This window comes from Dendrobates tinctorius, unplaced genomic scaffold (genome assembly GCF_039654945.1).
Source record: "Dendrobates tinctorius isolate UK_male_01 unplaced genomic scaffold, ASM3965494v1 ptg000104l, whole genome shotgun sequence".
NCBI lineage: Eukaryota > Metazoa > Chordata > Amphibia > Anura > Dendrobatidae > Dendrobates > Dendrobates tinctorius.
The window spans coordinates 14,525,802-14,754,097 of record NW_027361772.1 but is presented as its reverse complement, the minus strand read 5'-3'; the positions used below and the strand labels follow the sequence as shown (position 1 = coordinate 14,754,097).

Genomic DNA, 228,296 nt, shown 5'->3' with positions numbered 1-228,296 from the left:
CAAGTAATCAGGGGTGTTGAATGGTGGTTTGTAGTTAATGGAATAGTTTGTGACGCCACCTGTGGTGTTCGGCAAGTGGGATGTTGGGCCGACGCTGCATGCAGATCCTCTGGGGCTGGTGGTGTGTTGCAGCCAAGATGGTGAAGCTCCCCACAGGTGGAGCTGTAGCCCCAGGGCAGTGTAGATGTAGGGGCAGAGGAGAGGTGCAGGCGGTGCAGATGTAGTGGTACAGGGTATGTTGGCGCAGGAATAATTGGAGGACACCAGGGCGTGCAGTTACAAAGCTTTACTCACAGTCTGTAGCACACACTGCCTGCCTACGTGCCGTGTCCTCCGGGTCAGGGACTCAGTCAACCTCCAGATCAGATGGAATGCTCCCTTCCAACACTCCGCCAACATGTGCCTTTCTGAACGTCTCCTCTTATAGCGCCTTTAAGTGTGAAGTACTCCTAGTACTGAGTTACACTGGAGTGCCTCCTGACAGATGTTCCCAAGAACTCTACTTGTACGGCAGACAGCTGTAGCCTGCTTCGGGGACTCCTCTCCTGAGTCCCGGCTCACTATTCACGTTGCTGTTTTGCCCCCAAGTCTTAGATGGGAGTAGTGCGTTTACAGCCCACTACTCCACCGGTGTCTGCTGCAGGACCTTTAGTATCCATACAACCTCGGGGCCCGGGCCCCGGCCTTGCGCTTAGAACTTCTAGGCAGGGTTCTCCTCTAACCCATGTCCTCTCTGTTCCCTTTTACTCCTTCGTTCCGTACTAATCCCTCTCTCTCATAGAAGATCAGGTTTCAGTCCAATGTCTTTCTCCTTTCCTTTCCCGTGACAGCTGGCTCAGATCACTGATGCAGCTGCAGTACTCCTTCCTCCATCCCTCTTCCAGGGATCCTCACTCCTCTGAGTGACTCTCCCACTGACTGACTGGAAACCTAAACTTTCCTGCTCTTTATGTATTCTAAACTCCACCCGCCTCCCGACACGTTTCGTGTTCCAAGCAGGGAGCCACCAAAGGTGCTCTGCTACACTCCAAGCAGGGAGCCGCAATGAGGCTTTGCTGAACTACCATGTTGTGTGGGATGCGAGTGTTGGAGCGTGGTTAGGAGCCTCCAACTCACCTGGATGGTGGGGTACCACACCTCAGGAGGAGGTGCAGTACCTCTGTGGCAACTGAATCCTCAGGGGTGCCACATTAGCATTGTACATAACCTTCCCAGTATGCGCAAAGGACAGTTGGCTATATAACATAAAACATGTATATCGAACAAATCACATAAGCCTTTTAACATATTCTTCGGATGAGGAAATCTAATCAGAAATTCCTAAACTACGACTACCACTACATCAACCGATATCTACTATTTCGCAACCTAGTATCCTACAGCATACTATCTCGTATGTGATGTCTCATCCTTGCAGGGTAAGATGAGAGGAGTTCCACCTCCCCCAAATCTTTTCAAATTTACCCGGGCATCCCCTATTTTGGTATAAGGTGCGCTCGTATGACACAATCGAATTCACCAAGTCAATCCAAATTCTAAGGGAGGGGGACAAAGTTCCCATCCACGGCAATGCCAGTACCTTCCTTGCCCTAAATAGCATCTCATGCAGGAAGACCCCATCATATCGATCCCAGATCTCCTCATCCCATACCCCAAACAAGCAGACCAGTGGCTCTAGAGGGACCGGGGCTTGTAATAGGGATGACAGTAATGTCACCTCTCCCCAGTAATGCAGGATAGTGGGACACTGCCATACCATATGAATAAAATCTGCGTCTGGAGAGCGGCACCGTAAACATTCTGATGATTGGAAACAACCCATCCCAAAAAGTCGTGTCGGAGTCAAGTACGACTGATTGATTATATATAATTGTATCATTCTGTTGTTAATAGATGGTGATAGTCCAATCGGAGATTCCAAAATCTCCTCCCACTCTTCGTCCTGTGTATTAGGGATGAGTCGTTCCCACTTTCTCTTGGTAGAACCCATAGCAGATTCTGCTCCCGCTGACAGCATGTATGTGTATAAAGAGGAGATGAGGACCCTGCGATTTAAGGATTCCTATCAGAGGTAGAGATGAAATAGTACGGCCTGCACCCTTACGTCTCACATGCGATTGAAGAGCTGATCTCAGTTGTAAATAGCGAAAAAATTGTAATCTTGGGATATCGTGCGCGACCCGTAATTGCTCAAAAGATTTCATGGTCCCCTGATCATATAAGTCCCCCATCGAAGAGACGTCATGCTGAATCCAAAATTCAGTGGACGGGTGGTTTGTCAATTTTGTAAAATAATCATTATTCCACAGGGGCATTTCGGCTATAAAATCCTGAAACTCAGACACTTTCTTGATTTGCCTCCATGTTAATCCCGCCAATCGAAGCAAGGGCAGCAGACGAGGGGCATTAGTCTTTTTCTACCTCAAGGAAACCCAGTGGGCAATCAGTCTGTACAGCATGTAGCAGGTGACTTTCAGAGTTGGGAATGTAGGTACCCGGCATCCAGTTACGTAAAGCTTTAGCTTGCCCAGCCAAATAATACAGGAAAAAATTTGGTAGCGCCGCTCCACCTCCCTTTTTGGGTCTTTGAAAGGTGACCAATTTAAGTTTGGGCCTAGTTTAACCCCATATAAAAGACGTGATCTGGGAGTTGAGATTCACAAAGAAAGATCTGGTCACCATCACAGCACTGTGCTGAAGGGAGTAGCTAAGCTTGGGAAGTAATATCATTTTCTCCTACGCCTCATTGGGGGACACAGAGACCGTTGGTGTTATGCTGCTGGCAACTAGGAGGACACTAAGTAAACCAGAAAAAAGTTAGCTCCTCCCCTGCAGTATGCACCCTCTCGCTGGCTGAGATTCTCTAGTTCTTAGTGTCTATAGGAGGCACTTGGGTCTGGTTTCAGACCCCACCATTTTTATTACTCTGTCGCCTCATTGGGGGACACAGGACCTTGGGTGTTATGCTTTCTGTCCACTAGGAGGCGACACTATGCTTAATCTGAAAAAGATTTGGCTCTGGCTCCTCCTCCACAGTATACACCCCTGGGCGGCATCCGCCTTACCTCAGTTTTTGCTTAGTGTCGCAAGGAGGCACACCTAAGAAGATTCTTCTTGACACAAATGAAGAAAAGAGGGTCTCTCTGAGACTTCCGGCATGGCTCCCTCCTCGGTCCTCTTTTTAGCGGTACCCGGTTGAGGTAGAGATGGCTCTTCCCCATGTCGCTCCCTCCCCAGCGCTTCGGGTGCATGGTTCGAGGTCGAGAACCCCCCTCCTTCCCCAGGCCCTGGGCCTTTTGGGTTGAGGCTGAGGTGAGGAAGAATTCCTCCTGATGGCGGTGAAGCGCCCTCCCTAACCCCCTCTAGCGATGTTAGGTTGAGACGCCACAGGTAGGAGCTGCGTTCGCAGCGCTAACTTTATTGTAGCCCCAGCACTGCTGTGGTCTGCTATGGGGCCGGGGGCTGTCATATTTGGGTCACAGTATGCAGGGATTCCTGTCCCTGCAGCAGCGTCAGCCCTCTAAAGGGGTCAAAAAGACCCTTCACAGGGCTTCGCTGCGTATATAGGGGCGTCTGGGCGATATGGCACTCATCCGGGGGGGGTTTTGGTTCGTTTTCCGCCCCCCTCCGGACTACCGTGCCGCTCTGGAGCCCTTCCCGGGCAGGATTGTGTACTTTAGACCTCGGCTACGGCCTAAGCCGAAGCCGCCGCCCTTGTTACCGCCCCTGGCCTGCCCCCCTGGATGATGATAATGACGCTGCACAGCGTCATACAGGGGGCGGATCGAGCCAGGAAGGCGCAGTTTTTCCTGTCTGTGCACCCTTTTCTGCTCTCCGCCCCTCCTCCCTCCCACCTTTTTACCTCAGGGAAGAGAGCAGCGCTGCTATATTGCTCAAGAACACTGCACAGTCTCCAGGGGGGCGCAGAACCGAAGTTTTTCTGCTGGCGCCGGATCTAGGAGCACACCCATGGGATAAGGCACAGCAGGATATTATCCTGCTGTGGACGCAGACTCCCTATAGGTTCCCTATAGCGCTCCTCTGCATAGCCACCCCTGTAAGGTTTTTGGTCATATAATAACCTGCCAGCACTCAGTGCACTATGTCGGTCTCCAGGTCCGAAGGAAAAAACAAAAAAAAACAGGTTTATCTGCTGTTACGCAGTCTGTTCAGCCTGCAAAGCCAATCTTCCCAGTGGCAACATGCACCCGTACTGCTAGAGTTGTTCCCAAAATGCTGGGTCAGTGCCCCAAGAGGCTCCTGTCACTGTTTCAACTCCACTGACATGCCGGTATGGGCCGCATCTATGTCACAATCCATAGATACGCTGACTTCCACATTGCTTCAGGCTACCCATTTTTGGCGTCAAGAACAGGATTACGGAGCCCGGTATCCCCGGGTCCTGTGTGCCAGAAATTGTTGTGTGCTATAGACTGTGTGCGAAATTGGTGCCATGGCCGCCATTATCCCGCTGATTGGCGCGCGCGGGAAGAAAAAGGGGCAGGCCTTTGTGGGCGGAGCCTGCCGCAGAGCGCGAAGAAGTGAAGTGCCGCACGGGAAGAGAGGACAGCGCGAGAAAAGGAGAGGAGCTGAGGCCTACAGCCGGTAAGCCGCTCAACCCCGGGGCCTGGCAACAGTTAACTAGGGGGGAAGGAGAATGTCTCAGGCAAGCGCCGATAAAGAGGCGGACGCCCCCGCCAGCCCCTCAGCGCCGCAAGATGCAGTGCCCGACGCGGCTGCGGCTCCGGTAGCACCCACCTCAGCGGTCCCCATAATGCCGCTGTTTCTGCCCTACATACCGGGAGCGGCCTGGCTACCGCAGTACTCGGGTGAGTCCCATACCCTGAGTAAATTTAAAGAGAGACTGTGCAGTTTGTTTGAGGTGTATCCTCTATCTGAAAGCCAGAAGGTGAACATCCTGATTGGACAGCTAACAGGTGCAGCACAGAGAGAAGTAAAAGCCTGGCAAGACACTGACAAAGAGACTGTTAAAAAGATCCTGGCTAAGCTAAGGAGCACCTTTGACACCCGCAATGCCGCTGAAATCAAGATGAGATTCTTTTGATGTAAACAGAAAGTGCAGGACGGTATACAAGACTATGCTCTTAACCTGCAGGAGGCGCTGCGAGCCGTCAAGCAAATTGATCCTGACAGTGTGAACGAGGAAGACAAACTTAAAAGAGCAGTTCATTGAAGGACTCCTATCCAGTACCCACAGAGCGCAGCTGCGCATCATAACCCTACAAAACCCTGACCTGGACTTTGCTGATTTTAAGGACAGGGCTATTCGGGTACTGCAGGAACCAACTGTCAGCCATCCAGCGCCCCCTAGGCGCCCAGCGATCACCTACCACCAGGAAGCAACATCTTTCCCTTCCATCCCTGTGGAGGCTGATGCACAGACTCTGGATAAAGATCCAACAGAAGAGCTGCGTCTTCAGGTCCAGGAGTTGACCAAAGGTATGGCTGCACTTACTAAAACCGTGCAGTCCCTGCAGGTGTCCTCCAAGGAGAAGATCCAGCTTGCTTCCAGTCCAGAGGATGTCCCGTGGCTCCGGAAGAGGAGAACCCCGCCTCTCCGAGGGAGGAACAACGACCGCTACGATCAGGACGGACGTCCCATCTGTCGTCGCTGCCACAAGGCAGGCTATCTTGCAAGATTCTGTCCTTTAAACGAGTAACCCCTGGGGCAGAGGGCCAACCCCCAGGAGTAGGACCACAAGGCCCAAGGAACTGGTGAGCCAAGTATGTTAGAGGGAGACCGATCCTCCCTGTGGTGATTGATGGCATCCCCATGAACGCTTTGCTGGACACTGGCTCCCAGGTGACCACTATGCCCTATATCTTCTACAAGCGATATTGGGCTGACTCTAAACTCACCTATGGCTCAAGTGATGAATTAACAGTAGTTGCTAGTAATGGTCAGTCTTTACCACAAGTGGGATGTAAAGAAATTACTGTTAAAGTGGGCAGAGTGGAGTTAAAATCTCAAGGCCTGATAGTTGTGGATATTGATCGACGAGAATGTAATCCCATGATGACTCTTGGTTCAAATGTATTTGAAAATTGTCTTTCCGAGGTTATTGTCTTGTTGCAACAGGTGGCTGAGACTGCTGGTTCCAGTGAACGAGTCCTGCAGAAGGAGATCAAGGCCCTGATGCAAAGACAGCAGGTAGAACTCTCTGGCGGAGAAATTGGCAGCGTCAGAGTGAGTGATGCTTTCCCCATTGCAATACCCCCAGATGTGAAATGTTGATTTGGTGTCGGGCAGCTATAGGTCTCAGAGGAAAGGATTACCAGGCATTGGTAGAGCCAGTATACTCTGATAGCAGTCCCACTGTCCTGACAGCCAGAGGGGTAGTTGATGTACGAAAAGGGAGAGTACCTGTATGCCTTTTGAATTGTGGGGAGGAGGAGGCCACAATACCACGGTATGCCACAGTTGCTAAGCTGCTCACTGTCAGTAACAATGCAATGCAGGCAGCAGAGCCCTTGGTCTCATCCGACCAGGTGGAGGACAACGGCTCTATAAAGCAGCTGGAGGAGTGGTGCCAGCAACTGCAGGTGGGGACTGACTCTACACCTTCATACCAGAAAAATGGGGTTTACAGGGTGACCCAGGAGTATGAGCTGGTATTCAGTAAACATCCCCTAGATTTTGGGAAGGCAAAAGGGGTTCAACATCATATCCCCACTGGAGATCATCCACCCATAAAAGAAAGGTACCAGCCTATACCCCCAACACCATACCAATGTGCAAAAGGGATGTTGAGAGAGATGAAGGAAGCTGGGGTGATCAGAGACAGTTGCAGCCCCTGGGCAGCTCCCATAGTTTTTGTAAAGAAAAAGGATGGTACCATGAGAATGTGTGTTGATTACAGGAAAATTAACAGCATTACACATAAAGATGCCTACCCATTACCCAGAATTGAAGAGTCATTAATTTTGAAGTATACAACGACTTCTTCAGGACATTCTCGTGTGCTCAAAACATTTGCTTCATTCGAATAACTATGAAATACAAGACTCCAACAATGGACCAGAGTGGTGCTGTTTAATTGGGACACAGACTTTATACCCCCCATAATAAAAAGTAAATTTGCCCCTCCGCTACAAGTACCAACATATTATTTACTATAAAAAAAATAAGAATTTGGCAGCAATGATCATTTTCCCATTGATGGTCATTTCCGACCTCTAATAATAAACTTTCATGGTTCTCATAAGGTGAGTGACCTTGTGATGAAATCTCTCCCACCCAGTAGAGACGGTAACGTCCGTTTGGCCCTATACCAAGTAATCCTTCCCATGGATTAACACTCACAGACCTGACAACCATCTGTACGAGTTATGATTGCCAAATATCTGTTTCTATGATAATTCTGTGTTCTGGGCACTAGATGAATTTTTCTATATTCTTCCAGTATTGATAGGTATACATTGTCGTATGATTGGAGGAGAAGAGGGCACGGTAATTTACCAATGACATAAATGGTCTGAGTTCTATTCATTAGTGTAGGAAGCCAATCATTGTGTTCGCTGGGATATATATATATATATATATATATATAAATATGCACATTGCAAAGTAATGTGCTTACCCAAACGTCATTATATAAATTCAATCCTCTTAAAATATTACCATATTCTGCATATTAACAAAATCTGCCATAGTTCACATCTACTAATTACTGGAGATGCGCCAAATCCTTCCAGTTGACTCTGGGAGTTCTGGAGCAGATGCTGCCCTCAATACCCTGAGGATTCTTCGCGATAGTTATGTATGGAGGTACAATACCCTGGAAGCATATCGGTGTGTGTTTGATTGCTACAAAGAATATCTGGACCCTCCTAAATCCATCAACTTCTACCTTGCACTCTACATCATAGATTTGGCCAGTTTCCTGAGGAGGACATCTCGATCATATGACCCATTTGAAGGATACAGTATGTCCTTATATTAAACAGGCAGACTATTGATTTTGCTAAGAATTTTCTGTGGTTGTCCTGGGCACAAACTCATTGAAGATTTGAAGACATAGACCTCACATCCAACAATCATACATTGATCTAAAGCCGCTAGGGAAAGATTTGCAAAATTGAACATGACGGGCTTAGTTCAACATTCTGATCAGACTGCATGAAACCCACCGCCACGTCACAATGGCCTTTTTGGTAGGTCCCTAGCCTAAACAGTGCAGCGGCAATGCATAAGCAGAGGCAGTGACCGGGTGTCCCACCAAGTGAGTAGATCTGAAAAACCTTTAATTTGTTCTCAGACTGTGAACTTAGAGCAAAGAATGGGTTTTACCCCTATAGCAGTCTCCTGCTAACTAAAATCAAGCAGGTTAAATGGGAGGAGTGCAGATCCAAGTTAAAAATAAAAATGAAATGTGGGTGCGTAGCTCTAGATGGTTACTTGGAGAAGGCCATGCTCCGAACAACTGATTTATCTGTATATGTGATATTGTTAGCTGTACGACGTCCAGTGTAGTGTCTTCCAGATGCTGGCCAATATGAAGATGTAAGTGGTGTCTAAGTGGGAGTGTATGCCATCAAATAAAAGGCAGCCGTTATTCGTTTTAGAACTGTTTTCCCCTACTCTTTGATGAAAGAAGACGTACATGACATAGGTGATAACATTTCCCACAAAGAGGCAATGGACTTAATGGTCACAGTCTTTTAAGAGGCATTGTGGAAACACGAGCGTCAGTGGGTGCTCTCATCCGCTGGCCCTGCTGTCTTTAGAAAGACTGCATGGACCAGGGCTCATCCCACTGAATGCCCATACTCCTTTCCTGTGGGCAGAATACCACTCAGAAACAAAGGGTGAGGGTAACACAGTGTGGCAATACTTTAACCACCAATGGTCGATAATATAGTACAGCAAGTACATAAGTTGGTGCAAATGACAGTCTCACTCTTCCGCTGTCTCGCCGGGAATAAGAACATCTGCAGACTTCGGGGCTTCTAGGGCCAACTACACCAACCATTGGCACCCTGCTTTTGAAGGGTACCCACAGAGCGGAGGTAGTGGCAAGCTTAGGAAGCGGACAGTCCATTGAGATATGTGGCCACGTGACCTGATTGTCCCAACCTGGGTTTTCCAAACATCTCCATGGGTTCAGTGATGGGCATTGGTCAAATCTGTATTCCTCCAGTTGGAAGCATTCTCCTTTGGCTGCTGTCTTGTAGGGTCTCTAGAAACAAGCAAATCCCGTTTTATAGTTCACAGGTCTTATTCAGGCATTATTCAGGAAGTTGAGAGGAGGCCATCTCTCATTGTTTGAGTGTTCAATTGACCTGCATATTTTCTCCTTCAATGTTTGCAAAACAGCAAGCTGCATGGACAGTACAATGGGTAATCAACATATTAACAAACATCAATTGTTAAATTAACCTCCTGGTTTTCCTCCTATCTCTCTGACTGCTCCTTTACTGTATCTTTTGCTGGTTCCTCCTCCTCTCATCTTCCCCTTACTGTTGGGGTTCTTCAAGGATCGGTTCTAGGCCCCCTCCTCTTCTCTTTGTATACTGCCCCTTTTAGTCAAACAATCAGTAGATTTGGCTTCCAGTACCATCTCTATGCTGATGACACCCAATTATACACTTCTCCGGATATCACGCCTGCCTTTTTAGAAAACATCAGCGATTGTCTAAACGCTGTGTCTAACACCATTTCCTCACTATATCTGAAACTGAACCTGTCAAAGACTGAACTCCTTGTGTTTCTTCCCTCTACTAATGTACCTATACCCGACATTGCCATTTCTGTGTGTGGTTCTACTATTACTCCCCAGCAACATGCCCACTGTCTTGGGGTCATACTTGACTCCGAACTTTCATTCGCCCCCCACATCCAATCACTGGCTCGCTCTTGTTATCTGCACCTCAAAAACATTTCTAGAATTCGACCTTTTCTTACTTTTGATTCCGCAAATCTCTTACTGTTTCTCTTATTCATTCTCGTCTCGACTATTGTAACTCTCTTCTAATCGGTCTCCCTCTTACCAAACTCTCCCCCCTCCAATCTGTCTTGAATGCTGCAGCCAGGATCATATTCCTCACCAATCGTTACACCAATGCCTCTACCTTGTGCCAGTCATTACACTGGCTACCCATCCACTCCAGAATCCAGTACAAACTTATTACCCTCACGCACAAAGCTCTCCATGGCTCAGCACCACCCTACATCTCCCTCGTCTCAGTCTACCATCCTACCCGTGCCCTCCGTTCTGCTGATGACCTGAGGTTAGCATTCTCAATAATCAGAACCTCCCACTCCTGTCTCCAAGACTATACACGTGCTGCACCAATTCTCTGGAATGCACTTCCCAGGTCAATACGATTAATCCCCAATCTCTACAATTTTAAGCGTGCCCTGAAAACGCATTTATTCAGACTGGCCTACCGCCTCAACACATTATCCCTATGTGGCACAGCTAAAAGTTTTACTATAACCAGGTTCCCCGCATCATGTTCCCACATGCTTTATGCATCTACTAGCCCTCTGTGTCTGTATTGTTACACACTTCACATTACGGCTGGTCCATACAATCAGGGTAATTGTTACCACCCACCTTTCGTGTCTACCTTTTTTCCTCATAGATTGTAAGCTTGCGAGCCGGGCCCTCATTCCTCTTGGTATCTGTTATGATCTATGTGATTATTGTTATGCTGTAATGTCTATCGTCTGTACAAGTCCCCTCTGAAATGTAAAGTGCTGCGGAATAGGTCAACGTTATAGAAATAAAATTTATTAGTATTAACCTGCATCTTTGTCCTCCAAGGATAGCAGAACTATAAGCTGTAAGGACTGCTACAATAGTAAGACAGCAACCATTCAACAAAGATCAATTCAACCTACAATAAGAGTCAACGTTCAGTCTCATATGAACAATAGTTCATGTCCCTGGGCCTACTTGAATAATAATCTGACATAATTAAGAATATACGCGGTGTCGTCACATTCCTCTACTTTCTTAATTAGCCAGACGTGATAGGTTTCTGATCATCCTTCTCCACGCGTCGGACAGTCCATCAGCATTTTTTTAGCATGTGGTTGCATCTGTCAATTCCAATGCACAGGTTTATGGTGTATCAGTCCCTCTTTGTCTCTGTTGTGACATACTTCACTCACAGCCATCAGAATACATACTTCCTCTGGTGTGGCTATGTCCATGCTCCCAGTGGGCAGTTAAACTTCATTTGTTGTGAATTCATTTTCTGGTCTGCCTCTGGTTTCTGGTGAGGGAACTGTTTGTGCTGACAGAGGAGTTGTGAGTTCTCTTTCCGGGCTCCCTCTGGTGGTGGCAGGAGGTAATGAAGCTGATCTAATAGAGACCTGCCACCTGATAATGAGGATGAGGATTGGACATCTGGAGTCTCAGACTGGATTTAAGACAGCCGACTCCCTTTTCCCATGCTGGTGATTTTTTCCTGCCTCCTTCGTTTCCAGCTCAGTTCCTGCCTTCTCAAGCGAAGTTGTCTCTGCTCATGTTCACTTTTGATTTGGTTTGGTCTATTCAGTTTTTTGTGTGGTCAGCCAGCCCCGGCTGGGGCTGTGCTGAATTTCCACTCTTATGTTACTGTATTTGCCAGTTTGCTTTTTGTCCCTTATTAGATTGGCCTCTTTTTGCTCTGTTCTCAGAATATGCCAGAGTGCTGATATAGTGGGTGAAGTCTAGTGACTTCAGGGTTTTTTTTGCTATCAGAAGTGTTGGACATTTTTGCAGGGTTTTTTGGCGTGATTGCAGACAGCATCTTTCCTTTCCTTTCTAGCTAGTGTGGGCCCCATCGTTTGCTCAGCCTATTTTCCTACCTGTGTTCGTGTTTTCATCTTGTCTCACCGTCAATACATGTGTGGGGGCTGTCTATTCCTTTGGGGTCTGCTCTGGGGCAGTTTAGATTTCCCCTTTTCTTGCTTTAGGCTTATTTAGTCCTCCGGCTGTGATGAGGCGTCTAGCATCATCGTAGGTACGCTCCACGGCTGCTGTTAGTTGTGTGGTTAGGATCAGGGGTCTGCAAGCCGCGTAGTTACCAACCTCTCTGGTTTTCTGTGACTTAGCTTGGTTTTGTTTTCCTCCTCGGTGACCCAATCATAACATTCATCCGTCTGCCAGATGCATTCTTCACTCATAGGAGCAAGCCTTTTTGCTACTCTTTTATCTGTCTCTCCATGTGCAATTCTGGGTCTCTTAGAACTTAACGTGATCTATATAGCTACATTTTCCCTGTGACAGATCAGTAGAAAAGTGCAATACATTTTGCCTCCATAGATTACAGAAAAACCCTATGGACCAGGATCTCGGCAGCAGAATGTCTTTTGATCCAGTTACTGCCATGGAACCTTTTTAACAAGAGGAATAGTCCAAATCCCTACCACACCGGTGACCCAAGTAACAGTGCATGTAAACATTGTAAAGACATTGTCCTTGCTCCAGCTGGCTACATCATGTTCATGCCTTGTCCCATACATTGCACAGTGAGATGAGAGCATATTTACCTACATCTCGGTTGGTAAAATACAGATATTTAGGTCCAACTTCCTGGACCCTGGGAATGTCAACCTTTTCAAGCAAGCAGGAGCTTGATGAGAATTGTCGAGGAGAGTCTTGGAAACTTTGAGACTCTTGTCAACCATCTGATAGGGGGTCACATACAGATCTGAGAGTTTACATGTAATGGTGCTCTTGTTTAATAATTTAAAAACCCTCTTTACAAAGAAGAGCTGAAGAAATCTGGAGGAACCCTTTAAGAAGACTTTGCATCAAAGTTTTCTTATTGAACTGGACATACAATGTAATAGTGATGGCCAGGTGGAATACATTTTTTTTTAATTGCCTCACTGTTGTCAAAGTATTCAGCATCTAATTAGTTAACTTTTTTTAAAAAGGGGTTATTCTGGACTATTTTTATTTTTTTACCATGGGTCTAAGAACTAACAGGCTAACTCCAGCCGGCGATTCTGCTGCTCCTTATCAACAGAGCACTTCTCCCAGCTTCTCTGCTGATGGACGTGACTGCTAATGTCAGGCTGATTGACAACCAGCCTGACAACCCGCAGTTATGCAATGGAGAGCCGGCTGTCAATCAGCATGATGTCAGCAGTTACTCCCCATCAGCAGAGTGGAAGATAACGTACTGTTCTGTTAACATGACATCAGCAAAATCGCCGTCAGGAGCGGTCTGTGACCGCTGTCTGTTCCGGCAGAGCTCTGCACTGGACAGACCATACAGGTACTTGCTGTTAATTATTAGGACCATAGTAAGAAAAAAAAAAAAATAGTCTCGAAGAACCTCTTTAAATTAAATTAGGTGTTATCAGACAGTTTTCACTGAGGGTTGCGTATTTCTTTCTGAATTATACTGACCAATCATGAGGAGACAACACGCAAAGCAAATGTCACGTGCCCCGTCCTGTGTGACACGGCCAGCAGGCCGGTAACTGATACAACAGGACACGGCACATGTAATTGTCCAGTGTGACGTGGCCTGCAGGCCGGTAACTAATACAACAAGACAATAAAAGGGAAAACCTGGGTAACAATAACAATGGTGGCCCTGCGATAGGGAAACAGGGAAGTGGAGACCTCCTGCACTCCCCTGAGTCAGTGTCTCTACACTCCCTAACGCTCCCTAGGCCGGTTCCGCACTGGGCGCCGATCAGGATACCTAATATCCCTAGCTCGCCCTGCACCTAAACCCTCACTAGTGAAGTGAACGGTGCGGAAACTAATCCCTCCACTGCACTTAAACACACATAAGGAAAAGAGACAAAACAGGGAAACACCACTTAGCTTTGCTCTGTTGCTTACGCTCCCAGCAACAGAGCACACCACCTGTGTGCATCTTTTCCTCCGACCGGATCCAACACCATAGTGCAGCCTTGGAGCAAACAGAGTCCACCACCTGCAGCTGTCCAGAAACAGAGTCCAGCATCATGAGTCCAGCTTTCCAGCAAAAGAGTCCAGCATCTTGAGTCCAGCTTTCAGCAACCGAGTCCAGCATCATGAGTGCAGCTCTACACCATAGCTGCCACTCCACTAAGCCATGCAAGAACTCCTTACTGACACCATAGCTGCAACTCCTCGCAGACACCATAGCTGCCACTCCAGGACTCTCACTGAGCTGCCCAGGACTCTCCTTCAGCTCCATCCTTCACCCAGGCTTGCTTGTAACTGAGGACTAATCACCAACAGTGATTGACACACCTGACACTCTCTTATAGAGCAATCACACCTGTTACATAATAACGTGCACTAAACCAAAGGAACCAGAGTGCAATGACCCTAATGGCCACCAGGGGGAAAACCACCTTTAGCACAGCTAATGGAAAAAAAAAAAAAGGTTACTTGAACATTTAATCTGTCAGATCCAACCTGGATCATGACAACAAAGAAGCATACTCCCCCACCATAGCATAGAGCAGGTTTTTCAGTGTGTGAGATGAAATCACATTTCTGTCTGCTGTGCTCATGCAACTTGTAAACGCTCTACAGTGAGATCATCACTAACATTACATCTCACACAGGAGTGGCCCAGAACAGACTGCTTCTGTGTGAGATGTAATGACATCCTGCTCAAATCTTAATGCAGTGCGAGAACAAGTTGCCATGAGTACAACAGACATAATTGTGATTACTGACACATCTTAGGACAGAGGCAGGACAGTCTAAGTTTCTAATGTGGCACAGCTGAACACAGCTGTGCTGACCCTCATTCCACATTGACCTTATCTGAAAGGTGTTAGTCATCTGTAATTACTTAGGAGATTAGACCTGAAGATCAGGACTGTATTATTACATCTCACACACTGAGAAATGGTTATGCTGTTTTTTTTCACAGATAACGTAACTTCCTCAATCAGTCCAATAATGTCATAACAGACGTCTGGAGGTTGTCAGGTTTATAAATTAACTAGCTGAAGAGCCAGGCGCTGCTCGGGCATAGTAACTAACTGTGGGTAGTTATAGCAAATTATAATTATCCTCCATCCCATAGTCCTGTGCCCATATACCCATCATACATATCCATGATCCCATAGGCCCGTACCCATATACCCATCAGACATATCCTCCATCCCATAGTCGAGTGCCCATATACCCATCACACATCCTCCATCCCATAGTCCCATGCCCATATACCCATCACACATCCTCCATCTCATAGTCCCGTGCCCATATACCCATCATACATATCCACGATCCCATAGGCCCGTGCCCATATACCCATCATACATATCCTCCATCCCATAGTCGAGTGCCCATATACCCATCACACATCCTCCATCCCATAGTCCCTAGCCATATACCCATCACACATCCTCCATCCTATAGTCCCATGCCCATATAACCATCATACATATTCGCCATCCCATAGTCGAGTACCCATATACCCATCACACATCCTTCATCTCATAGTCCCATGCCCATATACCCATCATACATATCCTCCATCCCATAGTCCCGTGCCCATATACCCATCATACATATCCGCCATCCCATAGTCCCGTGCCCATATACCCGTCATACATATCCTCCATCCCATAATCCAGTGCCCATATACCCATCACACATCCTCCATCCCATAGTCAACCATTATGACATCTGTTATGATTGAGTCACCGTAGGAGGCAGACACAAAAATAGAAGCTACGTCCAGAAAACCAGAGAAGTTGGCAACTATCAGATTGCAGACCCCTGAACCTATCAACACAACTAGCAGTAGCCGTGGGGGGTTCCTACGATGCCCTAGACCCCTCGATCACAGCCGGAGCGCTAAATAGCCTAAAGACAGAAAAGGAAATCTAAACTGCCCCAGAGCAGACCCCAAAGTAAAAGGCAGCCCCCAACATATAATGACGGTGAAGCAAGATGAAAAAACACTCACACAGATAGAAAGATAGGCTGAGCAAACGATGGGGCCCAAGCTAACTAAACAGAACAGGAAAGGAAGGTTGCTGTCTGCAATCTGCCAAAACCCTATCAAAGACATAAGCCAACAAGCTGATATGGAAAAAGACCCTGAAGCAGCTAGGCTTCAAAAACTAAATCAGCACTCAGGTATTTTCAGAAGACAGAGCTAAAGGAATTCAGCACACCCCAGCAGGGAAAGGCAGAAATCCAGAAAAACAAAGCAGAACAAAGTCAAAGCACAAATGCAAAAAGCCGAGCAGAAAACTTAGCTTTAGAAGAGCAGGAATTCAGACTGGTCTCCAAGGATCCCACAGAGAAATCACCCGCAGGGCAGAAGGGCGTCGGCAGCCTTATATCCAGTCAGTAACTCCACTCAGCCAGTCATCATCATCAGGCTCAGGTGTTTGATAATCAGGCTCACTACCTTTCTTTACCAGAAGAGGGAGTTCCTCGGGCCTCAGTAGTGAAAGGGAAAATGAACTCACAACAGTACCTCCCCCTTGAGGAGGGGTCACCGAACCCTCATCCACGCCACCAGGGCGATCAGGGTGAGCCCGATGAAAGGCACGCACCAATCTTTTGGCATGAATATCAGAGGCAGAGACCCAGGAATTATCCTCCTGGCCATAACCCTTCCACTTAACCAAATACTGGAGTCTCCGTCTAGCCAGACGGGAATCCAGTACTTTCTCTACCTCATATTCCATGTTACCTTCAACCAATACAGGGTCTGGAGGTGCCACCCCTGGAACAACAGGTTCAACAAACCTCTTCAACAAAGATTTATGGAACACATTATGGATTTTAAATGTGACAGGAAGAGCCAAACGAAAAGAGACCGGATTAATAATCTCCAAAATCCTGTAAGGTCCAATAAATCTAGGCTAAAACTTAGGAGAAGCCACCTTCATAGCAATATTTTTTGATGATAACCACACTATATCACCAACCTTAAAATGGGGACCAATGGTCCTATGTCGGTTGGAAAACCGCTGGGCCTTTTCCTGGGAGAGAGATAACTTATCCACCACTTGGTCCCAGATCTGGTGCATTCTCTCCACCACAGTGTCAACACCTGGGCAGGCAGAGGGCTCAACCTGCCCTGAAGAAAATCGAGGATGAAACCCAAAGTTACAAAAAAAAGGTGACATCAAAGTGGCAGAACTAGCTCTATTATTTAAAGCAAATTCGGCCAAGGGCAAAAATGAAACCCAATCATCCTGATCAGCAGAAATAAAACATCTCAAATATGACTCCAAGGTCTGGTTTGTTCTCTCTGTCTGCCCATTGGTCTGAGGGTGAAAAGCAGAGGAGAAGGACAACTGAATTCCCAGCTTGGAACAGAAAGTTCTCCAAAATCTAGACACAAACTGGACTCCTCTGTCAGATACAATGTTCTCAGGAATCCCGTGCAAGCGAACCACCTGTTGTAAAAACAGGGGCACCAACTCAGAGGAAGACGGCAACTTAGGGAGTGGTACAAGATGAACCATCTTAGAGAACCTATCACAAATCACCCAAATAACAGTCATCCTTTGAGAGACAGGCATATCAGAGATGAAATCCATTGAAATATGGGTCCATGGCCTCTTGGGGACAGGCAAAGGCATCAACAACCCACTAGAGCGAGAACACGATTTAGACCGGGAGCACGTCCCACAGGACTGCACAAAATTCCTGACATCACGAGACAAGGAGGGCCACCAAAAAGACTGACTCTCCAGATCTCTAGTACCAAAAATACCTGGATGACCAGCCAAAGCAGAGCAATGAACTTCAGACATCACTCTCTTCTTCCACTGGTCAGGAACATACAACTTTCCACTGGGACAACGCTCAGGTTTGTCCTCCTGGAACTCTTCCAGAGCACATCTCAAATCGGGCGAGATGGCAGAAAGAACTACCCCTTCGCCTAAGATGGAAGCAGGCTTGGTCACCACAGGAGAATCAGCAAAGAAGCTCCTAGAGAGGGCGTCTGCCTTGACATTCTTAGTTCCAGGAAGAAAAGAAACCACAAAATCAAAACGTGTAAAAAACAAGGCCCACCTAGCCTGTCTAGGGTTCAAGCGCTTAGCCGACTCCAGGTAAATCAAATTCTTGTGGTCAGTGAGGACCACGACTTGATGCTTAGCTCCCTCCAACCAATGTCTCCACTCCTCAAATGCCCATTTCATGGCCAACAGTTCCCGATTCCCCACATCATAGTTACGTTCAGATTGAGAGAACTTTCGGGAAAAGAAAGCACAGGGATTCCTTTTTTGGATGTTACAGGATCCTTTTGGGACAAAACAGCTCCTGCCCCAATCTCAGAAGCATCCACCTCTACCTGGAACGGAAGTGAGACATCAGGTTGCCGCAAAACCGGGGCGGAGGTGAATCTTCGCTTCAGCTCCTGAAAGGAAGAAACAGCCTCTGGAGACCAATTTAACACATCAGCACCCTTCTTAGTCAAATCAGTCAATGGCTTGGCAATACTAGAAAATTTTGCTATAAATTTCCGATAAAAATTAGCAAAACCCAAAAACTTCAGGAGAGCCTTCAAAGAAGTGGGCTGAACCCAATCGTAAATGGCCTGTACCTTGGCCGGGTCCATTTCAATAGTTGACGGAGACAAAACAAATCCCAAAAATGAAATCCTCTGTACTCCAAAAAGGCATTTCGATCCTTTGACATACAGGGAATTCTCCCTCAAGATCCGGAACACAGTCCGAACATGTTCCACATGAGAATCCCAATCCTTGGAGAAGATCAAAATATCATCCAGATAGATAATCAAAAATTTATCCACAAAGTCTCGGAAAATGTCGTTCATGAAGCACTGGAAGACAGAAGGGGCATTAGTGAGCCCAAAAGGAATCACCAGGTACTCAAAATGTCCCTCCGGAGTATTAAACGCCGTCTTCCATTCATCCCCATGCTTAATGCGAATAAGATTATACGCCCCCCTGAGGTCAAGCTTGGTAAACCAGCAAGCACCTCTAACTCTGGAGAATAGATCAGAAATCAGGGGTAACGGATACTGATATTTAACAGTAATTTTGTTGAGAGCACGATAATCAATACAAGGTCTTAATGATCCATCCTTTTTGGCTACAAAAAAAAAAACAGCACCTAAGGGTGACGAGGATGGTCTAATATGACCCTTCTGCAACGCCTCCTTAATATAGGATCGCATAGCCTCGTGCTCGGGTACAGATAAATTGAAAAGCCGACCCTTGGGAAATTTACACCCCGGGCTCAGTTCAATTGCACAGTCATAACTCCTATGAGGAGGCAGAGACGCAGACTCATTCTCACTAAATACATCATAAAAGTCCGCCAAATAATCAGGAACATCATGCGACTGAGGAGAGGTGGAAACAGGCCCGGATTGGCAATATAACCAACCGGGCATTTTCCCGCTGGGCCGCTGTCACGTGGGCCGTGGGCGGCAGCGCCCGATCATCTGGCCGCTTGCCAGCTGCTGCGGCCACTGTTGCTCCTGGTGATAGTTTCAAGTTCCTCCCGCACTGCAGGGAGATAAGCTACCACGCCCCCCCCGCACCCCATCCTCGCCTTAGCATGAGACCCCCTCCCCCCCGCAGCCACTCACAGCGTCGCACTCGCTTGCCTGCTCGCTCTGTTCGCAGGACCTGTGATGAGGTCACAGGAGGGGAGGAGTCAGGGGGTCACATGATCAGGAGCCTTTGTCCAGACCCCCGATCATGTCACCCCTGACTCCGCCCCTCCTGTGACCTCATCACAGGTCCTGTGCGCTCAGCCTTGCCTCTACCATCTGCAAGACTCTGCTTTGCTGTTGTCATGGTGCTGGTTGAGGTAAGTATGTGTGGGGTCAGGATTTACAGTGTGGATGTAGCAGAGCTGTGTGTGTATGAGGTGTACGGAGCGGAGCCGTGTGTACGAGGTGTACGGAGCGGAGCCGCGTGTGTATGAGGTGTACGGAGCGGAGCCGCGTGTATATGAGGTGTACGGAGCGGAGCCGCGTGTGTATGAGGTGTACGGAGCGGAGCCGCGTGTGTGCGAGGTGGACGGAGCGGAGCCGCGTGTGTGCGAGGTGGACGGAGCAGAGCCGTGTGTGTATGAGGTGTACGGAGCGGAGCCGTGTGTACGAGGTGTACGGAGAGGAGCCGTGTGTACGAGGTGTACGGAGAGGAGCCGCGCGTGTACGAGGTGTACGGAGAGGAGCCGCGCGTGTACGAGGTGTACGGAGAGGAGCCGCGTGTGTACGAGGTGTACGGAGAGGAGCCGTGTGTACGAGGTGTACGGAGCGGAGCCGTGTGTGTGTACGAGGTGGAGCCGCGCGTGTACGAGGTGTACGGAGCGGAGCCGTGTGTGTGTACGAGGTGGAGCCGCGTGTGTACGAGGTGTACGGAGAGGAGCCTTGTGTGTATGAGGTGTACGGAGAGGAGCCGTGTGTACGAGGTGTACAGAGAGGAGCCACGCGTGTGCGAGGTGGACAGAGTGGAGCCATATGTGTACGGGATGTACGGAGCGGAGCCAAGTGTGTACAAAGCATACAAAGCGTGCTTTTCCCACGGACACAGGAGTACACGGCGGAGCCCCGAGGAGCATTTTAAAACACACACATGACGTTCCACCTGAAGTGATGTGCTGGAAGCTGACCGGAAATGAGATAATTTCTTGAGGAGATTGTGACGGAACCAGGAATGCTTCAGATCCATCACCGTGTCCTCCTCCGACAGCGCAGACAGCAGGATCGCCTTGGAATCGGGGATGCCGGCCATGTGAGCGGATCATGATAGGTCCTGCACCGGGAGGCTCAGGTGGGCACTACAATGGGAGCCGGGCTGCTATAGTATCTTTGTAGAATCTTTCTTTATTTCTTTCTCTCTTTTTCTTTCTCTCTCTGTTCTTTCTTTCTCTCTCTGTTCTTTCTTCCCCTCTTTCTTTCTTTTTCTTTCCTCTCTTTCTCTCTGTTCTTTCTTTTCTTTACTTCTTTCTTTCTCTGTCTGTTCTTTCTCTGTCTCTCTCTGTTCTTTCTTTCCCCTCTTTCTTTCTCTCTCTGTTCTTTCTCTGTCTCTCACTGTTCTTTCTTTCTTTCCCCTTTCTTTCTCGCTCTCTGTTTTCTTTTTTCTCTCTCTCTGTTTTCTCTCTTCCTTAGTGCCAGTCAGTGTGCCCATAATGCCAGCCACTGTGCCCTCAGTACTAGTCAGTGTGATCAGCAGTGCTAAATGGGTGCGATTAGGTGTGGACATGGGTGTGACTAGTTGTGAAATGGGTGTGGCTGGGCGTGGCCAAAATTTGCACCGCAGTCTTTGTCCATCTTTCCCTTCTTCAAAAGTTGGGAGGTATGATAGGGGTGGCTATGACCAGGGGGTCTGGTTGCCCAATAGAGAGCAGTTCTGCCAGGAATTCTGTAATCATGCATACAAGAGGGGACAGAGATTTGGGAGGAGTACTGTACCTAAAAGCAATAAATAGGACTGAGCTGAAATACTGGGCACAGCTATGACTACATGTTATATAGTCATGTTAATCTCCTCTCACTTCTTGTAAACTACAAGTGTACAAAGATATTATATAGTCACCATGTGACTAGTGGGCCTGTGTAACTTCAAATGCCAGGGCTGAATTTTAGTCCCAGTCCGGCCCTGGGTGGAAAACACCGGAGCCTCACTAAAGTCACACCGACAACCCCAACTCACCACAGACACAGATTTCCAATCCAAAACTGGATTATAAATTTGTAACCAGGGAAACCCCAGAACAATAGTATCATGCAGATTATGCAACACCAAAAATCTGCAATTTTCTTGATGGTCTGGGGCGACCCGCATTACCACCTGGGTCCAAAACTGAGGTTTATTTTTAGCCAAAGGAGTAGCATCAATCCCCCTCAAAGGGATAGGCGTCTGCTGAGGTGTCATCGGAAATCCACAACGTTTAGCAAAATCCAAGTCCATTAGGTTTAGGGCTGCTCCCGAATCCACAAAAGCCTTGGCGGAAAATGTGGACAGGGAGCAGATCAGAGTAATAGCCAGAAGAAACTTAGGTTGAACACCACCAACAGAAAACGTGTGTGCAAAGCGTTTCTCTCGTTTAGGACAGACAGAAATAATATGCGAGGCATCTCCACAGAAAAAACACAACTTATTACGCCTTCTGAACTCCTGACGCTGCTCTCTGGAAAAAACTCTATCACATTGCATAGGTTCAGACATTTGTTCAACAGGTGGCAACACCTCTCGTGCAGCTTTGCGTTCGCGCAAACGCCGATCAACCTGAATGGCTAATGACATAGAATCGTCAAGACCAGAGGGAACAGGAAATCCCACCATAGTATCTTTTACGGCTTCTGACAACCCCTTTCGAAAGAGAGCAGCCAAGGCATTATCATTCCAGGTAGTAAGTACTGCCCACTTTCGGAATTTTTGACAGTACAATTCTGCAGAATCACGACCCTGGTTCAATGCCAGCAGGGTCTTTTCAGCCTGATCAATGGCATTAGGTTCGTCATACAACAACCCCAAGGACTGAAAAAATGCGTTCACATTAGTCAGAATAGGATCATCTGGTTTCAAAGAAAACGCCCAATCCTAGGGAACGCCACGCAGCAAAGAGATGACAATTTTAACCTGCTGCGCGGAGCTCCCTGACGAGTTATGCTTCAAGGCAAAAAATAATTTACAATTATTTTTGAAATTCAAAAATTTAGACCGATCCCCAAAAAATACATCAGGTGTAGGAATCTTTGGTTCAGCAGCATGTGAATGAGCAAGGTAGGTGGAAACTCCCCGCACTTCCGCAGCGAGCTGCTCCACACGATCAGACAATTGCTTTATCTCCATTGAGAGAAAAAAAAAATTCCCCCTACGGCCTCAGAGATATAGAGGAAAAAATATACACACCTTTTTTTTTTTTTTTTTTTTACAATTCTTTCCTGCTATTGAATACCCTAGGATCTGCGGTATGGCGGGTGATTCTGTTATGATTGAGTCACCGTAGGAGGCAGACACAAAAATAGAAGCTACGTCCAGAAAACCAGAGAAGTTGGCAACTATCAGATTGCAGACCCCTGAACCTATCAACACAACTAGCAGTAGCCGTGGGGGGTTCCTACGATGCCCTAGACCCCTCGATCACAGCCGGAGAGCTAAATAGCCTAAAGACAGAAAAGGAAGTCTAAACTGCCCCAGAGCAGACCCCAAAGTAAAAGGCAGCCCCCAACATATAATGACGGTGAAGCAAGATGAAAAAACACTCACACAGATAGAAAGATAGGCTGAGCAAACGATGGGGCCCAAGCTAACTAAACAGAACAGGAAAGGAAGGTTGCTGTCTGCAATCTGCCAAAACCCTATCAAAGACATAAGCCAACAAGCTGATATGGAAAAAGACCCTGAAGCAGCTAGGCTTCAAAAACTAAATCAGCACTCAGGTATTTTCAGAAGACAGAGCTAAAGGAATTCAGCACACCCCAACAGGGAAAGGCAGAAATCCAGAAAAACAAAGCAGAACAAAGTCAAAGCACAAATGCAAAAAGCCGAGCAGAAAACTTAGCTTTAGAAGAGCAGGAATTCAGACTGGTCTCCAAGGATCCCACAGAGAAATCACCCGCAGGGCAGAAGGGCGTCGGCAGCCTTATATCCAGTCAGTAACTCCACTCAGCCAGTCATCATCATCAGGCTCAGGTGTTTGATAATCAGGCTCACTACCTTTCTTTACCAGAAGAGGGAGTTCCTCGGGCCTCAGTAGTGAAGGGGAAAATGAACTCACAACAGACATCATAGTGAGCGGCGGGGCTTGCAACCTATGATGACATCAGTGTCGTCATGGCAACCATTATGACATCATAATAAGGGGCGGGGCTTGATACACACACACTTTTTCCCCATTATGTAGATAGGGGCAAAATTGTTTGGTGAATTGGAACGCAAGGGGTTAAAATTTCACCTCACAACATAGCCTATGACGCTCTCGGGGTCCTGACATGTGACTGTGCCAAATTTTGTGGCTGTAGCTGCGACGGTGCGGATGCCAATCCCGGACATACACACACACATACACACACACACACACACACACACACATACATACATACATACACACACACTTGAGCTTTATATATTAGATTGGGATAAATCTGTCCTGAAGCCAGTAGATCCTCTGCCCCATTCTCCAATAGTGGAACGATCTCCTTTACTAATTGTAGACAAGTTTGAATACTTGTGAATAAGTGTCAGTACCAAGCCTAAGGAATATGTAAGATTAAACGTAGACCCTAATTGAGTGCTAAGGTTAACGCATGGTCCAAACTCCCACTATCAGTTATAGGTAGAGGAAATCTTATCAAGATGATCCTTATGCCTCAATTTTTATATGTGCTACTTAATGATCCTTCTTGGCTTCCTCCCCCATATTTTCTAAAGTACAAACCATGTTCAGGGAACTAATATGGCGTAAACAGCATGCTCACATAACACTATAAACTTTCCAATGGAGTAAGGATAAGGGTGTACTGGCCATTCCTGATCCATGGCTTTAATTTACTGCATCCCAATTACAACACCTGTATGGATGAGGACGTAGGGTTGGGATTAGGGTTAAGGGTGTGTTGGGGTTGTGGTTGGGATTAGTGGTGTATTGGTGTTAGGGTTAGGGATGGGATTAGGGTTAGAGGTGTTTTGGGGTTAGGGTTGGAATTAGAAGTGGGGGGTTACCACTGTTTAGGCACATCAGGGGCTCTGCAAATGCAACATGACGCCCGCAGACCATTCCATCAAATTCTGCATTTCAAAAAGTCACTACTTCCCATCCAAGCCCCACCGTGCCCAAACAGTGGTTTCCCCCCCCACATGAGGTATCAGTATACTCAGGACAAATTGGACAACAATTTTTGGGGTCCAATTTCTCCTGTTACCCTTGTGAATATAAAAAATTGGGGGCTAAAAGATCATTTTTGTGGAAAAAAAGTAATTTTTTTATTTTCACGGCTCTACATTATAAACTTTAGTGAAACACATGGGGATTCAAAGTGCTCACCACACTTCTAGATAAGTTCCTTGGGTGGTCAAGTTTCCAAAATGCGGTCGGTGAGGTTTCCACTGTTTAGGCACATCAGGGGCTCTGCAAACGCAACATGACGCCTGCAGACCATTCCATCAAAGTCAGCATTTCAAAACATCACTACTTCCCTTCCGAGCCCCACCGTGTGCCCAACAGTAGTTTTCTCCCACATACGGGATACCAGCATACTCAGGACAAATTGGACAACACCTTTGGGGTCCAATTTCTCCTGTTATCCTTGTGAATATAAAAAATTGAGGGCTAAAAGATAATTTTTGTGGAAAAAAAATATTTATTTTCACGGCTCAACATTATAAACTTTAGGGAAACACTTGGGGGCGCAGAGTGCTCACCACACATCTACATAAGTTCCTTGGGTGGTCTAGTATCCAAAATGGCATCGCTTGTGGGTTTTTTTCACTGTTTAAGCACATCAGGGGCTCTCCAAATGCGACATGGCGTCCATTCTCACTTCCAGCCAATTCTGCATTGAAAAAGTCAAACGGCGCTCCTTCCCTCCTAGCTCTGCTTTGCGCCCAAACAGTGGTTTACCCCCACGTATGGGGTATTGACGTATTCAGGAGAAATAGGGTTATAGCCACATGGTCCAGCAGGGCAGGCGCAACAGGCGCAACTAAAAAGGGGGAAGAAGGGAAAGCCAAATTTTGGTCCATTTGTGACTTCATCTGCCACCAGTGATGCCTCAGTCCTTTGGCGCCGTACAGGGCTCACTGCCTTCTCAGGGTCGCAGGACATTTCCTTTTACTTTTCCTTCAGTGCTGCTAGCACAATCCACACATTTTTATGAAAGGGGCTGCTTCAGTCTATTCACAGCCACTGGTTAGTGTAATGGGCCGAATGCAGACCCTGCAAAACAATGTATGTGTGGGACTAGGATCCACTAGAGGAGGAGTCTCCACTGTTCCTTCTTCTCCGCACCCCCTCCAGTGGTGGTCCCACAGGTCCCAGAGCTTCTGGCTCTGCTGCTACATCTGCAGCCGCCCCACTGCATCTAGGCACCGCTTCCAGCTGCTCAGCTACAGGACCTGTGGCTGGGCAATCGGCCGTTTATCATGTGGCCCCCCCATGGTAGATCGTCCTCCCAATTGGAGGTCTTCTGCACTGCCACAGCATATGGCCCTCGGGGTCCCTGCTCTTTAACAAAGGCAACACGGTCCCGTAGTTGAAGGGGACCTCTAGAGACCACAGACTCAGCGTTCATATAGATCTTTTCTCCAGTCTGGGCCTCCTGCATAAATCCAAATCTTCTGGCCAGGTCGAGGTGCCGAACCACTCCACTGGTCATCCTGCCAACTGCAGCTCTCCCGCCGGAGCACTGTAATTCTCTGACAATGCGGCACTCTCACCGCTTTTCCCAGATAACATTCCGGATCCACTGAGCCTCGCCTGCAACGGGCATCCGGGACTCCTCTACATATGTGCTGTGGGCGCCGGACAGGACAGGGGCGGACCGGGAAAACACAGTTGTCGCCAACAGCGGGGACGCCAGTGGAGTCAGAAGACGGGGCAGGCCCAGAGATGGCGGTGGTGGGGCCACAAGAGGTGCAGAAGCAATGGGCGGGGCGGTAGGGTGCTCGGTCGGAACCCCCCTACTCACTGCCGCTGCGTCCAGCGACAGTCCTCTTGCGTGGCCACGGAAGTCAGTGATGGCAGTCGCAATGATCCCAGTCGGTGCCGCCTTGAGCGCATTCCGCGTGCCTTCTGGTTCTGGCTCCTTTAGTTCCGTGGGTTCCTCACTCTCCACTGGCCGCTTGTCCGACCGCCGAAAAGGATGTCATTCCATGAACTCCTCCGACCACCAGGTCTCGAAACCTTGGCCCGTCTCCGCCCGGGCCATGGATCGCCTTCAGTGCTGGCGAGCAATGCCGCCGCGGAATGACATGCTCCTTCTTTCCATCTTGATAAGTAATGGCATCTCCCCTCTGGACATGTCGTCTTGCTATGTGGGGTTCCATCCGTTTCCTTGGGTTCTGCTGCATGGGTGGGAACTTCTTCGCCCGCACATATTTATGGCGGACTTTTTTCACAGGGAGGCGCACCCTCCTGCCTTTTGCCGCCAAATCTTCTCCATGACGCCCACGAAAGGCAGCAGCATGTCTCATTTTTGCGCCAACAGCCACCATCTTTTCGGTAGCGGTCAGCGCCATCTTTAAATCTTCAGTGACAGCCATCTTTGTCGTTTTCACAGCGGCCACCGATTTGCAAGTCCCAAGAGTCCTCTCTTGCAGTTTTACAGCTGCGAGGCTGCGGGGGTCCATCCGGACGGCTATGCCAAGTGTAACAAGGTGGCACGGGGTGGCAGTTGTGGGTGAGTCCACTTAAAGCAACAGTCCACAAGCACCCCGGGCCACTTGCACATAAAATAGACAAGACAGATGCAACCCCAGGCAATTTACCTCTTCTCCACAGTCACTGCAGCACGGGCAATCAGGATCCAGGACCACAGTTACAATCCAACAGGGAAATAATTTATTGTAGAATACAAGGAAAGTGGATGCAGTAAATCGGGTGTAACTTTCTGCTCTTTCCCTAGTACCCTTCACTGCCGTATCAGTGGCAGCAACAAGGATAGTGGCAGTCCATTTGCTGATGTCTGGACGCTTATAGTCCTCGGCGGGGCACTTATATAGTCCAGGTGCCCGCTTCACTGACTGTGAGTCCGGAGCAGCAGTCCCTGTCCCTTCCAGGGAGTCTGACAAGCTCCCAGCCGCTGCTGAGCACCCGCCCTTGGCAAGCCTGCCTGGGGCACTGACTGAGGAGCAGGAACTTCCTGCTCCTTTTGGGGTTGTTAACCCACCCCCCTGGCTTAACCCCTTCTGTCCCTGCCTCTAACATGTGCATAGCAAACATAGCAGGTACATGTTAATAACAATACAAAACACAGAGAACATCACAGCACATACATTACAAGATAATACACATCAACAGGTTACATACAGGGGAACCACACACAGTAAAGGGGAGATGGGAGGCAACGAGATCCTCAGCCACCTCCTTACACCATCATCAAAGGCCTTTTAAAGGGAATCTGTCACCCTTTTTTTGGACTATCAGCTGCCGGCATTAACATCAGGGGCTTATCTACAGCATTCTGTAATGCTGTAGATAAGCCCCTGTAACCTGAAAGATAAGAAAAACACGTTAGATTATACTCACCGGAGGGTCCGGTCCGGCGCCTCTCATCTTCATATGATGCCGTCCTCTTGGCTGTACTACAGCCAGATGCTTGATTATGTACACATCTTCTTCTTAGTACTATCTAACATTCTTCTCTACTACCAGCTCAGTTCTACTGTTCCTGGTGCTGTTCGCAGTCTTAGCTCCCTCAAGGTACTTGTCACTTTAGTCCTCTGCTATTCCAAGGTGCTGTCTACACATTTAACTCTGCTGCAGTAAATGTACTTGTCTGCATTCTCATCTCTGTTGTGTCAAGGTGATGTCTACACGCTTAATTTTGTTGAATCAAAGTACCTGTTTGCATACTCATCTCTGCTGTTTCTTGGTGCTGTCTGCACACTTAACTCTGCGGCTTCAAAGCAACTGCCTGTTTACTCATCTCTGCTGTTTCTTGGTGCTGTCTGCACACTCATCTCTGCTGCATCTAGGACTTCCACCTGCACTGACCCATGTCCCATTCTGCATATTAATCTTTGCTGGTCCTCACAGATCTATATACCATATGCATTTGTGTAATTTATATCCTGGCCGCTGCATTCACACACATCCACCACCCTGGCATTAACTCTCTACACTCCATCCATATCGGCCCCTCGCTCCTTTCCTCTCCTATGTATAGCACTCACGCTCTTTTCACATTGTTAAATTGCACAGATCCAGTCAGTCCCCCCATTCAACATAAGAGACGCTGTCACAAATCACTTAACCATCTGCTCACTCTTTCTATCCTCCTCCTACTCGCATGAGACATTGCTCCCAACCCTGGTCCCCCATGTTATAGAAAGTCAAACCCCCCAACTGCTACACTCAGAAACCCCTCTAATCTTATTAATATTCCCTGCATGCCATCTGTCTCTCTTAATTGTGCCCTTTGGAATTCTCGCTCAGTGTGTAACAAACTCGCCTTCATTCATGACTTTTCCTTTCTAATTCTCTTAACCTCCTGGCTCTTACTGAAACCTGGATCCAGCAGTCAGACACTACCGCTGCTGCTGCTTTTTCATATGGTGGACTACACTTCTCTCATACCCCAAGATCAGACATTAGAGCAGGTGGAGGCGATGGTCTGCTTCTATCACCAAAATGTACCTTTCAGGTTATCCCTGAACTACCCTCACTAGTCTTCCCTTCTTTTGAGGTCCATGCCGTCAGACTCTACACCCCCTTCTCCATGCGAGTGGCGGTGGTGTATCGTCCTACCGGCCCCTCCCATCAGTTCCTGGAACATTTTGCCACTTGGCTTCCACATTTTTTCACCTGTGACATCCCTACCCTCATCATGGGAGATTTCAACATCCCCATTGCTCTTCCCCTCTCCCCATCTGCTACTCACCTTTTATCTCTAACCTCCTCGTCTGGCCTTTTGCAGCTTACTAATTCTCCAACGCATGAAGACGGAAACTCCCTCGACTTGGTCTTCTCTCGGCTTTGTGCAGTGGATGATTTCGCAAACTCCCCTCTCCCGCTCTCTGACCACAATCTTCTTTCATTCTTTATCAAGAACTGCCAGGCTGCTCAGGTCACCCCCACTGTCCATACTTATAGAAACATACAGGCCATTAACACCCAGAAACTTACGAAGAACTTGCAGTCTTCATTGGCCCATATCTCCTCCCTCTCATGTCCTGATTCTGCACTGAAGCATTACAATGAAACACTTCAAAGTGCCCTGGATGAATTTGCACCCGCTATAAATAGAACACCACAACACAGACAGCGACAACCCTGGCACACCATGCAAACACGTTTCCTGCAGCGGTGCTCCAGGTGCGCCGAACGTCTGTGAAGAAAATCCAATCTACACGAAGATTTCATCCATTATAAGTTTATGCTTCAAACATACAACACTGCCCTTCACCTCTCCAAACAAACCTATTTCAACACCCTCATCACCTCACTGTCCAATAACCCGAAACGTCTCTGTCATAATCTCAGTGCGGGTTTGACTCGCACACGTGGGGTTAATGTCTGGAACCAGTGCTGATGACTGGCATTTCTGGGGTTAAAGGTTGTGATCCCGGTGCAGGCTTACCTGCACACCTGGGGCTATGATTGTGGCCTCTCCCTGGTTCTGGGGGAGGCTTCTTATAGCCTCAGGACGCTCCCATCCCTGTCAGTTATACTTTCGCCCTTGGCATTGTGTGGTGACCCCTGAGTGTGTTAGTGCTGTGTTCTGGTTACTTGATTCTCTGTGTATGACTCAGTCTGTTCCCTGGATATCGCTTTGGATTCTGCCTGGTACCTCCTATGTCTGTTTGGTTTTGATCTCTGCTTGGCCCTGATTATCCGCTGTCTCCTCCCTGGTACTGTACTGATATCTTGTGTATGACCTTTTGCTTTGTCTGACCTCCCGTCTGTTTATCCCTCCTGTACCTCGCTGGTCTGTACTGTGCATGACTTCTGCTTTGCCATAATCTGAGTTCTCTGGCACTATTAGCTTGAAGCACGCTTTGTCACCTCTGCTGCCCTGCTCCCCAGGTAACTTTTAGCACTGCTCCTGTACTCAGGACACGTGCACTGGCTCTATGAGCAAGTGTAGTGCGGTGTCTCTGACTTTATAACTGACCGTTTGTTTTTTGTTTTTTTTTCCTTCAGAAAAAAAAAAGTGTGTGTTATCCTCATGGATCCCATACAAGCCTTGGCTGATCAGGTCAAGCACCTGACCCAAATGTTCCATAAGCTCAATGTGGAACAACGCACGATGGCCCAGACCCAGCAACAGTTGGTGGTTACTGTGCAGGGGGCTGTCGATGCAGGGGCTTCAAGTTCTGGGGGTAGGGATGTGTCATTAGCGTCCCCCGAATCTCCGGTCAAATTACCAGACCTTTTCTCAGGGGATAAAAAGGAGTTCAGGTCTTTCAGAGAAGGATGCAAGCTTTTTTTTTCTCTAAGGCCCCGCTCCTCCGGGGATGAGTTCCAGAGGGTGGGGGTCATTATTTCCCTACTTTGGGGGGCTCCGCAAGCATGGGCTTTCTCTCTGTCTTCCTCTGCTCCTGAACATATGTCAGTGAATGCATTCTTTGAGGCCCTCGGGCACATTTATGATGAACCTGACCGAGTGCGATTGGCAGAGGACATGTTGATGAGTGTCTGTCAGGGGAAACACTCAGCTGAGTGGTTTTGTTCTGAGTTCCGCCGCTGGGCGGCAGAGGTCTCTTGGAGCGACGCCGCACTCCGAGGACTCTTTCGCAGAGGCTTGTCCGAGCGGCTGCAGGATGCCTTGGCGTTACATCCCCCACCTAACTCTCTCGAGGACGCCATGACCCAGGCCGTCCGGATGGACCGCAGGCTGCGGGCCAGAGGGGTGATGCAGGTGGATACTCCATTATTCCCCAGTGGAAAAGAGACTGCCCCTGAGCCCATGGATGTAGGCGCCCTCTCCCTGAAGGATACGGAGAGGAAACGCCGGAAGGACAAGCAGTTATGCTTTTACTGCGGTAAAACGGGACATTGGAAAAGGGAGTGCCTGAATTGCCCGTCTTCAAACCCGGTCGGCGGGAAACGACTAGGTCTGGGTAGTCAACGGGGAGGCTGCTCAGACCCTCAGGTACCATTTTCCTCGTTTTCTAAAGTAGTACTGCCTGTGGAACTGTTTGTGGATGGTAGTTCTTTTTCCTCTACAGCCTTCGTGGACTGCGAATCATCTATTAATCTTATTGACTCCCAATTGGTCACACACTGCAAGATAGGGACAGTTAGGCTCAAGGTTCCGATCAAGATGATGGCCATTGACTACTTTCCCCTCACTAAGGAGGGAATTCGCTTTATGTCTGATGTGTTTTCGCTCAGAGTGAGCGCTACTCATGTGGAAAACATAAGTTGTTTTGTGCTGGACAATCTACCTGCAGGGTTGGTGTTGGGCATGCCCTGGTTACAACGCCATAACCCAGTTATTAACTGGAAAACGGGGGAGATTGTACAATGGGGGTTTAATGATTTTGAGTTATGTGATAAATCTGCACTGCTGGTTGAACCTGTTAAATCTGTGTCTGTATCATCTGTCGAGCTGGAAGGTATTCCGGAATGCCTGAAGGACTTCGAAGATGTATTCTCCGAAAGCGAGGCCGAGACGTTACCGCCACATAGACCCTTTGACTGCGCTATTGAGCTGGTCCCGGGGGCTAAATTACCCAAAGCCCGTCTGTTTAATTTGTCCGGTCCTGAGCGCTTGGCTATGAAGGAGTACATTACTGAAAGTCTGCGCAAAGGACACATACGTCCTTCAGTCTCACCTGTGGCGGCAGGTTTCTTTTTTGTAAAGAAAAAAGATGGCGGGTTACGTCCGTCTCGACTTCCGGGAGCTTAATCAAATTACTGTACGGAATACGTACCCCCTTCCGTTGATTCCCGATTTATGTAACCAACTATCAGGGGCAAAGTGGTTTTCTAAACTGGACCTTCGGGGGGCATATAATTTGATAAGGGTCCGAGAGGGGGATGAATGGAAAACCGCGTTCCTCACGACCGAGGGACTATTTGAAAATTTAGTCATGCCGTTTGGTCTTACCAACGCCCCTGCCATATTTCAGAATTTCATCAACGTGGTATTCTCGGATCTCATTGGTCGTTTTGTCGTTATCTACTTAGATGATATTTTGATATATTCCCCCGACAAGTATTCTCATTTGGAACATGTACGAACGGTGCTCCAAAGGCTTAGAGAAAATCATTTGTATGCCAAATTGGAGAAATGTGTATTCTGTGTACAAGAGTTGTCCTTTTTGGGGTTAATTGTATCCGGTGAGGGTTTTCGCATGGACCCCAAGAAGGTGCAGGCCATTGCGGATTGGGTGCAACCCCGAGATCTTAAGGGTCTTCAGCGCTTCTTGGGGTTCGCCAATTATTACCGCAAATTTATCCAGGGGTTTTCGCAACTGGTCAAACCTCTCACGGATCTAACATGCAAAGGTGCGGATGTGAGAAATTGGTCCTCGCTCGCAAAAGAGGCCTTTGCAACGCTGAAAAAATGTTTTATGTCTGCTCCTGTGTTAGTGCAGCCAGATCCGTCCAAACCATTCGTCGTGGAAGTGGACGCCTCTGAGGTGGGGGTGGGGGCGGTGTTGTCCCAAGGGCCTGCCACTCTAACCAACCTCAGGCCATGTGCTTTCTTTTCCAAGAAGTTCTCTGCTGCGGAAAGAAATTACGACGTAGGCAATAGAGAGCTTCTTGCAGTCAAATTGGCGTTTGAAGAATGGAGGCACTTTTTGGAGGGGGCCAGTCACCCGGTTACGGTGATCACGGATCACAAAAATTTGTCATACATTGAGTCTGCTAAAAGACTAACGCCCAGACAGGCCCGTTGGTCACTTTTTTTTTCCCGTTTTCAGTTTACGATTACATTTCGTCCAGGGTCTAAGAATGTCAAGGCTGACGCCTTATCACGCAGTTTTCAGCCGGTGTCGCCCCCTGAGCCACCGTCCTCCATTCTTCACCCTGGGGTTGTGATAGCAGAGGTCTCATCTGAATTGGAACGGGAGATTCAGGGGGCCCAGTTGCAGGCCTCGGCGGCCAAGCCGGAGGGGAAGTTGTTTGTCCCAGAGCAACTTCGCCTGAAACTCTTGCAGGAGTTCCATGAATCCAAGCTGAGTGCTCACCCTGGTATTTCAGCCACACGTCTGGCAGTGGCTAGGATCTTTTGGTGGCCTACCCTTGGTTTGGACATAAAAAAATTCATTGCTGGTTGTGGGGTCTGCGCTCGTTCTAAAAGCTCTCATAGCCGGCCGGCAGGGGAGCTGATACCCTTGGCAGTGCCCGAAAGGCCATGAACTCACTTATCCAAGGATTTTGTAACCAATCTCCCTCCATCTAAGGGTAATACAGTGGTATGAGTAGTGGTGGACAGGTTTTCTAAGCAGGCTCATTTCGTACCCCTGTCCGCACTACCGTCAGCTGAGACGTTGTCCAGGTTGTTTGTGCAGCATGTGATCCGGTTGCATGGGGTACCCCTGAATGTGGTGTCTGATCGTGGTGTGCAGTTTGTGGCTAAGTTTTGGCGTGCTTTCTGCAAAAAATTAGGTATGTCTCTGTCCTTTTCGTCTGCATACCATCCTGAGAGCAATGGGCAGACGGAGCGCACTAACCAGTCCCTGGAACAGATCCTCAGGTGTCTAACCTCTGCTAGACAGAATGACTGGTGCGATGCACTGCCGTTGGCTGAATTTGCCTTCAATAGTCGGGTGAGTCAATCCACTGGTAGGTCCCCTTTCTTGATTAACTATCGGTTCAGTCCTCATTTTGGTGAGTTTTCTCGTCTGGATTCGGGGTGTCCCGGGGCTGAGGACTCTGTTCAGCGGTTAAAAGATACATGGACAGAAGTCCAGCGGCGTATATCTAGGTCTCAAGTCAGGTATAAGTTTTTCGCCGACAGGAAACGAACACCTGGTCCCATGTTTCGGGTGGGAGAGAAAGTTTGGCTCTCCACGCGAAACATTAAGTTAAAGATTCCGTCAGCCAAGTTGGGACCCAAATTCATTGGCCCGTACAAAATTGTGGAAAAAATCAATCCAGTGGCATATAGGCTGTGCCTTCCACCCTCTTTTAAGATCCCTAATGTCTTCCACAAATCTCTACTGAAACCTTTTGAAGCAGTCCGGGGAGACTCCGAGTCTGCTGCTCCTCCTGTTTTGCTCGAGGGGCAGGTGGAGTACGAGGTTTGTCATATCGTAGATTCCAGGTTGGTACGGCGGTCGGTACAGTACCTGGTTCATTGGAAGGGGTATGGACCGGAGGACAGGTCCTGGGTATCGGCCCGGTTGATGCATGCTGATCGCCTGGTGCGGGCTTTCCATGCTAAGTACCCGGGCAAGCCTGGGGGTCCAGAGGCCCCCCGTTGAGAGGGGGGTACTGTCATGATCTCAGTGCGGGTTTGACTCGCACACGTGGGGTTAATGTCTGGAACCAGTGCTGATGACTGGCATTTCTGGGGTTAAAGGTTGTGATCCCGGTGCAGGCTTACCTGCACACCTGGGGCTATGATTGTGGCCTCTCCCTGGTTCTGGGGGAGGCTTCTTATAGCCTCAGGACGCTCCCATCCCTGTCAGTTATACTTTCGCCCTTGGCATTGTGTGGTGACCCCTGAGTGTGTTAGTGCTGTGTTCTGGTTACTTGATTCTCTGTGTATGACTCGGTCTGTTCCCTGGATATCGCTTTGGATTCTGCCTGGTACCTCCTATGTCTGTTTGGTTTTGATCTCTGCTTGGCCCTGATTATCCGCTCTGTCTCCTCCCTGGTACTGTACTGACATCTTGTGTATGACCTTTTGCTTTGTCTGACCTCCCGTCTGTTTATCCCTCCTGTACCTCGCTGGTCTGTACTGTGCATGACTTCTGCTTTGCCATAATCTGAGTTCTCTGGCTTCTCTGACACTATTAGCTTGAAGCACGCTTTGTCACCTCTGCTGCCCTGCTCCCCAGGTAACTTTTAGCACTGCTTCTGTACTCAGGACACGTGTACTGGCTCTATGAGCAAGTGTAGTGCGGTGTCTCTGACAGTCTCTTTGACACTTTTCATTCTCTACTCAACCCAATAGTACAGGCCCCAACCACGGAGCTGCGAGCTGACGATCTGGCCAATTACTTCAAAGTAAAAATTGACCAGATCCGACAGGAAATTATCTCCCAATCACCTCATACCATGCACTGTCCTTCCTCCCCCACTGCATCTAGCTCACTCTCTGATTTTGAACCAGTCACAGAAGAAGAAGTAAGCAGGCGCCTTGCATCTTCTCGCCCAACCACTTGCATCAGTGACCCATTTCCGTCACATCTCCTCCAGTCCCTTTCCCCTGCTGTCACCACTCAACTAACTAAAATATTTAACCTCTCTCTCTCTCTCTTCTGGTATCTTTCCCTCCTCATTTAAGCATGCCATCATACATCCACTACTTAAAAAACCATCTGTTATGAATGAGTCACCGGAGGAGGAAAAAACAAAAACACAAGCTAAGTCCAGAAAACCGGAGAGGTTGGTAGCTAGCGGATTGCAGACCCCTGATCCTATTCACCACAACTAACAGTAGCCGTGGGGGTTCCTAAGGTGCCCTAGACCCCTCGTCACAGCCGGAGAGCTAAATAAGCCTAAAGAAAGAAAGGGGAAATCTAAACTGCCCCAGAGCAGACCCCAAAGCAATAGACAGCCCCCGACATGTATTGTCGGTGAAAAACAGATGAAAACACAAACACAGACAGAAAGACAGGCTGAGCAAATGATGGGGCCCAACTAACTAGATAGGAATGGACAGAAAAGATGCTGGCTGCAATCATGCAAAAAACCCTGCCAAAAATAATGTCCAACACGTCTGATAGAAAAGGCCCTGAAGTCACTAGACTTCAAAATCACTATATCAGCACTCAGGTATATTCTGAAGACAGAGCAAAGAGATCAACTGATCAGAGACAAAAATGGAGTTCAGCCTGTCCCAACCAGGGCAGGCTGAACACAAACACTAAGTAAACAGACAAAATCTCATGGAAAAATAGCAGAGCAAAAACTTAGCTTTTAGTAGACAGGAACTAAACTAGATGCCAGAGCTCAGAGCAGAAAGGATCACTAGCAACCCTGCAGGGCGTCGGCTGCCTTATATCCACTCAGAAATTCCGGATGTCCAATCACACTCCACCTGTTCAGATGACAGGTGTTAGCACGGGTGGTCAGGAGCGGGAACTCCGAGAGTGGACCCTCTGGACCGTGGCACCGAGGGACCCCGGGCGAGCTGCCAGGTGGAACCGACCCCTATACAGGGACCGTTAGGAGCAGGCCCAGGGGTTCGAGTACCACGGCAGCCGGTACCGAGAGGGGCGGCTCAGGATGGACCGGAGTAAGACTGAGACTGGAGTAGGACGGCCGGAGCACTGAAGACAGGACTGGAGTAGGACGACAGGAACACTGAAGGCAGGACTGGAGTAGGACGGCAGGAACACAAGGCAGGACTGGAGTAGGACGGCAGGAACACAAGGCAGGACTGGAGTAGGACGACAGGAACACTGAAGGCAGGACTGGAGTAGGTAACCAGGAACACGGGTAGCAGGACTGAGAAGCTGCTGTGAGGAGCAGCCGAGACAGGAACTGCAGGAGCAGAGTGTGCACGATGGAGCGAGGCCAGAGTGTCAGGAAACACAACGATCAGGCACCTCCCTCAGGGGGAAGCGGCCTGATATGGCCCCGTCTGGTCAGCCATTGGTCCAAAGGTGCTTCCGGGTTAGGGCACAGCCGGAGCATAAGAAGCAGGAAGGAGGCGCGGCCGCGGCCTATGGCGCATGCGCATAGCATGCAGGGAAGGCATCGGTCGCGGACCTGTCTCAGGTGACCGCCGCGGCCGTCGGGTGGAGGCTGCGGCGTGGGAGCGGAGGGCGACTGCGGCATGGGAGCGGAGGCCGGGTGAGTATGGCGGAGCGGTGTAACAGTACCCCCTCCCCTAAGCCGCCCCCCCGGAGGTTAACAAGAAACCTCTTGAGGATACGGGGAGCATTAATATTCTCCCGAGGCTCCCAGGATCTCTCCTCAGGACCAAAGCCCTTCCAATCAACGAGAAAGAAAGTCCTACCTCTAACCCTTTTCACAGCGAGGATGTCCTGCACTTCAAAAACGTTGTCGGCACCCACCGGCTGAGGACCAAGATCAAGCGAGGAATGGAAACGATTCAGCACCACAGGCTTCAGGAGAGAGACGTGAAAGGTGTTCGGGATCCGGAGCGAAGCAGGCAACCTCAATTTGTAGGCAACTTCGTTAATACGTCCCAGAATTTCAAACGGACCGATGTAGCGTGGACCCAACTTGTAGGAGGGCAGTTTTAGTCGGACGAATTTGGAGGAGAGCCAGACCTTGTCGCCAACACGATACGGAGGAGAATCCAACCTCTTTTTGTCTGCATAGTTCTTCATCTGATCAGCGGATCTCTTGAGTGATGTGTTGGTCTCAGCCCAAATCTTAGAAAATTCCGAGGACAAGGCATTGGCCGCGGGTACCTCAGAGGCAGGGGTTATCGGAAGAGGAACACCAGGATGTCTGCCAAAAACAATGAAAAACAGAGACTTGGCCGAAGACTCACCAGCATGGTTGTTATAAGCGAACTCTGCCCAGGGGAGTAAGTTGACCCAATCGTTCTGGTGGGCATTAGAGAAGTGGCGTAAGTATCCCGTAAGCGTCTGGTTGGTACGCTCTACTTGTCCGTTGGACTGTGGATGGTAGGCCGAGGAGAAGTCGAGGGAAACGTTCATGAGCTTACAAAGCGAACGCCATAACTTGGAGGTAAACTGAACCCCTCGGTCAGACACAATGCGTCGAGGTAGTCCATGAAGCCTGAAGACTTGATGAATGAAGATTTCGGCCAGCTCTGGTGCTGAGGGAAGACCGGGCAGAGGGATGAAGTGAGCCATCTTGGAAAAACGATCCACCACCACCAGGATGACTGTGCAGCCCGCAGAGCAGGGTAGGTCGGTGATGAAATCCATGGCGATGTTCTCCCAAGGAACCGTAGGGACAGGCAACGGAAGCAACAAGCCGGACGGAGATCTCCGTGGCACCTTGTTTTTTGCACAGGATGGACAAGAAGCCACAAAGTCGAGTACATCTTGGCGAAGTGAGGGCCACCAGTAGTGACGTTTGATAAGGTCAAGGGTCTTCTTAGTTCCGGCATGGCCGGCCAGTTTGGAGGAATGCCCCCATAGAAGGACCTTTTGCTTGAGATTCTCTGGGACAAGCGTCTTGCCAGGCGGAGGAGTAAGCCAGTTCACTGGAGCCACGGTGATGATCCTAGTGGGATCAATGATATGTGACGGTTCCTCCGTGGATTCGTGTGGTTGGAAGACCCTGGACAGGGCATCGGCTTTGGAATTCTTGTTGCCAGGACGGAATCGGAGCTCAAAATCAAATCGGGCAAAAAATAAAGACCATCTGGCCTGGCGAGGGTTTAGTCTCTGGGCAGACTGGAGATAGGCCAGATTCTTGTGGTCCGAGAAGATGACAAAAGGATGGACAGCTCCTTCCAGGAGGTGGCGCCATTCCTCCAAGGCCAACTTGATGGCCAAAAGTTCCCGGTCACCGATCGAGTAGTTACACTCGGATGGAGAAAAGGCCTTCGAGAAGAAGCCACAAGGGTGCAGGCGACCGGAGGCGGTTCTCTGGGACAGCACCGCCCCGGCACCAGTCGAGGAGGCGTCCACCTCGAGTACAAAAGGTCGATCGCTCTCAGGGCGATGCAGGACCGGAGCCGTGGAGAAAGCCCGTTTTAGGGTCAGAAAGGCCTCCTCTGCCTCTGGAGACCAATCCTTGGAAGTAGACCCTTTACGGGTGAGCACAGAAATGGGTCTTGTGATCGCGGAGAAGTGGGAGACAAATTGCCGGTAATAGTTGGCGAACCCGAGGAATCGTTGTATCGCCTTTAATCCGACGGGGCGGGCCATTTGAGGATGGCAGACACCTTCTCGGGATCCATCCTTAGACCAGCGTCGGAGATAATGTATCCCAGAAATGGCAGAGAGGTCTGTTCGAAGAGACATTTCTCGATCTTTGCATACAGACGGTTCTCCCGAAGACGCTGAAGCACCAGGCGGACACTCTTTCTGTGGGACGAGAGGTCCGGCAAGAAGACGAGGATGTCGTCTAAGTACACGACCACACAGGAGTACAAGAGATCCCGGAAGATCTCATTGACGAACTCTTGAAAGACTGCAGGAGCATTGCAAAGACCGAAGGGCATGACCAGGTACTCGTAATGGCCATCTCTAGTGTTGAAAGCGGTCTTCCACTCGTCACCTGCACGGATACGGACCAGATTGTAGGCTCCTCTGAGGTCCAGCTTGGTAAAGACCCGAGCCCCTCTGAGACGGTCAAACAGTTCCGGAATGAGTGGAAGAGGGTACCTGTTCTTGATGGTAATCTCATTCAAGCCCCTATAGTCAATGCATGGCCGTAGAGTCCCGTCCTTCTTTTTGACGAAGAAGAACCCGGCTCCCGCGGGCGAAGAGGATTTCCGTATAAAGCCTTTGGCGAGGTTCTCTCGGACGTACTCGGACATGGCGGTGGTCTCCGCGGGAGACAGAGGGTAGATTCTGCCCCTTGGGGGGGTTGAACCAGAAACAAGTTCAATTGGGCAGTCAAACGGCCGGTGTGGAGGGAGGACCTCCGCTTCCTTCTTATCAAAAACATCGGCGTAGGAGCTGTAAGCTGGAGGAAGACCCGGGAGGTCTGGAGGTGACCGTGGAACGGCCGCCAGGCGGACAGGAGTCAGACAGCGAGCTTGGCACGGGTGCCCCCAGCGGAGTATCTCCCCAGAAGACCAGTCGAGTACAGGCTGATGAGTCCTTAACCATGGATGACCGAGTAGAATGGCGTGAGAGAGCTTAGGTAAAACGTAAAAGGCTGTCTTCTCTCGATGTAAGGCTCCGATTTGCAATTCCACCTCTTCAGTGACCAAGGTGACGGTCACCTGTAGCGGTTTACCATCCACGGTGGCAATCTGAATTGGGTTAGATAGAGTGACTACAGGAATTTGGTATTTGTCTACCTCTTCCGGCCGAATGAAGTTACCCGCTGAGCCCGAATCCACGTAGGCCACCTCGGAACCACGCCTCCCTCCTGAAACCAAAAGCACAGAAATCGTAAGGGGTTGAGAGGAATCATCATCATCATCTAGGAAGGCCTCTCTTACCTGACCTAGGTGGAGTCGTTTCCCTGTCTCTTAGGACCGGTGCGGATATAGTGTGACGAATGACCGCAATAGAGGCACAGACCTTGTGCCCGTCTCTCTCTCTGACGTAACTCGGCCAACCTGAGATGATCTATCTGCATGGGCTCACCCGAAGAGAGGGAAGAAGATCCGACTGAACGTGAGCTGGCCGACTGAGTGAAAGGAGAAACTGACCTGGAGGAGCGCCTGTCTCTCAATGACTCCCGAGCGCGCTCCAGGAAGCGCAGGTCAATGCGGGTAGCCAGCGAGATAAGGTCCTCTAAGGGGGACGGGATATCTCGACCTGCGAGTTCATCCTTTATTTTACTAGAAAGACCGCGCCAGAATGCCCCCACCAAAGCTGCGTTATTCCAGCCGAGCTCGGAGGAGATAGTGCGAAAGCGAATAGCGTACTGTCCGACCGTGAGAGAGCCCTGGTGTAAGTTAAAGAATGACTCAGTGAGAGAGGCTAACCGGCCCGGCTCATCGAAAACCTTACGAAACGTATCCAGGAAAACCGGGAGACTCGAAACGACTGGGTTGTCACGTTCCCAGAGCGGGTTTACCCAAGAAAGGGCCTCTCCCTCCAGATGGGACATGATGAAGGCCACTTTGGCCCGGTCCGAGGGATATTGCTGCGGCAGCCATTCAAAGTGGAGACTACACTGGTTTAAGAACCCCCTACAGAGCTTGGGATCCTCGGTGAAACGAGGCGGCTTGGCGAGGCGGGGCGTCGGAGGAGCAGTAGACGCAGGGGGAGGAGTCGGCACTGCAGCGGCAGCCTGGAGGGCCGACAAGCGACTATCAAAGGAGGCCATGTAGGACAAAATGTGGGTTTGAGTATCTTGCTGCTGACCCAGCTCCTGTTGGAGACTGGCCAGCTGAGTGGCATTTCCAGGATCGGCCACCTGTAAGGCCGACAAACGGGTGTCCATCGACTTCATGATTGACATAATGCGCCCCTGATTCTCCCGTAGGAATAGCAACTCTTTCTGGGTAGCAGCCGTAGTACCAGCGGAGTCCATGGCCTGATCGTACTGTTAGCACAGGTGGTCAGGAGCGGGAACTCCGAGAGTGGACCCTCTGGACCGTGGCACCGAGGGACCCCGGGCGAACTGCCAGGTGGAACCGACCCCTATACAGGGACCGTTAGGAGCAGGCCCAGGGGTTCGCGTACCACGGTAGCCGGTACCGAGAGGGGCGGCTCAGGATGGACCGGAGTAAGACTGAGACTGGAGTAGGACGGCCGGAGCACTGAAGACAGGACTGGAGTAGGACGACAGGAACACTGAAGGCAGGACTGGAGTAGGACGGCAGGAACACAAGGCAGGACTGGAGTAGGACGGCAGGAACACAAGGCAGGACTGGAGTAGGACGACAGGAACACTGAAGGCAGGACTGGAGTAGGTAACCAGGAACACGGGTAGCAGGACTGAGAAGCTGCTGTGAGGAGCAGCCGAGACAGGAACTGCAGGAGCAGAGTGTGCACGATGGAGCGAGGCCAGAGTGTCAGGAAACACAACGATCAGGCGCCTCCCTCAGGGGGAAGCGGCCTGATATGGCCCCGTCTGGTCAGCCATTGGTCCAAAGGTGCTTCCGGGTCAGGGCACAGCCGGAGCATAAGAAGCAGGAAGGAGGCGCGGCCTATGGCGCATGCGCATAGCATGCAGGGAAGGCACCTGTCTCAGGTGACCGCCGCGGCCGTCGGGTGGAGAGAGGCTGCGGCGTGGGAGCGGAGGGCGACTGCGGCGTGGGAGCGGAGGCCGGGTGAGTATGGCAGAGCGGTGTAACAACAGGTTCTTCCCATCTTCCCATCCAGATCAATTTCACTACCTCCTTTCACCAGCAGAGGGAGTTCATCAGACATCAGAGGTAAAGGAGAAAATGAACTCATAACAGTACCTCCCCCTTGAGGAGGGGTCACCGAACCCTCATCCACGCCACCAGGGCGATCAGGATGGGCCCGATGAAAAGCACGAACCAATCTTTCGGCATGAATATCGGATGCAGAGACCCAAGAATTATCCTCCTGGCCATAACCCTTCCATTTAACCAAATACTGGAGTCTCCGTCTAGCCAGACGAGAGTCCAGTATCTTCTCAACCTCATATTCCACATTACCTTCAACCAATACAGGGTCAGGAGGTGCCACCACAGGAACTACTGGCTCAACAAACCTCTTTAACAGAGACTTATGAAACACATTATGGATCTTGAATGTAACAGGAAGAGCCAATTGAAACGAGACTGGATTAAGAATCTCCAAAATCTTGTAAGGTCCAATAAATCTAGGTTTAAACTTTGGAGAAGCCACCTTCATAGAGATATTCTTTGATGACAACCAAACCATATCACCCACCTTAAACCGGGGACCAATGGTCCTATGCCGGTTGGAAAACCTCTGGGCCTTTTCCTGGGAGAGAGACAACTTATCCACCACTTGGTCCCAGATCTGGTGCATTCTCTCCACCACAGTGTCAACACCTGGGCAGGCAGAAGACTCCACCTGCCCTGAAGAGAATGAAACCCAAAGTTACAAAAAAAAGGTGACATCAAAGTGGCAGAACTAGCTCTATTATTTAAAGCAAATTCGGCCAAGGGCAAAAATGAAACCCAATCATCCTGATCAGCAGAAATAAAACATCTCAAATACGACTCCAAAGTCTGGTTTGTTCTCTCCGTCTGCCCATTGGTCTGAGGGTGAAACGCAGAGGAGAAGGACAACTGAATTCCCAGCTTGGAACAGAAAGTCCTCCAAAATCTAGAAACAAACTGAACTCCTCTGTCAGATACAATGTTCTCAGGAATCCCGTGCAAGCGAACCACCTGTTGCAAAAACAAGGGCACCAACTCTGAGGAAGATGGCAACTTAGGGAGTGGTACAAGATGGACCATCTTAGAGAATCTATCACAAATCACCCAAATAACAGTCATTCTCTGAGAGACAGGCATATCAGAGATAAAATCCATTGAAATATGGGTCCATGGCCTCCTGGGCACCAGCAAAGGCATCAACAACCCACTAGAGCGAGAACAAGGTTTAGACCGGGAGCAAGTCCCACAGGACTGCACAAAATTCCTGACATCACGAGACAAGGCGGGCCACCAAAAAGACCGACTCACCAAATCTCTAGTACCAAAAATACCTGGATGACCAGCCAATGCAGAGCAATGAACTTCAGACATTACTCTCTTCCTCCACTGGTCAGGAACATACAATTTTCCAATGGGACAACGCTCAGATTTGTCCTCCTGAAACTCTTCCAGAGCACGTCTCAAATCGGGCGAGATGGCAGAAAGAACTACCCCCTCACCTAAGATGGTAGCAGGCTTGGTCACAATAGGAGAATCAGCAAAGAAACTCCTAGAGAGGGCGTCTGCCTTGACATTCTTAGTGCCCGGAAGAAAAGAGACCACAGAATCAAAACGTGTGAAAAACAAGGCCCACCTAGCCTGTCTAGGATTCAAGCATTTGGCCGACTCCAGGTAAATCAAATTCCTGTGGTCAGTAAGGACCACGACTTGATGTTTAGCTCCCTCCAACCAATGTCTGCACTCCTCAAATGCCCATTTCATGGCTAACAGTTCCCGATTCCCCACATCATAGTTACGTTCGGATGGGGAGATCTTTCGGGAAAAGAAAGCACAGAGATTCATTTTAGATGTTACAGGATCTTTTGGGACAAAATAGCTCCTGCACCAATCTCAGAAGCGTCCACCTCTACCTGAAACGGGAGTGAGACATCAGGTTGCCGCAAGACCGGAGCAGAAGTGAACCTTCGCTTCAGCTCCTGAAAGGAAGAAACAGCCTCCGGAGACCAATTCAGCACATCAGCACCCTTCTTAGTCAAATCAGTCAATGGTTTGGCAATGCCAGAAAAATTAGCTATAAATTTCCGATAAAAATTAGCAAAATCCAAAAACTTCTGGAGGGCCTTCAAAGAAGTGGGCTGAACCCAATCATAAATGGCCTGTACCTTGGCCGGGTCCATTTCAATAGTTGACGGAGACAAAATAAATCCCAAAAATGAAATCCTCTGTACCCCAAAAAGGCATTTCGATCCCTTGACATACAGGGAATTCTCCCTCAAAATCCAGAACACAGTCCGAACATGTTCCACATGAGAGTCCCAACCCCTGGAAAAGATCAAAATATCATCCACATAGATGATCAAAAATTTATCCACAAAGTCTCGGAAAATATCATTCATGAAGCACTGGAAGACAGAAGGGGCATTAGTGAGCCCAAAAGGCATCACCAGGTACTCAAAATGTCCCTCTGGAGTATTAAACGCCGTCTTCCATTCATCCCCATGCTTAATGCGAATAAGATTATACGCCCCCCTGGGGTCAAGCTTGGTAAACCAGCAAGCACCTTTAACTCTGGAGAATAGATCAGAAATCGGGTAACGGATACTGATATTTAACAGTAATTTTGTTGAGGGAACAATAGTCAATACAAGGCCTTAATGAAAGATCTTTCTTGGCCACGAAAAAAAAACAGCACCTAAGGGTGAAGAGGATGGTCTAATATGACCCTTCTCCAACGCCTCCTTAATATAGGATCGCATAGCCTCGTGCTCGGGTACAGATAAATTGAAAAGTTGACCCTTGGGAAATTTACACCCAGGGCTCAGCTCAATTGCATAGTCATAACTCCTATGAGGAGGCAAAGACGCAGACTCATTCTCACTAAATACATCATAAAAATCAGCCAAATAGTCAGGAACATCATGCGACTGGGGAGAGGTGGAGAAAACAGGAGCGTCACTAAGGGCACACCGACAACCCCAACTCACCACAGACAAAGATTTCCAATCCAAAACTGGATTATGGATTTGCAACCAAGGAAACCTCAGAACAATGGTATCATGCAAATTATGCAACACCAAAAATCTGCAATTTTCTTGATGGTCTGGGGCGACCCGCATTACCACCTGGGTCCAAAACTGAGGTTTATTCTTCGCCAAAGGAGTAGCATCAATACCCCTCAAAGGGATAGGCGTCCACAGAGGTGTCATAGGAAACCCACAACGTTTAGCAAAATCCAAGTCCATCAGGTTCAGAGCTGCTCCCGAATCCACAAAAGCCTTAGCGGAAAATGTGGACAGGGAGCAGATCAGAGTAATTGCCAGAAGAAACTTAGGTTGAACACCACCCACAGCAAATGTGTGTGCAAAACGTTTCTCTCGTTTAGGGCAGACAGAAAGAATATGAGAGGCATCTCCACAAAAAAAACACAGCTTATTACGCTTTCTGAACTCCTGACGTTGCGCCCTAGACAAAACTCTATCACATTGCATAGGTTCAGACATTTGTTCAACAGGTGGCAACACCTCTCGTGCAGTTTTGCGTTCACGCAAACACCGATCAACCTGAATGGCTAATGACATAGAATCGTCAAGACCAGAGGGAACAGGAAATCCCACCATAGTATCTTTTACGGTTTCTGACAAACCCTTCCGAAAGAGAGCTGCCAAGGCACCATCATTCCAGGTAGTAAGGACCGCCCACTTTCGGAATTTTTGACAGTACAACTCTGCAGAACCCTGACCCTGGCTCAATGCCAACAGGGCCTTTTCAGCCTGATCAATAGCATTAGGTTCATCATAAAACAACCCCAAGGCTTGAAAGAATGCGTTCACATTAGTTAGAATAGGATCATCAGGTTTTAAAGAAAACGCCCAATCCTGGGGATCGCCACGCAGCAAAGAGATGACAATTTTAACCTGCTGCGCGGAGCTCCCTGATGAGTTAGGCTTCAAGGCAAAAAATAATTTACAATTATTCTTAAAATTCAAAAATTTAGACCGATCCCCAAAAAACACATCAGGAGTAGGGATCTTTGGTTCAGCAGCATGTGAATGAGCAAGATAGGCGGAAATTCCCCGCACTTCAGCAGTGAGCTGCTCCACACGATCAGACAATTGCTTAATCTCCATTGAGAAAAAATTCCCCCTACGGCCTCAGAGAAATAGGGGAAAAAATATACACAAAAAAAAAAAATACTGACACTTTTTTTTTTTAACAATTCTTTCCTGCTATTGAGTACCCTAGAATTTGCAGTATGGCTGGTGATTCTGTTATGAATGAGTCACCGGAGGAGGAAAAAACAAAAACACAAGCTAAGTCCAGAAAACCGGAGAGGTTGTGTCACGGGGGCTAAGTTCAACTAAGGCTGAAAGACCCGGGGCCCCTGTGGTGTCCCTTTACTAGGGGAAACCCTGTCTGACCCTCAACCCAGGGTTTTTGCTGAAGGTGCAAATGCCTGAGCCTCCGACCTTTCCTTATCTCCTGCTCAGCCCTGCACTTAACCCTCCACCCTCCACCCAGTGAGAAGTCACCACCAAAGCTCCCACACAAATAATGACAGACAGGGAGAACTTAAACTGCACTGCGCCGCACACACACAGGAATAAACAGTAATGTGAACAGGGCACAACTAAACACAAATATGGGAAGGAGAAAGGATAACGACGGATCATACGACACCAGATATGAATCTCTCTCTCTTGAACACCTCCACTCCAGACCGGAACCACTTGGTATGAAACACAAGCTATAATCGGCGACGCCCATAGGCCAGCATGACTATTTAAAGACCGTGGGCGTGACTAACCATCCAACCTGGTCTCCAGCAGGATTAACCCCCGAGAGCCTGAAGATCAGGCCGGCGCCACTGAGGCTATAGTGGCTGGAGGTGGAACTACCTCTGCCTGCCGGATGCTGTGGTGTGAACAGCGTCCGACATGACAGTACCCCGTCTTCTACGAGGGACCCCAGGGCCCTCAAGACTCATAGGACCCGGCTTGTCCGGATGACGACGGTGAAAAGAACTGACCAGCCGATCCGCATGTATGTCTGAGGCTGGAACCCAAGACCTCTCCTCTGGACCATACCCCCGCCAGTGCACCAAATACTGAAGAGTACGGCGTACTACTCGAGAGTCCACTACCTTGGCGACCTCGAACTCTAACTCGCCATCCACCATGACTGGAGGTGGCATCGGCGTTGTGTCCACAGAGCCTACCACCTTTTTCAATAAAGCCCTGTGAAACACGTTGTGTATCTTGTACACTGCGGGAAGTTCCAACCGATAAGCCACTGGGTTAATGGTGGCAGAAATCCTAAAAGGCCCAATAAACCTTGGACCCAGTTTTAAAGAAGGGATTTTGAGTTTTATGTTCTTCGTAGCTAACCACACCCATTCACCCACACACAGGTCCGGACCTGGCACGCGTCTACTGTCAGCCACCCGTTTGTACCTGGCACTCATGCTCAACAAACGCTGTTTCACCCGCCTCCAGACTGATGACAATTGGGCTCCTAGCTGATCCTCCTCCGGGACACCCCCGGAGTCACCCTGACGTAAGGTACAAAACTGAGGATGTTGACCGTACACACAAAAGAATGGAGACTCTCCTGATGACTCTTGGCGGTGATTATTTAATGCGAATTCGGCCAGAGGAAGGAAAGTAGACCACTCCTCCTGGTTGTCGGACACAAAGCATCGTAAATACTGTTCAAGATTTTGGTTCATGCGCTCAGTTTGTCCATTAGACTGTGGATGAAACGCCGATGAATGTGACAACTTGATCCCCAACCTTGAGCAAAAAGCTTTCCAAAACCTCGCCACAAATTGCGTACCCCTATCAGATACTATGTCAGACGGTATTCCGTGGAGTCTGACCACCTCCTTCACAAATACCTGAGCCAACGTCTTAGCATTGGGCAAAGAGGACAACGCCACAAAATGCGCCATCTTTGAAAAACGGTCAACCACCACCAGGATGACCGTGTTCCCTGCCGAGGCTGGCAAGTCAGTGATAAAATCCATGGAGATTTCTGTCCATGGCCTATTGGGTACCCCCAGAGGCTGTAGCGTGCCAGCAGGACGGGTTCGGGGTGACTTAGCCCTAGCGCACGTGATGCAAGCTGCCACGTACGAGACCACGTCCTGCCGGATTTTGGGCCACCAGAAACGACGCGATACCAGCTCTAAGGTGCCCTTCACCCCTGGGTGACCAGCCAGTACCGAATCGTGGTGTTCCTTCAACACCTTAGGCCGAAGATGCAGGGGTACAAATGATTTGTTGGCGGGAAGTCCTGGTGGTACCTCCTCTTGGGCCTCGGCAATCTCCGCCTCTACCTCAGTCGTGAGAGCCGAGACCACTACCCCTTTCTGGAGGATGGGTACCGGCTCTTCCCGAGGTTCTCCCCCCGGAAAACACCTAGACAAAGCATCCGCCTTGGTGTTTTTAGCCCCGGGACGGTACGTCACAAGAAAATTGAAACGAGTAAAAAACAATGCCCAGCGAGCCTGCCTAGGAGACAGACGCTTGGCCGACTCCAGGTAGAGCAGATTCTTATGGTCGGTGATAACTGTGACCTGGTGAGCCGCCCCCTCCAAGAAGTGTCGCCATTCCTCAAAAGCCAGTTTGATGGCCAACAACTCCCTGTTGCCGATATCATAATTCCGTTCGGCCGGCGACAACTTCTTGGAGAAGTAGGCGCATGGATGCATCTCGCTCAAGGACGAGCCTTGAGACAGTACTGCCCCCACTCCCACCTCCGACGCATCAACCTCTACCACAAAAGGTTTAGACACGTCTGGTTGCACCAGAATGGGGGCTGAAGCAAAACTATTCTTCAGACGCTCAAATGCACGTATAGCCACCTCAGGCCAGTTCGCCAGATCGGCACCCTTTTTTGTCATGTCCGTGAGCGGTTTGGCGACAGTCGAAAAGTGTTTTATAAATTTCCTATAATAATTCGCAAACCCCAGGAACCGCTGGAGTGCTTTCAGACTCTCCGGCCTCTCCCATTGCAACACCGCTTGCACCTTAGCGGTGTCCATTTTAAAACCAGCTGCGGACACAATATATCCCAAAAAGGGCAACTCCTGGACAAAAAATAAACATTTTTCCAGCTTAGCATAGAGCTGGTTCTCCCGGAGCAACTGTAACACCTGCCTAACATGCTGCAAATGAGTGTCCCGATCGCTAGAATAAATGAGGATATCATCCAGGTATACAATCACAAATCTCCCCAGGACATGAGCAAAGACATCATTAATAAAATGTTGGAAAACGGCAGGCGCGGTGGTCAACCCAAACGGCATAACCAGACTCTCAAAATGACCCTCAGGAGTGTTAAACGCCGTCTTCCACTCATCCCCCTGACGGACCCTTATGAGGTTATACGCCCCCCTGAGGTCCAGCTTGGAAAACCATTTTGCCCCCGCTACCTGGTTGAACAAATCCGGGATCAACGGCATTGGGTAGGGATCACGGATAGTAATCTGGTTTAACTCTCGGAAATCCAGACACGGGCGTAACCCCCCATCTTTCTTCTTAATGAAGAAAAACCCCGCGGCTACAGGCGAGGACGAAGGCCGGATGTGACCTTTGCTCAGACTCTCCGCGATGTAGTCTTTCAGAGCTTGTCTCTCAGGACCAGAAATATTAAACATCCTGGCCTTAGGTAATTTGGCCCCGGGTTTTAGCCTAATAGCACAGTCATAGGCTCTATGTGGAGGCAGTTCTGAGCAACCCTTCTCAGAGAAAACATCCGCGAAATCCTGCAAAGCCTCCGGCAGGCTGGGCGTCACGGCGGACACACATGTGGCCAAGCAATTGTCTTGGCAGAAACCACTCCATTGTACTATGTCCTGAGTTTTCCAATCAATTACCGGGTTGTGCCTGGACAGCCATGGAAAACCCAGGACCATTTGAGCTGGGAGATTACGGAGGACCCTACATGTAACCGACTCAGAATGTAGGACCCCAATGTGGAGTTTCACCTCTGCCACAAACTCAGTAATCTCCCCTTGAGGGAGGGGAACAGCATTAATGGTCACCACCTGTATGGGGTGAGGAAGTTTTTCAATCTTAAACCCGGCGGTGTGTGCAAACTCCTCATCTATGAGATTGGTGGCGGAACCGCTATCCACAAACACTGATATAGGTAGCTCTCTGCCGGCGACAATAACCTTGGCAGGGAGCATACATTGAGATACCATCATGGAGGATATGCATACGCTCAGTTGGGTCTCCTCCATACCCTCTGAGCTTAACAGTTTTCCGCCGGTGTGACCCTCTTAGGTAGTACCGGGCAAACGTTAACATAATGACCTCCTTTACCACAGTAGAAACATGCTCCGGGCTTCCGGAATCCCGGAGCGCGAGGCTGAACCTGTGCCACGCCAGCAATCTGCATAGGTTCAGGGGACTCATCTACTTCAACCACACCTGCACCTCTGTTTTCCCCCAGAGGTAGCGTCTCCTGTGCCCCCTGACGAAAACGGCGATCAATACGTATCACCAAACTCATGGCAGACTCCAATGATGCCGGAGTCTCATACATCAGGAGGGCTTGTTTCACCCTCCCTGATACCCCATGAATAAACTGGCTCCGCAGTGCTGGGTCATTCCACTGTGTGTCTACAGCCCAGCGGCGAAATTCCGAACAATAGTCTTCTGCCAAGCGCTCCCCCTGGCGGAGGGCGCGGATTTTAGATTCCGCTAGAGCCAGTCGGTCAGGGTCATCGTAAATGAGCCCGAGGGCAGAAAAAACATTATCGACCGAATGAAATGTAGCAGAGTCAGGTGGTAAGGAAAATGCCCATGCTTGGGGGTCACCACTCAGTAATGACAACACCAGCCCTACTCGCTGGGCCTCATTACCTGAGGATATTGGCCGCATGCGGAAGTATAATTTGCAGGCCTCCCGAAATACGACAAATTTGCTGCGATCGCCTGAAAATCGTTCTGGCAGCGGAAACTTCGGCTCTGCACCGATACCTGCAGATGCCGTTTGCACCTTTGCTACTACCAGGCCCTGCTGCTGAACTGCCCCATTCAACTCGGAGACCTGTATGGACAGCGCCGCCAACTGGCGGGTTATGGAATCTAATGGATCCATGGACTCCTGAAAAATGTGGGCCGATTATAATGTCACGGGGGCTAAGTTCAACTAAGGCTGAAAGACCCGGGGCCCCTGTGGTGTCCCTTTACTAGGGGAAACCCTGTCTGACCCTCAACCCAGGGTTTTTGCTGAAGGTGCAAATGCCTGAGCCTCCGACCTTTCCTTATCTCCTGCTCAGCCCTGCACTTAACCCTCCACCCTCCACCCAGTGAGAAGTCACCACCAAAGCTCCCACACAAATAATGACAGACAGGGAGAACTTAAACTGCACTGCGCCGCACACACACAGGAATAAACAGTAATGTGAACAGGGCACAACTAAACACAAATATGGGAAGGAGAAAGGATAACGACGGATCATACGACACCAGATATGAATCTCTCTCTCTTGAACACCTCCACTCCAGACCGGAACCACTTGGTATGAAACACAAGCTATAATCGGCGACGCCCATAGGCCAGCATGACTATTTAAAGACCGTGGGCGTGACTAACCATCCAACCTGGTCTCCAGCAGGATTAACCCCCGAGAGCCTGAAGATCAGGCCGGCGCCACTGAGGCTATAGTGGCTGGAGGTGGAACTACCTCTGCCTGCCGGATGCTGTGGTGTGAACAGCGTCCGACATGACAGGTTGGTAGCTAGCGGATTGCAGACCCCTGATCCTATTCACCACAACTAACAGTAGCCGTGGGGGTTCCTACGGTGCCCTAGACCCCTCGTCACACCCGGAGAGCTAAATAAGCCTAAAGAAAGAAAGGGGAAATCTAAACTGCCCCAGAGCAGACCCCAAAGCAATGGACAGCCCCCAACATGTATTGTCGGTGAAAAACAGATGAAAACACAAACACAGACAGAAAGACAGGCTGAGCAAATGATGGGGCCCAACTAACTAGATAGGAAAGGACAGAAAAGATGCTGGCTGCAATCACGCAAAAAACCCTGCCAAAAATAATGTCCAACACGTCTGATAGAAAAGGCCCTGAAGTCACTAGACTTCAAAATCACTATATCAGCGCTCAGGTATATTCTGAAGACAGAGCAAAGAGATCAACTGATCAGAGACAAAAATGGAGTTCAGCCCGTCCCAACCAGGGCAGGCTGAACACAAACACTAAGTAAACAGACAAAATCTCATGGAAAAATAGCAGAGCAAAAACTTAGCTTTTAGTAGACAGGAACTAAACTGGATGCCAGAGCTCAGAGCAGAAAGGATCACCAGCAACCCTGCAGGGCGTCGGCTGCCTTATATCCACTCAGAAATTCCGGATGTCCAATCACACTCCACCTGTTCAGATGACAGGTTCTTCCCATCCAGATCAATTTCACTACCTCCTTTCACCAGCAGAGGGAGTTCATCAGACATCAGAGGTGAAGGAGAAAATGAACTCATAACAACCATCCCTCGACCAAAACTGTGCCGCTAACTACAGACCTGTCTCTAATATTCCCTTCATCTCTAAACTCCTGGAACGCCTGGTCTACTCCCGTCTTATCCGCTAGCTCTCTGATAACTCTCTTCTCGACCCTCTCTAATCCGACTTCCGCTCCTTATACTCTAATGAAACTGCCCTCAGTAAAGTCTCTAATGATCTACTAACAGCTAAATCTAATGGTCATTACTCCATGCTAATTCTCTTGGATCTCTCTGCAGCATTCGACACTGTGGATCATCAGCTCCTCCTCACTGTGCTCCGTTCCATTGGCCTCAAGGACACAGTTCTCTCCTGGTTCTCCTCCTATGTCTCTGACCGCTCCTTTACTCAATCTTTTGCCGGGTCCTCCTCCTCTCACCTTCCCCTTACTGTTGGAGTTCCTCAAGGATCAGTCCTAGGCCCCCTCCTCTTCTCCTTGTACACTGCCCCTATTGGTCAAACAATCAGTATATTTGGTTTCCAGTACCATCTCTATGCTGATGACACCCAATTATACGCTTCTTCTCCTGACATCACGCCAGCCTTTCTAGAAAACACCGGCGATTGTCTAAACGCTGTGTCTAACATCATGTCCTCACTATATCTGAAGCTGAACCTGTCAAAGACTGAACTCCTTGTGTTTCCTCCCTCTACTAATGTACCTATACCCGACATTGCCATTTCTGTGTGTGGCTCCACTATTACTCCCCAGCAACATGCCCACTGTCTTGGGGTCATACTTGATTCCGAGCTTTCCTTTGCCCCCCACATTCGATCACTGGCTCGCTCTTGTCATCTGCACCTCAAAAACATTTCTAGAATTCGACCTTTTCTTACTTTTGAGTCTGCAAAAACTCTTACTGTTTCTCTTATTCATTCTCGTCTCGACTATTGTAACTCTCTTCTAATCGGTCTCCCTCTTACCAAACTCTCCCCTCTCCAATCTGTCTTGAATGCTGCAGCCAGGATCATATTCCTCGCCAATCGTTACACCGATGCCTATACCTTGTGCCAGTCATTACACTGGCTACCCATCCACTCCAGAATTCAGTATAAACTTATTACCCTCACCCACAAAGCCCTCCATGGCTCAGCACCACCCTACATCTCTTCCCTCTTCTCAGTCTACCACCCTACCCGCGCCTTCCCGTTCTGCTGATGACCTGAGGTTAGCATCCTCAATAATCAGAACCTCCCACTCCCGTCTCCAAGACTTTACACGTGCTGCGCCAATTCTTTGGAATGCACTTCCCAGGTCAATACGATTAGTCCCCAATCCCCACAATTTTAAGCGTGCCCTGAAAACGCATTTATTCAGACTGGCCTATCGCCTCAACACATTAACCTAATCTATCCCTGTGTGGCACAGCCAAAAGTTTTACCATAACCAGGTTCCCCGCATCATGCTCCCACATGCTTTATGCATCCATCAGCCCTCTGTGTCTGTACTGATACACACTTAACATTATGGCTGGTCCATACAATTAGGGCAATTGTTACCACCCACCTTTCGTGTCTCCCTTTTTTTTCCCTCATAGACTGTAAGCTTGCGAGCAGGGCCCTCATTCCTCTTGGTATCTGTTATGATCTATGTGATTATTGTTATGCTGTAATGTCTATTGTCTGTACAAATCCCCTCTGAAATGTAAAGTGCTGCGGAATATGTCGGCGCTATAGAAATAAAATTTATTATTATTATTATCTAACTGCCATCTACCTAAACCAGCTCCGCTGCATGAATGCCTCTAGTCCGTGCTTCTCATCCTAACTTAAGGTTTAGGGAATCCACCTCACCAGGTGAGCCCATAACACTCTGAACTGAGACGTCTCTCTGTTTATAATCCCTTTACTGCGACTTCACTGTGTCTATAATCCCTGTTTTGTGTTGTTCCTGCTCTATGATGTAACTGTATACACCATTGATCTTTTTTAAGTGTGTCATTCCTTTACTGTGACATCACAACTTGCATAATTCTCTTGATGCATTGTGACTTTGTAGATTAGCCACGTGCCGTGACATCACTGTCTTTATTTTCAAGTACCCATCGATCCGTTCTTTATATTTGTACTTGACAATTTACTTTATGCTTCACTTGGATGCGTATGATGTCTAAAACCCCATCTATAGTGGTTCCTATACTTAGGAGAAGGCCTCACTACTGTTACTACTACATGTGGTCAAGGTGATAGTAATTTTCATAGTTTGTAAAGAAGACCAACCAATATTTGAAATGTACCCAAACCATATATTATAATCCCGATTCATATGCCATTTTCCACACAATGAACCTGCCGGCTGTGATCTACCACTAGATGTACCCAGGGGGTCACATATTAATGCATATATCTATATGCCCATACATGCATACTCACACTGGTTGACTTAATGGTCATACAAGCAGTGACATCCCGATAATCACAGAAATATGTAACACACAGACCAACATATACCCTCTGCTCCACTAACAATTATCCCAGATAATCTTAATGGGGGATTAACCGGCTCCTTCCTGCAGATGGGGCCTCCCTTATTATGAGATGATTTAATGATCTGTACAGAGGAAGGGAGGGCATGATGACCCGCCGGGCATTTAATAGGGCTGCACGCTGAGATGGGCACACAGATATCTGCTCACCGGGAGCAGAGAACGGGGGAACCAGGATGGAGCCAGTAGTAGATGGTGCACCCGAGGAGGACCAGGCCAGGAAGAACTCTTTAACTGATTCTGAATCGGGGTCTTTGGTAAGATGAGTATTTATGATGTGCGGGGGCGGGAGGGTAATCCTAATGTATATACTTATGTGGTTCTTTTATATATCTAAATTACGTGTCTCCTTCTATAGGATGAGTTTTATGTTCTTTGTTCTTAATAGAATCCGCCATTTAGGAGATTTATTTCCAACTGGGGCATCATTTAAGGTCCTTTTGTGAAGGGGAGGTCACAGTGCTTGGGTATGGTGGAATGAAAAACATGGAACATGGATTTAAAGAGGTTGCCTAAAATTGGTTTCCCTAAAATAAGCTACTCATAGGGTATCCCATTGCATTATCTCCTAGTGATCAATTATGAACTAAAGAGCAACCTAGCTGCAAGTGTTTCATTTCCCTGCAGCACTCCCACAGGGAAAATGAGGTATTGCATGATGACCATTGAAATCTTTAGCTTGTCTGCGTGGTCGCCTGGAAAAAGAGACACTATTTATAGCTGTTCTCTGCTCCAGCTTAGTTTGGGGGTTCCCTTTTTTATTAACTAAAAATAAGCTACGGCCACCAAAGATAGTAATATTTTTTCTATAGCATAGCGCCAACATATTCCGCAGCACTTCATAATTCAGAGTGGGCTCGTACAAACAAAATAAGATTTAACAGAGTAAAATATAGTTCAATGCCTAACAAGGGGAGTGAGGGTCCTGCTCGCAAGCTTACACTCTAAGAAAAAATAGAGTGGACACAAAAGTAAAATTAAAGTACTTATCATGTAAAGTCCAGCCATCATTATAGTAAATAGGGACATTCACATAACGCTACATGAACCGGTCACCAGACAGTAGCTGAACAAGTACAGATACAGAGTAGTATTGACTGCATGGAAGGGAGAGCAAGGAATAGTTAGTTGGGTTAGTGAGGTAAGGCGATAGGCCAGACTAAATAAATGTGTTTTCAGGGCATACTTGGAACTGTGGATAATGAGAATTAACTGAACTGTCTGGGGTAGTGCATTCCAGAAAACTGGGGCAGAACAAGAGAAGTACTGGAGGATATTTTGTGATGAGTAATTACATTATGTCAAGCTCCTTTATGTGTTCATTATAGGAAATTATTATTTATTATCTGACCACAAGAGAAAGATTTGAGCAATGGGAAATAGTATTTTTCACCAGATTGGAGGTGTTTGTTGGCCGAGTTTCATTGTATTGATTTCTACTCTTCAGAAAAATGTATGTAATCCTTTCTTCTACCTGGATTAGAGTGTCTCCTCTTGGGACAAGCTGTTTCTGATATGGGTAATCTAAAAATATCAGAATTTACTGGATGACCCAATCCCAATTAACTTGTATGAAGATGATCACTACATCAGGTGCAATTTACAACATTTTCAGGTTAAGATCATGTACCAGAGTTAAGAGGAAAGCTACTTTTTATGTTAACTTAGATGAATAGTTTGGAAAACCTATTTCCAATTTTTATAATTCTAGAGAATGAGAATCTACTATTTATGACCTATCATCCACAAAATAGAGGAGCTATATAAAAAGTTTAAAGTTTTGATCTCTCTATGAAGACCCAACGTTTCCGTGTACTACATGGGCAACCTATTAATTTCAATGTGATCTGGATAATTATTTTTTTCCCTCCTTCGGAGGTGCTGTGGGGAACCTGAAGATTATTTCCAGATCCTACAAAGAGTACAGATGATTGCTGAATCAGATTATGGTCTGGGGGCCCTTCCAATAACATCATCCAGAGCTGACAACCCCCTTAATCCTCATTTATTACCCGTGACAACATGGGCATTGTGATATATTTCACTTTTAGAATACTGGTGAAAATATATGTATAAAGAGAATGATTTTTCCATGTAAATATGATGAATGTGCTTGTGTTTTTCTATTATGTAAGTCAGTGATGATTGCTGGGGCGGTCAGAACTTTATCATTACTGATCATGTCGTCTGGTGGGATCGTTACCAGAGTATCCATGACTAGCTTTACTATGAGATTAGGTCTGTAGAGTCAAGACAGGTACTGTATTTCATTGAAGGACTTTCTCTTCCATAGCCTGAGGTCCCCAAGGAACAGGAAGGATTCTTCAACCTCCTTTCCCATGTCCAAGGTGGAAGAATTGATGATCAGCGATGCAGCATCCAGATTGTCCACAGCCGAGGGGACCAGGATGGAAAGAACAGTAAGTCACTTCACTATCAATATCTGGGACTACTAAAGATACCCAAAGACAGGTAAAGTGGCATACATAGCCAATTGTTATTAGTAGTCCTGGCACAAGTAAGTCTTTGTAGATGTGCTCCGTTCTGGCTCATAGATGAGGGTCCTAAACCAGAAAATCCTACTATTTCCTTAGTATCTCATTGGAAGAGACTCTTCATCTATGAGTGGGAACAGAGATCAGAGTATATCTCGCTCTGGAGGGACCCGACATATCCCTGAATTAGACAGTGAGCCTACTGATTTCAATAGGAACTGTGTAGTGCTACATTTTCCCTGTGCTGGCGCTACAGTGGAACTTAACACTTGATCCTGGATTCCTCTACCAAGTAGAAACAGGACATATCTGGGAACCTTACTCACCTCATTAAAAGGGATTGTCCAAGGCAAACAACCTCTTTAAATTATATACTCATAAGGTAGTAACTTGACCAGCATGAACATAGACGGCTATACCAACATGACCCTAGGTAGAAAAAATACCTTCAACTTATTGGTCAGTGCTCCATCCCTGGATCTACTAAACCATAATACACACAATGAAGTTCCTGGGCCAGAAAACCAGAGAGGTTCCAACAAATAAGTAGTATCTTCTGAATGTCCGTTCTCTCATAGGCATCAGTAACCAACAGTCCTATTCAATAACACTATGGGGGCTGTATAACGTTATGGGCATCCTGGTTGCTCAGTCTCAGTGGTTACTACTGTTGTGTTGCAGCAATGGTGTCAAATCCCACCAAGGACAAGATCTGCAAGGAGGTTGTATGTTCTTCCCATGCTTGCCTGGGTTTCCTCCGCGTACTCTGGTTCCTCCCACACTCCATGGATATACCCAACACCCATGGCTTTGATTTATGGGAAAAGTGTATTATAAAGTCTACTTTCATGTAAGACTCTTAATTCTATTGCTCATGGCTGAGGACAAATGTTCATTTGTGACCACAGCAATAAACCTCTTCATCACGGCTGTACGTTTAGGTTGCGTGTGTGTTCCCTATGGGGAACCAACATTTATAACAACTGGTGAGTTAATTGACCATCGGTGCCCATCCGCTAGATGTTGCTTTTGTCAAATTTAAACTCGTATTAAAAAAAAAAAAACTGTCACTCTTTTCAAAAATATTTCTTAAACTTTCTTGGTTACTCATGCTGGTCCAAAGCCCCAACTATGATATTTTTTTACATACATAGCAATAATGGTAACTCTATTTCTTTCCACAGCTACGGCTGCCCCACCTCCTGAGATGAACCATTTGATGGATATGTTGGCGCACTCTCAAAGTCGTAGATTGGACGATCAAAGGGCAGAGTTCATCCAGTCTCCATCGTACCCAGACACTATGCCCAGTCGCAGGGTGTCCCATGACAATGGGGGCCTGAAGGTGAGCAATCAGAATAACATTCACAATTAAACTTTAATTTCTGTAATCCATCTATCCTTTTATGTGTCCCATATTTCCATCAGAATAATCATTGTTTATTTCCTGATATTCCACCCAAGTCATCCTGTTATATGTTTCACAGTGTGTAAATTCCAGAATTTAATCTAGAATTAACAAATGGGTTATCTCTGCTGTTCATTAGACTTATTCACTTTTAGGTTTCACACTTTGTTCATTTCAATTTAGACCATAGACTTTCTGCAGACCTTTACTTCCTCCCTGCTGAAAGAGAAACAGAGATACAGATATAGATAAAATAACTTTAAGATCTCACCCAAACACAAAATGTCAAGTTGTCTCTTTGTTGAGGAAACCTGTATGGAGGAGAGCACATGAGATAGTTAATAAAGTCTTGTGATCACAGCAGCATCAACATTTATCCAACAGAAAGTCACTCACCCCCCTTTACGTTGCAAAAGATGAAGGGGAATTATAACATTAGCTGGCGGACAAATAGAAGTAGTGACTGGTGATTGAGCTTCACCTTGTATAATATTGGCAGATAATGACAACTGCCTATTATTAGTGGATAAAATAAGTAAATTTTATTTATTTTTTTATGGGGGGGGCTGGATGCTTTAACAACCAAAATTATTTTATATTTAAAAGGTGTTAATTTTATTAAGTTTAAGAGTTTCTAAATATAATTTATAATAATCGAGAAGAATAATTCTGTATCTTGGTAATTAATATTTGCTCTGCTTTCGCTGCATAGTAACATCCTTCTTAAGAATTATCCTTGGACCACCGAGTATTTTTTGATGTTCTATAAAAATTACTAGGTCAAGGTAGAATATACGAACGAATATGTAATATGGGCCATAAATGTAAAAAAAATAATTGTCCTTACCTCCCCTCAGCCTGGTACATTTATTCTTTATGAAATTGACATATTTTGCATTAATATTACAGAAAAATAGCTTCATCTAATTTGCAGGTTTGGACCGCGGGTTTCCATTTGGTCACTATTTTTGGGCTTCTATATAGTGTTCAACAGCATAAAAAGTTGAATAACTTGTGCCCATTAACACAAATTGAAGTTATTCTTATACTTCAGAGCTGCAAGCACTATTCTTCTAGTTGTCTTCAGGAACAGTCTTTATAGACATATGACTAGCAGCACTGAAATCTGAAATTCTCTTTTTTTTCCCTATGTATTACGCCTGTTGTTAAGACAAAATTTTCCAAAATGCAGATCAGCAGAGCAAACTCGAAATAGAAACTGAAGAATCAGGGAGTGGAAAGATGTTGGATTGGACTATGATTGGCGAGGGATCCAGTCCTGTCACCATAGCTAAATGATGAGCACCACGACCCTCAGGTTTTGGCTGCTTTCATTTAATGAAAGGTGTCTGTTGATTTTGTTCAGCGTGACATCTATTTGTTTCAAAATATTTCTGGAAGTGACACACTCGTCATAACGAATCCCATTAATTATATCTGAATAGCCGCTGCTCATCTGTGCTCAGACATCAACTTGTGCCTGAGCTGGAAACTCTTCTTCACATTACACCAGGTTGTCTATCATATGCCCACTAGATACTCTCCAGACCTTTGCTTCCTCCTGGGACTGACTTTAGGATGTTACACAGTTATGCCAGTTATTTGGATTTTTGGGTTTCGGAAAACCCTTCTACCCTGTCTGCAGTTTGTTTGTCTTTAAAAACCCCACAACCTATGCATTACTCACCCTCCCCAGGTCCGGCTTTGAGTCTCTGCCTCTGCTCCCGTGATCTGTTATTGTCTGCGGCGCTATCGTCACGTCAACAGCGCTGCAGCCAATAACTAAACACAGCGGCTCTGCCGGAGTTGATGGCATGAGTCACTCAAAGTTGCTGATTTCACTCATTGGCTGTTGCATTGTCGATGCAGACAATAATGGACACTAGGAGCACCAGCAGAAACGCAGAACCGGACCCGGGGAGGGTGAGTAAAGCCAAATTTACGGTATTTTTTAATTTATTTTTTTTTAAAGCAAACTGATGCTGGGGGACGGGTTTTCCGAAATTGGAAAAAACCTTAATCTATGGCATCCTAATGTAGAAAAAACAGATAACACTGGACAGTAAAAGAGCGTAGATCCTCTTTAAGAAGATTAAAAAAAATGAAATGTGGAGAACCCCTTTACGTTGTATGTTTTGTGTACATGATAAGGATATTCCTGTCTTGTAAAGTGATGTCATACTACTAGGACATTACGTCACTTGATGATCAGTGGATGTCCAACATCTGGGTGACCCTAAGAGTGAAGCGGCCCTGGCTAAGATCTGCGTTCCCTTCTGGGTATCCAGCCAGCCCCATTCATTCGAGGACCCTGATCATAAAACGACGTCTCACCTTACAAGATGGGAATACCCCTTTAACCCAATCACCCCCATGAATTGTATATACTATTTTAATCTCTTTTTTTTTGGAATTATGACTCGTGACACTCGTGACAAGGTGTTGTATGTAACGTTTCCGTCTTGTTTGTGTCCCCCATTCAGAACAAAGCATAGCCATTGTCTTCATCTGACCTCCTAACTCTCCATTTCTTGGAAGAGGAGATGATTTGTCAAGATCCTTTTAAGATGTTTTCTTTTCCGTATCTTATGAGAATTTTGTTCTCCTACTTAATAAATAATTTCTAGCTCTATTATCCTTGTGGTTTCATTACACAGATGTGCAGTTACATCCCTCATAACTTATCGTTTCAACACGAAGCAAATTAAAGGGGGTTATCCTAAATTCTTATTAATTGCACATATTAACTGTACAGCCTGTTGGCAAGATGGGCACTTTTTCTGAGAAAAAAAAATGACAAACACCTTAGTATACCCCATTAACGTACAACTATATCCACTACAATCTTGGTTTACACAACTTCCCATGAGCCGGTGGTCCATATCCACATATTTGGAAAATATGAGTGAGAAAAACGTATATAAATGGGTCAATACTACCATCACAAGCGTTATATATAACGTTAAAATACCTTTTCTAAACAATTGACTTAAAGGGTTTCTCCACATTTGTGTGATTTGTAGTAAAAGAGACACATCAATCAGGTAGTCAGGCCTTGTAATGTTCCATTCGTCGTCTGGACCAATTCTTGGGTTACATTTACAATTATTGTGTCCATGGACATACTACTCGCAATCACAACTCAATATATACATAATGGAGGAGACTTATCAAACCTCAAGAAGAATTAGTTGCTCATAACAACCAATCAGGTCACTACTTTCCTTCCATTTTTTTTTCAAAAGGCCTTTAAAAGTAAGGAATGACTGGTTGACGTGGGCAACTGCTTTACTTATACTACTTGTGGACTGTCTTAAAACATTGGTCCATGTATGACTCGCGAAGCTACAAGATTTGAAAGCCAGCTGTCAGACACAGCCAGACTCCCCATAGAGAAGACAGAGATGGTTTATTACCATCTCTATCTTCATGATCGTTGTATACGATCTCCTCCTGTCCCTGTGACCTCCGGGTGTCGGGAAGGAGCAGGAGCTGCTGGGATTTAGCAGACCCAGATCAGCTTCATCACTGCAGGAAGAAGGGTGAATTTGTCCCGTAACTAGAGCTAATATGCCAGCCTCAGTTTGGCTGGTAAGACGGGCGTATTTCACAATACATATACAGGCCTCAATGCCTGGACTGAGTCTCCCAACATGAACGATCAGACACATATTGAGGCTATAGGTTCGGGTCAGGAGACCTATGTTCACTTTGGGCATTGAGTTCGTATACGGACCTTGAAATTAGCTCATGTGATCCTATCCTTACAGAGAAATCAGCAATTAAATGTATTTAAATGATGAAATGCTCCACATAGCTCTAGTTTAAAGTTATGGGAAGAGGAACACAAGGTGTGAAATAAATGAAAAACTAAGTACAGAAAAAGCAAAAATAACTAAATATAAAAAGAAGAAGGTCATCATCAGCCAAAATCCGTTCTACCCCTAACATACGTCCAATATGTAAAAATAATAGTTATGGCAAGGGGAACGCAATTTGTAATTATTGTAGTGAATAGAAAATTATCTCCATTTTTTTCATTGCATTTTCTCCTGATATTGACAAAAAAAAATGGATATAAAAAGGACGTGAAGATTAGACTCCACGTATCACAAAAAAGAGGCAATAATTATTTGAAAAACCAAATGAGTAAAACTTTGGAGTTCCTAAAACTACATGAACATAAAAAATAAAAATATGCCTGGTCAAAAACGGGGAAAAATGGACACTCTCGAGCTGGTAAATAAATGTATGTAGATCTGTATGGCAGATACATGGCTCATGTCAACAAGCTTCATACAAAACCAGAAAACCCCTTAAAGGGTTTTTTCTTTGGACTATGGAATAGTGGACCAAGTAGACTAACCCACCTACATAACAATTTCTCAATTGTTGTACACAGGAATACTTCACCTAGAGGTGTGAAAACCAGAAGAAAACACACCTAAAACATGATATATGTAAAACACTACCAGCCATATTCTCCTATGTATGGTGTTGGGCTGAATTCAGACATCCATGAAACACGGCCTGCAGCAGAGTAACTTGAAGATTGTGGAACCAATATAAATTTCCTAACATGACCCCAAAGTATCACAGGTCTTTATTAGAATTTAGCCTTCTCATATAGGCCAAAGGGAATTTTGGGGCCCACCCTAGGCTCTAAGGCCTGTTTGTGACTGCAATCACTGCACCCACTAGAGTTACGCCCCTGACAGTCTGAGGATGACCACGATCTATGGATCAGCATGGAGTCTCCAGATCTGAACGCAATAGCCTCATATCTGTCTATAAGGGTTTTGAGTTGGGGTCAGGCGACCCACAGCTAGTTTGGACATCATGGTCCATACATGGGCTATGTTTCACGGACTTCTGATTTTAGTAGTAGGGCTCAAAGGTGTTTTCCTTGGAGTCTTTAGATGAGGGCTACACAGCAGCTGTGTAAAGACAAAAAGGGGGTGTAACATAACTAGCAGCCCAAATGCTACCGTATGCATGCAGCCATATAACGTTTTGGTAGGTGTCATGTGTGGGAAATTTCCTATGTAGCAAGAAAACCTGGAAAGACAGTAAGCGCAGTAGGGTCTTACCCGAATGGAAACAGGGACACAAAAGCAGTTATGCTCACCTGGGGGAGGTGGGTTGTGATGTTCCAACCCCTGTATAAGTATTATAAAAGGTAGCAGCAGATCCACGATGTGGAGAAAATGGTGAGGCTGGAGATGAGTGGGTTAAAATCCGTGCCGCCAGAGGTCCAAAGATGAGCAGGAGACGGGAATGATTCATTGTGGTTTATCCTGATGATGAAGTGTGTCACTTCTAAACGCGTCAAACAATAAACTGCATTTCTCCTTTCCTGCTCATCTTTGAACCTCTGGTAGCGCAGATTTTAACCCACTCATCTTCAGCCTCAACATGATGAAGCATGACTCTGGAGGCATACTGACACAGCGTGAAGGCCCAATACACCTCCATGGGCTCCATACAAAGAGTCTCTATATATCCAAATTACAGGCCCTTAAGGACTCTGCATGCTGCTTCATGGTGCGATTAATCTCGGGAAAATATCTCTTTCATACATTAATCAACAATATTTTTTCTCTCGCATTCAGTATAGGAGTCACATGGTGCTAGAACTGGGCAAAGTGCAGGATCTGCCTAGTCAGATCCTTTGTTAGCTTTAAAGGTGCATAAAAATACATTTTAAGGGGTTGTCCAGTCTTATGATGAAAGATCTGCAATCCCTCTGTGTGACTGCCGACTTCTGAATGATTACAGTGCACCCACCTCAAAATGTCAGGATTCTCCAGTCCTGAGGCCGAGAGCAGGTAAATTTGCATACTTTCAAACAAGACGTGTGTGGCCTCGCTCGATACGAATGAATTGAACAAGGCCGAGCATGTCTGGTCAGCATCTGACCACACGTATGCAAATGGCATAATTGCGTTCTTGTGAATGCCCCCTCTCAGCCTCAACACCGGAGAATCCTGTCACGTGACTGCCCGCTCTCATTGACAACACCGGAGAATCCTGACACGTGACTGCCCGCTATCACTGACAACACCGGAGAATCCTGTCACGTGACTGCCCACTCTCACTGACAACACCGGAAGAATCCTGACACATGACTGCCCACTCTCAGCCTCAACACTGGAGAATCCTGACACATGACTGCCCTCTCTCAATGACAACACCGGAGAATCCTATTAGCATATGGTGTGCTCACTGAAAGGATTCAGAAGTCTGCAGTCACACAGAGTGACTGCAGAATTTTATCACAAAAACGAACAAACCCTTTAGCTAAATCACCCTTAAAAGGGATTGCCCAGCGAGAAAACAAGTTATCAACCATTCTAGATAGGTTATAACTTGCTGGTGGGTGGATATCTGACTGCCGGGACCTACAATAATCGGAACAATGGGGTATTTTTATCCCTGACCCCGGGAACTTTTATCCCCATTACAAAATGGAGTGGCAGATCATTTGCCCAACCATTGCTCCAGGAAAAAGCCGATCATACCATTCGACAACCTTATAGGGAATGAATGTAGCGGCAGTCAAGCATGAGCACTGTTACTCCATTATATCAGGGATAAAAGTCCCCCATTCTTCCGATCGGTGCGGGTACCAGGAGTCAGATCTCCACTAACCAACAAATTATCACCAATGCTGTCAACAAAAATACTATATCTTCTACAATGCCATGGATCAGACTGCATTGCATTGTAGGATTCTAGCTATTAGAGGTAAGACCGTCATATCAAGGGTTTCCAATGGTTGAATGAATGACTGGTATGAAATGCACTTCTTTGTCTCACTCTCTAATGCCACCACTGGTTTCTTTCTTGGCAGGACGCAGATGCCCCAGCTGTGCCCTTTACGGGAGAAGATTATTTCAGCTTCATCAATCAAGTCCACAGTCGGCATCTAAAAAATCCTGGAGGACGAAACCAAAAGTCTTAGAAGAGGTCAACAACATACTTGACCTCAGCTTTGTGTAGTCAAATGTCCCATATATTTACTTTAATGGACATGTTCCTTAAATCGGACAAAATCAAAGTCTAACAGGATTCCATAACCTAAAGAAACAGGGTTGTTCTTTATCCTGTTAGTTACTTACATCACCATCTAAAATCCCAAGCTCTTCTACCTAAGCAGAGCCCCTGACCAATTCAGTGTTCACAGGAATCTCTGTCTCCCTACTATTGATGGGGTGATAGTCATATGCCCCAGGAAAGTGACAAGATCTACCTGTTTTCTAAGTCTATGTTCTTCAGAGGTTGTCACTTCAGTTGGGGCATTATGCAGTGCACACCCAGTTATCACTCTGCAATTGGCCTATGGACGTTGCGGCTCGGTGTTACAGCAATGTAAAAGTTAAGGAGGCCCAGATTTGCCAGTTCTTCCAGGAGTTTGGGAGCTGTACCCTTTTTTTTTCCTGGCCCCTCCTTGATTTTCCTGGAGAGTTGGCAAACATGGTTTTAGGCCATGTCAACCTTTAATGTAAAATTATGCTTTACTGCAAATTGTAAAATGTACATGTCTACAATTTAGAAATATATTTTGCGCATCTATACTTCATGGATTAAATTAAAGGAGTTGTCCAGGTTTGTGATGAAAGTTTGTAGTCACTTTTTTATACATGGCTGCACTACAGTTGCTCCATTTGACCTTACCCTAAGTGAACTATTAAGGCAATTTCTGAACTACATATGCTATATTTTCCTTGTTTGCTAAATGCACATGGTAACCATAAAAAGGTATTTGTACAATGTGGTTGTGGTGAAGTTAAAACTGCATCTGGAAACCCACCTGTGTTATGCAGTTTTCATACACATATTTTTTATGTATTTTAACAACATCTTAACAGCAATGGTATAATATGGCGTTTACGCCTGTGTATTATATTACTCCCATCATGTAAATAGAAAGGACACTTCAAGTAATAATCCAGTTTGTTGCTATTTTGATTATTATATTAAGGATTTGTATAAATAGCAATTCTCCGTTATGCAGATATGTTGCTATCCTCAATAGGAGGGCATATTCTTGCGAGTTTGCTGCTATCTATGGGGGTCCATGAGCAGTATCTGGACTCCAAGCAAGAAATTTGAATTTAGGAAATTGCTATTTAAGCAACATTATGATGTATTTTGCCAAGTGGAAATGTATCTCCATATTGTCCTATTGTATAGTATTTAACCTATGGTGTAACAGTATATTGAGTCCCTCCTTACCTATGATGTCTGCTAGTATGAATTATGCAGTGTTAATAAAGCACAGTGTACCAAACTGAAAAGTCTTTTACATAGTAACATAGTTAGTAAGGCCGAAAAAAGACATTAGTCCATCCAGTTCAGCCTACAAAATTCTGTCAGAATAAATCCCCAGATCTACGTCCTTCTAAAGAACCTAACAATAACTGTAAGATACAACATTGTTACGCTCCAGGAAGACATCCAGGCCTCACTTGAACCCTTCGACTGAGTTCGCCATCACCACCTCCTCAGGCAGGGAATTCCAGATTCTCACTGCCCTAACAGTAAAGAATCCTCTTCTATGTTGCTGGAAAAACCTTTTCTCCTCCAGACGCGGAGAATGCCCCCTTGTGACCGTCACCTTCCTTGGTATAAACAGATCATCGGAGAGATATTTGAATTGTCCCCTTATATACTTATACATGGTTATTAGATCGCCCCTCAGTCGTCTTTTTTCTAGACTAAATAATCCTAATTTTGCTAATCTCTCTGGGTATTGTAGTTCCCCCATCCCCTTTATTAATTTTGTTGCCCTCCTTTGTACCCGCTCTAGTTCCATTATATCCTTCCTGGTGCCCAAAACTGTACACAGTACTCCATGTGCGGTCTAACCAGAGATTTGTACAGAGGCAGTATGATGCTCTCATCATGTGTATCCAGACCTCTTTTAATGCACCCCGTGATCCTGTTTGCCTTGGCAGCCGCTGCCTGGCACTGGCTGCTCCAGGTAAGTTTATCCTTAACTAGGATCCCCAAGTCCTTCTCCATGTCAGATTACCCAGTGGTTTCCCGTTCAGTGTGTAATGGTGATATTGATTCCTTCTTCCCATGTGTATAACCTTACATTTATCATTGTTAAACCACATCTGCCACTTTTTGGCCCAAGTTTTCAACTTATCCAGATCCATCTGTAGCAGAATACTATCTTCTTGTGTACTGACTGCTTTACATAGTTTTGTATCATCTGCAAATATCGATATTTTACTGTGTAAACCTTCTACCAGATCGTTAAAAAATATGTTGAAGAGAAAAGGTCCCAACACCGACCCCTGCGGTACCCCAGCGACCCAGAGAATATACCATTGATAACCACCCTCTGCTTTCTCTCGCTAAGCCATTTACACACATTTTCCCCCAGACCCAGCATTCTCATTTTGTGTACCAACCTCTTGTGTGGCACGATATCAAACGCTTTGGAAAAATCAAGATATACCACATCCAATGGCCCGGCTGCCATTAGCAAGACTGCATGGACCAGGGCTCATATTAACTGAACACCTGCTCTATCTCCCAGTGGGTAATACACTACACAGACAACACAGGGTTAGGGTAAAACAGTGTGGCAATACTTTATTGAACCACAACACCCAATGGCAAACAAAACAATCCCAGCAATTACCCCAACATAGTGCACATTACAGGGTCTCACCCTTCCTTTCCTCTGACTTGCCGGGATAATGGTAGATGTTACGTCTGAGCTCCCAGGGTCGCTACTCCACCTGTGATACGCACTCAGAGAGGAGGTAATGACAAGCGTAAGGAGATAATCGAGAGCAGTCCTTTGTTCTTTCAGCCGGGTCTGAAGTACTCTGAGCTGAGATCCTGAAGAGTGACACTGACCAGAAGTCTCTTTTATACCCGAGGCAGGTGATCCATTTTTAGATTTACCCAGTGTCCTTCAGTCCACCTTCACAGCCTTTCCCTATCTACCTTTGAAATCAACAAACTGGTTATAGAATACAATACACAATTAGCATATCAGCACACAATAAAAAAGATAAACACACACTATGTACAAGTCACTATTACAGACTTACACAGTATGTTAAATGGAATGCAAGTCTGTCTTCTTAATCCACCAGACATAAACACTTAAATCCACAAGCCAATATACAGATAAAAAGTCAATTCTTCTTGGTTTGCAAAAACATGGTTGTCTGGGAAATTAAGATACATCTGGTTTCTTCACAACACGTCCAGTGACTCATCTTGGTCCAGTCTATAGCTTACTTCTTCATAAAAACTGATTAGATTCGTTTGACAAGAGCGATTCCTCATAAACCCATGCTGATATGGGAGTTAAACAGTTATTCTCATTGAGATAATCCAGAATAACATGTATGTATGTCTTCCACTTTTTTATTCTTCCTCCCGCAGTTAATTTCATCACACCAAGCTGCTTCGCTATTGCAGATTCAGTCTTCCCAGCCTGGTGCAGGGCTGCAATTTTGTTTCTGGTATCCTTCGACAGCTCTTTGGTCTTCACCATAGTGGAGTTTGGAGTGTGACTGTTTGAGGTTGTGGACAGGTGTCTTTTATACTGATAACAAGTTCAAACAGGAGCCATTACTACAGGTAATGAGTGGAGGACAGAGGAGCCTCTCAAAGAAGAAGTTACAGGTCTGTGAGAGCCAGAAATCTTGTATGTCTTAAGGTGACCAAATACTTATTTTCCACCATAATTTGCGAAATAAATCTTACCAAATCAGACAAGGCCATTTTCTGGATATGTTTTCTCATTTTGACTCTCATAGTTGTGGTCTACCTATGATGTCAATTACAGGCCTCTCTCATCTTTTTAAGTGGGAGAACTTGCACAATTAGTGGCTGACTACTTTTTTTCCCCACTGTACTGGTTCAAGTGTGGCCAGCATCCTGAACCCGAACCCCTAGTCCCGGTGTGGCTAGCATCGTGAACCCGAATCCCTGGTCTCAGAGTGGCCAGCGTCCTGAACTCGAATCCCTGGTCCCAGTGTGGCCAGCGTCCTGAAGCCAAATTCCTGGTCCCAGTGTGGCCAGCGTCCTGAACCCAAATTCCTGGTTCCAGTGTGACCAGCGTCCTGAACTCGAATCCCTGCTCCGAGTGTGGCCAGCGTCCTGAAGCCAAATTCCTGGTTTCAGAGTGGCCAGCGTCCTGAACCCAAATTCCTGGTCCCAGTGTGGCCAGCGTCCTGAACCCAAATTCCTGGTTCCAGTGTGACCAGCGTCCTGAACCCAAATTCCTGGTTCCAGGGGTGGCCAGCATCCTGAACCCAAATTCCTGGTCCCAGTGTGGCCAGCGTCCTGAACCCAAATTCCTGGTCCCAGTGTGGCCAGCGTCCTGAACCCAAATTCCTGGTTCCAGTGTGACCAGTGTCCTGAACCCGTATCCCTGGACCCAGTGCAGCCAAGGCCTGAACGTTGTCCCGGTGTGGCCAGTGTCCTGAACCTTGTCACCTGATTTCGGTGCGGCAATTGCCTTAAAGTTGTCCCCTGGTACTGGTGCGACAAGTCTGAAATCCGAAGTTCCGTGGTCCTGGTGCAACCAGTCCTGTTCCCAAAGTACCCTGGTCCGTGTGCAAACAGTTCCTGATCCAGTAGCCTATACCAGTGTGTCTAAACATAGCTCTAGTCCGTGTCAGTGAACCTGACGCCTGGGGTCAGCAGCTGCAGTACTGAAATCTGTCAAGGAGTGATACCTGGTGGCTAACTGCAGCCCAGTCTATCTCCACCGTGAGGAGCTCCAGTGCGGGGGTGGACATATCATTGGTGCAACCGTATAGGGGCCCAAGAGGTGAGGGGGCCCATTTATATCTCCATTTTTAGGAGATCTTGGGCTGCAAAGGGTTCATGTATTGTTCTTGCACAGGGGTCCTTTTCTGTCTGTGACCGCCAGCGATCCAGTGAATACCTGGTGGCCGCTTAGCTGCGCCCCTTCTTAGGCAGGCAGTGGCTCCACAAATCCACTTGTGCCACTGTTGGGTGTAGCCCTGCTGTGTCCCTGTCCTGCCCCGGCTCCTCCTATTTTGGCGGAGCTGGGAGAAACTAGTGTGAAAGCGCCAAAAGTCACTAAATCAAAAAGTTTTCAAAGCGATTTACATCAGAATTCTGGAGAAATTGCTTTGATGAATCGGGATCATAGGCTTTCTGTCTCCTCACTGCTGTGCAATTTTGAGAAGACTTTTGGGCAATCAGTGGAGGTCTCACACCTGCACCAATCTGCTCACAATTAAAAGATATAAGATATCTCCCAAAAGTTAAGTAAGGGTACCGTTACACCTAGCGATGCACCAGCGATCCCGACCAGCGATATGACGCAGTCAGGATCGCTGTTGCATCTTTAGAAGCAGCCACCACCACTATTAAATGTTTAATCAGTAGGGTTAGTGTATGGTCTGATGATGGCTGGTGGTAACAGCTCCCATCATCTCCTTACCATACTGGGAGTTGCATGGGAGGAACACCTATGGCCGATATCCTTATGGGGGGACACCTGTGTCTGATATCCTTATGGGGGGACACCTGTGTCTGATATACTTATGGGGGGACACCTGTGGCTGATATACTTATGGGGAGGACACCTCTGGCTGATATACTTATGGGGGGACACCTGTGTCTGATATACTTATGGGGGGACACATGTGGCTGATATACTTATGGGGGGGACACCTGTGTCTGATATACTTATGGGGGGAACACCTGTGGTTCATATAATTATGGGGGGACACCTGTGGTTGCTATACTTATGGGGGAACACCTGTGGCTGATATAATTATGAGGGGAACACCTGTGGATGATATAATAATGAGGGGAACACCTGTGGCTGATATACTTATGGGGGGACACCTGTGGCTGATATAATTATGGGGAGGACACCTGTTTCTGATATACTTATGGGGGAGGACACCTGTGTCTGATATACTTATGGGGGAGGACACATGTGGCTGATATACTTATGAGGAGAACACCTGTGGCTGATATACTTATGGGGGGACACCTGCAGCTGATATACTTATGGGGGGACACCTGTGTCTGATATACTTATGGGGGGGACACATGTGTCTGATATACTTATGGGGGGACATCTGTGTCTGATATACTTATGGGGGGGACACATGTGGCTGATATACTTATGGGGGACACCTGTGTCTGACATACTTATGGGGGGACACCTGTGTCTGACATACTTATGGGGAGGACACCTGTGGCTCATATACTTATGGGGAGGACACCTGTGTCTGATATACTTATGGGGGAGGACACCTGTGGCTGATATACTTAAGGGGGACACCTGTGGCTGATATACTTATGGGGGGAGGACACCTGTGGCTGATATACTTATGAGGGGAACATCTGTGGCTGATATACTTATGGGGGGACACCTGCGGCTGACATACTTATGGGAGGACACCTGTGTCTGATATACTTATGGGGGGGACACATGTGGCTGATATACTTATGGGGGGACAACTGTGTCTGACATACTTATGGGGGGACACATGTGGCTGATATACTTATGGGGGGACACCTGTGGCTGATATACTTATGGGGGGACACCTGTGTCTGATATACTTATGGGAGGACACCTGTGGCTGATATACTTATGGGGGAACACCTGTGGCTGATATAATTATGGGGGGACACCTGTGGTTGATATACTTATGGGGGGAACACCTGTGGCTGATATACTTATGGGAGGACACCTGTGGCTGAAATACTTATGGGGGAACACCTGTGACTGATATACTTATGGGGGGACACCTGTGGCTGATATACTTATTGGGGACACCTGTGGCTGATATACTTATGGGGGGACACCTGTGGCTGATATACTTATGGGGGGAAACCTGTGGTTGATATACTTATGGGGGGGGACACCTGCGGCTGATATACTTATGGGGGAACACCTGTGGCTGATATAGTTATGGGGGGACACCTGTGGCTTATATACTTATGGGGAGGACACCAGTGGCTGATATAGTTATGGGGGACACCTGTGGCTGATATACTTATGGGGGATTCAAGCAAAAAAAGGAAGCACACTGTAGCGCCAAACCATGCAAACATGAAAAATGAATAATGAATTGCATTACTGCATTAGAAGTATGAAAAATTGAGAAAGATTAGCGCATAAAATGGCCAAGTTATGTGTACCTGGAAGCCACGTTAAGGCATTTCTCGTTTTCCAGGTCCCTATTCTATGCCAATCCTCACTAAGACTGTAGTCTCCATCTGAATGGGAACCTATGAAAAATCCTCTGTTAGGACTGAAGTCTATATCTCTGTGGAGGGGAAATGGCCCTGGTTTGATTAAAAACGCCTGCAGCTAACAGGTGGAGTGCTCAGTCAGAAGGTAAATGAATCAAAATTTTTATACTTATGGGGGATACCTGTGGCTGATATACTTATGGGGGGACACCTGTGGCTGATATAGTTATGGGGGGACACCTGTGGCTGATATAGTTATGGGGAAACACCTGTGGCTGATATACTTATGAGTGGAACACCTGTGGCTGATATACTTATGGGGGACACCTGTGGCTGATATACTTATGGGGGACACCTGTGGCTGATATACTTATGGGGGGACACCTGTGGCTGATATACTTATGGGGGGGACACCTGTGGCTGATATACTTATGGGGGACACCTGTGGCTGATATACTTATGGGGGGACACCTGTGGCTGATATACTTATGGGGGGGACACCTGTGGCTGATATACTTATGGGGGGACACCTGTGGCTGATATACTTATGGGGGGACACCTGTGGCTGATATACTTATGGGGGACACCTGTGGCTGATATACTTATGGGGGGACACCTGTGGCTGATATACTTATGGGGGGGACACCTGTGGCTGATATACTTATGGGGGGACACCTGTGGCTGATATACTTATGGGGGGGACACCTGTGGCTGATATACTTATGGGGGGACACCTGTGGCTGATATACTTATGGGGGAGGACACCTGTGTCTGATATACTTATGGGGGGACACATGTGGCTGATATACTTATGGGGGGACACCTGTGGCTGATATATTTATGGGGGGACACCTGTGGCTGATATACTTATGGGGGGACACCTGTGGCTGATATACTTAAGGGGGGACACCTGTGGTTGATATACTAATGGGGAGAACACCTGTGGCTGATATACTTATGGGAGGAACACCTGTGGCTGATATAGTTATGGGGGGACACCTGTGGCTGATACACTTATGAGGGGAACACCTGTGGCTGATATACTTATGGGGGGACACCTGTGGCTGATATACTTATGGGGGGGACACCTGTGGCTGATATACTTATGGGGGACACCTGTGGCTGATATACTTATGGGGGAGGACACCTGTGTCTGATATACTTATGGGGGACACCTGTGGCTGATATAGTTATGGGGGGACACCTGTGGCTGATATACTTATGGGGAGGACACCTGTGGCTGATATACTTATGGGGGGACACCTGTGGCTGATATAATTATGGGGGGGGGACACCTGTGGTTGATATACTAATGGGGAGAACACCTGTGGCTGATATACTTATGAGGAGAACACCTGTGGCTGATATAGTTATGGAAGGACACCTGTGGCTGATATACTTATGAGGGGAACACCTGTGGCTGATATACTTATGGGGGGGTCACCTGTGGCTGATATACTTATGGGGGGACACCTGTGGCTGATATACTTATGGGGAGGACACCTGTGTCTGATATACCTATGGTGGAGGATACCTGTGGCTGATATACTTAAGGGGGACACCTGTGGCTGATATACTTACGGAGGGAGGACACCTGTGGCTGATATACTTATGAGGGGAACACTTGTGGCTGATATACTTATGGGGAGAACACCTGTGGATGATATAGTTATGGGGGCACACCTGTGGCTGATATACTTATGGGGGGACACCTGTGGCTGATATACTTATGGGGGGACACCTGTGGCTGATATACTTATGGGGGGACACCTGTGGCTGATATACTTATGGGGGAGGACACCTGTGGCTGATATACTTATGGGGGACACCTGTGTCTGATATACTTATGGGGAGGACACCTGTGGCTGATATACTTATGAGGGGACACCTGTGGCTGATATACTTATGGGGGGAACACCAGTGTCTTTTTATACTTATGTGGGGACACCTGTGGCTGATATACTTATGGGGGGACACTTGTGTCTGATATACTTATGGGGAGGACACCTGTGGCTGATATTGTTATGGGGAGAACACCTGTGGCTGATATTGTTATGGGGAGGACACCTGTGGCTGATATTGTTATGGGGGGACACCTGTGTCTGATATAGTTATGGGGGGACACCTGTGTCTGATATACTTATGAGGGGAACACCTGTGTCTGATATAGTTATGGGGGAACACCTATGGCTGATATAAGCCTATAACCTGCAGTAACCACCGATCGACCAAACCGCTGCACGACCAGCTCTACCCTCGCCTACTGTATTATCACCCATCCCTTGAAGATTGTGAGCCCTCGCGGGCAGGGTCCTCTCTCCTCCTGTACCAGTTATGACTTGTATTGTTTAAGATTATTGTACTTGTTTTTATGTATACCCCCTCACATGTAAAGCGCCATGGAATAAATGGCGCTATAACAATAAATAATAATAATAATATAGTTATGGGGGGACAACTGTGGCTGATATATTTATGAGGGGAACACCTGTGGCTGATATACTTATGAGGGGAACACCTGTGTCTTTTTATACTTATGGGGGGACACCTGTGTCTGATATAGTTATGGGGGGACACCTGTGTCTGATATAGTTATGGGGGGACACCTGTGTCTGATATACTTATGGGGGAACACCTGTGTCTGATATAGTTATGGGGGGACACCTGTGTCTGATATACTTATGAGGGGAACACCTGTGTCTGATATAGTTATGGGGGAACACCTGTGGCTGATATAGTTATGGGGGGACAACTGTGGCTGATATACTTATGAGGGGAACACCTGTGTCTTTTTATACTTATGGGGGGGACACATGTGGCTGATATACTTATGGGGGGACACCTGTGGCTGATATACTTAGGGGGGGGGACACCTGTGTCTGATATACTTATGGAGAGGACACCTGTGGCTGATATACTTATGGGGGGACACCTGTGGCTGATACACTTATGGGGGGACACCTGTGGCTGATACACTTATGGGGGGACACCTGTGTCTTTTTATGCTTATGTGGGGACACCTGTGTCTGATATACTTATGGGGAGGACTCCTGTGGCTGATATAGTTATGGGGGAACACCTGTGGCTGATATACTTATGAGGGGAACACCTGTGTCTTTTTATACTTATGGGGGGACACATGTGGCTGATATACTTATGGGGGGACACCTGTGGCTGATATACTTATGAGGGGAACACCTGTGTCTGATATAGTTATGGGGGGACACCAGTGTCTGATATAGTTATGGGGGGACAACTGTGGCTGATATACTTATGAGGGGAACACCTGTGTCTTTTTATACTTATGGGGGGACACCTGTGTCTGATATAGTTATGGGGGACACCTGTGTCTGATATAGTTATGGGGGGACAACTGTGGCTGATATACTTATGAGGGGAACACCTGTGTCTTTTTATACTTATGGGGGGACACCTGTGTCTGATATAGTTATGGGGGGACACCTGTGTCTGATATAGTTATGGGGGAACACCTGTGTCTGAAATAGTTATGGGGGGACACCTGTGTCTGATATAGTTATGGGGGGACACCTGTGTCTGATATAGTTATGGGGGGACACCTGTGTCTGAAATACTTATGTGGGGACACCTGTGGCTGATATACTTATGGGGGGACACCTGTGTCTGAAATACTTATGTGGGGACACCTGTGGCTGATATACTTATGGGGGGACACCTGTGTCTGAAATACTTATGTGGGGACACCTGTGGCTGATATACTTATGGGGGGACACCTGTGTCTGAAATACTTATGTGGGGACACCTGTGGCTGATATACTTATGGGGGGACACCTGTGTCTGAAATACTTATGTGGGGACACCTGTGGCTGATATACTTATGGGGAGGACACCTGTGGCTAATATTGTTATGGGGGGACACCTATGGCTGATTGTATCACCCGTTACTTTGAGGAACTTTCTAGCACAGTTGTAGGTACAGTGTGGTTGGTGGTGCGACAGTGTGGCTGGTGGCCGGCTGACGCTGTGAGTTGCGCCCGCTGACCTCTCGATAAACAGAAATGTAAAAAAATACAAATACAAACTGCAGTGACCCTGCCACAACCAAAATGGCGCTGTGCGCATCGATGGGCGTCATTATTCAAGTGCGCGTATAGAACGTCCGGCCCGTCAGACCTTTGTGGAGGCGTGCTACGGGCTCCTTGCAGGGACATTTCCCGGCAGTGACGTTGTAGTAACGAGAGACTGAAGCCACAATATGCCGGAGAAAGAAATCGCGTTTGTAAGTTACCGGTGACTGAGAGACGTGTGTCATATGTGCTGGGGGGTGAGCTGCGCGGAGTGCTGGGTATTGTAGTCCCACCAGGCAGCCTGTCAGCGGACATAGAGGAGGACTGGGGTATTCCACACATCTTTAACCGCGTCCTGACTGGACGTTTTTCGTTTTTGCGCTTTTGTTTTTCTCTTTTAAGTTTTTTCTTCCAAGAGCCAGAACAGTCTTTTTAGTTCGGACTTTTGCATTACGAGTTGCATTGTTTTTTCACCCGATAATGTTTCTGTCTGAACTTTTCACTAAGCTTTCTTAAAGGGGTTGTCCAGCCTTGGGGTGCGAGTCTGCAGACTTGTGAACCCGCACCGCGCGCACTGTCCGTATTCTCCGGGAGCCGGCGGTCATGTGACCACAAGGATGTGATCTGCATACTTCCGGCCACAATCCGACTAGACGTGTCCAGCATCGGTCAGTTCCTTGCATACAGCGATGCCGCGCAAGTCTAGTCAGCAGGTGACCGCATGTACATAAGTCACATACTAGCGCCTGGCCCAGATAATCCTGACCGTGTGCACACAGTGACTGCAGGCTTGTACCCCAGACCCTGCCGCCTTCACCCGTAGAGAACAGACATTTTAGGAAGTGCTCCTGTTTGCTCCACTGTCACCCCATTGGTTTATGGTTCCTCGAGGTCCGGGCCGGTGGTAAGCTGGAGTGTGGTTACTGACGGGTTCTGATGACAGTCGCTGACTATCGCTCTTGCAGGAAGAAGATGACTTGCAGTTTGAGGAGGAGATCCTGCGCAATCCCTACTCTGTCAAGTGCTGGATGCGATATATCGAATCCAAGCTCTCCGCCCCGGCGCACACCCTCAACCTGATCTACGAGAGGGCACTGAAGGAGCTTCCCGGGAGGTACGTGTCCCCTGCTGCCGGATCTTGTCATCGGCTGTAGGTTTCGGTATGTCGGCTTGTGGTTCAAATGTGAATGACGATTTGTTTTTGTGTGACTTTTCTTTTTTTTTTTTTACAGTAAAAACAAAAGTGCACATTTAGGGACTCGCTTTACTCATTAATACCGCTCTGTGGCTCCTGCTCTTAACTGGATGAGTTGCTTTTTGACCCATATAGTTTTTGTATTTTGTAATTTATTTTTTTTTGGTGGTATTACAATGTGGACACTTTCTGTTTGGCTGATGCTACGTTTTATTTATTTTACTCACTTATATAGCGCTATCATATTCCACAGCGCTTTTACAGACATCCGCATCACTGTCCCTATTGAGGCTCACAATCTAGATTCCCTATCAATATGTTTGGAGTGTGGGAGGAAACCAGAGTACATGGAGAAAACCCACGCAAACACGGGGAAAACATACAGACTCCTTGCAGATGTTGTCCTTGGTGGGATCTGAACCCAGGCCCCCAACACTGCAAGGCTGTAGTGCTAACCACTGAGCCACTGTGCTGCCCCTACATGCATAACATGGGCGTTGGTCAGAATTGTCTTGTCCAGAAAGCCCGTGTAGGTCCTCGCGTAAGGTCGCTGCTTTTTTTTTTTTTTTTTTTTTTTTTTTTATAGACCTGGGATGTTCGTGATTTAAAGGGATATTCCACAATATATGCCATGAATGTATGGTAGATGTATGGTAAGTCACACCAAACGGGCCCTGGTGGTGGAGAGGTGGTTGTAATTCCCTTACACGTTCCTGTGTACATGCGATTGAGCTCCCCCCACATTTTTATTTTTGCTCTAGGTGCAGGACCCATCTACCATACATTTATGGTTTATCCTATGGGAAATGCCCTTTTAGCACCATATGGCTTTCTGTAGTTGCCACATTGATGTGACTGTCCATGGGTTCCTTGGTTAGCCTTCCAGATTCCAGTTACTAATACTACCTAGCGTCTCTATATAAGGCCAGGTTCACACAACCGTGTTTTCCTTCAGTCTGCTGTGCTTGGATCGCACATTGACATTCTGGGTTTCTTTTTTTTATACAGTTTTTGAGGCCAGAGCCATGAATTTGTGTAAAAAAAAAATAGTCACATATGAAGGAAAGTCTGGGATGTCTCCTGTTTTTGAATCTTGGCTTTTGGTTTAAAAACTGCATTTGAAAACCTAAACATGTGAACACACCTTTAGGGCCCAGACTAGAACTTGGCCACTGCGCTTGTGGGGGATCTGAGACCATCTCCCGTCTCACGCCAGGTCCCAGATCTGATGGCACCAGGAAGACGTTCTAATTAATAGACTGTTCTGCTGTACATTTTGGTTTTCTATCAATCCTTTATACCATTGCATCCTCCAGCTACAAGTTATGGTATGCCTACCTAAAGCAGCGCAGGAAGCAGGTGAAGAGGAGGTGCATCACCGATCCGGCCTTCGAGGAGGTGAATAATTGCCATGAGAGAGCCCTGGTCTTCATGCACAAGGTAAAGACATTATTACATTGGCAGTTGTCACCTTTCCTCCATGTTCATCCTTCCTTTGTTTTGAGACTGATCTGCTTTATTATGTGATCGCTCTGCCCTGATCAGATGCCCCGCATATGGCTGGATTACTGCCAGTCCCTCATGGACCAGTGTAAAATTACCCGCACAAGAAGGACGTTGGACCGGGCTCTACGTGCTCTTCCCATCACCCAGCACCATCGTATCTGGCCCCTTTACTTACGCTTTGTCCGTGCACACACCCTACCAGAGACTGCAGTCAGGGTTTACAGGAGGTACTTGAAGGTAGGTGTCTGACAGCTTTAATGAAATGATGTTACTATCCATACTCTTTAGATATTGTTTGCGTGACAGCCCCCCCATTCTCCAACTGAGCGTGCTTGTATTCCGAATGACTGCCACTGTGAGTCCCTGATAGTGGCTCATCTCCCCTGTGGAAATGAGGATTGGGCATGTTGAAATCCTAGTGCCTGATATTTTTATCTCCAGGTAGGAGGCCACCGTGCACTGAAGGCCGGTCCTGCTGAAATCGGTGAGCTTACTACTTGGACAACCCTTTTTGAATCCCTATGTTTCCCCCTAGGAAAATATTAACAATTTTACTTACCTCTAAATCAGCTGCCAATCCATCGGTGTTGGCACTGGCTCTCCCTGGGCTTACATTACATTATGTCACGTGAGCCCTGTGGTGGAACAGCGCTGGTTTCACCCTCCCCTCCTTCGGACAAATCCGGAGGAAGTCCGAGCCATCCGGAGGAAGTCAGAGCTGCGGCTGTTCCCTCACTTCCTTCGGCTCTCTATTACATTCATTGGAGAAGTGAACAAAGCCAGTGCTGTTTGGCCACAGGGATTGCATGACATAAAAATGTCTCACAATCCCTGGGAGAGCCAGTTCTCACACTACTGGAACAGCACCAGAGGTGAGTATAGGTGATATTATTTCACTGGGGGAAACACAGGGTTTCAGATCGGGTTGTGTTAATCCATTGTGTATGACCAACTTTACAACTACAGGCACATGGCAAATGTTGTTTGCCAGCGTCAAAGTACTCACTGCATCATATCTGTTGAGCAAGGTGAGACTCACAAGACCCTTGGACATGTCTCCAGTATAACAGCGACCCTTTTTCTCTTGTTCGTGACAGCTGTCTCCTGAGAACGCAGAGGAGTACATCGAATATCTGCGCTCTGTTGACAGATTGGATGAAGCAGCGTCCAGATTGGCAACCATTGTGAACCAAGATGACTTTGTATCAAAGGAAGGAAAGTCAAATTATCAGGTGAGTGTGAAGAGAAGGGTAGTGGACGTCACTTTTTTAGATGGAAGCAACTGATTGCCACTGGTCCAGCCTCTCACTTTGGGACCCTGCTGTCAACTGTTCTACATTCTCTCTTATACAGGGGTAATCCAAAATTTACAATGCTCAAGGTACTCACTAAGGGTTATCTGAGTGAGAAATCTAGGGCTCCAGCTGGTTCCCTTCTTTCTCCCATTCTTCTCAGAGTGAAGTAAGCAGACATGTGTGGCCATGTCTCCAATGTCCAAAGAGGATTGAATCCTAGAATGGTAGAGTTGGAAGGGACCTCCTGGGCTATCTGGTCCAACCCCCTGCTCAAAGCAGGATTCGCTAAATCATCCCAGACAGATGTTTGTCCAGCCTCTGTTTGAAGACTTCTTTTGAAGGGGAACTCGCCATTAGTGATAATCCGACCCCTGTTCTCACGCTCAGATAACACGTTATATAACCCCCTCTTAAGAACTGGGACCCTGTTTATTTTTTCTTCCTGATGAGTTGTAGTTTTTCTTAAAGGCACCATTTATTTTACCATAAAATGTATTAAAACATTCCCAAATAAAGTGAAATGATGAGAGAAAAACACAATTCGGTCCTTATCTGTAAGGATTTTTTTCTGCATGACAAGGTTTACTTTTTTTGTTAGTTCTAATTTTTCTCTCCCTCTTTCTGGATAAGAAAAAGTAAGGTGACTTTTTTTTTTTTAACTTAAGCATTTTTCAATCCCCGTAGGGGAATTGAACCTGTGATCCACTTTATATACTGCAGTGCTTGTTGTATCAAGATGGTGGTGTTTGAGGGGGGCTGTTTCAGATGGCCCCCAGCTGCCATTGTATCACCTCAGCACCTAGTGATCATGTTGCAGGAAAGGGCCAATGGGCGCCTGACAGTGAATGGGAACCATTTAAATGTCACGGTCAGTTTTTGATAATGGCATCCAAGTGGTTTAGGCTATGTGCACACGTAGTTTTTAGTCTCTGCGGATTTTGTAGAGAAAACCGCAGGAAATCCGCAGGACAAAGTGCTGCGGTTTTTCTGCGGTTTATCTGCGGATTATCTGCGGTTTTTCCGCGGTTTTGCCCTGCGGTTTTACACCTCATAATGGATGAGGTGTAAAACCGCAGCGTTTCTGCACCAAACAATTGACATGCTGCGGATTGTAAACCGCAGCAAAACCGCGCGGAAAAAAAACGCAGCATGTGCACAGCTTTTTTTTATTTCCATAGGAAATAAAGGTACTGTACAACGCAGCAGAATCTGCAGCGTTTCTGCAGAGCCAAAAACGCTGCGGAAACGCAGCAGAATCCGCAGTGTGTGCACATACCCTTAAGGAGTTGTTCCCCTTCAATTAAGTTTCTGCCCCGTTGTTATAAAACAACGAACTACTATACTCACCGTCGCCAGGTCCATCAGCGAGTCTCCTATGCTGTTCCCAGTATCTGGCATTAGCTGCAGTGTTATAATGATGACAGCCAATTAGTGCATTCAGCGGCTCTCCCACTGTCGACAGGTCTTCCTCTTCAGAGCCGCTGAGCTCATTAACTGACTGCTACCCTGTTGACGTGACGTCAGCGTCACAGCCAATACCAGGCAACTGGAGCAGTGGCGGAGACTTGTTTGTGGACCTGAGGAAGGTGAATACAGCGCCTTCTCTTGTTTTATAATAAACTGCAGACAGTAGAATTTTAATTGAAAGGGAACAACCCCTACACGCAGCAACGCTTGCTCTGATCGCTGCTGTTAAGAGGTGGATTCCTTTCAGGGTGCAGGAAGGGGTTAATATACCATAAAGGTGTAATAGCGAAAAATGCTTCAAATGATAAAAATATATTCTTTCCATTTTTAGCTATGGCAGGAGCTTTGCACCCTCCTGTCCCAGCACCCAGGTTCTGTCCACTCTCTTAACTCTGCAGCCATCATTCGAGGCGGCTTGACCCGCTTTACAGACCAGAGGGGAAAGTTGTGGTGCGCACTTGCCGAATATCATACCCGCAGTGGCCATTTTGAAAAGGTAAAATCTGATATTGCCTGTATTATCCCTGACGTGTGATTTCAGCCCTATTTTTTTTATTTTTCATTTTATGTTCTTGCCGGACTTCTCAGTACAATGTCCTCTATCCCAGGCCCGAGATGTCTACGAGGAGGCCATTCAGACCGTCACAACTGTGCGAGACTTCACTCAGGTGTTCGACAGTTACGCTCAGTTTGAAGAAAGCATCATTGCTGCCAAAATGGAGACAGTCAGTGAGATGGGGAAAGAAGAGGAGGGTAAGAAGCCACTTAAATGGGTTATACCTCGTCAATGTGTTGGGGATATACCTTACTGATTCCTGGGGGGTCTGACTACTGGGACCCCCAGTGATCCTGAGAACGGAAATTGCTAAGAGAATGGATGAAGTGGTACATCATGAATGACCACCACTCTATTCATTTTGCAGACCCCCTTTTCTCAGGATGGCTGGGGTTCTCCATGACTAGTACGTTACCCCATATTGATAAGGGGGAAAATTTGGTAAAAATTCTGCAATTAGTCACCTTGTTCTTCAGTGTCCTCATATGACCCCTATGTGTTGTTAGATGACCTGGATCTGGAGCTGAGGTTGGCTCGATTTGAGCAGCTGATGGAGCGGAGACCCCTTTTACTTAACGGGGTGTTACTACGACAGAACCCACACAATGTTCATGAGTGGCACAAGAGGGTGCAGCTATACCAAGGCAAGCCACGAGAGGTGAGTTGCGCGTTAATTCTGCCTTTATATTTTTGGTCCTCTTGTTGTTTTACTTTTCTTGTATTAAATGCATTTTTACCTTCTAGATTATTAACACCTACACAGAAGCTGTCCAGACTGTGAACCCGGTGAGGGCAACTGGGAAACCGCACTCTTTATGGGTGGCATTCGCCAAGTTCTACGAGGACAATGGACAAATAGATGACGTGAGTGGTCGTTTATACCGGGACTAGACACTTGCACCTGCTTTTCACCAATTTGCCTAACAAACAGGCAATCCCTGCATGTGCTGTGACTGTCACACAGCCGCGACATATGCAGCTGCTGCGCCGAACAACTGATCAGCCGGAGCGATCCAGGAAGTCGGGTTCCCGCTATAGCTTATTCAGTAAGTGCTATAGCTTGCTGAATAAGGAGGGAACCTAAGATATTTGCTCATCTCTAATTATGGAGTAATGTATTTCACGTGTTTTATTTCTGTTAGTGTTGATGATTATGGCTCGCAGCCAATGAAAACCCAAAAGTCATTATCTCAGTAAATTAGAATACTTTATAACACCAGCTTGAAAAATAATTTTAAAATCCGAAATGTTGGCCTACTGAAATCTATGTTCAGTAAATGCACTCAATACTTGGTCGGGGATCCTTTGGCATCAATTACTGCATCAATGCGGCGTGGCATGGAGGCGATCAGCCTGTGGCACTGCTGAGGTGTTATGGGAGCCCAGGTTGCTTTGATCGCAGCCTTCAGCTCGTCTGCATTGTTGGGACTGGTGTCTCTCATCCTCCTCTTGACAATACTATGGGGTTAAGGTCAGGTGAATTTGCTGCCAATCAAGCACAGTGATGTTATTGTGAAATTGCAAAAAAAAAAGTGCAATCCCACACTTGTTTTTTGTTTGGCTTTTTTTGGTAGGTTCCCTGAATGCTAAAACTGACCTGCTATTATGATTCTCCAGGTCATTGCGAGTTCATAGACACCAAACATGTCTACGTTCTTTTTTATGTAAGTGGTGAAAAAAAATCCAAACTTTGCAAAAAAAAAAAATTGTGCCATTTTCCGATACCAGTAGCATCTCCATTTTTCATGACCTCAGATTGGCTGAGGGCCTATTTTTCGCGTGCCGAGCTGACGTTTTTAATGAAACCATTTTGGTGCAGATGCGATCTTTTGATCGCCCGTTATTGCATTTTAATGCAATGTTGCAGCGACCAACACCACGCCGTTCAGCGATCAGGTTAATTTTTTTTTTACTTTTGGCATGCTGCAATAGCCTCCATAGGAGATTAGAAGCTGGCACAACCTGATCAGCTCTGCTACATAGAGGAGATGGTCAGATCTCGTCTGTGTAGTAGAATTGCTGACCTGCTATGAGTGTTGACCACTGGGTGGTGCTCACAGCAATCTGGCACTGACAACCATAGAGATCTCCAGGAGACCTCGAGTTGTCATGCCGACACACCGGTGACCCGCGTCAGCGTTTGACAGTGGCATTTAGCTAGTTAATAGTCGCGGGTGGATTGCAATTCCACCAGCGGCTATTGCGGGCACATGTCAGCTGTTCAAAACAGCTGAATGTCCCAGAAAAGATGTGGGCTCACCGCTGGAGCCCACATCAGAGAGGGAGTCGTAAATATACGCCCGATGTCGGAAAGGGGTTAATGTGCTTGGATACAGCACTCTGTGAACAGCCAGCTTCTTTAGCAATGACCTTTTGTGGCTTACTCTCCTTGTGCAGTGTCAATGACTGCCTTCTGGACATCTGTCAAGTCAGCAGTCTTCCCCATGATTGTGAAGCCTACTGAAACAGAAGGGACCTTTTTAAACCCTTAGGAAGCCTTTGCAGGTGTTTTTTGTTAATTATTCTAATTTACTGAGATAATGACTTTTGGGTTTTCATTGGCTGTAAATCATAATCAACATTAACAGAAATAAACACATGAAATAGATCACTGTGTGTAATGACTATATAATATGAGTCTCACTTTTTGTATTGAAGAACTGAAATAAATTAACTTTGATATTTGAATTTTGTGAGAAGCACCAGTAGTTGATGCTGAATCCACTTGTGACTTCACAGATTTATAGGATAAAAAAAAAGCATTGCTTCCAAAAAACAGCAACACACCTGCCTTCAGGTCGTGTGTGGTATTGCAACTCCAATTTACTTCAATGGAGCAGAACTGAAATACCAGACATGACTAATGGGCAGAGTTGGCACTTTTTTTTTAAGAAAAGTTTCCAACTTGGAGATTGCTTCACAGAAGATAATATTACCATGTGGTTAGGAAATCGTGTAGAAAACAGACTGACTCGTGCATTCATTTTGCCGTTTCTTCCCCTACAGGCTCGGGCGATACTGCAGAGAGCGACGCAGGTGCAGTACACGCATGTGGATGACTTGGCCTCGGTTTGGTGCCAGTTTGGCGAGATGGAGCTGAGACATGAGAATTACGATGAAGCTCTGACTATATTAAGGGTACGGAAATGTAGCGTTTGCCTCTGAATTCCACATTGGGTCAGATTGGAAGTCAAAATCTGATAATCCAGCAACTGTAGAAGTCCATATATAACCCCTTCCCGACACTGTTGGGTCCCTGTAAATGGAGTGGGTTCAGCTCCCCAATGCGCAGCAGGTGCCGGCAGTCTAATATAGCCTGCTTCCTCCTCTATCAGCAGCGATCGGAGCGAAGACCCCAACCCTGTTGCTAACCCCATAAATGCCGCCGTTTATCAAAAGGGGAATGTAATTACAATTTGTAACCAGAACTAAGGACCCAATTCATCCATTGCCTTTGTGCCGGTTTTTTTTTTTCTAGTTTTGTGTGTTTTGCAACTTTATTTTTGCACCCAACTCCTCATTCTATTTGCGCCTTCTTTTGATGTCTATTTTATATTTGCTCACTTTTTTTTCTTGCTTTTCCAGCTGATTAATCAATTGCGACTTTTTAAAAAAGTTTCAAAATTTGCTTCAACTCCAATCCGGTCTCCCCTTGGTGTATTCTTGAGTACGAGCTGGCACCAAAAGTCACAAAAGCAGTTCCAGACAGGGAAAAAAAGGCCCTTTTGTTAGGCTTTGCACCAAATTCATGAATCCCCTGCACCATTTATATGAATTTGGCCCCAAAACCTGCAGCAAATGTCATAAAACAAATGTCCATTTTTCCTGTAGTGACAGCAGTCAATGGGGATTGTCACGTTTGCATTCGCTTCTACCTAATTTATAACTTTTTATTTTATTATTATACAGCCAACAGTTATCTGTGCGCCTCTTGTACTTTGAGTATAGGTAACAGTGTTATGTCTCTGCTTGCAGAAATCCACGGCGATACCTGCCCGCAAGGCTGAATATTTTGATGCCTCGGAGCCGGTGCAGAATAGACTGTACAAGTCCCTGAAGGTCTGGTCCATGCTGGCGGACCTGGAGGAAAGTCTGGGCACTTTCAAGGTACTAATATAACTCGACTTCCTTAGGTAATACACTAACAGTGGGTATATCAGGAAATACCCTGTTTCTGTCCAATGGGGGGAACTTTAAGTGGAAAGTCCAAGAAAAAACTTACATTGATGGAAGGATTTCTAAGGACCTTTCTCCTATATTTAGTGTTTTAAAGAGAATCTGTCAGGTTTTTGCTATTCAGGCCACGTTCACACATTCAGTATTTGGTCAGTATTTTACATCCATATTTGTAAGCCAAAACCAGGAGAGGAACAATCAGAGGAAAAGTATAATAGAAACCCGTCACCACTTCTGTATTTATCACCCACTCCTGGTTTTGGCTTACAAATACTGATGTAAATTATTGAACGTTTGAACGCAACCTGAATCTAAGAGCAATGTGATGTAGGAACAGAGAGCCTGATTCCAGAAATGTCACTTGCTCAGTAGCTTTCTGTACTTTCAGTACAATTGTTGTTTTATCAGCAGGAGATTATCACTGCAGGACTAGGTGTTGCATGCCAGGCAGTCCAGCCAATCTTGGTAACCACAGCTAATTGGCATCTAGACCTGGCACTGCCAGGGGTAATGGCTGCTATTTCATGTCCTCACTTTCTACAATAAGATGTTATGATTTTCTGTCCCCACAGTCCACTAAGGCGGTATATGATCGCATTATTGACCTTCGCATAGCTACCCCGCAGATCATCATCAATTACGCCCTCTTCTTGGAGGAACACAACTACTTTGAAGAAAGTTTCAAGGTAGGTGTCTGTCTTATGCCCAATAGGGGTGCAAACGTTTACCTCTGCCTATGGTTCTGTTATTCATCATGCTCCTCTCATCCTAGGCCTATGAGCGTGGCATCGCCCTCTTCCGGTGGCCCAACGTTTACGACATCTGGAGCACTTACCTGTCTAAGTTCATAGCTCGCTATGGAGGGAAGAAGCTGGAGAGAGCTCGGGACCTCTTTGAACAAGCCTTAGATGGTTGTCCACGAAAGTTTGCAAAAAGTTTGTATAGCAAAATCTAACTCCTGAGATGTTGGATGGGAAACTATCTTTACTTATTGTCGTTCACCGTCGCCTCTTTCTTATCCTGATAGATATATTTCTACTGTATGCAAAACTGGAGGAAGAACACGGTCTGGCCCGGCACGCCATGGCTTTGTACGAGCGAGCAACTCAGGCGGTTGAAAGAGAAGAGCAGTATGAGATGTTTAACATTTACATTAAGAGAGCGGCTGAAATATATGGCGTCACACACACCCGCAGTATTTATGAGCGAGCCATTGAGGTACGGACTTTCCTACAAAAATTTCACAGTAATGAACAATTTCCACTAGCTATCCGGCCACTTCTGAAGCCATCGTTAGAAGAGAATATCTACCTTTCGAACCTCGTTCTGCTATAACGTTTCCTCTCTCATGGTCTTCATCGGGACCGGAATTGATGATGCCCCAACCATCAGGGTTAGGTAGCTGGTGTTCAGGATATCACCTCCAGTCCTGATGGATCGGATCAGAGAGGTCTGGGGGGATTCTAGTGGAACTGCTCCCCCTTTTTTTTTTTTTTTTTTTTTTCTTTTAATTATAAAATATGCTCTCACCTTTTGTCTGAAGAAAGTTCTCTCACCATTGGGAATCATGAGGTGGCCCCACATGCTTCCATTCACTTCTATGGGAGTTCCACAAATAACCAGGCAAGTAAGTTTAGCAATTTTAATAACTCCCACATAAGTGAATGGAGAGCGCAGCGCATGGGTGGCCACGTCTTGATTCCTGATTGCGCAAGACAAATACTTTTCTCTTGAGATTGAAGCCGATCTCACCTCAGGCACCAATACCCATTTCAAGAATGAGTCCTTGTTAGTGATGAGCGAATGTGCTGGCATAAGGTGTTATCTGAGCATGCTTGTGTGATAGCCGAGTGTCTTCTGCATGCTCAAATAATATGTCCGAGTACTCGTGGCTGTTCGACAGCTGCAACACATGCAGGGGTTTGCCTGTCTGTTATGGAATCCCTGCATGTGTTGCAGCTGTCAGTCATTTATGGTGCATTGTGATTCTTTTCTCAGATTTTGCCGGATGACCAGGCCCGGGAGATGTGTCTACGGTTTGCTGACATGGAGTGTAAAGTAGGAGAGATTGACCGCAGCCGAGCCGTTTATTCCTATTGCTCTCAGATGTGTGATCCCCGGGTGAGTCTTCGAAGCTTTTGTTATTCCCAGCCAGTACAGAGAGTGAATATTCATTTTACTTTTATAGAGGCCGTCATGACATAGTGTTATCATAAACTTCCCTGTTGCAGTTGACCACAGTGTTTTGGCAGACCTGGAGAGACTTTGAGGTCCGGCACGGTAACGAAGACACCCTGCGTGAGATGCTGCGGGTGAAGCGTAGCGTGCAAGCCAAGTATAACACACAGGGGACCTTCCTTGTGTCTCAGAGGTTGAGGGCCGAAGGAGGAGGTGCAAATGAGGACAGCAAAGGTAACCCTATTGTGTATTAACCTGTCTATAGTGAGGGGGTCCGGTAGTACTAGTCACATACAAGGAGTGTGGGGTGCACGTGGGCAGCTGCAAGAAAGAGGTCATGGATAGCGGGAAATTTTCAAGAAATGCTCCATGCAAGGTCTTGGAGTGTTGTTCATGACGCAGGGGCTCGGATAACATGAGAGAGAGGGTCCCTATCACGTCTGGGTCCAAGACCCTGTATTCATTGGCTTCTCACACCTTCAGTATATACAGTCATATGTAAAAGTTTGGGCACCCCTATTAATGTTAACCTTTTTTTCTTTATAACAATTTTGGTTTTTGCAACAGGTATTTCAGTTTCATATATCTAATAACTGATGGACTCAGTTATATTTCTGGATTCAAATGAGGCTTATTGTACTAACAGAAAATGTGCAATCTGCATTTAAACAAAATTTGACCGGTGCAAAAGTATGGGCACCCTTATCATTTTCTTCATTTGAACACTCCTAACTACTTTTTACTGACTTCCTGAAGCACTAAATTGGTTTTGTAACCTCATTGAGCTTTGAACTTCATAGCCAGGTGTATCAAATCATGAGAAAAGGTATTTAAAGTGGCCACTTGCAAGTAGTTCTCCTATTTGATTCTCCTTTGAAGAGTGGCATCATGGGCTCCTCAAAACAACTCTCAAATGATCTGAAAACAAAGATTATTCAACATAGCTTTTCAGGGGAAGGATACAAAAAGTTGTCTCAGAGATTTAACCTGTCAGTTTCCATTGTGAGGAACATAGTAAGGAAATGGAAGAACACAGGTACAGTTCTTGTTAAGCCCAGAAGTGGCAGGCCAAGAAAAATATCAGAAAGGCAGAGAAGAAGAATGGTGAGAACAGTCAAGGACAATCCACAGACCACCTCCAAAGACCTGCAGCATCATCTTGCTGCAGATGGTGTCACTGTGCATCGGTCAACAATACAGCGCACTCTGCACAAGGAGAAGCTGTATGGGAGAGTGATGCGAAAGAAGCCGTTTCTGCAAGCACGCCACAAACAGAGTCGTCTGAGGTATGCAAAAGCACATTTGGACAAGCCAGTTACATTTTGGAAGAAGGTCCTGTGAACTGATGAAACAAAGATTGAGTTGTTTGGTCATACAAAAAGGCGTTATGCATGCGCTGTATTGTTGACCGATGCACAGTGACACCATCTGCAGCAAGATGATGCTGCAGGTCTTTGGAGGTGGTCTGTGGATTGTCCTTGACTGTTCTCACCATTCTTCTTCTCTGCCTTTCTGATATTTTTCTTGGCCTGCCACTTCTGGGCTTAACAAGAACTGTACCTGTGTTCTTCCATTTCCTTACTATGTTCTTCACAGTGGAAACTGACAGGTTAAATCTCTGAGACAACTTTTTGTATCCTTCCCCTGAAAAGCTATGTTGAATAATCTTTGCTTTCAGATCATTTGAGAGTTGTTTTGAGGATCCCATGATGCCACTCTTCATAGGAGAATCAAATAGGAGAACTACTTGCAAGTGGCCACTTTAAATACCTTTTCTCATGATTTGATACACCTGGCTATGAAGTTCAAAGCTCAATGAGGTTACAAAACCAATTTAGTGCTTCAGGAAGTCAGTAAAAAGTAGTTAGGAGTGTTCAAATCAAGAAAATGATAAGGGTGCCCATACTTTTGCACCGGTCAAATTTTGTTTAAATGCAGATTGCACATTTTCTGTTAGTACAATAAACCTCATTTGAATCCAGAAATATAACTGAGTCCATCAGTTATTAGATATATGAAACTGAAATACCTGTTGCAAAAACCAAAATTGTTATAAAGAAAAAAGGTTAACATTAATAGGGGTGCCCAAACTTTTACATATGACTGTACATATCTTTCCAAAAAAAACCTTTATCACCCAGAATACTACTTCTAAGGCCGGTTTCACATTTGCCCTTTGTGGCGCAGCGACGGCCTGCGCATGGCCGCCGCTAAGCCCCGCCCCCTGCCGGCTCCCTGCCTGCCCCTTCCGGTCATCGCCGCCTACTAGCGCACATGGACGCTTGTGATCTGCGCACCCTATCGTTAGCATAGGGTGCGCAGATCGTGCACTGGCAGGATTTTGCCGTGCGCTGCGCACTTTTGAAGGTGCGCGCCGAAATGCAACATGCTGCGTTCGGCGCACATGGGCGCACCTTCAAAAGTGCGCAGCGCACGGCAAAATCCTGCTAGCGCACGATCTGCGCACCCTATGCTAAAGATAGGGTGCGCAGATCGCAAGCGTCCCATGTACGCTAGTAGGCGGCGATGACCGGAAGGGGCGGGCAGGGGGCGGGGCTTAGCGGCGGCCGTGCGCAGGCCGTCGCTGCGCCATAAAGCGCAAATGTGAAACCGGCCTAAGAAAAATCTACAGCGAGTCTAAAACTTTCAGGTAGTATCCGGATGGCACTGTTTTCTTGCTCTTTAGTGTGAATAAGACCCACGTGGCAAATGAAATTTATGCTGCAGAACTCGCCCACACTTGTGGGGTGCACCGGTTTCCTTGTTTATGGTAATACCTATAAACACTTTGAAATGTCTGAACCCCTCAACTTTGCCAAGACCCAATGACAATCTCATCCCATACAGAGCGGCTCAATGTTTCTTATGGAATTCGGCCATGTTGATAATGTCCGTGTTCCTGCAGCCTCTTCCGATATTCCTATTAAATATCTTTCTACTGTAGACATATCGATAATGCTCAGGGTTGCACAGACTACTAGAACAAGGGTTCTGAGCCCACCATATAGTATAGCGGTCAAGCATGGGCTTCCTTGGTTAATGGTCTATGGCACTGTTTGAGCAGTGCCGCATGACAGTGGAGTATTTCAGTTTTTGGTGGTCGACCAGATGCCACTAGGTGATAACTTGCAGCATTAGGGCCCCATCACACATAGCGACTCACCAGCGATCCTGACAACGATATCAACGTGTCAGGATCGCTGGTGAGCTGTCACACAGACAGCTTCACCAGCGATCAGTACCAGTGACGCCGAGCGCGCGGCGTCGCTGTGTACTTTAGTTACCAGCGCGCTGATAACTAAGGTACACATCGGGTTTCTAAGCACCGCCCGGTTCTTAGAAACCCTGCGTTTACCTTAGTTACCAGCTGATCGCTGGTCTCCCGCCTATCACACGCAGCGATGCGTGCTGGCCAGCAGGAGATCAGTGATCAAAGAAATGTCCAGGGCTTTCCATTCCAAGAGCGATCAGCGATACCCGGCAGGGGGACCGGTCACACACAGCGATCTCGCTGGTGAGATCACTGTTGCGTCACAAAACTTGTGACACAGCAGCGATCTCACTAGCGAGATCACTATGTGTGATGGGGCCCTTAGAAATAACCCTTAAAGATAACATTTGCAATTTCTTTATCCCTGCAAGTGTCCACAAACCACCTCATTTCCCCAACAGATCCATTGATTGTGAAACTGAGGATACAGTTTCTCTTGCCCTCAGCCTGTCTTTGAGACCATGTGAGGAGACCCTAGGGCTAATACTGAATATTGGCCTGGTCCCACCATGAATGAGTTTTCACCAGAAATATCTTGTATCTTTTCAGAACCAGCGGATGAGATGCAGGCTCTGGAACAGAGAGCGGCCATAGTGGCAGCAGAAGCTGAGAAGGATAAACCTCAGATGAAGGAGAAGATCCTCTTTGTCAGGTCAGTAAAGTGAGCATGCTGTATCCACTGCTTCAGCGGGCACTGTTTTACCTTGCCTTTACTTAATTGACCTTTTTTACCTTTCGGTGCAGATCTGATGCCTCCCGCACAGAGTTAGCAGAGCTGACGCTTCAAAATAATCCAGACGAGATAAATATTGGAGATGAAGATTCGGAAGAGGAGCTGGAGCCGGACGGTGAGTGAAATATGCATTGTCATAAAGTAGGGTACACTGTGTCCATGTGTTGTATTGAACAAGCTTCAGGACTACACATGGGGGGGCTTTAATACCAGATAGAGATCATTACATGGGGAAAATGGCCAACCTTTGCCTGTAAGTATTGTATTAGATGGTTCATGGTTGCAGGTTCAATGTTTTTGACAGCAAGAGAACCATAGGATGCTGCACCATTCTTGTGGCCAAAACTATTGGAAGCGACCGTTTGGTCTTTAAAACTTGTCAACACTTAGAAATCATAAGACAGAACTGTCATGGCGCTATATATATATATATATATATATATATATATATATATATATAATAGAACACACATCCACTTATAGCATGCGTAATTGTGTGTATATATCTGTGAAAAGCACGAATCTAAGGGAAGAGTAAGATGGCCGGATGAGGATCGGAATGCACGGACTGGCCATTGCCTATCCCAACTCAGGCATGGCAGCTCCATAGAAATACTTGCTGCCAAGCTCAGTTGGGGAGAGCCGATGGCCAGTCCCAACATTGCGATCCTCGTCAGGCCATCTTACACATGTGAAAAAAAACCGTCTGAATGAGGCCCAAGCGGCTGTTCACATCGTTGTGCTTTTTTTTTTTTTTTTTTTTTTTTTTTGAGGACAGACTGTCCAGAAACAAAAAAAAAAGTCTGATCTTTGATCAAAAACATTTACATCAATGGGTTTGTGAAAACAGACAGAATCCAAATGGCGCTTTGTTTTCTGCATACGAGAAAAGTGAATGCCGCACTAATGGTAGAAATGGAGACATTGACCAGAGAGGACAAAAATCCAGCACATAACAATGTTAGGCTCTGAACACACCTGTGTTGTAGTTTCCATTTACCCCTTATTGCCCTGCTGGCTAAGTCCCACCAATCAATGGGGTACAACTAGTTTAGGGCATTCTTTTGATTGAATGTTGCAGTTTCAATAATTTTTTCCCATGAAAATATATATAGTTTATAGTTTTAAGTCAACCAACCTATACTACTGCTTTTTGACACTGAAATAATCCATTTTTGTTCCATTTGTTTCCTCCCAGAGGTGCAGCTGGAGCAGAAGTTGGTCCCTTCTTCTGTATTCTCTGGTCTTGCTGATGACTGAACCCACTCCTGCACCCTTTTCCCCACCAATTCCAGACCACAAAATAAAAGACAAACCACAAGAATTTCATTCTTCTTGATTTGATTTTTTTTTATATACAAATAATTGCAAAATCATTTAATATAGATATTTATAATAAATCTGTATGTATATTATAAATACATGTTGCGGAGTAGCTAGTCATCAGCTATGGAGTCCAGACTCGCTGAGACAGTGCTGCCTACAATTCATCCATGTTATCTGTAATAGGTTTATAAATAGTGTATGATGCACTGCTTGAGTTCTGTGGGGGTGTTGCCTTTTATCCTCAGGGGTGGGGCTAACAATCAGAAGGAGGTGCTAAACAGTTGAAATTTCCTCTCCTACGGAGCCAAAATATCAAATTTCTGTACTCTCTTCATTATATTAATCCTATAGGTATTGGGTATGGCCAAGCACTGAAGAATAGGGAACTTCTAGGTTGAAAAATGTCTTAAGCTGCAGCATAAAAACCTGGCTCATTAAGGTTTCTGTTCTATGGCTAAAGGTCTACCCATTGTATCACAAAGTGTGCTTGTGCAGAGCATGGTCACCTTCCTTGCAGTTTCATACAGTCATTGTTTGTGCTGACTATAAAGACATAAGACTGTAAAAGCTCAGATTAAAAAAAAAAAAAAGGCAAGTTGTTTTAGGATGGTAGAAAAACCACAAATCTCAGCATTCTATAACAGTGGCAGGGTGCAACAGAACATCAATAGCTATGGTTTATGCACATAGGAAAAGGGTAGTTTCAAGTTATATTAACCAATTCAGTGGAGATGGCTCGGTGTGTACATGCACCAGGCTTACAGACCTAACCCAGAAAAGAGCACCGCTTGAAAGCAGCTAGGGTAGACGTATGTAGAGCCAGGGGCAACAGTCTGCCATATTATTCTTGACCAAGAGGATACAAACTTATACGCTAATTGGAAAGTAGTGAACTTTCTTAACGGGGCAGAACACTTAAAGCTCATTTCTTTCCCACCACAATTCTTACATTATAAACAGCTTCCATCCAGGATTCAGCCTGGATATTTATAATATACAAATATTATCTACATCTTTAGAGAACAAAGAAAAGGCAAAATAGGTGCCAGCCGACTTATTCTCCAGCAAGTGGTTAGAATATACACACCACCACCCTTTCTTAGTCCGCCTTTTTGTCAAAGTCAGGGGCGCCTAGGCTACTAGGATCCAGCCCCTGTAACTTAGGATTTATTAAAAAAATGTATTACTGAAAAGAACAGGCACGCTAGCCTACTTTAAAAAAAAAAGCCTTCCTACAGGAAGGAAAAATGTTAAAGCATGGACTAAGGAAACACAAGACGAGGGCAATTCCTTGAGTAGATACATAGCACTGGAAATGCGGCACAACAGTGAACCATGGACGACCAAAGAAGCCATGGCAGTGATGATGGGTAGGTGAAAAAGGAAAGGCAGTGGCTACCCACCATGGAGTAGTGCATGGTTGCATTACAAATTATACAGGCAGTGAAAGGATGTGCAAAATCAGTGAATAGCAGTAAAGAAACCAGAGGTCCAAGTAGCCATGCAGGCATGAGATGAAGCAGACACCTAGCAACTTTCAGCAGGAAGGAGGTCACCACAAGTGAACTGGACTGGGCGCTTTAGACAGTAACAAGCTAACCAAAAATGAAAAATGACCATGAATGGGGGGGAAGCTCAGGCCATCTTCACAAGCAGATACATCTGCCATTTTGTAGTGTGTAAAGTGTTGAAGGCACCGATGCAAAAACTGGTGTAGACTACAGTAGTGTTAGATATGTGGCACCAAGTTCATGAAAGGCACCAGCTTGGCACATCATAGAGGGTGAGAAGACAGAAGAACTCTTTTCTCCATAGACAGGTGGAAACTACTGGGCCTACATTCATAAATATCATAGAACATCAGTTTAAGATCGGAGCCTATACAACCAACAAAGAGTCAGACCTTGGAGAGAACACGTGAGGAATAGCTAGAACCTGACCTACACTGTGAACTCTAGATTCCTCAATGGTGTTCAAAGAAAAAGTAATGACAAACTCCAAGGAGGGGAAATTAAAAAAGCTGCAGAAGGATGTGACCTAACCAAGATTAAATTAGTACAGTTCATTTGGGAGTGCCAGCTTTTTTGGGAGTAGTGGGCCTCTTGCTCTGCCAGAGATGACCTTGGATTGTAAAGGCATCAACGCTCATGGACATGGTCTTGCTGGGTATCTGTGTAAATCGTTTGCGGTCTGAACTGTACTTGAAGATTTCTTCCACCATGGTCAGATTTATTGTTCGTGGACCATAGCCGGCCAGACGAGTGAGCTCATCAGTCTCAGAGGAAAAGGTATAAACCGCTCGAAACTGGCAACTACTGTCACGGAACAGGATGAGAAAGTGGTTGGCTTGGCTCTTGTCCATGTCCTAGGGAAAAAAAAAAAAAAAAAAAGGATTTTAAACATCCATGTCTCTTCAGTAGCAGAACCATTATCAACACCTCCTGTTAGCCACCACGTCATATAGCACCTGGTCAACAGATTAATAGATTTAAAGTGAACTTGTCAGCTTAGACAATACGATTTACCTACAAATCTGCAGTTTAGTAGCATTACAATGCTGCCTGACCACCTTACCGAAAGTGTGGCTACCTGGAGCTGCCAGCTTTCAGTCATGGGGGGTGTGGACAAAGCGGTTACAATCACCACTCACTATACTGTGAGCAGCGGCTGTAAGCATGCCCCAGACTTTGACAGTTCACTCTCAACAGATGCACTGCAGAGCCACCAGTCAAAGTGCCAGAGCATTCTTACGGCCACTCGATGTATATTGAGCGGTGACTGAAGTCAGCAGGCCACGCCTCTATGACTGAAAGCTGGAAGAGAAAACTTCATTTTCTCCTGGCAGCTACACTTTCAGTACCACTGTAGATTAACCTTATAATGTATCACAAACCTTGCATTAATAATGTTAGCTAAGCATTAACAGACCCATTTAAGCAGTTGTCAATGATTGCATAACTAAAGCTGCCACACATTAATCTTACATTTCAAGCAACTTTCCAACATTTACCAAAAGTGAAGAGTTCCTTGTCACAGCACGAGCTCTCAGAATAAAATGTTCTACTTCTAAGGACATGGCACATATCTTCCTACCTACATCATCTTTTTCAACACATACTGTTCAATAGAATGCAGCGTCCGTAAAACCATTAAACTGGCAGCATGCATGCTCGGCCCACAGATCTTATTACACACGAGTCTATGGACAAATCTCTAGGCATCATGGAAACTGTAGTCTAGGGTACTTAGAAATAGCAATGAACCAGATGTGAACCAAGCAGCCCAAACAAAAGGAACATTTTAATATGCAGATATTTAAAGGAGGTGTCTGACAAAATTATTTTTAATCAATACATTCCAAAAATGATATACACAGTTTTCCCCAAAATAACACCTAGCAAGATTTTACAGGATTTTTGGAGTATGCTTGAAATATAAGCCCTATATACCCAAAAAAAAAAAAAAGCCCTAGTTAGTTACAGTCTGGACCAGCAAAGGCTGTAAATCCAGGCAATTACCCAGAGCCTACAGGATTTCTATTCTGAGGTTAGCACTGCGTAAGGACCTTTAGTGACATCACATTCATGTGACCAAGATGACATTATAAAGGTCTCTTATTCTTGAATAAATGTTGATTTTTTTTTTATTTTTTTTGCTCAAGAATAAATGTGGATTGTTGTACATGGAAAGAAATACACCATCCCCTGAATATAAGCCCTAACATCTTTTCATAGCAAAAAAAAAAAAAAATAAGACCCAGTCTTATTTTTGGGGAAAGACATATTTTACCCTCAGACAACCCCTTTAGTTTAGATAATTTATAAAACCATATAAAAAGCTTATGGAAAACCCGACTCACAATTTAGAAGTTTTAAATTAGATCTGACCTAAATACTTCAAAGCAACTAGCACATTTTTAATTATAGCACAAATTTGCACCTCCCACAATGACGAGACAAAAAAATTAGGTCAATGGAAGCCTAAGTTACTGATAACAATGTGAAATCAGTGAGCTGGGATGAGCGGGGTATTTTTTGGAAGAATCAAATAATTTATCGCAGCAGAGGTCTCCTCCACTCATGCGGGAATTGTGCACATCAGAGGAGGTGTTTTAAGAGATCGGTGGGGGTCTGTGGACCTGGACCTCCTCTGATCAGCAACACTTTGCATCTCCTTTAACATATTAAAAACTTTTTTTTTTTTTTTTTTTTAGAAATAATCGTTACCCTTTGACCAAGTTTTCTGTAGCCTCATGTGAAGGTAAAGTTTCTAACTGTTCATCTACAAAATTACAAAATAAAAAGGTGCGAAGAAAAAGGACAATCCGGAGCCACTCACCTCTAGCACTTTGTTCTTCTGCGGTTCATTGACTTTGCCTGCAAGGCAGCAGTGAGACAATGCATTGTGGATGATAAATTTATTTGACTTTGCACTTGGTTCTTTGTAGAGACGAGGCCCTGAAATAAAGAAAAAAAAAAATTTAATGATGATTAAAATACAGACTGAGAAATGTTCCAGGATGAAAGTTGGGGTAGCCATTTGTTTTCATTTTGCAGAACTGCAGTAAAAAGTCCACTCGTCCTCGTGAAAGGAAACGAGGATTCTAAAACATACTGGTTTGTCTGTACAACTGGTTGATTAAAAAGTACAGAGCTGGTTAGCCCGTGATCAGCACTACATAGTACAAGTAGTAAAAAAGTCAGGTCCACCAAGACGTAAATCACCTGTATACTCTGGGATGGAGGCTGGCGATGATGCAGTAGAACCAGTATCCCAATCCTTGTCTCCATTCTGCGTGAAGAGACCCCGGTTGGGAGACATTAGTCCAGAGGGGGAGACCGCCCTGAGAGGACAGGAAATGTATTAACATAATAGGAAATTCCCTGATCAGTATTGGTGCTTATATCATTAGTATATGACTGCCTGTTTTACATGCAGATTTCGTTGCAAATGTGCCCTTTATTTAATCCCATGATAGCTTAAAAAGGCATCATCAGAACATAAACCTGATTATAAACAATAGGTTATTTAAATAGAAATCTTACAATTTTCAAAGAGGCCAGTGGAGCTTTATCAGACTCTACAATATCCTGTTTCAGGAAACAACATATGTACTGACTCTGACCCTATCTTTGTATAGAAGTGTTGTGAACTCATTTTCTGGTCTGCCTCTGGTTTCTGGTGAAGGAGCTGGTTGTGTTGACAGAGGAGTTGTGAGTTCTCTTTCCGGGCTCCCTCTGGTGGTGGCAGGAGGTAATGAAGCTGATCTAATTAACAGAGACATGCCACCTGATAATGAGGATGAGGATTGGACATCTGGAGTCTCAGACTGGATTTAAGACAGACAGCCGACTCCCTCTCAGACTGGATTTAAGTCAGCCGACTCCCTATTCCCATGCTGGTGATTTTTTTCCTGCCTCCTGAGGTTCTAGTTTCCAGTTCAGTTCCTGCCTTCTCAAGCTAAGTGTTCTCTGCTATTGTTCACACTTGATTTTGTTTGGTCTGTTCAGTTTTTGTGTGTTTAGCCAGCCCCGGCTGGGGCTGTGCTGAATTTCCATTCTTGTGTCGCTGTATGTGCCAGTTTGCTTTTTGTTCCTTATTAGATTGGCCTCTTTTTGCTCTGTTCTCAGAATATGCCAGAGTGCTGACATAGTGGGTGAAGTCTAGTGACTTCAGGGTTTTTTTTTTGCTATCAGAAGTGTTGGACATTTTTGCAGGGTTTTTGGCATGATTGCAGACAGTATCTTTCCTTTCCTGTCCTTTCTAGTTAGTGTGGGCCCCATCGTTTGCTCAGCCTATTTTCCTATCTGTGTTTGTGTTTTCATCTTGTCTCACCATCAATACATGTGTGGGGGCTGTCTATTCCTTTGGGGTCTGCTCTGGGGCAGCTAAGATTTCCCCTTTTCTTGCTTTAGGCTTATTTAGTCCTCCGGCTGTGACGAGGCGTCTAGAATCATCGTAGGTACGCTCCAAGACTGCTTCTAGTTGTGTGGTTAGGATCAGGGGTCTGCAATCCGCTTAGTTACCAACCTCTCCAGTTTTCTGTGACCTGGCTTGGTCTTGTTTTCCTCCTCGGTGACCCAATCATAACATAGAAGTGTCTAATGAGCGTGTGCAAAGGTCATTGAGCAGTGAGAGGGAAAGCAAGATCAACTGTGAGTTACATCAAATTGAGCAGTGAGAGGGAAAGCAAGATCAACTGTGAGTTACATCAAATATTGTGATTGGTAAATCCTGTGCTATTAGCAGTTTATACTGTAGAGGTTTTACCTGTTGTCATTGTAATCCTGCCTCTGATGATAATGAGACTGCTGATAACTCTTCCTGAAAGGTTAGGAAGTAGGAGTCCAAAAATAGCTCCAGTGGCCAGTGTGAAAATATCAAGATTACTAATTACCCAATTTATTAAAAAAAAAAAAAAATCATATGAGGGGAAAAAGAACAATGTAGAAAAAAAAAAAATACATGTTCTACAAAAACCTGGTTTAAGTAATAGTTCATTTTTTGATGACAGCTTTTCTAAAAATACTAGAAAGCAAAATTTAGCTAGTATTGTTACACTATCTCCATAATGCATTTTCTGTATAGAGATAAGATCTTTACCTTGGCGATCGAGGTGATTTCTTATATAATCCGCTACCATTGTCATTTCCCACGGTAGAGAGGGACATGGTGGACTGAGAATAGACTTTGCTCAGTTTGGAGCCTAAAAATGAATGAAAAATTCACATCTATTCTTCCCTTTTACGCAAGACTGCTGTGGAATTCACCACATTCTCCATGATTATCAATCTTACCTAATAGTCCTCTCACAGGACTTCGGGAAATAACAGAGTCATCATGGAAGACCGTTTTGGGACGAGGTTTTTTAACAGCTCTAACAGTCATAGGTTTTTGTCGAAGGACTTTATCTAGATCTTCCATTATCTTCAGTTGCTGTCGGCGCTGGTACTCTTGCCTGGTGAAGTCCCCTCGACGCTGGACTGCCTCGTCTTCCTTGCGTTGTTGCTCCTGCTGTCGACTGGAAAGAAATGAAAAATAACTATATACCTAAAAGTAAGAGGGACTTACACTGGAATGCTAGAATTGTTTCATCCTATCATGTCATGATTCACATTGCGAGGTGGACAAAGAACCTCAAAAATATTGACTGGCACACGCTTGCACTGTATCATTAAAAGGGTCAATAGCAACACCCCTGGTGGTCTAAAGTTCTTGCCCCGTCTGACAGGTAGCTGAAAAATTAAATTTCCTGTCCTTATTGTAAAAATCAGTGACGGGCAGAGATTAAAGAGAACTATTACGCATGCAGTAGCCTCTGTGGTGAAGCAGAAAAATGGTTTATGGAAAGCTGACATTAACACAGCTCCCTGGCCCCCGATTCAATTCCACAACATCCAGAAGTAACAGTCCTGATCTTACCTGGCCTCCTCTTTCTTTTCTTTTTCATCCTCTTGCCATTGCTTCCTCTTCCGTGCTTCCTCGACCCTCTTTTGCTGTTTTTCCAGCAGAGCTGCCCTCCTTTGGGCCATTTCATCCTCTGTCCGCTCCTCACCCTAAACACAGAAAATGATTTACATCATCAAGACCATTTACTTTATTTCTAGAAAGTATTAGAAAATGTTCAACCGGGAGTCACAGAAGAGAGTACATTTTGGCAAGGTAGAGGTCAACTTAACTTCCTTACCTTAAAGAAGAATCCAACTCCTCTCTGCAATCCTTCTTCTCCTGGAGTTCCTTCTAGTGAGTCCATCCCATCAACATCAGCATCTTCTGTAGGCTGCAACTCAGATAATGGGATCTCAATCAAACTAGTTCTTTTGGCTTCTTCCCCGGCCAATGTCCCAACACCACTGCTTTGAGGAAACACTGAAGCCACAGGACGCGAGTTCCCATGATTTTCATTAATTGGCTGAGTTTCCTCATTTTCTTCCTCTGCGAAATGTATGGAGGACCGTGTTTGGACTGTAACTTTGCTGGGGGAGAATTTACGTAAGTGAGGTATAGTGTCTACATTCTGCGGAGGAGTGATTACTCTATTCAAAGGTGGAATCTTAAGCTCAACAGGACGAGTATTTTTGGGACTTTTAGGTGCAATTGGTTGTATTTGTAATGATCGTCTGATATTGGGCTGGGGAGATTTTGGAGCCATACGTGAAGGAGACTGTGAAGGGGATGCCGGGGAGGAACGAGGAGTTTGGATCTCCCTGGTTAGTCTAGTGGGAGGTGAGGACTTTGGTCGATGGGCTGGAGGTGAGGACTTTGAGGCTGGTATAACCCAGGCTTTACTTTCTTTCTTCATTAGCTTTTCTTGTTGATCTGAAAGTCTCTTCATATCGGTCTGGAGAGAGGATAGTGCAGAATTCAGCTTTTCTACTGCCCGATTATACTCCCCCAGGTTGTCCTCTAGTCCTGCTTTTGTCACATCTGGGGAAAAGCTGACTTGTTTCTCACTACGACTTTTTAGAGATGCATCAGGCATCCGGACGTCATTTTTTTCTTCTTCTTCACTTGGTTTCTTAAGTTTTTCATCTTCATTTTCCTTAGGAAGCCCCTCATCTGGGGACAACTTCAAATCGTCCAATCCTTCATCCTCTCCATCTTCTTCTCCATCCTTCTTTTTTAACTGGAGGAAGGCGCTCTTTCCAAGTCGTTGTCGATGCTTTGCAAATATAGCTTCTATTCTTTTTTTCTGGGCCTCAATAGCCCTTCGTTTCTCTTCAAGCCTAGCTCCGAGCTGACTCATCTCCGAGTTCAAGGCTGGACTCTTAACTGGGGACTCTTCAGCTTTTTGTGCCCATGTGGTTGTATTAGGAGAATTAATAGGGACTGAAGATGGGGAACCATCTGAGTTTACTTTGGCATCATGTTTCTTTTTGCGTTCAGCAAAACTTGTCATCTTTGCACTTGAACCAGCAGAAGAATCAGCCTGAGAGCTAAGCGAGCTTCGACTGGATTCTTGAGTATGTCTGGTCTCTTCAGCATCAGAATCTAGACTATTATCCCTCAGCACAGAGTCATCATCTCTTGAGAGCCTTCTAGAGCCATCATGAGTCCTGTAAACACCCAAGTTTGGGGCAAGCTCTTCTTCCACTTTGGATGGCTTAGATTCCTCAGGCGAGTGAAGATAGAAACCATCTGGTGCTCCGTCTGGGAGAAGCCGGGTTTCAGAACTGTGGATAATCTGCAAAGCTTCTTCAATGGTTGGGAGATCAGTCTGTGTTCCTTGACCACCACTTGGTTTCTCCTGAACCTGCAGGTCATTAGTTCCTTTCACCGTTAATGGGACTTTTTTAAAGGTGCGGGGTTGCATTGGAAATTCTGCTCCGTCCTCAGTAGGGGTGTAGGTCGATTTTTTAACACAGTTTGGGGAGGATGGAGCATATACTGGAGGAGTAGTCAAGCTGTCCGAGCTAACAGACCGAAGAATATTTACAGGGTTCCCCATTACAATGTCTACATCACTGTCAAGCCCAAATGGTATACTAAAGGAGACTGCTTGAGACAAAGGATGACTGATGGAAAGAGAGAAGAAAAAAAAAAAGGAAAAGTAAATACAAAGAACCTACAAATTATAACATTCTCCAACCTCTAATCAATATACCAACACACCTTAAGGGGTTTTTTGACCAGGTCTTTCCAAATCCTTCCATGTGGGACATTGATGATGAGTGAGGCAACGATCCTACAAGACCAGGAAAATTGTGATTTAAAATTGAGATAGATAGATAGATAATATTTCTAGGAAAAGTGAGACTTACCTGTGGTTCCAGGGCGAAAGTTAAATACAGGAGAACCCCTTAAAAGAGAAAAAAAATAGCTTTTTGATGCTATGGACAGAGTAGTAATGAGTTTGCAGAGAGGAGGTTAATGGGAACTAAGACTCACAAGGACAGTCGGGAACTGTCAACTCTCCTGACATATCTACTTTACTAAATACCTATATTTCATAATGAATTAATACTGAGATTTTTTATTTTACAATTCTGTGTTGGGTTATTCCTCCTTTAATGCTGAAAGTATAAGAATAAATTGACAATGGGGTGTTACCAGTTTGAGGTGTGTCCTCGCACACTCCTGACATTGTCCAATCAGTTCTGTCAGTTTCAGACAGAATGGACATGCCCCTTTGGAATAGTAACACCGATTTGTTAATTTACTCATACATTTCGAGGGAGGAAAAACATCGAAATAGCACAACACAGGGCTATGAGAAAAGTGGCTCCAAAATAGATATTACTAGAGGAATGAAAATATTTACTGAGATAAAGTCTATAAAGCAGACAGATCCTCAGCAACTCAGCATATATATACAAAAACGCACATACTATAGTTGCTTACTTTTGACAGGGAGCTCTCGAGAAACAGTTTGATAAGCGACTTCAATGGTATCTGTATCATCTGGATGCAAATACAGTTGAATTCCATGGTGGAACAGGGAGCCGTCTGCTCCTTGCTCCACCATTCAGCCTGTCAACCCGAGTTCTGAGGGGACTTCATATTGTGTTGGGGGGAATTATACTATGTTGGAGGCAATTTGGGCTCATCGCACTATGTGTGATGCAATGTTCCACTGGGGTATTAAACAGTGTGTGGGGAACATTATACTGTATACAGGCCATGAAAGAGGCATCATAGTGGGTGAGAAACACTAAGGGGCTTCAGTAGAGGTAGAGGTAATCTTTATGTGCTTGTGAAGCAGTGCATGTCCCTCTCGGGTGTCTTTAAAAGTAGGGAGTAATGCACTTCTGTGACCGACTACATTGTGGTCTAGCCCAAAAAATTTTGGGAGAGGATTGTGGGGGGAATGGGGAGCAATTTGGACTGTTGCCATGGGTCTATGTGATTGATATATGCCCTTATTTCTGATCCTGGAGAAGATATTTTAGCTTGATGGCCAACAAACATGCCATACTATGGGGTAAGCTAGGTGCCGCATATAAAGCTGGCAGAGTATACCTACCCCCCGCTGTGTGCACTGGACGGTGTTGTACTCTCGTTTCCAAGCTGCAAGTCTAAAAATGAAAATCAAAAGTCAAAAACAACAAGACAAAATGTGAAAGAGGCTTTGGGTCAAGTATTAGCCGGATTAGATCTCCTTACCTTTAGGTTGCACAAAATCTGGCTTGGTGACCTCAAAGCAATAATACAGATCAGCTAAGAGCGAAAGGAGATTCACCTGTACAGAGGGGCAGAAGCAAAAAAAAAGATATTATGTTATGCATGTCCAACCTCTGGCATAAATGGTGGAAGAAGTCATGAATGTCTGTGTCTCACCCGCAGGGCAGTGGGCACATAAAGGAGGTCCTCCAGGGATAGTGGGCAAGATGGTGGTAGATGGTTGGTGTAGAAGTCTCTCAGGAGCTGCAGGTTGTAGAGACTATCAGCCACGGACATCGTATCCTTTAAGCAAACATCTAAACAAAAAATTAAAATGACTGTGAATCTAGAGAATTGTATATCGCAATTGGTTTTCCGAGAGGCAAAATCTCCTCCTAGACCTCACATCAGATTGATCATTATCCAGGAGGTTCCCCATAACTGCTACCTCTGCAATAATAGAGCAGTCCATCCATGGAAGAGAAGACATAAGAAGGAACATACTGGCAAGTTGGTGTTTAGCTATTTTAGCTTTAGGGAATGTGTCATCAGAAAATGGCCTATTTTTACACCACGTCATTTGTATTTTATTTACTAGCTGAAGAGCCCGGTGTTGCCTGGGCATAGTAACCAACTGTGGTTAGTTATAACAGATTATAATGATTATATTGCACATAAAAACCGTGCATCTAATCCTATCCTGTGTAATACTGACTGCTGAGCCGTGTATCTAATCCTATCCCGTGTGATACTGTCTGCTGAGCCGTGTATCTAATCCTATCCCGTGTGATACTGACTGCTGAGCCGTGTTTCTAATCCTATCCTGTGTGATACTGACTGCTGAGCCGTGTCTCTAATCCTATCCTGTGTGATACTGACTGCTGAGCCGTGTCTCTAATCCTATCCTGTGTGATACTGACTGCTCAGCCGTGTCTCTAATCCTATCCTGTGTGATACTGACTGCTCAGCCGTGTCTCTAATCCTATCCTGTGTGATACTGACTGCTCAGCCGTGTCTCTAATCCTATCCTGTGTTATACTGACTGCTCAGCCGTGTCTCTAATCCCATTCTGTGTGATACTGTCTGCTGAGTCGTGCATCTAATCCTTTCCTGTGTGATACTGACTGCTGAGCCGTGTCTCTAATCCTATCCTGTGTTATACTGACTGCTGAGCCGTGCATCTAATCCTATCCTGTGTGATACTGGGCTCCCCCTGCAGTCTGTGTCAGAGGGTGGTCTGTGTTGGCACGGTAATAAATTGTGTTATTTCCAGCTTTACAGAAGGACGATAACACCATAGAAATGATAAGAATAATAGGCCTCAGTTACCACAACTGTCTACAAAGAAAACTGTTGCTCATCGCAACCAATCACAGCTCAGCTTTCATCTTTTAAACGGCTCTGGGACAGCGTGGTGAGTTTTGAGTGGTGACTTTTGTGTTTTGACTTTTATGTGGCGAGGTTGGTGTATGTGTGGTGAAATGTGTGCTGAGGGTGGTCTATGTGGTGAAGCACGTGGTAGTGTGTGGCGCATTTTGTGTGTGTGTTCATATCCCCGTGTGTGGTGAGTATCCCATGTCAGGGCCCCACCTTAGCAACTGTATGGTATATACTCTTTGGCACCATCGTTCTCATTTTTGAAGTCCCCCTTGTTCACATCTGGCAGCTGTCAATTTGCCTCCAACACTTTTCCTTTCACTTTTTCCCCATTATGTAGATAGGGGCAAAATTGTGTGGTGAATTAGAATGCGCAGGGTTAAAATTTCGCCTCACAACATAGCTTAGGACGCTCTCGGGATCCAGACGTGTGACTGTGCAAAATTTTGTGGCTGTAGCTGCGACGGTGCGGATGCCAATCCCGGACATACATACATACATACGCACATTGAGCTTTATATATTAGATTTATTTTTTTTCTACAAGTTTCCATATCACTATATCTGAGGTGGACACAGACATCAGAAGGCTCTTGTGCAAGAACGATACATGGGTCCTTCGCAGTCCAAGAGTTCATCATATTGCCCCCTTTATGTGACAGAAGCTGCTTACAGCTTTGGTTGTGGTAGTGGCCCCCATACTTCTTGGGCCTCTGTACAACTGCACAGGTGGCACCAGTGATGTGTCCACCCCGGATCTATGTGTAAAAAAAAAAGAAGCCAGAGGTCCTGCAATTTGTACACTAGCCACTAGGCCTCATACTACACACTACATGCACCCACCTTATCCTGTTTGATGTATTATGCAAACTGATGAACAAGAAAAAGCAAAGATTTAATGATCGGTGAGACCACTTTTAGTCCTTGGATTTCACTTTCCAAAAGATAGAGCAACACCCCCTATCCATTCGCCTGCGCTCAGTCAAACCAGAAGCCCTCACATGCTTGTTATGGAGTACCCCTTCACTTGCAGCATGGTGGCTCAGTGGTTAGCACTGCAGTCTTGTAGCGCTGGGGTCCTGGGTACAAATCCCACAAAGAACAAGATCTGCAAGGAGTTTGAATGTTCTCCCCATGTTTGCGTGGGTTTCCTATGGGTTCTCCAATTTCCTCTAACACTCCAGAGACATACAGAGAGGGAATCTAGATTGTGAGCCCGAATGGGGACAGTGATTGCAATGTATGCTGCAGCAAATAATGGCGCTATGTAAGAAAAGCATAATAATTCTATAAAACCAATTATACTAGACTTCTACCTACTGTTCTGTGCAGAAGACTTTCCAGCAGTCTCATTATCATCAGAGACATGATTACAATGTCAGGTAACAGCTCTAAGTACAGCTGCTAAGAAAGGATCCACCATTCACAATAGGCACAGATCACCACCTCTTCCCTTCACAGTGACCCATGCCTTGATGAGAGCATACTTATTAACTACTTCAATAAACAGATCAGCAATTTCATATGCGTGGTCCTAGTTCAGTGCCCAGTGCAGTCCTCTGTACTACTCTTCTCTTCTACGTTCGCCATGGCATCAGGTCAGGAGGCTGCAGGGGGGGGGTCAGTCTATTGCTGCTAATGTCCAAGAAATATAAGTGATCAGGGATGATAATTCTCTTCCATTATAGGCATGCTCTGTGATCTGTGCAGGGGTCACTATGCAGAGAGGGGGAAGTGGCGAGTTGTGATTGATGGATCCTGTATTATCTACCTTATATAGAGGCATTACCTGTGATTATAATTCTGCCTGTGGTGTGGAGACGATTGTAGAGAAATGATCTCTACAGAAAAATTAAATGTCATTGTGTAATTAGACTTACTAGGCAGAGTGAGAAGATTGCAGGATTGCGCCAAAATATGGAACATTAGAAGAGATTAACATATGACTAATGTAAAAAAAAAAAAAATACTTGATTTAAAAAAAGGACACTTTTTAAAAAAAATGACTTCTTTTGGGTCACTAGAGGAGCACTGCAATCCAGATTTCAGCTTGAAGCACAGAACAAATCGAAGCTCGTGCTAAAAGTTGACATTTTAAATAGATCTTGTGACATTTCTCTCTAGCGCAGAGGTCAGACCTCCATCTTTCATTACGAAGTTACAACTTTTAACTACTAAACTTTCCTGCTTTTGAACAGGTAGGAAATTAGTTTATTGTATGCATACAGTATATTTAATAACCCCATGTCATAAAGGCAAAAAACACCACTCGCAATCCAAATGAACAGAATAGTAATTTTTCATCCACTGACTGAGCAGGGGGTGTTGGGACAATGAGATCTAAGTGAATAACCACATACACATGGTGTACATGCAGGGTTACACATTTACTGTGCTTTTCAACATATTTTTACTCCTTTTTCAGAAATTAGAAGGGTGAAAAAAAAAAAAAAAAAAAAAAAAAGAACAATTTGACATTTTTTTCTATACAAGTGATAAAACGCATCTTATAAGTGGAGAATGACAAATAGGTCATGTCACATTTTTAAGCCATTTTGGATAACTCAGAAATTGAGCCATGGTAGAAGGAATAATATTTATTGCTATATGAAGGGTTGGCTTCTACTCACCCTGTAGTCGGAGTTCAGCCGGGCAGTAATAGTGGACCAAGGCAGCCAAGGCACTCCCGTTAGACAAGTCTCTCAAGGACGATACGGATGTAAAACACGGAGTCTGCCTGGATAGAGCTTTGTCTTTCCGATACCGGATCTGGTAGAGAAGTCAGGAGGGAAGGAAAGAAGGGTGAACAGAGTACCCTGAACAAGCATGGCTGACTGCTAAAAAGTGCATAGTGTCCAAGCGTGTAAAATATACTAAAAACACGTAGGTAGAAGCAACTGAAGTGATCCAGCAGTCGGCCAGGCCTCTCTGTTGTTACAAAGATGCCGATTATATACGAGGCTTTACAAGAAAACCTATAGCACTGAGTGCAGGGTGTGGAGCCTGTTTTATCACAAGCCCCAAACAATTACTTCAAAACGGTGTGTGTGCACAATAGTCATCATCATATACACATTACAGGCCGGCGTATGAACAAGACATGCAGCCACTACGAGGGTGTGTGCGCAAACACAATATACATTCAGCAAGCTGCAGAAAAAAAAAAAAAAACATGAGAACCATCTAAAACATCTATACAAACTGCACATGGAACCAACAAGATATCATTCTGTTAAAAGGGGTTAATGGGACATTCACAAAAAAAAAAAAAGCAACTTTTCACCAAAACTGTTTTTCTTCCTTTTACGCTTGTTTGTATATAGGAGATTATAGTATAGCCTGGAGAAGACTGTAAGGAACATTGAGGTGGTTCACTTGGTCTTACGAGAACGTGACCAAAAGATGTGTCTTCCTACAATTCAGCAGCTACATAATATGTATTTTTCTTTCAAGAACCATGAAATGTATAGTTGGTCATACGCCTTCGATAACCATCAGTTGAATGACCGTTCAATGGTCACCCATTGCTCCCGACTCCCCATACACATGAATGCTCGGCTTGGATGGAAATATTAAAACTGCACGATCCAAATTTTCGACCACTTCATCCGTCAGGAGAGAGCCAGAAATGTCACCATGCACATTATCTAATCTTATGTGTATTGGGGTCTTTAGGATATAACTGACTCATAAAAGGATCCTCCATTATGCTCCGACATAAATGGTCCCAAAAAGGCAACCCCATTTAAAAGGTGACTTTGGAACTAATCAGTTGTCACTGGAACTATTTCTTATAGAATGACTTACAAACAACCAATCAAACCTTAAGGTGGCCATGAACAGACTTTACTTGAAAAATAGTTGATTTTAACCTTAATAAAAGTTTCTTGGATGAAATGTAAAGCAGAAACGATCATACCCATTAGCTATTTTCCAAGGATGGCTTAGCTCCTAACGTGTACTGGATCACCTAACGCTCTCCAGACAGATGATGTTGGTGAGACAAGGATAGGGCTTACTGAATTTCAGCAACTGGTTCTAATGTTCCCCAAGCCAATAAGTTGCCCCCAGACATGTTTGAAAGCCGATTACTCTACTCTCTCCATTGACAAACAAAAAAAGAATTGAGGAGAGAGTTTGTCATTTCAGTGTTTTCGCCAAATGATGACCCACCATCATGACCTAGAAAAAGATAATTCGTCCTTCTCCTGGGGTCACTATAAACGAATGGTTAGGTTGAACCACTGCGATGGCCAATATGGACCACAATACACATGGCTGCTTTGGCGAAATAATGGTTCAGTGGAAGATTGATCACTCAACAGTTGTTCAGACATCAACCTACTTCCATCCAATCTCTATGGCCACTTGTACTTAAGATATGTCCGGTTTTTACAATGATAAAGATTACACTGCGATAAGTTATGTTTACATGTTCTGTATAGATGGAGCATAGACCCTCAAAAACATTTTTCTTCTGCTAGATCCCAAGATCATCAGTCCAATAAATTGAAGTCTACAGAGAAGCAGAAGAGCCAAAAAGGGGATTGGAAGTCCCAAAGTTTAATCTCTTGGAACTGCCACCAGGGTACATTTATATTTTCCCCACGGCCACTCTGTAAGGCTGGTTTCACACATCCGACAAAACAACCACAGTCCATGGACATCATGGTTCGTACTGAACTCTCTCATATCAGAGTGTTGATATCATGTCAGGAGATCTGCGTCTCGGTCCAAACACATTGATCAGTACTGAACTTGAACCATGAATATCAGAAGTATGAAAAAGCCTCAATGGTTGGAATTGGTAATGAGTTCAACCAATTTAGGTCCTCTATTGTGCGATTTATTGTCCTCACTTGACCTTGGTGAAGCTGGTCATCTAACAACCATTCTTGCCAGTCACAACACACAATTGAAGAGTCAACCAAAACTCAATGTATGCTTCCCATACAGCCCGATCCCATAGCGGTGTGAAGTGGCCACTTTGATGATGGTGCTAATACGATTGGCTGCCAATGATCAGAAATCACCACAAGTGAGTATTTACCAGCATTTAAGAAAATCTGTATTTGTTCAGAAACCGGGTGAATATATATTTATCTCTCTTAAGTGCACCACCAACATTTTGGATCTATTTTTTTTTTTTGCTTTATTTAAAATTGACATATTCCTTAATCATCAGTGTTAAAAAGAGCAATTTTTTTTATAAAAAAAAACTGTGTCAAGTATGGAAACTTTGCAAATCACTTTAAATGGAGATTGTCTTTATACCTGTAAAAACACAAAATGGAATGTAAGTGGCTTGAAAAAAACCTTCTTTTCTTCAGTCTATTTGCCTTCTTTTAGCTGCATCGATAACAAAAAAATAGTTGTTGGAGTACAGATGATGGCAGTGATGGTTGTCTCAGCACCAGTGTTTTACTAACTTTGTGGATAACCTGCTGCAGGGGAATTCTCTGATCAGTACAACACTCAGAGGAGGACATTGATGCTGATTCTTCACTGCCATCAGCTGTACTCTAAATGAGTACGTTCTGACCACAATTCACCTGAAGGCAAGCAAGTAAGACTGGGGAAAAGCAGACGCTTTGAAGCCACTTACATACAATTATCTTTATAGGCATGAAGAAAAATCACCTAATAAGGAGGCCTGCAAAGTTTCATAACTTTCTAGGCTGCCAAAAAATATAAAATATATATTTTTTAATGGCTATGTACCTATTTATATCTACTGTAATGCCCGAATACAAGTATAAAATGATCGGACCAATAGCGTGCCAATGACTTAATGGTGTTCTAGGGTGGTAATGAGACACATTAATGTGAATATCACCTCCGACAGTAAAACCGCATAGGAAACCTAAGCACTATAGATGCTCGCAAGCTGAGATCATTTCATGTGTGAAGTGGCCATACCGAGTCACCAGATGGCCCATTTCTGTGAACAGTCAAGAATGTGCCAGCCATAGTTGGAGATGACAAACAGAGAGGGCAGAGAAAATTATCTAAATGTGTGCTGGATGTCTATAATTACAAGACCAGAACTGCAGAGATAATGGCTCTACCTTCAGTAGCTCTCTGTAAAACTACACTAATCCCCGATACAATATTTAGACCACAGATTGTCCACTTGAAGCTTCATCATTTTATACTTTGAAACCATAAACTGGAAATTACCATTGCCAAAACCATTTCTACTGGACCTTCAAGAAGATCAACCCTAATCCAGACACTATAGGACCAATCATACCAGCCAAACTCAAGAAAGAAGAGACGGGTGAAGCTCCTCAGTGTTGGAAGTCCTCATTACAGATTTGGCCTTGTCTATTGTTATGCGCCATTTTAGCTTACTGGAGAAGATTTGGGCCCCATCAAGAACAAAGGTACCCATACACATCAAACTAGACTAGACAGGCAAACCTGCCGGCATCATCTGACCAGCTAATGTCTATAGAATCCTTCTGACTCTCCCGATTGATGATTTTGGGGAGACAAGGGTCCTGTTGAATTTTAACAACTCATCCTTTTGTTCAGGGCAGAGATAAGCCGGCAGCGGCCTTCTCGGAGAACTAGGGAGCACATGGCCAAGCCAACTGTTTCTGTGTATTGCAAAGTCGGGAGATCGAGGACCTTTCACTGGATTTTTTTTCTTAAATTTAAACTGACTACCTCCTTCAATTGCCACTGCCTCACTGATTTTGGAACTTTTTAAAAAATTTTTTTCCAAAGTTATACCCCTTGTAAATAAAGATGCCAATTTTCTCTTCAACTAACTGGGCGTATACCATAGTACGTCCACATGGGCAGGCCATGTTTTGATGGGCCAACATCTGATGAGAAAAAAAAAGCAAACGCCCACATATAAGAACTGTGGTATAGTCAGTTAAAATCCGCCAAAATGGCGGAAAGTGGATCTGTTGTTAACAGAAGTGAACGGATGTCAGCGGTCCGGTTTTTTGACGGATCCGTTGGCTGAAGAATTTTAAAGGAGAGAGAGAGACAGAGAGATAGAGACAGAGAAAGAGAGACAGAGAGATAGAGACAGAGAAAGAGAGATAGAGATAGAGATAGAGACAGAGAAAGAGAGATAGAGACAGAGAAAGAGAGATAGAGATAGAGAGAGAGACAGAGAGATAGAGACAGAGAAAGAGAGATAGAGATAGAGAAAGAGAGAGAGAGAGAGACAGAGAGAGAGAGAGAGAGAGAGACAGAGACAGAGAGATAGATAGAGAGAGATAGATAGATAGAGATAGAGAGAGATAAAGAGAGATAGATAGATAGAGATAGAGAGAGATAAAGAGAGATAGATAGAGAGAGAGATAGAGAGAGATAGATAGATAGAGAGATAGAGAGAGATAGAGAGAGATAGAGAGAGATAGAGAGAGATAGAGAGAGATAGAGAGAGAGAGAGAGAGATAGAGAGAGAGAGAGAGAGAGAGAGAGAGAGAGAGAGAGAGATAGATAGAGAGAGAGAGAGATAGAGAGAGAGAGATAGAGAGAGAGATAGAGAGAGATAGAGAGAGATAGAGAGATAGATAGAGAGAGATAGAGAGAGAGAGATAGAGAGAGATAGAGAGAGATAGAGAGAGATAGAGAGAGATAGAGAGAGATAGAGAGAGATAGAGAGAGATAGAGATAGAGAGAGATAGAGATAGATAGAGATAGATAGATAGAGAGAGATAGATAGAGAGAGATAGATAGAGAGAGATAGATAGAGAGAGAGATATAGATAGAGAGAGAGAGAGATAGATAGAGAGAGAGAGAGAGAGATAGATAGAGAAAGAGATAGAGAGATAGAGAGATAGATAGATAATTTTTTTTTCCACTGCCAGAAATGATTTCAGGGTTAAATTCCCGGCTGACTTCCTTTCTCCGGGCATGCGCACTGTAAAATGCGGATCCTACAGCAAAAAAAAACGTTGCAGGGTCCGTCCAGGCATGTCAGCGGACGCAAACATTTTGGCGGATCCGCAAAAAAACGGATCCAACGGATGGCCATCCGTCAAGATCCGCCGTTAATGCAACTCAATGGGGAAAAAAACAGATCCGCCAAAAAAATGGCGGATCCGTTTTTTTCAAAAACTGGCGGATTTTGACTGATGGTCAAAAACGGAAGTGTGAAAGAGGCCGCTGAAGAAAACATTTGCTTATTTCCCCAGGGGCATAACTTTGGAATGGAGGGTCTTGGAAGAGAAAGAAAAACTGTTCCGGAATTAGTGGGGCAGCACGGCACCAACTGGAGGAGATGGTCACTTTCCATTTCTAGGTGCAAAACCAATTGTGGACCCACTAGGTGTCTTCTTACCACTATGGATATTCTCAAAACGGTCAAAAATCTTATCCATTTAATTTTTTTTTTTCTTGAACCAGCAAATGAGGAAGAAATACAGGTTTGATAAAAAAAAAAAAAAAAAATTATATATGTATTTTAAAAAATGTATTATATAGCAAAATGGAAATTGGAACAGTTGGAAATGATGGCGTGCACAATACGTTACCACAGGAGGCTTATTCCCAGACTCCTTTAAACAAAAAGCGATGGCATGCTAAACGCAACGGAAAAGAGCAACGGAGAAAAGTCAGGGCAGCTTCATATCAGAGGGCATGACAGACAGAGAGGCTGAGCAGTAGGGCCTACAGCAGGAGTGTCCTTTTCTTAGGCATCCATAATACGGTATGTCATTTCATAAAGAAGGACGAGGCAAAATGGTCGCCAGATTACAGAGAAGACAAACATTGACACATAGCACGTTATAGAACAATCTGACACCTACTGCTAGATCCAGACCGTAGAAAAATAGAATAGGACTTGATTCACCAAAGTATATTAACCATTTAAAGCCCAATTCCACTCAGTGCTGGAATAGCTTTGACAAAAATTAGACCCAATAGTCTCCTTCTGGGAAATAAACGGGCAGGGGTCAAGAGCACTGAGACATGAGGTCCTCACACTGTAGAGCAGCTTTAATGTTTTATCACAGGATGGAATAACAGTGATCACATTATGTTCTCTTCCTCACCAACATATTGCAGTAAAAAAAAAATGTAAATTGAAAATAAATACAACAAATTATAATGATTACATTGCACATAATAATATTTGATTCCGAGAGAAATAGCACTAATTGCAATAAAAAAGAAAAATACTGAGGTAAAATACTGGCCAAATACTGAGGTAAAATACTAAAACACTGAGGTAAAATACTGGCCAAATATAAAATATTGAACAAATACTGAGCTAATGTACTGACCAAACACGGAGGTAAAATACCAGCCACACACTGAGGTAAAATACCAGCCACACACTGAGGTAAAATACTGACCAAATACTGAGGTAAAATACCGACCAAATACTGAGGTAAAATAATAAAGCATTTAGGTAAAATACCGACCAAACACAGAGATAAAAAGCTGATCAAATACTGAGGTAAAAAGCTGACAAATACTAACGTAAAATACCGCCCAAACACTGAGGTAAAATACTGATCAAACACATATATGACTCATACTCCCTCCCTTCCCCATTCTACCATATCCACATGAGAGGTATGGGTTGTCGTACGTACCGTAAATACTCGTGTATAAGCCGGCCCGTGTATAAGCTGACCCCCCTAATTTTGCCACAAAAAACTGGGAAAACTTATTGACTCCTGTGTAAGCCGAGGGTGGAATCCATAGACTATGCCCCCATATTCTTCTCCATAGACTATGCCCCCATATACTGCCCCATAGTCTATGTCCCCCATATACTGCTCCATAGAATATGCCCCCATATACTGCTCCATAGACTATGCCCCCATATACTGCTCCATAGACTATGCCCCCATATGCTGCCCCATAGACTATGCCCCCATATGCTGCTTCATAGACTATGCCCCCATATGCTGCTCCATAGACTATGGCCCCATATACTGCTCCATAGAATATGCCCCCATATGCTGCTCCATAGTCTATGTCCCCCATATACTGCTCCATAGACTATGTCCCCCATATACTGCTCCATAGACTATGCCCCCATATGCTGCTCCATAGAATATGCCCCCATATGCTGCTTCATAGTCTATGTCCCCCATATACTGCTTCATAGTCTATGTCCCCCATATACTGCTCCATAGAATATGCCCCCATATGCTGCTCCATAGACTATGCCCCCATATGCTGCTCCATAGAATATGCCCCCATATGCTGCTCCATAGAATATGCCCCCATATGCTGCTCCATAGTCTATGTCCCCCATATACTGCTCCATAGAATATGCCCCCATATACTGCTCCATAGACTATGCCCCCATATGCTGCTCCATAGACTATGCCCCCATATGCTGCTCCATAGACTATGCTCCCATATGCTGCTCCATAGACTATGCTCCCATATACTGCTCCATAGACTATGCCCCCATATGCTGCTCCATAGACTATGCCCCCATATGCTGCTCCATAGACTATGCCCCCATATGCTGCTCCATAGAATATGCCCCCATATGCTGCTCCATAGAATATGCCCCCATATGCTGCTCCATAGAATATGCCCCCATATGCTGCTCCATAGAATATGCCCCCATATGCTGCTCCATAGTCTATGTCCCCCATATACTGCTCCATAGAATATGCCCCCATATACTGCTCCATAGACTATGCCCCCATATGCTGCTCCATAGACTATGCCCCCATATGCTGCTCCATAGACTATGCCCCCATATGCTGCTCCATAGACTATGCCCCCATATGCTGCTCCATAGACTATGCTCCCATATGCTGCTCCATAGACTATGCTCCCATATACTGCTCCATAGACTATGCTCCCATATACTGCTCCATAGACTATGCTCCCATATACTGCTCCATAGACTATGCTCCCATATGCTGCTCCATAGACTATGCTCCCATATGCTGCTCCATAGACTATGCTCCCATATGCTGCTCCATAGACTATGCTCCCATATACTGCTCCATAGACTATGCTCCCATATACTGCTCCATAGACTATGCTCCCATATACTGCTCCATAGACTATGCTCCCATATGCTGCTCCATAGACTATGCTCCCATATGCTGCTCCATAGACTATGCTCCCATATGCTGCTCCATAGACTATGCTCCCATATACTGCTCCATAGACTATGCTCCCATATACTGCTCCATAGACTATGCTCCCATATACTGCTCCATAGACTATGCTCCCATATACTGCTCCATAGACTATCTCTCCATATGCTGCTCCATAGAATATGCTCCAATATGCTGCAAAAAAAAAAAAAAAAAGCCATACTCACCTCTCCTGGGTCCATTGCCGCTGTCTGCCGCTTCTTGTGTCAGTGACTGTTCAGCCAGCAGAGGTGCGGCGTGCACTAACCACGTCACCGCGCCCCCTGCTGCCTAAACGTCACTGACACAGGATGCAGCAGAGACAGCAGTGAGCAGCGATGGACCGGGGGACAGAAGAATATCGCTATACTCACCCATCCTGCCGCGGTCTCTGCAGCCTCGCTTCTCCACTGTCTCCCTTCCTGTCTTCAGCGGTCTAGTGGTACCGCTCATTACCACTCATGAATATGCGCATATTCATATGTGAATATGACTGGAAGGGAGACAGTGCAGAAGCGAGCGAGGCGGCAGGACAGGCAAGTATGATCTCTGACACCCCCGCTCCCCCTCCGACCCCCAAGTATATGATCCGTGTATAAGCCAAGAGGGGGACTTTCAGCCAAAAAAAAATGGGCTGAAAGTCTCGGCTTATACACGAGTATATACGGTAACTGCCGTGATATTCCTTTACCAGGTGACAATATGGGACTTATGTCTGGACCAAACCATTTTGCCATACTCCGTTATATGGATACTTTATATTTTGCATTCTATATGTGTGCATTGCAGATAGAGACTCTGTTTATTTATACGGCACTATGGGGCTCAATTGTCTCTTTGTGCAGCTATGTATATATGAAATCATGAGTGATTTCACAAACGTATGTAATTTGGCTGCATCGATATACTATATAGCTTAAATGGGCATATAGTGCTGTTGGAACCTTTTCCAATATGGCGTTTGAGGCCTCAATGACTCATTACACGGCTGCACACGCCTGGCACTATGGGCATGTTATTCTGACATCACAGACATGAGATATGAAGCTGTGTGGACGCCGGTGTTCAGGGATGCAGCTGTATTTTGTGACTGAGTGCGTTTTATACTCCTTTCAAGATGTGACACCTGGAATCATTTTGATAATTGTGGATGATCTGATGTGTTTCTTATTGTCTGTGTTATGTACATAATTATTAACATTACTTTATGACAAATTATCTATACAGGCACTGAGCACTTTTTGCACTATATATCCACTTTGATATCGAATGTATATTTTTAATGTTTTTTACTTAATTGTTGTACTAAATTGTTAACGTGTGCACCCTTTATATACTTTACTATTGCTATACACATTGCTTGAAAAAGGATTTCGTATCTGAAACATTGCCACGCCATTGGGCATTAAAATTTCACTTTTTTTTGCCAATTGAATACTGGTTGGGGAAGCGTGCACTACAATAAGGTTACTTTTTTGGTGCTGTTCCAATTTTTTCTTGATAAAATATAAATATATATTATACACACAGTCTTAATGGCTCCTCCACGTCAAAAGTGCTCTTAAAATACAACCAAAGCAGCTCTACAGTGTCAGGAAAGGAGTAAGAAACATCTTGCCTCAGCTTCGCAGGCCCCTGTACATATAAACATGAGTAAGGTCGGTCCAGCGATGCCTACGTTTTCCTACTGCGGGTGTAATAAAGCTTTACTTGCTGACATACGTCTTTTTCAATGGTCACAACATACTCAGCCAATTGTCACAACATGATCAACAGAGCAAGAAGCTTTTCATTCAGCACAAAATGGAGAAGCCACATGCCAGCGTGGTCGGCATTCAGCCTTTGGGCATTTTGGGACGAATTCATCACTTTTTTTTTTGACTTGCGATTTTGCTTAAAGCCCAAAATTTTATTTTTTTCTGCTTATCACGGTTATTGCAACTCTGCAGACGAGTTGCATGTTTTGTAAAATCTCTCAAAATATGAGACTTTATAACCGGCGTACATAAAGTGACTACATGGGGGTGGAAGGGGTGGGAATGGAATTGAGTTGTGCCGCCACATTAATATAAAAATCATAAAAATAACTAACCAGCAAAAGACATCTTGAAAATAGGCACAAATCATTTGAATACCTCTCAGGTAAGTTGACTTTGTGATTGGGGACAAATTAAACCATGGAAAAAAAATTCCAGAAATGCAAAGATGAATTGGACCCATGTGTGTAAAAAAATAAAATAATTCATACAAAATCCCATGGACGTTGAAACCGAGAACCACAGCACAAAAACATGGGAGAAATGGCTAGGGCTGCTACAATGACGAGTAGGCCTCAAAGGGCTTTCATAAAACTACTGGGCTTAGTAAGACTCATGGATACGGGTCCTCCTGATTCAGATCTCCACACGGATCTCTCCTGCCGAGACAGCCATCAAAGATGGTTTCTAGGAGACAATTTTCTTTAAGGAGGAGGAACGTCCATGTAAGCCGCCTCTGCTAGAAAGCTTGTGTGTAAATTTTTGTAGTGGAGAAAACAGACAGCTTGGAGCAATAATTGCCAAGTGTTCTGAAACTGCCCAACTTGCTTGAGAATTTGCCAGAATCGTTTCCGAAAAATTCAGCTGAAAAGATTCAAGATTTATGCAATGCCTCCTTATAGCCACGTTCAGAAGAGTAAATGCAAAGTCTTCTATTCTTCGTCCTGAAAATCCATACATCTATATTGTATCAGTGTGTCCGTTTCCTGCGTCCGGGTGCCATCAACGTGTCCGTTTCCTGCGTCCGGGTGCCATCAACGTGTCCGTTTCCTGCGTCCGGGTGCCATCAACGTGTCCGTTTCCTGCGTCCGGGTGCCATCAACGTGTCCGTTTCCTGCGTCCGGGTGCCATCAACGTGTCCGTTTCCTGCGTCCGGGTGCCATCAACGTGTCCGTTTCCTGCGTCCGGGTGCCATCAACGTGTCCGTTTCCTGCGTCCGGGTGCCATCAACGTGTCCGTTTCCTACGTCCGGGTGCCATCAACGTGTCCGTTTCCTGCGTCCGGGTGCCATCAACGTGTCCGTTTCCTGCGTCCGGGTGCCATCAACGTGTCCGTTTCCTGCGTCCGGGTGCCATCAACGTGTCCGTTTCCTACGTCCGGGTGCCATCAACGTGTCCGTTTCCTGCGTCCGGGTGCCATCAACGTGTCCGTTTCCTGCGTCCGGGTGCCATCAACGTGTCCGTTTCCTGCGTCCGGGTGCCATCAACGTGTCCGTTTCCTACGTCCGGGTGCCATCAACGTGTCCGTTTCCTACGTCCGGGTGCCATCAACATGTCCGTTTCCTGCGTCCGGGTGCCATCAACGTGTCCGTTTCCTGCGTCCGGGTGCCATCAGTGTGTCCGTTTCCTACGTCCATGTTCTAGTGTGCCTGGTGTTGAGCCTGTGTGCCATCCGTGTGTCAGTTTTCTACATCTGCGCGCCACCTGTTAGTCCTTTCCCTACATCCGTGTGACAGTTTTCTACATCCGGACGGCATTCAGTTTTTACATGAACAAATTTAATAAATAAAAAAAAATAAATAATGAAGTTTTCCCATCTCAGTATCTGTAATCGATCTGTGAAAAATGCATGACAAATTGGATGGTAACCCGCATGTGATCCGTTTTTTTGAGGCACCCATTGACTTATAATAGGTGAATCTGCTCTAGAACACGGATAAAAGTTGTGCACACTGAGATTTTTCCAGTTTTTTTTTTTTACCCACCGACATGCATTGGTCGATGTGCTGTTCGCATGTTACCCGTTTTGAATAGCAGGCAAATGTTTACTACGCCTGTCTCTTAGGATATATCTAGCAGATTAAGACACAGTGACTACATCTTCTAGAAATCTGTGTCCTCTGATTAGCAAAAGCAGCACAAAAAAAATCCTATAATTTTTGGCTAACAAAAAAAAAAAATTACACATTTTAAAAGTCAAGTGTTATTTACATATCATGAAATGCTGATAAAAGACAGGACATTTCTGCTTTAAACCCTTAAAAACGGCACCAGCACTCTCACAAGAACAAAAGAAAAATTGGTTTTTAAAAAATAAAAAAACAACAAGAACATGCAACTAAAGGATTAATCTCTTCTGAATAAATTGATGGCCTCTTGCAGCGTCCCCTCTAAGTCCATCAGTGGCACACCTTAAAATAGGTTTTTATAATATATATTTTAAAAAAGGGACCTCACAAACCAAACTGACCATAAAATAGTCAAAAAGCTAAATGATTTCTCAGTCTACGGCCCAAGAGGAGAGGTGGGATGCAAAGGATTCTGGGATAGCAGTCCTATTGTGGTAAAAAAAAGGCATACATGAAAATAAAAAAAAGTAAATAAATTATAGGAAGACAGAGACAGATGAGCAGATGGATAAAATAAGGGAGTGAAAGTGACAAAAATTAAAGGTGAAAATATAAATAATTGTAATAAATTGCAAAAATGCTAACAAAATTTTAAAAACAAAAAAAGAAAAAGAAAAATTAAGAAACAACTATACACAAATAAAAAGTACATGATGATATAAATCACATATCCCACAAGCCTTTGCTAACAATACAGATCAAGCAGCATTACACATGCATTTCTTTGGTTAAGGAAACGGAACGTAAACAGGCGTCGACTGGTAGGGAAAAAGGGCATGGTACGCCAAAATAAGAAGCATAACTGCCACAAAGGTACAAAGGGTCGGGAAACAAGAAAAGCCACTTACAGGGACCAGCTTCCAGTACCAGCGGGAGGGGCACTGGAGAGAAAGAGAAAAATATGGAGGGATGGAATAACAGAGAAACATATAGGACAGAAGAAATAGGGGGCATTATAGCGGAGAAAATAAGAGGGGGATTTAAAATATCTGTTGAGTACACACTGCGGAGACATCCACTTTGTCTCAACCCTTAATGGTTCTGCGTTTCTGAATAAATCGGCTACATACCAGGAAGGCTACAACAAAATGGCTACTTTCGCATTGTGTAGGCAAGGGGTATAGAGTAAAACAGGATTGCAGTCTTAACACATAGGAGGAATGGAATTATTCTTAAAAAGAAAAGTAAAGTAAAAATTAACAAATAAGAGAAAGAGTAATATGGTGGATCAGAGCAGTGAGAGAGAAGACTGAAGAAGAAACAGAAGGAAGCCATTGTAGAATGATATAAGAACCAGAAAGAGTAGCGAACAGAGAGAGACAATAGTTGGAGAAAAAAAAAAATATTCGAATTGATCATGTGTAGAGAAGGTTGGGAAAAAGAGGAGACGTGAAAAAAAGAGTCTAACGAGACAGACCGGGAGACAAGAAGAAACAGACTAAGCATATCCTAGAATACATACTGTCCACTGTTTTCAGGGATCTACATAGAACCAGAAAAATTACAGAAATTAGCTTTATCTTGAATTTTTCAGAAGCATAAAAGAGGAGAACACATGACAGACTAGGTCCTATATATAGGCTCCTAATAAGCAGAAGGTGGTCTACAAATGTTGGCCAGATATCTGAAAAGGAGAATTCACTCTACAGGTTGAACAAATTAATTAGAAACTAACCAATACAGATTAACTGGACCGTTCTACTCTACTTACCCCAGCCTGGTTTTGACCCTCTGGGGCTGCAAGTTGCTTTCGACCTTGTTCCCTTTCAGCTTCTTCTAGTAACTGGTGATTTATCTGGAAAGACACATGTAAAACATGAACACCATCAATAATGAAGATGGCAAGTCAGATGACTTCTAGAGCGATCATAATCACCATTTCTTTGAAAACACACATGTAAAACATGAACACCACCAATAATGCAGAGAAGACCAAGGCAGATCATTTCTAGAGTCATCATCACCATTTATTTTCCTTGTAGAAAAAAGGAATGGACAACCACTGTAAGGCCACTTGCATATGTACAGTACTTGGCCAGTATTTTACATCAGTATTTTCTAAGCCAAAATCAGTAGTGGAACAGAGGAAAAGTATAATAGAAACACGTCACCACTTCTGTATTTATCACCCACTCCTGGTTTTGGCTTACAAATACTGATGCAAATTACTGAATATGTGAACATGGCCTAAGGACCACAAGAAGGTGGTGGGTAGTCCACCATTTACCCAGAAGACATTAATAGGTTACAGTCAACTGGGCACTCACTTACCATAAACCTAATTTTTTTTTACCTTTTCAACCCAAGAAAGCAGCTTGACCTCCAAGCCTCCCAGCACAGGCTCCTCAGTGGAAGGAAGAGACTCTGCACAGCGATTGGAATATACAATCATCATGGAATCAATGACAGACAGATGGGCAGCCTGGAAAAAGAGAAGGGAAACTCATTTAATATAAAAAAAACCTAAAAGTACTTCAAGCAAAGATCAAAGACTCATTCTAATAACCATCTAAGGCGGGGATGTCAAACTCAAATACATAGAAGGCCAAAATTAAAAACTTGGACAATGTCATGGGCCAACCTTGATATTTATTAAAAGAATGTCTACAATTATGACAATTTTCCCTTATCAAGTATAACAATGAACCTTTTCATATGGAAACAATCTTAAAAATCTAGTCCCACCAACAAAGTAGATTTTAATTGATATATCTTAGAATAAAATAAGTTCCATAATTGGATGTGATAAAAAAAAAAAAAAAAAAAAAAAAAAATTTCCCTTCCCGAGAAAATCTTATAGATGTTCCACTATGTTAATGGCTGTGTCTGACTGTTCAGGAAAATGGTTGGATATACCAGAGCTGCTGGGTCGGGGAGGAAGCAAAAGAATATAGAGACAGGACAGCACAGGATCACAGCTGACTGATCCAAAACTAGTTTTTAACCAGGCAGGGAAAGGTTTTTCCTTGTATACTCTCTTTTACGTTCTTCCTGCCCTGAAGCTACGGTATGTGGAGATCATGTTCCTTCACGGTTAGATACGGCAATTACACCGCACTTAGCGGGGGGTACATTTATCCCACCATATCCAATTATGAAATGCATTTTTATTCCAAAATCTATTTATTGATTAAAATGTACTTTGTTCATGGGAAACATCCTTTAAGTTTTGTTTTAACATAGAGTCTGCGGATCTTCTCTGATGGACACTGGTCCGAGCCGGATACCTGGCATCTCTTGTTGGCTGCTAATTTGACTCTCAAAAGCGCCAGTTCTTGGACGCTGAAAAATGTGTGGTTGTTCTGTACATCCTAGTAGGTATGAATGGAGCTTCTCGCTCCACCGCCACTTCATTCGTACTCCTCACTGCAGACAAGAGTTTGTGAAGGCCCCAATGATCAGACATTTATCACCTATCCTGAGAATAGCTGGTTAATGTTGTTGTGCACTATTTTTGTTATTTTCTTCTTAGCAATATAATCCAAATACCTCTTATGCAGTAATTAGTTTTATCATATGGTTAAAATTATTATTGATCATCTCTTTCTACAGCTTCAATCTGACATCTTCTGCATGTTAGGTAAGTCAGCTGTCAAGGCAACTGTCCAAAGCCGGTATGTATTGTGAACATGTCCTATTCTAGTTAAAAAAAAAAATATATATATAATTTATTAAACCTCGAGAAATGTCCAAATGTGACTCAGCAGTACCCCTGAACGACCAATGTCAGATCAGAGAGAGGCTCAGCACAACCCCCTAGGGAGGAATTACCAAAAATGAAAAAGTTATCAAAAGATATCCAAAGGGTAGGAGAAACTAACAGCCCGATGAGACTGCCAAATAACAAAATGCAGCACTTCACTTTGTCTCAGCTAAAGGCCGGAGTCACACTTGCAAGTGTGATGCGAGAAACTCGTGCGAGTCTCTCCCTTCAATACCCGGCACTCCGAGCCAAATCACATGACTGGAACACCCTCGCAGACTGTTCTGCCCATTCTGTACAGCTAAATATTTTTGGGTGCTGTTCTAGCTGTCGCCAGTAGGTGTCAAAAGTTGCCCATCTCTTTCTTATTCATGTGTTTGGAATTTTCTGTTCCCCTAATGGTTAATTGTTCAGAACTGCCCCTTCTTCCTGCCTGGGTTTTGCAGCATGTAACAATTACTGTCAAACTCCTGAGTAGCCCACATGTGTTTAGCTCAGCTCTCTGCAAAACCACTGCTTATAACAAGTGGATTCCGGTAAGGATAATGCAGTTAAGTGTTATGCATCTGTGTTAGTAGCCATAATACAGCCCCCCCATGATGTTTGCAACGCATGTTCAGCTTCTGTAATGCTATTTCATTGCATGATTAGTTATATGCATCCTCTGGATATGCATCCTCTTGTCAGTGAGTGCAAAGCTGGCAGCCATTAGTTGTGTTAGATAGCCTTCTCTTTTGCTGCTGTGTATGTTATATTGCTCAGCTCTTCTATATAGCATGATAACAGCATCCTGCATCATTGTTACTGTTGTGATAATACCTTGTATTGCTGTATATTACCTACCAGTACTGATATGCTGCATTATATCTGTCTTTTACAGTTTTTACCTGAATCATCCATAACTGTGTTCAACAACTCCTGATCTCATCTTTACTGTGTTCTACTATACCATCTCTTATCATCTCCCATTGTTGTCCATATCATCCCAATAAATAATAGACCTAAGCACCCATACAGTCTCGTTTCTGGGACTGGATGAAAGGTTAAGCCGTATGCTGGAATCCACACAGCGTCATACGTGGAAGGCAGAACACAGACCAAATACAGTATAATCACCCTGTGGCCCAGATTTGGCCCGTGAGCCAATGTTTGACATATGTGATCTAAGGGCTCATTCAGATGTCAGTGCTTTTTCTCAGAATACAAAAAAAAAAAAAAACCCTGAGTTTCTTCATTGTTTTTGCGCAACATGTCAGAATTTGAACAGTATATCAGTTTTCGCCATCAGGATTTTTTTTTTTATCCATGAAAACTTGGTAAAAAAAAAATAAAAAATGGTGGTTTCTCAAGCGTCTCCTAGCAAAGCGTTTGTGAAGAAAACAAACAGAACTTAGATGAAATCCTAGTGACGTCTAATTGTTTTCATATGCAAATTGCCTCTTCAGAGAGGAAGAGGACTTGAACTCTATAGCGCCACCTGTTGGTGGTAGCGATCCTACAAGTCACAATCAACCCTTTAACGGGTCTTGTAATATGATTTAGGATAAAAGCCAAATCAGAATCTCAATTTGCAGACACGGTGTTTCGGGCTATTGGCCCTCGTCAGTGCAAAGTATGAGAGCTGATTTGGCTAGGTGAGAGGCTCTGGACTGAGGTCTAAGGGGTAAGGTTTCTCTTGTGGAGAGTGACATACCAGCTCTGGCTTGTCAAGGTAAGGAGGCTTATTCGCCGTGCAATGCTCTTCTGGGAAAATAATATGCAAATTGCCTTTTCAGAGAAAAAGAGGACTTGAACTCTATAGCAAGAACAAAAACGTTGGCACAACCCTGAGAATTGTAGGTGGTGCCCAAGTAGGATCCCAATCCGTGAACTAAATATATATAAACTTGGCACACACCAAAGGTTTTTGATGCAGAAAGGTGATTTTTAATTATACAACAGTACATACATACACAGACGTTTCGGTCTAGGACCTTCATCAATGTACGATATATTGTACTGTGAGATTCTTAGTGACTGGGCTTTGTGAGATAGACCAATCCTGTGAGGAGGCACATGAAGCCGTCCTAACTGCGTGGTGATTTGTGGAGTGTGGACGCAGTATCCACCACGAATCCCAAGTGCCTCACAGTACAATATATCGTACATTGATGAAGGTCCTAGACCGAAACGTCTGTGTATGTATGTACTGTTGTATAATTAAAAATCACCTTTCTGCATCAAAAACTTTTGGTGTGTGCCAAGTTTATATATATTTAGTTCACGGATTGGGATCCTACTTGGGCACCACCTACAGTTTATATATATTTGAACTCTATAGCGACACAGTGATCCATAAACTTGCTTTGGTGATTTTGAGCCAACACTCGAACCAATATTGGACGAGTTTCATGCTTGTGTGTGGACCACTTGATTTAAAGAAAAAAATTTTGATATGTGGACTGCCTGAAAGACTAGTATAGGTACGTGTACCATCTGTCAAGACCACGATAGCACTTGTATGAGAAAAACTGATGTCCAAGAGAGCCCTCAGATGGACTTCAATACCTCTCTGGATGGTTTTGATAATGGCATCATCTTTGCCAAGAATGTCATAGTAATCTGGTAAGAACCACGGTCAGTGGATCCCGAATGTCTAGTTGCATTTGGCACGATTGGTAACTGAGACAGTAGGGTTACCTACTGCTGTAAACAGATTGGGGATCTCAGATTCAAGAGATGTCTGCGCACTGCTTGATTTTTACAACAATGCGAGTATTTGGCGGTCAATGAATCCCTTTCTTGAAAATAAATAAAATTTCTTTCAAATGAATAACCAGAAGAAACTCAAGCAAATTTTTGAAGCCACACGAGGTTGTTTGAAAATTTTGCAACTTTTTGCGTTTTGAAGCCATATTTACCCAGCACTGACAAAGTGGGCAGAGCTGTGGTGGGACAAGGCATGAAGATTTCTGCTCAGCAACTGGAGTAAGATTTGTGGCGCACAATGCTTCACGCCTCGAATGATTCATAAAGGGGTTGACAAATACCAGGACAACAGCTTCTCATTCCCCATGTTTGGCCTATGTAAAATAAAAACACTTATACTCACCTCCCATTCTGGTGCTGTTCCAGCACTTGCATTCCCAAGGCTCAAGTGAGGTTGTTATGACATGTGTGCCCTGTTCCCAATCAGCACTGTAAAGCTAATCTTAAAGAAGTGAGCAACCAGCCGAAGAATGGACCACCTGTTGATTACTTATAAGTCAGAAGACGAAGACAGCACCAATTAGGCACAGGGCTCACGTGTCGAAACAACTTCATATGAGCCCTTAGAATGTGAATGCCAACACCGATGGAACAGCGCCGGCACTGAAAGAGAGTATAGGTGTTTCTAATTTAACGTGTCCAAACTTGAGGAATTAGAAGGGGCTGTCCTAGTAGTGGAAAACCCCTTTAAAAGAATCAGGGGCCTTGCACTCCCACTCACCCATTAATACAGGCATGAAAAACATTGATCTTGTTGAATCGAGAGCCAAAAGTGTTTAACAGGCTCAATAGCAAGTCTATGACTCCGATCCTTGGTTTGACCAACTGGTGAAGGGCTCAGTCCCACAAACTACACCTCCGAACAAGGTCTACGACATAACCAAAATTATTTAAAAGGATTAGTTAACATATAATGACCCCTACTGATTAATTTTTACATTTCATGACAATGAACGGTCTCCTTCATTACCAACAACCTCCTCATTTCCATGCTCCGATTTCGATGACTCCTCATGACTAAAAGGAAGCTTTGAATGAATATTACGCTCCTCATTAAACCAGGAGCAGTGTTCCTATAATATATCTTTATTTGTGACATTCGCACGAGTTTGTTTGAATACGGTCCAGCAAATTACAGAGGAGAGTGTAATACCAGCTAATCATGTCAGGATCTGTGGATAGGCCTGATGGGCGCAGGCTTGCTCCGGCAGAGCACTGGTGGAGGTTTCGTCATTAGATCACCTTGTTTGTAAGCACGCCAGTATTAAATCTTTATTATGATGCTTATCTTATCATACAACTGGCGCAATTGTTTGGGAAGATTTACCCTTGGATGCACCTTCATGGATATTATTCCTTTCAAGTCAGATCATTCCAAAAACAATATATTTTTATCCACCCCATCAACAGACATTTGTCCGTCCGCTAATTTTCACAACTCCTCTACACAAACGTAAACTCTGCATCCATTTTTCAATACTGAATGAAAGGAACAAATAAATCAGGTACGGTCAAATACAACATTCCCAATCCTGTTCATCCACCAATATCTGCCATCAGGAGGAGTTGGGACACCCCAAGCAGATTAGATTATCTGTTGATTCATCCAACTTGTGTCTTTAGGCCCATTACGTTGCAATTTCCCCCATCCTCTTCTTGTGTTTAGTTTTGCCAAGATCAGGACAGACTTGGCTTGTTTGGTTTCTATTACAACCAGAGAAACTGCACCAGTTGATTGAGTGAGCAAAGGGTACATCAGTTTTCTCTGTTGTCATGTGTGGCACAAAAGCCTTGGCACCTGGGGTTTGTGACAGTCACAATTGTAATTGTATAACGGTTGTATTTAGACATTGCATTGGCTTTAAAATACTTTATGTAGAAAGCTGTCATTTTGTCAACGTATGATCGTATTACACGAGCACTGTGTGATGTTGATGGTGGTGAAGGTGTTACACAAGCACTGTGTGGTGGCGGCGGTGTTACACAAACACTGTAGTGGCAGTTGTGTCAAGAGCACTGTGGTGGTGGCGTCGGCGTCACACGAGCACTGTGTGGTGGTGGCGGCAGTGTCACACGAGCACTGTGTGGCGGCGGCAGTGTCACACGAGCACTGTGTGGCGGCAGTGTCACACGAGCACTGTGTGGCGGCGGCAGTGTCACACGAGCACTGTGTGGCGGCGGCAGTGTCACACGAGCACTGTGTGGCGGCGGCAGAGTCACACGAGCACTGTGTGGCGGCGGCGGCAGAGTCACACGAGCACTGTGTGGCGGCGGCGGCGTCACACGAGCACTGTGTGGCGGCGGCGTCACACGAGCACTGTGTGGCGGCGGAGGCGTCACACGAGCACTGTGTGGCGGCGGCGTCACACGAGCACTGTGTGGCGGCGGCGTCACACGAGCACTGTGTGGCGGCGTCACACGAGCACTGTGTGGCGGCGGCGTCACACGAGCACTGTGTGGCGGCGGAGGAGTCACACGAGCACTGTGTGGCGGCGGAGGCGGCGTCACACGAGCACTGTGTGGCGGCGGAGGCGGCGTCACACGAGCACTGTGTGGCGGCGGAGGCGGCGTCACACGAGCACTGTGTGGTGGTGGCGGCGGCGTCACACGAGCACTGTGTGGTGGTGGCGGCGGCGTCACACGAGCACTGTGTGGTGGTGGCGGCGTCACACGAGCACTGTGTGATGGTGGCGGCGTCACACGAGCACTGTGTGGTGGTGGCGGCGGCGTCACACGAGCACTGTGTGGTGGTGGTGGCGGCGTCACACGAGCACTGTGTGGTGGTGGTGGCGGCGTCACACGAGCACTGTGTGGTGGTGGTGGCGGCGTCACACGAGCACTGTGTGGTGGTGGTGGCGGCGTCACACGAGCACTGTGTGGTGGTGGCGGCGGCACACGAGCACAGTGTGGTGGTGGCGGCAGCGTCACACAAGCACTGTGTGGTGGTGGCGTACGAGCACTGTGTGGTGGTTGCGTACAAGCACTGTGGTGGAGGTGGTGTTATACAAGCATCGTATGGTAGTATTTGCATAGTGTGGCTCTGATATCTGGACACAGAATATTCTTATAGTATGTAGTGGTGACAGCACTGTATAGTACTGTTATTTTTGGAAATGTATAACACTACTTTTTATACACCATAGAGTAGAGACCTAATAATTAGATACTGTATGATTATTTGCATACACTCTTACCATTCGGATAAGCGGTACCTACAGTAGGTATGGCACAGTGTGGTGTCCTACATAAGGGCGACCTTGAGCAATGGGGGAAAGAATTCTGCTACAGCATGATGCCTCGTGGCCAAGAACAAAGGAACACAAGATCATCAGTTTTTCTTAAGCATGTTATTTCTGGATAGGGAGTATCTTGAAACTTTAACAAACAATACAAAAATCTGTAACTTAGTGTATTGTAACTTTCTTTGGACTATATTTGGAATGAGTAGGCATGTACGGATCACCCATACGACGCATGTTTACATCCGGTTGGGGACGGTCTCCTTGAATAATGGCATAAAGCACAATAGTCAGGGTGGAGCAGTCATGGCTGACTGGCAAAGCAAGTAAGTTATTCAACCTTCTGTGAAAAAACAGGAATGGAAAATCTTTATCTAACGTTGTGTGCCAGTTTCTCCAAGAACAAAGACCAGTACCAACGGTTTCTGATGTCGGCAGATGACATCAGTGCAGAATGAGGCCTTTGTATACCAGACACATCTACAATTACTCCGGCTCTGCTCAGCTATTTTTTTTTGGGGGGGTGAAATGAGAGCCAAATTCCATAACTGCAGATCGCTTTTGTTTCAAAAAAAAAAAAAAAAAAAGTTCTTCAAGTCAATCAATACTACACCTGAAAATAAGAAACTTTGTAATGTATCTCAGATAAATCTGCTTCTTTCTCATTTGTCTTGAAGGTTCAGTAACTGTGGGATAGTGTGCTGCCACCTGGAGGCCGACACTATTAATGTAACTAATTGAAAATTGGCTCCTCCCCTGCAGACTATACCTTGCATTCTAGCACCGGGCTCCTCAGTTTTTCATAGTGTCAGTTGGAGGCAACTGAAGTCGGGGTCTCAGACCTATGTTATGCCTTTAGAGGCCAGGTAAGGTGCTAACCTTTTCTGATGGATTACTTTTAGGGTAACAGGGTGTAATTGTGCACTCCGTTTCACACAAGTAGCAGAGGAGAGTGCAGACTGTATGGTTCAGTTGGCATCCTTTCATGCCTGTATGGCGAGACCATGTACCTTGACGAGGTAGGCTATTAGGTACCGGGATGGTGGTCTTTTAGCCTTGTGGTCTCCTGCCCACTCACCTGAAGAACCATGGCGGGCGTGTTTGTATGGAGCGGAATATGGAGTCTGGAACGCCCAACTTCAAGCCACAGGATCAAGCTTCTTCAAGACAAATTAGTCAAGTTGGTCCCTTGCTGCAGCCCTGCATTTCGCTGGTCGCTGTTAGGTGCTGTAGCGTCTCCTCTTGTGGCGTACTGAGTCCAAGCAAGTACTGTCCAGCGTCCCCCCCCCCCAAAGTCCATCCTTTCCTCCACCCTCCTAGTCTCCCCCAGATCTTCAGGTGTTTGCCCTTGCGCTTGAGTTGGGGTTGTATGAGTGGGGAGGGGCTCCTTTTTCATACCAGTAAGGGTGTGTGTCTGTTGGGGTAGAGATAGAGCCCTTGTATGATGGTGGTGGTTTGTGCGATTGCCACCGTAGGTGTTCAATCTCATAGCTGTGTATGCTAAAATTACATGCAGTATGGGCGATATCAGGCTCAGGTGTAGCCCTGCGCTGGTTGCACTCTACACATTACCATTTAAGATCAGTTTGTTTAGTGTGCTCACACCTCTAGCTAATCACTGTCTATGGTGGGCCCCATCCACTGGTTTATCAGCGTTGCTGGCTGTGGGTGTTTGTCTGCCGGCTAATCAATACGGTTAGTGTGCACACAACCCCAGTCAATCAGTGAGGTTGGTTGCTGTCTCCCACTGACCAATCAATGGGTTCACCCGCGCTCTATCCAATTAGAGCAGGCATTTGACTCACATGCCGGCGGAGTCCAGCCAACTTCCTGCCAGTGGGGCACCGCCCCTTCTTATGATCGATCAGCGCCATATTCCAGGATGATTCTTCCTCCATCTCTCTTCGACTTGCTCTGTTCACCTACACCAGCCAACCTTGGCGCCCTCTATCACAATCCTATTGGGGCCTCACCGTGTTCTCAAATCTTAACGGTAATTGGACAGGGTAGGCTGTTTGTTATTGGTGGACTTTATATTTGCAGAGTCCCTGTGGCGCCCTATCACCAGTTACTTTTCTTTGTAGTCCCTGGGTCTTCTCTGACCCTCATAAGGTTTAAATCCAAAGAAGACAATGCACTCTCGGCTATCCAGCCTGCCCTAGTATGGTTGCATTTTGTGCAAGGCCGGGTGTCCCTTGGACTGTGCTTAGCATATTGCACCACTAGTACCTCCTTCCTCCTCTGCAGATTGCTGCTCATGGGACCCCTGCGGCCTGAGTATGAGGAGGTTGCATTTCCCCCTGCATATATCCTACCTTTGGCTTTTCTGTATTCTACACACTCTGTTGGCAGTTGTTACCATCCTTAGTATTATGGCCGCAGGCCAGTGTCATGTCCACCACCACGGCAGCACCAGCACGGCCTTGTAGGGAGGCTTCCAAACAGCCTTGGACAGGGTTCGTCAGACTGCCCTGGTTACCCTTCAGTATGCGCAGGTTTTTCAGAGGTTCAGTCTGTAGTGATTTACAATTATGGCACCACCTACACAGTGTCCTCACTCACACTCAACTTCTAAATAGGCTGTAGCCTTGTCTCATTGGGGCAGAGTTTGCCAGGGGATCACTGTCCTGGCTTGAGTTTGCAAAGCAACTATCAGTTTCCTCTCATTTCTCGGTATGCTGACCACCTTACTGAGTGAATCAAAACTTTCCAACTGAGAACATACAGTTGGGTGAACCTAGCAGAGAACCCTGCAATCGAGTTCCTGCTTTGTCTACTTTCCTGAAGGATAGACCTTCCAGCTGAGACCTCCTAATTGGGCAAATCCTGCATCTGACCCTGCAATTCATAGGTTATTCTGACCACCTTATAAAGTTAATAAGACCTATCCTGCTGTGGCCTTACAGCTGGGCAAATCCCACAGAGGACCTTAATAACAGTAGGTTATTCTCATCACCTTACAGAGTGGGTCAGATCTACCAGCTGAGGCCTTGCAGCTGGGCGAGTCCCACAGAGGACCCTGCAAACCCAGAGCTTATTCAGACAGCCTTTCTGAGAGTGAAACTCTCCAAATGAGACCACACAGCCATGCAAATTCCACAGGTGAACCCACAACTCGGACACTGGGTGGACTACCTTCCCCAGCAGGTAAGGGGGGAGTGTTGCAGAGGTGATTTAGATAGAACTCTACCTCTTTCCTGAGTCAGACCCCCTGACGACTTTCTTTATAGAACGCACCTCATATTTCGCGATCTACTGGCACTCAAAACTCCTTCCTCAATAGCTCTCAACCCGCAGCAGAGACTTCTTGAAGGAAGAAGGTCGGCACATGAACCACATAGTGTGAGTGTTACCTTACTGTGGTTTGACTACTTGCCACAGTTGGTCAGATCTGCAACCAGATGTGCGCTCAGAAGTGTGTACTGTTCAAGTGAGCCAAAGTATCCTGTCTAGGCCTGTGTGTGAAGGGCAGCCATGCTGTGGTCTCCCTTAGGGGTAGTTTTGTGTACCATGCAAATGATAGTCGGAAGACCCAGTGTACTCTGTCCGCTCTCGCAGAGAGGTCGGATTATCAGGCAAAGTTCCACAAGCGAACCTGACTTTTAACCAGTGTTTTCTCTTTTGTAGTTCTCATCTCACAAATGAGCTACATGACATGGAAGCAAACCAGGTAGTGCTCTCTAATTACTTTAGCCGGTTCAACTAAGCAAAATTTCTTGTAGGAGGCATCATAATAGGCGATCAGTTAATACTCTGATGTCTTCCCTTGAGGAATTCCACCATTGGACAGACTCCTCGGCTGAAGGTAGCATATAATGAGTCCTGAGGGGACCATGACCAGATCCAGATCCCAGGTCAAATGCCTTGTCAGAGAGAAGTCAGTCGGGCTATCAGACCGTCAGAGTTTGGCATGCTTCACAGACCTTATTCTGACCATTTATTTTTTGCCAGCAGGGCAGAGCAGAGTCCTGCAGTGCGCAGGCGTCGGGAAAGGTCTGGCGCCTGCGCACTGAAGAATTCTGCTCTGCCCTCAACAGGGCAGAGCAATGCGCCTGCGCCGGAGCCATTACAGGACGGGAGAAGAGGACGTCATCGCATGAAGAAGGGAGGCGCCGGACGGGACGGCGACACCCACCAGACCGGACCGCCCACCTCGGTGAGTATAATATAACGTGTTTTTCTTATCTTTCAGGTTACATCGGGGGCTTATCTACAGCATTACAGAATGCTGTAGATAAGCCCCCGATGTCTATGCCGGCAGCTAACATGGGCTAAAAAGGGTGACAGATTCCCTTTAAGTGATGTTTTCATTTCAATAAAATTGTTGAAACTAAAAGGCATGGTATAAATAAAAATGTCAACTTAAGGTGCAAAAACTAAGCAGACACCCAGCCCCAAATAATGAAATCGTTATAATTTCAACAAAAGCAAAAAAAATTTCTCTTAAGAAATTTCCGAATTTTTTTTTCATAACTTAAAAGAACCCAATAAATACGATAAATAAAACCTAGACATGTTTGGTATCTGTGTTCTCTTAAAGACCTGGAAAATCATAATGGCAGGTCAGTTTTCCTACATAGTGAACATGCTAATTAAAAACAAAAACACAATTATGGAATTGCAGTTTTTTTTAAACTTGTTTATTTTCCCGTTTTCCAGGACAGTATATGATAAAATCAATATGGTCATTCAAAAGTACAACTCATCCCGCAAAAAGCAAGCTCTCACAGCTGTATCAGCGGGGAAAAAAAAAGTTAAGGTTCTGATGAGAAGGGGAGGGGAAAAAATGGAAAAAAAAAAACAAATGTGCCATGTCATTAAGGGTTTAAGCTAATCTGTAAAGTCATTATGGCAGAAAACCACTCAAAATGATCGCCTGGTCGGCCTTACACTTCATCGATATGATCTTATCATGCATATCCATAATCTTTTGCCCCTATGTGCACGATTTTTTTTTTTTTAGGGGGTCAAAAAAGTTTTTCAAGGACTTAAAGTTGTGCAAAACTTTAGCAAGTATGTGTTTTTTGTGTCAGTTTCTCCCAACAACGTCAAAATGGTCAAAGCTGTGCCAGACGGGTGTGTGGCAATCCTTTTGCCAGAAATCTTACTCCAGTCAACATCACCATAGTGGAAAATACATCCTTTTTTTCCCCCAGTGGGATGTCAGACGGTCACGACGACGTCCCTTACCCTAGTCATCCACTCACTGCTGTCACATTACACATGTTGGCCCAGCACTTGAAGACATTGTTAATCGTGTCACTTTCAACGGGCAACAGCTCCGTATCCATCACTGTCGACAAGTGATAGATCTCAAGTGGGTGCAGTGACGGGGGGCCGGCGACAGGACTGAAAAAAAGCAAAATTCTCACAGCCCAGCATCCTTTGCATAAAACTGATTGATAGGGCAAGCAGGTCAGATGCATGATGGCCGCTCTACTACTTCTTTATGTGAAAAAGCTGAGCCCAGCGATCTGCAGCCCGTACGGGAACGACTGGAGCAGCGGTCCAGTTTGTGAACCGTCCGGTTATTCTAATGAGAATAGAAGCTCCGCGTTCTGCCAATCGGTCAGACCCCAACCGATCAGCAAGTTTGAACTTCTTTAATAAAAGGCATAGTACTTTTGGCAAACCCATCCATGACCAGTGGGGTCTGAAGATTTGGGTCTATCCAGCTAATATCACAGATGTCAGTCTTAACTCTATTTGCATTTATATTACAAATCCCCCCACAAGGATAATGGCCTCCTTACAAGTACAATGTACTACAGCTTTAGACTGGCTGCATTGCTATTCATCCCACTTACAGACCCCTGATCTTACCATACGAATGGGCTTCTCCCTTAGATCGCTGGTCTTCACAGGCTCTCCTTGGTGCACAGGGGGGAACCCCTTTCGGGACAGTAGGAGCAGCAGGCCGGCATTGTCCCTGGGAGGGGAGCTGTCATGAGGCAACGCTTTGCGGTAGGCCCGGCAGTACACGTCCGCTGATAATAGGAGGCTGATCACCGCTGGCTTCACATGCTCCTGTTCATACTGATCTGTGTAGCACGGCGAGCATAGTTCTTCCGGCACCTCTGAAAGAGATAATATAGACAGAACACTAATTAGCCATTTTACTTAAACTGCTTTCTCATGAAAACAAGAATCTGGAAAGGAATGGAGACAGCTCTATAATGGCAGAGACCTGAAAGACATACACATTTGCAGATACACCCCTTGGTCCGTTATTATTGCTCACATTCTCCATTCAGTCATGCCCGACAACTCTCCCGAGACGTCCAAAAAGCTCCAAGTAAAAGGTGATATCTCACGGAAATTTGGACTCTCTCAATCATGTTTCCTGAATGCAATGTCGCCATTTTTGGACAAAAACTTGATGTGCATACACATATTCACGGGGCAGTAAACATATGAATAAGCTTGCATGATCTGCGCTGTGTCTAGCACGAAGCTTCTACTGTGAGGGATGATGCCACGAAAATGGGCGAAGCATCTTCATAACATTGCAGAGCTCATACCCAAGCAGCTGTGCCCATGTACTAGTAACTATAGAGTGATTGACTGCATGACGTGGCTGTGTATACAGGGGCCAGAAAAAAAAGATATACTGCAGGATGGGGCTGTATATAGATGGGAAAGAAGTCAGAGATGTACTCCTGGATGGAGGTGTATATAAAAGGAAGAGAAAGGGGAGATATAGTGCAGGATTGGGCTGTATACACAGAAGCATGGTTATGCCATATAGTTCTGAAAAGTTGGCATGTATGCATTTAGCATACTGGGAAATCTGTAATGGTGACCATAACAATCTTTCCTGAAAATGACAACTTGGAAACATATGCATTAGAAAAAAAAAATGTATTTTGAGTGGATGAAATGTTAAAAGGGTTATTCACAATGTTGTCTAATAATAATGTATAAATATATTTATTAATTTAAGCCAATACAGCCCCTTTATTATCACCCTTCTTGAGGATGACCCTCCAGGCTCTATTTGCCCTTAAATTGACATTGCCACTGTCCTGTATTTCCAGTGCTCCTGGCTGACACTGTGCAGTGCAGTCTCTCAGCATGGCTGTGCTTTGTCTAGGACAGAGCTTCTACTGTGACGGATTATGTCATGGCAGAAGGCAAAGCGTCCACATAACATTGCAGAGCTCATACTCAGGAGCAGCAATGCTTGTGTACTGGTAACTAAAGAGTGATGTACTGCAGGATAGGCTGAATATAGAAGGGACAGAAAAGATATACTACAGGATGGAGCTGTATAACGGGGGATAAAAAAAATTAAAAATGGATATACCGCAAAGCTGGGGTTCTGTATAGAGAAACTGAATTACCTTAAGTTATGCAAAACTTCAAATGCCACTCTATTGATGCATATTGCAGAGGATTATCTTCTGCCATATGCATCAGTAGAGCAGCATTTCCAGCTTCAAAAATCTGATCTCTCTGTAGCAGGCAACAAAACAGTTCTACACTGCCGTTGTGAAAGAGTGGAGAACAGGAGACCAATGCTATAACCAATTACTAATGTAAAACCAAACGGCAGCCATACTGTTGAATAAGGCAGAAGATAAAGTCAGACAGGCAGGAAGCACAGAAACTTAGGCAGAATTATAAACTAAGTAAAGCTTGATGATAATTCTGAGTGGCATTAGTCAAGAGTGCACAAGACGATGGGGGGAGGTGGTCTCTGCAGAACTGATGAGAGGCAAGGTGCCTCCTGTAAATGTAGTTTTAGCAGATAAGAATAAGTCTATATATTCAGCTGTGTGAATCTGGATGCACAGAGGGTCAGATAGAGATGCCAAAGACATAAAAAAAAAGGGTAGAAGAAAGAAAGTTTATATTTACAAGTGTATTTACCAATGAGAATTCATTTGCTGTGCTTTGTGAAATACAATGCGACTCTGGGAATAACCCTTTAAGTATAGCCATATTTTACTGTATGTCAGAATTCAGTAACCTGCACCTCTGTCACAATGGTATATCATGTTGCACAGCCGCAGTAATGGTATGACATACGTCACTTAGCGACCACTTCCAGCACAAACGCGGTTAAGAACCTGGAATTTATAATCCGTTCGCGTTTTATACAATACAAAACAGAAAACTGTTGAAAGAGGATAATGAGAATTACCGATTTATAAACCTCATTACATACTAAACTACAAAACACAGGACAAGGGGATCTATGCTACTGATGAAAAGCTTCAGTGTCGCCCACTTCAAATCAGAAAATGTACCCATAAAGGGCAAATATACCTTGGTGGGCACCCTATGTAACTATATATGCTGCACACTTCAGCGATGATCATTTTTGGTACTGAAAACAATTAAGTAAAAACAAAACAAAAAAAACACAAACTGTGGTGCACTGCTCACTGTAGAGTTCAATAGTAATAGTGATAAACAAAGATTGCCGAGACAATTGTGGCCGTTTCGCCTGAAAGGCAAGCTTCCACTGAGCTTTCCCCTCTGGGGCTCAGAGAAGCGTGACTCTCATGCGAAACTGCTGTCAGACATCGGTCTCCATTCATTTGTGTGACAGTGACTGCCGCCTCTCCACCGACAGCGTCAGCAGTCTTGGGCCCGTTATGGAAATATATGCGAGTCCCTTCGGTGGGACCTGCACCTTACACATTCATCCTGTCTTGATGGGAACACCCCTTTAATCTCGAATACAATATCCACAATGGCACTCTCTCATCCAACCCTTCCCAATTTCCTGCACAGCAAATTTGCCTTGGTAAAACCATAGAAAAATTGAAAATGTCATACACTAAGATTTTTTTTTTTTTTTTAAATCCCCTCTCCACTGGAGAAAGTTGGGTGCCCAGCCACTTAACTGCCATCACAGCACTCTGCTTACTAAGGCTTTTTCGGGAGAATGACAAAGGAGATGGAACGTGACAGCGGTTGTCTTACATGTGCCGTGTGTCCAAACAAACATGAATGAAACTAAAGTGAAGGCTGCGGCCCAAAGCCAACTGGTTCTGCCAGAAAAACCGGTCAGACGACTTTTCTCTCTTATTTTTACGAGCTTCTTTACATACATAACATTGTCAAGCCCAGTCCTAAAACAATTAACCGACAGGTACACACAACGCATTTCATCCATCACAGATCTCCTCAACATTGAAATTTCAAAACCAAGAAAAGGTCGTGGATACATGAAAATCACAGGATGGATCGGCATGTTACTGATCTGCAAATGATGGGGAAAAATGGGAAAGCATTTTCAAAACTTCTTAATTTATTTAGTATGGAGTATGACCACCACCACTGAAATCCCCATACTTATATCTCTTGTTTGTTATCAATGAGGTTAATAATAGTTAGACAGGAATATTCTGCTGCGCTGAATGCAAGACTTGGGCAAATCATCGAGATCCGCTGCTGGCAGCTTCCTTTGCAATTACCGACCAATAACGCCCTAGATGTGCTCGATGGCAGACAAGTCCGGAGACTCTGCAGGCCATGGTAGAAAGTTTAGGATAGGGCCTGCAGAAATCCATGATACAACCAGATTAAGATGTATGGACTTAATTTTGGTCGTCGGCACGTGGTTCTTATGCACGAGAACCTCTGAAATAATCCTTTAATAAAAACACAAGCAACGAAAAATTTATTCTGTAAATCCAAAAGGCATACAAACTTATATATCGGAAACAAAGACTGGACAAACTGGTTTGACACCAGTGAGCTGGCTTAGGGCCCCAGTATCAGGAATTCTGGTCAGAGGTAAAATGAAGGAGAAATTTGACCTACAAAACGCAAAGATTATCCCTTTAATCTCTTTCACCCCCCATCCGACGTCGCTGGAATATTTTATCAGAGGCACAAAACATACAATGGCTGAGTTCTTGCTGATCAAGTCACTCAATTTAATGCACCTATAGCCTGTACATGACTTTGCTCTTGGCGGCAACTCCTAGTACTAGGACGTTAATTACGACAAGGAGCAGGTTCTCTCCAAATCCTATTAAAGTGGTATTTTCATATAAAGGACTTATACAGAGCAAACATATATAGTTATAGCACAAGTGTCACCAGACAATGAATAGGGTGCCTGAAATTACAGAGGGGTCTGCTTTACCTCCAAAAACAGCACCACCATTGTCTATGGGTCGTGTCTGGTATTGCAGCTCCCAGCCTTATTCTCTTGAATTGGGTTACGCTGTTATGTTCTGGCGCAATATCTGTACATAAAGTATATAAGCTCCTTAAAGGTGATGACCTGCATTAGGAATACATAGATGGTGTCTTCCCCCCACCAAAAAAAAAAAAAAAGCGCCACACCTGTCCAAAGCCCTTCTTGTGTCCAGCGCTGAGCGTCCACCACTGCTCCCAGTATTGATTGTCTACAGCACTGACGGAAAGTTGACATGCAGCAAATAACTGAACTCACCGGTTAGTCCGAGTTGCCGGCACAAGCTGCTCAGCTAAGTTATTAGCTGGAGCGCTGTCGAAGTGACGTCGGCGCTGCAGAACATAACAGAACAGCCGGCGGTGGAGAGACTGCGCTGGGCCAAAGCAAAAAAATTGCAGCCGGGAGACAGAGGTTTTCCAAAACTGGGAAAACTATTTAAAGGCCAAAGTGAAACCAGAGTTATTGGGGAGTCTTTCGAATAGATGAATTGCAATATCCTACTCAAAAATGCTTGGAACAAAAAATCTTTTTTATACGTAATCCACTTTGCTGTTAATTTTTTTTTATATTTTAATTTAAAAGCAGTTTTGAAAAAAATGCGTGTTACCTTTAACTCCTGCCAAATCATTTTTACAGAAAAAAAAAAAAAAAAAAAAAAAAAAAAAGCATTTCTTTAAGTGGTTTCGGTTTTGAAAAAGTGTCCCCCCCCCAAAAAAAAAGCCTAAATTATGATCAAAAATAGAAAAATATCGTTTGTAGCCATGATTTAAATTTTCTCAGACTGAGAAGAGTAATGGTAAGCATACTGGTGGACTTTTAACTTCTAAGGGGTGAAGTTGCTCGGATGTTCTTGGCATTTTCCCATCAATGAGAGCATAAACTCTTGAGCTTTATTTTACTCCTCACACCCATTCCAGGGATGAGGAGGTGAATCACGGCTCCACCCGACCCTCCCATTCTTGTCTCTCAATATCCTACAATTAAGATAGCCCATCCGACAGGTTGTACATTCACCGGAGACACAACACAATGAAATGTGCACCTTCCAGCCAATTAGACCCAACTACAAATTACCCCGGACAGCCGGCAGAAACCCACATAGTAATTAAATAAGACAGACGCTTCCCTTTAAAAGAGTTTGTCTAAAACATGAAAATTTGAAAGCCAATTTTTTAAGCAATAGCGCCACTCTAGTTCATAGGATGTGACCGGTTTTACATGTCAGGCTCGCTTCGTTAGCCAAAGCTGATGCAATTGCTAAACAAAAATTCAACTTTCAGTCAGACAGTGCTTGTAAATATTAGCAATTTTGCAATTTATTGCCAATGAAAATTTTGAGCCGTTCTTGAGATATTAACACTTGTTTACAGCTCTTTGTATTGGAAACCAACCACCATTGCTAGGACAGTAACATTTTTTAGAAGCACAGTTTTGAAGCTGGCCAAGATCATAGGAGAGTTCAATTATCTCAATCCTGGCCAATTTCAGAGTACTGCTTACAAGCTAGACAGAAGTGGTGGTCGGTCTCCTAGGCAACTAACTGTAAACTAAGGAAAAGTGATAATCTTTCAAGAATGACTGCAAACCCTTATACGACTTGTCTGTTATCAATGGTCAATGAAGAATGTTCTGCCGTGCTGAATGCACTTGGGCATATCAACAAGATCCACTGCTGGCAGCTCCTTTTACAATTGCCTACCAATAACGTCCCAGATGTGCTCGATGAGAGTCCAGAGACACTGCTGGCCAAGATAGCATGTTTATTTTAGAGCTTGGATTTACCCGGGTATAGAACATTGATGACCTATCCTCAAGATACAGTAATTATTCACATCAGTTTGAGAACGGCAGACCAGCCATTTTGTCCGGACAACCCTTAATTTAGGTTTTATGTCACTTGTATATCCACATTCGTTCAACACTACGAGTTCTTATGTAGTGGCCCTCTTGATGGTCTGCATAGGTTGGGACAGCCCTCCCCTAGCGCATACCCCTGCAATCTGTCTCTACTTTCTGAAACTAAAACTTCTTCAGATTTTGTATTAGTCTATGCCTGAAGAAGAGACCTGAGTAGTCTCAAAAGCTTGCAATGTGTTACCATCTTTTTAGTTAGCCATTAAAAAGGTATCAACCACTGAGGACTCTCAATTCTGAATATTTTTCTATCTACTGGCTAACACGGTACAAAGATTTAGCTCAGCGTTCAATACCATTGATCCGAATTTACTTCATAAGAAAATGGTAGCTCTTGGAGTCCCTCTTAACTTATGCTTGTGGATTTATAACTTCCTGACAGCCAGGATACAGAGTGTAAAAGTTGGACCATTCACTTCGGACACCTCGGTCACAAACATCGGGGCACATCAGGGGTGTGTTTTGTCCCCGTTACTGTTTTCTCTCTATACGAATGATTGCATCTCTTCAGCAGACTCAGTAAAAATCTTGAAATTTGCCGATGATATGACACTGATTGGTCTCATCAGGGGAAATGCTGAAGACTTGTATCGGAGTGAGGTGGAAAGAATATGTGACTGGTGTAAAGCCAATAATCTTGTACTCAACACTAAAAAAAACTGCTGAGATGGTTGTGGATTTTAGGAAAGATCAACATGAGATACTTCCAATCTACATCCATGACGAAGTGGTTCTTAGGGTCACAGAGACCAAATTCCTTGGTGTTATCATCTCTCATGATCTTAAATGGGGGAAAAACGTGGATGCTGTTATAAGAAAAGCACAACAGAGGATGTTCTTCCTGCGTCAGCTGAAAAGATATGGTTTGTCTAAGAATCTGCTGATCTTATTCTTTAATGCTGTCATCAGATCTGTGATTTGTTCCTCTCTGATAGTCTGGTATGGGGGAGCCACTGCGCATGACAAACTCCGCTTACAAAGGACTTTCAGAACAGCAGAGAGAATTATAGGTTCCCCCTGCCTAAAATCCAGGATCTTTATGATAAGAGTATTCGATCCCACGCATTGAAAATTTCATCCGATCCCTCTCACCCGGGACACTCCTCATTCCAACTACTCCCTTCAGGACGTCGCTTCAGAGTCCCCAAATGCAGCACCAACCGCCATATGAACAGCTTCTATCCACTCTCTGTTCAACAATTAAATCGTCATGTGTAGACTATATACTGTATCTGTCTTGTTACATGTTACTTGTTGTATCTGTTGTTATATATTATGTTGCCTCTTTGCCACAAAGAATTCCTTGTATATATATAATATGTACTTGGCGATAATAAATTTGATTTGATGTGATTTGATTTGAAGATATACATCTTTCCTGTATTAAAACTTCACTATTGAGCCAAGAGGATCCTTTGGGCATCTAGGCAGACAACAGTGTACAGATTGGTCACCCCCCAATTTTCATAGAAAATAAAATGTAAATATAATAATAAATATATTATATATACACACACACACACACACATACACACACATACTCTAAATACATTTAATTAGCGAACCACATTTGTTTTGTGTTTTTAAACCTCAGCATTGCATTTTGCTTTTTTTTGGTGGTGGTAGTGATGGTAGGGGTCACCCCACCACTTCTCCTTAAAAAAAAAAAAATGCAATATAAAAATCCACCAAAATTGTATCAATAAAAATGTCAACTTGCCATAAACACAAAGGAAAAAAAAGCCAAAACATAAGGGTCTTAAAATGGCCGCTCTATAATGTTTATGGTTTCTAAGATTTCAAATTTTTTTTTTATCATTTACGTTTAAAAAAAAAAAAAATAATTAAAAAAAGGAAAAAAAAGTGTACAAGCTTGGCATTACTGTAATTGTAGCGAGCTGGAAAATCATGTTACCGCATAATGAACACCGTAAAAATCAACACCCAAAAAACAATGGCAGGTTAGCGGGGTTTTTAGGTTTGCTTTTTTAATCATTTAGCTGTACTTTGCTTTTTGTTTTCCGCTTTCCAGTACATTGTACAGTCTTGCAAAACTAGAACTCATCCACCACGGGGGGGGAAAAAAAAAAAAAAATAGGGCTATGTCTCTAGGAAGAAGGGATAGAAAAAAATGGAAGCGTAAAAAATGAAAATTGGCCGGGGGCTAAGCAGGTTTTCCACAATTTGACAATGGTTGCCGGTCTATAGGATAGACAATCAATGAGGCAAAAATCCCCCTTAATGGGTATCCTTGTCCCCCACAGGACCATCCGATTCGAGGGGATTGCTACCACGTGTGCTTTGTCTGTGACCCACTCAAATTATACTATAGTGAAAAATGTACAATTTCAGGCCATCAAAAGAAATAAACGTCTGTGGTAGTGACAGGCAGCTACACAGGAGCTCCCGGGGGTCCGCCATCACTCTGAACTGGGATCTGCTCTCGTTCTGCTCAGCACCTGACTAGAATTAACATTTTATAAGCACGGGCATCCATGCTGGGTGTAAAAAGCCTGATTTGGATTGGATTAAGGGTGCGGCTTCCCACTCCAGCCCCCTACTACTACAATCACCATGGCAACCAAGTGGGCAAACTAGGTCACCGTAAGCCCAGTACGCCCCAGACTGTCCTCCGCCAGACTTATCAAGTTCATTGCACGATTCTCTTAAATCACACACAGATGAAGTGATCGCTCGCTCGGTCCACGTCCTACAGCACTCGGGGACTTCTCTGAAGACGTTATTCCTATGATTAGAGGGCTTGGTTGCACATTTTCTATTAAATATGCAGCTTTACCTCCTAATAACCTGAGATTTCATCATACACCCTCCTCTACAATTTTACATAACACCGCGAGCAGCCGCAGCACAGCCCAATTTGTCATCCCGTACACCTCAAACATAGGATCATTGATTTTTTCCAAAAATCTTTTATTAAATGAAAAAGTCAAGACCAATGAACTACATGACAATAAAACAAGTACATTAATGGCATTTTCAGATATCTTTGGGATCGACAAACTATCCAGTTTGTAGGGTGATAAGGGGGCCACGCTATTCTCTACTAAAAAGGGGACGTAGAGAGAGAGAGAGAAGGATCAGACATCTCCCAACCTTTTGGTTTCCCTGGGAAATAATCACCAAGGGTTTCCGTTAACAGTTTACTCGTTTGCTTCAGATAGCATTAGGCTTGACAGACCATCTAATGTCTATGGGTGGCCACCAATGCATGAGGTGGGGGTGGGCAGAGAGATCAAACATTGTATTCCCTGGGGGATAAACCATCACCAAGGGTTTCCGTTAATAGCTTACTCCTTTGTGTTAGATACCATTAGGATCGGCGGACCATCTAACGTGTATGGGGAGGCCATGGTATTTTCCGTCAAAGCCTGATGTGCTGGGTGGAAAGAAGGATCAAACATCTCCAGATCCTTAGTTTATCCCACCCAGGAAACCAATCATCAAAAGTTTCCATCAATAGTTTACTCACTTTTATTGTATATCATTAGGATCGACAAACCATCTAAAAAAGGCAAGGGGGGCACCACATTCTCCAACAAAGCAGGATATTGGTGTGGTGGGGTCTGGGAAGAAAAAAAAGGAAATCAGACATGGCCCAATCCTTTGATTTCTCTGGGGGATAAACCATCATTCACCAAGGGTTTCGGTCAATAGCTTCCTTACTCTACTTCGCCATTGAAAACACATGCATGCTTACTATAACCAGCAGAGATAGCTGTGGGAAGCTGTTCGGTCAATCATTATCTCAAGGCGTAAGCAAATTATACATATAGATGACCAGTAAGTAGGGCAGAACATCATATATGATCAGTAGGGGTCAGATACTGCACCCCCACCGATTAGCTATTATCGGCTCTCGCCATTGCTATGGATTAGCATCGTATAGCGCACAACACAGCCCCGTCTGAGCGTCGGACCACCATCAATCTGATATTGATAACTTACCCAATAGACCGGTCATCATTATTTATGTCCTGACCAACCCGTGTGATTTCATGTCCCCTCTTTACCATAACGGTGAAAACAATAGGAGTTGAAGAACATATCTTTGTGACATTCATGATGGGATCATATATCTCGTTAGAAGCACTTTGACTGTCTATTGATAGTTCTTTGAGAGAAATAACCATCAAAGATGACCTGTCACCATGTCAAAAGAGGCCAGTTTTTGCTCACAATTTATTCCTGATTGTTCCACTGAGTATTGCATTTTTTCTTAATTCACTATGCAGTTTTATGAATGAGCTTTTTTAATATTTTTTATGGACTTTACCAAGGGAGCTGCCATGTTTGTTGTCCTCCAGCTTAAAAAAAAACAATAAAAAAAAACAAAAAAAAAAAACACCTGAACAAGGACTCCTCCTTGGGGTATAAACGCCCTTTAAGTTTGGCATTCAGGTCTTCCAGTGATTTATGTAATACAGATGTTTTCAACAAAAATAAGTTGAAAATTACAGTGTTAGAAAAAAGGACAATTTCCTGAATCTTGTCCACAGTCCCTTAATCAGTGGTGGCTTTCTAGGTTTACGATGAGCTCAGTGTCACAAGCAGCCACCTGTCCCCAAGGCGTCAGCTTTAAAGTCGGCACTCCTACGACAGAAAGCTAAGGGTCTGTAATTAACAAGGAGTCAGCGGCACTGCACAGACCCGGGCATCCCTGGCGGAAGGCCCACAGCCCTACGCTGCCTCATGCATTATTCATTTTATTATGAAACATGATCTGGACAAACTGGTCGATTTCTCCACAAAACACTCACGTCACATCTACTAGACAACAGGGAATAGAGACCATTTGTGAAAAGGTCAAACGATGCAATTTTTGGCTTTAAGTTTTGCTTTTTTTTTTTAAATAGATTTTTGAAAAAGGAGTTGGTCATGATCATCTATCCACTGGATAGAGGATAACTTGTTGATCGGTGGATGGTCCACTCTGATCTGGAATACTTTCAACCCAAGATGGCTCAGTAGGTTGGACGTCTGTCTAGCACTCAATTCATTCTCTGTGGAGCTACCAGAGCAGAGCGCAGTGCTCAGTAGTCCCATAGAGAATGAATGGAGCGCAGGTCGTACATGTGCACTGCCGTGGCATATTTGTCGGGACAAAAAAGTGTCATGTTCAGCCAATCAGTGCAGCTCTGAGGGGCCAGATCTTCACCTTTCATCAAGTTACGATTTATCCTGTGTATAGGTGATAACTTGTTTTAACCGGGCAACCCTTTTAATCTGGCCATAAAATTGGTGTATGCAAAGAGAGAAAAATTTAAAATACCACATGTCCCCTTTCGTTGTATATCATTCTTGCCAACAGTTCCGATTTTGCTGGAACAATCCCCAACTATAAGAGAGGGGTTGGAGTTTATGCTAACCCCACCCAAAAGGGGATATTCCAGCCCATTTTGGGGCACAATACTTTGGAGAAAATGAACTGTTTTGGGGCACTGCAGTATTGGCAATTATGGCATTTTAAGGATGGAAATGTACTACGGCGCAGAGACCTGATGGCTCTCTGCACTGCAATACACATCGCTGGCCAATCAAAGGCCTTGCAGCTGAAGTCGCCATGCTCATCATAGGTGACACATGTTAGTAACGTCATGCGCGGTGCAAGCCGAAATCAACTGCCAGCTCCTGCAGCGCTTATTGAAGAGGACATCACGCGTCATGGAAGTGGAGGATGGATTCGCTTATATACATATGTTGGAATCGAATGGGGAACATTATTACTTGAAAAGGCTTCGGGTGAGGGATATTATAACAGGAAGGGCCTAGGATAGTAGGATAGGAGACATTATAGGAACGGGCTTAGGATGGGCTACATTATTTCTGGACGGGGCCGGAATGGGGGGACATCATTATATAGGGGTGAATACATATGTCTTTAGAATCTAAAACTCTCAAAGAGCCTATACATCTGGCGGGCAGGTGGGGGCCCATACCAAAATGCTGCACCGGGACCCATCAGATTCTAGTTACGCCACTGCAACCCACCATCCCTGTTAGGTGTCCAGTGATCCTATCTAACTGAAAAAAAAGGGGTGGCTACACTTAAGGTGGGAAAACAGAGGTAGATTTCTGCCCATTGTGGTACAGCACAGGGTGTTTTACTGGATGGGAGATATGTTTCTCCCAGCAGATTAATGTTTGGCCGGGTTTTTCCCTAAAGACAGGACCTGCGATGATGTCAGGGTCACTTGATCAGCCCATGTGATGTCTATCCCACTGGTGGGAGGGGTTGGGCCCTATGTAATGGAGGTTGGTAATTGCCACAGAGTGTGTGTTTCTGGAAGCTACAGGAACTCGGCTGGACTCAGCCTGAAACATATACAGGATCCCCGTGCTGCAGGACTGTAGCAGCAAGACTCGGAAGAACCCCGGAAATGGCACCTGGCGGATGCCGCAGGACCTGGCAGCCGCTTAGTTAAGCCCGTCCTGTGCAAGGGGTGAGTCTGGGACCAGTGGTTCTCCAAGCTGGAGTATGTGTATGTTTTTTTCCTTATGTTCTGTTAACCGGCTGCTTACTAAGTGATATTAAACCACTGAAACTGGACTTTATGCCTGTGTGTTGCCTCGTTACTGCCGCCCTGCCATTACCTACCAGAGCGAATCAATTGGTGGAGAATGCGGGCAGAAACAGTGAGGCCAGGCTGTTTTCTTATTTTTTGATTTGTACCCCAGTCTATGTCCTGGGTGAAACGAGTGGCAGAGACCCAGGCGGGGAACTTTCCAGAAATGGAGGCCACTGTAAAAACGCTCATAGAGGCCATGCGATAGCAGCAGCAGGCTATGCAGCAGCAACAGGAGGCCATGCGGCAGCAGCAATAGGAGGCCATGCGACAGCAGGCTATGCAGCAGCAGCAGGAAACCAATCAGCTGTTGATACAGCATATCACGACAGCGCAGACAAAAGGAGCTGACTGGGGAATCCATGAGGTCCGGAAAGCGGTTCGTATAGCGATTACCAAGAGGGAGAAATCGGACGATGTGGAGGCATACCTGGAGATTTTCGAATTAGTCGCTGAGAGAGAGAAGCTACCCCGGGACCATTGGGCGGATATCCTCGCTCCGTTTCTGACCCCAGGACCTTTGAAAGCGTATCAGGACCTACCCACAGAGCAAAGGGCGGACTACACGGTCGTCAAGGGTGAGATACTGGCACGTCTTGGGGTAAATGTGTTAGTGCGGGCCCAGCGGGTACACCAGTGGGAGTTTACCCCCTCCAAGCTGGCCCGATCCCAGTATTACGACCTGTTGCACCTGTTACAAAAGTGGTTGCAGCCTGAGGTGTTGTCCCCCACGGCCATGCTGGACCGCATAGTGACTGATAGATTTTGGAGGGCTTTGCCCCACTCCCTCCAGACATGGGTCGGACAGGCATCCCCTACTAATGCCATGCAGATGATAGACCTCATAGAAAGGTATGGGGCTACCAAAGAGCTACAGGGGGGGACCCCCCGGAAGGTAACAGGAAGGTTCCCCAAGTCCCCACCCCTGGTTCAGCGAGCGGAGCCCAGGAAGGCCGCTCAGGACTTATCTGGGGAAGTAAGGAGCCCCATAATCTGCTGGCAGTGACAGGAACCAGTTCATAAGAGAGCTGATTGCCCCCACCTGACTGAGCCCATGGACACAAATTTTGGGTACCGCCAGTCCCACTATGCCGAACCGATGTGTGCAATGGGTACCCCGAAAGGTCCCAATATGGAACATTTATGTCGGGTTGAAGTGGAGGGTACCCCGGCTGTGGCCCTATTGGACTCAGGGAGTCTTGTAACCCTGGTACGAGCCAGCTGGATACACACCAGTGAGTATACGGGTCGGAAAATTGGGGTGTTGTGTATACATGGAGACTTAAAAGACTATCCCACAGCACTAGTGGTAGTCAGCACCCCAGGGGGGAGGCGGTGACACGAGGTGGGGGTTGTGACTAATTTACATTATGAAGTGATAATTGGACGAGACTTTCCGTTGTTTTCTGTGCTGTGGCCGTCTGTTGTCCCTCCCACTGAGCAACTGCCGGCACCAGAGGCAACCAGGTTACATCCTCCAGAAGTGGGACATGAACTTGGTGGCCTGGCGGAAGAAGTGCTGGCTGTAGGAATAACCTTCCCTTTGGTGGAGGAGGGGGAGAATTCTCCCAGGGAAGTATTGGCCGGAGAGGTGGAAGACTTGCCGCCGGGACCTGAGTTGTCAGACTTGAATGTGTTAGGTGACAATTTTGGCACAGCGCAACTCCGAGACCTTACTTTAGCCCGGGCCAGAGAAAATGTACTGTTTGTCAATGGGTAACCCTAACAACCTGGGGCAGATACAGTGTTGCCACGCTTTGAGCTGAACGAGGATTTGTTGTACCGAGTGGAGAAAAAACAGGGGGAAATGGTAGAACAATTACTGGTACCGCAGACATATCGGAGGCTGGTAATGGATTTAGTGCATGTACTTGGGGGGCATTTGGGCCAAAAGAAAACCCTCGACCGAATTCTGCAGCGATTTTACTGGCCAGGGGTCCACGAAGAAGTTAAACGGTACTGTAGCTCCTGTCCAGTATGCCAGGTAACCAGTCCCCAGCCTCACTTGATGCCAAAAATTATGAAGGAACTCTGCCGGTTGTTAAATGTTAAACAGTTGCGCACATCGGTCTATCATCCCCAAACAGATGGTCTGGTAGAAAGGTTCAATAAGACGCTGAAGAGCATGTTAAAAAAGGCAGTTTCCAAAGATGGGAAGGACTGGGATCTCTTATTGCCATATTTGTTGTTTGCAGTAAGGGAGGTGCCTCAGGCATCTACGGGGTTCTCGCTCTTTGAACTATTGTACGGCAGACATCCACGGGGCTTACTCGATATAGCCAAAGAGGCCTGGGAGAACCAACCTACCCCCCACAAAAGTGTGATAGAACATGTTGCAAAAATGCAAGAGAGGATGGAGACAGTCTTACCCTTGGTCCCGGAACATATGGAGGCAGCACAAAGGTCACAGAGTCGGGTCTATAACCGGGAGGCTCGGGTAAGAACCTTTAGCCCTGGGGATCGGGTGTTGGTGCTTGTGCCTACCGTAGATAGCAAATTTCTCGCAAGGTGGCAGGGACCCTACGAGATCATGGAGCAGGTGGGGCCAGTAGACTACAAGGTACACCAGCCAGGACGGAGAAAGCCAGAACAGGTTTACCATATTAATTTGCTTAAACCCTGGAAAGATAGAGAGCACCTTGGTGGGGATAGTCCGCTGCCAGCGTTTCAGATGGAAAAGGCTCCGTTACCTCAGGGCGAGGTAGGAGAAGCCCAATCCGCAGTCAAAATTGCAGATACTTTGTCTCCTAGACAGGTTCAGGAGGTCCGGGAGTTCATTAGCTGGAATACAGATGTTTTTTCGGAGCTCCCTGGACGCACCTCCCTAATCCAACATGACATTGTCACAGAGCCACAGGCCAAGGTCCGACTAAAGCCTTATCGGGTGCCTGAAGCCCGGCGACAAGCCATCTCGGAAGAGGTAAAAGCTATGCTACAGTTAGGGGTCAAAGAACAGTCTCAAAGTGAGTGTGCTAGCCCAATAGTCCTAATACCCAAGCCTGATGGGTCTCTAACATTCTGTAATGATTTTAGAAAACTCAATGACATTTCAAAGTTTGACGCCTACCCCATGCCCCGGGTTGACGAGTTGATAGAGCGCTTTGGGCAAGCACGGTATTTTACAACTCTGGACCTCACAAAAGGTTATTGGCTGGTACCCCTAACAGAGACGGCGAAGGAAAAAACGGCTTTTGTAACACCTGAGGGGCTGTTCCAGTATAAGGTGTTACCCTTTGGGTTGCATGGCGCTCCAGCAACGTTCCAGCGGTTAATGGATATTGTGCTCCGTCCCCATCGCCGCTATGCCTCAGCCTATCTAGACGATATCATTGTGTACAGCACCGACTGGGAAAGCCACTTAGCAAAAGTGCAGGCAGTGATAGACTCTCTGCGACAAGCAGGGCTAACTGCCAACCCAAAGAAGTGTTCCATAGGGTTGGAAGAAGCCCGGTACTTGGGTTATGTCATTGGGAGAGGAGTTCTCAAGCCCCAAGTAAACAAAGTAGAGGCAATCCAGAACTGGCCCCGTCCCCTTACAACAAAACAGGTAAAAGCCTTTTTAAGTTTGGTGGGATATTATAGGCGGTTCATTCCCAACTTTGCAACCCTGTCCGTGCCTTTAACAGATTGCTTAAAATGGAAAACAATCTGTGATGGTCGACTGGAATGATCAGTTAGAAGTGGCCTTTACAAACTTAAAATGGGCACTGTGTGGTACTCCAATCCTGATCACTCCAAATTTCAAAAAAGAGTTTGTTGTGCAGACTGATGCCTCTGAGATAGGGCTCGGTGCCGTGCTGTCTCAGGAAGTTAAAGGGGAAGAGCATCCCGTTAGTTTCCTAAGCCGGAAGCTTATCCCAGCTGAAACCCAATACAGCATTGTGGAGAGAGTGTGCCTGGCCATCAAGTGGGCGCTAGAGTCATTGCGCTACTATTTGCTGGGGAGAACATTTCGGTTGATGACAGATCATTCTCCTCTTACGTGGATGAGTCAAGCTAAGGAGCGGAATGCCCGGGTCACCAGGTGGTTCCTGTCCCTGCAAAATTTTAAAAGTTTTCAGTGGAACATCGCGCAGGCAGACTACAGGGGAATGCAGATGCCCTGTCAAGCGTTCACTGTATGTCAGGTGTCCACCCCCTTAGGGTTGAACATAGGGGGGAGGTATGTGGTACAGCAAAGAGTGTTTTTCTGGATGGGAGATATGTTTATCCCAGCAGATTAATGTTTGGCTGGGTTTTTCCCTAAAGACAGGACCTGCGATGATGTCAGGGTCACTTGATCAGCCCATGTGATGTCTATCCCACTGGTGGGAGGGGTTGGGCCCTATGTAATGGAGGTTGGTAATTTCCACAGAGTGTGGGTGTTTCTGGAAGCTACAGGAACTCAGCTGGACTCAGCCTGAAACTTATATACAGGATCCCCGTGCTGCAGGTGCAGGACTGTAGCAGCAAGACTCGGAGGCACCCCGGGAATGTCACCTGGTGGATGCCGCAGGACCTGGCAGCCGCTTAGTTAAGCCAGTCATGTGCAAGGGGTGAGTCTGGGACCAGTGGTTCTCCAAGCTGGAGTATGTGTATGTTTTTTTCCTTATGTTCTGTTAACCGGCTGGTTACTAAAGGATATTAAACCACTGAAACTGGACTTTATGCCTGTGTGTTGCCTCGTTACTGCCGCCCTGCCATTACCTACCAGAGCGAATCCCTACACCATATTGAATGCAGCTATAACAAGTTGATAATAAGAGGCTAAGGTAAAATCCAGTGGGAACAGCCAAAAATGTATGGACGATAACCTGTATTTGTGTACTCGGATACAGAAAAGTCAGGCAGTTAGTTGCATATGAGGGCTTTATATTCACACACAACAGAATTGTGGCACAATTTCTGTCACATTGATCTGAATGGTACTTGCACAAATTAATGTGCTTGGCACCAAAACAACCCTATCCACATTTATAGAATAGATGATCAGTAACAGAAATTTCTGCAACTAATTTGCCAAAAGTGAAAATACCCCCATAAGACATGTCGATATACTGTGTGTCACTGCTCGTACAAGTAAAAATAACTTGGTGTACATCACGTCGCTAGATTGAATTACTATTCATCAAAAAACCCTAAAAGCCTGAAGCAAAGTTTGTTGTGCATAAAATATGTTAACAAAAATGAGATTCCTACAGAGATAAATTTCTGAAAAACACATCAAATATTCATATCATTAGCACTGGCCTGGGAAACGCAGATATGGCTCCTTAATGGCAAATAAGAGTTTAAAAGGTGCACATTGTATTACAGACCTGTACAATACTGTATAATATCTGAGGCTTAAGAGGTCTAAACAAAAATATCACATCAAAATACATTTGAACAACCTTCTCTTGGGCATTAAGTAAAAGCTGAAGTCTTAAAGGAATAATCCAATTTTTTTTTTTACAGTCTATTACAATGTATAAGTCAAGTCGCTTTCCTTCACTGGTATAAGATGATTTTTCAGCTAGTTGGCCGATTATATACACTGCTCAAAAAAATACAGGGAACTCTTAAACAACAGAATATAACTCCAAGTAAAATCAAACTTCTGTGAAATCAAACTGTCCACTTAGGAAGCAACACTGATTGACAATCAATTTCACATGCTGTTGTGCAAATGGAATAGACAACAGATGGAAATTATTGGCAATTATCAAGACACCCTCAATAAAGGAGTGGTTCTGCAGGTGGGGACCACAGACCACATCTCAGTACCAATGCTTTCTGGCTGATGTTTTTGTCACTTTTGCATGTTGGTTGTGCTTTCACACTCGTGGTAGCATGAGACGGACTCTACAACCCACACAAGTGGTTCAGGTAGTGCAGCTCATCCAGGATGGCACATCAATGCGAGCTGTGGAAAGAATGTTTGCTGTGTCTGTCAGCGTAATGTCCAGAGGCTGAAGGCACTACCAGGAGACAAGCAAGTACACCAGGAGACAGGGAGGGGGCCGTAGGAGGGCGACTACCCAGCAACAGGACCGGTACCTCTGCCTTTGTGCAAGGAGGAACAGGAGGAGTACTGCCGGAACTCTGCAAAATGACCTCCAGCAGGCCACAAATGTGCATGTGTCTGCACAAACGGTAAGAAACCATGAGGATGGTCTGAGTGTCCAACATCCACAGATGGGGGTTGTGCTCACAGCCCAACACCATGCGGCCCGCCAAAGAAATGCCACCCTACTCCATTACTGACCCACTGCCAAACCGGTCATGCTGAAGGATTTTGCTGGCAGCAGATCGCTCTCCACAGCGTCTCCAGACTCTGTCACATGTGCTCAGTGTGAACCTGCTTTCATCTGTGAAGAGCACAGGGCGCCAGTGGCGAATTTGCCTATCCTGGTGTTCTGTGGCAAATGCCAAGTGTCCTGCACGGTGTTGAGCTGTGAGCACAACCCCCCCATCTGTGGATGTAGGGCCCTCAAACCATCCTTATGCTGTCGGTTTCTAACCGCTTGTGCAGACACATGCACATTTGTGGCCTGCTGGAGGTCATTTTGCAGGGCTCTGGCAGTGCTCCTCCTGTTCCTATTTGCACAAAGGCGGAGGTAGCGGTCCTGCTGCTGGGTTGTTGCCCTCCTACGGCCCCCCCCACGTCTCCTGGCCTATCTCCTGGTAGTGCCTCCAGCCTCTGGACACTACGCTGACAGACACAGCAAACCTTGCCACAGCTCGCATTCATGTGCCATCCTGGATGAGCTGAACTACCTGAGCCACATGTGTGGGTTGTGGAGTCCGTCTCATGCTACCACGAGTGTGAAAGCACAACCAACATTCAAAAGTGACCAGAACATCAGCCAGAAAGCATTGGTACTGAGATATGGTCTGTGGTCCCCACCTGCAGAACCACTCCTTTATTGAGGGTGTCTTGATAATTGCCAATAATTTCCAGCTGTTGTCTATTACATTTGCACAGCAGCATGTGAAATTGATTGTCAATCAGTGTTGCTTCCTAAGTGGACAGTTTGATTTCACAGAAGTTTGATTTACTTGGAGTTATATTCTGTTGTTTAAGGCTATGTGCCCACGTAGCGATTCTTAAGCAGAATATTCCTGAGCAGAGTCGCACACCCTGCTCCCGGGAAAACGCATGCGGTTTTTGACGCACTTTTTTAAGCGTTTGTCAAGCGTTTTAGCATGCATTTTCCTATGAGTTTTTGCCCATACAATTGATGGTATGCGGAATCGCAGGCGATTCCACAAAATTAATGAACATGCTGCGTTTTTTTACCGCTAAGCGATTCCGCAGTGGTAAAAAAATGCACCATTGGCACAACATGTGCGTTTTCAATTAGGCATGCATGGAATGCTTTTTTTAAGCGTTTCCGCGGCAGAATCGCGCGTTTAAAATTGCCACGAAAAAGCTTAAAAAACGCTACGTGGGCACACAGCCTAAGTGTTCCCTTTATTTTTTTGAGCAGTGTATATAACATTTGCTGATTCCTTCCTGGAAACTCTACATTGTTTATATGCACTAAAATCACAGTTATTCAGCATTTTACGGGATATTTCAACTGGTGATTGTTGAAAACGTGACGCGCAGAAGGATATTTTTCCTCTAAGGTATGGCATATTACCATCAAATGGCTTCATGGATGTTCAGGTGGTTTAGTCTATTCCAGTTAAGTTTGACTACACAGGAGGTCCCAGAAAATGCCAAGTTCACTCCTGTCCGACCAGCTGATGAATAGCATACAAGACACTCCATGCTGAAATTAACATTTTTGCAGCCACCATAAAGTGACAGCTGACACTGCGATAAGCATGTCATTTCCAGAGAGGACTATTCTATGTGAATACACAAGATATGTGCACATACTACTGAGATGTCAAGCAAAGCCTATTCTACTGTGAAACTTTGAAATAAATGACACATTTTTTTTTCGGAGAGGGGTGGGTGAGGAGTGGGGTTATTGTAGGGTTATATCTATATATACACCTATAGAGGTCAGTTTTTCATGGAAAGAATTTGTACCCGTTATAGTCTATGGGGCTGCTTACGTGTCTGTATTTTTTATGGCGCAAGTGGCCCACACTAAAAAAAAACAACAAAAAGATAAAAACAAAAACATATGACTGATTTTGGAGGAGCTCAAAACTCACAAAAGCAAGTCTAATGATCCATAAAATTTAAAAAAAAAAGTTATACAGTTAGTACGGAAAGTATTCAGACCCCTTTACATTTTTCACTCTGTTTCATTGCAGCCATTTTGTAAATTTAAAAAAGTTCATGTTTTTTTCTCATTAATGTACACTCTGCACCCCATCTTGACTGAAAAAAAGAAATGTAGAAATTTTTGCAAATGTATTAAAAAAGAAAAACTGAAATATCACAGTAATACGTATTCAGACCCTTTGCTCAGACACTCATATTTAAGTCACTTTCTGTCCATTTCTTTGTGTTCCTCCTCAAGATGGTTCTATTCGTTCATTGGAGTCCAGCTGCATTTAATTAAACTGATAGGACTTGATTTGTAAAAGGCACAGACCTTTCTATATAATACCTCACAGCTCACAGTGCATGTCAGACCAAATGAGAATCATGAGGTCAAAGGAACTGGCCAAAGAGCTCAGAGACAGAATTGTGACAAGGCACAGATCTGGACAAGGTTAAAAAAGAATTTCTGCAGTGCTCAAGGTTCCTAAGAGCACAGTTGCCTCCATAATCCTTAAATGGAAAAAGCTTGGGACCACCAGAAGTCTTCCTAGACCTGGCATTCCAGCCAAACTGAGCAATCGTGGGAGAAAAGCCTTGGAGAGAGAGGTAAAGAAGAACCCCAAGATCACTTTGGCTGAGCTCCACAGATGTAGTAGGGAGATCTGAGAAAGTTCCACAAATTCAACCATCACTGCAGCCCTCCACCAGTCGGGCCTTTATGGCAGAGTGGCCCAATGGAAGCCTTTCCTCAATGCCAGACATATAAAAGCCCACAGAGTTTGCTAAAAGACACATGAACGACTCCCAGACGATGAAAAATAGGATTCTCTGGTCTAATGAGACAAAGATAGAACTTTTTGGTATTAATTCTAAGCAGTATGTGTGGAGAAAACCAGACACTGCTCATCACCTGCCCAGTACAATCCCAACAGTGAAACATGGTGGTGGCAGCATCATGCTATGGGGGTGTTTTTCAGCTGCAAGGACAGGATGACTGGTTGCAATTGAAGGAAACATGAATGCGGACAAGTACAGAGATATCCTGTATGAAAACCTCTTCCAGAGTGCTCTGGATCTCATACTAGGCTGAAGGTTCACTTTCCAAAAAGACAATGACCCTAAGCATACAGCTAAAATAACAAAGGAGTGGCTTCAGAACAACTCTGTGACCATTCTTGTCTGGCTCAGCCAGAGCCCTGACCAAAACCCAATTGAGCATCTCTGGAGAGACGTGAAAATGGCTGTCCACCAACGATCACCATCCAACCTGATGGAACTGGAGAAGATCTGCAAGGAAGAATGGCAGAGGATCCCCAAACCCAGGTGTGAAAAACTTGTTGCATCATTCCCAAGAAGACTCAAAGGGGTGCTTTTACTCAATACTGAGCAAAGGGTCTGAATACTTATGACCATGTGATATTTCAGTTTTTCTTTTTTAATAAATTCGCTAACATTTCTACATTTGTTTTTTTTTCAGTTATGATGGGGTGCAGAGTGTACATTAATGAGGGAAAATGAAATTTTTTTGAATTTACCAAATGGCTGCAATTAAGAGTGAAAAATTTAAAGGGGTCTGAATACTTCCCCTACCCACAGTATAGTTTAATCTAGCCATCTATATAGGACGCAACTGTGTCTTTCACTAATTGATTGAAAAACCTTCATTTTTAAAAGGAGAGGTTTCGGTTTTATTTTGTATACAAAAGAAAAAGAACCTTATGAAAATCTGATACAAAACAATGATAAAAATTATTAGTTTTTTGCCATAAAAGGAAAAAAAAAAAAAAAAATCACCGCCATCTGAATAAGCTACTTGTAGACAGAAGGTCCCAGCTCCATGGTGTCCATTGCACCCAATAGGGTTTAGCCAGGTCTTTATAAAAAAAGAATAAAGAAATCTAGACGATGACCAATACAGCACCAGTGAAACCTTCGAAAGAGGTTGGTTTCCAAATATTTCTAAGTTGTCCATTTGGTAGTTTGGAAATCTTTGGGAAAGATGTAGATTCTCTCTTTACATTGCATTTTTAGTCCCCATCCCGAAAAAAAATCATTAGCCATATGAAGGGGAGCAGAGACAAATACAGGAATCAATAGGTGAAAAAAAAAAACCAAACAAATGTCAGATTGAAAAAAAAAGCAAACAAAAGACTGACCCTGGTGACAATCACCCCAGAAGAGCCACCCTGGTATTGACACTGTCCTCTGGTTTAGTCATCTGTTTGATTAGACTAGTTTCAGGCAAGTAGGTCGAATGGGGATAGGAGACTAATGGAGGTGCTCAAGTTGTAAAACCTTTATTAAAAAAAAAAAAAAACACAACACCTCCCAAAATAACTGTTCAAGCCAAGCAAAGGCATTCGGTGCACCCTTGGTGTGGCCAATAAGTTCACAGCACCTTCCCACCAACTTGTGTTCCATTTGTCCGCGCCCTCCTCTTCCTTGATTGACTGCCCTAGATTTATAGGACACAGGTAGATGGAAAACGTGGCGAGAAGGTGCACAACTATTTGGCCACACTAAGGGTGCACAAGACACTCTGCTTGGTTTGGACAGTCATTTAGTCAGCACAGTGGCTCAGTGGTTAGCACAGTTGCTTTGCTGCGCTGAAGTCCTGGATTCAGATTCCACCAAGGCATTTCTATGTTCTCCCTGTGTTTTGTGGGTTTCCTCCAGGTTCTCTGGTTTCCGCCCACACTCCAAAAGACTAATGGCTAACCTCGCAATGTACTTATAAAAATATGCAACTTTACAATTTACCCCTTATTAAATATAATTTCCACTTGCAAGAACAGAGGGATTTTTAAATGTAATAGTTTACTGCTTATTGACTAGGTATCCGGCCACCTCTGCGATCTAATAGAGGTGGCTGGTTTCTTTGTTAGGAAGCGCGCACGTGCAAGCGCTGCGCTAAAGCTGGCTGGATTGCTTGCAGCATTGGAAAGTGCCCAGTTCGGACCAGAGACACAACCATGACGTTGGTCATAACTGTCAATCTTTAGGTGTGCAAGACATAAGCTGAAAAAGAATAAGAATGGGACGCTCCAGAAGAAAGAGAAAACTCATTCAAGAAACAGTTCAGTTTCTCTCACATTTAAATTATAAGATGATCACGTTTCAAAATATTGCTGCAATAACAGACTCCAACAAGAAAGTTCAATCATATCCGATCGGCATTGCAAAAAAAGTCAGCCATGTCACTGGTGTATCCGGATGGCATGGCCACACAGAACATAGTATTGATAGACCCACACCTCTATATCAAGTACCTCTCAGCTAGGGGGTCTCAGATACCTTAACAGGTTAGACTCTGTTCACACCTCATATTATTCCACCATCAGTGTCTCAGTCTGGGCTTATGTCAGAAGCCACGAAAAAAGGGATTCGGACGTCTGTGCTGACAGGGCCAACGCCTATTTATGTTGAAGGTGGGAATCACTTTGTGCTCCATTAGACATTATTTTGGGAAATATCCAACTATTTGAAGTGGGCACCAAAATGCAGTTGACCACGTTTTGATGGCTGACGAAAATGTTGAAACTCGCACAAAGTGACTATCCGCAACATTAAAATCAATGGCCTTAGTCAGCGCAAATGTCCAAATCCCCATTTTAAATGGTTTCAGACTTGAGCCCCAAAGGAGCCACTGACGAGTGGATGAGGCGTGATGAGTAGACGCGGTTTTCAAAATACTGATGGACCTCTCAAGATGCAGAACTCTCGGTAGTCACAGTGGAAAAGATTTTGGTGCCTGGTATATGCCCTGGGCTCTTTTAATTAGATAATAAAGATAAAAATCCCCAGACCTCAGAAGATGGGTCAAACGGTAATCAGACAACCTTTGAATGCAGCTTCTCCTCACCATGATATGGGAAAAAAAAAACCACACAAAATGCACCAGATTTCACTGAAATAAATCATGGAGATAAGTTCTGGTGTTATAATTGGTTGGATCTCCCTATCTCCCTGCAAATTCTTGGTCCTTCCCCTTTCCCATGGGTGGAAAATAAAACACTTCGGTCCAAATGTGCCAGCAATGAACAGAAGGTCTGACATGGGCAACCATAGAAGCTGAATTCAGGACGTACCGTAATGGCAACTTAATGGCGTTTGTATAGATAAAAGAAGGCTTAATAATAAATGCTGAAAATGGAGCCTCCTTGGAGTTTGTTTACTGCATTATATTCTTCATCAATGGTCAGGAAGGCCTGGCTTCATCTGTGTAGGGTCATGGTGTGGCATTAAACACTTCCACTGGTTCTGGTCCTTTCTACATAGCAGCTGTGTAGGCTTAAGGCCTACATATTAAGAAACAGTCAATATTGTGGGCTAATGCAACAGTCTAATGTGTATGGGAACTTTCAGACTCACCCTCAACAGATGATAAGGGGGAAGATAAGGATCTGAACTTGTCAAATTTAAGATGCTGATCCTTTTTTCTGTCCACTGCCAGAGAATCTGGTGAAGAGCACAGAAGACCTCAGCAGATCAAGCGCTCGGTGTGTAGGAGCATTAACAGAGAAGGTCCAGCCGAAACCATCGCTTGGCCGACATATCTAATGAGAATAGGGCTTCCCTTGCAACGGTAAGTTGGAAATTAGGCAGTTTATGGTTATTTGATGTTACCTTCCAATCTGTTGAGGGCTTAGGAGGGCATATCGAAGGAGAAGAACGTGAAGGTTGTAGCTGGAGATGGCTCATTTGTAGTAAATACATCTTATGTTCTCAGCCCATGTCCCATTAGGGATAATGCCTCACATATATTACCACTTTCAACCCAGGAGCCGGGATGTCATTCAGGGCAATAAATAAGCTAACGTCACGCTTTTTTTTTTTTCTCAAGCAGAGTCAAACTCAACAAACAAGTCTACAATAGGCAAATATGAGTGGAGGAGGGGGTAAATGGAAATTCTTACAATGTGCCATTGTAATAATAAACAGGAAAAAAAAAATTCTGCAGAACATAATTGATAAGGAAATGGTTTGTACTATATTTTGGTCGCATTCTTTCTTTTCTGTAGGAGAAATGACAGGTAAAAGGTCAGAGCCCTGAGTGATGACATGGGAATAGCTGACTCACGGCCAAGGCATGAAATGTGAGGAGCCAGCAATAAACCATCGCCTAGTGAGAGTGGTTTTCTCAGTACTAGATACTGTCCGGCTGGTTAATACTCTACCCCAACAAAATAAAAAGAATTATGAAGGACTTGTACGATTTTAACCATAGTCTTTCGACCTGAGGTTCACCAATACTATGCTGCTGATCTTAATGAATTTGTCCACCTTTCATGGACTTACAGACTTGCATTGCCAATTTTGATCAGACAGGTGGCTTAAAATCAGACATGACTGATTTTATTTCTTTGCCCTAAGGTCAGGCGAAAAACAAAACTGGACATGTTAGCAACTACCTGCCTGATCTATCCAGTGTCATCTCAGAGCGATCACTGACCCCCTGCTTGTGGCAATTCAGCTGGCACAAGCTCTTCTTCTTCCGGGCTGCTCTGTTGACGGACGGAGACTTTTGAAGTAATGCTGAATGGCAACCGACTGACCACAGTTACAGCTGACTCCCGGCTGCTTTCAATCAGTATAATGTCGGCAGTTACGCCCCCAGTCAACAGGTCAGGGCGGAAGAGAAGCCACTGCTCTGTCGATGTGATGTCAGTGAAAGCTGCAGAATCGCCGGCATGAGCGGTCAGTGACTGCTTTATAATTATCATAATCACAAGGGGGGTGTCACAATTATTGATGCATAGGGTCCAAATTAAAGTGGTTTTCCACAACGTCTCAATTGCTATAATTCAGTCTTGTAAAATAAGAACAGCCCATACACGCTTCAGATTCTGCCGCCGCTCCATACGAGTCTTTCAAGGCTCACGTGATGTTTTTACGCCACATGAGCCCTGCAGCTAATCAGCACCAATATCACTCAATTGCTTTGGACATAAAAGATACTCGGAGAAAATCAGAGAGCAGCTGCAGCTCTCACTTTTTTCTGAATGTCAGTTTCGTCTAAAGGAAGCGAGAGTGAAGTGGTTGATTGGCTGTAAAGCTCATGTGACATGAAAACATCACGCGAGCCTCAGGAGGCCTGGAACCAATGCCTATGGCACGGCGCCAGAGATGAGAACAGGCTGGTTTTTATTTTACATGGGGAAATATGGCAATTGAGAATGGGATGTCAGAGTAGTGGACAACCCCTTGAACTCAGCAGTATATAGAAAAAGCAGCCAACAGCACACAGATGTATGGGATGCACGCTCCAAAGGTCCCGGGGCCCATCAGGACCAGCAGTACATACAGGCAAGAGAGGAACAGCATCCAAATCCAGGTGAAAAAAATCTTCAATCTGTATTCTGCCATCATTAGATACAACGTTTCGACCCCATCAAGGTCTTTATCAAGTTGTATCTAATGATGGCAGAATAAAGATTGAAGATTTTTTCACCTGGATTTGGATGCTGTTCCTCTCTCTTGCCTGTAACCCCTTGAACTCAGTCCCCACCATAAATCATGGTGTACACACACCCAGCCTCACAACCTTTCATGGCGTTTAGTCGGTATGGGCATTGTGGCCAATTGTTGGTGGTCTTACAGCATATTGGAGCACCTAAAGCTGAACAGATCATGCTCAAATGTCTAGGTCGGGTTGCATCAGAAGCCTCCGATGGAAGCCAGCCAGCTGCCACCTATAGGGTCCTATTACTGCTGGTTTGGAGGATTCCAGCAGTGGAACAACCTGGAATTAGCTTTAAAAGGGTTAGCTGATGCTGCTCACTTCTGCAACGGAGGTTGATGTTACGACCCCACTTACCACTCGGCCGATATTGTCCACGTCTTAATCTAATTAACAGAGCAGGTGACAAAATACGTGCATCTCGGGATACTAACGTCATTGGCACCGCTCACCTCCGATGCAGAAGTGAAACCAGATACCTCCTTAAAAAGGAATCCCTCAACTGATTAAATTGGACTCCTGGATATGCCACTGCTGTAGGGGTTTGAGTTTTTAACTTCAACCCTTACTGAGAATATTGGGGTTTAGTGTTGCATCTCCTTTGCCAATGCACATGGGAAACAAGAGTGAAGAGGTCAGAGAACTAAACCAGCGCTGCTTCCCCTTCATTCCTAGGATCGGTTGGAGACCCAGTGGTTGGACTTCCAGCGATTATAAATTTATGAGATTCTGATTTGGCTTTTATCACAAGGGTACCGTTACATGTAGCGATGCACCAGCGATCCCGACAACGATATGGATCGCTGGTGCATCGCTAAGTGGTCGCTAGTGAGCTGCCAGACAGGCAGATCTCACCAGCGACATGGCAGTGGTCGGGGGTCGCTACTTACCTGTCAGACGCGGCGATCCTGACGTCCTCCCGCCCGCGTCCACGCCTCGCTCGTTGGCGCCACAGGAAGCCCAGCAGGAATCGCCCGACGAAAAATGGCTCAGGCCGTTCTCGCGCGATCAGCGATCATCGCGGGGGAGCCGGTCAGAGTTAAGTGTCACATGTAGCGATATCGCTAGCAATAAAACCAGTGACGTTACAGCGATATTGCTAGCGATATCACTACGTGTAACGGGCCCTTAAGTCATATTACAAGACTCGTTAAAGGGTTGATCGTGACTTGTAGGATCGCTACTACCAACAGGTGGCGCTATAGAGTTCAAGTTCTCTTCCTCTTTGAAGAGGCAATTTGCATAGCATATCCTAGTGATTTAATTCAGGAGGCACTTCTAAAAAGGGGATTGCTCAAAGACCACAACTGCTAAAAATATTGTAGGAAGGTAGAAAAAAAAAATGGGCCCTCATATTTTTAGAAACAGACTAGCCCACAGCTTTGCCTGATACTGCAGCTCCGAGCCAAGTTACTTGGGTCAAGTTACTATTAAATTACCACATTAACATGTAGAACCGGATAAAAGCTGCTCTTTTCAATCTTGCCTTCACTCTGGCAGAGTCATGGTTAAAAAATAAAGCTTAATAGTATATTAGGCTGTTTCCACAATGCTGCATTTTTATTTATTTTTTTTCAGCATGCGTCTGCCCTAAATTAGGAAATCATTTTTACCAATTTTTTTATGTTTACCCCTTTATTTGATGCGGTTTTGGTGCAGATTTGAAGAAGTGTTTTTTGACGCATTGTTTAGTATAGAAAAGCTTTGATACTGCACTTAAAAATGCAAATACGAGGGAAAACAGATCCCCCCCCCCCCCAAAAAAAAATAAAAAAAAATGCACAGTTAAGGCTCATTCACACGTCAGTGTTTGGTCAGTATTTGGCATCAGTGTTTGTATGCCAAAGCCAGGAATGGAACTTACCGAGAAAAAAATATAATTGAAAGACTGACTCCTGTTCCGTATTTTGGAAAAACTCCTGGTTTTGGCATACAAATACTGATGAAATACTGATCAAAAATACTGATGTGCGATAGAGGCCTTAAACAGAGTCTTGATCCACATGAGTTTTCATGAAATCACATCCGCTTAGCTTGGACAATAACTCATGAACCAAAAATGCGTACTTGATGGTTTTCCTTGGCCACAATTTTGCAAACTCGTGATTTTACCAGTTTTGTGGAAAATAGCAGTAAAAATAAATTTAAAAAAAGAACAAAAAAACAGCAGATTTTCTTCACAAAAGACGCAGCTAAAATAAATAAAAAGATTAAAAAAAAACAAAAAAAAAAACAGCATTTACGATATGTGTGAACACGGCCTGCTGAAAACCACCTGCCACCAATACATCTCGATCAACTTTCACATGTAACGTAAAAGCTGAGAAGAGCTCATAAAATACATATACACATTATACCAATATATTACAATTGCATTTTTATTACTGCACGCTAACCCTTCATTATTGCCTTGTTTTGGGATAATTACACGCCCTCCCACCTTATATTAAAACTGAAGAACCGCAAGAACTTGTCCAAATATTTTGTGCTTTTCTCCCCGCCCTTATCTGTTTGTACATCACAGGTTCACACAGGATCGGTGGTTTTCTGATGCGCCGGTGGCTCCCAGTCACACAATGTGTGCGTTGTGATGCCCTCCGATTTGGAGATACAAGGTGGCATGCAAGAAGAACATAAACATCTCAAGGGACCTCATTCATCTATAGACAAGCTGCAATCAATCGTACAACAAGTCTTGCCGACTGACAATTCAGACTTAAAAAAAAATGTATAATTGTCTAAACAGCAGACAACTTTTTTAAAAGTTGTGTCCATTGGTGCTTAGACTTCACTGGTAAAAATCCACCACCATTAGTGGGGAAACAAAATGGTATCTGCAATGATCTGCATTACGGTTCATTCAGACATCAGGTTTTTTTTACGGATAGTACTCTTACCTATTCTAGTCTATGGGGATGTTCACATGTCCATGTATTTTTTTTGCTGACACGGTGATCAGCACAAAATCATGGAGACTTGTCCAGCTTTGATCCGAATCTTGGATCAATCTTGTCAATGTCTATAAATCATTTAAAAAAAAAAAATCTTGGACAACCCTCAGATGCCATTTTTCACAGATTGTATGTGAAAATGTTGAGAATCCTCCATTTTTTATTTTTTTTATCAAAAAAAAGAAAAAAAAAAAAAAAAACAGACCCCAACCCAAAAACTCACAGCATGGCCCCAACCCAAAATCAAGGGCTATGAAGTCGGTAAACCTCAGACTCCTCAATTTCCATGACACCAACGCCTACTCCACAGCCCCAACAAAATGGGCTCCGACTCAGACTCCACAGCCCTGCCAAAAACTCAATTCTATTTCAACAGCAGTTAAAAACACAGTAATATAGTCCCTATTGAAATATTTTTTTTTTGCATCAACCAACGCATTTCGGACATAGCCTTTTCCTTAATGATGGTAAAATAGATGAACTAAGGAAAAATATATATCTGAAATGCGCTCATTGATGCAAATATTTTAAGAACGCTTTCAATATGGACTTTGTTTCTGAATTTTAACTGCTGTTGAACAGATAAAGAAGCTTTTATTTGTAGCGGCTGGAGAATTTGTATATTTTACCTGCGGATCACAAAAGGGAGTGCTGACCGTGCCGAGGATTGAAGAAAAGTCGCTGAAATAACTGAGCTGGGTTTCACTTATTTATGCAAATTACTGGAACCTACTGAAGTCCATGGTGAGGGGAAGGAGAAAGAGGCACAGGGAAAAAAATGCCACCTTTTAGTAAGTGTTTATCCCATAGCTGGATTCACAGCCACACTTCTCAGTACTACTGCATAATCTCCGCCATGATGTTGCTGGTATAAAATACGTAAAAACAGGAAAGCAGGAATCTCTCATGTCTTGTGTGCTGTGTATGAGAAACTTAACAGCTGGTCTACACTAGCTCAGACACACCTGAAAATTAGAAATAGTGTCTGCAGATGAGAAAACATGAAGAATGAACGATACAAGTCATACAATGGCCAATATGCTTTAGATTAGTCAAACTGCTGGATACTTTTATTCTTACGCAAGTTACGCAGCTGACAGTACTGTGGCCTAGTCTCCCCTTTGAAAATACATACATGCTTGGCTGAATCGAGTGTGAATATGTTTGGAGTTGGAGGAGGATGATGCATAGCTGTCTTGGCCGGCAGCTACAGAAGGTGAGCGGGCATCTGTAGACCCAGGGCAGGGCAGAGATTTGCAACTCTAATGCAGGATTATTATGACCCTACACAGCTACATTATGTACTATATACCAGGGTTTAAAGAAGGTGCTGGGGAATTTTCACAGAATAAGTCATCGCTTTTGCAGAAGCTGAATAATTACTACGGTAGGTGTAAGACAAATGACAGAATAATATTATTGTTAATTATGTTATAATCCTTTAAGAAGATGGAATTACTATATTAAAACAAAGAACAAAATTTATTTCTCGCACAACAAAGGACTCAACCCTATTTGTTCATGGTAGAAACATTAAACATACAAATAACCATTACGGAGGGGTTACTTGAAGCCTCCTGGTCTTGGCATCTAGAGATGGGCCCTCACATGTCTGGTACAGCACTGGTGCCCTCTAATCTGGCATCAGGGTCTTGGCAGGAAGAAAATCCTAGAACCCCTATAGTTACACCACCTCATATCAACCGGTAGGAATACAGAGCTAGATTCAGAAGAGGAAGCAACCTACATACTGAAACGTCAAAACGCCCAGTTCTATGAGATATTATTCCAGATACAAGTAAAGTAGGAACAAATGACTGATTGCATCTCCAGTCCCAATGGTAACAAATCAAGTAATTTCCACTTTACAAAAATTACACTTCTTGCCCATCACTGGCATAAATCACTTGCTGCATAAAGACGTTCCTGATGAATGATATGATGTATACACAGATTAATTATTATTAGAAACGCTCATTGGCAAGTAATTTGCCCAGATAATGGTCCCTAGGGGCATTGAACATTAAATGGTGTGTCAAAAACTCTATGACCATGGAAGAGCATTGGATTTCCCAAAACACTTGCATGTTCATGCAAGATGTTGGTTAATCTTGAAGTTCACAGGAAACCTCAACAATCAATGCTATGTGGGAAAAAAAAAAAAAAAAAAAAAAGGATAGCCTGAAGTGTCCTCCGGTAAAAGAGCAGTGGTGAAAGGGTTTGACAATTGTCTACAGATCTGTGAAGGGCTACAATTATCTAATAGATGGTTAAACCTGGCTACTCTAGGATTGTGACCCTAAAGGCACCTAAACACATTAGCCAAAGTTGACCAAACTCATTGACACGGATTACCATCTAAAAGTAGCCATACACGGGAGATAGCCAAAGGCTAAAAGAACGGTCAGTCGAATGCGCCATCTCTCGACCTCCCCATACACATTCATGGCTTTTCAATGGGCATAGGAGAGAAAGCTGCTTGCCAGACATCTGATGAAATTTCAGCTCCCCAATCCTTCTCTGCCCCAATATCAATCAACTAAGTCAGTAGGACCTTATAAACATCAGAAGGTCGGCCACTTCCAAAACCAAAATGTTCTGATTCAGTCAACTTCCATCCAATGTGTATGGAGACCTTTTGGCTCCATTCATGATGCCATCAGATCATTCATTTGTAGTCTCTTCAGAGTTAATGGATAGAATAACACTGCTTGTAGTGCAATTATTAAAGTAAAAGTGACAGAAAACAATGAAAATCAATGGACCCAACAGAAGTTAATGGAACCTGTTGGGTTGGACAACACTGAAATTAGTCATTTGGTAGATCCAACAGAGCCTTATGTGGCGCCCTTGAGGCTTCAGTCGCCACAGAGGTACTGTACCTTCTCCTAAGGTGTAGTGCCCCACCATCCAGGTAAGGTGGGAACTCCTGACCACGCTCCACACCTGCATTTCACACACAGGATAGTTCAGTGGGGCCACCTAACAGCTACAGGCTGGGGGTTAGCAGAGCACCCCTCGTGGAACCCTGCTTCGTAACACAAGATGCGCTGGGAGGCGGGTGGAGTTAGATGATATAAATTAGAGGGAAAGTGTAGGATTTCAGTTCAGTCTGGGACAGACCCGGAGGTCAGTCTGGGAGAGACCCAGAAGGGGTCAGTCTGGGGAGAGACCCAGAAGGGGTCAGTCTGGGGAGAGACCCAGAAAAGAGAGCAGGCTGACAGCAGGTCAGCCTGAGAGGAGCTCAAGGCGGAGGAAGGCAGTCAGACAGGAGAGGCTGAGGACTGGTGTTAGTGGAACAAGCTTCTCAGGGAAGGAAGAGAAGGAGAAAGAGACGTAGACTGAAGACTACAGATTCCATAAGAGAGAGATAGAACAGATCGGAATGAAGGAGAAGAACAGAGAGGAGGAGTGGGTTGGATAGGAACCCTGCCTATAGGTTCTCAGCGCAAAGGCCGGGGCCCGGTCCCCGAGGTTGATTGGATCTTTATATCCGGCAACAGACACCGGAGGAGTAGTGAGCCGCTAACGCCTTACTCCCACCATAGACTTGGGACACAACAGCGAAACGGATAGAGAGCCGGGACTCAGGAGGAGTCCCCGAAGCAGGCTACAGCTGTCTGTCATACAAGTAAAGACTAGGAACATCTAGAGAGAGGCATTCCAGGGTAACTAAGTAATGGAGTGCTTCGCACCTAAAGGCGCATTTGAGGAGTCGTTCAGTGAAGGTACATATTGGCGGAGTGTGGAAGGGAGAGTCCTGTCCTGCCTGGAGGTTGGCTGGAGCCCTGACCTGGAGAACACAGTACGGAGGCAGGCAGTGGTGTGAACTGCAAACAGTGAGTAAAGCTTTGGAACCGCATACTCTGGTGTCCTCCAGTTATTCCCGCATCGCTATACCTGGGTAACAACATCTACACCATCCTGTGCCTCTCCTTATCCATTGCACCTACACTGCCCTGGGACTACAGCTCCACCTGTGGGGAGCTATACCATCTCTGCTGCACCACACCATCAGTCCCAGAGGATCTGTACGCAGCGTTGGCTAACATCTCACTTGCCAAATACCACGTGTGGCGTCACGAACTATACCAATAAACTCTAACACCTTTAACACCACCGCCATTGATATTGGGCGCCCAGGGCCACGGACCGGGTCACCGCTGCTGTGACACATTCCCCTGACACCGGCCCGGTACCGAGTACCCCACAGCCCTGGGAGGGCGACTCATGTATGGGGAGCCTCCCAGCAACATCCTGATGGCAGACATTGGACAAAGAAGCTTTAGGTATGTTCAACTTCATGCTTTGTTTTCGCGGGAGATAAGCTGCTACCAGACAATCGCCAGTAGAAAAAAAAAACAAACAAAAAAACAAAACAAAAAAAACACACACACATGAACAATTTGCCGAGACAAGCATGCATGTTAATAGTTGAATAGTGAAGACTATCAGAGGGCTGTCCAGTTGTACATTTTTGAATTTACAATACCAACAGGATTCAAAAGGGAAACCACAAAAAAAATGATGATTGAGATCAACTCTGGCTGGAAGACAAAGACTCGCAGCTATAGCGCCATTTACATCCAATGATCCGATTATCACCCATGGTCAGTGTTTATATTCATTAATATTCAGCTTTTTCCTTCTCTTGGTTCCTTGGAAGAAATTCCTTCTCTGATTCACTTTATTATTCTGAGTGCTTTCTTGTAAAATGTATACACAACACTGACACGTGAGGTCTTGTGCGGCTGCATAATAGAATGATACAGGAATGCTTCAAGAAGTCTATGACCTTGGAAATCTGGACATGTCAAGGAGTCTAAAGCCCCCATAAACTACAAATAGCCATCAGCTGAACGATGGTTTGGTCGGCATCCATCTTGCCTGGCTCCACCATACAGTGTGGCGCTCTCTTCTGTGTTCACAAGGACAGAGCTGATGTCCCACTTCTCTGATGGCTGCTTATCTTTTACAGAACAAGGAATCAGCAATGCAAAATCAGACAAGTTGACTTTGGTGGGTTTTGCCGATCTTCATCTAATGAGTATGGGGGCCTTAAGGTCTTAGGGACATTTGTATGGTTAAGCCACTTGTTACAGCTGGTAAACACGCTCTCTAGCTCATTAATTAGCAATTAACCAAATGAAACATAATTCAAGCTCAGTACAGATGTTCCATTGCCTGGAGCAGAAGTAGCCTAACCCTACAGATATAGGGCAGAGGCAGTAACTATGGGGGGCAGAGGTTCCCATGCGGAGTGACCACCATTTTTAAAATTGAGGACTACTATGGGGTTCATCATCCATTGTAGAGGGGAGTGGTGGGCTCATAATCCAGTGTAGAGATGAGCGGTGGGTTTACTATCCAGTGCAGAGATGATCAGTGGGTTTACTATCCAGTGTAGAGATGAGCAGTGGGCTTCTCATACTATATAATTATTTTATATTAATCTATCACTTAATATTGAGCAGAATTAAGTACGCCGACAACCCTCAGTATGAACAAACACACAGCCTCCCTTATACCATATGAGCACTCACATAGCCCCCTACATACAATAAGAGCCCCCATACAGCCCCTATATACAGTATGAGCCCTCATATAACCCCCTACACATCCCATACACATAATTAAATAAAATGGAAAAAACAACACATACTTGCCTCGCTTCAGTTCAACCAGCACTCTGCTCCAGTCTCCAGTGCACTGACTCTCCGCACAGCAGACATGATGTAGTGACATCATCGAATCTCCCATTTGAGATATACAAGCTAATTGGTGGAAAAAAAAAAGTGGTAGGGAGCAAGGGAGGGCATGGTGTGGCCCTTGTGCCACTGTTTTCAGCCCTTTGGCAGTCTCGGTCCATGGGCCGGACTGGAACAGCCAGAGTGCCAGATGTGGCCCATGGACCGCACTTTGCCCAGTTCTGCACTAAGTGGCTCTTTAGTAATGCTTCTAGAGTAAATTGCAGTATTAAATGCACTGTCCAGATTATTACCTGTGGCAGGATGAGCTACTTGTTAGGACATCAGATAAGGGCATGTTCTTTCAACTGGGAAAGGGGAATGAACTGGAATCCTTTGCCAACAGCTCACATTACTTAGAATATATGGATCAGGCATGCTGATAGCTAAAATGACTGATCTTTCTTTTCTGCCATCAAGAGAAAAGTCAATTGACCCCCGATATACTTTAGTTAGCCAATCCAATCAGGTTTGGACAAAGTTTATCTAAAGTGTATGGCCTCCTTTACACATGGTTGTTAATGCTCCACATCCTGAGGAGTTTTGTTTTACTATTGGCTTTTTATGAAAGTGAGATCTTCCGAGGCTCGTCTAGGGACATAACATATTGTTAATAGAAGACTTATGGGATGAAGGGAAATCACAAGACTGGTTTCCCGTTGCTCCTTCAACCAAAATCAGTCCCTACAGAATTCCACCACATTTTTCACCAGATATGAACACCTTCAAGTCCGAGTTATGCACCCATTGCGGTGCCCTGTCCAAGGCATTGAAGACTTGCCATCAACAAAGCCAGCCTTTGGGCTCTGGTGCTGTCATTGCTAAGGCATTTTCGGATTCTGTTTCAGCCATCGTAGGCTTCTAGAACACCACTCTTAATCCCAGTGTTTATACTCCTGGCAAGATTTAACAAGCCCTTTGGTTATTACGATTAATTAAACAACTCAACCCTCCGGCAATATTAATTAACAGCACACCCCACTTCTCGGCTGTCACCTGGGAGCACTACACCCAGTATGATATCACTGGCAACCAATCAAAAGTCCATTTCATACGAAAGGGTGACGACTGACAACAAAACCCTTCCTGCCAGACCTGTTGGATATGGGACAATACAACTCCCCACCCTGAAGATCTGACAGTCTAATGGGCCGTAGCACAGACATGTCAACATGGAGATTAATTTATATAAATCAGTTTTAGTGTCTGTGCAGGTTGAGCCAAGGTAAACACTTTATACACTTGACAAAATGATAAAATTACACACAATACGATAGAGAGGTTTAGGACTGGACCAACGTTTACGAAAAAAGTTGAGTTAGGATTAGAAAACATGACCATTTTCTTGAAAAAAAAACAGCTCCACAGGATGTGAACGGTATGTATTTCAACTAATCCGCATTTGCTCCAAGGTTAGACAGGTATCCACACCCCTAACCACATGGGGCAAATAAGCACCAAGTCCTTCTGTCTCATATCTTTTCAGTAATAATTGGCCTCATTCTTTGCCCTCTTGCTTGTAGGACCTGTGGAGAGACTTCTCCATAGCTTCTCACCAACCATTAAAATAAATGATGCCACCAACCTTGTCTGCTTTTTAGCAAAATTTTACAATAACTCCTGATTTCCTTGAACTTGTAATTTCCTACATAAGAAAAGGTGCTAGGAGGTCTTTTTTGATAGCTGGGAGCGCTGTCGTTGGCATTAGGGACAATGTGGTTGGCTCCAGCCATTACAGCTATTGTGTTATGGTAATCCAGATGGAGGCATAACAAATGTGATGAATCCAACTACACTGTCTTCAAGAACCACTTGGATCAATGGGGCTCAAACTTTAGGGTATGTGCACACAACGTCTTTTACAAGCAGGTGAACCCGCTAATTTTTTCAAGAGGAAGATGCTTCTGGAAACTTTTTCTCAAGGCGTCCTCTTTTTACGTTTCCCCATGCATTTTTCAGTCATTTTTAGCAGTTTATTTTTTTTTTTAGTCTTCCCATTGCCTTGTATTGTAATATATTCATTTACAGATTTTCATTGCGGTTTTTACTTTATTCCATGCATGCTATATGGAGTAGGGTGAAATCCTTAGCCAAATCTGCACGTAAGGGTATCTGCACATGTTGGTGTTTGCGCTTTGATTGTTGGCAGAAAAATGGCATGTTTGATGCTTTTTGATTTGATTTTACATGCGGTTTTTTTTACCCCATTCATTTGAGTGGGTAAAAAAAAAAAAAAAACACTGCAAAAATGCAGAATAAATTGAAATGCTGCAGATTTAAAATACATAAAAAATAATATGCATCGATGGTTAAAATATACAATGGGAAAAAAAAGCAGCACATGCATAAGATTTCAGATAGCTCAGTTTCCTGGTATTGTAAGCTAGTTTTGTTTTTTCATACATGAGAAAAAAAAACAACCTCACTGAACCAACGTTGCAAATACTCGTGTGCAAAATCCCTTTCCCTACACACACACGGTTCATGTAAATATTTGTGTGCGATCGTTGGGGAGAGAGAAGAAAACCGCTGTCAAGATACCTCTGGGGCTTGGGTATATCCAGGGGGAAAAAAAATAAATAAAAAAAAAAATAGATTGTCTGTCTGCTATCCCCTGGCCAAACCAGCCAATATTGTCAGCTTCAGACATCTTATTTGCATGTTTATGGGGCCTTTGGGCAATTTGGCTTCATGATTTTTTGGTAGCCGGATAAAAGCCCATTTATATTTGCCGACCGCGACCATTCAATGACAGTTGATCGACCGAACTCCTCCAAATGGGCCTTACCTCGTAAGGTAAGAAGGGGCTTCTAAATTGAGGAAACAGAGTTTCTAATATTTTAAAATCTATCTCCACGCCAAACTTTTAAAGTCTCATTTTTATTTTTTAATATGACCTTGCAGTCCCTAACTGCTTTAAGCGCCAAGTTTCTAGCGTTCACGGGGCGAAAGCACCATATCCGGCTCACAGGAGCACAGTAGGTTGGGAGACCCATTGCCATCTTTAGATTAGCTCCTGATTGTTCAGCTCACTCATATGCAATGTAATACAATTTCTAAGGGATTGTTAAAGATGCAAATTTCAAAGCTTTATAAAACCTAGTTTCCTCTAACCTTGTGCCAAATTAGACAGCAACCATGGGTTCTTCTAAGCAGCTGTCTAGCACTCTGATAATGAAAATGGTGGAGACCCACAAAGCAGAAGGCAGCAAAGAGTTTTCAAGTTGCCCTTTCCTCAGTTTGAAATGTAATTAAAACATGGCAGCTACCAGAAACAGTGAAGGTCAATGTAAGGTCTGGGACACCAAGCAAAATTTCAGTCAGAGGTGTTTGTAGGATTGTTAAAGAGGCAAATCAGAACCCCTGCTTAACTGTAAAAGACCTTCAGAAAGGTTTTATCTGGAATTGTAGTACATTGTTCTACTGTTCAGAGACACATGAACAAATATGGCCTTCATGGAAGAGTCATCAGAAGAAAAACCTCTCCTGCATCCTCACCATAAAATATAACATCATATGCAAAAGAACATCTAAACAAGCCTGATGCATTTTGGAAACAAGTCGGACCGATGGGGTTAAAATAGAACTGTTTGGCAACAATGATCAAATGTATGTGTGAAGGAAAAAGAGCACAGATGTCTGCCGAGATCTCAATCTACACAAGCGCCACTTTTGGCGGCCGTTTCCCAAAGCCCACCGCAGGGATATAATAGGGAAAATGGACTCCGCTCACTGGCGCCAACACCTTCTGAGATCTCAGGCGCCAACACCTTCTGAGATCTCAGGCACCGCAGCATCAACCCCCCCCCCCGGTAAGCTCCTTCAGATTATTAGAAGGAAAAAAAAAGTACGTCTTACAATGCAAAAAAAATAAATAAAATCGGATAAAATAATGATGGGGAGACAATAAGGGTCTTATCTGGTGTAGAAGAGAGAAATCAGAAAACAGTTTATGTTCACCTTATGGTGTTGTGACAATCACAACTCCTGTTTTAGCTTGCGGGAGCAGAAGGCTGCGGTGGATCCAATGAGGCAGATAAAATGTAGAAAAATGGAAAGATGGATGTAAAATCACGCTGCCAAGCTCTCACCAGACGGTGAAGAAACAGTGAAGGGTATTTGGAAGTGATTTTTATTTGTCAACGCGTTTCGAAGCAAACTAAAATTGTGCTGCCAAACCGTACAGTGGCCTGTCCTGATGAAGAAGTGTTGCTTCAAAACATGTTGACAAGTAAAAATCACTTCCAAATACCCTTCACTGTTAGTTCATAGTCTGGTGGGAGCTTGGCAGCGCAATTTTACATTCATCTTTCCATTTGTATACAATCAGAAAAATACGGCATCTATTTTTTTTTGCCTAAAATACAAAGGAAATGGGTCATCTTTAACGTTAGGCCTTTTAGAGATCGTTTCATCTTCAACTTGCTTAACTGTTCATAATAACAGTAATTTTGACCACGGGTGCCCAAACTTTCACATGCCATTGTATATCTAATAAATATGGGTAGTTACAAAATTGCAATAATAAAAAAGTAGACCATTTTATTTTTCATAATATCAGGGCCACCTTCATAGATACCCTTTTAGTAAACACAGACCTATTGTGAGAACAGCGCACATGTGTGAGAACAGGGACAGGGCTGACTGAGCGTGGAAAAAGTTACTCACAAAACACCAGAAGCAAGATAAGTGCAGGCATGTTTGTTATGAAGACAGAGGAGAAGGTGGAGAGAAAACCCCAACCGTATAAGAAGGATGAAATTCGCATTAATTTCCATCGATAGACAAGAGGACTTCAACAGATCTAGAACGTACGGAAGCAATAAGGCACCTTGGTTAACTGCCATCATTTGGCAACACTACCCCCCTTGCCTAATTAGACCAACATTCCTAGAAATATTAACTCCAGGTCAATGATTTTACTAATTGTCCTGTCCTGGCATGAACAGACCACTGCACAGCTCTAGGCTTGCAAAGAATCTTGAAGGCTTGTTAATTTTTCATGGTCTTCATTGATGAGTCCGTATATGTATAGTTGGGTTGCCCACAAAGATGATATCCATCATGACTTCTTGAACATTGGTTGCCTCCATGACATTAGGCATGTTTGACTTCCAGAGGCGTTGAAGATTATTGTGAAGACCCTGAATCTAACCATACATAAATGTAAATCTTTTTACCTGCGTCCAAGGCAAAAAGTTAAAGCACAGTGGGCTTTGGGTCAACTATAGGCACTTGAAGTCATCTCGGTGATCAGCTGAACCCTACTTGTCATGAAATTAACACTTTTGGATATCACCTGCTCCCAACATTGCTCCTCGATTAATCGACTTCTCACTTCGTCTCCCTGCAGATTTTTTCATTGCTTTCCAATTCCCCATTGAAACCAACATTGACCAACAAAGCAGTCCAGAATCTGTCTTCTCCTTATATCTCAGAACTAATCTCTCGACATTGTCTCACTTTCCGGTCCTACCCAAGACCTCCTTCTCTCCTCCACACTCACATGTTCTTCAACCAATCTCCTCCAAGAATTCTCCTGAGCGTCCTTCATCCTCTGGAATTCCGTGTTCCAAAACATCAGATTGAAGGTTCTAAATGTGGGAGAGATGGAACTAGAAAACCTCCCTCTTCAAGAAAGCCTACAGCCTGAAATGACTTCCTGCCACCTCACCACCACAAGAGCTGTCGCAACTAACCGTCCTACTGCCTCGTACCCCATTACCCCGCAAGGGCAGGGCCCTCTACCACCCTGTACCAGTCTATCATTGTTAGTCTCCATTTGTGAAACGTTTCTATGTTGATTGGAGTAAGATAGTTGACATGTCACATTCAGATAATATACCGTAGGCTATTTCTTTCTATGGCTTTCTTACCACTCACCACCATGGGAAGTATTAGAAGGGAATTTCAAAACCTTCATTGTCCTTATTTCAGTTTTCAAAATGAAGTTTTAGCACTCTTTTTTAAGAACACGTACCACGACAGAGTGGTACTGGTTGCCCATAGAACTGATGGTGTATGAATAAGGTGGAGTGTGAAAAGGCAATGAAAGTTTGGCATATGGTTAGCGCCCGATTTCCAGGGGATGTTGTAATCCTGTATTACAGTAACACTAGGAACATGCGAGCTAGCAGGTGACTTCATTAATAATAGTGCAAGAACCAGTAGCTCAGCCAGATCCGGTATAAGCTATTTATAATATTCTCTGCCTGGTGTTAGATTATTGAGGTTAGTTATCAGTAAGTTGACTTCTTCTACGTCTATGGATCGCATCGGAGAGGTAGGAGAATGCAGAGATGTCCGAAAGGTTCCTGTAAACATAACTTTGCTCAGTTTCTGACCCGAGTCTTATCGATTGATTTGCCACAGTAATAAACTAAGTTATGTAGGATGCCCCACTCAGTAATCCTATACAACCACAATTATTGCAGACATGTTACAGTTCTGTGGACTCAAAGGCTGGAACAAATCTTTTAAAAATGACCAGTCATTTGCCATAAATATGTAATTTTCTTACCTCTTGTTAATGCCACCGTTCTCCTGAATCTAGGGAGGTTTTTCTTTGGTTACTGTGCCTCTCCATTACTTAGATATGGCCCCCCTATTTCCTGTACATAAATGTAGGCATTTTATACAAGTGGGTGTGGTCTTCAAGAAGACAACCCCAGAAAGTAATTGATTACCCACTTGACTAAACAGATTTACATACAAGGAAGAGGAGGCATTGGCTCAGAAACAGAGAGAAGGAGGAACGAAAGTAAAACAGCGCCGGATTCAGGAGAACAATGGCATTTACACCAGATACAAAAAATATATATTCACGGATTTATAGCAAGCCATTCTGGGATATATTAAGAGAAGCACAGAATTTAGATCATGGGAAGTAATTATCATCTACTCCTCCTTGGTCAGGCCTCATCTGCAATACTGGGTCCAGTTTTGGTCACCACATTAAAAAAAAAAAAAAAAAAAGACAAAAAAAAAACTGGAAAACTGGAGCAAGTTCAGAGAAGAGCTACCAAAATAGTGAGTGGACTGCAAACTATGTCCTATGGGGAACGGTCAGAGGTTTAGGGTGTGTGCACAAGCTGCAGATTCTGCTGCGGATCCGCAGCGGATTTGGCCACTGCGGATCCGCAGCGGTGTACAGTACCATTATTCCCTATGGGAAATGGAAACCGCTGTGCAGACGCTGCAGAATTTTCCGTGCGGATTATCTGCGGTTTCTAAACCGCAGAAAGAATTGACATGTCAATTCTTTCTGCGGATTCCGCAGCGGTTTCCTATCTCCACCATTGTGGTGATGGTGAAACCGCAGGATAATCCGCAGGTCTTTTGACCTGCGGATTTTGCAAAATCCGTGCGGATGAATCCGCAGCAGATTCTGCAGCGTGTGGACGTACCCTTAGAGAACGCATGTTATGTGTCCAGATGGGGGTGTGTGTGATATGTACGTGTGTAATAATTATATATTTTATTAGCTGAAGAGCCCGGCGCTGCCCGGGCATAGTAACTAACTGTGGTAGGTTATAGCAAATTATAATAATTATCCTCCATCCCATAGTCCCGTGCCCATATACCCATCATACATATCCACGATCGCATAGGCCCGTGCCCATATACCCATCATACATATCCTCCATCCCATAGTCCCATGCCCATATACCCATCACACATCCTCCATCCCATAGTCCCGTGCCCATATACCCATCATACATATTCACCATCCCATAGTCCCGTGCCCATATACCCATCATACATATCCACGATCGCATAGGCCCGTGCCCATATACCCATCATACATATCCTCCATCCCATAGTCCCATGCCCATATACCCATCACACATCCTCCATCCCATAGTCCCGTGCCCATATACCCATCACACATCCTCCATCCCATAGTCCCATGCCCATATACCCATCATACATATCCTCCATCCCATATACCCATCATACATATCCTCCATCCCATAGGCCCGTGCCCATATACCCATCATACATATCCTCCATCCCATAGTCCCATGCCCATATACCCATCACACATCCTCCATCCCATAGTCCCATGCCCATATACCCATCACACATCCTCCATCCCATAGTCCCATGCCCATATACCCATCATACATATCCTCCATCCCATATACCCATCATACATATCCTCCATCCCATAGGCCCGTGCCCATATACCCATCATACATATCCTCCATCCCATAGGCCCGTGCCCATATACCCATCATACATATCCTCCATCCCATAGTCCAGTGCCCATATACCCATCACACATCCTCCATCCCATAGTCCCATGCCCATATACCCATCACACATCCTCCATCCCATAGTCCCATGCCCATATACCCATCATACATATCCTCCATCCCATATACCCATCATACATATCCTCCATCCCATAGGCCCGTGCCCATATACCCATCATACATATCCTCCATCCCATAGTCCCATGCCCATATACCCATCACACATCCTCCATCCCATAGTCCCATGCCCATATACCCATCACACATCCTCCATCCCATAGTCCCATGCCCATATACCCATCATACATATCCTCCATCCCATATACCCATCATACATATCCTCCATCCCATAGGCCCGTGCCCATATACCCATCATACATATCCTCCATCCCATAGTCCCATGCCCATATACCCATCACACATCCTCCATCCCATAGTCCCATGCCCATATACCCATCACACATCCTCCATCCCATAGTCCCATGCCCATATACCCATCATACATATCCTCCATCCCATATACCCATCATACATATCCTCCATCCCATAGGCCCGTGCCCATATACCCATCATACATATCCTCCATCCCATAGTCCAGTGCCCATATACCCATCACACATCCTCCATCCCATAGTCAACCATTATGACATCATAATGAGCGTAGGGGCTTGAAACCTATGATGACATCAGCGTCGCCATGGCAACCATTATGACATCATAATGAGGGGTGGGGCTTGATACACACTTTTTCCCAATTATGTAGATAGGGGCCAAATTGTTTGGTGAATTGGAACGCGCGGGGTAAAATTTCGCCTCACAACATAGCCTAGGACACTCTCGGGGTCCAGACGTGTGACTGTGCCAAATTTTGTGGCTGTAGCTGCGTCGGTGCGGATGCCTATCCCGGACATACACACACGCTCAGTGACTGATCATATGTATGCATATATGTATTTATGTATGTATATACACCTGTGTTATTGGGTATGCAGGTGTGTGCACATATATATTATATACACACACACCTGCTGAGCTCAGTAACCCTGTGTGATGGCATGTATGCCTAGAGTGTGTTTAAGATTTATATAGTTATTACACACACTGTAGAGATACACGTCATTACACAGAGTTACTGAGCACGCAGGTGTATACACATGACACACATACACTAGAGATACATGCATACACCCAATAACGCAGTGTGATCACATGTATCTCTATACAAACACCCGCGTGCCCAGTCGCCCTGCGATCGCATATACTGCATGGGCGCATATCTTTTTCTGCATACGTTATAGATGTTCAGCCGCCATGCTCAGTAACCTTGGATGTGTCCATATGTATCTCTTGCAGAACTCAGTAAACACTTTGCTCTGTATTCAAAGTCCATGCAAATTCCTGGATGTTGTTTGCTCTTCTTCCGTATACCCAGGGAGGGAACGCAGGCGACAGTACTGGGCTGCACTAGGGAGATGTCCTGGAGCTGCCGCCCACCTCTGGACATTTATTGCAAGAAGATGCAGAACTCTCCATAGCAGGTCACACTGACATCAGGCCTTGACACTGGATAGTTTGTATCTTCCCGGACAATGTCCCATTTATCAGCAGAATGCAGAGAATTCACTTACATTACTCCATTAACCTTCTAGAATATTACTTCTAGTTCTCAGGGCCCAGAGCGTTCAGCATCTCCTAATATATATAGAGAGCTCTTCAGCATGTTCTCCAAAGAACCCGGTCCTCTATGTCATTACATAGTCACTTCCCTCATCAGATATCAGCGCTACTCCCCATACACAGCCCTGGAACCAGCATTTTTCAGTCTCAAGAACTCTCAGGGTATATTCACATATTGCATTTTTTGCAGCAGTTTCTGCATACAATAGTTGTGCATTTCTTGCAGTGTTTTTACTTGCGTCTTAACCTATTCATCTGAATGCGTGAAAAGTGCTGCAAAAACACTGAAAAGGGAAAAACGTGCAGAAAATCCGCCACGTGTGGACACGACCTTGTTCGATCCCCAACTCTTTCACCATGTTGCATGGATTCCCCAAACTTCTGGTTCACCTTACAGAATAGATCCACAACTCTCTAGTCAACCTTATCAAATGAATCCCCCAATTATCAGTTCCACCATATAGGATGGAGCCTCAATTTTCAGTTACACCATAATTAATGGAGCCTCAACTCTCAGTGTCGTCATATTAAATAGATTCCCCACTTTCATGCCAAGGGTATGTATCCACGAGGTCTGCCTGAAATGATCGGAATGCACTGGAGTAGCAAAACGACTTGGTATGTATATGCTCCATCAGGCTTTGAAAGCCATAAATAAAGTGGCTAAATGGTCAATTTTTCTGGCGTCTTGGAAGAACCCACTTTCTTACATATGAAATTGAGCAAAAGTAAAAAATAAAGTAGAAGACCGTAAACTTTAGGATCAGCGATTACCGGCCATAAATCGACACCATTTATTACGTTATTCTAAAAGAGCGCCGCTTATTGCACATAGGACTAAACCAACATATGCAAACAAAGATGCTGGGTTCAGGTTGGAGACCTTCAGGAGGTCCGGACGTCACGGTACATACTGTCGGGCATGTGAAACCGGTCCTTCTATGTACTCATTCGAAATATCAGATTGCGGCCCATAAACTATCCTTCAGAGCGATCAGTTGATAAATCATCCTTCAGATTCATATGTCTGATCGCACCAGCAACATGGCAGATTCAACTGTCAGGTTAAGCATAATAGGGAACTTTACTACGGACTTGATGACAGATGAAAAAGGGGGGGGGGCATAAAGCAGGCAGACAAAAAAAAAAAAAAGGAGGGGAGTAAAGCAGACAGAAAAAAAAAAAAGGATGGGAGTAAAGCAGACAGAAAAAAGAAGTGGGTAAGCAGACAAAAAAAGGAGGGGCATAAAGCAGACAGAAAAAAAGGAGGGGCGTAAAACAGGCAAAGGGAAGGGGGTAAGCAGACAGTAAAAAAGGAGGGGCATAAAGCAGACAGAAAAAAAAGGAGGGGCATAAAGGACCCAATCATCTGCCAAGATGGTCAAAAATCAGCCCTACAATTCTAATCCAGTCGTACATTGGTTGTTGTCAGAGTCTTGGTCATAGAAAGAGGAGAGGAAAAAATACATGTCTGATCAAACCATAAAATTAAGGTAATGACTGATCACCAGCCAGAAAATCCGCCATTACTTGATACTATTTTTTTCTTTCAGCAGATTGCCGTTTACTGCAGGAAGGATCTAACCTATTAATGGTGGAAACTCATCTTGGTTTCAGCTGACGTTTAGGCATGGAACATAGGGGTGCATTACACCTGCCTATGTATCAGTGGCCGGGAGGTGACAGGCAAGCAGAAATCCTATAGCCATGCAGGAAGATAAATGGTGGGGTGGCAGAGCTCGACCCGCCGAGGGATCAGCTTGCACAGCAGCCACAATCTGCAATGTTTAATTCATGGACACAGAACAAAGGGGAAGACAAGGAGGGAGGCAAAGTATCACTGAGCACATGCAGGGCATCATAGGAAGAGCGTACACAGCACGACACACCGTACATAGCCGGTATACGTCATCATATGCACAGCTACGCAGGTTCTGCCTACACAATACAAGGGGGTGTACCGCAGTGTAGAGATGACAGCCACCATACAATACATAGCAGAGCCGAAAATCCATCGCCCCCTTCAGCTGCACTGGTATATTATACGCATGCATCACTTGAGCTTGCAATCTAATTTCTCTACCACAGACATTAATTCAGCTCAGTTAATCCATGAAGACTTCATTAACCGGGCTACCAGAGGATGAAAAGAGGCAAACTACATGCAGACAGCATCCTGGACAGACCTGCACTAAGGGATGCCATGCTTACTGTATGAATACCAGCATAGAGCGTGCCCAGCAGATCCGTGCTAATAGCCCTCGTCTTGGGACAGGACTCGGGGTATAGAAAACCAAAGAGAATTATTGACCACCTCCCAATCTTACTGGGACAACTGTACAAGAAATCTAGGCCCCCTTACACATCCCAATCAATTACCACCCTATAAAGGGCTGAAATATGTATTGGTATTATATATTTTATATAAAGTGTATTGGTAGTGGTCATTCTTTCCCCTTAGAACACAGCAAAGGTGAAGGACAGACCCAATTGCTGCTAAAGGATGGTCAGAAATCGTACCCGATCCTAAAGGACAAACATACCCGCTTTCTTCTAAAAAATGGTGCCAGATCTGTAAAACACTTGGCATTTGGCAAGCAGTCCTGCAGATCAGTCAAATCCACTTAAAGGTGTGGTGCCATCTCTTTTTTTTTTTTTGGAGGGGGTGCACCATGTTAATCTAATTCTAGAAAAATCCATTTAGGAATTCTGATCCTTTATGTGAGAGTCAGACGGCCATAAAACTCGGACAAGGATTGGAACGCGAAGCTCAAACTGGCTGGTGGCTCTCTTGACCCATAGAAAAACTTGCTTGTCACTCTTGGGTTCGGAGAGCCACCAGCCGGTCCAAGCATTGTGTTGTGATCCTCATCCGAGTTATATGGCTGTGTGACTCTTCCCTTACGGTCAGAAATTAAGAAATATATGAGTCAGGGCCCCTACAGAGTATGTATAGGTTTACAAAATGTGATAAGATCTCCGCAATCCTTGTTCAGGACACGGATAAAGGTTCCAGACACGAGAGATCCACCAATGTTACCTGTTAAACACGTCTAGGCGAGAGTGGTCAATCACTAACATCTTACAAAGTGATGGCTGACCTATGGCACCCCCATTGACTCTGAGAATGATGGGTGGAGGGGTGGTCGCCGCACTGGCTTACCATGGTGTCCTCTTCCAAAGGCTCATATGTTTGCAAAGAATGTTCCGCCAAGCATTTATGTACTGTATATTGGTAAGTAAGGAGAAACAGCTGACGCACCAGTGAGCCCTGGGCCATCAGATGTCACGTGTATTGCCGGCTGCACAGCAGGATACCTAGTCATGCCGCAGTCCCCTATATAACGAGGGCCAGGGCAATGCTGTGCAAAAGGTGCAAATAACTCACTGCTACACTAGCGATGCATGCCCTTCATTGTCAGGGTGGGTGGGAGTGCCACAGGTCGGGCCACTACCGATCATAGTGATATATCTTAGCAATTTATCACTTACAACATGGAAATACCCTTTAAAGATCCATGGGGGTCATTTTTATAGACGTGAAAAGAGTAACGTATTAGACGAGACCCGAGCCTCACCAACTTCACAAAAGGTCAACAGTATCACTGAGGGTTGAAGAAGGAAAACCAAATCTGCATTAGTGTTTGACCCCCCATATAGACATGTCCCATAACTTACCGAAAATTCTAATAAAGACGTAAAACGTTATATGGTATTTTGGGGCACACATGGCCCAATGATACAATAGGTTCTGATAATGGTCAATTATGGCCCATTTAGAAAAGCCAACAATTGGGTGACGAGCATTTCTAGGAACGCTTGCTCCGGACTATCGGTGCCTCTAACTGACGATCCCCCGACAAACAACACACTCGCTCACAGGATGCGATCATCTTTAAGTTTGATTATTAATTATCATCATTGTCAGCACTGAAAACTCGATGTTCTACGTGCACAGAACTAACGACAGTTCCACGAGTATAGAACGTTCCTTGGCCCGTGTAACCAGGAAAGTAAAGGACCACAGACTGGATTGCATTTAGCCCATAGGTCAATAAATGACAAGGGGCATTGGGACTACGTGGAAGTCAATGGGAACTTCACTGCAGCTTAAAGGGAATCTGTAAACAGGTTTTTAACTATGTAATCTGAGAGCAACATTATGTAGGGGTTGAGACCCTGATTTTAGTGATGTATTACTTGCTGGGCTGCATGCTGTCATTTTAATACAAATCACAGTTTTCTCTGCTGAAGGTCTAGCAGTGCTCTTAGTGCTGAGCCCTGTATAATCTCACCCACATCACTGATTGAAAGAAAGCTGTGGGGGATGGGGGGGCACAAGACACCTAGTCCTATAGTGAAAATCAAAGCTGATTTTATTGAAACAGCAGCACATCCCAGTAAGTGACACACCGTTGGAATCAAGAAATCTACCCCTACATCGTAGTGTTCTCAGATTATATAGCGAAAACCTGCTGACAGGTTCCCTTTAAGGCCAGGGTCACACTTGTGAGTGTGATGCGAACTAGAAATACATGCAGCCGCACACTCCGGTCCAAGTGCCGGCGGCAGTGCCGGGCATTGATACGACTTTCTTGCTTTACACTCGCGTGACCCCGGCCTAAGACCATTAGTAGACATCAAGACATAATTTTCCCATAGAAGAGGCTCCTTCGGTGTAGCCCAAGATCTAATGATCTCAGTGGCACACAGGTTGATACTTTCTGAGCACCAGGTGAAGGCAAACTATATTGAGATACTCACTCAGTGTCACGACTGTCGGATTTCCTGGGACCAGGGGCTCCTTCCCTATCCCCAACACTAGGGGTGACCTAGCACGCTCTGTTCCCTAGATTACTTCTGATGGCGAAGACGCCGGGGTCACGTACTTTGCCTTAGCCCTCAGTCTGTACCCTTCCCTCACCCAGGTAAGAGGGGAGGAGTAGTGTACCATAATACATCAATCAGACTAGCAAGTTAATACGAACAGGGATAACGAAAAATACCAAACATAGAAACATACTCGCATAGACAACAAAGGAATGCACCGGAGAGTGGAGGATGGGGTAAAACCAAAGTAGGAGAAGAAAGGGAATTATCACACACCCAAAACCTAGCAACTGTCACAGATAAATCCACCAAACGCCTTCTCCAATAATAATCAACAACCTTCAGCCACACAGCATAGGCTAACTCTGACAATGAGTGCTGCCAGGACCCAGATTATATAAAAGATGGGAGTGACTAACAGGGAACAGCTGAGAATCATAGCTCCAGGAGCGCTCAACAGGGCAGATTAACCCCTGCACTGCCAACATAAATTTACACCGTTTAATAAGAAAGTGCTTCTAATCAGTGCAGGAGTAGGAGAAATCAGATGCTGCGGTCTTTCTGGCTACTCTCTGTCATGGTAAACCTGTGACAGTCAGTTTAGCTGGTCTGAAGTCCACGCCGTTAAAGAAAGCCCAACGTTATGCATAACACATGCACTTTAAAGGATGGCAAAGTCTATCTCACTACATACTTTACGTACTGCTCCCTGTTATGGTCCATATCCATCTGAGCAGAGGAATAGGTTGCTTCCACATGTCTAATGTTCATGGTTGGAGTACAGATCGTGATGCTCCGGTCTCCTGACTTCTACTCATCAGCCTCATAGGCATATGACATGTGAAACCGGCCTTAGAGAAATGTTCTTCAAGGAGCTTACCGAGATGTCTGCCGCCAGGTTCATTTCAATTCCGACAGTTCTGAGAAGGTCCAAAATTATAAAGATATAGTATAGTAAGAATTTATACATCCGCAAGTCTCTGTTCTACACCACCTCCACAGGCCTGCACTGGGCTTTCCTGTGGCTTTGGTTATGTGTCCCATGGTCCAAACTGTCCACATTTTACCAATTTCACGGCAATATCCAGTGAATCAGGTATATAAATCCTGTCCTTCCCCTGAACCTTCCACGAATATCCAAATACAGAAGAATTTTATGTGCTTTTCTGGAACTTGCTGTGAAAACATGTCAGATGGATCCACGCAAAAATCCAGCTTAAGGGGATGTGCACACAGTTATTTTTCGTGAGTTCTTGGAGCAGAAACTCCTAGTATTTGAGGAACCTTTGGAGAGGTTCTGCTCCAAAACCTCAGCACAAACTCCAAAATCCTCCTCAAAATGCCCGGAAAACTATTCCTATTCTATATACCGTATCTGCTTAAACGATGCTGTTTTTGTTTTTAAGCAGCATTTATGAAGAGGTTAGGCAGAGTGGCCAGTGAGTACATTTCTAAAGGTGTAGTGGTTCCTTTAAAAATATATTTTTCTTCATAGTTGACATTTTACACTATTATGGTCATTGCCAAACTTGTATGGTACAGTGCGAAACAGATGTGAAATATGTGTCCAGGTTAGAGCTCTCCTAGTCACATACAAGCACATACGTCAGTACGTGGCACCGAGTCATCTGGGTAAGGCGTCAGCGGTGTAATATAGGGAACGTTCCTGGAATGACCGAGTCATCTGTGACAGGTGACATCACACCTGCTGCGGCCCACGGGTCGGGCTCCGCATGAGTCAGTGCCAGTCCTGTCACCAGGAGGGGACCATACTGACATATACATACGTATATCACATATAGATAGATAATGTTACAGCTGCTAAAAAGGGCTGTTTGTGTGTAATAGATATACACACATACATATGCACACAAATATGTGCGCACATATTATATATACAAACATACATACATACGCGCGCACACACACAAACATACATACGCGCACGCAGACACATACATACGCGCGCACACATATACAAACATACACGCGCGCACACATATACAAACAAACATACGCACGCGCGCACACACACACATATACAAACATACGTGCGCACACACACATATACAAAACATACGCGCGCACACACACAAACATACATACGCGCACGCAGACACATACATACGCGCGCACACATATACAAACATACACGCGCGCACACATATACAAACATACGCACGCGCGCACACACACACACACAAAACATACGCGCACGCGCGCACACACATATACAAACATACGCCATATACAAACAAACATACGCGCACACACACATACAAACATACGCGCGCACACATATACAATCATACATACGCGCGCGCACACACGCACATATACAAACATACGCACGCGCGCACACACATATACAAACATACATACGCGCGCGCACACACATATATATATATATATATATATATACAAACATACATACGCGCGCACACACACATATATACAAACATAAATACGCGCGCACACACACACACACATATATACAAACATACATACGCGCGCACACACACACACATATATACAAACATACATACGCGCGCACACACACACACATATATACAAACATACATACGCGCGCACACACACACATATATACAAACATACATACGCACACACACACATATATATATACAAACATACATACGCGCGCGCACACACATATATATACAAACATACATACGCGCGCGCGCACACACACACATATATATACAAACATACATACGCGCGCACACACACATATATATATACAAACATACATACGCGCGCGCGTGCACACACATATATATACAAACATACATACGCGCGCGCACACACATACGAACATACATACGCGCGCGCGCACACACACATATATATACAAACATACATACGCGCGCACACACATATATATACACAAACATACATACGCGCGCACACACATATATATATACACAAACATACATACGCGCGCACACACATATATATATACACAAACATACATACGCGCGCACACACATATATATATACACAAACATACATACGCGCGCACACACATATATATATACACAAACATACATACGCGCGCACACACATATATACAAACATACATACGCGCGCACACACATATATACAAACATACATACGCGCGCACACACATATATACAAACATACATACGCGCGCACACACATATATACAAACATACATACGCGCGTGCGCACACACACACACACACACACACATATATATACAAGCATACATACGCGCGCGCGCACACACACACACATATATATACAAACATACATACGCGCGCGCACACACACATATATACAAACATACATACGCGCACACACACATATATACAAACATACATACGCGCGCGCACACACACACATATATATATACAAACATACATACGCGCGCGTGCGCACACACATATATATATACAAACATACATACGCGCGCGTGCGCACACACATATATATACAAACATACATACGCGCGCGTGCGCACACACATATATATACAAACATACATACGCGCGCGTGCGCACACACATATATATACAAACATACATACGCGCGTGCGCACACACACACACACACACACATACAAACATACGCGCACACATACATATACACACACAATATACATATGCACACACATACGTGTAAACACATTATATATACACATAGGCACATACGCGCGCACACATTATACAAATACGTACACACACACACACATATACATATATATAATATATATACACACACACACACACACATATGCACACAATGTTATAAATACATACAAACTCCATTTCCGGCTATACAGAATACACATGGTTGTCAAAATTAACCCATTCATCTTTGACAGATTAAAAAAAAAAAAAAAAAAAAATGAAACCAGGACCCCATGACTATGACACACCCTGAGCCACAAACAATAGGAGGACTCCATTATAAACCATCATTCAAAAGAAATAGGTGTAAAAAGAAAAAAGCGTGGGAGGATTTAAAAAAAAAAAAAAAAAAAAAACTTAAATAAAAATTATTATTTTAACTACGGCTTCAGCAAACAACCCTGAAGGCGTTTTTGTAAGAAAGGAGAGGTCCTTGTAAAACGCTCCCCCCACCCCCTTGTAAAGCGATGCGGCCCTGTACATGGGTGTGAGAGGCAGGTAGATTTGTTAATGTCCATCAGGCATTAACATAAGAAAAAGTCCTGTAAAACAAAAGGGCTTTTATATAGGATCCATCTACATAAAAAGAGAATACAGTGGCCTCACTGCAGCCAGGGACATTATTTTTTTTTAGTTTCTCAAATATTTATTTTATATACTGTCTTGAATTCATAGAAATGTTATATTTTTACATCTTTATAACCCTATTTTTAAATTCAAATAATTGAATTAGAAAACAATGCAGTAGTTAAGACATAAAAAAAAAATATATATATATATATGATACAAAAATAGGAAAGTGTCACCCAAGTCAATGTCAATTCCTATTAAAGGGCCCCTCTAGGAAGTGCAGACAGCAGGGCACAGAGGGTTAACCAGATACTCCCCTCATTATTAATGAAGCAGCCATAACCAAGTCATCCCTGATGTATCTGAATGTAAACATGGGGTGGGTCTCCAGACCGGAACGCTCTCCCCTTTTTTTATAGGGTGAGAGGTGAGATACCTATGGGGATCTGGGGATCATCCTATATTATTTAGGATTACAGGTGCGGTGTCTATTGAAATATTATATTTTACATGTATATAGGTCTATTATATATATATATACACACACACACAAAAGCACATAAAAATAGACGTATATACACAATTTTTTTAAAATTATATACACACACTATATATATATATATATATATTTCATGCCCCTCCTATATTACTACATCGCATATGGCGTTGCCCACCAAGATGCCCCTTTTTGGTGCACAGTCATGTATAACAGTATTATTACATAGCAGATGGAGTTGGTGGGCTATGGGCCCAGGTGGGCATGGTGGGCTATGGGCCCAGGTGGGCATGGTGGGCTATGGGGCCAGGTGGGCATCCTTTTCCGCCCCTTTGGCATATAATAGTACATCTGACCCCCATGATCGCCACCGTTAATGATGCAATATAATGGGGTAGGGTTTGGATTTCCCACCCTGATCTGACCACCCACCGGTGACAGATGCCATGCAGACCACCAGGATGCCCCCTTACCTTGGCCATAGCATTTGTAGATGAGCCAGCTGACAGAGGCAGAGATCCTGGCCTGCTGTACATCATATATATCCAAGGGTTTAATCTCTGGCACCAGAAAGCTCTTTTTCATCCTTGTCCTCCTGTGTTGGTGGCAGGGCTAGTGCAGAAGACCCATCAGGGGAGGGTGGGCATATGAATGGGGAAGGGGGCACACAGGGAAGCCTGCAGGCAGTGCACACAGCACACAAGGGCAATGAGACAGCCTGGCTAATCCCCCCTCTCTCTGGTCTGGGCTCCCACCCTTCTGGCTGGGGGATAGTGGGGTCCTGCTGCAGAGCTGTCCTTCAGCACCACATGGAGGGGAGGATGGGTGTGGGGGGCACAGGGCAGAGCTGCATCCAGGCACTGGAGGAGGAGATCTCTTCCTTGCAGCTGTCTCAGGTGCACTGGCTGGCTGTCTCTCTCCTCCCTTCCCCCTCTCTCTCTTGCTATGTGACCTCACTGCAGGGAGGAGTCTCTCTGCTTTGCTAACAGGTAATTCAGAATGGACAATGGAGGAAGTCTCAGGCTGGTAATAACCCAGTGATTCATCATGGCTGCCTGAGTAGATGAGCCCAATGCTGGAGAGGGTCTGGCACCTGATATAGGGGGACTGGCACTGTATGTAGGGGCAGGGCTTTGTGTGTCCTGTCTTATTGTTACATCAGGTACAAACAGAAGACTATTGTTACATTGTGTCACATGGATCTCACTGCTTCTCCTTGGGCTAAATGCACACAGCGCAGAAACTCTGTGGATTTCCCACGCAGAAATGGAACACAGCTCCAGCTAACCTTACAAATGGACTCTGTGACCTGATTTTTAAAATCCGCGCGGTGTCGCTTGTTTTCTGCAAAATTCCTTGCCGTTTTAGGCTATGTTCACACATTGTGGACAATTTCCTCTGGATTCGCTTAGGGCCTGTTCACACGCTGCATTTTTTCTCCTTGTTTTTTTGCAGTGAAAAAAAAAACATTCAGCGTTATACATGACCAGCAGTGTGATTGAGATTTCTGAAATCTGGTGCTTATTTTTTCTTTGCGTATTTTAAAGCTTTTTTTTTGTTTTTTTTTTTTCAAAAGCTGCAGTATCGTCAATTCATTCAGCGTTTTACACTCATTCAAATGAATGGGGGGGGGGAGGAAGTAAAAACACAAAAAAATGCAACAAAAGCAAGTATTTTAGGCAGCGTTTTTTTCTGTTTTTAATGCAGGAAAATTTGCTGCAAATATTCAATGTGTGCATCATCCCCTAAGGGTGAGTTCACATGACCGATTTCCAACGGTCCAATTATTCTCATCACAGTTTGTTCGGGACGGCGTCAGTTTTTCTCATATGTGGAAAGAAAAAATTGTTCCTCCATCTTCTCCTTTCTGACAGTCTGTAACTATCAGACCGCACTGTCATCTTTTATTGTACTATAAATTACTTCATGTTTGCAATGTGGAATCGGAACTGCAAATCTGCGATGTGTGAACTTGGCCAGAATCTGCATGTGAGCCCACATTCATGTCACCCATTATTTGCAGCACAGATTCCATATTTACAGTAATATACAGTACAATACAAGTTAATAGCTATTTCAAAATCCCATGCACACCTTGTGGATAAAGAAAAATCTTGAGTGAAAATTAGCACTCATTGTCAGAGTTAGCTTATGCTGCATGGCTGGTGGTTGTTGTTGGTTGTTATTGGGGAAGGCGTTTGGTGGATTTATCAGTGATTGTTGCTAGGTTTTGCTAGTGTGCCAGTCCCCCTCCTATTAGGCATAACATTGGGCTTTCTTGAACAGCGTGGACTTCAGACAAGCTGAACTGACTGTTACAGGTTTACCGCAACAGAGAAGAGCCAGAAGACCGCAGCATCTGATTTCTCCTACTCCTGCATTGATTTGAAGCGCTTCACTTTCTTATTAAATGGTGTAAATTTATTTTGGTAGTGCAGGGGTTAATTTGCTCTGTTGAGAGAACCTGGAGACTTTAGGCTCTCAGCTGTGCACTGTTAGCCACTCCCATTTCCTATATAAATTGGGCCCTGGCTAGCACTCATTGTCAGAGAGATAGCTTATGCTGCATGGCTGGAGGTTGTTGGTGGTTATTGGAGAAGGCGGTTGGTGGATTTATCTGTGACTGTAATTAGGTTTTGGGTGTGTGATAAATCCCTTTCTTCATCTACTTTGGTTTTACCCCATCCTCCACTCCCCATTGTATACCTCTGTTGTTTGTGTGAGTATATTTGTATGACTGGTATTTTCCATTATCCCTGTTTGTATTACATTGTTAGTCTCGTTGGTATATTATAGCACACTGCTACTTCCCTTTCTGGGGGAAGGGTACAGACTGAGGGCAGATTCAGGAGCTAAGGCAAGGTACGTGGCTCGCCGTCTTCACAATCAGAAGTACCATGTATAAGCCGAGATTTTCAACCCATTTTTTGGGGGGGCTGAAAGTCCCCCTCTCGGCTTATACACGAGTCATATACATGGGGGTCGGCGGGGGTGTCAGAGATCATACTTACCTCCCCTGGTGCGGTCTCTGCAGCTCCCCCGCTTCTCCACGGTCTCCTTTCCTGCCTTCAGTGGTCACATGGTACCGTTCATTAAACTCATGAATATGTGCATATTCATGAGTGTAATGAGCGGTACCACGTGACCACTGAAGGCAGGAAAGGAGACCGTGGAGAAGCGGGGGAGCTGCAGAGACCGCACCAGGGGAGGTAAGTATGATCTCTGACACCCCCGCCGACCCCCATGTATATGACTCGTGTATAAGCCGAGAGGGGGTCTATTCACCTGTCCGGGATGTCCAACGCTGCTCACCGCTGTCTGCAGGCAGCAGGGGGCGCAGTGACGTGGTTAGTGCGCGCCGTGTCCTCTGCTGCCTGAACGTCACTGACAGACGACAAGGCAAACAGCGGTGAGCAGCGATGGCCCCCAGGCAGGTGAGGTCCTGAGCAGGAGAGGTGAGTATGGCATTTTTTTTTTGCAGCATATGGGGGCATAATATATGCTGCCCCCATAAAATGCTGCATATGGGGGCATATCCTATGGGGCAGCATATGGGGCATATCATATGGGGGCATATTCTATGGAGCAGCATATGGGGGCATATTCTATGGAGCAGCATATGGGGGCATATCCTATGGGGCAGCATATGGGGGCATATTCTATATAGCAGCATATGGGGCAGTCTATGGGGCAGCATATGGGGGCATAGTCTATGGAGCATCTTATGGGGGCATAGTCTATGGAGCATCTTATGGGGGCATAATCTATGGAGCATCTTATGGGGGCATAATCTGTGGAGCATTTTATGGGGGAATAATCTATGGAGCATCTTATGGAGCCATAACCTTTATGGAGCATTATATGGGGCATATTATTCTATGGAGCATCTTGTGGGGGCATTATTAACCTTTGTGCAGCATTATATGGAGTGTATTTTGTATGGAGCATCTTATGGGGCCATCATGAATTGTATGGAGCATTATATGGGGCTCCTGATTCAATATGGATATTCAAAAACATTTAACCTACTGATGTCTCAATTAATTTTACTTTTATTAGTATCTATTTTTATCTTTTAAATTTACCAGTAGCTGCTGCATTTTCCACCCTAGGCTTATACGCGAGTCAATAAGTTTTCCCAGTTTTTTGTGGCAAAATTAGGGGGGTCGGCTTATACACGAGTATATACGGTAATCCGAGGAACAGGGCGAGGTAATGCGCCTCTATCGTTAGGGGCATAGGGACAGGGAAGGAGCCCCTGGTCCCGGGACACCTGACAACAGAGTCGTGACAACAATTGTATTGAGCGTGGCCAGACAATGTCTCTAGTTGGAATGCAGCTGGGAGTTGCAAATAATATACTTGCGGTCACATGACTGTGAGAATCCTCACTGCGCGCTGTGCGAACAATGTAAGGACTGACAAGTCTACAGTCACATAGAGTGACTTCAGACTTGTATTGTAAGGCCGGAGAACCTCTATAATAATGGCATTCACTGGAATTGAACTCCTCGGAGTACTAGGTGAAGGGGATGCATGACTGAAGGAAGGGGGGACCCTCAAATCCTGTAGTTTTTAGTATCTATAGTTATATCAACTTTTGCAATTTTGTCAGTTCAATAATGGAGCCACGGTTGCCAATAAAAAAAATATTTAAAAACAATTTACTAGTTTTTCTAATTGCGATACCCAAGTGGCGTCACTATAGCTGTACTGAGTTTGTAACTATTGGTTTCTAGAAGTGCCACAGATTTCGGCTATTTACATCTACTTTTATTACACAGGTTTCCTGATTACACTAAACAGGTGATGTTACTGTAGCTGGATTGGTTTTGTGTCCAGTGGTTTGTGGTATTTGTGGAGCAGTCAAAAGGAAGGTTGTCTGTCTTCAAACTGTCTACAGACTTGTTAAGCTGAAACACAGCATATATTAGTACACTGTATAGTGCCGATGTCCCTGTACGCTTCTCTCCTCCTCCTGCAGGGATGCCGAGACTTACTCACCACACTTAACTTTCTACTGTTTCTGCCCGGGGTCTGCACATGACTCGCAGAACCCTTGGCACTGTGCTTAGGGTGGGCATGCTCCCAACTTCTTAAACTGCGCACCATCCTAAAGTGTCACCTGCCAATAGTTGGTAGACACTTATTATATAAGGCCGCTCCATCTGATGGGAGGTCCCTGGGTAACGTATACTCTGCTTGCTTGCTAGCTCTCAGGTCCCCTGTTTTAGTTTATCATCCACTACCTGCCTGTATACCAGCTACACTTGTCTGCACTTGCCGTGCCCACCTGTATGCCAGCTGTCACTGCTATGCCCACCTGTATACTAGCCGTACCTGCCATTCCCACATTTATCTCAGCCGTACCAGTCTGCACCTGTCGGGTTCTACCTGTATATCAGCCCTACCTGCACCTGCCAGTGCCTGCCTGTATATTAGCCGTACCTGCCTGTGCACCTGCCCTGACCACCTGTATACCAGCTGTTCCTTCCTACACCTGCCAGTGCCAACCTGTATACATGCTGTTCCTGTCTGCACCTGCCAGTGCCTGCCTGTATTCCAGCAGTCCCCACCTGCACCTGCCGCTCCTGTGTTCCTGCCGTGCCTGCCTGTAGCAGCTGAATTTCCATTCTAGGTTGTTCCAGCTTCCTGCCCCTTGGGAGTCAGCTGTTGTGGGTCCAAGATCCTTCCTGGTGTAGCACCTGGTGTGCATCTGGAGCTAAGTCTACCCCACCATCAGGGGTTCTAGGGAAGAGTCAGGTGTTCACCTAGTTATAATCCTCCAGGCTCTCCTCGGACCACAGAAGAATGGTTTCACCACCACTCCCGTTACACAGTGTTTTCCTACCGACAATACCCAGATGGCACCACTGTAACTCGGCTGGGTCTGCGTCTACTGGATTGTGGTAGTTTCAGAAAACTTCGTTATCAAGAACCTGGCTACATGTTATTAATAAGGGTTCATAATATTTTTCAATGTAGGCAATTCAGAAACATGTTTGGGTATTTTATTTCATAGTCTTGGGTTAACTTTGTCTTTTTCCATTATCGAGTTTTTTCTTAAGGTGTGAAAGGTAAGTTTGGATCCCTACATCTAGATTCCAGTTTACATTTACCCCACTGCTTTGGCAGTCTTGAGTTTTAGAAGTACTTACTCAATACTTTACTGACATCCAGAGCGAGGCCAGGATTTTATTATTTCACTATTTATAACGCTTAGTTTAAACTTTAGCAATAATCAGGTCTGGGGCATTGTATGATTTTATTGCCATTAATCTAGTACTACAGATAAGTTATTGGAATTTGAGATTGGTTAATTTGTTGGGGGGTCGAGCCATTTAACCCCTTAACGACCAGGGGTATTTTTGGTTTTGCATTTTCATTTTTCCCTCCCCTTCTTCCCAGAGAAATAACTTTTTTTATTTTTCCGTCAATATGGCCATGTGAGGGCTTGGTTTTTTTTGCGGTGAAAAGTGGTGAAAAAAAATTCCAAAGCTTGTTAAAAAAAAAATAAAAAATTGCGCCATCTTCCGAGACCCGTAGCGTCTCCATTTTTCGTGATCTCGGGTTGGATGAGGGCTTATTTTTTGCACTCCGAGCTGACGTGTTTAATGATACCACGTTTGTGCATTTTGCTCGCCCGTTATTGCATTTTAATGCAATGTCACAGCGACCAAAAAACGTAATTCTGGCGTTTGGATTTTTTTTCTCTTTACGCCGTTTAGAGATCAGGTTAATCCTTTTTTTTAAAAGATTTGGCAATTCTGAACTCGGCGATACCAAATATGTGTGTGGTTTTTTTATTGTTTTATTTTGAATCGGGCGAAAGGGGGGTGATTTAAACTTTTATATAATTTTTACTCATATTTTTAAAAACATTTTTTTTTTTACTTTTGGCATGCTTCAATAGCCTCCATGAGAGGCTAGAAGCCGCCATAGCTCGATCGCCTCTGCTACATATAGGCGATGCTCAGATCACCTATATATAGCACAAATACAGCATTGCTATGAGCGCTGACCCCTGGGTGGTCAACGCATCACTGACCCCGCTCACGTGACGGAAGCGCTGGTTAAATGCTCCTGTCAGCGTTTGACAGCGGCGTTTAACTAGTTAATAGGCGCAGGTGGATCGCGATTCCACCTGCGCCTATCGCGGGCACATGTCAGCTGTTCATAACAGCTAGGGATACTATTGAAGAGAAATGGTGTATTATCCAGTGTAAGTATATCAATTTAAAAATAATACACTCACCAGGTGGAGCTTGTAATAAGCATGGAGGATTCGCTGCTGCAGAAACCACAGATCCACGAGGGACCGACGTAGAAGATGCAGGATAGGAAAAAAGTGGTCAGACAATCCGCGCTGCGAATCACTATGAAGAATTATTATTACAGTGGTCTTTATTCGATGTGTTTCGAAGTTTCACAAAACTCCTTCCTCTGGAAAAAACGTGTCGAATAAAGACCAATGTAGTATTAATTGTTCATAGTGATTCGCAGCGCGGATTGTCTGACCACTTTTTTTCCTATCCTGTTCAAAACAGCTGACATGTCCCGGCTTTGATGCGGGCTCACTGCCGGAGTCCTCATCAAAGCGGGAGAGGCGTCCAATGACGGACTGTGTCCGTCATTGGACATTAAGGGGTTAAGGGGTGAAGGTGTCAAATGGCCTCTCGTGTGGCTGTTGGAGAGTCAGGTGGAAGTGGGTGGCACGTTATGGTGGACTAATGTTAATTTGCTAGAAGCTATTACATAATGCTGGTGAACTGGCTGAGCTTTGGTGGCCAGCCTGAAGGATGTGCTAATGGTAACGTTGTATGGTGGCGCGGGGCGGTAGTCGTGGGCGAGGTACACGTGTTCTATGCCACGGCACTGTGGGAGGAAGGACCAGAACAGTAAAGATAAGTGTCTCTGGGCCGGAACCATTGGGACTACCACTAATATTGCAGGTGGATGGGATATCTGACCGGGACAGACCTGTAACCCCTGCTGCTAAGGGCGGGTCTGTGATAAAAAGGGTTGAGCGTGGGAACAAGGGGCTTTAGGCAGGAAGACAGAAGGGACTGCGGTCAACCTAGCAGACTGCAGACCACGTTCCAGTTCACCCTTCCCTGCGTCAAGCACCAGCATTAATGACTGTATGGTGTTTGCAGGTACGCAGGATGCAGTGACGAGTCGCGAGACAATTAGGTGCTTTCTATATTAACGTTTATAAGACTAGAGGGAACTTTCCTCAGTCCCGGCCTGATCACCAAAAGGGGTAACACGGGTAGCCCTCGCAGGGGTTCTATACAAGCACACACAAACAGGTAGAACACGACTACTTCCGGCAACAGCCGGTCACTGTAGGGCCGCGGTATGGCCGACTACGGGCCCTTAATTATAAAGTCAACTTAGCCGTCCAGACGTCCCTTGCCGTTCAGGTTGGTGGTCTTTAGGCGTAGTAGTTGCTGGGCCCATTTGCTGAGGCGATGACGAAGTCTTCGGGCACTCCGGCGCGCTGATGACACTGGAGCCCCACAGGCTCCGGCAGAGTCCTTGGACAGTTGGGCAGCAGCCCCTGGCCTGGGGCAAGCGGCAGCGATGTGTGGTGGCGAATGACAGGCCACCTGCACAGCTAACGGCTGCGACGGGGGGTCCGCGGTCAGCAGAGGCCCAGCCCCTGCTGCGGACCGTAGCGGGACAGTGGTGGCCGCCGGCGGTACTGTACTTGCCGCGGCCACTGGTGAGAACAGGGCGGCTACAGGTGGCGGGGAACAGGCTGCAGGCTGGGGCGAGACGGCAGCGGCCGCGGGTGACCGCGGGTAGGCCGCAGCCGCGGGCTGAGGGGAGGCGGCAGCGGCCACGGGTTGAACTGGGACCGCAGTGGCCGTGGGCTGGAGTGGGGCAGCAAGTCCCGGACAATCGCCTCTGTACCGTCCTTCTGGAGTCCTCGGTGAGTGTCCTCCCTGGCACTGGTGAGTCGCTCTCGCTTTCAGCCGCTCCCACGGTCTCCTGCTGTCTCTGTGTCGGTCTGCTGACTCATCGTCCCGGGAATTCCCCGCCTCTTTTGTACTGGTCCCTCCCCCAGCCCATCTGTCTGTCACAACGGCCCGTCCCTGAAATCTGCCCCCCAGGGACAGTTTTCCCCAGAACCCAGATGACGACTCCCTTGGTTCCGGCCGGACACTCGATGGGGGCCGTTCCTCCCACACTCCCCCGCCCTGTATGCTCGCCAGTCCTCGGGCGAGGGTTTTTGTAGATTCGGGTTAGCTTTTTGGGACGACAGTCCATGTTGCCATACGAACTGGTCCTGTTCGTAACGTTCAGGGGGTTTGCCAGCTGTTGACCGCACGGAGCGCCGAAGCTCGGGTGTAGTGGAGTCTTCTGGGGTGGTGGAGGGTGGTCGAATAGTTGGTTCTGGTGGGGTGCCCGGGTCTACTGTAGTGCCACTATTAGGGTGACCCGCAGATGCGACGGGGAAGTCCTCTTCGTCATCCAGGTCCCACCAGGTAAGATGGGAACTCCTGACCACGCTCCACACCTGCATTCCACACACAGGATAGTTCAGTGGGGCCACCTAACAGCTACAGGCTGGGGGTTAGCAGAGCACCCCTCATGGAACCCTGCTTCGTAACACGAGATGTGCTGGGAGGCGGGTGGAGTTAGATGATATAAAAGACAGGAAAAGTGTAGGATTTCAGGTCAGTCTGACAGGAAGGTCAGTCTGGGAGACACTCAGAGAGGAGTCTGGGAGAGACCCAGAAGGGGTCAGTCTGGGGAGAGACCCAGAGAAGAGAGCAGGCTGACAGCAGGTCAGCCTGAGAGGAGCTCAAGGCGGAGGAAGGCAGTCAGACAGGAGAGACTGAGGACTGGTCTTAGTGGAACGAGTTTCTCAGGGAAGTTAGAGAAGGAGAAAGAGACGTAGACTGAAGACTACAGATTCCATAAGAGAGAGATAGAACAGATCGGAACGAAGGAGAAGGAGAACAGAGAGGAGGAGTGGGTTGGATAGGAATCCTGCCAATAGGTTCTCAGCGCAAAGGCCGGGGCCCGGTCCCCGAGGTTGATTGGATCTTTATATCTGGCAACAGACACCGGAGGAGTAGTGAGCCGCTAACGCCTTACTCCCACCATAGACTTGGGACACAACAGCGAAACAGATAGAGAGCCGGGACTCAGGGGAGGAGTCCCCGAAGCAGGCTACAGCTGTCTGTCATACAAGTAAAGACTAGGAACATCTAGAGAGAGGCATTCCAGGGTAACTAAGTACTGGAGTGCTTCGCATCTAAAGGCGCATTTGAGGAGTCGTTCAGTGAAGGTACATATTGGCGGAGTGTGGAAGAGAGATTCCTGTTCTGCCTGGAGGTTGGCTGGAGCCCTGACCTGGAGAACACAGTATGGAGGCAGGCAGTGGTGTGAACTGCAAACAGTGAGTAAAGCTTTGGATCTGCATACTCTGGTGTCCTCCAGTTATTCCCGCATTGCTATACCTGGGTAACAACATCTACACCATCCTGTGCCTCTCCTCATCCATTGCACCTACACTGCCCTGGGACTACAGCTCCAGCTGTGGGGAGCTATACCATCTCTGCTGCACCACACCATCAGTCCCAGAGGATCTGTACGTAGCGTTGGCTAACACCTCACTTGCCAAATACCACGGGTGGCGTCACGAACTATACCAATAAACTCTAACACCTTTAACACCACCGCCATTGATATTGGGCGCCCAGGGCCACGGACCGGGTCACCGCTGCTGTGACACATTCCCCTGACACCGGCCCGGTACCGAGTACCCCACAGCCCTGGGAGGGCGACCCAGTAACATGTTACGGTGCACAACCCGAGTGGAGGCGCGTTGTTTCCTTCGGATTGTATTTCGTACACAGGCCCGTCGGGGCTTATTCTGCGCAACACTCGGTACGGGTTCACTTCCCACCGTGGTTCTAACTTGTTTTGGGGGCGTTGATCAAGTACAAGTACCCGATCCCCAGTCTGAAAGTCAATGGGTGGGGGCAGTGCTCCCGCCTGGTGTTCTAGATCCTGGAGCTTTGTATGGACGATACGGTGAAGGGTCTGCAGCCGGTGCTGGTGGTCACGGACCCACGAGGATACCCCGGTCCAGGGTTGGGGTTCTTCTGGGTTCAATTACACCTCCGTAATTCCTTTTCCTTCCCGTCCGAACAGCAATGAGTAGGGGGTGTAGCCAGTCACTCGATGCACCCGATTGTTATATACCCACTCCAGCTCAGGGACATATTCAGGCCAGCGGGCCTTGCGGTCGTTCTCCAGGGTGCGCAGCATTTGGATTAGCGTACATCTTCCGAGACCCGTAGCGTCTCCATTTTTCGTGATCTCGGGTTGGATGAGGGCTTATTTTTTGCACTCCGAGCTGACGTGTTTAATGATACCACGTTTGTGCATTTTGCTCGCCCGTTATTGCATTTTAATGCAATGTCACAGCGACCAAAAAACGTAATTCTGGCGTTTGGATTTTTTTTCTCTTTACGCCGTTTAGAGATCAGGTTAATCCTTTTTTTTAAAAGATTTGGCGATTCTGAACTCGGCAATACCAAATATGTGTGTGGTTTTTTTATTGTTTTATTTTGAATCGGGCGAAAGGGGGGTGATTTAAACTTTTATATAATTTTTACTCATATTTTTAAAAACATTTTTTTTTTTTACTTTTGGCATGCTTCAATAGCCTCCATGAGAGGCTAGAAGCCGCCATAGCTCGATCGCCTCTGCTACATATAGGCGATGCTCAGATCACCTATATATAGCACAAATACAGCATTGCTATGAGCGCTGACCACTGGGTGGTCAACGCATCGCTGAACCCGATCACGTGACGGAAGTGCTGGTTAAATGCTCCTGTCAGCGTTTGACAGCGGCGTTTAACTAGTTAATAGGCGCAGGTGGATCGCGATTCCACCTGCGCCTATCGCGGGCACATGTCAGCTGTTCATAACAGCTAGGGATACTATTGAAGAGAAATGGTGTATTATCCAGTGTAAGTATATCAATTTAAAAATAATACACTCACCAGGTGGAGCTTGTAATAAGCATGGAGGATTCGCTGCTGCAGAAACCACAGATCCACGAGGGACCGACGTAGAAGATGCAGGATAGGAAAAAAGTGGTCAGACAATCCGCGCTGCGAATCACTATGAAGAATTATTATTACAGTGGTCTTTATTCGATGTGTTTCGAAGTTTCACAAAACTCCTTCCTCTGGAAAAAACGTGTCGAATAAAGACCACTGTAGTATTAATTGTTCATAGTGATTCGCAGCGCGGATTGTCTGACCACTTTTTTTCCTATCCTGTTCAAAACAGCTGACATGTCCCGGCTTTGATGCGGGCTCACTGCCGGAGTCCTCATCAAAGCGGGAGAGGCGTCCAATGACGGACTGTGTCCGTCATTGGACATTAAGGGGTTAAGGGGTGAAGGTGTCAAATGGCCTCTCGTGTGGCTGTTGGAGAGTCAGGTGGAAGTGGGTGGCACGTTATGGTGGACTAATGTTAATTTGCTAGAAGCTATTACATAATGCTGGTGAACTGGCTGAGCTTTGGTGGCCAGCCTGAAGGATGTGCTAATGGTAACGTTGTATGGTGGCGCGGGGCGGTAGTCATGGGCGAGGTACACGTGTTCTATGCCACGGCACTGTGGGAGGAAGGACCAGAACAGTAAAGATAAGTGTCTCTGGGCCGGAACCATTGGGACTGTCACTAATATTGCAGGTGGACGGGATATCTGACCGGGACAGACCTGTAACCCCTGCTGCTAAGGGCGGGTCTGTGATAAAAAGGGTTGAGCGTGGGAACAAGGGGCTTTTGGCAGGAAGACAGAAGGGACTGCGGTCAACCTAGCAGACTGCAGACCACGTTCCAGTTCACCATTCCCTGCGTCAAGCACCAGCATTAATGACTGTATGGTGTTTGCAGGTACGCAGGATGCAGTGACGAGTCGCGAGACAATTAGGTGCTTTCTATATTAACGTTTATAAGACTAGAGGGAACTTTCCTCAGTCCCGGCCTGATCACCAAAAGGGGTAACACGGGTAGCCCTCGCAGGGGTTCTATACAAGCACACACAAACAGGTAGAACACGACTACTTCCGGCAACAGCCGGTCACTGTAGGGCCGCGGTATGGCCGACTACGGGCCCTTAATTATAAAGTCAACTTAGCCGTCCAGACGTCCCTTGCCGTTCAGGTTGGTGGTCTTTAGGCGTAGTAGTTGCTGGGCCCATTTGCTGAGGCGATGACGAAGTCTTCGCGCACTCCGGCGCGCTGATGACACTGGAGCCCCACAGGCTCCGGCAGAGTCCTTGGACAGTTGGGCAGCAGCCCCTGGCCTGGGGCAAGCGGCAGCGATGTGTGGTGGCGAATGACAGGCCACCTGCACAGCTAATGGCTGCGACGGGGGGTCCGCGGTCAGCAGAGGCCCAGCCCCTGCTGCGGACCGTAGCGGGACAGTGGTGGCCGCCGGCGGTACTGTACTTGCCGCGGCCACTGGTGAGAACAGGGCGGCTACAGGTGGCGGGGAACAGGCTGCAGGCTGGGGCGAGACGGCAGCGGCCGCGGGTGACCGCGGGTAGGCCGCAGCCGCGGGCTGAGGGGAGGCGGCAGCGGCCACGGGTTGAACTGGGACCGCAGTGGCCGTGGGCTGGAGTGGGGCAGCAAGTCCCGGACAATCGCCTCTGTACCGTCCTTCTGGAGTCCTCGGTGAGCGTCCTCCCTGGCACTGGTGAGTCGCTCTCGCTTTCAGCCGCTCCCACGGTCTCCTGCTGTCTCTGTGTCGGTCTGCTGACTCATCGTCCCGGGAATTCCCCGCCTCTTTTGTACTGGTCCCTCCCCCAGCCCATCTGTCTGTCACAACGGCCCGTCCCTGAAATCTGCCCCCCAGGGACAGTTTTCCCCAGAACCCAGATGACGACTCCCTTGGTTCCGGCCGGACACTCGATGGGGGCCGTTCCTCCCACACTCCCCCGCCCTGTATGCTCGCCAGTCCTCGGGCGAGGGTTTTTGTAGATTCGGGTTAGCTTTTTGGGACGACAGTCCATGTTGCCATACGAACTGGTCCTGTTCGTAACGTTCAGGGGGTTTGCCAGCTGTTGACCGCACGGAGCGCCGAAGCTCAGGTGTAGTGGAGTCTTCTGGGGTGGTGGAGGGTGGTCGAATAGTTGGTTCTGGTGGGGTGCCCGGGTCTACTGTAGTGCCACTATTAGGGTGACCCGCAGATGCGACGGGGAAGTCCTCTTCGTCATCCAGGTCCCACCAGGTAAGATGGGAACTCCTGACCACGCTCCACACCTGCATTCCACACACAGGATAGTTCAGTGGGGCCACCTAACAGCTACAGGCTGGGGGTTAGCAGAGCACCCCTCATGGAACCCTGCTTCGTAACACGAGATGTGCTGGGAGGCGGGTGGAGTTAGATGATATAAAAGACAGGAAAAGTGTAGGATTTCAGGTCAGTCTGACAGGAAGGTCAGTCTGGGAGACACTCAGAGAGGAGTCTGGGAGAGACCCAGAAGGGGTCAGTCTGGGGAGAGACCCAGAGAAGAGAGCAGGCTGACAGCAGGTCAGCCTGAGAGGAGCTCAAGGCGGAGGAAGGCAGTCAGACAGGAGAGACTGAGGACTGGTCTTAGTGGAACGAGTTTCTCAGGGAAGTTAGAGAAGGAGAAAGAGACGTAGACTGAAGACTACAGATTCCATAAGAGAGAGATAGAACAGATCGGAACGAAGGAGAAGGAGAACAGAGAGGAGGAGTGGGTTGGATAGGAACCCTGCCAATAGGTTCTCAGCGCAAAGGCCGGGGCCCGGTCCCCGAGGTTGATTGGATCTTTATATCTGGCAACAGACACCGGAGGAGTAGTGAGCCGCTAACGCCTTACTCCCACCATAGACTTGGGACACAACAGCGAAACAGATAGAGAGCCGGGACTCAGGGGAGGAGTCCCCGAAGCAGGCTACAGCTGTCTGTCATACAAGTAAAGACTAGGAACATCTAGAGAGAGGCATTCCAGGGTAACTAAGTACTGGAGTGCTTCGCATCTAAAGGCGCATTTGAGGAGTCGTTCAGTGAAGGTACATATTGGCGGAGTGTGGAAGAGAGATTCCTGTTCTGCCTGGAGGTTGGCTGGAGCCCTGACCTGGAGAACACAGTATGGAGGCAGGCAGTGGTGTGAACTGCAAACAGTGAGTAAAGCTTTGGATCTGCATACTCTGGTGTCCTCCAGTTATTCCCGCATTGCTATACCTGGGTAACAACATCTACACCATCCTGTGCCTCTCCTCATCCATTGCACCTACACTGCCCTGGGACTACAGCTCCAGCTGTGGGGAGCTATACCATCTCTGCTGCACCACACCATCAGTCCCAGAGGATCTGTACGTAGCGTTGGCTAACACCTCACTTGCCAAATACCACGGGTGGCGTCACGAACTATACCAATAAACTCTAACACCTTTAACACCACCGCCATTGATATTGGGCGCCCAGGGCCACGGACCGGGTCACCGCTGCTGTGACACATTCCCCTGACACCGGCCCGGTACCGAGTACCCCACAGCCCTGGGAGGGCGACCCAGTAACATGTTACGGTGCACAACCCGAGTGGAGGCGCGTTGTTTCCTTCGGATTGTATTTCGTACACAGGCCCGTCGGGGCTTATTCTGCGCAACACTCAGTACGGGTTCACTTCCCACCGTGGTTCTAACTTGTTTTGGGGGCGTTGATCAAGTACAAGTACCCGATCCCCAGTCTGAAAGTCAATGGGTGGGGGCAGCGCTCCCGCCTGGTGTTCTAGATCCTGGAGCTTTGTATGGACGATACGGTGAAGGGTCTGCAGCCGGTGCCGGTGGTTACGGACCCACGAGGATACCCCGGTCCAGGGTTGGGGTTCTTCTGGGTTCAATTACACCTCCGTAATTCCTTTTCCTTCCCGTCCGAACAGCAATGAGTAGGGGGTGTAGCCAGTCACTCGATGCACCCGATTGTTATATACCCACTCCAGCTCAGGGACATATTCAGGCCAGCGGGCCTTGCGGTCGTTCTCCAGGGTGCGCAGCATTTGGATTAGCGTACGACCGAATCGTTCGCAAGCTCCATTTCCCTGCGGGTGGTATGGCGTAGTCCGTGATTTATCGATACCGTAAAGATGGTGTAGCTCTTCCATGACTTTTCCTAGGAAGCACACCCCTTGGTCTGAATGTATTCGTTGTGGACAGCCGTACACTTGAATAAAGTTCTTACAAATCGCATAGGCGGCCGATTCTGCTGTTTGGTCTCGGGTGGGGGTGACCATGGCAAACTTGGTGAAATGGTCCACCATAACGAGACAATGTTCATACCCCTGATAGGCAGGAAATATGGTTAGATAGTCCACCGTAAGAAGCTCCAGAGGGGCTGATGTTACAATAGTTTGCACCGGGGCTCGTTGCGCGGGGGGTTTAGTGAGCTCACACGGGCGGCAGGTTCGACAAACTTCTTCTACAGCAGCGTGCAAGCGTGGGTGGTACACTATCTGCTGCAGCCATTGTAAAGTCTTTTGAGCACCAAAATGAGCCCCCTTTTCATGGGCTTCCCGGGCCAGTTGGTTGAGATGGGCTCCGGGCACGATTACCTGCCATATCGTAGCTGACGTGGTTCGTGACATGGCTTTTCGATATAAAAGACCTTTTTTGATGGCTAATTTTTCCCACTGGCGCAACATCAGCAACATATCTTGGGTCAAAGTCTGTCTTTTTGAGCCCCTGGGCAATTTACCGGTGGCCACCAATCGGCGCAGGAGTCCAATTTCTGTATCTTCTTGTTGCTGCTGGATCCAGTTGTTGCGGGGCTGTTCCAGCATCCCTCCTAGGAAACCCAGGTGAGGCGCTTTTTGCATCTTTACTGTAAGCGCGGTGGTGGTGAGGGCGAACGGCGTCTCGTCTGCCTCTAATTCGCTGTCTCGACTTCTCCCTGGGGTGGTGTGTCGGATTCTGGAGAGCGCGTCAGCGTGCACGTTTTCAGCTCCCCGTTTGTAGATGATCTTATAATTGAATTTGGCCATCCGAGCCACCCACCGCTGCTCGACGGCCCCCAATTTGGCATTCTCCAAATGGGCTAACGGGTTGTTATCGGCCCGCACTACTACCTGGGAGCCCGCCAGGTACTCTGCGAAGCGCTCCGTCACTGCCCACACTACTGCGAGGAGCTCGAGCTTAAAGGAGCTGTAATTGTCCTGGTTGCGTTCTGAGTCGTGCAGAGACCGGCTACCCTAGGCGATCACTTTCTCCAGTCCGTCCTGCACCTGTGACAACACAGCTCCTAGTCCCTGAAGGCTCCCGACGGTATGCAGGATGAACGGTTGCGAGAAATCCACATATTCCAATACCGGGGCGTCCAAGAGAGCAGCCTTGAGATCTTGAAAAGCATCCTCCTGCAGTTGCTGCCACCGGATCTTCCGTCCATTCCCCCCGGCGGGAGCCCCCTTCGGCTTTTCCTGCAGGGATCGAGCTCGGCGTGCAAAATTCTTCACGAACTGACGGTAATAGCCGGCCAGCCCCAAGAAGGTCCGCACGACCTTCACCATCTCGGGGGTAGGCCACCCCTGGATTGTAGCGACCTTTTCCAGGGATGGTCGGACGCCCTCTGCTGAGAGGGTATGCCCCAGGTACTTCCGGCTCCGAGCGGCGTCCCCCATGCCCGGAGCTCTCTAGTTTAATGTCCGCCGGGGTGGGTATTTCCCACGCTGCGGACACTCCCGTGCGAAGTGGCCCAGTTCTCCACACTCATAACACCGGGGTGGTGAGGCTCGGCCACCCCGGGTATTGCGAGGCCCCCACGGCCCGGAATTGTAGCCAGATCAGCTGGGCGCGGGCTCCGTTCTTTTCTTCACTTCAGCCAGCTTGCCCCGGATACTCTTCAGTTCTTGTCTCATTTCTTTGATCCATCAAGGTTCTTCGACAACGCTTACGGAAGACTCCAGGCTCCGGGCCTTCCCCACAGGAGCTGTCATCCCCTGCTCTTGCTCTCGCACCCGGGCCTGACTCCCCACTTCGGAGAAGGCTAGACGTGGGTTCACTCGGACCTGTTCCCGCAATGCCTGCTTGATTAGCGGGTCCCGGAGTCCAGTCACTAACAGGTCACGCAGGGTAATGTCGATGGGCCCTACCCCTATTCCGTCCTTCCTTTCTATGGCGGTGTGTAGCTCCTGGAGGGCGTTCATATACTGGGTGATGGTCTCCCCCTCCCCCTGCATCCGACTGAGCAACCAGGTTCTCAACTCCACCACGTCTGTTGGATCCCCGTGGTCTCTTCCAGGATCTGTAAGACCCTGGCAAAGGTGTTGCGACGCCCCGGGGGTCTCAATATAACCGACTTCCGGGCTTCCCCATCTAGCGCCATAAGGTCCACCTCAGCCTCTAAATCGGGGGTCATGGGGTGCATACGGAAGAGGCCCTGCATACGTTCGGTCCAGCTCCACAACAGGGTATCGGAGCCAGAAAACCGGGGCAAGTTACTTAGCATAGCCCCCAGGGAGATGCTAGAGCGGGGACCCCCATCATCAGCATCGCCTGCAGACCCACTCTGATCAGGCGCACCGCCATCTGCGCTCGGAGACTGCAGTGACGAGTCGCGAGACAATTAGGTGCTTTCTATATTAACGTTTATAAGACTAGAGGGAACTTTCCTCAGTCCCGGCCTGATCACCAAAAGGGGTAACACGGGTTGCCCTAACAGGGGTTCTATACAAGCACACACAAACTGGTAGAACACGACTACTTCCAGCAACAGCCGGTCACTATAGAGCCGCGGTATGGTCGACTACAGGTCCTTAATTATAAAGTCAACTTAGCCGTCCAGACTTCCCTCGCCGTTCGGGTTGGTGGTCTTTCGGCGTAGTAGTTGCTGGGCCCAATTGCTGAGGCGATGACGAAGTCTTCGCGCACTCCGGTGCGCTGATGACACTGGAGCCCCGCAGGCTCCGGCGGAGTCCTTGGACGGTTGGGCCGCAGCAAGCCGCAGCAATGTGTGGTGACGAATGACAGGCCACCTGTGCAGCTAACGACTGCGATGGGGGGTCCACGGTCAGCAGAGGCCCGGCCCCTTCTGCGGACCGGAGCGGGACAGTGGTGGCCGCCGGCGGTACTGTACTTGCCGCGGCCACTGGTGAGAACAGGGCGGCTGCAGGTGGTGGGGAACAGTCCGCAGCCGCAGACTGGGGTGAGACGGCCACAGCCGCGGCCTGAGGGGAGGCGTCAGCGGCCGCGGGTTGAACTGCTCCCATGGTCTCCTGCTGTCTCTGTGTCGGTCTGCTGTCTGTCACAACGGTCCGTCCCTGAATTCTGCCCCCCGGGGACAGTTTCTCCCGGAACCCAGATGACGGCTCCCTTGGTTCCGGCCCGGACACTCGACGGGGGCTGTTCCTCCCACACTTGCATACCCCGCGACCACAGGCAAGAACTCCTGACCGCACTCTGCGACACTTACCCGCTGACAGCTTGTGCTGAGCAGTCCCTGTGAGAGACTCTGTAGCCACAGCCACGGCCTTGATACTGGATTCCTCCTCCTCCTCCCCTGGAACAGCAGCTACAAGTACCCAGACACAGAGTGGACCAGGGAAAGTTTCAGAACTCTTCACCTCCGCAAAAGACAGTGCCTCTGGTACATTCAGGACCGCTTCCTCGTCGTGACATGCCGACCGCGGCGCCATCTTGAGATCTTCCAACCACCTCCCTCCGGACGACAGAGACTGATAAGTTGAATCTAACGCTATTACCCGCCATTTGTTATTGTGTTTTACCGCTGTTTACAGCTGAGGACAGCCCGTAACCATCTTATATTGTTCACCATCCTATCTGTCCTCACGGCACTACTGTACATGCTGTGTACCAACTTCCTGCATGGAGAAAGCATTGTTAATCCTTTTTTCCATTTTTCATATATATAAAAAACACCCGTTAACCCTTGCTCTACTTCCTGCTCGTCACTGCATCCTACACACCTGCTAGTATCTTACGCTACGTTAGATGAAAATGGGGGTCCTGACTGGCGTTAACTATGGAGGCGTTACAGGCCTCATGATGATGCCAGTGACTTTGGTTGGCTAGGACGAGGTCCTGCAAAGTTCAGTGAAGGAGACCACCATTTAAGTATAACTGTCTTTTATTGAACAGTAACTCGATGTGAATGATGCTGAATATTTGCTGTATATAACTTGACTAGATGGAGGTCCGATGCTATTGCACCGTGAGGGCGGTAATGTCACGATAGTTTTTGTCCCAGCGATGCTGTTGGTCTTCAAAAGTCTCATTTGCCTGTTGTCTTCAACGTTGTGTCTTTGCTGCTTTCCTTTCATTGTCATTTCCGTACATTTTAGGAGGAGCCATGTTGGCGTTGATATTTGCTTTTTAAATTGCTTTTCCCATGAACAAAAGTTCATTTTAAAAATTGTCTGTGTCTGACTGTGTACAGAGAATACCACAGCTCCTGGGCAGGAGAGGAAGTAAAAGACAATACTGACATTACAGCAGAAGATCGCAGAGGATACATTTTGTGAGGTAAAATATTGTTTAAAAGTCAGTGAAATATTTTACCTCACAAAATGAATCCTCTGTGATCCCCTGCTGTAATGTCAGTATTGTCTTTGGCTTCCTCCCCTGCCCAGAAGATGTGGTTTGCTCCGTACACGGTCAGACACAGACAATTTAGTTCCTGGGAAAACCCCTTTATTGTGACCGGCTTCCTCTGTCTGTAGGCACGTAGCGCATCTGCCGCCGGGATCAGCCGAATGATTCACTGCACCTGCGCGGAATTCGTGCAGGTGCAGTAAATCAGACCGCCGCCATCTTTGTGCAAAAAGATAGCGGCAGTCACATTAAAACTGCACATACGCTCCTCCTGTACAAAGATGGCAGTGGTCAGTGATTCATTCGTCTGATCTCAGTGGCGTGTTCGCGACGGTGTTCCGCTGGTGGTACCGCGCAAGAGGATGCGTACGGCGTATACAGTGTGTGTGTCTAGTGCGTACGTCATATACAGAGTGTGTGTGTGTGGTGCGTACGGCGTATACAGTGTGTGTGTGTGGTGCAATGGTGTTCCGCTGGTGGTACCGTGCAAAAGGCTGGTACCACCAGCAGTTTCCATATTGAGACACCCATCACTTGGGTGTCCCAATATGGCGGTCGGTGAACCTCCGCCGCTTGTAATTCTGAGATCTGGACACATCTGGATGGAACAGGATGTGAAGATATTACAAGGTAAGTGTCACGTTTCCGCCAGACTTAGGGCCTGCTGTTCCGGTCGCGGCCTCTAGGAGGCGCCGGACCGCCACTTTATCGTCAGACTCAGGGACGGCTGTTCCTGCCTCGGCCACTGGACAGGGCCGTGGTTCTGTCACGTCAGGCTCAGAGCCTACTGTCCCGGCTTTAGCCTCTAGGAGGCGCCGGTCTGTCACGTCGCCGTTAAATTCTGGGTCTGCTGCTCCTGTCGCGGTCACTAGGAGGCGCCATGGCTCGCCCGGGAGTTATGGTGCTGACAGAGTAAGGGCATCTGCGCAGGCATCTGGTGGACGCAGGCTCCACCCCTCTGTCAGTCATCAAGAGGTTACTGCATCTCCATCTGGCCTGGTCCTGGGGGCGGTACTGATGACATCATCAGTCCAGGAACCTATGAGGGGTGACCTGATCCCTGAAATACCTTGGGACTGGTCTTGCAAGCCGCCGGATATATTCTTGGTTCCCCTGTGTGTTACTGTGTGAATTGCTTTCTGACTGACTGACTGACTTTGGCCTGGACTTCTGACTCTCCTTCTGCCTAACGATTCTGTACCTCTGCTACTCTCCTGGTTTATGACTCTCGGCCTGAATCTGACTCTGCTTCTGCCTAACGATTCTGTACCTCTGCTACTCTCCTGGTTTATGACTCTCGGCCTGAATCTGACTCTGCTTCTGCCTAACGATTCTGTACCTCTGCTACTCTCCTGATTTATGACTCTCGGCCTGAATCTGACTCTCCTTCTGCCTAACGATTCTGTACCTCTGCTACTCTCCTGGTTTATGACTCTCAGCCTGAATCTGACTCTGCTTCTGCCTAACGATTCTGTACCTCTGCTACTCTCCTGGTTTATGACTCTCGGCCTGAATCTGACTCTGCTTCTGTCTACCGTTTTTGTACCATTGCTGCCTGACTGGTTTAGACCCGCATATCTCCACGTTTGTGTCCTGTATTGGAACACCTTTCTGGCGACCGTCCTGCTCTGGTCACTGCTCCTATTCAGACAGCGCCTCCTGGGCTCTGCTATAAATCCAGATCCCTGTATAGGGGTAAAGGGTATCAGTGTTTCTCGGGGTGTTGCCTGGCTGCAGCCCAGACCGGCAGGCGGACGTCACATTATATCCGGCCATATAAAAAAAAAACTGCTTCTTGTGTATATATCCAGCATATACAAAAGCAGTCTCCCTGAACTTTTTTTTTTTCTCTCCCTTCTTCTGACTGAGCTGATTTCTGGCCTAAACACCTGGTTCAGTGCACAGCCTGAAGGAGCACTTTCATCTTCCTGCACCAGTATGCTGCAGTCTGGAGCCTTCAGAGAGAGAGCTGAGCGTCAGAGATCCATACTACTGAGACATCGGCCTCTGGGCAACTCTGGCTATGGTTGCCCAGGGGCACAGGTATTGCCCGCAGATGCGGCTAAAGTTTTATTGCCTATTGCCCTTTCTTTTGGTCAGAAATCTCAGTGTGTGAGCGCATATGTGGATTGTGGATCTGAAGGGAATTTTATGGATTCTTTGGTTGCTAAAAGTCTCGGTGTACCCCTATTAAGACTTAATGCCCCTATAAAAACTACGGCTATTAATGGCACATCTATTGTCCAGGAGGGGGTTAAATTTGTTACTGACAAAATCACTATGTCGGTGGGAGCATTGCATACCGAGGTTATGTCATTTTTTGTGATGGATAATTTGTCTGCTGCAGTCATTTTGGGGATGCCATGGCTACGCCAGCATAATCCAGTCATCGACTGGCACCTAGGCGATGTTATACGCTGGAGTTCACACTGTCAGGAAAACTGCATGTCGCTAACAGTAAACCAAGTTAAAGTTAAACCCCTCCACATACCGTTTGCCTTCAGAGATTTTGAGGATGTCTTTTCTATTGCAAAATCTGAAAAGCTACCCCCTCACAGAAAGTATGATTGCCCTATAGATCTGATTCCAGATGCCCGTCTCCCAAAAGGGAGAATATTTAATCTCTCAGGTCCAGAGTGTCAGGCTATGAACGAGTACATAGCTGATAGCTTAAAAAAGGGGTTTATTAGACCGTCCATTTCACCAGTTGGAGCTGGCTTCTTCTTTGTAGAAAAGAAAGATGGTGGCCTCAGACCCTGCATTGACTACCGGGAATTGAATGCAATCACTATAAAGAACCAGTATCCGCTTCCACTCATCCCTGATCTTTTTAATCAGCTAATGGGAGCCCGCTGGTTTACTAAACTGGACCTCCGGGGGGCATACAATCTAGTCCGCATAAGAGACGGGGATGAGTGGAAAACAGCCTTTAATACCCCTCTTGGCCACTTTGAGTACCTGGTAATGCCGTTCGGACTCAGTAACGCACCTGCCGTGTTCCAGCACTTTGTAAATGACATTTTCAGGGACATTTGTGGGGTGTATGTCGTCGTGTATTTAGATGACATTTTGATTTATTCTGCTGACCCTGTGACACATGCTCAGCACGTTCGCTCCGTACTGCAGAGACTGCGAGAACACTCCCTGTTTGCTAAACTGGAGAAATGTGTTTTTTTGCGGAGGAGGTACAATTTTTAGGATATGTGGTTTCAAGCACAGGCTTCCGTATGGATCCTGCCAAGATCCAACCTATTAAAACTTGGGTGCAACCCAAGTCGCTAAAAGCGCTGCAGCGATTTTTAGGGTTTGCAAATTATTACCGAAAATTCATCAGGGGTTTCTCCGAAATTGCTAAACCACTCACGGATTTGACCCGAAAAGGGGCAGACGTGACCAATTGGAACCCTGAGGCAATTCAGGCTTTTGCTACGTTAAAAGAGTGCTTTGTAGCCAACCCAGTTTTGATTCAGCCTGATCTGGACCGCCCGTTTATTGTAGAGGTGGACGCCTCTGAGGTCGGAGTTGGAGCAGTGCTGTCGCAAGGCACTGCATCACTCACTCAGCTTCGCCCATGTGCCTTTTTCTCCCGCAAATTCTCTGCCACTGAGAAGAATTACGATATAGGTAATCGGGAGTTATTGGCGATCAAATGGGCCTTCGAGAAATGGCGCCACTTCCTCGAAGGCGCCAAACATAAGATCACTGTGATTACAGATCACAAGAATCTGACTTACCTGGAGTCAGCTAAAAGATTAAATCCTAGACAAGCGAGGTGGGCCTTGTTCTTCTCTAGGTTTGATTTCTTAATAACCTTTCGTCCTGGTACCAAAAATGTGAGGGCTGATGCTCTCTCTCGAAGTTTCTGCCCCTCACAGGCTGAGGACTCGGAGCCAGTTCCAATACTGGCCAATGGTATTGTTGTGTCGGCTGTGTCTCTGGACCTTCTGGAGGAGATCCGTAGGTCCCCAGAACCAGCCCCTGACTCGACGCCCCCCCAGAAATTGTTTGTTCCAGCGCCGTTTCGTCTACAAGTTCTGAAGGAGTCGCACGACTCCGTCCTGGCAGGCCATCCTGGGGTCAATAATACCGCCAGGCTTGTGACTAGGAGTTTTTGGTGGCCAACGGTAGTTAAGGACTGCAAGGATTATGTACTAGCTTGTGAAATCTGTGCTCGCGCCAAGTCCCCTCACAATCGGCCTGCCGGCTGGCTCCAGTCCTTGCCCGCTCCAGAGAGTCCATGGACCCACATCTCCATGGACTTCATTACTGACCTACCACCCTCAGAGGGGAAGACATGTATCTGGGTGGTGGTGGACAGGTTCAGTAAGCAATGTCATTTCGTTCCCCTCTCTGGATTACCTAATTCAGAAACTCTGAGTAAGTTGTTTATTGTTCATGTAATAAGGCTGCATGGCGCTCCAGAGAATATCGTGTCCGACCGAGGTACCCAGTTTGTTTCCAAATTCTGGAGAGCATTCTGCAAACGTATTGGTATTGAATTATCCTTCTCCTCCGCTTACCACCCTGAGACCAATGGTCAAACGGAGCGTACCAACCAGGCTCTAGAGCAATATCTTCGCTGCTATGTCTCGGAACATCAGTCTGATTGGACGGAACATCTCCCATTAGCTGAGTTCGCTCTAAATAACCAGTACCAGGAATCTATCAAAACCACCCCGTTCTTCTGCAATCATGGTTTGCACCCACGTTTTGGTTCATTTTCGGCCAAGATGTCGGAGCTTCCGGGAGTAGAGAATTCCATACGTCACTTAAGGACAATCTGGTCGGAGGTGAACACAAACTTGAAAGGGTCCCAGGTCAGGCAGGCTTCGGCCGCAAATAAACGGAGGTCCACGGGGCCGCACCTAGGAGTTGGGGACAAAGTTTGGCTGTCTACCAGAAACATTAAGCTTAAGGTGCCATCTGCCAAACTGGGGCCCAGGTTTATTGGTCCCTACGAGATATTAGAAGTAATTAACCCGGTAGCCTTTCGTTTAAGGCTCCCTCAGTCTTTTAAAATTCCTAATGTTTTCCACAAATCCCTTCTCAAGGTGTACCGCTCCCCAATTCATCCCGTCCAGTCCCCTCCTCCTCCAGTTTTGGTCAAGGGTGCCTTGGAGTACGAAGTCCAGGGCATCCTTGATTCCCGTTTAGTGAGAAAGTCTGTGCAATATTTAGTTCATTGGAAAGGCTATGGCCCAGAGGAGAGGTCCTGGGTCCCCGCTAGTGACATTCATGCCAAGGGGTTGATTAGAAGGTTTCACCTCCTTCACCCTGATAAACCGGGTTTTGAGGGTCCGGAGGCCCCTCTTGGAGGGGGGGTACTGTCACGTTTCCGCCAGACTTAGGGCCTGCTGTTCCGGTCGCGGCCTCTAGGAGGCGCCGGACCGCCACTTTATCGTCAGACTCAGGGACGGCTGTTCCTGCCTCGGCCACTGGACAGGGCCGTGGTTCTGTCACGTCAGGCTCAGAGCCTACTGTCCCGGCTTTAGCCTCTAGGAGGCGCCGGTCTGTCACGTCGCCGTTAAATTCTGGGTCTGCTGCTCCTGTCGCGGTCACTAGGAGGCGCCATGGCTCGCCCGGGAGTTATGGTGCTGACAGAGTAAGGGCACCTGCGCAGGCATCTGGTGGACGCAGGCTCCACCCCTCTGTCAGTCATCAAGAGGTTACTGCATCTCCATCTGGCCTGGTCCTGGGGGCGGTACTGATGACATCATCAGTCCAGGAACCTATGAGGGGTGACCTGATCCCTGAAATACCTTGGGACTGGTCTTGCAAGCCGCCGGATATATTCTTGGTTCCCCTGTGTGTTACTGTGTGAATTGCTTTCTGACTGACTGACTTTGGCCTGGACTTCTGACTCTCCTTCTGCCTAACGATTCTGTACCTCTGCTACTCTCCTGGTTTATGACTCTCAGCCTGAATCTGACTCTGCTTCTGCCTAACGATTCTGTACCTCTGCTACTCTCCTGGTTTATGACTCTCGGCCTGAATCTGACTCTGCTTCTGCCTAACGATTCTGTACCTCTGCTACTCTCCTGGTTTATGACTCTCGGCCTGAATCTGACTCTGCTTCTGTCTACCGTTTTTGTACCATTGCTGCCTGACTGGTTTAGACCCGCATATCTCCACGTTTGTGTCCTGTATTGGAACACCTTTCTGGCGACCGTCCTGCTCTGGTCACTGCTCCTATTCAGACAGCGCCTCCTGGGCTCTGCTATAAATCCAGATCCCTGTATAGGGGTAAAGGGTATCAGTGTTTCTCGGGGTGTTGTCTGGCTGCAGCCCAGACCCGCAGGCGGACGTCACAGTAAGTATATATTAGATGAACGCTTCTCTTAGTATATGGAACATATTTATACACATTCTCTCCGTCCTTCCCAGAATGACTCTGTTCTGCCTTGCTTAGTCCTCTGTCTTCACCACAACCCAGCACAATACTTCAGGAACTTCCCCTTGCCTAATAACGGTACTACAGTCATTAAGTGAGAGTCCTGTATTTCAACCCGCGGTTCCGCACCCTTTTCTTCTTAGGGGAGTTACTTTGCCACTATGGCCACTACTCAAATTCTTTGCTTGTTGACCCCTTGGATCTACCGCTCACATTCCCTATTCTTATCTGTCCCGTTACCTTCTGGACTTGGAACCTCGGTATTGCGTTGCTAGGTTTCCTGCCCCCAGATTCCGTCTCTGGATATTCACTCACACCTTCTGTCACTTTCTTTTGCCTCTTTCCTGGATCTCACTATACTCGGTCTCCACGCACCACAGGGACACCCATATCATGCCGCCCTGCTTACTTATCAGACCATAGGTCTGCTTCTGCTGCAGGCTGTGCACTATTTGACATCCTGACAGGAAACTGTAGCTGTCCTCTCACTTTAACGACTCCCACTCTGGGCTAGTCCCAACTAGTAACCCTATGAACTCCATATTGCTAGGCAGAACATAACCTATCGCTATAAACATATATTAATAAACACATTGCACATCAAAAAACTGCAACAATACACTTGTCTTCAAAGGGGAAACATGGGCAACGCTTTCATCTTCTTACATCATCCAGGGGCGGCTTAACTGTTAAGCACAGGTATGAAGATCTTTGGTTGGGTCTTTGGAGCCCTTGAAGTGGACAGGCTTTGCTACTGTGGCAAGTCAGAGCGTGCGGCCCCTGATTTTCTGCTTGCTGATTGCTGGATGGCAGGCAGCTCGGGGATCTCACGGTATCCATGAATCTCTGATTATACTTGCCTAGCATTTCACCTGACTCTTACTATACACATGTGACATGAAATAAAAACTGTGACCTTTTGATACCAACAAATATAACGTGTTGGGTATTTTATTTTGTTGGGCTATGTAGTTTGGGTCATGTATTAATAAACGAGGGTCCATCCCATATCCAGAAGTCATGCATTATTATTTTTTTTTTTTTGGCGTTTAAGGTGCTGTGATATAATGGTCGTCTGTACGACAGTGGTGCCAGGACACCAGTTTATACTGTGTGGTTATTAAGTTTTTTTTTTCTGCACTTGAGCAACACTTGCATACTCAACAAAAATGGTGGTCATGTGTGGTATGTGGATTATTACAGTCCCTTTGTCCTATTTAGGGATCCTATGTAAAGAGACCACGGGCGAGCTGCTGGGACTTTACAGGAAAATTGTGTACTATTCCCAATGATCTGTCTAGTATTGAGTGTATCACACGCTTGTAGGCCTCAGGCCTCCACTGTCTCCAGGCCTCCATCTTCCAGAGCCGCCGCATATGACTCAGGGAAACACACAGTTTGTTCCAACACACAGAAGTTTACTGTACAGTTCAAGTTCATCAGATGTTAACAACAGTATCAGGCACAGCACTTCTCATTTCTTGTTTCCTTAACCCCTTTACCCCTAAGGGTGGTTTGCACGTTAATGACCCGGCTAATTTTTCCTTGGATCCCGATGATTCTGACATTGTTTTTCACGTGACATATTGTACTTCATGTTAGTGGTAAAATTTCATTCATATAACTTGCGTTTATTTGTGAAAAAAGACGGAAATTCGGCGAAAATTTTGAAAATTTCGCAATTTTCCAAATTTGAAATTTTTATGCCCTTAAATCTCAGAGATATGGCACCCAAAAAAATTAATAACATTTCCCACATGTTTACTTTAAATCAGCACAATTTTGGAACAATTTTTTTTTTTTTGTTAGGAAGTTATAAGGGTTAAAAGTTGACCAGCGATTTCTCATTTTTGCAACACCATTATTTTTTAGGGACCACATCACATTTGAAGTCACTTTGAGGGATCTATATGATAGAAAATACCCAAAAGTGACACCATTCTAAAAACTACAGCCCTTAAGGTGCTCAAAACCACATTCAAGAAGTTTATTAACCATTCAGGTGCTTCACAGGAAATTTTTGAATGTTTAAAAAAAAATGAACATTTAACTTTTTTTCACAAAAAAATTACTTCAGGTCCAATTTTTTTTATTTTACCAAGAGTAACAGGAGAAATTGGACTGCAAAAGTTATTGTGCAATTTGTCCTGAGTACACTGATACCTGATATGTGGGGGAGAACCACTGTTTCGGCACATGGCAGAGCTTGGAAGGGAAGGAGCGCTGTTTGACTTTTCAACGCAAAATTGGCTGGAATTGAGATCAGATGCCATGTTGCGTTTGGAGAGCCCCTGATGTGCCTAAACAGTGGAAACCCCCATAAGTGACCCCATTTTGGAAACTACACCCCCCAAGGAACTTATCGAAATGTGTGGTGAGCACTTTGAACTCCCAAGGGCTTCACAGACGATTATAACATAGAGCCGTAAAATTAAAAAATCATATTTTTTTCCCCAAAAATGATCTTTTCACCCCCAATTTAATTTTTATTTTCCCAAGGGAAATAGGACGACAAAAGTTATTGTGCAATTTGTCCTGAGTACGCCAATACCCCATATGTGGGGGTAAACCACTGTTTGGGTGCATGGTAGAGCTCGGAAGGGAATGAGCACCGTTTGACTTTTTCAACGCAGAATTGGCTTGGTGCCATATTGCATTTGGAGAGCCCCTGATGTGCCTAAACAGTGGAAACCCCCCACAAATGACACCATTTTGGAAACTAGACCCCCCAAGGAACTTATCTAGATGTGTGGTGAGCACTTTGAACCCCCATGGGCTTCACATAAGTTTATAATGTACAGCCCTAAAAATTAAAAAATCATATTTTTTCCACAAAAATGATCTTTCCACCCCCAATTTTTATTTTCCCAAGGGATATAGGACCCCAATAGTTATTGTGAAATTTGTCCTGAGTATGCTAATACCCCATATGTGGGGATAGAATCATAGAATCATAGAATCGTAGAGTTGGAAGGGACCTCCTGGGCCATCTGGTCCAACCCCCTGCTCAAAGCAGGATTCGCTAAATCATCCCAGTTAGATGTCTGTCCAGCCTCTGTTTGAAGACTTCCATTGAAGGAGAACTCACCACTTCTCGTGGCAGCCTGTTCCACTCATTGATCACTCTAACTGTCAAAAAGTTTTTTCTAATATCTAATCTGTGTCTCCTCCCATTCAGCTTCATCCCATTGCTTCTAGTCTTTCCTTGTGCAAATGAGAATAAAGTTGATCCTTCTACAATGTGACAGCCCTTTAGATATTTGTAGACAGCTATTAAGTCTCCTCTCAGTCTTCTCTTTTGCAAACTAAACATTCCCAAATCCTGCAACCTTTCCTCATAAGACAGGGTTTGCAGACCAGTCACCATTCTGGTCGCTCTTTTCTGAACTTGCTCCAGTTTGTTGATGTCTTTTTTAAAATGTGGTGCCCAAAATTGGACACAATATTCCAGATGAGGTCTGACCAAAGAGGAGTAGAGGGAAATAATTACTTCACGTGATCTAGACTGTATGCTTCTGTTAATACATCCTAGAATTGCATTTGCCTTTTTTGCTGCTGCATCACACTGTTGACTCATATTCAGTCTGTGATCTATTAGTATACCCAAGTCTTTTTCACATGTGCTGTCACTTAGCCCTATTCCTCCCATTCTATATATGCTTTTTTCATTTTTATTGCCCAGATGTAGTACTTTGCATTTCTCCCTGTTAAAAACCATTCTGTTAGTTGCTGCCCACTTCTCCAGTTTATTTAAATCTTTTTGAATCCTCTCTCTCTCTTCTCTAGTATTAGCTATCCCTCCTAGCTTTGTGTCATCAGCAAATTTAATCAGTTTACCCTCAATTCCTTCATCTAAATCGTTGATAAAGATGTTGAACAATACAGGGCCCAGGACAGAGCCCTGTGGTACCCCACTTGAGACATTCTTCCAACTGGATGTGCAGCCATTTACGACCACTCTTTGGGTCCGATCACTAAGCCAGTTATGAATCCACCTAACAGTTGCCTTGTCCATTCCATACTTAGTCATTTTTTCAATAAGGATTGTATGAGAGACTTTGTCAAATGCTTTGCTGAAGTCAAGATATACTATATCTACAGCATTTCCTTGATCCACCCAATCAGTAATACCATCATAGAAGGAAATTAAATTAGTCTGACATGACTTATTAGTTACAAACCCATGCTGACTCTGTTTAATCACTTCATTCTTATTCAGGTATTGACATACATGTTGTTTAATAATTTGTTCAAAGATCTTTCCTGGTATAGAAGTCAGACTCACCGGCCTATAGTTGCCTGGGTCCACCTTCTTCCCCTTTTTGAAGATAGGAACAACATTTGCTCTTCTCCAGTCTTCTGGCACTTCTCCTGTTCTCCAAGAATTTTCAAAGATTATGGAGAGGGGTTCAAAAATTTCTTCTGCTATCTCCTTCAGTACTCTGGGGTGTAATTCATCTGGACCTGGAGACTTGAATACATTTAGGTTAGCTAAGTGTTTCCTCACTATCTTTCTGTTTATAGATATCCTGGATTCTTCTATTCCCTTAATAGGACAGTGAATAACAGTTGATGTTACATTTCCTTTCTGAGAGAAAACAGATGCAAAATAGGAATTTAAAAGTTCAGCCTTCTCAACATCCTGTCTTACCATTTCATCATTTTCATCCTGTAAAAATCCTATAGCATCTTTGACTTTTCTTTTACTTTTGACATATCCCCAAAATCCTTTATTATTGCTTTTGACATCTCTTGCAAGCCTCAATTCATTTTCAGCTTTAGATAATCTGATTTGTGCCTTGCAGGTTCTGCAGACAGCATTATATTCTTCTTTAGATATGCCTCCTTCTTTCCATTTTATAAACATTTTTTGCTTCCTTTTTAGCATGTGCTTAAGTTCTGTGTTCATCCATCCTGGTTTCCTTAAATGCTTCCTATTCTTCCCTCTTTTTGGAATTGTTAACAACTGTGCTTTGAGAATTTCATTTTTCAAGATTTCCCATCCTTCCTGGACATTTTTGTCTTTAAGGATATCCAGCCATTGGATCCCTCCAATTCTCTTTCTGAATCCCTTAAAATCTGCCTTTCTGAAATCTAACCTTGACGTCTGAGTCTTCACAGGTCTTCCGCCTCTAGTTATCCAAAATTCTAAAATAGCATGGTCGCTACCTCCTAGGGTCCCAGCCACTTTTACCTCCTCAACCATTTCCTCCCTGTTTATAAGGATTAGATCCAAGGTAGCAGTTCCCCTTGTTTTCTCCTTTACCTTTTGGAAGATAAAGTTGTCAGCAAGAGAGGATAAGAATTTCCTTGACCTGTTAGTTTTGCCTGAGAGAGATTCCCAACAAATGTCTGGATAGTTGAAATCTCCCATGACAACTATGTCATATTTTTTGGAGAACTTGGCCATTTGATGCATAAAGAGTTCATCCATATCTTCAGCTTGCACAGGTGGCCTGTAGTAAATGCCTACAATGGTGTCCTTTCCATTGTTCTGTCCTTGTATTCTTACCCAAACAGTTTCCACAGAACTCCCAGTCTCTGAAGCTTCAATCTCTGTGCAGATATACGCATTTCTAACATACAATGCGACACCCCCTCCTCGTTTATCAAGTCTGTTTCTTGCAAATAAGTTGTATCCTTCTAGTCTTGTATTCCAATCATGTGTATTGTCCCACCAAGTTTCAGTGATTCCAATGACATCATATTTCTTTTCCTGTGTTAGTAGTTCCAATTCTCCTTGTTTGTTGCCCATGCTTTGTGCATTAGTATAGAAACATTTTAGTTTGTGATTGGTTTCTCTTTCTCCAATATTTTTTTTAATTAGATTCTTTCGTCTTTGTTCTTCCTTTCCACTTCTAATAGCAGAGTTCTCAGTAGCATTTGTCAGGTGTATGGCTTTTTCTGGTCTTTTGCTTCCCTTCCCATGTTGTTCTAGTTTAAAGCTCTCCTTACAAGTGTAGCAAGGCGACTTCCAAATACCTGCTTTCCAGTCTTCGTAAGGTGCACCCCATCTCTAGCAAGTAGTCCATCGTATAAGTAGTTCACTCCGTGATCCAGAAATCCAAATCGTTGCTGACGGCACCATCGACGTAGCCAGTTGTTCACCTGCAGAATCTTATTCCACCTCCTTGTTCCATGGCCATCCACTGGGAGGATGGAAGAGAAGACCACCTGCGCTCCCAGTTCTTTCACTTTCTTGCCTAAGTCTTCAAAGTCTCTGCAGATGGTTTCCAGGTTGTTTCTTGCGGTGTCATTTGTCCCCACATGTAGTAGCAGGAATGGGTAGTCATCTGTAGGTCTGAAGAGTCCTGATATCCTGTCAGACACATCTTTAATTTTTGCACCTGGAAGACAGCACATTTCTCTTGAAGTTATATCCGGTCTGCAGATAGCGGCCTCTGTTCCTCTCAACAGGGAATCCCCCATGACCACCACTCTCCGTTTCTTCTTCACAACATTTTTCTTTCTCCATCCAGGAGGACTCTGAAGGCGTACAAGGTTGCTGTTTGTTGGCAAAGTCTTATCCTGATGTATTTCTTCATCGTTTTCCTGCGTGAGAGCCTGGTACTGGTTTCTGAGCAGTATGGGTGCTGACTGCCTCCTGATCCTCCTGCTTCTCTGGGTCACATGTCTCCAATCCTCTGTTTCTTCAGGTGCACTTCGAATTTCTTCTCTTTCTGTAACATGAAGAGATAATTCTGCTCTGTCCAAGAACTCTTCACCTTCCTTAATGATCTTCAACGTAGCTAACCTCTCTTCGAGATTTTGCAACTTTTCCTCCAACAGGGTCACAAGCTTGCATTTGTGGCATGTGAAGTTTGGCTTTTCCACTGGTAAATCTGTGAACATGTAGCAAGAAATGCAGCTCACCAAATGGCTCCTGGCCTCTTCCATCTTGAGATTTCTTAAAAAGATGAAAGATGAGCCAAAATCGGCGCGCGGTTTCTCCGATTTCCTCTTTTCAGCTGCAACGGCCAAAACCCAGTGATCGTTGAGCTCGCGGAGACTCTTCACTTATCCCAGAAGGCACTGGGAATATGCAAATGATCTCCTCAAGACTCTTCCCCTGGTTTCTCCGATTTCCTCTTTTCAGCTGCAACGGCCAAAACCCAGTGATCGTTGAGCTCGCGGAGACTCTTCA

The 228,296-nt window shown here is 45.6% G+C and overlaps 3 protein-coding genes across 6 annotated transcripts; 2 read left to right on the top strand and 1 right to left on the bottom strand.

Moving 5' to 3' along the window:
- The first annotated feature begins 25,908 nt into the window (after positions 1-25,908).
- PCP2 (Purkinje cell protein 2) lies at positions 25,909-67,828 on the top strand. 2 transcript variants are annotated; one of them, XM_073588968.1, is made up of 4 exons: positions 25,909-26,866; positions 57,926-58,052; positions 59,312-59,472; positions 62,019-62,140. In XM_073588968.1, the coding sequence occupies exons 1-4, from the start codon at positions 26,519-26,521 to the stop codon at positions 62,028-62,030; spliced, it is 648 nt and encodes a 215-aa protein (XP_073445069.1). In that variant the 5' UTR covers positions 25,909-26,518; the 3' UTR covers positions 62,031-62,140. The 2 variants fall into 2 exon arrangements, with proteins under 2 accessions (XP_073445069.1, XP_073445068.1); XM_073588967.1 differs by lacking the exon at positions 62,019-62,140 and adding an exon at positions 66,389-67,828 and having other exon boundaries at positions 25,911-26,866.
- Positions 67,829-77,855: 10,027 nt separating this feature from the next.
- On the top strand, positions 77,856-95,508 carry XAB2 (XPA binding protein 2). The gene is made up of 19 exons (XM_073588794.1): positions 77,856-78,019; positions 78,773-78,921; positions 80,319-80,442; positions 80,548-80,745; positions 81,606-81,740; positions 83,602-83,766; positions 83,879-84,023; positions 84,333-84,484; positions 84,571-84,690; positions 86,833-86,964; positions 87,802-87,933; positions 88,575-88,688; positions 88,775-88,937; positions 89,030-89,220; positions 90,001-90,123; positions 90,234-90,414; positions 94,001-94,103; positions 94,196-94,299; positions 95,383-95,508. Exons 1-19 carry the CDS (start codon positions 77,996-77,998, stop codon positions 95,442-95,444), a joined length of 2,517 nt encoding a protein of 838 aa, XP_073444895.1. The 5' UTR covers positions 77,856-77,995; the 3' UTR covers positions 95,445-95,508.
- On the bottom strand, positions 95,509-195,166 carry CAMSAP3 (calmodulin regulated spectrin associated protein family member 3). 3 transcript variants are annotated; one of them, XM_073588791.1, is made up of 19 exons: positions 194,627-195,166; positions 138,472-138,725; positions 125,252-125,380; positions 124,670-124,753; positions 123,807-123,839; positions 116,488-116,535; positions 110,617-110,755; positions 106,788-106,927; positions 106,614-106,689; positions 106,474-106,525; positions 105,272-105,309; positions 105,123-105,195; positions 103,198-105,025; positions 102,933-103,066; positions 102,308-102,531; positions 102,114-102,216; positions 100,235-100,353; positions 99,849-99,967; positions 95,509-97,875 (listed from the first exon to the last, which is right to left on the bottom strand). In XM_073588791.1, the coding sequence occupies exons 1-19, from the start codon at positions 194,736-194,738 to the stop codon at positions 97,573-97,575; spliced, it is 4,008 nt and encodes a 1,335-aa protein (XP_073444892.1). In that variant the 5' UTR covers positions 194,739-195,166; the 3' UTR covers positions 95,509-97,572. The 3 variants fall into 3 exon arrangements, with proteins under 3 accessions (XP_073444892.1, XP_073444893.1, XP_073444894.1); XM_073588792.1 differs by lacking the exon at positions 116,488-116,535 and having other exon boundaries at positions 194,627-195,165; XM_073588793.1 differs by lacking the exons at positions 116,488-116,535; positions 123,807-123,839 and having other exon boundaries at positions 194,627-195,163.
- Between the last annotated feature and the right edge of the window lie 33,130 nt (positions 195,167-228,296).

What these genes read in the sequence shown, in the direction of transcription:
- CAMSAP3 (XM_073588791.1), bottom strand. Translation starts at nt 194,738, where the DNA reads ATGAAAAAGAGCTTTCTGGTGCCAGAGATTAAACCCTTGGATATATAT. An exon ending in ATGTGCCCACTGCCCTGCGG is followed by an intron (nt 106,690 to 106,787) that starts GTGAGACACAGA and finishes CCCTCTGTACAG; the next exon opens with GTGAATCTCCTTTCGCTCTT. An exon ending in TCCTGTGAGAGGACTATTAG is followed by an intron (nt 102,217 to 102,307) that starts GTAAGATTGATA and finishes ATTCATTTTTAG; the next exon opens with GCTCCAAACTGAGCAAAGTC.
- PCP2 (XM_073588967.1), top strand. Translation starts at nt 26,519, where the DNA reads ATGGGCGGGGCGGTAGGGTGCTCGGTCGGAACCCCCCTACTCACTGCC. An exon ending in GGACCAGGATGGAAAGAACA is followed by an intron (nt 58,053 to 59,311) that starts GTAAGTCACTTC and finishes TTCTTTCCACAG; the next exon opens with CTACGGCTGCCCCACCTCCT. An exon ending in ATGACAATGGGGGCCTGAAG is followed by an intron (nt 59,473 to 66,388) that starts GTGAGCAATCAG and finishes CTTTCTTGGCAG; the next exon opens with GACGCAGATGCCCCAGCTGT.
- XAB2 (XM_073588794.1), top strand. Translation starts at nt 77,996, where the DNA reads ATGCCGGAGAAAGAAATCGCGTTT. An exon ending in AAGCTCTGACTATATTAAGG is followed by an intron (nt 86,965 to 87,801) that starts GTACGGAAATGT and finishes CTCTGCTTGCAG; the next exon opens with AAATCCACGGCGATACCTGC. An exon ending in GAGAAGATCCTCTTTGTCAG is followed by an intron (nt 94,104 to 94,195) that starts GTCAGTAAAGTG and finishes CTTTCGGTGCAG; the next exon opens with ATCTGATGCCTCCCGCACAG.